Genomic DNA, 231,809 nt, shown 5'->3' with positions numbered 1-231,809 from the left:
GGTGTGCAGCAGAAAAGGAGCTGCAAAAAAATTCTCCTGAAAAGCAAGACACTACCCTTCCCTCCTTTCCCCTCTCTGCCAGGTAGGCTTTTTTTACAGACTTGTTTCCATTCAGGGAAAAAGACGACTCCGGACGCTTGTCTGCAACAGTGCTCCTGAAACGCAAACTCAGCACAAATCTCCCTGCGGCGGGGAGGCAGCGGGAGCGTAACGCCACACCGGGGAACTCCCGCAAGACAACTGCGAGGACCGACAGCCAAAGCGCTGCTGAATCTGTGTGCAGACCCCCCAGGGCCAAGCGGGGCCCCAGCGCTACCCCCGTGCCCCCCTTCCTCCCCGCGCAGCTCACGGGGCTGAACCCTGCGCCAGAGCCCGGTGCCTCCTCGCAGGGCCTGTCTCGGGGCTGGGGGCTCGCGCGTCCCCCAGCAGCGATGCCGCGCAGCAAAGGCCTTTGTTAGCGCTCGCCTGACGAGGCGGGAGGATTTGTGCGCTGGAGATGGCGTTTCGCAGCACGGTCACGCCAAAATCACTCCTCAACAGGGACGTTGTTTGCTCCAAGCTGCATTTGGGCTTGAAGAAGCCCCCCTTACAGGTGAGCCCCTTGCTGGCGTTGCCAGCCGTCCCTGCCCCGCTTTCTCTGCAGGCTTTCTGCTCGAGGATAATACTGGCGTGGTGTCTGCAGCTGCTGGCTGGAAAGCGGCTTGAGCCAGTGAAAAGTGCATGTGGGATCGTGCCCGTCAGACAGGTTTATTTCTTAGTTGGGTGTTTTACTGCTCCTGCCAGAGAAGCACGAAGCAGTGTGCGCTCCTGATGCTCACAAAAACCTGTTAACTTGCTGCATTGGGGGGGAGCAGATAAAACGGGACAAATTATTATTACACGGGCAAACATTTTAAAACATTATCATCTTTTAAATCGGGGAGTGGGGCAGCAAACGGGGACGGTTGCTGTCTACGTTGGTGTTACCCTGTGCGGGGTAAAGCCTGAGCTGGTGCTGGCCGCGTGGTGTTTAATCCCCTCCACGCCAGGTTTTCCCCTCGCAGATCGCACGTGCTGGGGGTACGTGGTCCCTGGTCTTTGGGTGATGCCTGGGTTTCGGTGGCGTGTCGGCAGCTGGTCCTCATCTACTCGATGGCGTGAGCCCAGCCTGCCAGAGTTTTGAAATTGGCTCTTACGTTGCAGACCCAGGGCCGAGAGCCTTTGCTTCATTTATTGTATTTCTCTCATCTTGCTCAAAATGGGACTATAAACTCTTACAGGGAAACATCTACCCTTGAAAACGTAGTATTCCCTATGAGCAATTTCAGGTATTAAGAAAACACTTAGTACTTTTGTTACCCTTCTTTTCATCCCACCTAGCAGCGTACGCGGGAGGCCGCATGTTCCTGAGCCCCTTGCGCACGGCTGCCATCGGCTGATGGATGTCACCGGCGCTGGACCAGGGGATGTCACCGGCGCTGGACCAGGGCAGGGACCTGGCTCATCCTCACCAAACGGCTACAGCCACCAGCCGGGGAAAGCTGCGCAGGCCCCAGCCGCCATGGCTGCGCCGGCTCCGGCGGTTGCACTCGGGTGGCTTTTTCTGCTGAAATGGCACTAGATGGAGCAATTGACAAAATACTGTATTTCTGCTGCCTTCAGCCCGGGCCTGGTGGCCCTGCCGGAGGGGCTGCCCCGAGGGATGCGCCGAAGATGCTCCGTCCTCTCAGTCCAGAACAGGAAAAACAGACTCCCGAACTTCTGAGCTGGCTTTTTCCCCTGCGAATAGGTACGTGCTGCAAAAAGGAGGGGAGAGCTGGCTACCACAATGAGAGATTCCTAGGAAATGAAATCACGGCCCACCTCACCCCCGCTGCGAACTGCCCTCCCTGGCAAAAGCAGCCGAGCGGCCGCCACGCCAAGCCGTGGGGATGGGACGGGGTGCCGGGGGCAGCTTGGCCCCGCAGACCCCAAAGCGGAGGTGCTGTCGATGTGCCCGGCACGCTGCCCCTGGGGCAGCTCATTCCCCTGCGGCAAATAAATCGGCCTTTGCCGCCGAGACGTTCGTCTCTTCTTAAGAATATTAAATTCTGCTGATAGTCACTGAGCTGACGCCATCCGAGACGCTGATGGGGCAGTTTCTGGGTGACAAACTGAGAAGTGCTGATTTTCTCTGCCACCCGCATGGGCAAGACTGGTGGAGGAAAGAGAAAGCAGAATTTATTGTTTCGTACCCTGTGCTTCGAATCAGACCCAGGAAAGCTGCCGGTCATCGGTTTTGCCTCTCCCCCAGCGTTAAGCCTCAGGAGGCTCGTCCCAGCACCCAGCGTCACCCCACGTGGGGAGGCAGCGGGCAGGAGCTGCCCGCAGATGTCCAAGGAGCTGAGCCAAGGCACGTCCCCACTGCCTGGGAACGGCCCGCTAATTTAATTAACCGTAGAGGTTGTGTTCACCAGTTGCATGGGGCTCTGTGTGCACGTCAGGCTTGAGATGGTCTGCTCTCTCCTCGTGCTTTGAATGTGGCCATGGTTTCGGAGGCATTTCTTGCCCTGCTCTCCCCGTGCCCCCGCTCCCACCCTGCTGGAGGTGGCAGGGTCCTTCCCTGCACCGCAGGCTGAGATACCTGATATTTACAGCACAAGAAATGAGTTAACCTTTAACAAAAGCTAGCTGCGACATTTAAAGCAGCCTGGACAACGTTAGCAAATTACTGCAGTTATTTCATACTCTTTTCTGCACTATATGGTCTCAAGCCGATGCCGAGGAACCATCTCCATCCTTGCAGCAGGAACAGGGCCCACTTTGCCATTTCTTTTCCCAGCTGGAGGCTTGCTGCCCCTCACACGAGACCCGTGATGTTTTTACCACCCCACGGACGCAGGCGCTGAGCACAAGGCAGCCTTTTGTCCAGGCCAGCCGGATCACAGGGACCGCACATTTCGCCACGGACCCGGCGTTTTCATTCCTCGCATATCTTGCAGCTGATGTCAGGATGGCGTGGGGGCGGCTGCAGGGGCCCTCCTGCTCCGGGGGGGCACAGCGTGGCCGCGTCTGCATCTGTGTCGTCTGTTCCCCCCCCCCCAAATTTCTGGATTTTGCCTTCCAACCCTGGTGCCCCCAGGGAGGCATCGCTCCTGCGCCTTGGCAGCTCGCAAGCGGTGGGAGGAACAATTTGGGATCATCTGGTTTTCGGCGAGGAGGGGGGAGGCCGCCGGCTGTTTCTTTTGTGTGTTGTATCTGGTGTGGGTATCAACACCAAACCACGCGCAGAAGGTGGCTGGCTGGGGCGAGAGGCTCTCGTGTGGCTCTGGCAGGGTCCAACTGGACCAGGTCTCTCAGAGCCCCGTCCAGCCTGACCTTGAACCTTTCCAGGCATCCAGGGTCCCCTGCTCCCCAGGATGGACCTTGGGTGGAGCTGGCTGTTGTTTCTCCAGCATCTCCCCTTTGTGCTGCCATCTCCCGTCCCCGTTCCACCACCAAAGCACTCGGTCCCCAGCATCGCGCTCAGGCAATCCCGGCATCCCTGGGGACACCCGATGGGCTCCCGTGCATGTGGGTCGGGGGACGACGTCTGGGTGGCAGAGAGCTTTCTCTAAAGGTTATCAGTAAACTAGAGGGAAAAACAGAAGGGAAGTCATCCCATTTTCAGTCCCAGTATGGATGCGAAGGGCTACGCAGAGTGACGTGGTTCTCCATGACCATGGAGGTGCTTCGGATGAGACTGTCGAGTTCCTGCTCCCCTCCTTGCAGCAAAAGAAAGGGACACACTAGAAATGGCCATAAGGAGAGTGGAAAAATCCTGTTCAGCTGAGTTTCTCGTCATTCTTTCCCTTCATAGCTAATCAGCTCCTAGATGGTGAGCCTGTAATGATCATTAGATTAATTCCTTTCCTTGCTGTGACTTAATTGTCTCCATTTGTATTGTACGGCGCTCACACTGGGGATGTATTTTTGCTTGCCTATATTTAGTTTGATCTCTACCATGATATCGAAATATATAAATTAAGGCTGGCTGTTGGGCGCTTCGTGGCACTGAGATCCCGCAGATGATTTTCTATCGGTTCTGTGCGTGACGCCGGACTCTGGGAGATGCCGAGGACAGCGTCGAACCGTCCACGGTCCCTTGGGGTCCGCGTGAGCAGAGGAGCTGTTCAGGGGGGTCACCCTGTGGGAGCTGCTCCTCCCGGGGAGACGGTTTGAGGGGAAAAGAGGAAATAGGAGGCAAAGGAAAAAAAATAAACATTCTGGGGTTGTACGTGTTAACCAGCCTGGGCTGCGGGGATGGGAACGTGAGGGAAAGGGGGACAGAGAGGCAGGCAGGGGGAAGGCAGCAAAGTCCGTGCTTCCTCGCTGCAGAGCTGCAGCAAGCCCCCAAAATAACGTACCCTGTCCCCGAATCGCACTATGGTGAGCTCAATATCCCGAGGGATCCCGCAGGCAGGAGGAGGCAGGCGCTTCCCAAAGCCACCCTGATCCTCAGCAGAAAAATCTCCCACGTTTATTATCTTGAAGCCAGAAAGTTCCCCTCCCTCTGGGAAGCAGCGAGAGGCAGAGTGAAATTCCTCTCTGCAAGTGCAGCTCCAGAGCTGGTGGGAAAAAATCTCAGTGAAAATTGCCATCAAATGGTATTACGGCTCTTTTTTGTTTGCAGCTGGGGCCTGGCGGCGATGCACTGGGTGCTCACGCTGGCACTGGGTGCTCAGCACCTAGGAACACAAATTGGGGCGATTCCCGCAAAAAAACCCCCCACCCTGCCGTGTCTGTGCGGTGAGCTGGGCCTGGGACCTCCAGGGGGGTCACGGATCTGAAGAAGCACCTCAAAAATGACTGATTTAATGATGGGCACATGCGTGCAGTCACCACGGGCTGAGGGCTTTCCTTCCCTGCCCCTTCGCTTTTAGGGGTCCGTCTGCCTGCCAGAGCACCCCTGCTGCCTCGCACCGCGGCCGTGGGGACAGGCACGGGAGCAAAGGCAGGTAGAGGTTTAACTTGAGTTTATTTATACATAAAGGAGGTAACTGCATTTTGAGTTTAAAAAAAAAAAAGGCAGATAGACATTTGAGATGACGAATGCTTCCGACTGAAAACGTGAAGAAAGGAAAGAAACGGAGCAGACGGCAAATTTCAGTGGAAAACAGAGGGTGGGCTCTGGCTTCCCCTCCCGGCAAGGCAGTGGGAGCATTCCCAGTGTGAGGACAGGGACTCGGCCATGGCCGTGCCGCGTATTGCAAATACCAGGGAAGGGGAAAAGGCAGCTCAGGAGAGGCTTCATCACGATGTGAACTGACTGACAAGCAACCAAAGTAGTCCAGGATTAACTTCTGCCTAATAACAAGAAAAGAAAAGTCATTAGCTAACTAGAGAGATTTGCTTTTAGTGATGGCAAGTAGGTCTGGCTTCACGGTGCTGTACTACGCACCAGCTCAACTGGTGATGGCATCCAGGTCCACCAAAGCCTACGGAAATGCAGCACGGCCTCATGAAATGGCATTTCCCGGTACACAGCGACTTAATGACAGTGTAAAGATGTTTGGAAAAGTAGGGCCTGAGCCCTCCCTCTCTTTTTGTCAGAGGGATTTAAGAGAAAAACCCTGCCCTAGGTATGACTTGAGGTGATGCTGGACCGAACCCGTGGATGCCCCATGGGGGGAGGCCCTGGCACCGGCCGACTCCGGCAGCGAAACCATGGCATGGCTTTGCACGGGAGTAGTTTGGGCATCTGAACGCTGAACACGAGGGAAAGCAGAGAGCAAACTTGTGCCCAAAAGGCATCTCTCAGCAAAGTCCCTCCACGAAACTCCTGGACAACATTAACGCACCCTGGAACGGGAATCTGCTGTGATCTTCTCGTGCCGTGCTCGGGATAACCTGATCCGCCCTGCTGTGCCCGAGCATCACACGTGCTGATGCACCATGCATGTCAATGGGCTACGCTTCCCCGTTAGCTCAAACATAATTAGAAAAAATAAGAGCCATATGGTAATTCCAAATACAGGCAAAACAATGTCTGTGTGTTTGGGTCTGGTATACTCAAATATTTTGCTAGAGCATTAATTTTTAATTCTTACATCAGACCCACTTAAGCAAACATAAATAGGATTTTATACTTTACATAATCCATCCAGCTTGTGTTTGTTGTTACATATACTGAATAATCACTGCCTGCCACTACGTACAGAAGAACTAATAATAAATATTAGGACACAAACTTACAAGTTAAATGAGATACAGTTAAGCAGTCGATTAAAAGGACAACCATAATGGAAGGTTACAAAATACTAAGTATTGCTTTTCTAATGTGCTTTTCTCCTTTGTTTCGGTCGCTCCCCTGCCAAATCTATACCGGGAGGAATGTATTGGAGAGCTTGGAGTCATTTGTGGCAATGTGCATAGATTAGGGCAGTGTAAGCAGGCTTAATGAGGAGAATTAGACATGGGGAACATGTGCAGATGACTGACAGGGTTCATCCCCCGTACGTATGGAAACCTCCGATATTGGCCCCGGCCGCCGAGGCAGGCAGCGGGGCCGTTACAAGACGGAGCTGTTTGTTCCCTGCTCCCCATCCCGGTTTCTTCTTCCCACTCGGTCACGCAGAGAGGGACGGGCTCTGCTCGGCGTGGGCTTGCAGGAGCGCTGCGATGTCCCCGCGGGCAGCGTGCTGGGCCAGCGACAGGGCCGAGTTACCGCCCTGTGGGGAGGGAGGAGGCGAAGACATTACCACCCGAATCCCTGCATCTCGCCCCGGCCACCCCCGTAATCCACCCAGCTCCATCCTCAACCACCTCCACGTCTTGGCCCCGTCGCTGCTAAGAGAGGCTGTTCGCAATCCGCCCGCTGATGAGTTTTTCCCCAGCGAGCGGTTGGCCAGGGCAGCTTCGCACCCAGCTATTTACCCGCAAACCCTCCTTCCTTGCAGTTCCTCCCTTGTTTAAAATGAGCCACCGTCCTGCAAACCTCCCCATGGTGTTTTGGGGTTTAACCTCAACCGCACAAAACGTGCCCTGGCCGTGCCTCCTCCTGGTCCCAGTGCCATCCCGCATGTCTTAGACAAAACTGTAGTTTAATTAGAAAATAGTTGCATAACTATAAATGCAGCCACGCGGCCCATCGCCGTGAGCCCGTGCAGGAGGAGATTTCCACCGGCCAGCCGTGCTGCTCCCAGCCCAGCCCCGTCCCACGCGTTCCCCCGGACAGGCGTCCATTCTCAGGGGAGAGTTAATTGCTGCCAATTTCTTGGCGCTGAAGCTCTGCTGATTCCACATGTCAAGGATTGCATCTTTTTTTTTTAGGTTTACACCAGGTTGGGCTCTTCCCTCTCATGCTCCTGCTTGGGCTACAGCTGGGGTGCAGGATGCTGCCACAGCCACCCCACCCCCTGCACAACAAGCAGCCAAACCAGGGGTGCTCTCCTAAAAGTGGTCCCCTGATTAGAAAGTGGACCGAAATTGTACTTCTTCACTTAAAAACCACCACTCAGGGACTGCTGCCTGTAAAGCACGATCCCGTGTGAGCTCTCCCCGCCCGGTGGATGCGAGGTTGTGTACGGGACCAAGCGCGGCGCTGGGGCCTCACCTTGTCCGTCAGCGCAACCTGGCAGCCGGGCTGGGCCAAGAGGAGCCTGACGATATCGGCGTTGCCCTGCCGGCAGGCCACCATCAGGGCCGTCGTCCCCTCCTCGTCCTGCAGGTTGACGTCGGCCTGGCAGGAGAGGAGGGCTCGCACCATGTCGTCCCGCTCGTGGCTGACCCCCAGCATCAGGGCGGTCTGGCCCCCCTGCAACCGCACAGGGAAAGGCTGAACACCCCTTACCCACCGGCCTCCTACAGTCCTGCTCACTCAGACTGTTATACATCATCATCATCATAATAATATACATACATATATTATACATACAACATACAACAATATACATACAACAATAATATACATCATAATAATAATGAATGTTATTATTGCATATATATCATGAGATTGCATATTATTATTGCACAGTATGTATATCATAATAATTGATATTGTTATTGCGTATTGCACATTATTGCGTATTACTGCATATTATTATTATTAAATAACACCGGAGCTCTTCAGCGGGTATTGCGGAGATACCTGCTCACTGGCACCACGGCCCCGTGAAGGGTCTTCACAGCAGCATGGCCAAACCGCCCGGCTCCCAGCTGCCCCCAAGGCGGGTCCCCCTAACCCTCCTGTGCAGTTTAACTTAGGTCTGGACTAACTTTTACAGCTCTTTGGAAGAAGAGCTGGATGAGGGCACTGCCATCTCTGAGACCGAAATGTGTGACTCTGATGACATGACTGCTCGCCAGCAAACCTGGGGTCCCGTACCCCGGGGTCCACCCCGCACCACTCCTCCCTGGTACCACTTCTAGTTTTTCAGCTCAGAAAAACTGTTTTGCAAAATTTTCAGCCTTTCTTTTGCCTTTTCATTTTACCCAGCTCTCGTGTCCCTTCACAGGGAGCTGTTGGGTGGCCATGCTGCAATTTAGCTGAGATTGCTTTTGTAACTTTGGGGAAACAGCAACTCCAACCCAACATCTACCACTGAGTCTCAGCCTGGCCCTGCACATGCAGTGTAAGGAACTCAAATTATATCCCCCCCCCAACCTGAGACCTCTGTAGGGACACGACGATGCCACAGCCTGAACTGGCATCACGCAGTGATGGCCGTAAATAGGACACTACGAGCTCAGCAGGCATCACTTCGCAGGTTCCTTTGCCAAATAAATGGGCACGATCCCACGCGGGGCCACACTCGCTTTTCAAAGAAACAGCAGAACTACGGGGACACACCTGGGCAGCTCGCAGGTTGACGTCCCCCTCCTTCAGCAGCTTCATCACCACGTCCATGTCCTCGCCCGTCTCGGCAGCCGCCAGCGGGGTGAGCATCACCGCCGTGTAGCCGGCGCGGTTCTGCAGGTCCAGGCGGCACACGCCTGGCGGGAAGCAAAGAGGGAATTATAAAACACACAGCATCTTATATTCCCAGAACCAGGAGCTTCCATCATTATACAGGATTGAGATGTATCTGTGTTAAATATCTAGTCTTGTGAGCACAGCATTAAAGGATATTTGGTGCTACGCATTGCTACAGTTAATTAGAATTGCTGAGGTCAACTCCATTAACTTTGAAGACCATAATAAAAAAAAAAAGGGGGGGATAATTAATGCCTTGAGCACAAGGCAGTTGTGGAGCTGTGGCCTGTTTGCTGCGACTCCTGCGGCAAGGGAGCAGCAGAAAGATGACCGTCACTCAACGGGCAGTGTAAATCCGTCCTGGCCCCGTTTCACTCACTTTTCACCTCAAAGAGCCTATTTCCAACGCCCCCATGAGGACTGAACCATGTCTGCTGGGCTGGGGCTCAGGTCCAGCCTTGCCTCAGGGACCGGGCCGCCTTGGGCACTCAGCGGCAGGAGGGGACAAACCGCCGCGGCTCCCTGCGCGTCTGCGGCAACAATCGGGTTATAGTTGTGTATGATAATCTGCCATTTCCCTAACATTTAACAGATTGTCTGGCCCATGAGAAAAGGCCAAAGTGCCTTTATTCTTGCTGAGCGCGGGTGCGTTTTTCCCCCCGTACAAGCTCAGCTGAGATTTTTTCTTTCTTTGCAATGTGACCTGAAAGTTCAATAGTTTAAAATGGAGTTTTTCTGCAGTGCTGTGGGGTTTGTTATGCTCTCAGGGGTCTGCTCCTCCAGCTCCAAGCCATGATGTGGCATTTGCTGCTACAAGAAGCTGGGGAGCCACCCTGTCCCACCTGGACTGGGGCCATGAGAGACACCCCTTGGCCAGGGGGACCCTGAGCCCTCTCCAAAGTCAGATTGCAAAGCCCTTAAGATGTGTCAGGGCCCTGAGGGCACTAATGAGCCTTCATGTCCCTGAGGAGCCTCAGCTGGGACCCCTGCCCACACCCATGGGACCAGGGCCAAGCTATGGGGGGAGATGCTGGTCTTCAGATCAACCATGTCTCCTGGGTGGACCTTGGCCCCATGCTTGTATCTTGGATGGACCTTGGCCCTACACTTGTCTCTTGCATGGACCTTGGCTCCATGCTTGTATCTGGGGTGGACCTTGGCCCCACATTTGGCTCCCAGATGGACCTTGGCCCCATGCTTGCCTACTGCATGGCTCCCTTGCAGGTAGGTTGTAGTTGCTCCTCAACCCTACCTCTGTCCCATCTCCTTTTGCTCCTGACTGCACTCCCTGGGAGGACCCTGGGCCTCATTCACTGTTTGTCATGTCTGGGATTGTTGACGGATCCCCGTCACCTAGCTCTGCCAGCCATGGTCATCCCCTATGGGACCATGCCCCATTGGCAAGAGTGACATAAAGTAACTTCCACACCCATACCCAACAAAAGCCATGGCTGAGCAGCGTGGCTGTTCCTACCTGTGTCTAGCAGGAGCTTTGCAATCAGGAAGTTGGAGTGGGAAACGCTGTAGTGAAGAGCCGTGTTGCCGTTCCTGTCGGCCAGGTTCACCACCATCGCTAGGAGCTGGGGCTGGATGGACCCCAGCGCCTTGAGATACGCTGCGACCACCTCCGGGCTGGAAGACTTTTGGCTTGACACCTGGAACCACTCCTGGCAGACAGCGCTCAGGACGTGCCGCTGAAAACACCAAGGTCTCACCGTTACTCCTGGGGTAGTCATCCTGCAAACCGGTCACTGCCCCGGCTCCTTGCCCCACGCCGCTTCCTCCTGTGCTCTGCCATCGCCCAGCCGGTATTTAGCTTGTGGTTTTGGGATTACTGCTACAACTTAAGGGGGAAAGGAATTTCCTGTGGTAACTTGAATGAGTAAGCAGAGAAAGCCTTCATCTTTTTTTCCCCCTTTTCCTTTCTTTTTGGCTATTCTAAAACTGACTCAGAGATCATCTCGTCCCCCTCTCCTCACAAAGCTGTCCATGGCATGGTAGGGCACAGCCTGCAATATGCCGTCAGGATAATCTTATCCATTAAATGCAACAGAGAGCAGGAACTGCGTCTGAAATGGGATTGAAAATTATCTGTACCAGATGCTTGTCGCTTGTGGTCCTGATTTCTGAGAGGTGCTTGCTGAGTAGCTGGCAGTCGGCAAGGAAATCTTCAGACGGTTTGCATCTAAGAGGAAAATACTTTTGTAAATCCATCATGAGACAGAACTTGCAGGAGGTATTGAAGCAGGAAGGAGAACATGCAGTTTAGGTCAGAATAGGTTCAACACTTATTCAAATGCTTAACTATATGGACACAAGTTGTCCCCTAAAATCACTTGACAGAGATTTTAGGTACCCAGTTAAGCACTTAAATAACTGTTTAAGTCCAGAGTCCCAGATCTGTATGGTCAACTTCATCTGTTACAAGAAGCCTTAAAGTGGGGGGGGGAGGAATCTTATTCCTGAATCTGCAAAGAACTTTACTGAAAAACTTTACATGAGAGGGGAGAAATGAGCTAATTCTCACCAATATGACTCACTCTGCCTTTTCCACAGTCAAGCATAGGGCCTGAATCAATCCCCATTAGATTCTGTACTAACTCAAAAAATATTTAGCCCTTTAAAGCCTTTTCCCGTGGCTACAGAGGTCAGTGGCTGCGTTTCCACTGAGCAGATGAAGCACGACCCCAGCCCTGCAGGAGCGACTGAACGCAGCGCTGCGCGTCCTGTGGCTGCAGAAACGTGATGGAAAGCACGATCGCTGTCTGGTTTTCTGGTTACCTGTCAGCCTTGTGCTGAGTGCAAGGTGCTGCTTCTGCCGATGGCTCCTGCAGGTCATCGTCCTCACGTCTCTCCTGCAAGGAGGTCCCCGACAAAGCCTCCTTGCTTTCACCTCCAGCTTTCGCCTGTGTGGGCTCCAAATCATCAGCTCTTCTCTCCGTCTCGCTCTCCGCGTCCCCGTCCGATGGGCTGTCTTCGCAACTTGTGTCTTCGCTTGAAGTCGTTTCGTAGCTATTTGAGGACACCACATGTTATTCACTCCTTCCCCATCCGCCACCACGGGGCCTGACCAAGACTCATTGAAGACACCCACTGACTCCAATGGGCCTTGGATGAAGCCCAGAGTGATATGCAAGTTAAAAGGTTAGAGTCACAGCCAAATTTGGGGTTAGTCTTTTTTGGGGGGGCTTCTTAAGCCAGCAGGAGCGTGACAGAAGCGGTTAATTAGCAGCAGGCAAGGTTACTTCAGGGACTACTTAGTTGGTTTGGAGGGATGTCCATCGCGCAAGCCTCAGCATGGCCAGGCAAGGGCTGCGTGCCACCGCCCTGCCGGGAGCTGCCGGCACGCTGATGGGGAGCCGTGAGAAACACGGACCCTGTGGCAAGGTGGGACAGACGGCATGTCAGCAGCCTTGAGGACCGCTAGACAAAAACTGTGCTTGCAGCTCCAGCACGGATCTGAGTCCACCATTTCAGCAGCCCTGCTAGAGAGCCCTCTCTTCTGGTTGTCCAAAAGTATTAATAACAATAACATCTTCCATGAGACAGAACATTTCACTCTGTGGGATCCCAAAACTTTTCTCAAACTAGTCGAGATTCCTCTATTCGCTACAAGTCGTACCCATTTCAGCGACTGTTGGTAGAAGAAGCTCTACACAACAAGAGTGAGGAACACCTGATGCACCCAACAGCAGCAGCCATCAGCTGGGAAGTCAGAGAAGCACATGTCAGCAGAAACCAGCATCCAAACTTGCACACGTAGCTGTTTGCACAGCGAAGGGACAGTGAAATGCGTCCTGCCCTCTTCATGCCAGCACACATACTCCTCTGTAGAAGACGTGCCAGTGCTGCTCTTAGAGATGCATCTGCAGCGCACGTTGTGCTATCATCTAGTTAGCTCAAAGGCCAGAGTGTTAGATATTGGATACACAGGGAACTGGGTGTTGGAGCGTAACCTAAAATACAGGTTTCCTTCACCCCAAGGTAATTCCTTATTTACTGAACTAGTCTTTTCTCAGTCCCTGAACCAACTTTTGTTGGCTGTCACTGGAGCGTGGAGGCAGGTTAGTGGCAGCGTGTCCACCCAGGCAATGCTGACCTCCTCCAAAACCCACCAAAGTTAGTGGGAATCTTCCCATGGACCCAGCTGGGTTTTGGATGAAGCCCCAAAAGATGGGGGTGCAGAGAGTGTCAGTCCCCAGGGTGTCCCTGGCTGCGCTGGAAACACCAACATCTTTTCTACAGGGTTACTTACAGGTTATCAGTGCTGGATTAAAGAAGGGAGAAAAGAGGGTCCATTTCAAATGGCCTTTTAATCACGAGGTTTGGAGGGGAAAAGAGGGGAAAAAAAGAATGACTTCTTCAGCGATACAGAGGAGATCACATGTTAAAAGGCAGTTTTATCTTCTGAACGGATGCTTACCCACCATTTACCCCAACAAACTGAAGATTCTTTTTGGTCCCATTGCCTCCTGCATGGAAACCATAACCTTTCTTTTTCATGATAGATTTAAGACTTGTGGTTGGAGAGATTTCTAGCAAAATACAAAATAATAGATATTAATTAAGCAGATGTGCCATAATTATCAATTATTATTCCCAACCTCTAGCAGCAAACTACAAATCACAACCGTAAGCATCTTAGTTCATCTTAGGAGATGCTTTTTATGTCTTGCAAAACAACTGATGCACCTGGCCATGATCTGAACCTGCCTTGCCACCTTTAAAATCCAGGTCTCAAACATCTCCAAGTGACTGGGAATATAAAGGAAGTGACTGGGAATTATATACGTGTCCTATGAATATAAGTAGGTTTTACTTTTGTAATGTTTTCTATTTTTTTCCATACTAATGTATTGGAAATCTCCTATATACGTCTCCTATAATACTACATGGATGAGTCTTTCCATCGGAGTTTGAATAGTCTCACATGTATTGCTTATAAGTAATAGGTCACTTATCTATTTGTACCCCCCCGACAGTGAACAGGCAGCCTTCGGTTTTGGATTCTTATCTTCATATAAGCTAAAATGATTTTAGATGAACGGCTGTGAGTGGGGACAGGTCTTTTCCCAGCCTAGTTGCCTAGTTAGCTTGGATTAGGTTTGGTTCTGGTGAACTTCATGCTGATTTACCCCAGATGAGCATGAGTCCCATATCCTTCCAAATTGAGATGTCCAATCCAATTAAGAAAAATGGTTATTTGATGGAATAGCCACAAGTACGGCCACTTTTGGAAGCTGATCCTGCATATAGCTGAGACACAGCTTTATCAGCTCCTACATGGGTTTGTTTGCTTTTTGTTATTTAAGATCACATAGCTTATGATGTGCAGAGATTTGCCTTTCTCATACATGTTTAGGAGGGGTTATTTCTGATCTGACTGATACTAATTATACCACCGAACTCCACTGCATCACCCCTGCTCAACACTTGAATAAATGGCAAGAGATTTGGCCCGGACATGTCAAAACCTATGCCAATATTATTTACCCAACTGTTGATAGTGTGTGTTCGAATTCTCCTTATCCGCGGGCCCTTGCGCAGAGTAGGCAGACAGCAACGAGTTTAAGGAATTAACTAATTGGTTCTGAATGGAGCTGAGCTTGGAGGCCGGCTGTTTAATAGCGCTCGCTAACTCGGGGTAGCCGTGCTCCAAACACAGCCACTGCTCCTGCAAAAGCTCCTGGATTTTTTTTACGTATTGGCTGATGGGGTCAACAGCAGGGAGATCCTCGTGGTCAGGGGGACCTTTCTCTTCCAGCCCATCTCGAGGTTTATCTTCGCCAAAGCCTGCCTTGTTTCCTCCTGTGTTTGAGCCAATTCTTGTTCCTCGATAGCTTTCTGCAGTCACCGCATGAGCAGCGAGACTCTGGGTATCGTAGTTATTCCTGTGATTTTGATTGTCATCGCTGAGGTGCTCATCAATCTTCAGTTGGGTGAAGCATGGTGCCTGAAGGGCAGCCTCGATGTCGGCTTCACCAAAATGTCCAGGTCCCTCTCCACTGGCACCAGTGCAAGCGTCTGCCAGTCCCTGATCTCTCCAAGCACCCAGCTCCATCGCCTGCACGTTCATGTTGTCTGCTCTGCGGACGCTGCATCCTATGGATTTGGTAGAGACCGGGATATTTACGTTGATGCCTTTATCATGGGCCTGCTTGGTCCCGGTTACCTGGGAGAGGTCGGTGTTCACCGCAGCATCGTAGCACTGCAAAGTCCCGCTGCTCTGCCTGGACGGCAGCTTGGCCTCTTTGGTGTTTTCGCGGCACAGCTTCTCTTCCAGCTGAGCTTTGGAGCTGGCCAGTAACTGAATGCTCTTCTCCTTCTCCTTGATCTCATGAGCCTGCTGCTCCAGCACCGCCCTGATCTGCTCAAGCTCTTCCTTCTTCTTGCTCAGCTGCTCCTCCAGAGCAGCAATCTGCTGCTTCAGTGCGGCAACCCCGCCAGGCTCTCCTGCCTCACGAGGCTGAGGACCACAGCTCTCCTTGTTCTCTCCATCCCGGACACTCCCCTCCTCACCTTTCTTCAGCACGTTTGGAGTGACTGCACTTACACTTAACTCCCTTTCCCCAGGGTTTGTGTTCTCCTCTGCGAGCTGGAGGGCACCCGGTGAGGTCGGCTCACCCCCGGCCAAGGCGGAGCGACCACTGGTGTCGGCAGCATCGCCCTCCTCGCCTCCGCTCTCCATCACCACCTGCAGTGCCGCGGGATGCTGGCTCTGCCACGCGGGCTGCATCTGCACCAGCCCCGGGCTGCCTCCACCCGGATGCTCCTTCTGCCCCAAGGAGACACCTTGCTCCAAGCTCATCTCCCGGGGGAGATTTAACACGATGCCATCGGAGCCAGGCGAACGCAGCGCGGGGCGAAACGTGCTTTCGGAGCCGCTCTGCTCATGGCAGTGCTGGGGAGGTGGCCGGAGGGGCGAGGGCACCCTCCCATCCCCGGGTGGGGGCTGGCCAGGCAGCAGGGCGGCGGGCATGCTGGAGGCTCGCAGTAGCTGTGGCCGCCCACGGAGCTCGCCCTCCTGCCGCCCCAGCTCCGCCTGCCGCCGCGTCTCCGCCAAAAGGGCTTTTCTCCGGTAACTCGGCTCATCGGCCACAGGAAGGGTCAGCTCGTTGGGCAGGAGGGGACGGGGGGTTTCCTCCGCCCCCAGGGATGCCTTTCGCTGGGGGAAGGAGCAGGTCGCCGTCCAGCTCTTGCTGGGAGCGGACATGCATCCACGGGAGCCGTTCTCAGGCAGGCTGAAGTTTCGGGGCAGGGTGCTGAATTTTGGCTGCTTGGCTTTCCGGTGGATGTGAACCCTTCTGATGGTGTTCCCTTTCTCAATGTCGTCCACGTACTTCAGGAAGTCCAGGTCCAAATGAAAGCCGTACGGCGTCTCCACGGAGTAGGGGAGGCTGCGGGGCTGCTCCCGCTCCCCGTCGGGTTTGGGTGGCTGCCCATTTGCTGAAACAACACAAAGAAAAGAGATGATTGAATTTTGGAGACAACCAAAAAAGTTAACAAAAAATAAGTTTAGAGCAGGGGAGAAATGTTTTTTCATCTCAGTTTCAGGCAAGTGGGGGCTGCAGCTCGTCATTGTGGAGGCTCGTGGTGAAGCTGCGCAGAGACGCAGCAACACGTGCAAAGGTCCGATCCAGTTTTCCGGAGGTGAATCAGGTAATTGTTGCACTGAGGAAGCCGAAAATTTGCTGAAATCATGGCTCTAATTGGCAATTAAGCAAACAGCAGGTTTTGCAGGCAGAGCTACGTGTCTGTGTAAGTATAAAAAGCTGCTCAATGTGTAATAAATCCAGCTCAAAAAACAAAGGTGGAACCAATCTGTGACAATTACATTTTTCAAGGCTTTTGGTTTGGTTTGAACTTTTCAGCAGCGTAAGTAGTGCCGTGCACGCCAAGCAGGAAAATCATTGCATCGTTTCATCAGCAAACACCAGGTCACAAATTATTCCTTGAAAATGATGAATACAGCACCGGGCAGAGGCTGGACCCAGACAGCGCCAGCCAAGGCTGCTTTACACAGCCACATCCATGCAAAACACGTGCCTCCCAAGGTGACCGGCTGCACGGCACCGAGCATGGCTTTTAATTGAGGAAAATCGCCATGAAATGCGTGATGGTGTTTGCCCACCCACCCGTCGCAGGCAAACGGTCTGGCTCCAGCAGCACAGCCCCAGGCTCCTGGTTTAATACAACTTAATACAGTCCGATCCAGCCTGCAAACATTCGCAGCCCCAAATTTTGGCCTTGAGGGTCTAAATAGTTAAACCCCTGCATCATTGCTCGTTTTTCTTTATGTGGCAAGTCCCTGAAATCACCATGGTTTGAGCTGCTTTGCACCTCTGAGCAAACAAGCTGTGCTCTGTGAGGATGAGGAGGAGCAGCTCGACCAGGAGAAACCAGGTTTCATGGCTGCTCCCTCTTGTCTCCATCCTGGTGCAGCAGCTGCCCAGGGACCGGCAGAATTTGGCACGGCTTTCGGTGCCGCTCATCACAGAGCATCACCGAGACGCAGCCGCCTTTCTGATGGGAAGCAGCACGTGAAAAGTCAGAGGAATGACAGAGGGAAAATGTCATGCAGGGTAACGTGGCACAAGAGCAAAGCCCAGCCGGTGGGAGCAGAGATCTGTCCTGCCTGCAAAGGACAGGAGGACAAATACGTGCTGAACTGAGAGCTGTGACCATGTTTTTGCTGCGGTTTAGGAAGTCTGCATAATACATGAATGATGCATTTCTCACGTCCTGGCCCTAGCACGTATCGATAGAAAACAGGTTATTTACAGTATTTCTGGTAAGGAAATTACTTCAGGGCTTGGTTGGGGTTTTTTTTTTGAGAAACAAATGAGCAAACAAACATCCCCGTAGCCTCCATACCATCTGTCTTCTCCATGGTGTGGTCTAATCGGGCTGTCAGTTAAACATCCTCTGACAAGCTAGGGCAGATGAGTCGCTTCACCCTTGAAAAAAAGAAACAGATACTTTTAATTTAAAAAAAAAGCTCAATCATCTGAACTTAATCTCTCCTTAAAGCCTTACACCTCTTCACAGGCCACCCCTCCTCTTATTTCCCATATTTTGCAGCCTGACTGTGCCTGCTAAGCACTTTCAAGCTGCTTAAATCAATAGCTCCTCTTCCAGTGGCCACAAGGAGTGCTTCATAGACGCATCCCAGGTAGTCGGTTCTTATAAAACACCCCCTGCATTACAGATGGTTTTGACTGCAAAGGAGAAAGGAGAGCTGGTTAGGAGAATTTCTGTTGGGCTTGAGATAGATGGCACAGGGACTCTTCATGGACTCCTGTAAGCTGGATATATCCAACACAATACAGCATCTCTGAAAACAGCAAGGGATATACACTCTACACAGAAATAACTGCTTTGTCACATTTTTTTTAAATGGGTAACAACCAAAGATTCAAAATTTATGTTAAATCTTGTTCAAATGAAAGCCGTTATTTGAGAGCACATCCACACTGTTATAAAGAACCTTCACCAAATTGCACTAAAACACAGATTGCTTTCGTATCAGGGAAGATCTTCAGGTGGAGATCTGCCACAGCCTACATCATGAACTTCAGATCCAGCCTGGTCTGCATTACCCTCCAGCTCCTTCCCGTCGTGCTGATGTGGGCGAGACCCTCCTGGAGTGCAAGACGAGATTAAGGCTGGGAACAACCAAGAAAGGTCCTGAGTGAAGCTTCTCTCCTCCGTGCCCTTTAGAAAGACACAGGGAGGAGGCAGGCAAGGGCAAAGGAGGTTGAGGCAGTTGGACATCACTGTAGGAGGCTTCCTGACTTGCATGAAAAGGACAACATTGCTCAGAGTGAGCAGGTCTGTCTTTTAATTCCTGCTACGGGGGAAAAAGTGGGGGTTTCTTGGAAGGTAGATTGCTTTTTTAGGATTTTCCTTGAAGTACACAATTGGTTCCTGGTCTCACAGCAGCTTGGAAGTCCATCCCTGCTTCTCCAGCGCATCCTTGAGCTAATAAAGACTTTCAGGGGTAGGACACAAAGCCTGCACCGACCCAGCCCCAGCTCACATTCATCTCCTTGAGCAAACCGTCAGAGTCTGAACTCATTTTCTGCTTGTAGTATTTGGCCTAAGTGAGGGCTTTAGCACTTGACCACGCTTCCAGGTCCCTGTGAACGGGCTCCACCAACCTTTACCCTTGCCTTGCCTGGCACTGTATTTATCCAGCACCGGTCTTGTTCACCTTTCTATTTTCTTTTCTGCAGCATCCACCGGCAGAACCATCTCTCGATACTTCTGGCTCATTCACTGTCTCAGGAGAAGGTCTGTCTTGTTGGTCTTCTCCACTCTGCAGCTTCTAAATTCTCTTTTTCTCATTTAATGATTTTTGCATTGTGTAACTCATCTTTCTTCTTATGGCAATGGCAAGATAACTAGATATGGAGTACAGATAAGGATATATAGAGTATAGAGGTGCTGCTGTTATTTTCTTCTAGAAGCACTGAAATGATGTGGTTTAACTACAACAAAGACCAGCAGAAAAATGAAGCCAAATCCTGCTGTATTGTCATTGTAGGATGGATACTTTGAAAGATCAAAACCTTTTAAAGAAACAATTAGTTCTGTCATTCAGGTAGGTAAGTTTATTGTCAATTTATAGCCCTGATGGAAAGTTGGGAGGGTCCCAACCCAAGGAGAACATCAAAACTCTCAAAAGCTCCTCCAGGGTTGGTACCTCCTCAACGCTCATGCAGCCGGACAGCAATGCTGATGCCCACCCAACGCTATGCGAGCTTCTGAAACACCTTGACCAGTGGCCTCCTGACGTGCTCTCCAATTAATGGCACTTCTTCAATAAATGGCAATTTCTTCTGTCTCCTCCTGCCAATAAACAGCACATGCCAAAACTAACACTAACCTCTTTCTCAATTTTTTTTTTTTTAATTTTCTGATTACCGTCAATTATGGAGCACTTACAGATCCCAGCTACAGTCTGACCAGCTACACTTCACTCTTCCAGGTCATTTATTTGGAAGGGACACACACACACACACACACCAGTGAATAGGATGCTTTTTAATATCTAGATAATTACATCTAATCGGTTCATTTATGAGCTGGCTGGGTCCCAACTCTGCAGCCCAAATTGATACTACAACTTTTCTCTTTTGACCAATCTCCTTCAAAATCGGCTCATAAAAGGAAGCTGAATGTACCCTACCAGCTTGCTGATGTTCTCCAGTTCCCCCTGGGGCAGCTCAGGCGCAGGGCGGATGGCTTTCAGCCAAAACCACGGCTCCTTGGACCCCACAGCTGCTCTCCGATGCCTGTCCCTAATAAAAATGAGATTAAAAAATGAAGTAATCGGCTGGAAGAAGCGTACTCGTATGCCCAGGGTCCGGCCCACAGTTCGGGGCAGGGCAGTGCTTTCAGGTGGGTCTCCATCCTGCAAATACCTGTTACGCCGACCCTCTGTCAGGTTTTTGTATTTGTTGAGTTTTCCCCTATTGCATAAAATTGAAGAATACCTATTTTCCCCTCCAGGCAGGTGACATCGCCACATGTGCAGCATTGCTGATTTTTACCTTGAATGAAATTACATTGCTTTTCTCAAGGCAGGAATAAATAAGTACAGAAATGGAAATCAAGGCAGCAAATATATGAGAAGGCAACAGCACAGAGTGAAGTGGTTTCATTCCCTGGGGCAGCCCATTTGCAAGGACAATGTACTGTCTTTTTAACTAGCCCTGTCGCAAACTCTGCCTCTTTACAGTCACATTTAACCCCTCTTTTACTCTGCCCCACTTGCCAGGCAATGTAAGCGCCCGCCCGCTCCCCCATCCACCCCAGCCAGCAGAAAGGAGAGCAGCATTACACCCCAGAAGATTTAAAGAACAAATTAACTGAACCACAAAGACAAATATATATGAATTTCATTCTCCGAAAGCATCTTGCTAGGAATTTTAAATGGGAAACATTTAACCCTGTGCCTATAAATAAGAAGATAATTCATCCCTGCTGAGCAGCACGTTAGCACAGTCTCATTAGCTATAACACAACATTTTTTTGAGCTCTGCCTGTCATGTTCTGCACTGCAGCAACGGCTTTAGCACTTCATGGTGAAAGGAAAAACTAGCGTTAGAAAAGCATCTTGTCGTGTTACCTTCTCATGCTCCCACCTACAAACCCACTGGGGAGCAGAAGCGCTTGCCTCCTTCCCAGGCATCTTTTCCATGCCGAGAGCCGGCAGCAAAGGGTTTGGAGCAGCAAACGTGCCTTTTCCAGTTGTTAAAAAGTTGGTCAGCTGAGCAGTGACCTTGCTCAGAAAGCAAATACAAGTTTAAAACAAGAATCCCAAAAGAGGGATTAATTTTCTAATAAAGCAGCCCATCGCTCTCGTATGACCTTTCCGAGGACAGTTCAAGCCCACTGTATAAAATGAGTTACTTTCCGTAGCATAGATAACTTTTCCATAAAACACAAAACACTAAGCACTGCTTGGGCTGTCACCGGGCTGCCTCCCTTATCAGGAAAGATTATTGAAAAGACAGTCAATTATTAACGATACCATCCTTATTATACCTGATGCTGCAGGCTGCAGCCGGAGCTCGCCCTCCGCATGCTGCACCCTCCCAGGCTGAACGCATTAGTTATTCTGCTGAGCGCCTCTCCCAAGGAAACGCAAGCGGCTGCCGCGATTAAAAGGCGGCATCTTTAGTAGAAGCCGCAGAAGGTCTCAACATCCGTAATTAATCCTGCTGAAGCCCCGTTCCCACGCACGGAGCAGAAACAGCCCCTTGGCCCTTTACCCTTCTCCCCGCCGCTCCAGCTCCTCACGTCGCTCCTATCCATCCGCCGTCCCCAGGAGATGCTGAACAGGATGGGGTGACGGTGGGAACGCGGCCGCGCGTATCCGCGGCGAAGGCGGAGGATGCCTGACCCGCCGTGCCGTGCCATGCCCCGGCTGCCGCGAGGAGGGACGGGCAGCCCCCGGGCTCCTGTGGGTGCCAGTGGGACTCTCCAAATAAAATGCTCCACTTTTGCAGTGGGGTTATCAATGCAAACTTCAACCTGCAGGCAGGCGAGGCAGGGGACAGCTCGCAGAGCAGACACGGTGTGATTTTGGGCAGGGTATTCATGGCACGCGGCTCGGGGATGGGCAGAACGACCACCCCAAGCCCCTGCACCGGCGTTCCTGTCGGACATCCCGGATTGCCGCACCCCCAGGCTGGCAACAGGGCAAAAAAACCTCAGCCCCTGCACTGAACTTGCAACAACTTCACGCTCGCAAAGGCAGAGGGGTTCAGACGCTGCCTGGCTCCCCGCAGCCCCGCTGTGAACCTCTTCCAGGGCCGGGAAAGAAAATCCTGAAAAGCGGAGGCATCCCACTGGCACCCGGGGGCTCTGTCAGGGGTTTTCACCACGGACTCGCATCACGGAGCAGCACCAGCACCTTTCCCATCGCTTAACAAGCAGCGCAACCAAAACGCTCACGTTAGCAGGGAAAAAACCCATATTTTGCCACTGTCTGCAGAACAGAGCTGCTGGCACTCCTGCAGGCTCACTGCGCTCGTGCAACTACTAAATGGAACTTTAACAGATTAAGTTTGAAGAAAAGCAGAAAAGTTTTGCCTTTGCAGGAAGCGAAATAGCCTGGACATGTAGAGAAACAGCAGCAGTTTGTCCTCGCTAATGGTCCCCAAGGCACGGATGGGTTAACTTCTTACCCGAGGAATGAAAAATAACCCCCCCATTTCAGCAGCCGGTTAAATGCCGCCTTTCCCATTAAATGCCGCCTTTCCCACACGGCTCCAGCATCCCACACCACACAGGGCCATGACTCCATGTTGACAGCTCTCTGCTTTCACAGGCAATTACTGTGCTTGGGGTTGAAAACGAACTTAAGAGCACGTTGGCTTATTTTTCTGTCAAATTCTTCTGGTTTAGTTACGCTTGCGCATCTTTTCTGAGCGTATTCTGTTGCTTATGTTCTCTAGACAAAGCAACACGATGGAAAAATATATGTATTTCTATATGGTGCTGATTTTAAAGTAAGCCTGAAAGAATTGTTTTGTTTTCCCACTGGAAAGACCTAGCAGGAAGCTTTTATTTGGAGCATTTCCTTATTGCTATTATACGTGTAAGACCTACAGTTTTTCCCAGATGTAATCCCCGTGGGCCTGAAGAAAGTCTTCAAGTCTGTGTCCCCCTAAATAAGCTTTTAATCAGGAACTATGAATGGATGGAGTCAAAACATGCAAATTAATTAAACATCGGCTGGTGCTTGATGGAGCTACGACTGGCTTCCAATAGCTTCGCCCAACAGGGCCGACACAGGGTAGGAAATGGGGAAGGGTTTCACCTGGGCACGGCCTGAGATCGTCCCGCAAGCGTGAGGACTGAGGTCATGGCCTAAAATTGCCGCTGCTTTACATTACACCCTACAGCTGTCAGGGGGGATTTTGCTTTGCAGGCTGCTCCCATGGATGACAGGAAACAGACGGCCACAAAACGGCTCAAAAGCCATCCTGTCCATCCCTGCCCGACCCCGCCATGGCCACCGCTGCCTTCTTGGATGCTCGCAGGGCTGGTGGGCAAAGCGGCTGCCTTCCTTCCTCTGCCAAGGCAGAAGCGCTGCAGGAGGGCAGGTTTGGGCTTCACCCCCGGCTCCCCTCCACCGCACAGACCTGCACGGACCCACAGACGGAGCTCACCCTCGGTACCCAAAGGGTTACACCCAAACCTGCTCCATCCAGGCGGTCTGCTGGATTGCACAACAGCCGAGCTATTACTGCAAGTGGACATACCCGGAATAAATATAGCCTCTCGGGGAATATTTGTTGTACGTATTTTTCAATTTTGTTTTCACTGCAAAGGAAGAAAAATAACCCATTTCCAGCCTGCTGGGGACATCCACACGGGTGGGATCTCTGTTGTGCGGCGGTGGGCTGTGATCAGCTGCCGGCTGGCACAGGCACGGGAAGGAGTTTCCTTCCAGGAGCAAAAAAGAAGTTTGAAAACTTTGTAGGATTAGATAAATAAATAAGTAAATGAAAGCAGTTTAAAGTCCTGGTTTGCATTGCAAGAAGTTGTCACGAGGTTTTCCAAAGTGAGAGCAAGCAGGGTTCCCGCTGTAAGAGATCTGCATCCTGGGAGCCCACCAGCCTTCCTGGGTGCATTTGGCATCGTGGAACCGTTGGTGCCAGTGGCCCCGCGCCCCACGGCATCCCTTGGGAATGGCACTGGGACCAGAGCGGGTGTGGGCACACACTGGGCTGGGCTGGGCTGGGCTCCCTGTCAGGGGGCAGAAGACAGCTGAGCAGACACAGATTAAAGTGGGGAGACCAGATGATGCCTGAGCCCCAGGAAGCCAGCTGCTAGAAACCCATCAGCATCCAGAAAGGAGAGCTGGCAAGATGGATCTGTCCCAGCCCAGCGTGCCTCCACGCACGGCTCGGCGCTGCGCTTGCTGGGCAGGCTTCCCTCTGCGCTGGTGTCACACAACTGCACGTGCCGAAGTGGAGCAGGACGAGATTTGGGGTGCAAAACCAGCCGCTGTATGGGAACAGCGGAGGTGGTGGAGGCAGCAAGTAAAAAAGTATGACAAGAAAAGGGACATAAATCTTTAAACTCCTCTGAAAGCAAAACGCCACGCAGTCCAGATGCCTGCTTAAAATTCACCCTCCATCCCGGGGCCAGCGGACAGCTTCGGCACGTGGCTTATGGCAACGGGTACACTGCGGCGCTGGCCCCAGCATTTTATCACACCCCAGGCTGAAGCTCCCTCGGCTGCTGCCTGTCCGGGGCTTCTCGAGAGGAGAGCTGGGAGCTGGAAGCAGTTTGTGAGTGCTCAAGAGGGACGAGCTCCCTCTGCAACCCATCAGCTGGTGGTTGCACCGATGGAGAGGTCGAGGCTGGCCTCCCACCCTCCGCCAGCCATCACCCTCTCTGCAAAATTCCATACACGATGCAGCGGAGGGGGCTGGATGGGGCTGGAGCCAGGGGCTGCTCGCATGCAAAAACATCCTGGAGGCATGCAGAGCCTCACTGGTGTTTGAGAGAGGGGCCGGCTTGTGAGAAATCTGAATAATTAACCCAGCGCCACTTAATAAGGAAGACTATCGCTTTCAGCGTAAGCGTGCAACCCTCGGCAGCCGGCAGTACTTAAACAGCCATTTCAGGCATCTTTTCAAATGGCAGTAATAAAGTTGTGCGGATACTGATTTTATTAAAGCTGCTTATTGCTGTTTAATAAATGTTGTGAGCTTCCTGCCAGCATTTCCATTAGAGATGGGTCAGGACGAGACCTGGAGGTATCAGATATCCAAACTCTCGCCCTCTTTTGTGGCTCACCGGGAGGGGAAAACGATCACATTCATCCCTTCCTCTGATAACCTCTTTTCCAACTGACCTTCAGCTCATTCCAGCCACGGTCTTACAAAAGCTTTGCTCGATTCTCATTTTATCCCATGCCATGAAAACTGTGGCATTTTCACTAAAGTCTCCTTTCCCAGAGCCAGGCGATGAGAAAAACCACCTGAAGCCATGAATCAAAAGCCCTACACAGCCAGAATCGCAGAATCGTATAGGTTGGAAAAGACCTTTAAGATCATCGAGTCCAACCATAAACCTAACACTGCCAAGCCCACCACTACACCATGTCCATAAGCACCTCATCCAAACGTCTTTTCAATACCTCCAGGGATGGGGACCCAACCCCTTCCCTGGGCAGCCTGTTCCAGTGCTTGACAGCCCTTTCAGTGAAGTAAAATTTCCTAATATCCAGACTAAACCTCCCCTGGTGCAGCTTGAGGCCATTTCCTCTCGTCCTATGGCTTGTTACTTGGGAGAAGAGACCGACCCCACCTCGCTACACCCTCCTTTCAGGTCGTTGTAGAGAGCAATAAGGTCTCCCTTGAGCCTCCTTTTCTCCAGGCTAAACAACCCCAGTTCCCTCAGCCGCTCCTCATCAGACTTCTGCTCTAGAAGGCAGACAAAAATCTGAAGTGCCTCATTGCTAATGTTTACTCTTTTCGCCTCAATCCCACAAGTTTGGAGGGGAAACCAATGAAGCTCTCCTTCGGCTTCTGGTCTCTTCCAAGCTGCTGTCTTCCATCTCCTTGACCTTGGGACAGGTCAAGTTTTGCTGCCGTGATACTGAATAACTTCCATGTGGTCAAAGAAGCTGGCAGCAGCTTTATGACAATGGGGTTGTCCTTGGCTTGGCCAGGACTTGGTGCATCCTTGGGGCTCATGCGCACATCCCACTCAAGAGCCTAAGCCTTGGCCCAAGCTGGGCTGGAAATGTCTCCATTTCTTAAGGAAAAACAGGACCCTTTGGGTGGTTTTGGAAGCTGGGCGTGGAGGGGAACCATCAAACCACGGTGCCCCTGCTTGCTGGGAAAGGCTCTTCCACCTTGCTGTTGCTCAGCTGCTTGCTGAGACATGAGATGGATGGGGCAGCACCGGGAAGGAAGGGTGTTGTGCTGTGTCCGATCCCCTTGGTCCTTACTGAGAAATGAAACACCGGAGTTTGTGGAACTGGAGAAACCCACCCTGACACACAAACAGGGCTTTCTAAACCCACCAGCCTGAGAAATCTCCAAAAAGTGCATTTGTGGTTGTGAAAGGCGACCGGCGATCCGGTGTCTGTCCTGTCTCACCCCGGTAAAGGTCTCACCATCAACGCAGGCGGGACTTTCAGGTGTTTTTAGGAAAGCCCTATTCTCTGCATGCCTATTTTTCTCCTCTTCCCTGCGCAACCACTGCGGTCCCCCCTGGAGACAAGGGGCCATTTTGTATCGATTTCTGGCCTGAGCCAACAAGACTCAAATTGATCACATTCATGACAGGTTTAAAAACCTCTTCAAACAGGAATATTTCTTTTTCAGGCCACCTGAAACCACTCTCCGTGTTGATTGGGACCACAGAGGGGATGGATGTGCCACCTTCCTCCTCTGACGGTCATTTCCACGTGGATGCCGGGAGTGCCGCAGCCAGCAGCCGCATGTCCCACCCCTGCACCCGGGTTATGGGGAGGGTTTAGGAAATGGGAGCTTTCCTCCAGTTTTTTTCCCAAGCTCAACTGCACATTGCTGGTGTGTTTTTGGCTTTCTCGCTTGCGCCAAGACTTGCATTCATCCATGATGGACAGAGGAACTGGCTGCAATGATGAATTGAAGATAATCACATTTGGAAGACGGGAGCCACTGCGTGCCGGGGGGGGTGGTTCACCATATTTCACGTTTCTCACTCCACCAAATTGTCCACTTTGGCAGTATATTATCATAATAGTGACAATAACTGCTTTTTCATGTGCTGTTTAAACCCTGGGATGTGGAGGACTCGAGGCTTCCCGAGGCACAGTGCCGGAAACGTGAATTCCACCGAGGTCTAAAATAAATAAGGCTGAAGAAGGAGCTCTCTGCAGCTGGTTCCTCCCCACCACTCTCCCCTAGCACTGGCAGCATGCAAATGTGCACGGTCGGGGATTTCTGCCCTCAGTCACGGGCTCCTTCGCACCCCGAGCTGGGGTCAGGGCTTTATTGACCAAAATCTGCATCCCACTGCTCTTGAGCAAGGCAGAGTCATGTAACCCCATCGTACAGGGCACCGAATGGAAAATACAATAATTTACCGTATTTATTTTTTTCTCTAACAAGTGAGGCCACGTTCATCCCTGGTGCTGCTCCCAAAGCTTCCTTGAAAAGACCCAAGATTTGATGCATAACACTGAGTGATAAAAATGCGACTTTCAGAATATTTGGCGGCTGTAAAACCGCAGGGGGAGGGACCTGAATTGGCAACGAGCTTGTGAATGAGCTTGTATTCCTCTAACGCCGGCCATCTCACAGAATCTCAAAACTGCTCCTGAGGCAAAGGATGTTTTGAGACCAAACCTCTCCCTCCCGAAACGCGCTCACGCCAAGGGACGCAGAGGCTGTTTGACGGGAAGCAACCATCACACTCCTGCTTGGTGGCAAATAAATATGTGGGGGGTTATTTCGGTTAGGTGAGGACGAAGGGAGACCGTGACACCAAATTCGATGGCTTCTGCGGGAACGGGACAGCCCCAGCACTGCACGAGGGGGATGATTTCTGCACCTGGGAGACAAACCTTCTCCACAACCGGACTTTCCGGAAAGGAGCCGAACGTGGCCCTGGTTCTCCTATTCACAAGTGGTTTGGAAACTGCACCAAGAGACTGACAGTGCCCACAGCAGCAATAGGCTTCCCCCCCATCTTATCTTTCATTTTCAGGATTATTTTAACAAAACCATTAACTGATCCCTCCTCAATCACAGATTCCCCGGCCAGGTCGCTGTTCATCAGGCTGGCTGTCATTTCAGCAGATATATTTATTTTTGAAATATTACAGTCAAAGTGACAAATAATCAATCATAAACCCGAGGTTATGGGCTCCTTCCTCTCATTTACCATTTCGGGAATCATTAAGAGATCAGCTTTTTCCATTTAGTCCATTCCAAATCAAATGCAAAACACCGGGAAGACCACGAAACAGGTATGAAGACAAACGCTGATATGTTTTACCCTTCTCTCTGCCCTCCGCTGCGGCTGCTATCCTTACCCTGCATGTGTAATGTCTTTGGGTGCTCACCGCCTTCATTTGGGCCACGCAGCTGAAATACTTAATTTCTGCTTTAGCTTCTGGACAAAGGAAACCCTTCCCGGCGGTGTCGCATCCCATAGCTGTGAGGAAAATGAGATATCCCTGTGCAGTACAGTCCCACTTCCATCTCTGGGAGGTGAACGTACCCAGAGCACCCAGACCATGACTTCCTCTGCCCTGAATTTACTTGGACTTGCAGTTGAGATTATTCAACCCGCTTTCTGCCATCACATAATGCATCCTCCAGGCACATCAGGGATCTTCTCACGGACCACCCAGACTCTCCTACACAGATCTCAGGCGATGGTCTACCCCGGCGCGGCAGTTCCCTGTTCGCACTCACTCTGATTTCTCCCAGAGCAGAGCCAGAGCCCGGCATGTCTTTGCCTTAGGCCTGCAAGAAATCGCAAGCCAAACGCCAGGAGCTGACGAAAGTGCTTGCACGGGGCACGCCTGGTCCCGGCAGAGTTGGGCTGCTCAGAAATGCCCTGGCAGCTGCCGCTGCTGAGGAAAGGCGATGCTGCCTGCGACGGAGAGGCATTGCCCGTCCCTCCGCTCGCTGCCAAACGCGCTGCTGGAGCAGCCCCTCTCTCGGCCCCCGCAAGGATGCAGAAACCCGGAGCTCAGCCTGGCCTCGCTCTGCAGCCGGACCAGACCTGTGGCCAAGGCCCATGGGACACGTGGCTCAGGGAACCGGAGCGTGAACCTCGCTAGAGACAGAAATGAGTTACGGTGCCAAGAGTTTCTGTGTCCGGATGGCTGGAAAGCCGGCAAGGACACGGGGAGAGGCTGGAGGCAGGCACCGGCGACCGCGCTCAGCCGCGGAGCCTGGGCTGGGGCTGGTCTGAACCACATCTTCACGGCTGGGGAGGGTTTTACGGTCGGGCTTTGGGGCTAAATGCAGCTCTGGCTGCTCTGGGATCCTGGTGACTTCCATCCACCGCACTGGCCGGGGCCTGGGGGCCCTTCCCAGCCCTCACAGGGTGACATCCGGGGGTGCTGTCAGGGCTCGGAGCCTTCCTGCCCTCTCCCCGCTGCCCCGCCACGCTCTCTGCCTCCGTCCCGGCCCGGGCGGTTCAGCAGACAGCCCCGAGCACCCCCAGCACGCTCCGGAGCACCCCCAGGAGCACCCTGCCGAGCGCTCCCGGCCGTGCCCCGAGCACCCCCGCAGCACCCCGAGCACTTTTAAAGCATCCCCCCCCCCGAGCATCCTCCAGCACAACCCCGCCACACCCTCCGAGACACCCCCGGCGCATCCTCCACCGCACCCGCAAAACCACCTCCGAGCACGCCGAGGCACCCCCCGAGCACCCCCGGCGCATCCCGCCAGCCCCTCCCTGCGGCGCCCCGACGGAGCCAGCCCCGACGGCGCGGCGGCCCCCCGGCCCCCCGCTTGCTGGGACCCGCTGCCGCCTCCCGGGTCCCCCCGCCCCGGCCCCGGCCCCGGTGCCCCCCGCGCGGCGCGGCCGTACCTGGGAGCGGCGGAGCGCGGCGGGCGCTGCCGGCGGCCCCGCTGCCTCCTGCGGGCGGGGCCCGGGGACGCGGCGGGGCGGGGCGGGGGCCCGGGGCAGCGGGAGGGTCTGCAGCGGAGGCAGAAGGAGCGGCTGCCGGGGGAGGGCAGAAAGCACTTTTGTTTGGTGGTTTGGTTTGTTTTCGGGTTGGTTTTTTTTTTCTTTTCGTATGACTGCGGTGTCGTGCCCGCGTCCTTCTTTTTCATGCTTTATTTATACTTTTCTAGCTCATCCTGTTTGCACAGATGCAGATCAAGAGCGGCGGGAAGGGGAAATCTGCGGGGACAGGCCGTGGCTGCAGAACTTGTACTGGATTTGCACCAGCTGGTCTCCAGCTCAGCCCTTCAGAGCGGTCCGGTTTACATCGGTCCCTCGTACCTTAATGCGATCACGTGGAAAACGTAAAGAAAATGCAGTCTGAGTTTTAGGTTTTGAGCCTCCGCGTGTGCCTTACCCCATGTGATTTGAATGCTCGTCACCTACCCAGCTGCAGCAAGTCGCTGTAATGACAGTTCTTTTCTAGGCGCTGGGGACAGGCAGCAGTCAGTAGTTTGGTGATCTGCAGTAATAGCTTCAGCTGTAGGTGAAGCTTTTGATTTCGCTTGTCTTGAGACGTAGAGGCGAACCCCAGCCCTGCTCCCAGCTGCTCTGGAGCGTGGGAGAGCAGCGGCCCCAGCAATGCTGAGGGCGGCTGCGTGGCCTCCATCTGGGCTATGAACTCAGCACCCACTGGGGACGAATGAGGCCCGCTGTGATTCCCCCTTCCTTCCAGAGGAGCCCTTTCAACTCTTGAGTGGGAAATGCTGTAAATCAGAGCAGAGTCTTTGGGCTCCCGTGGTCCCACCGACACTGCAGTTTGCACCTCTTGGGTTTTCATCTCCAGGCTGATAAGCAGGGGGGGCTGTGAGCGGAGCAGCGCGGTTGCTAGGGGCCGGCTCGGATGGGTCTGTGGGTGGCCGGGACGAGGGGGCTCTGAGCATGGGAGTGCGCGGGTCTGGAGCGGGCGCCCCGAGGCACGGCTCGGTGCAGGGTCACGCCTGGGCTCAGCCCCGGGGATCCCACATCATGGGAGGGTGTCTGAGGGTTGCCCAACTGCCGGGCAGGACCGGAGCCCTCCTGGCAGTGCCCAGGCTCCTGGTGAAACAGGGAGGGATAAAACCTCCGGTTAGCCAGCTCGGGAGTGACTGGGGCTCTGCACAGGCAAGGTTGGCGCCCAGCTCGGTCTGCCCTGGCTCCCACGTGAGGGGCTCGGGTGCTGAACGAGAGGAAGACATTTCCTGACGATTTTAACGGCGCATCAAAGAGTCAAGGGAAAAGCGTGAGTCTCGGGGGGGCCCCTGGGCTTCGCGCCATGAGGACAGGCCCTGCCCCTGCTGCTCGGTTATCCTGGCGGGGCCCAAAAGAGAGGGACCATGGTATCAGAAGGATTTTTTTTCTGGCATCGCTGGCTGGTGGCGGTGGGAGATGACTCCTACATTATTTTCTTCTCCTGTTTCTGAACAACAAACCTACTTTGATGTGCAGTTGTGGCCTTCGAGGCACAGCACCTCTCCTGCTGCTCCTGGGATGGTGCAGCTAAACCATTACCCGTCCCTTAGGCTCATCCCCAAAGCCATGACGATCCCTGAGCCTTAATGACAACGATGATGCTTTTGCAACAGAAACTTCAGGCACCTACAGGAAGCTCTTGTGGTCGCAGACATTCAGCTGAACTTGTGTTTTGTTCTGTTCTCCCTGGGGTTAGATTAAAGCGCTAAAAATTGTGCGTGGGGGGGTAAGAAGTAAAGCGGTGGCAGTTCACAGCACACACTTCTGCAAGCATGCCCCAGGAAAGCAAGCAACAACTACCAAAAAACCCACTTTTGAGCAAACGGAATAAAAATCAGTTCCCCTTTTTAGTCGCTGAGGTTTTACTTGCTTGATAACTTGAAGACAAAGAATCTTTCTTCTATGAAATGCTATGAAATGCTCAGAAGTGTAACGTGTAGATGCATAAAACTTCTGTGACCCCTCTTTAATCCAAGAGAGTAACAGGGCTTTCAAACAAACAGGATAAACGAGGAGTACTTTGCTGTCTGTATAAATGAAACATGATAAATTGTTTAAAAGCGGATTAGGTGAATTTGTGGAGGAGGGCTCCGAGGTGGCTATTGCACACGATGGTTGAAGAAGCCTCTGAGATGCGGCTTGCCGGGAGGGGACGGCAGGAATGCAGCCGCGGTGCAGCCACAGCCTCTCCCTCCCCTTCTCCCACTGCATCCTTCAGCTCCACGCTCGGGCAGTGTCAGAGGCCGTATTCTCCACTATGTATTTCGGTCTTGCAAAGTTCAGCTATTCTTAGGCGAGGTTGTGAGTCATTAAGCGCTTTCAGAATGTTTATTTGTCAAGCCACAGGCACTTAAATTTACTTCTGAAGCCAGACAACCCACTTGGAGAATTTCTTTCTGCCGCAGAAATTACTAGGTGAAATTCCACGGCAAGAGGTCAGCCCTGCTGCCTGAAATGCTGCCAGTCAGATCCTGCCCAAGGGCTACCACCAGTTCGGGTTTAAAGTGGTCTCATTTTCAAAGGTCAATATAAGAGGGGAAAAGAAGAAGAAGAAGAATGTGGTTTCCTACAGTCTTTCACTACCTGATTTAGCTTTTCTTCTGTGTGTTTTTTAAGACAGGGACTGGACCTTCGTAGTTGGCTGTAATCCCTCTGAGGGTGGTGGATGGCGGTTTAGGTGGTGAAGGGACTCCCTGGGGAAGCAGGTTTCCCACCGGTGGTGGGATTAATTCCTCCTGGAGACACTGCCCTCGCCTGCTCTGCAGTGGGGTTTCTCCCTGAGCTCCCGAGAGCAGACAGACAGGAGCGGGGTGAGGCTCCTGCCCCGTGCTGCGAGGAAGACAAAGTTGATACAGTGTTCAGAGCCTGCAGCCACGGGGCCAGGGGCTGATGTGATGGAGTCCTTTTGGAAATGCAGTACAAAATCGCTATTGTTCTATACGATGTTAAGCTTGTGCCAACATCCATTTTTGTAGATTCTCTGCAAACTGCTCCCCCTTTGCTGTGCTCACAGGAGCTGCCTTGTATGGTCTACGAATGCTAAAATCCTGCCCCATCCACCCACACGTGGCTGGCATGGCTATGGCCTTCCACGGTCACTTTTTGGTCGGTAGCAAATGGGGCAAATGAATGGGGCAAAATGCTTCTGCAAGTATCAGGGCGCTACAGGAATACAAATATCAACCTAACAAAGTTGCTCAATTTGGGAAGATTTTATGGACCATGCCATGATGATCATAATCCTTAAAAGCACCTGAGATGTTTCCCTAACTGTGCACCCCCTTTCATGTGCTAAACCAAGCATTTGTGCTTCCCTACGCACCCCAGCCAGCTGGATGCAGGCAGGATAAAACCTGGAGGGTAGATGTGACCTCTGTGTCCTGGAGAAGATACAGCCTCCAGGAACCAACTTCGTGCTCATTCAAAAGCCGCCAGCCCCGTGCTGTTCTAGGCTGTGCACATCCATCTAGGCTGTGCACATTCCATACCCAAGCAGGTATGGAAAATGCTTCATTTGCTTATGACACACAGATCACTCTTGCACTTTCACATCAAACCATGTGAGCTTGCCTGTCAAATGGATTTGCTACAGTTGCGTTGCCTAAAAGAAATTGCTATGTCTTTGCAAGCATTAACAAGAAATGCTATTGCTTATAGTGCAGCCAGCACTGGTGCGGCCATAGCTGGAATTCAGACATCCATTTATAGACCCCAAATCTACCTAAAGAAAGGGAAATTCTTATTTCAGCTAAACATATATCTTGTAAAGTACAATTATCATTTTTCCATAAATCTACTTTCATTGCTGTATTTTCTGTTCCTGTTTTCTATCAGTCATCCCAGTCTCCAACTACTGCTTACCTGTTAGGGTGTGATTGCATTTCATGTGTTTCTGCACTAAAAAGAGGGTAGAAGAAATACGCTATGCCGAACATGGATTTAGCTAGCACGGGGCTTGTGCAGGAACTGTGTCGCAACAAAGGGTATGTCTGCAGGGCAGCTTGGTGAGAGACAGAGTAAACCGGCCTGCATGGAGCTCCATGCCCATGTACCAACAGGTCGCCCAAACGGGAGGGTTACTCAGAGAGGACGAGAGCTCTGTTCAGCACTGCTCTGCAACACGCAAGGGGCGTATATCCCGCTGTGCTGTACGTATTGCCGAGTGGCTGCTCGTTACGTATCTCTTAAAGAGCAGCTGTTTTCTTGCCATGCTTAGTGAAAGCAACCCAAGGTCACGATAAAGATAAGCGCCTTTGTTCAGCACCTCGGCTCTGTGTCTAGGGTGCTGGCTTTTACTGTGTGCTGGGAACACAGAATATTTTGATTTTAGGGGAAAGCAATAAAGGACTGAAGGTGATGACCTGCAGCTCTGATTTCTGGGCGAAGGAGGCGGTGGGCGGTCCGGCGGTGTTCAGCACCGCGGCGCAGGCCAGACCCACTCTGCTTGCACATCCTCACCCAGCCCGGCGGCAGCACAGCCCGGTGTGCACGTGTCGGTGACAGCAGCTGAGCGTGACAGCTACCCAGGGAGTGGGCATGTGTGTATTCATGACCCTGGGCTTACTGTGATGAAGGAGTAGAGAACACATACACACGTACGGCGAGATGCTCAGCTGTTCTCTGCATTAGCTTTGGTTTTCTGGATGTTTAGTCATATGGGATTTGTCACTCTGGTCCAAGTGATGGTCTGGCTAATTCACACTGACCCACCAAGCTGGGAGATTCTGTGCTTTAATAGTGATTTAGTGCCCGACGGCTCAGGGGACAACTTACCTACAATACTCCTGATGAGCTGCACCTAGAAAAGACCATTTCCCCAGACTCCTGTGGTTCCATCCTCCAGGCTGAAGGGGGAAATGTGACCCCTCGGCTTTGCAGGGCTCCCATGGGCAAAGATGTTACTTGTTATAAAACTGCCAACCCTCTTCAAAAGCCAAGCAAGGGCATTTAATGTTGTGTCTTCTTGGAGCTGTGAACTCATGCAACCTGCATGAGGAGGCACTCGTTTTCTTTGACACCACCTTCCTGTGACCCACTTACAGCCCCTTGGACTAAGGGACGGGGCAGAAAGGAGGAACCGATCTAGTCCTACACACCTTAACACCATAAATGCTTCAATAAAGTTTCACTTTTACTGGAGTGATTCATTCACCTCACTCACATTATGATGTCTTGGACAGTAACAAAGCACTGTATTTAATTTTAATATATATTAAGTCTCTGGGACAGGCAAGGAACCTGACAGGCATCACTGGATCCCATTCTTCAGCTGAGAGTTTCCAGCAGGGAGTTCAGCAGTTTTGGAGGGAATGGCTCTGTGATGGGGACAAGACCCAGCACAGCGCTGCTACGGGGCTGGCACAGACCTGTCCGCACCAAAGGCTTTGCTCGGAGGGCAATGAGACACTTGACCACAACCATCTGCAGGCAGCAGGCTATGGGGCCAGAGAGGCTAGACCTCTTCTTCGGGTGCTCTGGCTCCTGCTGACAGCACAGCAGCTGGTGGAGGCTGGTCTGTCCTGCCCTGCAGGGACACAAAAGGCTCTGCAGGTCCCTTCTTGATGTGGCTACGCTGGGAGCCATAAAGGCCTTGCTATGTAATTCTTGAAAAACCTTGCAGAAATGGCTCTGCTATGGAGAACAGACTGTGGTTTGATTTTTTAAAAAAAACAAAGGCTCACCTGAGTCTTCAATCTTTATAACGGTGGTATCATGTCTCTAAATGTGGACGTATCCATCCAGGTTTGAGAGGAATTACAGTCTGTTCTAGGTGTGTCTGTGGACAGAGATGCTACCGGCAGATGGTGCAAGAATGTGCAGGTTGTGTTTCCTCCTGTCTCTGCTTCCAGAAGTGAGTTACAGCTCTGTGAGATGTTATTCTGACCTAAGAACAGAGATGGGGAAAGATTTTATTTTTACTTTATTTTAATTATGGCTTGCAATATATAGCACCTGGCTTCTCATTTGAATTCCAGCCCATAATGCAAAACTGTGCTGCCTCTGCTACTGGCAAAGCTGTGGATCCATATGTTATATTAAACTGAGCAGCAGGCTGTGAGTCGTGAAAGAAAATATGCACAGACAGACAAAATATGGGGAAAACACCCTTAACGATGCAACGAGACCATTTACACAACACCACTTTTTTCTGCACTACAGAACTTCGCTTTCAAAGAGATTTGAGGAGAAACGTTCTGTTTCAGACCTGGCCACAGAACCATCATGCCTTTGGCAGAATTTCAGTGTACAGAACTACACGTTTATACTGTTATGAACTAATCTCCTTTATCTCTACATTATGGGCATAATTATTGTTATTTTCTTAGGTATAATGCATGTGTGGCTCTAGAAGTTCACAGATCACAGCCAGCTGTGTTTTCTCCTAAGTTACGAGAGAGAGAAATGAGAGCTAAGGCTGCATTCTGCCTGCAGTATCAGGAGCTATACACCTCGATCGCAAAACCGATAAACTGTCCAGCACGGAAGAGCACATCGTGGTTTGCGCATTGGCAAGCTCATGGTTTGTGGCTCAGACCTCCAAGCTGATGTTTGCCTTTTGGAAGATGAAACAAAAAGGAGCTCATTGCAGGTTTACCATGGAGTTTACAGAACCGTACCAATTTCTAGTTTATTATTTCCTGCTTTTCCTAAAGTCTGCATCTTTAAGGATGCCTAATCTAAGCTTTTAAGACAAAAACTGGCCACACAGGTCAAGCTTTTGGGCTAGGTTTTACACGGGAGAGACTGGAGCTGGAGTAACTTCCTGACTCCCTCCCAGGTGCCCTTCTCCTCTGGGCTGTTCCATAAAGTTGCTCTGCGATCCATGTTAGCGTGATCTGGTGAAGAAGGTCCCACCCCTGATACAAGACAGTAGCTCTGCTGCTGCCTCACCCCCTCGGCCTGACGTCAGATCGCACAAACTCCTCCTCTTGAGTTGCTACAAACCAGGCAAAGCCCCGGAGAGGTACCTCTCTCACAAGTACTGTGTTTCTACGGTGGTCAAACTGTTCCCACGTGCACCGACATAACAGTATCACAGTTAAATAACGGGTTATGAAATTATTTGAGATCCTCTGAAAGCAGATGTAGCTCGTCAAGTAGGAATCATTTAGGTTTTGTGAAGGTCCCAGGCTGTTTGCTGTGGGAAGAGTCAGATTCCCTTTCCAGTGTAGTAAAGTGAGTCGGGCAATTTGTTCCTGTGTTTCTGGTTGTGAAAGGGGGCAGAGCTTGCACAAACTGGGGATCACCAAACAGTAAGAGCCCTAAATATTCATTTCTATTCCTTCTACCTGAAGCCAGTCCTGACTTGACATTTTATAGTCAGTATTCTCATTTTTGTGAATGGTTTCTTACCTTTCCTGCCGTAGGGTGTTTGACCGAGAATTGTATTCCTCAAGAACAAAATAGGTTTTGCTAAGGCAAACCGCGGAGAGCCCAGCGTAGGGTACAGACCTTCCCCGGGTGATCCCTGTGACCGGGGTGGGAAGGCTGCTGAAAGAGCACATTGTCCACATACAATTTGCACAACGTTCACAAAATTCACAGAATAATTCTGACAATACGGGAACCCTGACAGATTTATAGGCCTGTTGCTGATATAGCTGCAGGGGTTGGAAATTGCTATAATTTATGTAATTCAACAACAGGTAGAGGTTGTGGAGGTTTTTTCCTGCAGGGGATAGTGCTCTGTACTGGAGACTTCCTCCAGGAGTCCAGAAATCCCACCTCTAGGGAATCTGCTCTTTCCAGGCATTTCATATGGTTATTTTTGGCTATGTCTGTGGAGATTTCTAGTTTCCCAGTGCAGCTATTTTTATAACATATGGCTGTGAAGTCTATAGTATTAGACGTAATTTAATCTTGCATGTTTGAGTGTCTCAGGACCGTACATATGCAATTACTGGCCCTTGCACCTGCTCCCTCTTTGGCCTGTATTTGAAACACTCCTTTACTGTAAGAAGCCGAAGCTTCGGAGGCTTCTAGACAACAGTTCCTTTATTGAGCGTGCTAAGCTGCCATAAATACTTAATTAGGTGTTGCTCTATTTTTGGAGAGATACAGAAAAAAAAATCCCCATTTCCTTACATTTAAACAGAACATTTTCCTGCTGGAAAAATTTCCCTGCATTAACTAGTGACAGGGAGCCATATTTTAAGAGGGCGCATAAAAATTTGAGAGGGTGAAAGGCTGGTAAAGAGGAGATTTCACTAAGCTGAGGGTTCTCTCCTGTAGTTCTCTAGGTGGGAAGGGAGGCTGTCGGATGGCTGGTTTTGAGACGGAGCTGTGCAGGGGCCTTTCAGGCAGCACAGCACTATGTCAGGCTGGTGGATGCAGCTGCTTCCCAATGAGGGGAGCTTCTGCTTCTCCTATATTTGCTGTCTAAAAATAAATCATGGCTTCACGGGTATTTTTTAATGCTGAGTCATGAATCGGCTAACCAAGCTGTCCTGGGTATGCTAAGTGGTGACATTGCCTGGAGAGCTTCGTGTGCCGTAAACCTTCAGATACAATGATTACCTGCACTGTAATTACAGTTGATGTATGCATGTATATCTATGTAAGAAAGCAAAGGCAGGGGTGTGATTGTACTGCCAAATTTAAAAAAACAATCAGTTGATGGAATTGCAGCTAAGATTTCACCCCGCCCATTAACAAAACAGGTCTCCTAGAAAGGTTTGTTAAAATTAGCTAATTATAAGGCCTCATTCCATGCTCCAAACATTACCTTGTGTCATTTGACTTGAAACCGCCTCCAGGAATGCACAGTAAATACCGAGACTGAATCCTGAATTCTACTGTAGTTCTTACACTTCAAAGGTGGTTCAAGTCTTGCTGCCACCTGTATTAGAAAATCAGTCTGATTACTTGGTGTGGGCAGCCATCTCTGCTGTGTTCTCAACTTCTTGTCCTGTGGCTTCCCACCCAAACAACTTCATCTCCTTGACCTCACCTCTCTTAATCTTGCTGATTTCTACACAAGAACATCTGAAAATTTCCCTGTCCTTTTCAATGGTTAAAAAAAAAAATTAGGACAAGATTAAAGGACCGAATTCTAAAATGCTGTAACTGCACTGACCTCAGAATCACCATTTGATGGCACAGAATTAAAATTAAGTACACTAAAATCAACAGCAACTAATGCTTTAATGAATATAAAATTTAATTCAAAAAATATCATGCTCTGTATATTGTGAACAGTTTTCCATACAGGTGATAGAGGGGAAACTTAAAGATCATTCAACCAGAATGTCTCTTATAATTATATTGACTTTGTCTTTAGAAGCCAGAGAGAACTAACTTACAAGTAAAGATAAAAAATGAAGTATGTATGGTTTGGTCAAAATAATGATGATGGGGAATTAGGAAGCAATTTGTGAGTGTGTTAGGGGAGAGAAATTATTTCGAGCAGGATAAGGGTTATACGTAATCAGATTAAATTACCAGTAGAAAAAGTAAAATGCATCCAGGAAGAAGACCTGACACTGAGATCTACTGGGCCACACAACAGACTCATCAGAGGATGACACAGAAGCCTCTTTGAAGGGGAGCATTTGGAAACAGACCCCACGCTGTGGAAAAAAGGGCAGGTAAAGTTTGTTCCAAACATGTGCTGACTAAGTATTCTGAGAGGTACTTTACTGTCTTGTACTTACTTGATGTATTGGTTGTGTGGCAGATGCATTTGTTGATTAAAATGATCATTATACCTATTAAAGCTGAGTTGACTACTTCATTAGCCAAAAAAAAAGTAATACACAGAACAAAGCCCCATAACTACCATGTGAAAAGCTGTGTACGCTTCCAGTCTCTGCATAAATACTCTCTGCTAATGTCTCCCTTCCCTCTTTCACTCAGTTACTGCAGCTGAAAGTTAAACCATGAGCCTGTAAATGTTCACAAGCCTAACTTTGAACCCAAAGCTAGGCCTTCCAAAGTCACTGAAGGTGTTCCTAGACACAGGTATACCTGAAGCTTACCTAACACTTGTACATGTGGAATTAGATTCTCAGGTTGTAAAATGCTTGGACATAAATAGTCTTTTATCAAGTTTGTTAAAGCAGATTGCAAACCACGCACTTGACAGGGTAGACTTTTATTGAAATGCAATACCAGTAAGTAATAAACGGCCTTAGTCATGCCATTTGACTTGAGATCTGTCAGAATGCGCTGCCATATCAAACACAAGCCTACCTGGAGCAGCTGGACTCCTGCCCTTTGAGTTTATCTGTTATTGATTCAAGGTCCAAACACGTAGAGATTTCATCCTTCTCATTACACCACTCTGTGACTACCACGGTCTTGATTGCCCAGCACCTTCCAGCTCTCGGTGAAGCAACTCCCCAGCTGGCCACTCAAACTGGCAGCATAAAGCAGATTTAATGAAACACATTATTAAGCAACCAAGCAGTTACATGACTTCTGAGCACCACCCACCTGGATAAGACTTCCTTACACACGCCTGTTGTCTCACACAAAAGAACCTCTGTAGTCCTGAGTGTCTATTACTGCAGTGAACTTAAGGCAATGTTTGCAAAGCAGAGCTAAATGTCATACTGCAGAACTCAGGTCAGGAAATCCAGCGACTTTCAACGGGAGCTCAGTATCTAGCCAGCTTCGGAGCTTTGTGAATCCCACTAGCCAAGTAAATAAATCTTTAGGTCAATATATACCTTGAGAATCTGAACCTTGGCTCCCTGGGTGATGGGCCTGTCTGTCTGCAGGCGTACAAGGATATTTCACCCTGCAAGAGAAAGCAAAATATGTGTAGTAAGCGTGTATATGACTGCCAGAGTATATGTAATTTCTGCCGTAATTCAAATGTATATTTAGGGATATTGATCTAACAGGAATAATTAATTCATGTAGCAATGTAAAAAACATCAAAAAAGATTGCAAAGAACTTTTCAAAATAAAATTGCTTTAAAAACACTATTTAGACTAAGGGCTAGGCTTCCGATTTTGTTCTAGCACTAACGTATTTTACTCAGCAAACTGCAAAGTTATACATTGCTGTACAGGAAATTAAAAAAAAAAAGTGTACAAGTCATGAGGGAACTGCCTGAAGGAAGGGGAGTAAAATACCCACGGATGTGGATAGGACACTATCAGTGCTAATACCTTTTGAAAAACGGTGTGGATCTGTGGCAACTGTGCGTGATTTGGTGGCCATCTCGTTTGCTTTAGTATTTAGCAGAGAGCACAGTGCCACACTCAGGGAAGGCAGCAGGAGTTTGTCCTCGGGTCCTGCGGCTCTGTACTGAGAGTGCTCAAATTTGGGGTAACTCCACCCAAGGTGAAGGGATGCTAAGGCCTAGGTCTGGGCATGGCTTAAAGTCAGTTATGAAACTAATCCTATAAAAAACTCTTACTGAATAACTTAGAAAACTTTTACAAAAGTTTTCCAGTGGAGTCACGGACATAATTGCAATAAACAACTGTGTTTTGGCTTAACAGGCTTTTCTTTTACTGTAACTGTTAACATCAGTGCCTAAAAATTGTGACTGCCACATAGAGTTCCTTAGTTCTCAAGATAAAAGATGAGTCTTTAAAAGACTTCTGACATTTTGGGGCAATATTAAATTACATAGCATCACAGTATATAAACTTAATGTAGCCGATCCATGTTTCATGAGAAATGTTTACTGCAGGAACGCCTCCATCATGTTTCTCCCTTCTCACACTGTCCAAGTCCTGCCAGAGGAGAGCTGTGAGAAATATAAGACCTTATATGGAGTAAATAAAGAGCAATTTTCAGAGCCAGATGAATCTGTGAAATATGGAAGCCATCGTATATGTAAAGACAAGACCTCATAATTCACAGCAAGTGAAGCCACAAACGAATTATTGAGGCCTTTCATCATAAACAGAACGAGTCTGTGTTCCGCAGATGTTTGCTTTGTTGCAAGACTGACATTAGATTTAAAATATTTCATTCTTCTTATTAAAAAAAATGAAAGTACACTTCTCTTTAGGTTAACCAGAACTGTTTCTGTTCATAAAAAGCATCTACTGATGGAGTCACAAGGGGCTAGAATTTACTTTGCTACATTTCCAGAGGTAACAAGATGTATTTTACAATCTCTCATTAGTTTAAGATTTTTCTTTAAGACAAAAACATATCGTTAGCCTGGGGAAAAAAAAAAAAAAAAGTCTTAGCTTTTCTGTAGAAAGGGGCCTTGGTAAACAGTGTGATGAATCTATAGCTGCCACATGCATGTGACAGACAATAAACATATTTACTCCCAACCACCGTCAGGCTTAGTCACTCAGCCATTGTTCAGACGTAAAAGGTTTCTGCAGACCTGGTACAGCCCTGCCAGCAAAGCTGCTCTGTAGCGGCCAGTTTAAAGAGCAGAATGGAGTAACCTGCAGTATTTTCCCAATACCACCTTTTGTGAGCATACCGATCACTGTACCAAGATTTTTTGCAGCTTTGACAGCCTCAATGAAAACAATGATTTATTGCATTCGTCATAGCTGTGCTGGTAAAGCTTTTTATCACAGATCTCACAGGAGGTACTGAGTGCAATAAAAAAAAGCAGGAAGCTTGCGATACGGCTATGTTATGTATGTAGAGAACGGGGCTGAACCCTGCAACGCATCATCCCCAGTGCACCTTGATGCTGCACGGTGCCGGCTGGGCAACCTCCGGCCGGCCCCGCAGCCGCCTGCCCGCGGTCCCTGCACACGCCCAGAGGCGCGGGGAAGCTCCGAGGGCCGGAATGGCAGACCTCCCCCTTTCCCCTCCAAGGCGGGCCGAGCGACGGCCCTGCCGCAGCGGCACACGCCGCCGGCCGCGCTCACCAGCGCCAAAACCAGGCGGGCCTTCGAGGGCCAGCCAGGAACACGCGTGCGCCCCCCGCCCGCGGGCCTCGGTCGCGAACGGGCGGCACCGAGAGTGGCGAGGGCCGCGGGGCGGGAGAAGGGGCTGCGGCCTGAGGGACGGCGCGGCTCCGCCTCCGGCCCCGCAGCGCACCGGCCCCGTTTGCCGCTTGCTTTTCGCCGTCAGGCGCCCGGCTCGGGTTGGCGGTGCCGGCCCGCCGAGGCCCGCCGGCTCCGGGCAGCGCTGCGGGGCGGGGCGGGGCGGGGGGAGCGGGCGCGGCCGGCGGGAGGGGACGGGGGGACGAAGGGACGAGCAGAGGGGACGGGCGGCCGAGCCCCGCCCCGGCCGGTACCTCAGGCCCGCTCGAGCGGCGCCGCCATGGGCCGCGCGCCTCTCGCTGTGATTGGCGGAGGCGGGGAGGGGCGGGGCTAGAGCGGGACCAATCCACCGCCGCCGGAGGGGGGTGTCTCGGCGGAATGGTTCGGCCCAGCCGCCTCCCCTCCCCCCGCGCGAGCCCGAGCCCTTTGGCCCGGCCGTTACCAGCGCCCGCGCGCGCCCAGGCAGGACCCCGCGGGCTGCCCGCCGCATTGCCTGACGGCGGCGGCGGCGGAGGCGCGGCGCCGGCGCTGCCGGCGGGCCCGTGCGGAGGAGTCGCTCGGCCGCCGCAAGCCGGTGGGAGGCAGACCGCCGCCGCTCACCATGGCCCTTCGCTGCTGGCGGGCGCCGGCGGCGGCTTCCGCTCCGGCGTTTGAGCGGGGCGGCCGCGAGCGCCTGGGCGCGAGGAGGGGTGAGGGCGCGGGTCCTGGCGGCGCGGAAAACGCGCCAAGTTTCCCGTGGTGGGGAGAGCGGCGCCGGGGCGCCCCGCGGTCTCCATGGCAACCGGCGGGCGGCGGCGGCGGCCCGCGCCGTGCCACCATGTAGCGGTGAGGAGAGGCGGCCCCGCCGCGGCCGCGATCCGCTCCCGCGGGCCCCGGGCCCGCTCCCGGGGGCCGGGCCGGGCCCGCCGCGCCGTTCTCCGCTGGCCGGCGGGCGGGCGGGACCGTGAGGGCGGGCGGCGCGGGGCAGCGGGCCGGGCGGGCGGCGGGAGGCGCGGGCGGTGCCGCCGGGGCGGCGGGCGGCCGGCGGGGAGGGGAGGGGAGGGGAGGCGGCTGTCAGAGCCCGCGGCGGGGGGTCCGGGGCCGCGCTGTGCTCCCGCGCCCGTTGCCGCTTCCCGCAGCAGGAGTAAATGGCGGTGCGTGTCTGTGTGCGCGGCAGGTGTGAGCGCCGAGCGCAGCTTCCCGGCCGGGCTGGCCGCCTCCCCCGCTCCCCTGCCCGCCAGGAAAGATGCCCGGGGTCTTGCCGAGTGACAGCACCGGGCCTGCGAGAGGGAGCCCCTCGAAGAAGAACAGGCTTTCGCTGAAGCTCTTCCAAAAAAAGGAAGCGAAGAGAGCACTGGATTTTACAGAGTCCCAGGAAAATGAACAAAAGAGTTCAGAATTCAGAGGCTCTGAGATGTACGTAAGAGTTTCGCTTTGAATAAGCGTTTCTGGTTATATTGTGAAAGTAGTCTAGTACCTGAGCAAGAGTTACGTTTGATGCAACGGATAAACAGCGCTGCTCCATCCACTCATTTAAGTTGTATGTTCTTGCATAAGTGTGCGCTTCAACGTGTGCTAAATAAAGCCTTAAGCCAAGTTAATCAAACTGAACTAACGATTCACTGTGACGAGTTTCTAGAACTATTTAAAGAAAACAAGTTTGCCGTACAACGGATGTTTAGCTGGCTGGCGTGAACTTTTTAATAACTTCAAGAAGTTAGCTTATTTGAAGTTAATATAGTTATTCTGATGCTGAATTATTTAAAGTATATGACAACGTAGGGTTTTGCAAAATAAGTTTTAATAAAAAATAATGGTTTTTAACGTTTATTTCTGCTGCAAGTAAAAGAACCGATTGCGCTGCTTACTGGTGTTCATTAGGGTGTTTCAAGGCCTGAGCCAATCTGTCAGCTCGTTTCATTGCAGCTAGTGTGGAAATTTTAATGGAAAAAATTGCTTAATCATGGTCAATTACAAATGTGTTGGAGACTTTAAAAGTTTGGTTCTGTTGTGCCAGTACGGTGCATTATCACCGCATATAATGTGCCAGGTTCATTGGTTCCTTCTTTTTTTTTTTTTTTATCCTTTTGGTTTGCATCCAGAAACGAAGCGGTGTGAATCTGGAGCAGGGGACAGTAATAAAATATGTGCTAGACACGTTTTTCCTAGCACTGCCTTAGGAATGAAGAAAGAACATACAAAAGTGTTTTAAAGATAACTTTTTTGGTTCCCTAAATCGGTCTCCTGATATTTTTTTAAAAATATGTATTGGAACTAACGGCAGATTTGCCTGCTTCTTGTAAACCTGTCTGGTTTTGTGTAGGTTGCTGAAAAGAAGTGTTACAGTTGAGCAGTCCCTGATTGAGTGCCCAGAGTAGCCAGACAGACACTCTCAGAAACACTTAGACATGATTTTGACCTGTATGTCTTAGTCATTAATTCTATAAGCTAGCTCGGAGATGGTGGATGGCCAGGAGAGAGATGTGCATGCATACCGGAAGGAGTCATTTTCAAAAACTGTCTCTTAACATGCTGTTTTCTCTATTTAATAGCGATCAGGTCGTTCCTGCAGCACAGCCTCCCTCACTTGTTAGCTGCGAGAAAAAAGACAACATGTTGCCTTTTGTGGGCTTGAACAATCTGGGTAACACTTGTTACCTTAACAGCGTACTTCAGGTAAGATCGTGTTCAGGGGCCTCAGAAAGATGATTTTCTTTTGGTTAAGCACAAGTGGCTGAGATTCAGCTTGATATTACATAGAAGGTGTCTGGATGTAGTATGAAGGGAATCTAATTACAGTGGGGGAAAAAAGATGATACTGCAGGAAATGCGTGCACCGTAGGTTGCCTCAATTGGGTAATTTTTCAGATTGCATACTCGGGGCACCTCCCTGCTATGAATAACCCTGCGTCTTTGCGTGCTGTGCAGCAGCCGTGGGAGATGCAAAGCTAGTTTGATTGTAAATGCGGATATGTACGTTGAATAACTTCTTACTTTACCAATTATTCTCTTGTTTTAAACTATTGCTTTCAGGTATTGTATTTTTGTCCTGGTTTTAAAACTGGAGTAAAACATTTATATAATATCATTTCAAAGAAGAAAGAATCTTTGAAGGACGAAGGAGAGCAAAAAGCAGAAAAGGTAATGTATCTCCCTACATGTTCCTTTACTTGTAATTTTGCAAGTGAGGCTGCATGCCAGGAGTATAATGAAAATATAACTGTGATTTCTTTTGTTTGTAAGAAGTTTTGCAGTATTGTTTTCTACAGTGCTATTTCAGGTAAAGATACATTTGAGTTGTTTTGAACTTGTGTTCAAACTTGAGTGTTCAGAGTGTCTGCAAACTTGTAAGCACAGGTATTAAGTTTAACAGAAGAAATCCAGGAAGATCTCTCACCATGTTTCTGACATTAAGATAATTATGATACAGTACTTGGAGTGGATGGAAATTGGAGGTTGGGCAAAGATGGCTTGGGTTTTTAAAATAATGGATAGTCTGGGTTTATATTTATTTTCTACTGGCAAAAGAGCAATGTAGTGTCTGAAACTCACCTGTTTCCCATAGCAGACAAAAAATCTGTCAAATGTCTGTTAGAATAATAAGTGAGGGCAGGAGAGAAAAAGTTTTAACTTGATGTTACAGACAAAACTGCAAGTATTTTTATTCTTTTTATATTGTTATTGCAGGGAAATTGTAAAGAAGATCCACTGGCAAGTTATGAACTAATCTGCAGTTTGCACTCATTGATTCTTTCAGTTGAGCAGCTTCAAGCCAGCTTTCTCTTAAATCCAGAAAAATACACGGATGAACTTGCTACTCAGCCACGAAGGCTACTCAATACCCTTAGGTACAAATTGTCTTAAACACATCGTCAGAATTTTCACCTGAAGTTTTGAGGTCACTGTACAATACAGCATTAGAGACTTGCGGGAGGTAGACGGTCTTAAACTTGGGCATCATTATAGGAAGTTTTTCGTGTTTATTGTTACCTCTACGATATCATAAATTTGAAAGTAAAATTTCATTTTGTAAGAATATAATTTGAATCCAGCAGCGGATTTAAAACAGTGCTCAGCCTTAAGTATGTAAGTATTCTCATTGACCTGAGAAGGACCGCTACTGGGTTGCAATTGAATGCGTGTTTAAATGCATGACTGTAGCTACCTTCCCACGGCTGTCTGTGACAGAGAGTTCTCTCTAGGCCTGGAGAGGATCCTCCCCTGCTTTTATAAACTCCCTAATTTAAATCTCAAATCATGTTAGCTAGTCAGTAAAGAATAACTAGTCTTCAATGCCTTGCTCATTTACTTTTGCTTTTAATAGAGAGCTCAACCCTATGTATGAAGGCTACTTGCAGCATGATGCCCAGGAAGTTCTGCAGTGTATCCTGGGTAACATCCAAGAAACATGTCAGCTACTGAAGAAGGAAGAATTGAACAAACTGCCCGTGGAAGAGCCTACAGCTAAACTGGAGGAAAAACTTAATCAAAACACTGGGAGCAATGGAACTAGCAGCGCTGCTGAGGAGGAGGAGAATGTACTAAGTAACCATGTCGGAGAGATAGCTGAAGACAAGCTACTCAAAGGAAATGGGAAAAGAAAAAGCGATGCTGAGGGTGGCAATGCAAAGAAAAAATCCAAAGTATCAAAAGAGCAAATTGCAGCAGAAGAAAATCAAAGGCAAACCAGGTCAAAGAGGAAAGCAACAGGAGAAAAGCTAGAAAATCAAACTGATGCCATTGCCAAGTGTTCCAGTGAAAATGAGAGTGCGAAGCCCACACAGAAGAAGTCACGGCTTAGATTAAACTGGTTAAAATCTTCATGCAAACAGCCTAGTATTCTGTCTAAATTTTATAGTTTAGGAAAGTTAACTACAAACTTGGGATCCAAAGACCCAGGGAAAGAATATGATGACTGTGAGCTTGAAGACTCATCTGTAAAGTGTGAAAATGGTAACAATATTAAAGAAGATTATCGTGAACCAGCGTCTCCTGTGGAAAGTCATAATCAAAAAGGAACTGAAAAAGAACCAAAAAAGGAAGGTTGGTGAACAAGTGTATGAGCTTAAAATTAGTATGATTAAGAAATTACTATATGTGGGAAGTCAGCCTTCAGACTGCGTAGCCAGCAGAGCTCTCTAAATGCAAAATTACATTTTCAGGAATTAAAAAAGATTTTTGTGGAAGAGAATTTATTTTTATATATGTTTGTTGATTTATTTTTTTTCTTTTTAATAGCTTGACCTGTTTAGCTTAGATCTGGTATTCCTCTAACATTATGTAATCATTGTACAATATATAAAAATGTCAGAATACTACCAGGTTTATATTATCACTAATTTTTGTCATCTATAGAAATAGCAAGTGGATTCAAGGTGTAAAGGAAGATTACTGTCAGGAGCAAACAGAATCAAACCCCCTTGGCTATGAATTTGTGTCCCAAGTCTTTACAAATAATATCCTCTCCTTCCCTCCCTATTCTTCAGTCCTTCCATATTTTCAACCTTCCCAGGAACTAGGAAGGACACTGGATGTATTATATATGCCAGTTGGCTGGCAGGTATGGATTTTGTTCGTGTCAATGAAACAAGATACCTCTGAGGGAAGGGCCTTGATATGAATTCAGTAGTTAGTAATTTGGAACTTTCTTTCTGATCCAACCACCAATTTTAATAAAAATTTGAAGGAATGCAGAATCTTTTGAGATCTCCATTTCTTCAGCAGATTTGTCTACAATTGGCCAACAAGTTCGGAAAGTATTGGAGGAGAGGACTGAGAATAGAGACCAGGCAAAAATACAAGTGTGATCTTCCCCAAGAAGACTAAAAGTCCATACTAAGAAGGCAGTGCATTGATGACAAACACAAATTTTCCAGAATGTGACACTGTCACACTTAACGTACAAAACAAGAACCTCATCTTAAAACAGAAATTAAGGTTTGAGGGCCAAGAGAACAGGGCTCCCTATTCAGTAACAAGTAGATGACATTGTGAAAATTGCATGTGATAAGCAGATTTTTTTTTTTTAATTCCTATCTGGAATCCCTAAAAGGCCATGTCTGTAACACAGTGATTTTCCAAGAAGGACAGCCAGGTTCTGAAGTGTCTTTTGAATAAAATGCATCTTGGTAAGTGATCTGGCATATACTTTCTCTAGGTACAGAGCTGGCTGTTTTTGAACTAGTGGAGAAACTGTTCCAGGGCCAGTTAGTACTGAGAACAAGATGCTTGGAGTGCGAATGCTTCACTGAAAGAAGAGAAGATTTTCAGGACATCAGTGTTCCAGTGCAAGAAGATGAACTTTCTAAAACTGAAGAGAGTTCTGAAAGTAAGTAATTACCAACAAGGGTTGTGATGTATGTTTCTGTTTCAGCCAGCCATTGAGGAAGGACAGTGCCATATTTATCAAGGAACACTGCTCCTGTTTGTGCTGGTTAAAATTAGAGGCTGTTCTGTTATCTCTTGTCCTGATTAACTTTTAGACTTTGGAAACACAGCGCTGATAATGTGGACGGGTCCATACAGTATTAAAATGGTTTCATGTCTTAACACATAACACAGACTGCTTACAGACCTTCATTTATGTACATGTTTTCTTGCTTATAAATAGGTATTTTCTTTGACTTGGGTCTTCCCTTTCTTTGTGGCTAAGAAATTCTTCTGCTTTTTCTTCATTTTATAAGAAATATCTGCATTTTTTCTCAAAAATAAAAGAAATGAGAAACCAGCTTTTTTTGGTTAATTTACTGTAGAAAATGATTTTTTCAGTATTTTAGACTGTCATTACCTTAATAGCATTTGGTTTATATTTGTAAATGTTAGTCCTCTGGTATCTTTCACAAATTTTATATGAATCTATAAGTGATCTATACTTAGCTTTTAGCTATTTTCAAAAGTAAGCATGGCAACAATAGATTTTGAAATTCCAAATTTTAAAGAAATTAATTTTAGTTCTCATGGACTTAATTTGGAGTAGCTTTTACTATTTTTGCCCTTCCCGTTTTGCTGAAGGACTTCAGGCTAAAGTGTGTGTGGTTGTGTTCATATGTAAAATGCTACTGACGGTGTAGGTGGTCTTGTCATCAGCGGTGTGAAGCGGTCAGGGGAGGCAAAATGTAAAAAGTGAAAGGGAACCGTCCGGTTACTTTGGAAGTTTGCCTTAATGAGCGAAATTCTGGCCTCAAATACATGCACCCAATTTCCAGACATGGCAGCAGAATTAGTACGTGCGATCTGACAACAAGCTTTGGGAAAACTGCAGATTTTAAGTAATAATATCCATTAAGTGATACTTTCATCACTTCCTGAAATGATTCAAAGATTCGAATACATCATCTATGTCATACATATTGAGTGTTCCTTACAGTGTTGATAATAGTTTTTGAACATTTCTTAATTTGACGTATTTTGTTTTGTTGTTATTCTGGTGGGATGCCTTGGAAATGTAAATAATAGCGTATTTGTGAATGTAATGATTCTTTTTTATAGTTTCTCCAGAGCCAAAAACAGAAATGAAGACTCTTAAATGGGCAATTTCACAGTTTGCGTCAGTGGAAAGGATTGTGGGAGAGGATAAATATTTCTGCGAAAACTGCCATCATTACACAGAAGCAGAACGCAGCCTTTTATTCGATAAAATGCCTGAAGTTATAACAATTCATTTGAAGTGCTTTGCTGCTAGTGGCTTAGAGTGAGTATGCAGATTGACTATATTACGAAATGGTGTGCTGTTGGAAGGAAAATCTTATCAGAAGAGATTAAAATGTTTTGTAACTTTTCCAAAAGCAAAAGCAGATTTCTAGATTGAAATTAACTTAAATCAGTGGGACACAGCCCCTAATTTCATAAAGGCTTTCTATTGTTACAAGTAGCGCAGAAACTACCTCCAGGAAAATATACTTTCAGGAGACTTCTTGACAAAAATTGGTTTATCTGTATTCTTGCAACAGCCTGATATCCTGATGTTTCTTAAAACTTTGTTTACTTTTAATATCACCTGTCTGTATGAGTTTAGAGGCAGGTTTAAGTACTTTAGCAGAACACGTAATGAGAACAAAACTGAATTTTATGGTTGCAGCTAGTAGTACACTTTGGTCTCTAACTGAATGTGAGTACTAAAATTGGGGAAAAAAATCAGGAGATAAACATTTTGAAGTGCTAATGCACGGTACAGAAAAGTTGATCAATTCCTTTAAAAATACAATAATATCAATGTCATTGATGTTCAACTGCTGAGCAATCAGTTTAATGTTAAATACTGTAGAAATCCTTATTTTTTGAAAGAGATTGTTCTTATGAGAGTGTTCTTTACCTTTTTTCGTACTTAGGAATTTAGGGATTCCCTTTGGGAAAGGAAGGAAAAAAAAACCACCACCACCACCCCCCGCCCTAGAGTACTGTACACAAATGAAACACTGCCATGACACTTTATGCACAGCCTTTTGCAGAAAACTCTTATTTCTCCACTGAGATTCAAATAACGAAAAATGACAGAAGGCTTCATCGGGAAAGACTTCTTAAAACTGTAAAATATTCGCCCAGATCCTTTAGAAAGTTGTTAAACCATTCATTGCATTTTTGAGTTACTATACAATTTTAGTAATGTTTGCAGTCTTGGCCTGTATTTTCAACTCTTCCTGGTATTCACTAAAACATACCTTTTGCTATCTGCAGCAGCGTTGCCGGATGCAGCAAAAGAAGATAAACTTGTGTTGGTTTCAGCATCCCCCTTGGCGCATTTGTTCCAGAGCGCCAAGCACGCTTCTCTGCTGCAGCCTATGTTTTACAACCTGATGGCTAGGCATAGTTCTGAGACTGAACACTGAGCTGCTGTCTGATGTCCAGGAAGTTATTTAGGCACAAATTATTTTGGCCTTTTATCCACCCGCTTCCCTGTGCTTTGCATTTCCCTGTTGGTTGGCTTTAGACCTTCAGAGCCACCTTGCCAGCAGGAAGGCTAATGCATGAAGTCTTCTATGGAATTTAGTTTATAATTGTGTCGCCAATATATTTTAGAACTTGAAGTGTGTAGGACCTTTGGCACTATACAGGTACAAAATATAAGTTGACAGATGATTTGTCAGAAGATGTGCTATAAGCAAGTGCTGATAACTGGTCAATATAAATAAGATTTGTAAAATACCTATTGTCAAGGACTCTATTAAGATACTTTTGCAGATAGCTTGCTAAGATTGTTAAAACTAGAATTCCCCCTCTGCCCGCTTTTAGTATTTGTTTTTAGGAGTATCTAGGTTTCTGACAAAGTAGAAAGGAAACTTCCTCTGTCTCTGTAACGTCTGCTAACATCTCTTCATACAAGTGTAGGATCGTAACATACAAAATTGTCTTTTCATTGTTCTGCGTAATATTTGACTGTCACAACAAGGCAGAGAAAAAGTTGGACACTTTTTAAAAATTGTAATGCTATTATTGAGTAGCCCTTGATGTGAGATGGTATCCTGGTAGGATTATAGGCTATTCAAAAAAATACAACCAGAGATGTCCACCTGAAAGGAAATCTGAATATTATCTTCAGTTTGCTCCTACGTTTGCTACTTTTTTGTTTCTATGAGGAAGTACTTGCAGGTTAACCAGCCATCTCCTGAATCACTTACCTCTTCTTCTGTCCTGGCAATCTTTGGGTCCTTCCTCCAAAATACTCAGACCTATATCCGGGTCAGACTGAATCCAATCTCTTGTGGTGTTCCTCATGTGTCCTCTGAATCATGCCATACATTTTCTGCCAAGTGCTAGCAGCCAGAGATTAAGGAAGTAAGAGTGGAAAAATCAGATGTAGAACTGGAGTCAGTGATGAAGCTGAAACTGCTTAGAAGATTTTTTCCCAGTTTTTGGCTTGGATGTTTTATCTTGGACAAAACCATGTCATTTCTAAACATCTTGATTTGGAGTAATAAAGCACAGCTGCAAATCAAGCAGGGAAGAGCCGAGGCTAGTAAACCAAAGCGCTGGCTTACTCCATAGTATCCAGAGTCACTCTTATGGTGGTTTTTGAGCAATGAGCTTTGATGGAGCTTCCCCCAGTTGACTTACGTAAACTTGTAATATTTATTGTAAAGCTACTACTTTCTTCATAGATGAGATGGCAATGATTTGCCCTAAAAGTAATAACAGACTGTTTTGCTGGCCTTAAACTAAGATTTTTAAACTAAGAATCTTCATACGACTTGTTTTAGCTCCCATAAAAAATTTGAACTCTTGCGTGCTTCTCAGTTGTGCTCTACAGAGTTTTCCGACAACTGAGTTTTAAATAAATGAAGTGAAATGAAGCAGAGGGGAACAGTAATGTAAATATTTGCAGTCAGTAGGGATTTGCTTCATCTTTTCTAGATGCTGGCTTGCAAAGTGTTTGTTTTTTTTTAAATAAAGCAGCCAGTGTGAAAATCTACTTGCCTGGGGATGAGTAATTCTCTTTGGCAAGTGTGTGTGTGTGGGGAAAAAAAATGCTAGGCTGTGTGTGCTCAGACTGGGAAGCTATTAAGAAGAAATGTGTAACTGGTAACATGTAATTAAGCATTTCCGCTATATAAATTTAATAATTGGTGAGAAAATTTAGATTTTTGTCTTGTGAAATGGTATCAGGTAAGAGCAGGTGATTTTTTTTTTTAAATTTTATTAAAAAAAAAACACGCTTACTTTAGGTTTTGGTTTTGTTACAGTCACATTTGCTAATTAGTGACAGCAGTGCTTATGCCACTGGAAGTCTTTATTTGGAGTATTTCACATCCTGACGTGTTAAAAGCGTTGCAGTAAAACAGCTTAAGTCTTTAAGGGTCTATAATAACTTGAGGTGTTAATTCAGTACAGTGGGTGAAGTTCCACTAACTTACAGCCTCAAAAGCTGTAGTTGCAGAAATCAAGTTTGTTGTGTATGAACTACTGTCCATCAGTCAGAGGAGGCAGAGTACTTGGCATGCAATTTTTCTGTCTTCAGATTCTTATCATTAAGAAGAACAAAAAGCTAATAGGAAAAGATTTCCTCTCTTATTTCCTCCTCTCCAAATCTTTCTGATGCTGGATCTCATTCAGAAGAAAGGTAGAGCCTGTTTTTTAATGTTTTATGTTAATATGATTGTCATAGTGTGCTTGAGTGGAACTGGATTTCTGATCTAGAGTATCAGCAAGCAGTTTCTCTGTTTCTTCTCTTCTGAATATCTCTATTTCTGGCTACTAATAATAGGGATTTTCAGAAGATTTAAGTTTTATTATTCTGATTATATGCTCTTTTGTGTTTCTTTTGGTGTAGTCAAATGTTTATGGTAAGCCTAGGTCTAAAATGAGTTTTCAATTAATTAGACTTGAGTGACTGAGGAAAATCTCTGTGTGTGTAAATGTATTTGTGGTTATAAGGGTTTATGGCTGTGAACATTAGCGAAATGTTTAGAAGCACAGCAGAATCAAAACTAAACCCAGTAAAACAAAAGTAATATTCTGTTACTGCAATTATGATTATACTGTTATGCCATATCTACAACTTCCGTGGATTAAAGATAGTTATTCTTTTTTATGATAAAATGCAAGTTGAATAATAGTAGTTAGCGCTTTGGAACCTAAGTTTTACAGTTTGTCTATATTCCCCCATTATTTTTCCCTACAACACCCTAACAGTTGAGCAAGACTGAATCATCACTGAAATCTATTAGGACATCATAACAGATCGTTAAATAAAGGGGTTAATTAAATTGGGCTGATGCAATATGTAACTCATGTAAGATCAGAGTCATTCAAGGAGTCTAATACACAATAATGTAAAAGTCCCAACACTTATTTTCTTTTCATACTCTTTAGAAGATCCTTATTGCAATGAAAGGACTTAAACTTTTCTCATTGTAAATTTATGCACTATGAACAAAATGCTAAATATTTACGGAATACTAGATGCTTTTCTAAAAGTAAATCAGCTAATGAAGAATCCCTAGTAATAAGAAAGTTGGTAACTTCTTCATCCGCAGATAACCATTGCGTTACTGTTGGCAGTATACTACAGTGCACTAAGATGGTCCGAGAAAAATTACTCAGTTTTTCTGAGTGACATTAAAGCTACTTGAAAGTAAAATAGATTTGTATTCCTTTATTTAGTAAATTACTATTTCAAAGGTTTGGGGAGAAAAAAAAACAACAACCCTGCTTACTTCAACCTTGGATGTTGAAGAGTTTTTTGTTTTGTTTTTTTTTAATCTGGAAAGCAGGATGGTGTCTGGGAAGAAGTGCAAGTACTTGTGCATAGAAGCACAAATGATAACTGAACAATTAGGTTAACTCCTTTTATCACCACTATTGAGAAATTAACTTTAGTCGATACTTCAGAAAAAGGGAATATCTTAAATATCAAGATTTAACATTATACATACTCGTAAAAATGTCTTTAGTGAACAGGGGTGCCTGGGACAGATGCTTATGATAAGCAAGTTGAAAAGTGAGCAACTTCTCACATTCAGATCGCCCATGTCTCTTTAATAGAAGGAAAAGAATATACACACACTATATGAGTCACTTAAAGCAGTATTTGTTGTGAGCGGTTGTGGCAAGAGGTCTTAACTTTGTCTTTCTTCTGAAGGTTTGATTGCTATGGTGGACTGTCCAAGATAAACACTCCCTTATTGACGCCTCTCAGACTGTCACTGGAAGAATGGAGCACAAAGCCGACCAATGACACCTACGGATTATTTGCAGTGGTAATGCACAGCGGCATTACAATTAGCAGTGGACACTACACAGCTTCTGTCAAAATTACAGATCTTAATAGCCTAGAGTTAGATAAGGGAAATTTCATCACTGACCAAATGTACGAAATGATTAAACCAGAACCACTGAATGAGGAGGAGGCAAGAACTGTTGCTGAAGACTACGACGATGGTGAAGTCTCTTTTAGAGTCAACGGCAACACACAGCCGGGTAAAGTTCTGAACAAAAAGAATATGGAAGCTGTCGGACTTCTTGGGGGGCAGAAGAGCAAGTCTGACTGTGACCTGTACAACAACAAACCAGCTAACCCTGAGAAGTTTCTTAACGTAGTTCCTGAGAACAGAAACCCCGAGTCTAGCAGTAGTAATGGAAGCGTGGAGTGCAGCACAGAACACAGTGAGCAAAATGGTGTTGCTTCCAGTGGACTAGAAAACAAGGCTCTCTATGTACTGCAGAGCCTGAAAGAGTATGAAGGAAAGTGGTTGCTTTTTGATGATTCTGAAGTGAAGGTTACAGAAGAAAAGGACTTTCTGAATTCTCTTTCTCCGACGTCATCATCTACATCAACTCCTTACCTACTGTTTTATAAGAAAATTGTAGAGTGATACTGTATTTTGACTGTAAATATTAGGGATTTGCATACACCTATTGGTCTGATTTGCATCAAAACTACCTGGAAGAAACCGCTGTTTGTTTTTGAAGCTACTGGATCATAATGTTTCTGGTCTTTTTGTTCGGTGTAAGTGGCTCAACTTGAATTAACAAACCTTGACATAGAACTTAACTCACATAATAACTTTTATGCTGGAGAATAGTGATATTACCTTTTAGACATACCAATTTGTATAGTTCCTAAATGATGCCTACAGTACACGGTAGTGGTTTTAACACAGCTCTAGGTCTCAGACATGCCTATTGTATGACTAGCTTTTTTTTTTAATAAAAGTTATTTGTATTCATATTCTGGAGTAAATGTATATTAACTAGCAAATTTCATCAGAAGTTGTGTATTTTTGTAACTTGGGAAGTAATACTTCATATTTAGTCCTTGGGTAATCGACGTGGTATATTCTCCTTATCCAGTTCTATACTGCTCGGTGCAACTCGAAGCACAAGAAAAGGGTCTTGTAACCTTGTTTAGTGTATTGGAAGGAACTGAACTTAATAGAAATGTTTGAACAGTCTAATTTGCATCTGGTTGCATAGGTGTTAAATGGGCAAAGTGTACATAGGTGTGATTAATACTTCAAAACAGGGGGAGCGTGTAGTGTAATTAAAATAATTTTGTACTTTTAAGAGTAAAGCCCTCTAATATGCATATCTGTTTGGGTGGATTTGGAACTTAGTGGTGATCTTATAACAGTTAATTTGTACTTGGAGCTCACTGAAATGTGGGAAAACGAAAGCATTTGGCTTTGATGCTTTGTTAAGAATGTATATATGAAATAAAAAATTTATTATATGCATCTGAGATGACTAGATCAGACTTTTGTGTTTGGAGAGGGAAAAGCGGAACGTGAACATGGCTGGGCACTGTTCCAAAAAGGCTGGGAAACTATCTGTCTTAGAGAAATGGGAGATTTAAGGGCTTTAAAAAATAACATTCTCTGTTTTTTAACTGATTCTTGTACAGCGTATCCTAATTTGAAGGCACTTGATAACTAGAGGTAAGGTTTGGAGGCAAGGGGAAAGGGAAACAGATTATTGTAAAAACAAGTGAAATGTTTGGCACTAGATACTAGAGATTAAAATCCCAAATCATATATTAGATGCTAAATATTAAGGTGAATCCTATAAACTGCAGACAATTAAAATCTTAAAAATATAACACCGAATAGGATGAGTGTTTACTTCTGCTGTCATAGGATGGGTGGAATGACATGAAGTGCTGCTGCAGAGAGAGACAAGGAAAGATACACAAGATGTGAGTATGCCCTAGTTTTCTGGATATATTTAAACTTTTTACAATACAAATTAATTTATTTACAGGAAAAGCCCTAGAAACCTCTACCTAGTTTATTCTGCAATACTTAGTTTTTTACAATCTTTTATTATAACGTAGTATAAATAATGAGGTAACTCATGAAAAATAGCTTTAGTGTGTTTTCCATGTTATGGTGGACCTCTGATTTTTGCACAGGCCTTGATTTTGCAGTATACCTAGGTGATGTATTACTAAAATATGTTTCAGTCTAGAAAGCTTGTACTGTCAATAGAAAACAGTGTAAGAAAGGCTGGACTAAATTTAGGGTTGCTTATAAACTCATGCTGAATAGATGTCTGTAGTAATTATCTTCTGCAGAGGAGAAAACTCTGGAATTACAAATACACTAAGACCTTTCCCTTTTCCAAAGCATTGTCACCAGAATAAATAATTTCATTGTCTAAACTGAGAAATAGCTACATTAAAAAAAAAATAACTAATCTTACCTTGCAAGGGCAGCCAAATCACATTACAGAATGCTGTTTTTTTACTGCCTGCAGTATGGGGTTTGCTGAATTTCAGCCTGCAAATGAAAGTTTATTTTTCCACACTTGACCCAAGACTTATCTTTTTCATTCAACTGCAGGAACAGGAAATGTTCCAAGGAAACAAAATACAGTTATATTCAACAAAAGACTGGCTACAGTGTAACTGAAGGAAGACCCAGCTGTCTTCCATCATACTATACAGCTTGAGAGAAACATTCTTCGCAGGCAGCTGAACAGAAAACACAATCAGCTGGAATACACTGAATGAAAAAACACTCCTCTGGCATATGCATAGACACTATGGGGTGGTTTTTTTGGAGACTTACTCAAGTAAAGCACTTGCCACAGTAACTAATGTTCTGTATGGCACATGGCCTGTAGTTTGCTGCAATGGAAAACAAAACGTGGCTGCCCAATCTCCGCTTTCCATGATACTACACTTGAGTTCTACACAATTGTGGAGCTATATGTACCAATAAGCCAGTCACATTTGCGCTGACATGGGGCCATCCAGTAAAATCAAAGGATATTTATACAAGATATGGATGCAAATGGCTGCTTTCCTAGCTGGAGAAGCAATATACAAGGACTACTGTAAATTAAGGTTTCATTCTTGCATGGCTATTGGGATTTGTTTCCCCTTTTTCACTTTGTAAATATTTTGCATGCCTCTTTATATAAATCTCTTGCAAAGCTACCCCCTCCTTCCTTAATATTTTCCATTATGAGAGTGCCTGACTCCCATACAGCTTCCAAAGCCTTGTCAACATCCCTGGGCTGTGCAATAGGCCTTTGAAATGTCTCGGGGGGGGGGGGGGGGGGAAAGGGGGTCTTAGGATAGAGGAGCAGTTTGTCTTTATGCAAGAAACTCCATGCAGGCTTTCCTGTGTTATAACCTGCAACACAGAACTACTTCAGGATTACTTGCTTTCAAGGAAAATGGTCAAGAGACGGGCACACTGAGAAGAGCAGCACACTGAGAAGAGCACCGCACTTAGGCTACCAAAAAGCACCACCGCTATGAAGCTGTTGGAACAAAAGAGCACGGGAGAAGGAGCGAAAATGGGCAGTACGGCTCTCCCTTCCCCAACACAGCCCGTGGCCACAGCCAGCGTGCCCTGCAGCGCCTTGCCCTGCACCATCCTGCCGGGCACCATCCCACCGGGGCAGGCCATGCGCCTATACAGCCCACCGTGGCTCCGAGACACGGTGCCCTTCCAGCCCTGCTCAGCAGTAAGCGTCCAATCGTCCTGCTACGAGCACACTGACAGACAGCCACTAATAACTTGAAATAAGTATCGAGAATAAAAAAGACCCTCCCCACCCTAAACCCTCCCAGCTGATGCAGAAAGGTGGGCACTTGCTGCAGCTACAGGTGCTAAAACAGGAGGGGGTGAAGCCCAAAGAAACACCCCCCAGCACCTTCTAACATACCGGAATGCGTATGTTAGAAGTGAAGGTAAAAACTGTTTAGGTTTCAAAAGTCAAATGCTCACAACCTGGAAGTGATGATGTATAGTTGTTTGCTACCTTAAAAGCTCATGTATAAAATGGATTTTTTTTCCTTATATTTTTATATCTATGAAGAGTATGTTTATCAAATTTGTTTTTTTATATAGATACATGTATATGTACGCATATTTAGGTATTTATAGAGAGAGAATAAGCTTGTGTTTAATCACATACCACCTCTTCCAAGGGACCTTGTTCAATACAGACAGGAAAAATATAAAGGACTAGATTTAGGAGTTGTGTACTCAGCTCCAATTCTGATGTCTCCTTGAAGTGCTGTGTTAGCCACCAAAATAACTGCTGTAAAACAGATGTTTTTCTTTACATAAATAACAATGCAAAGAATGCTTTCTATGTAAGCTTTTAACTTATACTGTGATATCAGTTTTTGTTCTTCTTCCCCATGAAATTACTTTTTAAATGGAAAAAGGGACACAAAAAAGCAGTCTAGTTGCATGTACACTGCTAAGCTGAATTGTACATTTAAAGTCATGATGAGATTACTGTGCTGTTTGGACTTCCTAGCTGGTGGAAATGAGCACGTCACACAGCAGTCACGCTGAAACTCCCCTTCGCTGGTACTGAAGGAGGTAAAGTGGTAACAAGATGCGCCTTGACTCTTCTGATGGCTACAGATGGAATTCTTTTTCTTTGCAGCAATTCATATTCAGAGTTACAAAGGAAAAAGGATAGGGATAGTAAAAAAATACCACTTGGTTAAGAAGTGTTACTGTAAGACTTACCTTACTCTGAACCTTTTTCCCAAGGATGACGAGCTCTGAAGTCCAATGCACAGGGAATTAAAGTGTAAACATTCACATATTTAATAGTACCATCAAAATAACCATCATCACTACATTAAAAACTTCAAAAATGCATTTGTGTATGGTCCTAATATAAATTAAATATAGGAACTAAAAGTAAATAAATTTAACATTAGGTAATGCTATAAATAAAGGTAAATGCGTTTAGTGTACCTTTGAGTCATAAAAATGCCTTAAAAAACAGGTAAGTTTACAGCTTATCACCAATACTCTGGATACCACTGTCATGATTTTTTTTCAAACATTGATAAGTCTACATTTGACAATTCAGAATGATTTTTGGCCACTGAACACTTTGATGGAGGAAGAGGTGTGTGGGATGTCCAGGATGAAGTCCAAGTTTTATTTCACAATAAAACTTCTTTTGATTCCCAGCGCTGATAACAAGGCTCTTTCTTTTCAAAACCTTAATTTTAAGTGCTTTTTTATTTTGGTTTTTAACTCGTTTAGATATCCATTTTGCGAAGGCTCATCCTGCTGAAGGAGTCTCTGAGGGAGAGAAAATACAATGATGAGCTCATATTTTCCATGATGAAATAAGAAGCCTCGTCCGATGAATGATTCTGTACTTGATTTCCAGTATTTTCTACAGCTGGCTACTACAAAAATTAAGTCCACTGACATTAACTCATTGCTTTTCAAATGAATTAGTTTTGGGTCTGTATCTGGGATCACTTAACTGCCCAAGATTTACTGACATGAAAGCTGACAGAATGTTTAATTCATGTGTACGTAGAGAAGAAGCACAAACCACCTGCACTACTGAAATCTTATTTAAGTCTTTCAAATAAATCTCTAAGTGGAATTTGCCTGGAATACCTGTATTAGACTCTCTGCACAGGCTGAATTTCACAAGATTAGAAAATAATTACCACGACAAACGTGCTTGTGAGGTTCCCACCTGGATGGGGAGGGAAGCACTGTCCCTTCCGCCCGCCCCAGCCAGTGAAAACTGACGCCAGCAAGAGAACAGCTAGGACATGGTATGTGATCTGGGGAGAGCTTAAAAAGTCATGAACCCAGGTAATGAGGAAAGGCCACCTTTCTGCAGTATTCAGCAGACAGAAAAATAGATCAAATTCAGCTACAGAAACATCGCTAAGCACTGCCGTGTGAGCTAGGAACACTCATTTCCTTCTTCATCCAGCACTAAGTCTTGCTCTTTTTATAACATAATTTTGCTGAGTTTCTCTCTTCACAACGTTTTTTATGCTTGTCATTGCTCTTCACCTCTAAACAACACTTACATGAGGAGAGGTTCAAAACCAGAGCTGTATTCTCCTAAACCAACGGCATGGACGTGAGCTGAAGTCCACATTCACACAAATCTCCTAAAGGGTCTGTCGTTAAAAGCACCGTCACTGTCCTGCTCAGTGCTAAGGATGCTCCTTCCCAAAAATAACCCCCACTCCACTCACTGGTGTGAGACCATGATGCCAGGGCAGTCTTGCTGGACTGCATTAGCCTACCTTGCTGACAGGGGACACAACAGGGGTTCTCAAGCCAAAGATTATGTAGACAGTACCTGCTGGGAAACACTTCTGCCCCTATTTTGGGAGCCAGAGCCTCGTTAGAAACTTTATGCACTCAAAGTCCCCCTGCTCAGCCGCAGCTGGTGCCAGTGGATGACAGTGCTACAGGCTCTGACCTGCTTCATACATTCCCTGTGGGGCTTTTATGTTCAGTCTCATTGCAGACGAACAAAAAGCCCAGAGTCCAGCTGACCCGTCTTCCAGCATGGAAGACACCAACTGTTTTTCCACCCTGCCTGCCCCTGGAACTCCTCATCCCAGTTCCACTGTGAACAAACAAGTGTCAAAGTCCTGCCACACTGAGGGTGGTTTTGAATCTAAAAAGAATGGGATGCAGGATGAAAAAAAATTCCTCACTGATCAGGAACAAAAGGAACCATTGCAAACACCACCTACCATAACTGCTGGGAAGGGGATGTGCTCTGAGGTCAGGACAGAAGGGAAAAGGGATAGACTCAGCCAAAAGAGCCATAATTGAAAACAAATAGATGTCACAGATGCACCAGGAAGATCAGACACCCCAGTTTTACACCTTCCTGATCTCTGCAGAAAGAGTAAAATCAAATATCCACCTGTGGCAAGTGACCGGCAGCACTGCCTTATACAACTGTGGGATCTTTCTATTTATCAAAGGTTGGAGAGCTTCCTTTAACCGGTGATAATTCCTTTCAAGTTCTCGCTGATACTCCTTTTGGTCTGGACCGATCAGGCTCTTGTTCTTGCGCAGAGCATCTTCGCATCTAGAAAACAAAAGCCTGTGAAACTTGGGCACATAAAAAAGGACCTGCTTGCTAGAGACTTGTTAATCTAATAGTACAAAAAAAATAATTCTGTTCCTCTGGGAAGACACATAATATCCTTCTCTATCTTGTCTTTTGGGTAATAAAGACTCAGCTAAAGCAGTTGGTGTCCATGGGGAAAGGAGAGGGTGTCATACTTCCAATTTCCATTTCACTTCCAGAATGGCAACTCCTTTTTAATTTTAATTTACTCTCTAGTTACTTTTATCATCCCTGAAGAGAAACGAAAAGCTGATCTCCACATAGCCACCTCCAGTCCAAGAGGATTTAAAGATCGATAGATCTACTGCTCTCCCCAGGAAAGATTAATAAATGGCAGACTATGAGATGTTCATCAGGAACTCTTCTACTTGGAAAGATGTAATTTTAACAAAGGGTATGAAAAGAACTGTATCATCAATGCTACTTATTACATATGGGAAAATGGCATTGCCACTGGATCTATTTGCACGGAACATTTTTATTTCAGCTTTTTTTAAAAAATTCCTTGGTGCTTGCAAATGATGCTGGACTGAGACTGCAGTTTGCATTACTCAAGAGGAAAGCAGAGCAGCCGGCACATTTCTTGAGAGAATTCTGCTAGCATGCTTCCATTCCATTTGGAGAAATTCACTTCAGAAGGAAATTAAATCTCCTGGCCAATTCAGCAGTTTCTCCTGACCCTGCCAAGCTGTGAGTTCATTTGTGCCAGCGTGGCTAGTTGTGTTTTCTGAAACAGGAACACTTGTTCACAGCTGAACTGTGATCACTAATTCATTCCTGATAAACAACAAAGCCAAATGACTTCAGCCACTTGATATGACTTAAGTCATGGACCTGCAGCACCAGAGAAACAGGGAACCAACGGGGCAGCTGAGGAATACAGCTGCATATGCAAACTGGACAGATGGAGTTACAGCATGAATACTCCTCTCTCCCAATACCCTCTGTGTTACTGTAGGTGTTCCTGTCTGGTGTGGTAGTAATAACTGCGTCTGCCAGGCAGTTTGAAGACAATACTCCATACCTTTTTGTGAAGTCTTTGAAACAGAGCCGTAGTTTGTTATGATGTCTGAAGAGCTTTGGATCATTGGGTATTTCAGACAAGAAAACTTGTGCAACTTCTAATGGTCCCTTTAGGAGCAGAAGAGAAAAAATAAGTTTCTTGGAACCATCTGTCATATCCAATTGCTGGAGAAACTTTTTGCACGCAGAAACATTCGTAAAATGCAACATTTCCTTACAGAGTGCATCTTGAAGAATTGCAGCTGGTAAATCTGGCATAAATCACCAAACATCATGACAACTGAATCTCTTTTAGTTTTGGTTTGTTTTTTTTTTTTTTTAAATTAAACTCTGCTTTTGGAAAACAGTGTGAGAAAATGCACAGATTCTACATTTGTTTTCTCTTATAAGGACTCTTGACAAAGTTTGCTCAACTCACAAGCAAGACAAAGTTTAAACAATGCAGATGGAACCAAGGAAGTGTTTGCCAGCACTGCAAACTCAGCCCAGAACTTGAAACTCCAGCTGATTTTTTCCCAGCTTGTGCATTAGTAGAGCTTTACTGATACTCCCTCAGTTTTTCCTCAGTTTTTCTCCATTCATTAGTTTTGCTTTCCATTTTGTTCAAAAACCACTGCAGGACACAATCCTGCTTCCACCCACCAGAGCTTGGCTAACCAAAGGGAAAGTAATAAAGCTTTTTATGTTGTTGTTGTTTTTTAAGGGAGAAGGAGAAGCAGGCAGAAACAACTGTGAATGCCAGGAAAGAGCAGGTAACTGGGGGAAGAGGGCTGTCTCTTCTCAGCTGCTTTCCAGATCTAATCACATTTTCAGGACTCTTACTCAAATGGCAAAGTCACTGAGAGCAGCTGGTCTAGACCCACCAGTGACCTTAAACACATCCCACAGACTGAACGGGGAAAAAAATGCAAGGTAATTTAGAAATAAGGCCCAACACTGAGCATGCACTGCACTGAGTGATAGGCACTACCCCAGTGTCTCCAACTTGGACAGCGATCCTCACCTGATTTACTGTGGTACCTACTGATCCCTGTAGCACCATCTGCAGCATCTTCGGGTCCGCAGGGTCTTGGTGGGTTGCAAAAGCTAATTCCTGTGTTTTCTTCTGCATGTCCTCTATGGCAACTTCAATGGGTGTCAAAATGATCTAAGCAAGTAGCCAGAATAGAGGATGCTTGTTATGGCTGAGACTGTCAACCAGACATATACTTTCAGAAACACCAAGGTCACTTTGGGGTGGCACACTGAAGTGGTGGAGGACACCAATAGGACTGACAGTCTGAACAGAAGCACTTTAGAAATGCATCCTCTTAGTCTTGGTTTAGGAACATCAAGAAAAAGTTTGATTTTTAAAATGTGTTTCTACATCTGGGTACTCAAGAGCTTCCTGAGATCGCTTCTGAGGAGGCAGATTCGTGTCCCTTTGTGGTCACTGCAACCAACTACCCACGGCTACAGCACTATGTCAGTGCCTAAACACCCATAGGTTCCCTGCCTTGCATGAAAACGCATTTTTCATTGTGTCCCAGGCATCACATCAGTTCCTACCTACCCTTGAAAAATTAACATAGCTTTGGGATAAACCTCTCTATAAGGCCTCAGGACCCCACTGGCCTGGGTCCGTTGAGGCCACGCAAGTGAGCTGTAACTCGGAGCAACGGGACACGTTGTTCAAGCAGAATGGAAGGGAGCAACCTGCATTACTACAAAGCTCACCGAGGGCCCTTGTGTATACCAGCTGCTGTGAGCTGCACACACTGGTGAAAGAGGTGGCAGGACATACAGCATTTCTAAATTGGTCTGGTTTTAGTTTAGGTTGAACAGGAACAGGGAAAAGCTCAATAGAAACAAGGCATTCTTAAAATCAAATTAAAGGGGTCTTATGCACAGTCCCTTCAGTGAACAGCCGGAGCAGCTCATGACGGCTCTGTCTGCTCTCGCTCTTTGCTGAATTTCTGTATCTTTAGCAGAGAGGGGAAAGGTAGACTAGCGATGGCCAAGAGGGTGCATCTTGGTCCTGCACTTGGGCCACAAGAACCCCATGCAACGCTACAGGCTCGGGGAAGAGTGGCTGGAAAGCTGCCCGTCAGAAAAGGACCTGGGGGTGTTGGTCAACAGCTGGCTGAATATGAGCCAGCAGTGTGCCTAGGTGGCCAAGAAAGCCAATGGCATCCTGGCTTGTATCAGGAACAGTGTGGCCAGCAGGAGTAGGGCAGTGACCGTGCCCCTGTACTCGGCACTGGTGAGGCCGCACCTCAAATACTGTGTTCAGTGTTGGGCCCCTCACTCCAAGAGAGACCTTGAGGGGCTGGAGCGTGTCCAGAGAAGGGCAACGGAGCTGGGGAAGGGTCTGGAGCACAAGGCTGATGGGGAGCGGCTGAGGGAACTGGGGTTGTTCAGCCTGGAGAAAAGGAGGCTCAGGGGAGACCTCATCGCTCTCTACAACGACCTGAAAGGAGGCTGTAGCGAGGTGGGGGTCGGTCTCTTCTTCCAAGTAACAAGCCATAGGACAAGAGGAAATGGCCTCAAGTTGCACCAGGGGAGTTTAGACTGGATATTTGGAAATTTTACTTCACTGAAAGGGTTGTCCAGCACTGGAACAGGCTGCCCAGGGAAGGGGTTGAGTCCCCATCCCTGGAGGTATTGAAAAGACATTTGGATGAGGTGCTTATGGACATGGTGTAGTGGTGGGCTTGGTAGTGTTAGGTTTATGGTTGGACTCGATGATCTTAAAGGTCTTTTCTAACATATACGATTCTGTGATTCTGTGTTAATGTGACAGCGTGAAGGGACGTGGCTGTGACAGCGTGAAGGGACGTGGCCGTGCTATCAAACTACACATACAATAGTATATTATGCATGAGTTTCAGCAACATCCACTTCCTTTAGTCTTGTGTAATATTTCCCTTCAAACAGAGGAAGCCCCTGAGAGTGCAGGCCTCACCTCCTCTTTGTGGATGACGTTTATCCTGGTTTTAATGTAAGGGAAAGCGTGGGACGTCGTCAGGATTGTTTTGCGCTTGAACTGCTCATGCAGCTCCCCATGAGCTCGGCCGTCCAGCGTGAAGGGCGTGCAGTACATGAAACGCCGCAAGTTGTAGTTTTTGTCGAAGTAAGTTATCCTGTCCTTCATCTCATACGTGTCAAAGTATGGCTCCACATAGGTTATCTGAATGTAGGCCTGCAGGAAGGAACCCAGGTGTGCATGGTGAGGTACAGTGCCAGAGGAGAAGAGCTGACTCCTACGCCCTGCTTTTTAGCAGTGCAGTAACCCAGTTTGCTTTCTTTCCTCTTGAAGCCACCTCTGGAAGAACTAGGACTGTTTTTTGCCTTCACTCAGAAAAATCACACTCACATTGACAGGGGCTAGGGGTGCTGGTAGCTGCTCAGCAGTTTCTGGACTGGATAAAATACAGCACACTGCCCCTCTGCTCTCATGCTCTTCACATGAAGCGTTTCCTTCCTTTCCTTGCAGGTGATGCCCTGTCCTAAGCCACAGTCCTGTTTCCTAGGCATGCTCCTGTTATTTCTGCTATGCTTAAAGGACATGGCACAAGAATGACAAAATGCTGCAGCTGCAGAAAAGCCAGAGGCCAGTGAATGGCAAACTCCCTTCCTTCCTTCCTTGCACTCAGCGGAGACTACAGGGAAAGGCAAAAGGGAGCTTTCGTCTCCTCCCTTCCCACCAACCACTACAAGGGCAGGGCCTGGGGCAGGGAACAAAATGCCTAATTCTGCTTTCCTTTGCTGGGATGATTTTCCCCAGCTCTCATCCCATGCAGTCACAAGATGCTCTGTACATGGATTTCATTGCCTACTTGTTGAAATTCAGGGCAGGATTTGTTCCACTGTGTTTGCATACATTCAGGACCAGTTCTACTTCTAAACCTGTACTTGTGTTCTTACCTTGTTAGGATCGAGTTTACATTTGTCCACAGGGTTTGAGTCCTTAATGACTTCAAGCACATCTTCACCAAACCGTTCTCCGTAAAATCCCTACAATCAAGAGCAAATACATTGAAAGAAACCATCAAATGCAGCCATCAGAGATGGGGGTTGGAGAGATAAAGGCATATTCAGGGGAGGTGAAGCTCCACATGCCTTCAACAGTAGCTGTGCCGGGGCTCAATGTGATCTGCTGAACCTAGGAGAATTAAATCAGTCGCATTCCAGGGGCAACAGGAAAAAACAAGCCTAATGCCCTGGAAGGCAGGAGAACTCGGGAGCCTTCCAACTGCACACACACACGCTGCGTGGTTCTGAACAAGCCATTTGAGCTTGCTGTGTGTCTGTGAGCTCAACTGAAAACTGGGGTCAATACGGGATCTGCCTGGAAATCAGGTGCCGCATCAGAGCGCAGCTTTGCTGGGCTGGGTGAATGGGTGAACTCAGTTTCATGCGCTTAAACCACAAACAACGCTGCTGCTTTCAGCGCAGCGTGACAGCAGCTGAATTGTTGTGAGCAATGACATGACATCAGATCTATTCTAGCAAATAAAATAGGGCCAGGTCTGTCCTCTGGCCCTACGAACAAGTAGCATGGCATGGCCCAGAGCCATGCTGCTAAACGCTCTTCCTCTCCCACTGGGGATGGCCTCATCTGTCCACAGCACCTACTGGGAACAGTCTCTGACCCATGCTGACCCCCAAACTGTGCTAAGACATTATCTAGACACAGGTTAGCTAGCACAAAACCAGGCCAGACTAACCATTACACGGTACAGATGATCACTGGGTGGTACCTGGAGCTGCACCCAAGCCCCAGTTAGATTAATCAGAGTTGCCTTTGCTTGTTCACGGCCGAAACAAATTTCAGACCTGTGATGTCCCACTTCAGGGGCTCTGAAATTCAGCCACCTTAAGAGGGTTCAATCTCTAGGAGAGAGGAACATGATGTGAAGGCAACAAAATGACAGCAAAATGCAATACTTTCTGCAAGTCAGATCCTGAAAGGCATCTCAACCTTTTTTCAAGCCCAGGTCATCCCATTTACACCAGGCAGCTGAAGAGAAATGCAAACACAGTATGATATGCCACAAACTCTCGAATGATCATAGCAGGTCTGCAGCTCTTGCTGCAAGATCAGGGAAAACCTGTGGGACTCCTCTCTCTGCATTCCTCCTGCCTCCTGCAGAGGTGGCACTGGCAAGAGGACAGGAGACATCAGGCCCAGCTCTGGGTCACTGCACAGGGCTCTGCAAACTGTTTTGCCAAGTGACTGTTCCTCTAAGCTCAGCCTTGTGTCAGGCTCCGAGACGCACAGCGCTGGTTTTGCCCAACGAATTTCATTTCCACTACTTCCTGTAATTTGGCAACGCAGCTCTTAAATAACTGATGCAAAATAGTTCAACTGCAACTCACAGACAGAACTTGAGGTCAGCCACAATCATCTCACCTCGAGCCTATGAGAAATTTCTGCTAACTTTGTTATCGCAGGTTCCTTGTAAACAAACTCTTGCTCATCCAGGTCTCCAAACTTAGTTCCATAAAAACCAACCCGGAAGTAGGTGCCAAACATCCTCTTTCCATCCTAGGTTTGGAGAAACAAAAGGTTATTTCAGTGTGGAGATGTGCATACCCCCAAGCATGGCTGCAGGCAGGCTCCTGAATTTATGCAAAATAAAGAAGAAATTAAAAAACAAGGAAAAAAAATAGAAAGAAAGAAAGAAGGGAAAGAAAAACACACCTGGAACTCAGCATGAATGCATTTAGCAGCAAACACCGCAATGAAATTATAAACTAACATGAAATTATATGGATCAGTTACGACCATTAGCCCAACCCTGCAATGACTTTTCCCACCCCAGGAGGAGTCTGGAGGTGTCGGATGTTTCTGAGGAACAGTCAAAGGCAAGTCCCTTCGTTTGGGTAATTATTTCAGGCTCTTCAAACCCTATGCAGACACGCCTTAGCCTGGTCCGTAGCCTGTAGGCACAGGCATGGGGAAGTCCAGTTGCTGACAGCCCGCAGCACGCAGGGAGGATATTGCACACAGACACCCCTGAAAATTACCCACACCAGAACCCCCATAATCCACTCTCAAGTAATTGCAGGATTGGGCCGAAGTCAATGTCCAGTTCACTCACACACACACGCAAGTGCTTTTTAAATAGCATGTCAACTGGAAAGTGTTACGTTCTCTTCTAGTAACTAATGTCTAGTACAGAGGGCCAAAGTCACTCCTGGTGAAAGCAGATGCAATCCACTGTATTATGTACCTGCTTCCATTTGAGCCAGTGGTGAATTTGGCCCAGAAATGCAACAAAAGAAGAGAAACAAGAAAAACTTTTGCTGGAAAAGTAATGAAGAAAATCTGAGAGAGAGAGAGAGAGAGAGAGAGAAGAAAAACGCTTTAAAAATAAATCACACCTTTGATTTTGTTAAAAAAACTCACGCTGCATGCACAAACCAGAAATGCCTTTCAGCAAGAAACTCTAAAATGTTCACCTTTACTCTCGTGAGAAAGTGTGATGTAGTATTTAACACTCAGTGTTTCTGAATCTGGGCTAGTGTTTGGTTTCAAACAGCGCTTACAGACCTCCTGGCTGCCGTGTATGATTTTTTTTTTAGTATTTTGCTATGGCAAAACTGATCTCTTGTGGTGACGGTGAACATGATCTATGGAAGGCAAAGAGGATAAATAAGCCAAACTAAAATTAAAAAAACCCTCAGGCAAACTCCAGAGACTGGAAAAAGCACTGTCACGGCAAGCCACCCATTCTCCTGGCCTGGAGGAAATTCTGGGGCGTCATGCTGGAGCTGCCCAGGCACGGCTCGGCCCCTCTCGCCCGAGGCACAGCCAGGAGGACACGGCGTTGCCTTTTTGGGGCGAGGGCTGCTGCCCACCCCAAGCGCCTTCAGGAGGGCAAAGCTCGCCGCTGCCCAGCTCTCAAGTGGAAGGGAAGCCTGACGTGAGCAGAGCCAGCAGCAGCCTTGCTTACTACAGGCAGGCCACATCTTGGCTTTACTATGGGACATCGAGAGATACAAATTCATCAGCTCTGCTCTGGCAAGAGCGTAGATACACGCTCCAACTTAAGATAACGAGGAGTCGCACCGAGAGTTGCTCATATGCTTAATGCGGCACGGGCGGCTCCTTGGACCCCTGCTCTAGCCTGTCCCTCCAAGCACCCCTCTTCCAGAGAGGGGCTTTTATCCAGCTCCACCTGCCAGCGTAGACTACAGGGTTTCGTCACGCCACAGCCATCCCCAGAAGCACCTCCCAGGGTGCGATCCCCAGCTGCAAAGCTATTACTGTTTTATTGGAAGTACCATCTGGCAAAATCTGGGAGCTATTTCCCTGGACTCCTTGTCTTTCTCCAGTGCCCGTCCCTCTGGACCCATACAGGAATGAGCAGCCTACTGAATTTACTTATCACTATCTTAATTACATCATCTTAATTTACTCATCACTATCTTTTCAAAGCCACAGTTCTGGACAATATTACCCATGCTAAAATCCCTCAATGCCCAGCATTTCCAGCTTCCTGTGCTATTTTTTTCAATTCAATCTCAATGTTATAGGCAGAAGACTATGATTCCAAGGCTTCTTTCTCAAAGCACTTCCCAAGGTAGCACCACGTGTGCCCAATGGGAACTGCCATACGAGACATCTCCCCAGACCTTATACAGGGCCTGGGCATGCTCCACGTGGAAGCTGGTGGGATCCTGTCCCAACCCACGGGCACAGGGCAGGCCCCAGCGATGGGGGACACACTGCTGCTCTTCTAACTCATGTGTTTTTCCTACCTACTTGATGAGTGACTTTCAGGCTATGAAGTGTTTGCAGAACCTGGTCCCCACGAGGTATCCGCCACACGGACAGCTGCCCAGGCACCTATTTGTTATGGGCAGCGTACATATATGTTGCTGTAAAAACAACAGCGAGTGAGGAAGAAAATGCTGTCTGTTGATCAGCATCAATTAATAAGGAGTTCTGGTGGCATTTACTAAATACATAAAATAAGAGTAATGGGGCATTGGGAAGTCCCAGGAGTGGTAGCAGCAGGGAAGTCCGGTGAGATTCAGTGTCCCTGTGTGAAGACAGCTCCCAACTTATGTACTTGTTTCATCGTCATGAAGACCAGCTGCACTGGCTTTTCCTGATAAATCCAGTTGCTGAAACTCAGTTATCATAAGGATTCCAGGGAGAAAAGCCGGCAGTGAGTAGCACTGGTTAGCCCCTAAAAGCATCTCCCCCACAAAGCCCTGGATCCATCAGCCACAAAACGCACGTGACTCATGTTGGGGGATCTGTACTTGGGAGCAAGGGGCTGGAAACACACTGCTCCGGGAGAGCGAACGCCTGCAGGCTATTCCTTACCTCACACAGACATTCAGTAGCTACCAGCCCCCTGAGATTAGGAGAGCTCGATTTCTTGCCTGGCGTTAAAAATATGGGATGGCTCTGTACTAGGATTGTTAATTGAAATTTAGCCAATACCAAAGTCTATCTAATCGCTGTACTGAAAACAAAACAAATAACTTAAAAATACTCCATGGTCTTGTTTCTGAAAAGAGCTAAAAATGCAGATATGAGGGAGAAATTATTAAAAGCATTTTATCTCCTATTATTTTATGAAAAATAATAGGTCTTTGGGAGGAGAAGAGAATGAAGGTGAACACTGAATAGCCATTACAGAACTGGCAGAGCAGATAACAGCCATCATGATTTATGAAGGTTCATGATTTGTTATTATGCATGGTAAATACCTTTCAAAATTGCTGGGAATAAAGTTTTAGAGTTATCTCTTGCACGCACACAAAAAGCTTTGCCAACAATATTTGAAAAATCAGATGCAAGAGTGGTCATTTGCTTTCTTCACCAAGACCAACACAGCAGCAGCTGCCTGAAGGCAGAGTCAGCCCGAAGTATGTAGGAATAAAAGCAACTCCTTCATACACACTGCGCAGAATGCAAAATCCAACCATCTTTACCAGACTGAGCACTGTTATTTTCTTGCTCAATTTTAACCCAAGGTCCTTTGCAGTGTTGCCAACTATTACAAGTCTTCCAATATTGATTTTTTGAAAGTACCAGCTCCTGGAGTCCTGCTATTCAATGGCAACCTCACCCTGCATACTTTAAAAAGCATTTTCGAATTCTCATGGCATAGCATGGAAAGATTTTTCCTAACAACTTTCCTAACTGGAAAGTAAACAAAAAGAATTAATTCAACATTTATTCAATGAACAAAGACACAAGCAGAAAAACCCACCACCTGGTATGTTTAAGCAGGTCTCAGAAATGCATTGGTGCCAGACTCAGGATACTTCAGTGCTTGTAGTTGGCAATACTACTTTCCTTGTGACATGAGGGGGGGTCCTGCTGTTGGCATAGCTCTTTGGTAAAATGAAATTGGGATTTCCACAGTGTAAAACAAAAAACAAAAAGGGGGAAAAAAAAAGAGAAAGGGGGGGAAAAAATTCCACAAGTAGGAACTTACCACAACAGACAATAGTAAGAGTGGGGAGGAGGGTCAGCAACCAGGGCGATAGAGGAGAAAACAGAAAGTATTTAATTAGGGAAATTCCAAAAAACAAACAAGCAGCAAATTGGCAGCAAATAAACTTTAAAATAAAAAAGGGTGAGCATCAATTAAGGTATTTAAAATAAGGAAAAAGGGCAAAACATGCAACAAATCTGAAAGCTACAAAGCACAAAGATCAGAAAAAGTGTGGCAATGAAGGAGCACGATGACAGACGAGAACAGAAACCATGGGTGTCTTTTACCATGCAGTAAAACATGACTGAGTGATGTTAGAATCATAACCAATGACACGATTTTCTCCAGGGGTCGATTTAGGGGCAGGCTAATCAAAATACATGCTCACAGGCCTTCACGTTTGCTGGCTATTGAACACAGATCATTTACACTCCTACGGTATGTATTCGGAATTGCTGTGCTGCCTCATCTGCTGGGACTTTTCACAGGAACAAGCAAATGATTTACAGGGCCAGCCCTTAAGTGTCAGGGGTTACTTTTAAGCTCCTGAATTTCATTTCTTGCTAGGCCGGAATTAAAACTGACGTTCAGACATCATCAGCCCAAATTATTTGCATCACACAATGCAAAAAAACTTTGTTCTTGGTCCCAGTTCGGGAAGTGTGGGCTTAAATGCTCTCCTGTGGTGGAAACATGGAGTGAGATGGCTCATACCGAGTTGCCTGATTCACAGAAAAGCAGAGATTAACTGGACAGCTGAAGACTAAGCAAATAATGTAGCATCATATTCACAAAACATTTAAAGTGTCTTCTGAGACTTCTCAACGCTCGTGTACCCACTGTGTCGACTAGACTAGGGCCCGAGTTATCAAACTCGCTGTGCTGTGTGCGACTGCGCGTGAAGCCGACTGCTTTGTCTGTTTTTAATCCAAATGTGTGGTTCTCATGGTGTATGTTGTAGAAATGTGAGCAAACAGCCTCTACAAAAATGAAAGCAGCAAAACTGACTCCAGTTAACACAACTGAGCTATTTTACTGCCAGATGAACAGCTACATAACAAACTGATTGTTCTTAAATGAACAGAATGAAGCAGCCTTCTGCTATTCTCTGAGATATGGTCTGCACATGCAGTAAACCAGTTTTGTGTTTCGGTACCTCTGAGCATTATTGCTTAAATCGACCCCTGTGGGTGGGGTGAAAATATGGTATGAAGGGATGATATTCTGTGTCAATGCTGATGAAAAGAAATATAAACAAATTATAAAAATGAACTAGTGATGATACAGTGGCTCATTCACCAAAGAACCTCATTAGTGGAACACATCAGCATCCATGCACTACCTACAGCTTCTTATGAAGAATATCCTACTACAACCACAATCGGTTTATTGGTATTTCTTTGGTTAATGAATTGTTTTAACAGCAGACAGCAACAGAAATACCCACAACTAGCACATGTGGGCAAGCATTGGCGTGAGTCATCTGAAAAATCTATTAGTGTTCTTTACTAACTAAAATTGAGTTACCTACCTCCCAGCCAGTACTCTGTGTAATAAAAAGTAAAAAGCGCATGTCACAGAAACCAAAAAAAAGTTTCAAAGGCCAAAACATGACCATCAATGTAAGGTATCATAAACCTGAAATGGTTTCAATGATTATAAGTCATCATGCACCCAAAATGGCCTTCTCTGGCCTAGAAGGACACTCAATTATTGTCCTTTATCGGTACACTTAACCTCAGGAATCTGGCAATGCCAGAACATGGAGAAAACCATCAGACTCTCAGCTGGATCCTATGAAATCAATGCACTAATCAACATCTGCTGAGCAGCTGATGGCAGCGTAAGGGCAACTACACCAACTGACAAACGATGTACGCAGCAGCCCACGACCAGAAAGCTGGTTGGGGTGGGGGGCTCAGAGTAGCACTGGCATGTACTGGAGAAGGGTCTGCCAAGTGCTTGCCTGCCCTGGCAGAAAGGCATGCACCCAGCGGGCCTCTCCTAGAAGATAACGTGTGCTTCTTGAGAGTGGCCACGTGCTCTCGTCTCCTGCTTAGCTGAGGTTGGTTGAGCTTTGTGAGGATTGACAACTTCTGGTATCTCTCATCAAATGCTCAGCACCTAAGCTGGTGGGTTTTGCACCATCTAAGTTTAGAAAGGTTCCTTCAATTATTTATCCACCATATGAACAGACAAATAAAAACCCAACATTTCTGAACGTTACCTACCAGGCTAAAGGCAAGATACAGTGTTTTTCCCAGAAATACAGCATGCAAAACACAGGGTAAAATAACATCTGAGAGGATAAACTGACAGATTATTGGAATTTTTAACTCTTGGATATTTCTAAAGTTACAATGAAACTTGGTATATGAGGTCTCTCATGTTTCTCACATTAAATGGCCAGAGAGAAAAATCCTGTTAGCGATCCTTGCATTTACTGTGGATCACCATTTGACAATTCTCATGTAATCTGATTGAAATGTTTTTTCCTTAACAGGTAGTTTTTATTTGCACTGAGCATTTGAAGTTTCTTCACAATTCACACTGCAGCTGAAAATTCAAATCATTACCTGGTGAACAATCTTGCTGAATGCTTCTTGGAGTTTACCATGAATAGTAGAGAGCTTCTTGGCATCTCTATTAGCTTCATGAATAGGAATAAGGACTTTGTAAACCTCATTAACTGCTTCATACATGCCAGCCTACAAAAATAAGGTCCATCAGATTGCTCCATCAATTCAACAGCAAGAATGATACATACTACCAGCATTTAAATTATAAAACTGCAAAATTAAAAGGCGGCACTGTGATGTAATCAGCACCTTTACTTAAAATATACCCATACACGAATGGAATAAAATCCCCAGTCACCTTTGGAATCAAGAGCCTACTGCATTACACATTGCTACTAATAAATGAGATTATTAACAGAATCGAAACTGGGATATTTTGGATGGATATATGCACAAGAGCACAACAAACTAAATAGGATCCTAACCAAATCTATGGGAATGAAATATGGAAGCTTAAGGGCACAGTACAGCTTGTTCTATTTAGTGCATCTTCAACCTAAGTGACTTCTACATCCAACTTTTGGCACTCCATGAGATGGGCTTTGTGAAGTTTCCTTAGGATGTCTCTAATGGAGGGGATCCAGCCCCTCGCAGGCAAGAGACACTGCATCGCATGGCTTATCCAGCCCACAGCAGGGGCTCTAGGTCTTTGCTCTGGAGTTATTGCTGCTTGTACATAAACCCACTGAATGATGTTTCACATTGTGTTGTGGGAAATAATTCACTTGCTTTCCTTGGTTTCTGATGGATACACTACTACCAGCTCATTAACACTGTCCACATAAAGCTCTCGGCCCGCTCTTTTTGGAGAGGAGGAAAAACATTACAGCCTTTCTTTACTGTTGTGAACTCCCAGATGTGCAGTGTTGAAGTGAAAGACACTGGAAACACACAAAGGCCTCTTGGTCCCGGATCCCGTTCTTTGCACAGTTTACTCCAGAGGGCAAACCGAGCTGTCTTGAATAACTAAAACTCCCAGTGCTCCATGCAAATTAAGTGGTTACAAGAGAGTTATACATAGAGAAAACATTTTCCTTTACATTGCCCAGCAGTATAAGATTGCTGAAGAAGATAGGTAAATAAATTAAGTCTTCTACCATGGAGAAAGATGCTGCAGCCTGTTCCAGCAATCCCACCAGACCAGCTTCTGTAAAATACTTTCCAGAACAGATACCTTCTTCATCTGGTGATACAACATCATCAGAAACTGCTGACTCTTCCAAAACATTAGAAGATATGTTCTAAGGAGATATAATGTAAATAAAACATTTTTACTCAATATAAACAACATTCAAAACTCTCAATACTTTGAAAGCCATCTGATTTTCAATCAAATCCCAAAATTTGTAAAGAGGCAGCTTTCACATGCATTTTGTTTAATTCCCTTCTGAACCAGCACGGTACTTCAGCACGTGCTTAAACTAACTGGACTGGACCACCTACACATTCAAAGCTAAGTATGGGCTTGTTTGCTCTACTCAGTATTGCCCTGCTTAACATTACCAGTCACAGGAACCACTTTCATCATCAACTGCACCCACTACAAAATGGTTAGATCAAAGAGGGTAAAAACCCATGACTTAAATGCAGAAATAAAAAGAACTGGATTCACTCAGTGCTATGGATGTAAAGACTTAGGGGAACCAACACAGTCTTCAAGCATAATAAAGATTTTCAGAATTTGCTGTAATGCATTCTGCCCAAAACAAACAGAGTAGGTGCAGTATGAGTACGTAGGCACAGTAATACCTGGCACATGGAGATACTCAGTATCTCAGCAGCAGATGACAAAACCCAAAAACACATTATGGAGAATAATTCCTACCTGAAATGTTACACACCCTACAGGGAGGTATTTTCGGTCTTCCAGCATGCTCAGATATTCAGCCACCAAGGCTGCAGAGTGGACCAGGCACTGGGCTGATTCGGCGTGATTGCTCCTCTCGGAGTGCTTTCCAGCCATGTTCTGCAGCCACGTCAGGCGCAGGTCAGGGGAATTCTGATAGCCCTTTGCAATCCTAATTGAAAAGAAAACCTCTGTGATTAGTATTTAGTTACTTCAGCTTAAATAACAACCACCCTCAGTGCCAGGCTGTCTAGAAATACATGAGATAAGAAGCTATATAGATGGAAAGTTACCCTAAATTACTTTATAGATTTCTGAGCCAGTTAGTGGTGGGCAAGCAACTGCAGCTACCCCTTGATGGAAGAATGCTTTTATGGGTGACTGCTGAAGCTCTTGACCAAAGCTCGTATTTCACTTGGAGACTGGTAGTAAGCCAAAGATGTGGGACAATCAGAGCAGACCTGCCTGGTTGCTTATGACGGAATCTCTGCTGCCTTCTAAGAAGCCTTCAGGATCATTTGTGCAGACAACACCATGCAATTTGGTAGCTGGGACCTTAACATGGCCCTGGAATATCTTTTGCATATGGAGACCATCGTATGAACCATGACCAAAAAGCCCTTTGTGCAAGCAGGTCCTGGAAGATCCTTAAGTTCTCCCTGATGCAAGCAGGGAGAGTTGTCTTTACTCAGGTGGAGGATGAGATTGTCAGAGACTGCTGGGGAACGGAAACTACTTTTATCCAAGATAAGCTACATAAATGCCAAACAAAACCTACCAACACCACATTCAAACACAACAGACAGACACATATTGGTCCATGCGCACTAAGACCTGGGAACTGCTCCAAAAACAAGCTCTGTAAGGGCTCAAATGTGCAATATCTGAGTCCCAAACCAAACAGCAAGTAGCTGTGTTGGTTTCAGGAGAAATGTGAATCATGGCAAGTAGTGTAAAACAGGTTTAAGTTTAACGTAAAGTAATTGCTAATAAATAACAAGTGATCAAAGTTCACAGCACTACAATACTTCATGCTCTAAATACAGGAAGTGGAGTAGGTACAAAGCTTTGTTCACACACCATGTGGAGCACTGACATCTACTGTCCCTACAGCGCAACGGTTATAAAATCTACCTGTACATCAGGTCAATCAGCATTTCTGGATCTTCCTGGTGCTCCTTCATTTTAACTGTGTCAGAGAGGATCATATGGAGGTTGAACACTAGATCCTGAACCTGTAAAAAATATACTGCTGTAATGAACTGGCAATGGGATTTGAGCTACATACTGCTATGATTAGACCACAGTCACTCTGAACCTTCGTGTGTTTGCACCTTGGTGTCAGAATTAATCAAGAACCTGAGTTTTATGTATTTAGGTGATAAAAAAAATATGTACCTCCTTCAAGGAATACATGCCAATTCCAGCTATAGATGGAGGTTTAAGAACAGCCTGTTAATAAACTACACATTACTTCTCTTGTGGTATTTCTTTTACCTGATCAGGAAATGTTGTCTCCCTAAGTTCCAGATCTTCTTCAGCATATGTCAAAATAGTCTTCAGGGAACGTCGCAAAAATTCCTCATTGAAGTTCTGGGATGTCCCCACCAGGGATGAGAGAGACATGGTCACCTGCATTTTCACTCTGGCAAAGTTCTGCAACAGAGAAATTGTTATTGTATTTCAACAACCTGGAGATACTGCAACAGTCTGCTGCAACGTCAGTGCTCTGCTCATTGCAGCCTCCTCCTAACAGACACCTGATACAAAAAAGAAAATGCAAGTTTTGTGAAAAGGACTGTCACAGGGCAGTGGTTACAATAAACCTGTGGTGCTGCTGGCTTCGTAATCTAATGACAGCATTATTTAGTTTCAGGTGAAGGTTATCCTGCAAAAGTTTTAGTTTTCTCTCCTTCTCTCTGCTCTCCTCTCAAGCACCCTGAACAGGATGATGCTCAACTCCCTCTTGTGAATACAGCCTTCATTCTAGACACGTGCTTTTGGTTTGGTCTAGCCTAAAGACTGGAGTCACTGTTAACTCACTGCTATCAATCCACTAACAGTCCCTGGGCCCAGAACCAGTGGGCCCCTCCAGTTCTGCTACTCACCATGGGGGACTGTAACCAAAGCAGTGTAAACAAAGGTGTCTGGGGGAGCACTTTGTGTTACATAGCTACATGGGTGCCTGCAAAATATCAACTGGAGGAGTTAAGGCTGGGAATTTTCTTGACAACTGAAAGTGCACATGGGTGCATCAAGCTAAGATGTAATCAGAGGTAAGAAAGATGTGAACGGAAACAAAATCCCAGGATTGCTAACTCACTTGCACTAACACAGCCCTTTCAGAAAGGAAACACATACTAGCTGTGCCACAGAAAGGGCTGTGTGGTTGTTTCTGCTCTCTCCTAGAGGTGTGTGAAGGCAAGGCAGAGGGAAGTTCCTCCAAAGAGCCCCTCAAGTGCAAACTGTCCAATCTGAAGAGCATGCAAACCTTCCAAACTGACGGGTTTGGAAGCTCTTGCAGTGGATGTTCCAGGCAGGGCTCTGCATTTCTCTAAACCGACATGAGAGGCAGCTTGCCCGCAGAGATTCTGGGCATACAGCTCAGACTCTGACACCGGAGACTGGACACTCCTGCTATGCACTGAACAGCAGTGTGAGGTACCGCAAGATCAGGAGCTGGGAAAAAGCATGTCACTGCTGCACGCCTCTCTTCCCTTTGCACATCATGCTTGTTTTGATAGTAAGCCCTCCGACAGTCTTTCTTTCACAGGAATACACAGAACTCCATCCAGCAGTGCCCACCGATTTACACGTAATAACCTAATCAAGTGCACCAGGATACTCACGTTCCCAATCTCAAAGTTTTGCCTCATCAGAAGGTAAAGAGAGGCACTCGCATGCGACCGTATCGTGCTGATACTGCTGCTACAGTGTCTCAGGAGCCTCAGGCACAGATCTGCACACTGCTCAGTCTCTTCTTCAAACAGCAGCTCAGGGAACTGGAAAAACAGCACATGAGAAAATTAGTGCTCGGACAGAAAGGAGCAAGCAGTCGGACAAAAAGGCCAGGGCAATCCTCAGCAATGAGCAGACACTGGCGTTAGAGGAAGTCCAATCCCCTCTGTTTCGAAGGGAATGATGCTAATATTAATCACTTCACTTTTACACTAAGGCAAAAGCAGACTCACTGGCAGCAATGGAAGGCAACTTGTTTTACCTACTCCCCCAAATTGTTCCTACATTTACACCCTTAGACTGATTTACATCAGTGCCAAAAACTCAGGCTTAAAACTTTGAGCTATTCCCAGTACACCTACAGAAACTGGGAAATTGTTTAAATTATGGGCCCAGTAAAACAAATCCACTTTAAGTGAGATTCATGTAGCTTAAATTCCACCTGTGCTTTGTGCTCCCTACTGTCTAGGTGCCTCTGCCCGCTTACTGCCGGCCAGCAGGAACCCACACCGCACTCAGGCTGTGCGAACTGTACCTTTGCGTGCAGCCATCAAACCCAAAATGCATAAATACAGGTACCGATCATAAAAACCAGTCAGGATTTATCAACCCCCAGACCACACTTCCTGAAAATCAATATTGCACAAAATAATAAATGCTTGGTGAAGTGACCCCGACGCAAAGGAAGAAAACAGCCCCATTCTCCATCAGTGCTACTCAGGATATATTATAGCATCTGCAGAGAATTCACCTTTGAGACCAAAGCCCTCTGTGTGGCGAAGCAGTGTTGGAGATAAAGTGCACTTTGGTTGCAGGCCATGCTGTGCAGAAGCACTTTCAGCACCCCGCCGAGGATACTCTCTTTGGACTCCGTCACAGAAACAGTCTGCAGTCAAAAGTAAACCAAGAGTTGCATGAGCAAAAATGAACCTTGTGTGTGTGTGTGTGTGTGTGTGTGTGTGTGTGTGTAGCAGGGAGAATAACTCTGCTGAAAAGCCCTTTGGCATGGAGAAATTATCCACTTTGCTGGACCTGCATAACAGTCACATTTCTGAATCAACCCCCAGGTAATGAAAACCTGACTCGTGCTAAAGCCAGTGGAACAATGGTGCTTTCCACCCGATGAGGCTCTGACCTTTTGGGACCTTGTTCTACTAGAGGGGAAGTCTGTAGCTGGCCTGTAGGTGGATTATTCAGGTGCAAGGTGCAGCCCTTGGGATTCCTGGGTCTCCCTGCAGCTCAGAGGCGGATCTGGTAAGCCTGCTACTGCCTGCTTCCAGCCTGTGCCCAGGTTTCATTTTTACAGAAAGCAGGGGACAAAACTGCCTTGTGTCCATACTCACCTGCGGGGAGTGAAGAAATAGCTGGGCTGTGCACACAGACCAAGGAGCCTGGAAGCTCTCCTGCACCGTGCAAATTAAGTACAGATACAGGAGGCTGACCTGGAACCCAATGACTTGAGGCAGATTTGGGAAGGAACTAGAGGAATTGGTTAGAATAGGGCAGAACTTGGAAATTTTTACAGTTCATTATTGAGTTTTATGAACAACTGCTTCTTATCCTACAATAGTGAACAACTTTCAAAAAGACTGAAGGAAGGTATTGACATTTTAAACCAGATTGTTATGGGCTGAGGATTAGGAAAGGCATTACCACCCTTCCCACTGCCGCAGGGGAGCTGAACAGTTCTGACAGCGTTCAGGCAGTTAAGAGCAGCAGGAAGATTTTGTTTAACAAACTGCTGCCTGGCCAGGTGATCGTAATGCTATTGCATCTCTATTTTCTTATCAACCTTACCTGTACAACTATCTCTAGCGTATCCAAAATAATCAGATTCGCTTCCGTTGCAAGATTTCCATCGATAAGTGCCTCATGTTCTATCTCTGCCCTTGATCTAATCAGAGAAAAGAAAGCAATAAAATTACTTTCTGTTTAAGAAGTAGACCTACGTATTTTCCAGTCAAAAATATTTTCACATTAGCAGAAAACCCCCAGTCACAATGCATATATTTATTACTGGACAACACTACAAGGATATTTCAATGCATCCATTAAGAGGACAGGAAGAAACACTTGCTTTCTTTACATATACAAACTTACACAAGATTTACGTTCATCATGCTCAGGAGAGATCACACTACTTTCTGACACTTCGTTACTCTCCCAGGAACACAACCACAGTTTAGAATCAAAGTCCAACTCAAAACTGGTTTAGTAGCATCGTTAGGCATGCAACAGCACAACCAGGAACAGAACATATGGTTTTATGTTATAGGCTATGGACACAAGGTGGTGCTACACGAGCTGGTATATCTGCACTGTTGATCCCGGCAGCTAGACTGGTTGTAGCGCAGAGTGCGTGCTGTGACAACGCAATCTTTGTTCGTTTAAGCTACATTATATTACAGTTCTTGAAGAATATCTTCCTCTCCAAGAAAGACTACACAATTTTGCTGTTAGAGGCCAGGCACTCACTTTCCTGGAAAGGCTTACAAAGTTCATACACCCGCTCACACCGGTGGCCCCAGGAATTCAGCAGCAACCACCTCTTTTCAGTGGCACAAGCCGCATTTGGCAAAGATCCAGTAGTATATTTAAAGAGCCCAGCTACAGCCTGCCCTACCACAGGTGCCATCTCCGACAGACTCATGCCAGGCCAAATCACAGCAGGAGCGTGACCCATGGGAACTGACAAAACCCAAGCAAAATACACACCAAAGGGGACGGCAGCTGACTCGGCTTTGGGACCTGTATTGCAGCAACCCTCCCCTGCCACACTCTGCTTCCTCTGGGAGGTGGGTTATACACTCATTATCTACTCTTCAGGCTCCAGAATATGAAGGCTTGGGGCCTGGCCCTATATAAAATAATACCATCTGCATAAAATAATACCACTTGCAAGTAGCTGTGCACAATTCTCAGTGTGAAAAGTCTTGCTTATTAGGTTTCAAAGGGCCAGACTACCTACGCATGCAGGACACACTTGGAGTGCCATAGGAGTGGAGTGCGATGGACCCAGGTCACAGTGAGCAAGTATGGGTTAAAAAGCACGCTTGTACAGTTATCTAAGCAGATTATTTTGTGGGGTGAGATACCATCATTCAACCATCAAGGTACTCCACAGCTGTTTAACATGTGAGGTCCTCCTGGGAAGAGGAGAGGGCTCAGACCCAGTGCCGGCAGTGAACTGATGAGTTCTTCAGGCCAAATTTTAATCTGGAATAACTTTGTCCACAGCCCTGGCGTTGTGCCAAGGTGAAATTTATACCTACATCACTTCATTAGCAGGTTGAAACACAATGGTTATTTGTTTTTCCCAATGCATCAACAGGACTGGAGTCTTGGACAAAAAGCCACTACTTAACAAGAGATGACATTCTTCTGTTGGACAAAGCAATTAGAAGCTGTGAAGATGTACTTTCAACTCCAAGAAGCGTCAATGTCTTCAAGGGTAAAATTTGGCCTGCCCTCCATCCGGGCTCTGAGGACCCCATTCCCCAGTTTCTTCAGAGCTTCACTTGGGCTGAGATTGCTTTCCTAGGATTAGGAACAATTCTTCTGCCGGGAGGATGGAGACTGCAGGTTGCAATTTGAGGAAACAGAAAACGTGCACAGCGAAGCTCAAACACAACTCCTAAGCCCTCCAGATTAAACCACACCAAGAGAGGGAATTTTAAAGGAAATGGGTGTAATAAGCAAAAAGAACTCATTCCAATCAGTTGCACACACACACTCAAAACTTCTGCCAAGCATCACAAACAATGCCGTGATGATTGAGTCTGCAGATGTACAAAATGGCAATTTATAAGAACTGCACACCAATGCTACAGTACCTGGCTGGCTTGTGGCTTCTAAAAGCACAGCACATGTGGAAAAACAATCAAAGTGATGGATTAGGACAGGAAAGGAAAGCGAGCTTTGACAACTCCAGAATGCTCTTATGGAATAAAGGAAATGTGACATGAGAGATATATGCTATCTGTGAATACCGTTAATGGATCTTTGCTCTAAATTACAGCTTACTACAGGATTTTAAGAAGGTAATGGATTGTATTAGTCTCTTTAAATCTCATTTTAAAATCTAAGAAAGCAAGGGACAGTGGAAAAGCAAAGAGTTATATAGGGCAGTGTTGGACTAAAAGCTATTTGCACACTGCCAGCCCTGTTCCAACTGAGGGCCCAAACCTGCTCACACGAGAGCTAAGTGGACTGCTGCCATTGACCTACAGGGAGAGAGACCCTGTGTTCTCACAGGCACTGTCACATTGTTAATGTAGAAGGATAAGGCAGAGTTACTTGTCAAGCTTTTCTGTGTTTTGACGCCAGTGAGTCATATCCTTTCTCCATCTCAAATTCTCTTGACTTCCAAATGCGCTCCCAGAAGGACTTCTCTCTGCAGGATAATAGTAAAACAATAGCAGTCATCTAATGCTAATTTTTTTGCACAGGTAGCAACTCTAGACTTGTTCACAAGTGACAGGTGACAGCAAACTATGACTTCTTAGAGCCCAAGGCTGTGGCACTCACCCAAGATGTCTACATGGCCCCTAATTCTGTCACTGCTGAGTGGCATGAGAGGCAACTTCACTTGCAGTGGTCTTGTATGCAAGAGAGCAATGAGCAACGCAGACCACTTTGTGCACTGCCACACACCAGCTCACCATAGAGCTAACGGAGAGAGGCAGCTGAGGTACTCAAATCAGAACAGTTCCCAGAACAGTAACGTTCTCAGCATGGTGCTGAGACCCTCTTTCCCACCTCACAGTCTTTTATGTCTTTATTCTCACTGCTGGGAGGGCAGGGGAATTTCAAGTAATAAGGGCAATCAGGCCCGATTAAAAAAAAAAAAAACAAAGGTCCCCATTTCTCTGAAATAATTAGTTAATTATGCCTCTAAAATATTTATTCAACTTAGCCCACAATAACTGGCTCACATGTACCAGGATGCCTGTGGCAGAGTAGGAGACAAAACCACAGTTCTGATTCTTGTCCTATCCCCTGGGCCATCCTTCCTCCCATATAACATAAACAGCAAAAATCATCAGAAGGTGCTTGTTACCCAAACTACTGGCTATTTCAAGCCTCATTAAGTTAACACAAATATCCAGGCATTTTTAGAGCTATCAACACAAGATCAGGCAGTTCATTTTCCACTCTGATCCTTACACAGGACATACTAGAAGGTAGGTGGCTCTGAAAGATGCTACACTGGAAGAATTTCAGGCAAGAACATCCCATAAATGAGACATGATAACATGTACACAAAAGCAATCAAGTAACAGATAAACTGCCTGTAGATGGAACTTCGGAAAAGTGTAGAGATTTTGGAGACCCAGTGAAGCATGCTGCAAACTGCAAACAGCTTTTTCTAGGGGCCTCTTTGACTGAAGATCTTGATGGGTAGTATCCCACACCACAGATGGGTGGCAAGTTATCGCTGGGGATGGGAGTAGCAGTTTTTGGAAAAAGGCGACAGCACGGAAGATATCTTTACTTACCTAGCTGTCCTCTGCTTCTTCGGACCATTTCCTGCCTTGCCCCTATGCTTCCCAAGATAGCTTCTTCAAGTTTGGCTCTCATGTCTTTCGACTTCTTGAATGTCAGACTGTTCATTCTTTCAAATACTTTCTTGCCCTGCAAGTTTCAAATGAGACCATGAGGGAAGATTCTTGCAATCTGGGATATTTTCTAAGCATTAACAACTCAAAATATCTTTCCTGTCTAAAGGCATAAGCAAGAAAGGAATACATGTTTAGTTGCTAGCTAGATAACCTACCCAGACTCCAGCACCGCTATAGAAAACTCTCTTCCTGTTGACAGTAAGCAAAATGGCCAAGAGCTATCCCCTTTCCCTGCAGCAGTTCCCAGATGAGTGGCAAGCAGCAGAAACTGCATAAGAAGTGCAACAAGGCACAGACACTTGCATGGCTGAAAAGTAAACATGGAAAAAGGCTAGAGGTTGCACAGAGACGTGCTTGGCCTTGGGATTTTGAATACGGGAAATACTTAGGAGAGAGCAGGAAATGCCTTTCTGGAGTCGTGTAAAGGATGGGAGTGTAAAGTTCCTCGGCAAGCCCTAGAAGGAACTTCAGGAGGTTTAAACAATACAGCAGTACCTTGTATTCAAAGCAGGATACGCAAAGATAAAGCAAATCCAGCAGGCGATTGAGCTGCAACACTGACAGATCTGTGAACCATTTCTGCAAGACACTTTCATCCGCATTCTTGAGCACCCACAAGAGACAGATCAGAAGGCTGCGGCTGGACTCTGTTGAGAAGGTGGAGTGCTGCCTGCCACTCTAAAATAGACAGGTCAAGACATTTGCCAGACTGTATTTCACGTCCAAACACTTCAGTCATCGCTAAAAGGATCTGCACCAGCTACCACCCCAGCCTAAATAATTACTAAATAGGAACAGAAAATGAATAGACAACAAATATTTTACTAACAACCAGGAGATACACATTTCTCTTTCTCAACCCAACAGCTCAGTGGAGCCCCCAGATAGTCAAGCCACAAGACTGAAGCAGCAATTTGAACCAAAATAATAACATTATACGAATGAGTTTCTGTTCAGGCAGCAAACAGCCACTTCCCTCAAGATGCTTTTAATAACCTCCAGCAGGTTAGCAGTTAAGCAGAGGGGCTCCATTCATTTTCTCACGTATGTATCAGTGCCTCACTTTGAGTGCAGGTAAAATCCAGCAAAATGGGGTCCTGATACAGGAGTAAAGGGAGGAGGAGGGAGAAATGGAAGGGCCTGCCTGCTACTGGAATCAGGAGGATTCCCTCCCTGCGCAGAGAAGAGGGGAAATGGCCCATTTATGGCTTCAGCTAGGTGGGATTTAGATGTGGTAGGAATTTTACTTAGGGCTTAGAGCTCATAATGACCATTGCACTTTACAGAGCTTTTGTCAGATTGTTTCAGAGAAAGAGAATCCTTATCAGAAAAGAGAATTCTTCCATTTTCTGAGATTTGTTGATTTTTATCCCTGCTTGGCATTTTATTATGCCCCCTCTGAGACAGGCACAACAACATGCAAACGTGATTTGTTCCCCTTTGTCTTTCACCCTCTGCCGCCCTGTGTAACACCCAGATGCAAACTGATAATGAGTCCCTACCACCCACTGATCAGCCCCACAGGACCTGCATGTGTAAATATTTGCTTGTTGACACAGATTGAGGGTCAAGGAATAGGGAGAGATGGCTTTGTACCGATGAGGTGGCTAGAAAACTGCTGGGCCGGGTGAGCTGAGGGACCGATGTTCCTGCGATGGCCATGGCAACTGTCTGGCTTATCATGCTTCCACCCTCGCTTTCATAATCATCAACAGCGACGCAGCTCGGCCTCCCTCGCTGATTGTGACTCTCTGCCAAGAAACACGTGCATCTTGTTAATCCCCAAATTCAAGGTTTCTTTCCCCAGCCTCCCTCCGCAGTGCTGGTTTCATTGAACTGTCTGGGAATGCAAACTGAAAATCATCACACTCATGGGGTCCTGCAAGTAAACAGCACTATTATTTGAGATCATGCAAAGCAAAACAAACAACAATTTTTAAATGCAACCTATACACCCTCAGTATCTAGAACCCTTCTGAAAACAGACTGGGTCCCTTTGAATACTTCACTCCAAATCCTTACTTGCAGCTTCATTGTGTCATTAAACTCAAAGGATGTAGAAGATGACTCCAAATTCCAAACTATTCCAGATCGGACTCTTTGCCCTAATCTGAAATAACCCACCTCTGCTGCTCTTCAGGATGCTGTGCAAAGCACACCTGAAATGAACTGACAGAGCACATATTAAAAGGAAGAAGAGGAACTCTGCTTATCCTTTGTAACTGTTATGAGAATTGTACAGTACGTGGGCTGACTTTTTAAGCAGGTCAGAGACATAAAGGGAGGCTGGGTATGCATATGCCAGTCACCAGCCAGATGTAAACTAAAACGCATTGCTAGTTTTTCACTTCATGCAAACAAGTAGGCAAATGCAGCTTTGGAGTGTTAACAGTCATTGAAGATATATTTTGCAAGTGCAGCTTAGGAAATGGATGTGAAAACATGTCAAAGTTGTAATTCAGAAATAGAAACAATCTCATCCAACAGTAAAGGGATTTGTTGTTCGATTTTAGAACAAAAACATTCAAATCTTGTGAGCAGATGAACATATACTCAAACCACAGAATATAAAATACCTGTAAAGTCATAAAGCTGAGGCACGGTTTCCATGATCACGCCAATCAGAGGTAGATACAGCATTGCCACCCGGGCCTTTACCTGTGGGTCAGCGTACCGCGGATCCGAGTCGTGACTGGACAGTAAATTGTGTACCATATTGATGACCTTCTTATGCAATCCAAATAAACTGTTAAAAGAGTTGGGTCATGCAGATTAGTTAGTATCTTCAAAGCAAACTATACTTTGTAACTAAGTGGCTTAAAAAAAAAATCCTGGTTTTTATTTTTAACTTCCCATAAACTGCCATTACACGTATTTTTTGATCTCCCATGGATTTTGCAAAAGGCTGGCTTTTCATTATGGCATATAAAATGTACAAAAATATCTTGCGGAGGTGCACACCCAATATAATGTGAACACTCTCATATTTTCCATACAAAACCAAAGCCCCAGCTACTGCTATGCTGAAGTATCAAGTCTACTAAAGACCATTAGGAGAATTTGCGGAATATGGAAAACAGGGAGAGAAACTTGAGAGGACAGTGGGTTTAGTGAAACTATTTGTTGTGTTCTTTTTTGTTTCCATTTAACACCATTTACAGAGAGAAAAGCCCTCCTAAGACAGAACATTGCTTTTATCAAATGATCGGGAAGTTTCTGCTTCAGTTCCCCGACCCCCCATGCAATTATTCAAGCAAAACAGTAGACTATGGATCCATAATTCTGAATAAAAAGTGTCAAAGAAATGGAGGGGTAGAAGGAAAACCAGCAAAAAACAGCCTTCCTCATTATTAAGATGCAAACGACGGCAGGACCCAAGCACTATCTCCTTTTGCAGGGCACCCTGCGTGAGCCTACTCGGTGCTCGTGCCTTGAAAACACAAACTCCCCTGAATCTCTCAAGAACTCGCTCTGCTCCTTTCAATTCCCTCAGCCACCACACAGAGGCAAAACTCTCTCAGAGCAAATAGCAGGTACCTCTGTAGCTATTTGCTTCTGTAGGCAAACCAGGCCAAGAAGACAACTTTACCCCATGCATGAAGCAGCCAAGGAAGCTCATACATTATGCATTAGCAAAACATAAGCTTCAATGTTCAGACCTGAGGTATTAAAACAAGTGCTGAATTTCAGGCAGTATCCACTTTACCTGGAAAGTAGAGTTGAGTTCTGGTTAAAAAAGACGAGAGGCTTTGACTGGATTGTTGGGGGTTTTAAATGATTTAAAAGACACCAGTACAGGTCAGGAGGACATTAGCTAGTTGTAGCTACACTTCTTTCCTGTGTTTTTTAATCAAGCTGTAATGAGATCCTACAATTGCTTGTTTGTGTAATTAGTGAGATCCTTAACAACTAGGAAGGAACTGCTTATTTAACTGACTGATTCCTTCAGATTAAGGTTAAAGAAAAGCCTTTGTATTATTTTGAAGGAGTGGCAGCTAAGTTGTTTCTAACAGTTCAAGGGAAACTATCCCGCAGGCCATAGAACTGCATATAGGGAAAACACATCCAAACAAAGCAGCATAATTCAAACCTAGGGCTACATGGATTTCTTTTTCACTTTTCCGGAACAGAGCAGGTACCATGCTGGATCAATCCATAGCGAAGAGGAGGAAATACAGCCCACTAATCTTTCTGGCTGACAATGCAATGAATTGATCTTGCCGCCCTCCAACTGTCCCCTCTGTTATCTAAGCCCTGGTCTGAATTTGTGTCAACAATGCACACTTTTGGAAAACTGACTTTTGTCACTGAATACTGAGGGCCAAATTCCGATTTTCTCACTTCTGTCCCGTAACATCAGTCAAAATGGGCAACATGGGCACTATGAAATGAGCAACAATAATTATTCTGAGTTTATAACCAAAGCACTACAGCATTGTTTGCAGAGACAATCTGATCAGGGTCTAGCTGCTTGGACTCACTCTCTGTTCTCCAATTCTGCAACTGTCACATTCAGCTGGCTTGTTTCATCCGCATGTTGTCTCATCTTTCAGACTGCAAGTGCTCTGGAGGAGGACTGTAACGTACCGTGTAACTGTACGGCACCTAGCACCGAGGGATCTAACGCACCACCTTCAGGCACCAGGGTACTGCAGCCTTTTCTGTCCAACTCAATACAAGGAGCTCTTATAAAATGGGTGAGCTAAAATTCAACGTATTTTGCTAAGGGAGCAAAAAGAGCAAGGCCAGAACACATTTAAGGCTCTGTATCACCTATCAAGACCTAAGGCAAAGCTCTAACACAATACGCAAGTAGATGGACATCCCTCTCCACCCCTGCTGCAGGATAATGCAACTGGGAACAATTCTGAGCTGTTTTCAATGGTGGCCAAAACATTTTAATGGCAGGCATGTCTGAACCCTCTACTAATAACCTGCTGATGATACTATATGACTGCTAAAAGTCTTCATAGGCAAGGGAAGAGCAGATCTGAACAGACTGGTTTACTTCATACAGTGGATCTACCAGGACAAATGCAGAAGGTTGAAGCCTGAGAATATCTAATAAGCTGCAAACTACAAGTCGTTCTGGAAAACAATAAAAACCAAATGCATTACTGGTATACACCTCCACCAAAATTCAGGAGCTTTGATCAAAATGCATCTCCAGAGCTGAACTGATATCAGGGGGCTTTTTCTGTCTAGACAAGGTTTGAGAGAGGAGCTGTCTGCCCAGTGGACACCAGCAACATCATGCTGATAGCGCCTTTGTGCAGCTGGGCAGAGATTACCATCCTGGTCCAAGCTTAAGTGCTGAGAATAGCAACGCGAGAGAGCTCAAGAGGCAGGTAGGTGAGAACAGAAAGTTTGTGAAGAACAAGGGCAAATATGGTCAGAGACAGGACCTGATTTCTAACCACTGAGCAGGATGTTCCTGTGCGACAAAAAGGATTTCTGCAGACAGTGTATATGGGTAAAGATTTGCTGCTTTTTCCATTTCAGGCCAAACAAATGGGACTGCAGTGTGTTATGTACATATACAAGGAAATATTCTAATTTATGGCATCACTTTCTTCTCCAACAAGAAACAGAATGAATGTTTAACTCCCGAGACCTCGTGGTAAAGGGGCAGAATTAACCATGAATCATCAGCATTTGTCGACTTGGCTGATATTTCTGAGTCCACCTTGAGAAAAATGCCTGTGAGAGAACTTAGGACTGTGGAAGCAATCAATAATTTCCATTGAAACCCATTTTAAAGAGGCAAGGCAGAATACAGCCCTAAATAACACAGGTAACAGACTGGATGTCAGGACTACAGGCTACACTCCTACTTCAGAAAATTATTTGCTGCACAAGCCAGGCAAGTCACTGACAAACTCCGCATGCTTGACTCTATTTGTCTATTTATGTAACCCGCAGGGGCCTCATCAATGCATAATTTATGTTTAAAAAGAGCTGGGAGGACCACAGGCGAAATACATTGTAACATTTAAAACCACCAGCAACAGAGACTTCTTAAATGTTGAAAATTATTTTCTTGTTACAATCGAGAAAAGCTATTTTCCTCTTAGAGCTCCAGCAGTGCCCCTGTGGCATCTGGGGGCTCCAGCAGGAACCTCTTTCCCTTCTTCTCAGCTGGAAAAATGTGATTGAAATCATGTTTACAGAGTCAAGGCTAAGGAATTACAAAATACGAGGGGCAGGGAGAAAGAAGAGGATTCTTAAAGAACTGGTTTCTTATCTTCTCAGCTCACAAATTTAAATCAATTCTTTGCATCCACCATTTTCTTGGAATTATGGAAAACTCTTGGGAAAAAAAATTGTAAAGATTTACCCTTCTGCATCAGGATCTAAAATGACAGCCAGTTCTGTTAACACAAGCCCAGCCAAGTAATGTTGTTGGCGGAAAGGCACAGACAATTCAAACATATTTGCAATCTTCTGGTCTTGGACATTTGTGGAGAACCCAGAACTCTGTGAAAAAATCAAGTTTCAGAAGTTGCATAATGAGGCCCCTTGGAACACAGAGTTAAAGCTTTTGCAATACACTAGAAGCAGTTTTCAGAATTAAAGACAATCTCACATAAACTACCTTCTCCCTTTTTTGTTTGGATCTAGGCACATCTACTTACATTACATGCAAGCTCACTAACTCTTCTATTAATTCTGTTTGTTGTCATTGCCTTCCCACCTACAGGGCAGGCCTTAGGGAAGTTAAGCCAAATAACCTTTAAAAGTGGATTAGTTAAACTTTCAACGCAGGTACGGATGCTCTTTATTGAGGCTTAACAAGGCTTTAATTTGATTTAGTTTATGTAATTTTGCAACTAATTAATCCACTTGAATGACACCCTTGCTAATTCAAATAACTTTTTCTGAGCAGGCTAGGACTAAGCTACAGTGTGCTAGAAAGACCTTTGTTTTGTAAGAAAAGGGTAACATTGGACAAAGTGTTCTCTTTAATGGCTCATTTATGTTCATGTATTTGTCCAATATAGGAGGGGACTAGGTCCCTAAGGACAGAAATATGTGTGGTCACTATGTGGATAGGGATATGGGCATTCTTTTTTCAATAATAAAAGATCAAAAGACGTCAAAATCTATGTGGAAGGAAAAACTAATTTCTAAATAAACACTTCCAAAAAATATTAGCAAGCAGAGACTGAAAATACAGGTGATACAACTGCCTCACATGATTTAAGCCTCAGAACAAAGCTCAGCTTGCATTTCCGCAAAGGATCCTTGCCACAGCATACCTGAGAAGTTGCCGAAGACACAGATGGTGACGGAGATGCAGGCGGTGTGAGCAAGCTGCAGGGTAAATTCAAGGTGACGTAGTGTTCATGACTGCAAATGATGCGAAGGAAGTCCAACCTCAAAGATGCCAGGTTACTTGGATTTGTTAAGGAATACAGCTTTGAAGACACCTGGCAAGTTTAGCCCATAAGATTGCAGTTAGCACCAAAAGAGAGTATAAATGCAGCACCAGCCCTCCTGTCCCACCACTGCCCCCCAAAAACACTTCCAAAGCAAGAACTGAAGAGCTTGATATCATTAAATGGTCACATCCACATCACTTCTTTGTGCTACAGCATAAACTTCTGATGTGCAGGAGCCATACACATCCCAGCCAAGAGCACATATATCAATACAAGATGTATATAACAGTCATATTTATACAAGCAAATTAAGAACTATGTGCTTCACATATGATAGCCACATCCTATTGATTTCAGTAGGGAGCTGTGAGAAGCAGGACCACACAGCATGATGTATTAACAGGTCAAAGATGCAGGTTGGCTAATACACAGTAGGCAACAAAGCTCAAATGCTATTGCTGTTGTTGCCCCTTATATACAATGTTTTAGACCCTGAAGCAAAAATGAGTCTAAGCCTAAGCTCCTGATACCTCGTCATCTCCTTTGTACACAGTGTCAGCACGGATGTTTGCAGTCAAATGAAACTTTGTGGGTCGAGGTGAGTCCCCTGCCACAACATTGCAAATAAGCTTCCCAATGCATAATGTAGGAACCCTCCTTATGGGGGAGGAGAGCCTGCATCCTCAGAAGGATGGAAGGGGAGCTTGGTGATCAATACAACCATACAGGGTGAATGTGTCCTTGAGAGACCAGCTGACAAACCATGATAGTCTGAGCTCCCTCACAAAACCTCCTACTAATTTTTGGTTCAATTACTCTGAATGTGGTGAGCAGAGGGAATAATTCCTCCTTCCTGCTGTGTGTCCATTCACTCAAGGGAATTACTCCCAATTCACATTGAAGAATGTAATCAGAAGGGTGTAAACTCTAAATCACCACTGAGAATGGCTTGCTTGCTCTAAAAAGACCTGAAAAGCAGAATTCTGTGTCTGTGCTTTACTGTCTGTGCAAAGAAAATTAGAGTAATAGGCTACGCTATGGTTCACAGTTAAGTCATAATATTTATCTGCATTCACCTGTTTGTAGCAGGTCTTAATAAGAGAAAAAACAAATCCTCTGTCCATGATAGACAACAGGTCATTGAGGAAAAATGCAAGACTAGTGTTGAGCCTTTCAACCATTTCTGTATCCTAGAGAGAAGGAAGAGAAAAATGGGAAAGAAAATGAAGAGCACACCGTTATGTTTTCAGACAACAATTCCTGGTCTAGGCACCAGCAAACATGCAGGGGGTCTGGTGCCTGAGCTCTGACCGGGGTTCAGTTTAATCGTTTGCCATTACCTTCTGAAACCGAGAGACTATATCACCGGCAATTGTGCTGACCAAAGCAGTTACATCATCCATGAAACGCTCAGGAAAACGATTCTTTCTTGGCGCATCCAGTTTGTCAGCAAAATACAAATGATGCACCATACTCTTCACCTATAGGAATATAAATTACAACAAAGTCACTTGCAGTTGTTGCCGTTCGTGTTTGAAACTATGAACTATAAGACAATAAGCAAGGTGTTTCCAGTTTGCTCACCATCAGCTCGAAGAAGAACCAGGCCTGCTGTAGGGCTGCCTCCCGCACACTCCCGCTGCACACAACCCACTGTAAAGCCAGCTCTTCATGAAAAAGCTACACAGATTCAAATCCAGAGTTAGCCCGAGCCTCAAGATCAGCTCACAAAACAGTCCGCATGAGAAATGGTAGCACGGTCCATGGAAAGTATGGCAAACAATGAGGTTAAGCAAAATAAATAACTGGGAACATGACAGCAGTGGTGGCATCCCTTAAAGAAATCCCCAACTAACAATGAAGGATGACGTTATGATATGTGATGTGAGAAACGTTTCACAGCATCTTGCTCCAAAATTGACTTTCAAGTGTCAAAAGAATTTTCCACCCACCCAAAAAAAAAAAGTTTGGTGCTCAAATTAGTTTAGTTTAAAAGTCTACCTTTCTGCCTGGTCTGATTTTTGCAGGAAAAAGGAGTAAAAAGTGGACATATAAAGCAATTTGTACAAAGATGTATATTTACTGTGAGAAAGGACTTAAAACAGTAAGAAAGAAATGTGGGGCTAAGAAACAGCTTTTTGATTTCTTTTCTCGGGAGGACCAACCCACAGACTGGATGTTGTCAGCGATCACATTTTCATTACACAGAAAGTCAGGCATTTTGCCTTTCCGACATTGTTTAGTAGGATCTCGTCTCCTCTAAGGGAGTGCACTTCGAAAGTAACTCCCATTCACTTTCTGGAGTCACTTTGGATTAACACCTATATAACTGAGTTCAGCACACATCCGTAATGCTAGCCATCTAACACATTATCATTTTGCAGACAAGAATGTATCATTTACATGTCTAGACAGTGCTATTCATATTTTTTGAAAGCCAGTAGTAATAAACTGGCTCCCAACAGTATGGACATTAAATCAGACAAGCTACTCCTGATCATTTTATTCTTCCCAATTCAACTCTGTCAGAATACTTCATATTCACTACAGCCTGGATATTCAGAGGTGTTAAGCAACAGCAGTTCCTAATGACCTCGGAAGAAATCAGGCTATAAATAAAAGAATAGATTGCATCATGTTTTCAGAATGACTTGACCTCCCTGCCCCACAATATGAATTGTCTTCACTGAAATCTACCTTTTTAGTTGGTAATCGTCCTGTTAAAGTTTGTAAGAAACTTGACGTCTCAGTGTGCGAAGACATACGATTACAACTTCGATCCGTAGCCTACGGAGTGGAGATGAATGAATGATGACAGGACATTAAAGTTTGCTGTGGATGGGTTTTGCAGCTCAAGGACAATGTACGTTTACAAAAATACTGTTCCAACTGTAGGCTTTTACTGTCTTTACACCTTTTTATGCATTCTCAAACTCTTATTCATTTACAGATTTGGTTTAAAGAAAATGACAGTACTTTTTATTGTTTTAAGACATACAGATTATTTAAATAACTGCATGTTCTTATGTACAGACACTTAATGCTGCAAAGCATGAAACTTTTTCATCTTTGTATTTTATCAACATGCATACGTCAAGGAGGTAATACTTGTAATTTCAGTCCATACCTCTCAATCTACCAGAGACCAAGCACATGGGGATGTACCCCACAGCGACGCTGCTACTGGCACAGGGAATGAGAAAATTACTGAAGTTCTGTTACTGATGGAAATAATTTGCCATGAGTGCAAGTGAACTCAGACTAAATATTTCTGGAAGACCAATAAACTTGAAAGGAGGTACAGTTGAGAGGTACGTTCCAGGCAACCATGCAGTGGAAAGCAGCAGGCAATAGGGGCTAAATAAGTTAAGTCTTTCTGACTGAAGCTGCTATAAAGTTTTCATACTTTGCAACACAGAACAGATACAATTGGCCCTAGCAAGTCACTGGCTCCAGCACTCAAATGTACATGTTTTAAGAGAGAATTTTACATGTGTACCAATTTTGGTTTAACAATATTCCACTCAAACAGTCACGAAGGATTACTTGACAATGAATACTAAATGCTTGATGAAAATGGCAAAATGGTTCACAACATCAAAAGAAATGGCAAACATGGACAAAACTATGAAGCTGTGATTAATGTTCCCACTTAGAAATGTGCTCCACTTGAAGCTGAAACTAGTGTTAGAGAGAGAGAGAAAAAAGAAAAGAAAAGCAGTCACAGCATTTACATTTCACAGACCAGCAACCACTGAAATGAAAGAAGGGGACACGTTCACGCATTTTGAGGTTTCTCATGCAGTGCGGTGAGGTGGTAGGGGAGAAGATGCTACTTTATAAAATAAAACGCACAAAGTTTTCAAGGAATAAATAAATAATAAAAAAACCAAAGCACCAAAATCGGAGTATACACTGAAAGGAAGATATTCTACAGGGAAACATCAGGGAAAACAAAGCCAGAAAAACCTCTACCGAAGACACCACCTGTGTTGACTCTGCACTTGGGCTGGGGTTGGATCCCCATGGGGCTGCTTTTGGACCACCAGTGTTTACCCAGGAATTGGAGCGGTCTAAACCCTGGGCATGTAATAGAAAGCAGTTGGGAAAGGAAAGAAATATTACATGTTGCATGCCATACAGTAGTCAAAGTTTAGTCCTTAAAAGCAATCAAACGGGGTACACCGCAAACACATCCCCAGTTAGCACTGTTAAAGCAGCCTGTATTCTCAGGTGTCTGTTGACGCATTTTAGTCCAGAGGATTATTTTATATCTCATCACACACATGCACCACATTAATACTGTCGACAGCTCTGGTCCAACCTGTCCTGTCTGTAATGCTTGACATTCAAAAGCTATCCTCCGGAATGTCCCCCTCTTACTTTGATCAGTTTAAACCCATTCACTCAGTAGATGGAGCCAGCCCAGACTGACAGTGTGACAGAGGAAAATTGGTGCACAGACGTGAAAACCACAAAGGATGCTCTCTGAGGTTTCCAGCACTCCTAGCGTACACTGCTTGTTAGCCCACAGTTTATAAGCTCTACAACTCTAGGGGAAATGCTGAGAAACTTTGAAAAGACCGACTGTCAGCTCTCACAGGGTTTTCTACTCACGGAATAAAAATCCCACACCGCTGGTAGAGTAACCCTGTGAACAGGATTTCACATGGACATTTGGATATTTTCTCTGGGCAGCGTGGCAAAGAGAGGAAAGAGCACATACCTTTTCTGGACATACCAACCTGCTTTGCCAAGCAAAATATATGAAAAATCATCCTGCTTTTTAAAAGCTCAATCTAGTTTGTACTCCAAATTCTACTCCTGCAATGGATCATATGGGCAAAATTACTGTGGGTTCCTCCTCTCTCTCCACTCCCTTCTCCTCTCAAGACACTCAGAAAGAAGAAAAGGAAAAATTTAAACTTGTGTTTGTCACCCAGGTTGCTCCCAAGTGTGGAACATTCAGTGGGATGCAGTGGACTTTGCTGGGTCCCAGGAACCAGCTCTAACGGAGGCAGTTTTGCAATGCCACAACTGAATAGCAGTTCCTCATAAATTACACACATTGGTTTCAACCCCCACCTGAGCGAGAGCTTTCATCCTCGTTTCTGTGCCGACTTAGGGGTTTTTCCCAATACATGAAGCAAAGGCGCAGCTCACTTCATCACAGCAATTATCATCAGCTGCAAAGTCCACCAAGCCTAACAATCTATTTCTCTCAGCAAAGAAAAATCCACCTCAAGGTTGAATCCAGTGCGAGAGCTGTAACCTGGGATTCGAACCATTAATCCACTGAGCTATCCTCTATGCAGAGTACAGCAATGCTGTAATTTTGCTTAAGATGTCCAATAAAAAAAATACTGAACACACATAAGGAGAGTGTTTTAATCTCAGTTACTTTTTGGAAGAAATAAATCAAAGCGCTCTGCCCTGCTCAGACCCATAAACATGCTTTATTTTGCTCACAGTGAATTAAAGTCGAAAGGACTTTGCAGAATGCTGAACTAAGCTCATGTTTTGTAAAATCAGGTCTAATTTTGAAAATGCCTTTATCACACTCACATTTCTGCTCACAAGCTTTCTTATCATGTCACTCTGGTTCTGAGGATAAAGTTAAACATCTACTGTGTTTGCAGAAGCAGAAGTCATTTTGTAAAAATCTGAAAAGAGAAAGATTCTTCCCCTTTGGAAAATAAAAGAGTACAAGAGCTTCTTATTGCTTGGCAGAGTCACTCACAAGTTCACAAAACTGCTATTAAATTCTGTTTTACCTCTGGGGTTCAACCTGCAGCTGGATCTGTACAGGAACATAACACACATTTGTGAAAATCCACTGTCAGAGCAACGAAACTCCACAATCTTTTCTGTTTTTTCCCAGCACATCTCCAACATCTCAGGAACACTTAAAGCGTAAAATCTCATCATAGGTCTTTTAGGGACTTAATAAATTTGCTTTAGAAGGGAATAAAATTTACATGGCCCCAATTCACAAATGAAGGCAAAATAAGTGACATGACCTAAAACCTACTCTGTTACAAAAATAAACAGAAATCTTCCAAATCCTGTAAAGGGGATGACTATTTGAATTTTCAAAATTAAGTAAGAAGCTGATAAAGGGGAGACTTAAAGATATTTACCAAACCTATAAATATCTTACATTACAATAAAAAATACAGGACTGGACTCCGAAGACTTCCATCAAACAACAAAACACTATTTGTTTCTGGGTTTTTTTTAAGCAGAAAGCCTCCCACGATAGATTCTAATTTGAAGTGCAGGTTCCCTATTTGCGTACATGTGCTTAAGCCATTACTTGGAGAAAAAGAATAGGAATTTTTGCACCATTTTACTCATTTCAACATCTCAAGAAGTGTCTTATTTTTGTCTATCGATATTAACAAGCAGAAATAATTATATTCAACTAAAAGACTGTCTAGTCAGACTGGGCTTAATTTCTGATGCTCAGACTACCCTAAAGGAAACTTTCACCCTCAACAATTATCCACAGAATAGGTTTTTCTTTAAAGCCTGGAATACATCTCTAGAAGGAAATCTCTCCTCATTTTGTATTGTGACATTATTCGCTAAGCCAGCATGTGTTAAACTTCTGATAGCCTGTGTAAATTCCATATGCACATTAGTGCCTATGGCATTTCACAAAAGGTCAGGGTTGTTTAATTAGCAAGATACTGAAGTGGTCTTTAAAATATTTTAAGACTTCTAAGTCCAAACTTTGATGTAAGAAATAATGATTTGCCTACCCACACTTCTTCAGCTTCTTATTTGGTCACCAAATTATGTTGTTATTCATTTAAAATTGGTAACCACTTTCTGAAACTATGTTTTTCTTGCTCGTATAAAACCCGGGACCAACCAGTATAAAATCTGTCTAGTCAGGCTGATGGCTTTATTAACAAACTTGCTCACTGATCTTCCAAAGGATCAAATGTAACAGCTCTCTGAAAGGGCTCAGGAATTCATCTGTGCTGGAAGACTGAAGGGTCACGGGTGGGAAAGCGTCTCATCTTGGTGTAAGTTACCACAGTTAGAAGATTAAAAAAGAGAACCCCAAACATGCTAAGGCACCCCTCTCAAGGAAGGGAATTACCAACACAGCAGATTTGCCCTGGCTCATCCCCCCTATTTTAGGCATAAAACTGAAGTGCTCAAACTGGGACTGTAGCAGTCCTGTGTGCGTGGAAGTCACCAGAGAGGGACAGGCCCTTCTGCAGGAGATGCATATACTGAGCCCTTAAGAGCCAAAGTAATACCATGCCAGACGCTCTGCACTAACGTGTCCACACTGGAAAGTCACTTTTGGGTGTGAGGAGTCATTGTGGGTGCAGAGTTAGCACACCATAAATTCACACTGCAGCTCAGCTGGCCAGACTATGGCTCACTCAATAACCATCCAAAATCCGATCTGGCCCATGCAGGGACTAGGAATATTCCTGCTGTGTCCAAGATACCTGCTCTGGACATAAGTAGTAGAGAAAGCATCTGAGCAGCCATTAGTGCTGAATGCAGAGGAGAAGAGAGAGTTTTGGTTTGGGAGGTAAGAGTGGGATCACAAGGCGGCAAGGTAGGGGATGCAAGGTTTGGGGAGACATAACAGAGCTGGTCAGAGGATACGGCTGCTGGCCATGTGAAAAGTGAGGCAGTAAAACCATTCTTGTCCTACTAGTCTTGAGGAGACAAGTCCAGAAGGACTCTTGCCCCTAGCCACCACACTTGTGGAAGTAACACTGCCAGGATGGTCTCCAGCAAGTCAGAGAGATCAGCAACTATTTTCAAGGAGCGGAGTTTCAGTAGTGTTATCAGCAACTGCCAGAAAAAGCCTGAGAAGGGGCCATTAGTAAGGACACCTCTTCATAGGAAAAAAAAATCACAAAAACTTCCCTGTTATTTCTTTAAAGCTTAAATAAAAGATGCTGAAGTTCCTGTAAGATCCTCAGCAGTGCACGCGTACCTTACTGCCAATGATCGAGCGAACTTCATCATCCGGCGAGGTGGGGGTCCCAGAGATATCTGGGTTGCTGTTGCTGAGGCTCCGTGAGCGGTTCAAATTAAGGCTTGCCGGTCGGACAGCAGATCGAGCCATGGTGGCGTAATGCACTGATCCCCCTAAGCCACCAGGACCTATGGTGGTGTATGAAAGAACATCCTGTTAGACCATCAGTCAGAGCCTTGATCCCATGCTGCTTTACACCAGCCCGACGCAGCAAACCCTTTGTATAACCAGTAGGTCTGGCCCGTAATGAAATCTTCCCTGTGCCTTCCCCTGCCTGGTTCTCCAAGGCAAGCAGCAGGGAGAAAGGGATGGGATTAAAAAGCTATTTTATCCACTGATATGTGGGAAGCAGGAAGCTCCCTGTAGATTTAGGCAGCCGGTGTGAGGGATGTCTTTAGCTAAAGGGATACTTTCCAGACCTCAGACTCGAAAACCACTGGAGAACTGGGCACAGCTTTAAGTACACAACCTTCCCAACCCCTCTCAGAGGTTTTCCACTCCGTGCAAGAAGCAAGTGCTGTGCACAACAGTCGTTCCAAAGCCTAGGTTTCTGTGGCTGTCATTCACACCGACTCTTCCCCCATGCAGATATATCCCTTGTTCTCAGCAGGGGTGGAATTAATTTGTTTCCTTCCTGTACCCAGACACGTGTTTTCAAGTATTTCACACTCCTTTGCCAGTGTTTCAACTTTTGCTAGAACTGGATAAAAGTACAAAAATACTAGTGAAGGAGACTGGGAAACATGACAGGCCAAGAGTGTACCACATCTGTCTAACTTGCTACAGAAAACAAAACTAAAAAAACAGTATTTTGCTATAATTTAGCCTCATGGTTTTTCAGTGGTGACACTGTTATTTAAGAGCATCAAATAGTTAAATCTCTGACATGGCTAACTGTAATTAAACTCATCTTGTAAATGGCTACACTAGATCACAGAGGAAGTTAGTAACAGGGCTTGGCAGCAAACCAGCCATGCAGTTGGAGCTCAAGAGCACCTGCCAGCAAGCAATTTCTGCTTGCTTTTAACAAACTGTGACCTGAAATAAAATGAAAAAAGAGCTACCTGGTGATGGTGAGTTGGGATAGGTATTCGGCAGGCGAAAAACATAATAAATATAGGAAGCAAGAAGGCTGTTTCTGCCATGCTGGTCCTGGTTTCCATCCAAGTTCTTGTGAAGTCTGTTTATGATTGATGCCATCGCTTCGAAAGATGCTTGGCCCAGGTTAACTGAAAGTAATAAGTGAGGAGTTTGTTTTAGACTGCAGAAGTACCTATGAGCAAGTCCTAAGTGTGCATTTCGTCCACCTTCTAAAGGACAAATGGTGAAGTTTAAGAGTATAGCAAGCATTTCTCAAGAAAAACTGAACCTGGTATTTGAACTAGGTCTAATAAACAGCTGGACAGGAAGACAGGTGTTGCAGTGATAAGTTTCCACTTTTATTAATAACTAATTTAATGAATTTAGGCCTGATTTCTGGAATCAGACCAACTTTGGTCATCAACAGCAATGGTAACAAGATCAAGTCCTTGTTTAATTGATGGATAATATCCTTTGGGTATTTATCATACTTTTCTCAGTTAATTATTTCCTCCATTTAAGCCTTAGCCAAAATATAAACTGTATCAAAAAGAACAATTCCATTCTGTTTTGGAAAAAAATCTGTTCTAAAAATGAGCACAGAAATCTACACACAGACTGAGGTAGATATTCTAAACAAATTAGGGATGAAGCAGACAGCAGCTGGAGACTGTAAATCTTACTTTTTTAAAAACTAGACACTAATGTCCTCAATGCTCCATACAGACAAACTAAATCAATACAGACCACTTAAAGAGTGAAAGAGCTTTAAAATATAAAATAAAAATTCAAGCAAAATTCTTCCCCAGAAAGATAACTTTTCTAAAATAAATTATTGCTATTTTTAAAGCAGTCTTAGATACCTATATTCCATCATGTCCAAACTCAAGTTTCCTACAAAAAATCCCAACTGCTATTTTAAATACTAAGGAGCTAATCCTGACTTCCACTTGAGATTTTTTGTACTGCCAGAGCATATGGTCCCCATATTTGGGGACCAAGCATATTTGGTCCCCATAATAGGGACCAAAAGGAAAGATTGTTCATGCTGACAGTATCAGATCCACAATAGCTAGAGGAACATACAACATCTGTATCTTCTTATCTTACCTACTTCAAGATTTTCCAAGGTGACTAGTAAGGCTGAATTTCTTAGTTTCTGAATGTCAGCATGGAGACACCTTAACAGGCTCCAGTGCTAAGAAAATGCTGAGCATCCAACTCATGAAAGTCAGGCCCCTTTCTGGTGTCTCAACTTGGACACCAAATTACTAGTCATTTTTTGAAACCTTTGTTTTAAATATTGTTCCTGTGTATATCACCACTGATCTGGATGCCAGCATGTTTTATTTTGAAGACACATGGTATATTAGTGGCACTAAAATAAAGCATAAAAATGGACTTTTTTATTTCTACATAAATATGATAAAATTGGAAGTGTCAAACTTTCAGCTATGTAATTCTCTATAAAACTTAAATAGAATACCTATTTGGCCTGCAATGACAGGAGGTCTTACTACCAGAAGAATCAGTTTGTCAAGCAGGAGATGAAGAAATCGCACTACCGGCTCCAGTTGAGAGGAATTTAAAGCTGAAATGCTGCTCTTCAGTTCATTTTCCAAGTTGTTTTCCATAATTCTCATGTCTCCTATCCGCACAGGGAACATGTGCTCATCCAGAGCATGGACAAGTGCAAAGAACTTGTCAAGATAAGGGTCCTACACACAAGCAAAAAAGCCAATAATCAGCAAGAAGCTCCGAAAGTAACTCCACTTTCTATGGATTTGTATCTCACGGATGGATTCTCTCCCTCATTCTTCTATCTCACCATTTAATCTCACAAAATTAGCAGAAACTCAACACCTTTGAGAGCTCTGCCCATATGTCTAATTTAAGTGAAATCAGCCAGTGTTCAGAAGTTGTCAGGGCAAAACTAGAGGACCCACAGACTGTGTATTCTTAGAAAAACAGACAAAAATGCACTAAAATCATGTTACTATTTACAGCACAAATAAAATACACAAAAAACATCAAACGACTCACTGGGAATTAATAAAACAAAAGTTGAAATGATTAGTCAAAATTATTGTCATCTTTCTTTTCAGATCAAAGAAAGACAGACAAAAAATACATGGAGAAACAAAAGAGGCAGAGGGGAAAAGGAAGAACAAGACAACATCATATGGCTGGACTGTATGTTAGACCTGTTGTACTGAATACAACAGTCTGAGGTCTGAAAACACTGTTGGCCATTCACCCTGTGAATAAAGGCCAAACTGCTCATATTTTTAAGCAGAACCTCTCAAATATACTCACAGCAGAATGTGGAATACCAGGTCTGCTGGCTCAGAACTGAAAATGAGATTGTAATTTCACTAGTAATTATTATAAGTAATTATTATACTCTTCACAGTATCAACTTTGACAGCGTTTCAACTGTCAAAAGGCTATCAAACTCTTTTTATTACAAAGACTGCTCTTAACATTTACCTGAGTGTGGAGGGATGATACAGCAACAACTTCTACATTGAAAACCCCTTTGTGGTTATCCACCCACTTCATTCCAGGGAGTGGAACCTGCAGGTTAACAGGAAGATGAGTGAGGATGTGACAGAAAGCAGAGCTAAGGCACTTCTAATTACAATTGCCATTTCTTTTCATTTTATTGTCAGATCACACACACGTGCCCACACACAAACAGACGTCTGTCTAAACTTAACAGTATTTAAGAAATAAACAACCTAAGAGTGAAAAATACGCATGCACACACACATATATGTACACATACATTCTTTCACTTTTTAACAGAGGTATTCTCCTGCTGATTTTCAGCGTGAAGAACAACTCACCTCTGGAGAAAGCACTGAATAAGCCTGTGGTGGTTTTTCCAATGAAACAGGTAGGCAGAACTGACCAGTCTTTAATCGTCCATTTTGAAGCATCGGTATCCACTTTAAGGAGAAGGAATTAACAAAAGAAAAAACAAAAACACACACTTCTTAAGGCTTTCTTGAACTTTGCAGGCTTGGCTGTCAAATTCTCAAATTCTGCAACAGCGTATGAGTTGACAGTGATGCCAAACAAATTGCAAACAGATGCATTATGAATACATCCTGTGCTGAAAAACATAAAGACCGAAAGACACTCACGGTGTATCCGACTGGAGTCTCCAGGGGAGTGTTTTGTTTTTGTTGGCAACTGACATGGTAGAAAGTAAAAAGCAGGTGGTGGTGATCGGTTAAAGTGGCTGGAAGCTTAATCTTGATTTCCTCATGAAAATCAGGCGATCTGTGCAGAGACCAGACCCTCAACTAAGTCATCAATACAAACAGTGTGGTTTACTATCTTATGGTCACGACTGAATCCTTTCAGTTAAAGTATCTGGAGGGAAGGAAGTATATAGACTATCCCAAGGGATTAAAGCTTCACTTTCTGATCACCAAGGACTGGAAAAACTTCGCGTATGCATTTACAGTCCACAAAAAATGAAAGTGGCAGCCCCCTCCTCACATGAGCACTCTGAACTGCGCTGCTCCCCATGAGCAACAACCTCTTGTCTCAAGGGGAAGACTGCCACAACCCCCAATCCGCAGGACAGGATTCTCTCCCCAGTACATCTCTCCCTGGTACACCTACAAAGACTATCAACAAGTTAAGGCCAGATGCAGCATTCCTTACCCCAGCGGCAACTAAATTATTTTCAAGACCAAGTACTTCCAATTTGTAACTAAAGCCTAAAAGGCTCCAGCAAAATCACGAAGCACATGCTAACATGAGTTTATATTGTAAATCTTCATGCCTACTAACTTGAAGCTTGTACTTACAGCATCTGCTGAGTTGGGCTACGTGCTCGGGATCACAGCCCCTGACACAATGCTCTTGATTTGTACCAGAGCAAACAAAGACTCCGGCTCCTAGCCATCGCAAAACTCTAAGGACAGTATCAACTGACACTGCAGTTGTTGTGAGGGCTATGCAGATAGTCATTGTTAAATAATTAACACCGAGACAGAGTCACTGGTGAGTTACTCCACTTTCACAATGGTAAAACTTCCTTTGGGTGGAATCATACTATCCATACGGGGCCATGTCCTTTCACAAGCTGTCATGTGTTTTACCTGTTGTGATATACTACAGCTGTGTATGCTTCTTTGGAAAATTCAGGACAGCTAGATTTCCCAAAGATGACCTGCAAAAAAGACCAAAACTGTGCCGAGAATTTGTTTCATAATCCCACAGAGACATTTACAGCTCCATTCAGGAGTCTGTGCAGCTGTGCATACAGTTACATCTGCTTGTTACATGCCCCTTTACTTATATGCTTATATGTCGCTTACTTACATACTTATATGTTGTACTTAGTCGCTGAAGAGTTCACAATTTTAATAATCCCAGTTACACATGCACACAGATACGGCTGAAGAACTGATGAATGTGTCCACCCCTACACAGAACTGATGAATGTGTTCACCCCTACACAGATCTTCACCAAGTGCTCATCACTTCTGGCCCTGAACACAAGTATAACTATCACCTTTAATTTTTTTGGCATGGAAGCAAAGATGCTATACCAAACACAAGGGTGTCCACTGCAAACATCTCAGGTTAAAATACTAGCTACTGCATTGTACTTTGCAAACTCTATACAAATGTACCCTTTGTTCTGAAATATTGTAATTTTATATTCCCCTGAACTTGTTATTTTGAAATGTATTTCAGCGAGGTTTTCTTAAACAGAGGGATTTTACGACTGCAACATGTACTCTGCCTTATCAGCATGCAGCATTCACATGGAGCACAAAGTACTTCCCTCACCGGCATAGCATTGCTTGGGTCCTCTCCATACATGAACTGGACTTTTACAGTGATATTCCTGGCAGATCCTTGGCGGTTGGCAAAGTTAAGGCTCTGAGGATAGACGTAAAGAAGATTCCTGCAAAAGACAAAGGCATCAAGTGAGCACCTCCGTGTGAGAATGAGAGGGTTCACACCTTTATTAATGCTATTATTTAAACTTCTATGGAAACACTCAGAGAGTCAAAGTGAAGGCTTTGACATCTTCCATTAGCCAGATGGTCTTCCCTTCATCATAAGTGCACACCCATACAAGCAATTTGATAATGACTGCTTATTTTAGGCATCAAAAGTCACAATTTTTTAAACTGCCATCATACTGTGAAATAGTTCCTGTTTATAAGGGTGCTTGAAAAATACATCTAAAAATTTACCAGTGATTCTACAATCTAAGAAGTTCAAGTGGAAAGAAAACATATGAACAGAAAAGCACTGAGAAGTGTTTATTTGTTCAACACAGGTGGCTGGTTCCTATTAAATACCTTCCTCGTTGTGACCTGTCCTTTTTTTTTTCTTTCTTTTTTTTGTAAATCTCTTTACATCATGATGGCTTCAGGTTGCACCTCTCCTCTGAAAACGGATTAAACTAAATGTACATCTGTAGCTTCAGCAGATACGCCATCTCTGCAATGACTCAGGTGGAATGGTGTCTGCAATTCCACGCCTCAATACCACACTTTGGGAAGGATGAGGATCAACTAAAACTCACAGCTGAGAAGCAAGAACAGTTAGGAGCTCTGGAAAACAGCGGGGATGGACAGACTGAACCAGGAGTGTTTAGTTTTGAGGGAATGGCTGGGGCCACGGGTAATGACAACACTCCCAGGTATCTAAAGAACTGCTGCAAAGACCAAAGTAATAAAGCGATCATCACATCCACAGGGAATATGACAAAACGTAATGGGCTGAAATTGCAGCACAGAAGATTTAGGTTAGACACGAGGGAAAATGTTCTGACTGTAAGACTAGTTAAGCAGTAGATCAAATTGCCTGGGGAGGGTGTGAAATCTCCGTTTTCCATTAGCTTTTGAGGACAGGTGAGGCAGACACCTCTCCAGATCGGTTTATAGCCAACCTCAACCTTCACAGGGTGGGGGGCACATTTTGGAGGCCCCTTCCAGGTCCGTTTCTCCAAGTCTATGATTACTTTAAACACAACAGTGACGAGATGCAAAATTCTGCAATATTTTCCATCCTCTTAGCCCTGCTGAGTCCCTGCCAACAAAGTGCAAGTTGGATTCACACACCATTAGCAAAACTGTCCACTACAAGCCCCCGCCTGCCCTATGAGCAAGTAATCGATACCACGGAAATTCCCTTGCATGTTCCTATAAAGACAAAAAAAGACAACAGCCCCTGAACCAGTCCACTCAACTTACTCAATTATTCAAAGGAAATATACCTCCTTTTGCCCCCAAACAAGTAGAAGTGTATGAATTATCATACTTTTTTAAAAAGTCAGCCTAGGGAAATCCCCTATCCATCACTCCCACAGCCCTGCTCACCAGACCAGCATCACTCCCCCTCGGACACCCTTGTTCCTACGGCTCCAACAAGAGGGACCGAGAGGGATGCTCACCACAGGCTCCTCGGCAGCCCGATGGTTAGGTGAGAGGTTCATGTGGCTGCCTTGCATCTGCTAGGGATAGAAGACAGGCATGTTGCATTTTGCCCAAACACTGAAGCAACCAATTCTGTAACAAGCCCTGGCTTGTAAGGCAGGAGGTAAAAGAGGTTCCCTTCCCCTCTGTCCCCCTCTGGGAACTATTCAGTGAATCTGAACACAATTTGTAAGTAGTTTCCAACTGTTCCTTGTCCCAGAGAGACAAGAGACAACAGATGGGCACAGAAAACTGCAGTGAGGAGCACAGCAGGACAACACTTTAAGCATAATAAAGCAGCCGCTACAGAGCGCTGGAAGCAGTAGATTGAAAACAAAAAGACCCTTTTTTTGATTGTCAGGAGGGCAGTGGTTTCGTTGCTCAGTGAAGGCATCTGGTGCCTTTTTAGATGCCATGGGTAGCCTAAACACCTACACAGGGCTGGGAGTGGGTGACCCTCCTGGAGGAGCGGCTGGAAAGGTGAACTGCCCTAGGCTGTCTGAAATTGCGCTCGATGTCAACGTTTCGGCAAATGAAACCCAGCCAAGGACTTGGTTCTGATGGCAACTCCATTTGCCCCCCGATACCCATGGGTACTCCCATCTGTACAGACACAGGCTAATGCTAGTCCTAAGGAATTCTCTAAGACCCTCTGAAGAAAAAGGTACCTCCTCCACGTCAGCATCTATATACAGCAGCCCAGCTGTATAGCTCCAGAAGGCTATATGGGATAGAGCAGCCCAGCTGTATAGCTCCAGAAGGCTATATGGGATAGAGCAGCCCAGCTGTATAGCTCCAGAAGGCTATATGGGATAGAGCAGCCCAGCTGTATAGCTCCAGAAGGCTATATGGGATAGAGCAGCCCAGCTGTATAGCTCCAGAAGGCTATATGGGATAGAGCAGCCCAGCTGTATAGCTCCAGAAGGCTATACGGGGCAGCGTTATGAAGCCAGGCTCTTTTTCACCCCTCCAGGCAGAGAAGTATGCTTAGCTGGCACGTGGGAATTTCTTCCCTTTCAAGTCCTTCATGGTGAATTAAGTTTTTTAATCCCATCCCCATTGGTCGCTTTGCCTAATCAACGCTCTCTTACTATTTCAGAGGGGGCCTGTGCCGTTTTTGTGACTCTACTAAATTACTTTGTTCTGGCATGAATACATTTGCTCCTTGATGTTCTTTTTAAAATGAAAATGGATATGAAAATCTACTCTAAAATGTACATTGCTCATAAAACTTTTATTAAGTATTATTAGTGCTTAAGAGAAGGATTTAATGTATTTGTGAAGCCAGGCTACAGGATCCCTATATTAAAGGCAGTCTTATGCTTAGGACTGATTTATACTGAATAGCAGAGATGAGCCTAAACCAAGCCTGCAGTTCTCCTACCACCCCTTCTGCTGGGGCTTGGCCTGCTAGGAGCAAAGGAGACATTTCATCAATTTGATGCCACTCTAGAAAGAGGGTGCTAGAGACCTACGAGCAGACATTACAGCTGACGTTACATGGCAGGCAGAGCTTTAGCTCCATTCAGAACAATGAGCACTGCAGGAAATGTACAGGTTGTTCCCCTCGTCATTGCTTTTCAAGCCCTTGTCATGTGAAAGGCTCAGAGGGCAATTATCCTGCATTTCATCAGGAAGAAGCTCATGTTGCTTAGGGGAGTTCAGATGCACAGATCCCGCTGTAAGACAGGGGAGAGTTGGATGCTTGCTCCTGTTCAGGCAGCTTCTCTCCAGAGGGTTTCCTATTACAAGCATCATCCTTTTGTTGAGAATTTACATATAGAGAGGGGGAAAAATTCCCCCACTCGCATATCAGAATGTGACCTCAAATGAAAAATCCTATTTTACCTTACTCTACATAGGTAAAAGCCGCGGATCTTCCTGTCTGCTATAAGCATAGTTACAGGAGCCATGGCAAGAGACTCACAGCTGAAAAACCAATAGGAATATTATAAATCTCTTGAAGGAACTGATACCCCTGTCTAACAGCCACCCAGGGAGGCTGACTTCTCGGTTTCTCCTCTGTTACCCTCTTTCCTTTGATTAATTACACTTCAAGTTCTCATCTTATTATTTGTGTGCACAAATACCTGGGCTCAGTAGACTTCGTAGGACACCAGAGGTGTAGCCGCTATCCTCTGGAAAAAGTGAAACAAGACTCCTGTGCAAAGTGATGGTAGAAGCTGCCTTGCTGCCCGGGTGAGATGACAGGCATCGATGTTGCTGGGCTTTTAAAGGCAAAGTAAGTGGCATGGCACTGGATGTAGTCTTCAGAAATCAAGAGAGAACAGCCCCAGCCCTGTATTATATACAAGCAGTGGGAAGCAAGAGGAGAGAGCAACTTTCTGGTGGGCCAGACATCGTGGGGAGGTCTCATATCACAGTGTTCAATTCTCTATAGAAGGGATAAAGGGAGTAGAAGGGATTGACCATGGAAGTAACACTGCAACACCAACAACCATGCTAAGCATCCACTGATTAAACAAAAGGAGCGCTAGTCCGTATGCTTCCAGGTAACAGCTACTTCTTGGTGATACTATTCGCAGATTTCTATCAATAAAAGTTTCAGCCAGAAGCTTTAAACCCAAGGCCTTGTGTCTGGAGCTTTTATTAAAATGCTACGCAAAATATATGCAAAGCTTATACTATTATCTCAAACAGATCTCAAAAGTACTTTTACCTCCATAAAATGAACTTCTAAAGTGCAAAGGCTTCCCAAGCCATGGAAATAATGGCACCAGGCACTCCTCTAAATATTTATATAATGTGATTGCAGCCATTTTGCAAAATCCTTCATAAAAGTATTAAAACATTAAGAGCTGATCCTTACTCTTAGAGGGAATGTCTAACTATTATGAAAATTTCCCTTTTCAGTAAAACCCAGAGACCTTTTTCTTTGCTTTATTCCTACTATAAAAATCATTTAAAGCCCATTTAATAAGGGTCACCCAGGTGCATGAAAGATCTTCAGGATCATGTTTGTTATATACATCTTTTCTTGACTGGGCTAACAGCTCTCAGAGGCAGGATTCCCCCTTAGGGTTTCTACAACCCCTGAATCTTACAGTTTAATCATATGAGAAGGTTTTCTCCCCTCTGCTTTCCTGTGTCCTGCTGTTCTTATGGACTCTGTGACTGTTGTGACATCTAAGGGTTGTATTTTGTAGTAAGCTTATCACTGCTTGACTTTATTGGTACTGGCATTAATATGGAAACATGCTGGGCAGCCACTCATGCTTTTTTAATATTTGACATTAGAGCATTTTGACTGCCTTTCCCATTCGGAAGACAAACCTTTCTAAGGGGTAGCGTCATGTCTGAGCAGCGCCCCGGCACAAGCAAGCTGCCGTAGTTGCTGAGTTACCGTGCATCAGCTGAGCCGTGACAACTGCGGCACAGGAGCGGGCAATGCACGGCGACACGCGGGAACTTCTCAAGCTGCAGAAACCTGGCAAAATGTCTGATCTCCAGTTGCGTGGTTATTGCTATTTCTTGAGCAACTTCCTACGTTTTTCTGAGGACTAAGCCAAGAATAAAGATTGTTGGGGGTGACAGGGTTAGGAAGAATTCCAAACTATTTAAAACAAAACTGAGAAAGACTTCTTGTAAGAAGTAGCTAAAACAACAGACAACGATTCATTTGAAACCCTGTGAAACCAAAGCCACTCAAGTACTTTGAAGTGGATTGCAGAAAGTCTATACTTTTTTTTTTTAAATTTTGCAACCAGTTCTTCAAGTTTTGCAGCCCAAAATCCCTGTATCAGATGCCAGAGGCTGGACTTTGTTCCCTATTACAGAGCAGTGTCAGGCCCAGATAAAAACCATACCTAAACTTCATCTACACAAGTGAAACTCCAATGAGTTTTCATACAGAAAGTACAAATCCTTCAAAAGCACACACTTATCTTACTTTTCTAAACATTGGAGGTGTTTAATAGGGTTATCAGGTATGGCGTATCTTGGTCTACCATTCAAAGCAAAAACTATCAAACCTTTCAGAGTTAAAGTGTTAAGAACCCTAACAACTTCCCACAAAGGTACAACGTAAGTGCTGTAAGTGCCATCCAGATCCTGTACGTGCTTCCCCCCCCCTTTTGAACAGCTCTTCATACATTTTCATTGAAATTACCAAATGAGAAAATGCTGCAGGAATGATGACTCAATGCAAACCCTCCAGGCTAATCACTGTCCCATGAATAACCCTAATTGTTCTAACACTTTCTAACAGATTTTTAGTAGGGTTGAGTAAATACTGATTTGATGAATTTCTTTAGAAACTGATCTGAAAAAAATGCAGATTTTAATAGGGCATGATAGCCTTCCACTGAGCAGCTTCTCATAGACTAGAACCTCATGGACATCCCTTGTGAAAGCAACCAACCTTGTCAAAGCTAGATCTCTGGAATAAAGCCCTATGCCATGCAAATCAGAGAATTAATCATGATAAACACTCATTATCACAATAAAATTAAGAATGAAAACAATTATTATCATTTGAGCCCTACTTACTAGACTTTTACACGTGGAGTTAAAATACAGTGACAATAAAAAGGTAGAAGCAGAAAGATTAAATGTTGTTTCATTTTAGCAAAATTCCCTGTTCAATTCTGTCTCTCTATGTAGACTGAGGTCCCCAAATGCATCACTAGAATATTTTTATTTTGCTCTGCCTGATGACCCACCTATCCAGCCCAAGTGCAATACCGCTGAGAAGCACCTGATTTAGGAATACAGCAGACTCCCCACTGGCCAAAGCCAACGTAATGCTTACCCATTGAATAAGCAGCACCAACTATAATAAACGTGACTCTATAATAAACTCCCAACACAGAATAACACATATGTGTATAACTTTCAACCTGTGAGGTGTTCCCGTGCAGTCACTGGTGGTCGTGGGTTGTGGACTGCTGTATCTCTATGCATCAGGGAAGAACAAATGCCCAGTCCTAACTCCCTCTCATTTCTCTGCACAAAACAACGTCGCTCCCACTGCTTACCTGGAGATCTGACAGTGGTGTGAGCTCTGTGACACAGCAAGAAGTCTTAGCACTGTGCTCACCTCTTGGCTGCTTGTTTACATCCTGAATGTGTTCAATCAGTCAGTCTCCAATGAGTGACTTGTGTTACTTTAGAAATGAAGGGGCCATCATGTTTCCATCAATGCAACAAATACTCAGTGCAAAATAACTGATCAGCAAGTGAATGGATGTACAGAAGCAATAACGAACAGCCCATAACCAAACTCCTCGCTTGCCTATAGCCTTCCAGGCTCAAATGAGTAATTAAGCAAGTAACTCTTCTCCACCACGTGTTACATCTGCCAACAGCGAGCAGATACAGCCCAGTCTCAGCCAGCCAGGCTCAGCTAACTGTGGCTTTACAAGAGTCATCAACAGAGAACCAGACAGGCATTCTTTCTGCATCTTACACATGCGCATTTCTGACCTGATTTAATGCAAGCTGCAGAGAATTAACAGAACGAGGGGCGCACTGTGGTACCTGCGTGGGCCTGCACATATCTCAGGCCTCTTCACAGCTCTTCAGTCTGTCCTGAAAGGCAAAAGGACTGTCCAGCTAAAGTATCTGAAGAGCCGGTTAACATCAAGCTGCAATTCAAATGAAGCAAGGGCAGCACTACACGCCAAGGCACAGAGCTGTCCTTGCCCTCCCATTCCCTGACTCTTTGCATGGTGCAGCCTGAGCTGAGACCTCAGAACAGAATCCTCAAAACTCTCAGTGTTCAGGGATTTTTAAATCATCGCTTTGCTGCTTTGCTCAAGTGTTTTAAAATAGTGCTTGAGAGACAATTCCTGATTGGTCACAGCCTTTACGATGTGTGAATTCACAAATATCTGAAATATAGCAGAAAAAGGAAAATCTTACTTATCCCTTTGCCTGCACAGGTTTGTTCCCTAGGAGACAATTCTCGGTACTTGGTCTCAGCAGCGTACAAGGATGGAGACGTTCAAGACTGTCTGCTGCAGTGCGACACGTTGCAAGATGAGAAATTACTGGGTTGGTTTTTTATGGGACAGAACTGCACCTTTGGGCTGTGAAAATGCAGTGCTGCTTCCTGGTATCGAATAGTGATTATTGTTTGTATTTAAGGATAATTCCTACATTTGCTTCCTCTCTATGCCAGCAGATTCTCTTTGAATGAATCCCCATTCTTCCCAGTGCCGGGCCTGATGATCTACATGCTCCTGCTGTTTTTCTGTACTTTGTGCAGATACTCCAGTAAGTCTGATCCAAATCATACTGATACAAAACATTCTCCACCAATTAGTTGGAGATCTAAAATACTTTCACATTCTTTAATTATGGGTGGGGAGGTTACCTGCATATTATTAACCTTTCATCACACAGGAAGTTCAACGTATAACAACTTCATTTTTAAAACAATTTTTCTATTGATGCTTCACATCATACGTGCATATGTACGTGAAAAACAACAACAAGTCCAGGGGAAGACTTAAACATACAAGAATCTAGCAAAAACCTGAAAATTCTCCAAAGTACAGAGTATATTATGCATGGATTGATTTTGATTTCTTGGATTGCTATGAGTGATTCCAGAAGGAAAAATACCTTTCATTCATACTGCAATACTACTCGAAAAACATACACACTTCCATGCAGAGACCCACTGCAGAACAGGACGTTTATTTCAGAGTACTTGTAGACTTGCTTTATGTAGTGTGAATCTTAAACAGTAAGAAGAATGGTAAGGTGAGAAATGTAAGTGAGGTATTATTTATCTCACCCACCTCTGGAAAGCAGCTCTTAAAAAATAAGTTGTATATCGTGTAAATTACTGCACAAACCTTAACATAGTAGAATCACATCCAGGCAATCTCTGGACCTAATTCCCTCTTTCTCACTTAATCTGAACTAGATGACAAGTAAATCCACTGCAGCACAATGAGTTACATCAGAAAATGGTACAAGATGAGAATCAAGTTGTGTGAATCATCTGGGAATATTCTGCCCTTCCATAGCTTATCAAGGAGCTGCACAACCTGAAATACAGCGTCCAGTGCTCTTAAGTATGGTAAACCCTTTTATACTCCTGAGGCAATGAAAGGAATCATACAACGCAAACAAGAAACAATTTAGGCCCTTATCAAGATTATGACCCAAAATTAATCTATTAAAAAGCACTGTGTGAAAAACACTACGTCATCAATAACATTTTATAACAGAAAGTCTGGCAGACAGAAAAGTTCAGAACCAGTTTAATCAGCAACATGCCCATCTCTCAGTTTTATCTTCCGAGGTATCAACCTACATTCGAGAGGGGTTACATTTGTTCAAATACACACAGTTTAATGATCAACTCGTTGGTCTGCCTCTTCTAAAATGAAGAGGAGTATAAATAGATCAAATTCTTCAACCCAGAACAGTCACACAGCAAAAATTGTCAGTAGGAAAAGTCTCTGCATCCTGAACAACCAAAGAGTATCAGGAGCAGAAAACATGAAAATCATTCTCGTCTTTCTATTCATTGCCCCACTTGCTCTTTCAGCTAGAGCTGAGAAGGATTATTCTCCCTTTGATTCTGCTGCATCTCCTGAGACGAAATCAAGATTTGCCATGTTAGATGATGTACGAATCTTAGCCAATGGACTCCTCCAGCTTGGGCATGGTCTTAAAGACTTTGTCCATAAGACAAAGGGGCAGATGAATGACATCTTTCAAAAACTTTACATTTTTGATAGGTCCTTTTATGAGCTCTCACTGCAAACTAGTGAAATCAAAGAAGAAGAAGAACAGCTCAGACAAACTACAGCCAGACTGCAAATCAACAATGAAGAGATAAAGAATCTCTCACAGGAGATGAACTCGAAGATTGAAGACCTCATACAAAACAAAATCCAGCTGCAAGAGAAAGTATGGGGACTGGAAGACAAAGTCACTAAACTGGCCACTATCCAGCCTTCAATGCAAGAGACAAAAGACATTTCTTCACTCAAAGTAAGTAGACTTGTGAAATCCCCTGACACACAAAGCCAAAGTAAATTGTAATGCTATTGTTGATAGTTAAGCAATAGAAGCTCATGTTTCCTCTTCACTGTAGTACTACCGTGCATTTTGAGAAACAAATCACTGCGATAATCTTAAAAGAATCAGTGTCTTCATCTGACATATTGTTTATTTTGCAGTAAAATTCCCCAGTGAGATCAGTGAGAAAATTGTGAAATTATAAGGCTCTGTATCTTTTTCAGGTTTGGGGGGTTTTTTTGCAAATCAGTTGCAAGAAATTCTGTAATAATAATGATAAAAAATTTTGCAATCAGGAAAATGATGTGATTACCAAGTCCATAGGTTTGTATGTCATCATCTCATTACAAGTCAATGCACTAGGAACTGCCTGCTCAGTATAAAAACAGGAAGCTTAAACCTTTAAAGAGGGACACCTATAGTATCTATATGACCTGCAGGACCAAAGAACCTTGCAAGTGTTAATAGACTTAATGTCAATACATGCAAGTATTTAGGTGGGTATAAGGTTTCCTATGGAAAAGGAAGTATTAACTGTATTTTGCAGAAGCATAAAAAGGCTAAGCAACTTGTGTGAGAAAATACTGGATGTTCGTGTCAAAAGCAGAAAGATGAATCAAGATCTCCCAAATCCCAAGCTAATACCCTAAATGCTGGGAATTGTTCCTTTTTTTGATCAGTGGCATACATCTAGTTTGAAGCAAGGGCCAACTTCACAGAACCTATGAAGGTTCTGGATGTGAAAATGGAAGGAAAATAGCAACAACAAAAAAGGTCTACAAAGCTGCCAGTAGTTTGTCTCAAAAAAAAACAGGTGTTCACTTCAGAGGCAAAGAAATTTGCTCCTTCAGAGGCAAAGCAGGCAACCCTTTGGAAAAGGAAAGGCAACGTTAAATGGTTTGTGCCTCTCAAAACTGGCCCCACGACAAGAGTTATGGAGGCAGTGCTACTGTGAAGGTCTTCTCCTGCTTCTAACCACAACCCTCCTCCCTCCCTTCCTGTCCTCAGGCTTTTGTGGAGCAGCAGGACAACCACATCAAGCAACTTCTCAAAATCGTAGAGGACCAGCATGTGCAACTCGACAGACAGCACAATCAAATAATGGAGCTGGAGGACAAGGTACAGGAACCATCTCTATTTCTCTTTTCAGAATTTGTCATCTGTCCTAACACTGGAGGAGTCAATGGCCCATTCATTCGGGTCAGCCATCCCTCTTGTTCACAGTTTGGGGGTGTAAAGGAGGGTATAAACAATTTTGACGGCAAACAGGCACCTTTTTGGGTGAGAGACTGCTGTGCTGCCAGGCAGAGGGCTAAGGCCAGGGCACACGATGACAAAGAACACAGCTTTGAAATACTGTCTATCAACAGCAAGCTGCTGTGTTTTCTGACTGCTAATTTTCCTTTTTTTCCTCTTATTATCTATCATATTATTGTTCTTTCATTGGTCTTCTAAGTATCATTACTTTCTACCTCTTTCTTCTTTTCCAATATTCACTCCAATAGGGAACCATGTTCTGCAGTTCAACATGTGTCACCATATCGCTGGGTATAACTGACATGCTCATATTTAATTTATTCCTAAGAGGAGGCTATAAAAGGAAAATGCATTTCAGCCTAAGGAACTGTGGGTTCTGTGCTCTTTAGATGTTGGTATTATTTGTCTAAGTGATGTCACCTGAGGAAATAAGTTAAATCTGTTTGCCCATTAAGGTGCACCTCGTGAGAACGTATCATTTACTCACCTCATGAATCCTACCTTGTTTGAGCAGTGGCACAGCTGACATTCATGCAACTGAAATCCACCACTGCGGTTCTAAAGTTATTTTTATGTTGTAAATTGGGTATTCTAAAGGATTACATTCACAAGAAAAATTATTCTCTGCATGGCATTGTTCAGCTTGATACATGAGTCTCATCATTTCAGAGCCTTGGGAAATTAACAGTCTGTAATTACGGTTCTTTCAGCTAAACCACATAGAGCTCCAGGAACTCGCTGAGAACTCCTTCACGGGCGAGCAAACAGAACCAGAAGCCATCTCCTTTCCTGTGCGCAACGCCACAGCTGTAACATACCAATCTAATGGTGAGACCTTCTCTCTTAGACGTGACTATACCATACATTGCATTCGCAGTATTCTCTGTTAAAGTTTTGCATTGGTTTTTAACAGTCAAAGACTAAAAGCAAAAGACTCTTATGTTACAAACAGTGCTGGGGGAAGGAGCTAAATTTTGTGCTTTGGAAAAAATGTCATAATCTACTTAGCCCCACTATATGTGTACTCGTCTCTGGGGTGACATACAGGAACAACGCCCAATAACGCAGTAATCCTGTCCTCAACCCTCAGCCTCCATTCACCCCTTGTAAACATGTGCTGGGACTGTCCTTTTACCGACACTTCTGATGTTGCTGATGCCTGCCTTGGAGAGTATGAACAGAGAACTAATTTACTTCATGCTGGCTAATTCTAAGATTTGGAAGAGATTTCTTTAAAGTTGAGAGGCATTTTTGAACTGCAGCAATGGGAACAGTATTTCCTGGGAACTTTACAAGGGGTAGGAAAATCCATTTGCCAGAGTCTAGTCTTAGCCCTTACAAACTTTCCAAAATTATCTAAACTGAAACCTTGCCTAACTTAAAAAATACAGGCGGTCCAACCTACTTACAACTTGGCAGCTGTACTACCAAGCCCAAAGCAGTTTGTCCATTTCATGGCATGTATTGTAAAATTAAATTACCAAAAAGATTGTTCTAGTTTTTGTTTTGGCTCTATCCCATATAGAAATTCAAGTTACAAAGCTGGATTAAAACTTACCACATCCAAAACAGGATTTGTAATTGGCTGCTGTTTGCTTTCCTAGGTGCCGCTCCTGACTGCACTGCTCTTTATAACAGCGGCACACAGTCCAGTGGTATTTATACTATCAAGCCCAACGGCTCAGAAGCTTTCGATGTCTACTGTGAAATGAAATATGGTAAGACAGCTGTGCTAGCAACAGTCTAATTTTCACATAACTAGTTTCTTATGAGCCAAAAAAACGTGTCTCATCCCAAACTACACTAAACCTTATCACGATTTATGTATCCTCTTGACTTCTCTTACCGGCCTGTCTGTGCTCTGAACTCAGGTCTCCCCTATCCTGAAGTCTCTTTAACACTGCTTTCATTCTTTACTCACCTCTTGTTTATACCAAGGAAAGGACTTTCAATTATGTGACGTAAATTAAGCATATTAAAAAACCCAAGCCCCTTTAGCTATAGATAATGAAAATGGCAATTATAAATGCCATTATATTGCAACCGTTAATAGCTTTTCCAAATAAAACAGTAACTAGTAAATACCGTAGTAAAATTTTGTTTCATTAACAAGAGTTACTGCTTGAAACTTAGATATACCAAACTAACCCAAAGAGGTGAGTCCTGGAGACAGGATTCCTGTATCATGTTTGGGTGAGTCAGTAGCTATGTATCATATAGGTCCAGAATTGTCATGGACCAGAATGCACAGCACCTACCCAAGCTCCATCTTTGTAAGAAACCCATTTGTCTCTTCCTTTTGCCACTACCCAGAGATCACACACTGTTTGGCCAATTCACTGTTCCCTGTTTTTTTCACCCCGCAATGCATCATCCTGCTGTGCTGCTCTGTGCATGTCCTGCCCAGCTTCCCCACATGGTCCCTTTGCCACGGCTACCTAGAGAGCCCGGCAACGCACAGATGCAAACGTGGCAGGGCCGTGTGATTTGCTTGGATGTGTAAACAGAGCGACATGGGATTGCCCTGTGCAAAAAGCTCCTTTGCTTACTTTTGTTGAAACTGGTTAAACGAGGGTGTCATGACCTGGTCAAGAGAAAGACCCCGCCACAGCCCTAGTGTGGACATGGCCTTCACCACTTCATACCTTCTGTGGAGTTGCCCCAGCAGTCGAGCACAATCAATAGAGGGAGTATGACAATCTGATCAAATGTCTGGAACATTTCATATCTCATCATTTTCTCTCTGTTTGTGTTTCTCAGCCCTCATAAACAAAAGAAACCCAGTTAAGGCAGCTTAACAAATTAAGTCCAGTGAGCTGAGTCACCGCAAGCGGGGCAGAGGACACTGGAATGGCCCCATGTTCTCTTCAGCTGTGCTCACTTAAATTTGTTTCATGAAGATTTAGGCTAACTCATTCTACCTCAAAACTGGAGCACCCAAGAGCACACTCATGGACAGTTAATAAGGCCAAGGCCAAGATGAGTTGAGCATCTGCTCTCTGTAGAGCCGAGAGGCTTTATAGCTGAGTACACGCGCACTCAGGTCTGTTGCAAAATGAGAAGTGGTATTCATATGGAGCCACCTTCAATGCAAACCTATTTTCTTCTTCACAGCAGTGGAGAGTGAGCTCACATAAGGGCAGCCACAGCATTGCAGTCTGTAGGTCAGCAGCTGACGGTCTCAGTTACTTTCCATCTTCCCTCTAGTGCTCTAAACACTTAAGCCAGGCTTGTGACTTATCTCCCCTTCGCATTCACAGGCAGTTCCTGGACTGTAATCCAGAACAGAGTGGATGGATCACTAGATTTCAACCAAACCTGGGATGCCTATGCAAACGGTTTTGGTGAACTCAATGGTAAAAATGCTTTTTTTGTGTGTCTTTTCTTTGTATCAGTTCATTTGAGAAGCTGAATCTTCTTAATTAAAGGTGTTCAGATAAGAGCAGACAAAACCTGCAATCAAATCTGAACAGCTTACCTAATTAGTGGAACACCAGGAAATGCTTACTAGAAAATGTAACTCAGTAAAATTCTCAAAGACACACCTTCAAATATGTGTTTAGAAACTTTTGCTGAATCAAGGCCAGAATGCTTTAAATGCTATTTTAATTATTGAGATTTTACTATTCATAAAAGCACCCCCAAAAGCCTTTAAAGCATACACATAAACGCAAAACCTCACCAGGTTGCTGTCACTACCTTCTCTCAAACTTTCTGCAATGATCTTTCCCTTAAAACCACCACACCAATTTTTCCGACCTCAAGAGAGCCAGAGGCTGCATGTGCTCCCCTGCACAAATACCTCCGGCTTCCCCGCGAGGTGGCCAATCCCCTCCATGGCTGGATAGGGTGAGGAAACACCCACGTTCCCTGTTAATCATCAACTCCAAAGAATTTGTAGCACCAAGTGCTGCCCAACAGCCTCCCCAGCCAGCAGATTTTCCCTATTTTTCTCGTACAGTGAGATGACTCTACTTTTGTTTAGAAAATATTTTGACTTTCTAGGCACAGCACAGATCAAAACCTCACCAATGTGGGCAGCAATATTGACTTACTTCCACCTCTTCTACAATAAAGAGCTGCTATATCTCAACCTCTCCCACATTTTGGGACAGTAGCTCACAACTGAGGTAGACTTCTACCTGTATAGTTCATCTGATCATATTGAATGCGACAGTTGCTCCTTGATTGGTCTCCAATTCCCATATACTAAACCAATATATAGCCACATCTTTTCAGTGTCAGAAAGATTTTGCAGAGGATTGCATCACTCTCAGCTATGTACTACTCAGTTCTGTGCAGCATATTCTAAGGTGATAAAATGTAACAGGCTACTGCTCCTTACCTGTAAATTGTGGGAGTATTTTACTGAACCATCTTGTCTTCTATTGCTTAAAATGCCACCTGCATGTATGGCACTCACATTCAGCTCACTATTTCTACATGTGGCAATTACCTATTGTGCACCGATACCAGCGGCACTGGTAATAAGCTACTGAATGAATATAATTTGTGAAACTAATTAAACTAATTATCAAGAATTCTAGCAAAAGAAAAATGCTCAAGTTAAATTCACTTTGTACACAAGGGTATCGAAACCTTAGTTTAGTTCTGCAGCTCTTTCCTTAAAAAATACAACAATTGCAATTAGGTTTTATGTATGTCATGTGCTTCATTTGTCACACAGTTACAATTATGCGTGTTTAAAATGTCTTCAGCTCCCTCTCAGAGTTTCACAAGAGGTGGGAAAGTTAAGAGAGAAGCTCCAGTTCATTTATATCTCTTGCTTTTATTGATCACTAGTGTGCAATTAAGAAGAGGTAAACAAAAAGAATGTAGCAGGAGACCTCTGAAAAGATCAACAGTCCCCAAGACTCATATTATTGATTTAATTAAAGCAATGAATAAATCCTTTGAAATACTAAATTTTCACACATACTACCTGCAGGTTATCTATAAAAACAATTTCAATAGCAGCGTGAGCAATACGGGGCTTTAGGGCAAGTTTATCACATAACCCCTTCCCCACTAACTCTCTGCCCGGTGACTTCTGTCGCCTAATCCTCACCTCTGACATGTCTTGATTCTGACATTGCGCAGCTTCTTTGAACACATATTTTCAAATACTGATATTTTAAAGGTGAATGAGCTGAGGTATGGGTTAGAGATCTGAAAAACATGGTAACTGTTTTCATGCCTAGTTCCATACTAACAGCGTCTATTTACTATGACTTTGCAGAGGAATTCTGGCTAGGCCTGAATAAGACCTATTCCATTACTAAACAAGGGGACTACATCTTACGGATTGAGCTGCAGGACTGGAAAGATAATAAACGTTACATCGAGTATGCGTTCAGCTTGGGAGGCCCCGAAACAGACTACACTCTCCAGCTTTCACGGATGTCCGGGAGCATCCCCAATGCACTGCCGGAGCAGACAGAACTGCGGTTCTCAACTGCAGACCATGACGTGGACATAATAAATGACTTCAACTGTCCAGAAAACTACCTAGGTATCAGTATGCTGGGTATATTACCATGGCAGTTTCTTTGTTACATGAAGGATGGTAGTATGCTTTAGTGGGTATTTACTGATATTAGCCTGGCTTTAGATACAGAACAGAGACGGTAGCAGCATCTTTCCACTTGCAGAAAAGGGCAGAAGATGTTTTTCGTTGGCAGATAGCAGGGTCCTACAATGAGACATCACCTTTCTCTTTTATAGATAGGTAAAACTAAAGCATAGTGACGCTGTGCAAACCACCAACATCAGAAACGGAACTAGCAGCACAGGTTGAAATAAAAGCCCAGGATGAGATTCTGAGCTATGAAGTAAAGGGCAGTTCTTCCTCTGATGCCTGCTCTGGTGTGGCAGCCCTAGGTCGGATTGTTTAATCCCTCCTTGCAAAACAAGAGGAGACAAACGGACTCTTAACTTCATTTTGACTACAAACCAGAAGTTAAGAATGATGGTGAGATTCCACTCAAAGGGAGATTTTAGCTGTTTGTCAAGTATACATGCTACAATCGCTCTCTAAAGAGCAAGAGAGATGCGAGGCTGAAGACGTATTTCTCCTGGAAGATAATTTGGTTAAAGAATTCCTAATTCTTTGATTTTATGAAGCTTTTATGTTTTGCCAGTTCATAGCAAAAAGCAAACACTTGAAAAAGCAATTAATGATTAAACCACAGGATACAGAATTGCACAGAATTCATGCAACAAACATTTTGTATGTCGTTCTAGGCTTGAAAATTGTTAATGTCTGAAACAAGACTGAGAGTGTTACTCAGCTCTAGTGACCATAAAGCAGATGGCCAATGACTTCCAAAGTGCTAAACTTTCATTTTTAGCACAGAGTCACTTCCAGTACTTTGCCAGCAGAACTGGGCTTACAATTCAAGCTCGTGGTTAAGGACACCAGCCAATAAAAAAAGAGAATTTGTTTACTAAAGGCTCTTCAGCCTCCTGTAGATGCAGGGGATTTAACTATTTGTACCTGAGAAAAACATCAGCAAATCAGAAAGTCAGTTGTAGAGGGTCACGGGAAACATGAAAGTGTGGACCTAACTTCCTAAGTGTCCCGATTCAGTGGCAGCATTGTTGTGTGCAGTTTTCTATGCACCACTTCTTTTATGTGAAGCAGACAACACAGGGAGCACAACTTCTTTGTATTTGCCCTCAACTTGCAAGTGTAAGTGGGTATACATACAAGCACCGTTTCATTTGGGTATACTGGGTGATTGTCACTTTTGCTGGAACTGGTCTAAAGAAGATTTATGTTGCAAACGGGGGCTGTCTACTCGGAAACCGAGCACAATATGTTAGAGTACAACTGACAGTAACTGACACTACAATATTTTTCCTTAGGAGGCTGGTGGCACAGTGAATGTGAGGAAACCAATCTTAATGGGAAATTCGTCACACCAAGGTCAAGAGGAAGACTAGAGAGAAGAAAAGGCTTATACTGGAAGCCTAAGAAAGGAAGATACTACTTCCTCAAGTCAACCAAAATAATGATACACCCAACAGATTTAAAAAGTTTTGACTGAATGCTCAACCTGACGCATTTTAATTCAGAACATATACACTGAACTTCACTACATCAAAGAAGTTCATGTTATGTTTAGTAACAGATGCATGTCTAAATCCATACACTGTATGGTGTACTATTCTCCAATACATAAACCCTGAGGCATTTGTGATGGTCTAACAGTATGTTTGGTGAGTATTCTCATTCGCCCTAGCCCCAATGTCAACATGCTGTAACTTACGTGGAGCTTTTACCTCCCCAGGATGAAACTCTAATGCCTAGGAATCGGCTGCCTAGTCATGTGTTAAGATAGTATTGCTTGGGGGAATGGGTTTTCAGGCTGTTGCATTCGTTTCTGGGTTGTGTAGTAGAGAACATGAAAAGTGTTTCAGTAAACAAAGGGCTGGCAAAATGCTACGGCAGACATATAGGTATTAATCTATAGGAAAAAAAGAAATTTTGTTTCGTAAAGTAACTGATATTTGGTTCATGTTATTGTTGTGGAATGTTTCTATGAGCATATGAAAGATGGTTAATTCCCCATTTTAGGGTTCCGTGTATTTCCAGACAAATTTTCAGCAGTGTAGTTCAGGCCAATCTTCACTGAAGCACTGTACTCATGCAGCTATAGATGTGTACACACACATCAAGTAAGCCACAGCACAGACCTAATCTTTTAGATTCCACACTTTGAAGAATAACTTAAGAACTACACTTTCCTGCTGAAAGTTCAGAGCAAAGCTTCAAAGCTTACTGAAATAAATAAGAGATCTTTTCTTCTCGTTTGAAATGGATTCAGAGCCATCCCTCTGCGACCTTTTAGTACATCTAAGAAATTAATGAAAGACCAAGCGAGCACATGACAAAACACCTTTCAAACAGAGAACAGTTGCCTGTGGGGGGCGGCTCCAATGGAGTCAATGGTACCAACCAACAAACCCTGTAGGCACAACCTACGTGACAGTGTTGGTCCTGCTCCTGAGAACACATTCACATTTGTTTAACTTCGTCTGCAGAATGCTATAAGGCAGAAGGACTATTGACATGCTTGTGGATGACCAGCTGTGGAAGTGGTGACTGACAAGGACCCCAGTTCTGCAGTTACATTGAGTCATATTGACTCGTATATGTTACCTAACCCTTGTAGAGCACGGATTTTTTATCTCAACATTTGCAACCATACAAGAAATGGTTTTAAATTGTAATTTGTCAGAGTGCAGCAACTGTGAACAGAATGTACTAATTACAGAGGAACTGCAAAAATACTTTTACTCCTCATGGATTTATTACAAAGACGACATCACACAGTGCTGCTTATTTGTACTGGTGCATTGTAATGTTTAATTACCTGTCCAACCTCTAAAAATAAGTAAGTAAATGAATGAATAAATAAATGAATAAAACTTTTGAAAAGACATGAGATACGGAACTTGACTAAACTCTTTCTTGTAAGCTTTGGTTTATAGAAACCTGGTTTGTATTTATTTAACTTCTACAACAAGAAGTAACTGATTTGTTGAGTAAGTTGGTGAAATTACTCAACAGAAGAAGACAGTTTCACTCAGAGGTGTAATGTCTTCAAAGGTACTGTGAAAAAGCTTTAAATGAATAGTGGTACATGATGAAAAGAAACCTGCTCCCTGCCTGGGCTTAGTTGTAGAAAGGTTATTGTTTCCCAAGATACTTTAGAAAAATTTCTTATCTTCCAGATCTTCAGAAGATTTTTTTTTCCCAGCATTGTAAATAAAGAAATTGCTTTTAAATCAAAATGGAAATATGAACGAAGGGATTACGCATTTTCCTGATTTTTATCCCCCACTTTAAGAAAAAAAGTAAGTCACTGGAAGTGTCAGAAAGTAATAGAAACAGTAAGAGAATGATGACTTTAGCACAAAGACAAAGAAAAAAACTACATAAAACTGGAAAGAAATCAACTAAATTTCACTGTGAATTCTGGGAAATGGAGAAACTTCTCTCATGTTCCTGTTCACAGCCAAGGTTTATGCAAATATGTTTGGCCCTTCACATCTGTGTACTTTCTGCTGTGTCAGTCTGGACCCTTTTTGTGCCTCTGGCACAGCAGATCTACTGATACAGCAAGTTTTGCAACGAACCAGATGATAAGGTAGGAATTTCTAGATTGGCCAGTCTCAGGTCTTGAAATGTGAAACGTATTTCAAAACTCTAACCTGTATGTGGTATTTGGAACGTAGACATCCCTGGCAGGGAACTCCAGGATTTCTCTTGTAGGTCTAACTCTGCTGTCTGGGTAAAGTTTGACTTGCAGCAACTCTGGAGTTAGACAGTAATGGGGATTCTCTGGAGCTGGAGATATGTCTATCTTTAATTGAGCTGTAAGAAGAAAATGGTTTTATTACAATAAATAGAAGTTAAATATAAATAAAAAAGCTTGTTCATGCCTTGTTTCTTCAGGTTAATATCCTATATATTAATTTCATAACTAAAGAAATTATAAATTAGAGCCAATGTGGAACTGTTAAAAACAAATAACAGTGAATCAAACTGATATCTAGGGCAACTGGGGTACCAGATAGTAAGAACCAACAGAAAAGATATATCTTAACAAATACTGTTCTGATAGGCAAGTTGGGGAAATACCATAATAATGCCACTGTGAGGCCCAACTACTGTTAAAAACAATATTCAAAGTCGCATTAGAAATCTTGCCTATCAAACCAGAAGGATACATCACAAGTTGCTGAAAGCTAATCTGCACCAAGATTATTGAATATTTTCCTTAGCAAGTCAGCTGACAGTACTGACAGCACACTTCTTGTTGGTGGATGGCACTGGGGCTGGAATGATTGTAAAAATTTGGAAGAGAGGAGAGTTGGAGAAATGGCATCAAATGACTAAGGGGAAACATAAGAAAGAGCAAAGGACTTGCATTAAGAAGGAGAAGCCAAACATGCAAACGTTAAAAAAAAAAAAATTGGCATGGATCAATTCTGTAGAAAAGGGCTGGGTAACAGTAGTGACAATAAACCAATGTCCAGAAGAAAGCTACGACCCATCTAAGGTGTGCAGTGCACGTGTAAGACACTGGAGACAAATTCGTCTGCTTTGCTTGGCATGAGGTCTTAGGAGGAGCAGCATACCCAGTTTAGAGCACCGTGCTTGAAGAAAAGCACAGACAGATTAAAGAAACTCTAGCAAAGAGTAACAGGTAATTTTAAATTCAGAACCTTTGAGGAAGGGTTGAAAAAAACCTGAGATTGGTTAGGCTACAAAACAGAGGTGAAGAAGAGTGAACTAATAACAGTATTCAAGTACTTGAAAGGTTGTGATAACTGCCCTGAGGGCATGACAGACCATAATCAGATTAATTTGCAGCAAGATAATTTTGCAAAGTTTTCTTAATACCTAACCTCACTACAAGGACAGCTGAGTGCTGGAAGAGATGATCTAAGGAAGAGGTAGGATTGCTGTTGCTGGAGATTTTAAAGAACAGGTTAAGTAAATATTGTCAGAAATAGCACAGGTCTGGGACCAATGATGTTTCACTGCTGGTGTGCCAGGGTTTTTATTTCCCTTTCTCAAACAGAGGTGGAGACTGTTTCTGTTAACCAAGTGAGAGCCAGGAGAGAGATCGCCTCTCAGCTAGAGAGAGGTATTTTACTCAGAAAACCAGGGGTTCCTCAGCCTTTGGTTTGGAGTTTGCATCCTCTTCTCATAGATGGTACTCTCAGTGTGACAGGAGCTGCATGTGCACACGTGCCAATGAAAAACCTGCCAAAATGCCACCTTCAGTGCTCGTGGTCTACCAGGGAATGCTGTCAACGACTTCTTAGGGTTTTTTCATCTGCTTACTTATAGGAACTGGGTGACAATTGGGAAGGACTAACCAAATACCTTAACACATGCGAGCCAAAAAGATCTCGTTCAATACCTGTGATAGGTCTCAATCTCCGTAACACTGATGATGGCCGTCTCATGTCAGCAAGGAACTTGTACAAATCTTCATCGCTCAGGCGATCGCCCTCCTGTTGGATGTTGGGAAGAAAATGGTTACCTACACAACCCTTCAGGACTGCAAGAGAACGAATAAACCATCTAATACTATAGTCTCTTTCCTCTGGTATCAAAATGTACCTTCCCAGAACAAGGTGTTAAGATTAACATGCTAAATTACAGATCATTTCTCCATCCTTTTTCCTTCCTTTTTTCCTTATTAATCATTATGACAGCTGCAGGAACTTCTCATTGAAAACCTTTTCTCTCCCCATCAATATTATCTTTTTCAAAACTGAGAATGGCTGTTAAAAGATTTCCCCAAAATATCCAATTTTTAGCAAGTATAATAGTTTGAAAAAGTATCCGTCATTCAGGTAGTGATCCTCATTCCTTCTCCTCTGCCTTTTCTTTGGTATGAGTCTAAAAGAGTCTTACTTTTCAGGAGAAGTGTTAAGAAATGGTGGGAAGTGGAAAGAGTCTGTTGTCAAGTCTTCCTTGTGCCACATTCTAGTAGCTCAGAATTTCATTAATTTTGGAAACATTATAGAAAATGTGACTCTGCCACCCTCTAACTATCCAAAAGCAGAAGATACCTGACAATAAAGGGAATAAATCACAATATGAAAAAAGAAGCAAATGAAAGGAGAAAAACGCTGGGTAGTACTCAATTAATTGTACTCAACGGAGAAAAGGAAGGGAAGATAAAAAATAAAAGATACAGAAGAATTAGAAACTTAAAATCTTAAATCAATGTTTGGCAATTTTTAAAGGATAAATTAATAAAACAAGCTGTTTCAAAGTTGTCAAGTGAAAACAACCTTGACAAAGTAAATAAATATATGCTTTTGTAAATCATTACTAACTTAGTGAACTGGTGTATATTACAAAGAGGGCTGCAGACCATGGTCAGTGGAATGGCTGCATTAGCAGTGCTGTAATACATTTTTTTTCTTACTTTCTACATCTTGGGTGAATACGGTACAGAACTGGGTTTTATTAGCACCCCAAGTAAAAGGAACTTCCTGTGCTGCTCTGTGTCACTGAGACCCCAGAGATACCATTCGCAGAGCCCAGTCACAGCCATACCGAGTTTCACGAAAGCAGGGAGCACCAGAGGCATGAGTCATCCTCCACTTACATGGTTTGCACCATGATAACTTCATGCCCTTGATGACATTTCTCCTTATTTACCCTACTGTATTTAAAAGTAGACTTTGGATGGCTACCCACAGTGAAAGTGGCACACAACCAAAACAATCAGGGAAAAAAAAAAAGAGCTTAACCAACTTTCAATATATAGTATCTAAATCTTTGTATTCCCAATAATTGAGAAATCAGTCCAAAAAATATCTGGTTGCTCACTATTAAATCCCTTTTTATACACAAAGGTGACATTCAAGTAACGATTTTCCTGAACCAGATGTGGCATTAAGCAAATCTTAGCAAAAATTAATGAACTGAAACCATTTTCTAAGCTTAACTAAAAATTTTATTCTGTTTAATCATGTTTCCTACTGCTTCTCAGGAAAATCCCAAGAGCTGCCACTCAGTAAAGCAGCATCAGAAGTGAAATGCTTGTTTTCTCAGGCATCCCTGGATGTGTCCAGGGAACTGATGCCAACCTCAAATCGCATTGATGAACCTGGTTCTGAGCCTGCTCATGTTTCAACGGGATTCTCTATCACCCAATGAAACCAAAGGAGTCAACTGACCATCATGATAAAGGCTATGCAACTCCTAGACTAGGCCAAGCATCTGGAATGCTTTTTGGCACATACTAACCCAAAGAAGTTATCCTCGGTTTTTGTGAACTTGCTTCTATGAGCATTTTTCTAAATATGTTGACCAGTGATTTTTCCAATGAGTGTTAGAAAAATCTGGAGCAAAATAAACTGATAATTCTCCTGGGGAGACCCAGTTCTATTAGTTAGAGTAGTTAAGTCACTATACCATAACAACACTTTATCATTCAAGTCAAAACCAGCTAATAATTTCAAATTCCATAACGTAATTATTCACAGTAAACTTACTGAAAGAATCCACCAATCGACTGTGGACCCACTGCTGGCAGAATTAAGCACGTGATATAATAAACCCACTGCATGCTGTTCAAAGACATCCTGTGATCAGGGAACAGACATTACATCCATTGAAAGCATCACAAATTAATCATTCGGGTCTAAACTGACTTCACATGACCAAATCACTCTGTCCAAGGAGCAACTCCTTAATCAGATAGCTTCATACAATACCTGTTTAAAGAAGTTTGTCACTGTCAGAGTAGCTGGTCTAAAACTGGTCAAATTGCAAGCCTCATCCCCACTTGTGGTCCTCTCTAATGAACGCCTCCCGACAATACTGGAATTCCGCCTCTCCGACCATGATCCTTTACGTTCTTCAAAAAATAAAAAATAAAAAGGGGGAGGAATTAAAAAAAAGAAGAAAAGCAATTGTCCAAGAGCCTACTTCTGTTCCAACCAGGATTTTCTACACAAGGAGAGAGCTGCTGCTTTTGGAAATTATGCAATAAGTGTGATAGAAGAGGTGGTTATGCTAAGACAATCATACTCCTGAGGCATCAGGAGGCTATGAAGCACAGCTGACTACTTCTGCTCCTCTCACAGCAACCTCACCCCAGTGCCTTACTGCTATTATAAAAGTCTTTATCGTGTGGAGATTTATGTGTTTCTCTTGCTCTGAAAGATGATGAAGTTGGCAGTTTTGGGGATGCTGAAGAGCAGTTTCAGATGAGCTGTGTGGTTCACAAAGATTAATCCACTCCTTTGGAAAATGTTCATCAGCCTGTAACGCTCTCTCAGTCTTAGAAGCCTGGTTTTAAATAATATAACAGATGGTTTGCTTGTAAAATCCTTGAAAGATAAATCCATTTGTTATCATGGACTTTTCTGTTTTATTTCAACCATGACCCAAGACTATCAGAAGGCCTAGGGCAGGGGGAGGAAAGCAATAAAAGGAGCAATGGCAGATACAGGGTATGAATCAAGACTTTAGTAAACTCTGGATTTGTCCACATTCCTTCTCGCGGATGCCAGATACCATACCTCCTGTGCCAACTTCTACTTCTGTGGAATCTCTTTCCAAACTTCCAGCGCTGCTCACAATGTTCATTAAATGAATGGCTGTCCAGGCAAAAGGCATTCGATACTTGCCTAGTCTTTGGCAAAACTGTTCTGCCTGGCATTTCAGTTTTTCCAACTTTTCCTTATTCTGTGAAGAAAATATTCAATCCAAGAGATTAAAAGGAGAGGAACAGGAACAAAGGTTCATTTAGCAAAATCAGTAAGCAACAATGGTATCTTTTCTAACTTGCAATGAATTTGTGCTTCAATAGCACCTTCTAGAGGAGGATCACTAAGTGCTAGGCAATCAGCCGCCTGCTTCACAAAACTGCCATCAGGCCAACAGTACCAGACACGGGACAGCCTGATAGAGCAGTTGGCTTCATGCTCTTAAGCCTCCTGAATAGCCTGTCAAATCCCAGTGAGCCCATCTGCCCACTGCCTTTTCAAGAAAAGCTGAATTTTACTCTGAAGTCTGAAACGGCCTTTCTTAATGTGATTTTATGCAGCAAGTGCTCAGATCATCTGGAGTTGCATGGGAAACTGAAAGCATTCCTCAAATTAGCAGTATCATACTCATTTTATTGAGGAGAAAAAGGAATAAGAGAGGACTTTTCCATAATTCTGCATATTAAAGAGCAATTTTTTTGCTTTAGAAAGGTTGTTACCTACAGGCCTTTAAGACGTCCCCAGACAGGGGGCTGGATAACAACAGAGCGCGCTCTGTTGCTCACATTCTTCTAGTTCAGGACATGCTTATGCACCTTTTTGGGAAGGAGACCTTGAAATATCACTTTTTCACCTACATTCCAAGCATCCTGCAAATCCAGTTCCAAAATTTCACTTAGGCACAAGTCAACTTATTGGTCACAGGAAACGTACTTTTTTACTTTTGTTATCTATATACCTGAGGTGAAAGATATCAATTTTTCATATTGTGGCACAGTGATATAAAGACAGAGATAGACAAAAAATGTGAACTTCTTCCGCTAAAAATATATTAGAACTTTAGGAAGGCAAAACTTTGTTAGAGTTTGATCAAAACTAACAAATGAACATCCCAGCTCCTTTGAAAAAGGACATAATGGAAAGCCTCTTCATCACAGGAAGGGCTGGCATCTCTCGTTTTTTTTCCTTCGTTCAGTCCTCACTATTACCTTTTAATGTTCACTTGGCTCAACCCAATTGTACATTAAATTAGGAACCACTTCTGAGGCTCAAAAGCAGAGTTTCACATTCTACGTACACAAGGTTACCTTTTCAAGCTCTCTTGTACATCTTACAAACTGGAGTTGTAAAATAACATACTTAGCTCAAGTAACAATACAATCAGTGATTTGTTATTCTATAGCCACATGGTGTTGGAGAAAAACAAATAGCAGCCTGTTGGGGATAAGACTGAGGAAAGGTCATAGTCCAGGTGCCACTGCATTCTGCAGGTGCTACCAGCATTCCTGTTTGTTCCTCAACCTACCAAACCTGCAATTCCCACCCAGACTCTGACACACGCCAATGAGCAACCAGCTGCCAACTGCAGGGAATAAGATGGCATTCTTCTCTGCAGGGAAACCTCTGCTTTTAGGCCTGAGCAAGGGGCTTCTACAGCAAGGAGACAGGCTGCATTTAAACATGCGTGGGAAAGACAAAGAATCGGTCAAACTGGGGCAGGCCCATGCCATCCACTGCACTTTAGAGGACAGTGCCCAAACTGCTGAAGGCAGGAATTAAAGGGACACTGTTAATGGAAAAACCAAACACTAAAGTATGAAATGTTAAATCTATCCTTACTATATGTAACAAGGACAGCTTTATCCTGCTGTTGTGTGTGGCCTTTCTTTACAATATTAGGAAAAAGAAAAATCAGCAGAAAATAGGAGAAAAGAAGAACCAGAAATGCACTGCAGTTCAAAACCAGGCCTGATGCAGAATCTCCTGTTAACACATTTCATCCACTTTATAACCCTTCCAGAGGAAGGCAGAGGTACTGTGATGGGGTTAAGCTGCAGAAGCAATGGAAAAGTTGAAATTTTACTGCAAATTCATATCAAAGGCTGCCTTCACTTGACCCGGCTATAAGCACACAGCTGATCCTTTGGGACAGGGAATCACAGACGACTGAGCTTGATGGTAACCACACATCTCCCCTGTCAGCTACAAAAACGGATGACCTTTAACTACTCTACCCCAACAAGGCATCAAGATTCAAGGGTCTTTGACTCTTCTTTGGCCTGTAGAATTTGACTAGATTCTTAATTAAAAATGGATCCCTTTAACAACAGGAACAGTATCAATGGCTGTTAAGTCCAAGGTAAAAGAAAATAATGTATGTCTAATATGTTAATAACAAAATGCCTTAAAGTGCTTGTAGCCAAATTTAATCAAAACACCAAAAAAATTCTTACCTTTGCTGCATCAGATTCTTTAAAAATCATATACGGCTCTGCACACTCCCCAATATCTCCCTGCTGTAATACTTTTTCCAGCTGAGAAGGGAAAATGAACCATTATAAGGACATGTATCCAGCAAGGATTGTTAAATTAAACAAACACTAGGAAGCAAAAACAGGCTTTCAAAAGAGTTAAAGCTTGATTTCCCTTTGTGAGTCAGGGAACAAGCACTGCACTCAGGTTGTTAAAGCCATTAAGTTCCCAGATCTCCAGCTATAACTGAATCACACATGTAAAATATAGGTTCAAAGGGAACATATACCACTCCACTTTGGTTTGATCTGTTCTAGAGCCACTTTCAGCTCATTTTTAAGTTCTTAAAGACAGCTTACACTAACTGTCTTCAGCATCACCATTTTCAGAACTGTGCTCTTATTTCTGTTCTCCATATTAAGGACCTACTGCAGCAGCACAAAAAGGTGACTCAGATGCACTCAGCTAAAACAAGCACTATTTTAAATCAGTGTGTTTTCAAAACAAATAATAAAATAATCAAATAATTAAAATTAGCCAGAGTAGATGTTTGCTTCTGAAGTTTCCAAGTAAGTCTATGCCTCTTGAACACAAAACTACTTAACATTCAGTTTCTAATAGAAATATCTTCCCTATCACATGCACGGAGGCTGTTTCTTTCAGAAGCATCCTGGCCCTCCCTTCCACACCCGCTACTGTGCACATGCTGTTACTAGATTAGAATATCTTTAAACTTCTCCCGTGCTTATGAAGTGCCATTCATACTTGTCTATTAGTAGAACTCCAAGAGGCTACTGCAATATAAAGAACAGAACTACTTTCCAACAAATCTTGCACTCCCTGGTGAGTTTATGCTAGCAATACCAGCTGTCTGAAAAATGGTTTCCCAGTAAGACCCGTGTGAAAATTCACCTGACAAGGCACGCTATGCATCTGTCTTACTTATCCCTGACTATATCCTTTTCATGATCAAATCAAAAAATCACCTAAGCCACCAGCTCCTCTTGGATCACTGGTTTTACAAGCACTAACGTGCAGTCACAAGCTCTTTCGGACAGATCCCCATCTCATAAATATGGGGTTGTCTCTTCCTCATATCTTGTAAAAATCAGAAGAGTGAATATGTGTGCACAGGCAGAACATGATTTTTAGAAGGAACTCAGAGAATCATACCAAAAACTGGAGATCAGAATATGCTCCAACACTACTGAAAGCCTTATTCTCACCTGGGACTGTTTTGTCATGCCACAAAGCCTTAATTCATTTTCAAAAGCTTATTCCTCATGTAAGAAGCAGTGCATGAAGAACTTGCACAAACCTCAGTCAACATGGTTCTCAAAACACAGCACTTAGCCAGCAGGCAATGTAACCACTGCCTGTGAACTGAAAGCATGTATTGAACTCCCTTTTTTACAATAGGATGATTTTTATGCAGAAACCAGCCAAAAAAACCTGATTCAAATGCCAGTCTGAACTAGTAACATTTGTGCACTCATTGAATCAAATGAAAAAAGAGAAAATAACTTTTATCTTTGTATACTTTATTCCAGGAGTGACCAATGTGGCATTTTATTTCAGCTATGGATCTCACTCTCTTAGCAATTTCAATTCTTAAAGACATTTGAAAATCTGGCTTAAGGGCATATATCATTTTTGAAACGAGATTCAGTTCAATATATATTTTTAAATCACTCACTTATCTATCATCTTAAGGAGTCAGCACATTGTTTCATATGAAAACCAAGGTCAAGCCCCAGAAAGCCGCTCTGTATCAAGCAAACCTTTGTGCTCTTTTCAGTTTTTCAATAATACAGCAATGCATATCTCCACTGAACTGTTTCTGTTACAAAGGAACTTAATGTACTAAGTGAGAGTATCTGAAATGAAACAGAATTCTGTGGTGCCAGTGTTTACACTTTTGAGAATAGAATTCTGCTCTCCAAATGTAAATAAGAAGCTAACTAGTCAGCCAGACTTGTCTACATTTTATTTTAAATAGAAAACAAGAGACAATAATAATTTAAATTTCTCTGGCTTTTCTTACCTTTATTACCAGAAAGACATCTTGAGAAGGATAAGTGATAGAAAAGATGGCAGATCTGGCCAGCGTGGATATAGCAGCAGGGGGGACATGTGGACGAAGCATTCCCTTCATTTGTTCAGAGTTTAAATCAAAGTAGAAATTCTCTGAAATCTAAGGAAGAAGTTGGGTAGCTTCAAGCATTAGTTATACTTTTTTTTTTTGTAAACTCTTCATAAACACAACAGGCAATTTCAAAACACAAGTAAAAAAAACCTACCAACAGTGCCTCCTTTCAAACCACGTATAAAAAGAAATACAAAAAGGCCTTTGCATTAAGAAATCAAGGCAGGACAGTGAGAAAGGAGAAAGGAAATGGAGCAAACAATACACACCACCTATAAAATTTCGTCCAGCTCCTGTAAGGTATGTAGTTCCATCACAGGACTAGGAATTACAATTGCTATCTGAATTGAAGATGTCAAAGTATCAAAACAGAAAATGATCTTTAAGACCATTGCCAGAAAAAGAAAAAACCAACACATCTTGAAAGACAGACAGTGAGCTTTCTACGCTGAAACACCAAATCCTCGACTGTATCAAGGCTTCAAAGCCAAAATGAATGTGAGCTGGTTATCAACACCAGAGGTCACTAAAGAACTTACTACGTTAGAGAAAAAAAATGGAGTAATGAGATGATAAAATTGGCTTATGAAATGTGATTTAAATATTAAACAAAGTTCACATAATATTCCACATACTCTCATCTACATAACTTAAAACTCAATGCATTAAATTCAAGTCTTAAAGAGATAAATGTCAAAATGCATATTTTTAACATTTTTCTCTCTACTACTGCTAGTATCTTGAATTAGGAAAACTAAGAGACTCTTCAAATATTAAATACAGAACATAAATGAGGAAATAAATGTATTTTGCATTTCCTATAACTTACATCTTGAAAAGTCTCCTCAGCTTTGTTTTGATTTTAGCAATTTTAGCATGTATGACTTTCCTGTGCATTATTAAAATGTTACTTGGACACATACCATGCTGAATCACAAAAAAGAGATTAAGAAAGTAATAAAAACTTAATCTAAATAAAAGGTTTCAGTTACTTAAGTTCTCTCTGGGGAAGAGACTTTTGAAAGCCAAGATTGGACAATATATATATTCTGATTTCAGGCACTCACATATTAGATAATATTTCTAGAAAAGTGGTTATACTTCAACTGTTTTACTAAGCAGAACACCACCACACAAGAGGGTTCATGAAATGCCTTCATCATTCTTTCAACCATGAGTATGTCACTGTCTTCATAAAGGTTTGTTTCCTAATTAATTCCTCCCTTTTTTTTTAAATACAGTTTTGTAATGCTTCAGCGGAAATGTCATCACTCAAGTAATTAAAAACCTACCTTTTTCTTTTCTTTAACATCATACAAAGCCAAACTTGCAAAAATGGGCTCAATTTCTATTTCAAATCTTGAAAGAAAGAAACACATAAAATCAGTTGACTCGTATTTTGTAAGAAAGACTAACCTACCCCCCTCCCCAAATCCTTCTTGGGTAAGGTGATGGTGACCACTGTTAAGCTGAGATGTCAGGAACAGTTGAGCCAACCTGTGGGCTTGCTCCTGCTGAAAAGGGAGGTCTTGCTCCCCAGTTTTCCCCCGACTCCTCTCCTGTCCTGCTTCCTCTGCATTCCCCCTGCTCCCTTCCACCAGGACACACGTTGGTGCTCCCTGGACCTTCTAAAAGCCATTTCAACTCACTGACGCAACAGAAAGGTTGGGATTAAGGTCACGGGACATAAAGCATACTTCTATAAATGCTTTTATCTTCTTCAAGTGTCATTTGAAAGCTAAGCAAAGCAACCTAATAGCTTCCTTAAAGGGAGAGGAATTATTAATAGCTGGACCACTTAGCTCCTCTGACTACCTTGAGAAGCTGTCCTATGTGCTCATTTACCATGCTGACCTGTTGATATGGCTAAATGGCTCAACCGCTCTGATCAGAAAGCTCTCTCCTCTGGAGAGTCAGGGACAGCTATTTTGGCAATTTTCAACATTTAACTTTTGTCAGAAAATACCAATATCTCAAAAACTCTCTCAAAGGTGTCAGTTTTTCAGAGTAACTGTTATCAAGTATTTATGCTAACTGAAACACTTCCAATGAAAATGCTAACCTTACCAAATAGAGCTAAACTTATTGTTAAATCACCTGGGAAGTTAAAGACATTAAAAAACATTCAAAACCTGTCCCTACACCAAAGTGAGCAGGGGCTGAAATGCCATTCTCCTGTCTGCACAGCCTCCCCATGCAATTAAAGCCCAATCCATGGTGGGATACCCCCCTGCACCCAGTCCTCGCACAGAGCTGTCAGCTTTCAGCCTGGAACTCTTTCTGCCAACAGCGAGAACAACATACAGGACTGCATCATCAAACAGGTATTTTCTCTAGTTTTGCAACACAGGTGAGATTAACCTGAAAATGACCCTGCTTAGGTCATCCTAGCCTTCTCCCTGGGGAAGAGACTATGTACTTCTTTTTGTGCCATTAAGATAGCACGATCTTGGATGCTCGCTATTACAACTGAAAGTACAGTTTCAGAGATTACTTTGGTACACAAACAAGCATGTACTTGGGCAGTTTTGCTATAAATTTACAGTCAGCAAGAGATGCTTAAACAGCAGAAATCATTAATTTCCAGCATCTAACTTATTTATGCTAAAGACACCATCCTTTGGAGAGGAAGCTCCACTGCTACTGCATATTATGTTGTTCCAGTTCATAAAAGGCTGCAAAATCAGTTCATCTCTATGGCTGTATTAGGTCCTGGAGTACTCTACGAGCAGGAGGTATGTCCCACACATATATCTCAGTTATGAGCCGCAATGTAGTCTAACTGGAGCTCTCTAATAAGAAGGGTTGACCTAACTGAGGACACAGAAGATGAATACAGCAGTGTGGAAAATCAGTTTTGTACTTTATTTCTCCAAGGGAATAACAGTAAAATTTTACCTTGTGTTATTAGAGAAGAGTTATAGGCAATGAACCAGCTGCAGGTAACCCTATATTCAGGAGCTCCACTTCATTAAACTTGTTTAACAGGTTTCTATTCCTCCAGTTAATGCTTGCTAAGTATATAAAGTCTTCACTCTTAAAGGGACACAGTCAAGGTTGTTGAGCCTAAACTTCAGCAAATCTTTGGTTGTCTTATGTTTTAAGGCTTAAGCACTTTTAATCTTTTTTTTTTTTGGCCCACTTAAACATCCTTGTTACAGAGCTGAACACCAATGACTGGCCAACTTCAGAGCCCTGAACGAGAGCAGTGAAGCACGCGTGCTAGTAATATGGAACAGGTATAGCTACAGACTGGCTGAAAAGCAACGCAGAGAAAAGCCAAGGATGGTGAATACTTTCCATATCACACCACTGAAGAAAGTCTTGAAGATAAAACTGTCTGATGCACAGTACTGTGTAACTTATCCTTTATAGAACTAACCTTTAAGCCTATGACCAACCAACCAATGTTACATCTCTTCAAGGGTAATAAACAAGGCACCAGAGTTATTCCAGATGCACGTGGATACAATAGCAGATTTAAATTCTCAATTTCTGTAATGCAGCTGTCTGTTGGAGTGATACTTACTTAAGGGACAAACACTTCACCAGGAGTCTCTGGCCAAAGTGTTCTTTGGGTACTTCAGGGACACTAAGTCGTTCTATAGGCTCCTCCTGAAATTCGTCACAGGAACAGCAATTTAGAGACATGACACTTGTACAAACCACTAATATCATTATGAAAGAAACACATGTATCACTTTGTTTTCTAAGACACTAGCACCAATTTAATCCAAGGCTTACCAGCATGTTGCATTCATGAGCAGCTATAAATATGCTAAATTAAATCCCTTTAATGTTTCTACATTTTAGGGGATTCCATAACCATAAAGGAAAACCAATCTTCAGAAAGTAATAACTATGGCAAGACAATATGCTAAAAAACATGCGACCCGCAAAATAGCTAAGGCTCCCATGGATATTAAACACAGGTGATCTTAACTCCTTTAAATCCGTGGCAGAATGACAATTTTCACATTCCCTATACCCTTCACTTTTTTAGTCTCACCCACGTGTATATAAAAATACCTCATCTGGTGCTGGATGTAGTGCAAAAAGCTCCTTATGCCTACTGGACTTCCTCTGATCTTCATTGTGGTGGTCAATCTCTTCATTTGGGGTTCGGTCCAGTAGGTTTGGGAGAAGGGCATCCGGAAGGGAGTTCTTCAGATCAAAAATACTGCATGCCCAGCTGCCCCGGGGAGTATCGTCAATCGACATTGAGCGTCGTTTAAGGTCATCCTGAGATTCAACAAATTAAAAGCAACTTATAACGGGAAAGGGACTGCACTTTTAAAATGCGACTATAAATTAGGTTTTATGTAGCAAGGTTTTAAAGGTACATTACTTGTTCATCCTGGTAACTGTTGCCATCTGGAGCTTCGTCAGACTCAAAGATCTGTTTGGGGAGCCCCTTTTGCCTCTCCTTCTGTTTGTCTAAGGTGTTGGGATTAAATCCAGTTCCCAGCTTGTGATATCTGAAAACAAAGTATTTCAAATGCATTCTTAGCATCCTTTTTGACCTCAAACCCAGAAGCAGAATTACAGAACAAACCCAGTATTATCAGTGTGGATCCTCTCGAAGCATAAACTGCTCTTTGCAAACAGTATTTCCAGTCACCCTCCACTGTAGCTGGGTAATAATCCAACAACCAGTATTCCAGTACTACAATGTGACTCTGTTCAACTATAAAGCAACCCTGGGTGATGTCAAAAGAAGTATTATCAATGGCCAATTAAGGTCATCATAAAATGTGCAATTGTGATGCCAAGCTTAAAACAGGCCAAGAACATGGGGATGGAAGGCCAGCGGTTCTGCTAGAGCAAGAACTGACTTTGAGCAAACAATATTAATACCTTTAAAACCAAAACACAAACTTCAGGTAGGACTGCATGAAGCACAGAAGTCCTGAGCACCTCTAGAAAATATATGTCTTTCCGACCCTAGCTAAAATGAGCATCTTCCCATAGCATCTTTATAAGCAGAATCAGGTCCTTCAGAGCTTTCCAGGGTGTAAGAGCGCTTGCTAGTAAACAGTCTGTCTACTGTTGCTGACAAGATCAGATGTCTTTAACTAACAAATTTTTGGATACCAAATGGCACTATGTCTATATTTACACACACATATGTCCAGAGCCACAGTCTCCTTACAATACACACTCTAAGTCAGTTCCCAAAGTAGTGCTGGGGTCACGTCTAGACTTAATTGTCCTTATCCTGCCCTGTTACTAAAGTTACCACAGAAGGATGTACAGACATGTGAAAACCATGGACGTGCTAGTAGTGAATAATGAAAAGGAGGAGAAAAAGGAGGAAAGCATTTTCCTTGCTAGGTTATAATTCCTGAGAGCTGAACTATCTGTTTAATCCTCACCTGGATGTCTGCATTTCAATCACAGCCCCACCAACAAGCGTAAATTCATTCTAAATCAGACCTGACTTCAGAGATGTCTGTGATCATTCCCACCATCAGTCTAGCAAACAGAAATTATGCCATAAGGTTGAAATAAGAATATGCTATTGTTTTTTTCAGGCCAGTGAAGAAAACTTATTTACCTTTCCCAATACCATTAAAGTAATCACTGAATGGATGGATTTGTCTGCCCCAAAAAAACATTTTGGTTACAAAGAACTGTAGACAGAGATTGAAATAAACATTATTTCCCCTGGGGTGGGGGAGAAAGAAGGATGGCACATCAGAAGTCATGTTCTTCTAAAACTACAAGAGCTGGATTTTGTGCCCCTAGAGCTAGCCAAAGCACTTGTAACCATCCAATAGGATGGATTAAGAGAAAGCTGTTACCATCCTTACTGGAAAAACAATTCAATCCTTCCCAGCCAGGCTTTCGAGCTCTTCCCCTGCTCCAGCAGTAACCCTTCTGTTTCCACCCAGTCCTCCGCCATGATTTTATCCAAGTAAAAACTGCTATGAATGTTTATGGTAGTGCCTCTCCTCCTCTGAAGGGGCAAGAAAACCTTTGACTGTAGTTCAACAATCACTCAGCACACCTTCAACCCGCTCAGGCAACTCTGATGTCTTCAGCTTCATGCTTTCCCCAACACAGAACACAACCTCCAGCTGATCTGCACAGGACAGAAAGCTCTACCATCTCCAGCTAAACCTCCTCAGTGCAGGAATCACAGCCAGGTATTCCAGATACTAGTGGAAGTCGCTGAGAAACCAAGAGGTGTGCTGGCTGGGTGGGTCACACTGAACCTTCTAGACTCTGCCCACAAAGGCTGGGAGTTAATAAAGCATGTGTCTCTCTCACGGGTTTCTTTCTGGGTTGGTTTTTTTTTGGTATGAGATTACAAACCACGTTTTTATTAGGTCATCTTAGCACTGCAAAGCATATCTTCAGCATCCCCTGAAGTCGTTCTCAGGACAACATTAAACCAGTGAATTGTAGCAACTGCCACAAGGGCAGAGCTGTAGCTGTAGTCAAGTCATTTGTAGGTGATGCACGTCACATGGATCACTTACTCCTTGACAGTAGCTCTTGAAGTCATCAGACTTTCAATCATCTGAGAGAGTGTATGTTTCAAGTAAAGCTACTCAGAAACCTTCCTGCTAATTTGCATAAATTAATCAATGCATGCACATTCTCTAAACTGTTAACTCATTTGAACTATCACAACATTTATCTAATATTAACAATTATTCGTTTAAATTACGTACTTTCCCAATGTCTCTTTGGGAACAAATGAATGCTGCAGAGGGCACATTATTTATTAGGTGGTTGTGCCTGCACATAAATCTTACACCGTTACAAAATTAATACAACTTCTCTCTGAGAAGAGCTAAAAACATATGGAACAAAGAAAAAACAAATGCTGAAAGTAATTTTACTTGTTCACATTCCCTAATTTCTCTACCATTCTAAAGGAGCAACTGTTGACTAAATGTCGTAGATTTTAAAAAATGCCGCAAGGGGTTTTGACATCTGAGATCTAATTTGCAAAACACAAAGCATCAGTTCAGCTAAACACAAAGCATCAGTTCAGCTGAGCTGGGCAACTAAAAGCCAGGGCACATGGAATCAGTAGCCAGGACAATAATTTTTGAGCCTCCTCATACCAGCTAGCCATCCTGCAAAAATTTAAATATGAAATCAAGCTGACAAATACCACAGAGGAACTCACTTTCTGTTCACAATCGCCCAGTCTTCCGTGTAACTTCTTACACAGTCCCTCACATGAGGGTCCATCTCACTGTTAAAAGAATAAAAACAAACACCTTCAAAATCACAGACATGATAATGACTTCTTAAACATACATACTTTCACTTAGGTTTCTATTTACTCTTTCAGGCATTTACAGACAAAAATTCCAGGCTTCAGCCTTGCAGATACTCAAATCCAGAACAATTAATTCCCCTGAGCAAGGTGTCACCCTGTCACCTCGTACCTCTCTTCAGGCACAGCCGACACAAGCGTTCGACATTCTCGGGGGGTGTACACAACCTCAATGTCGTCGGGAGGAAACTCAAGCAAGTCTCTCAGGGGTCCGGACTCCCCTGCAATCGGGTGTGTAATAAGGTAGTCCTCCAACTCAACCGGGTCCACTGCTTCCGTAAGCGGTACCTGGGAAAAGACAAGCAATGGAAGGGTCTTAAAACAGAGAGAAAGAAAGAAAAGGGAAAAAAAAAAAAAAAAAAATCACATGCACATATTCTACTTTGGTTTTTAAATCAGCTCTTCTGCCTTGTTGAGGAAACCTGATCTAACATCAGATTATAATTAACCCTAGTAGTGTTAGCCTTAGCTAACACTCATCATAAACCAATTTTTCATGTCTTATCTTTTATCCAGTATTTCTCTGGATATTTCTATGATGCATACCAAGATCATCTCAAAAAAAAAAAAAAAACCAAACAAAAAAGGCATTTTCATCTATTTTCAATAAATTAATCTGTTTGCACACACTTTATTTCCCACGTGTATGACTTTGGATTTCTTTTTACCATGCTGCTGCGCTGATCACAAAGGGAACCTTCACCCTGATGTAAGATGCAAAGAACCCTTTCACCCTCAGGCACAGCCCCCAGACAGAAATCCAGAGCACGGGCTGATTTACCAGGAACTCACAAAGCCACAGAACTCTAAAGACTAACATTATTTTGAATTAAATCACTTCTCTGGCAAACACAAAACACAATGTTCGTCCACCACAGTTACAAGTTTAACCACGTCTTCTCCCTGATATTAGAACCTTCAGTGCCATGACGACTCTGCCCATGCCAGCAAGGGACACTGCTGTAAATAAAATGGATGCTTAAAAAGCATCTTTACTGGACACAAAGCTTGCACCTGAGGCACAAGGAATGACTGAACACACACATGTGCAGGAAAACAGTAGATTTCACTGGCAGTACTGACCTCAGCATACTGAAAAAAAGTGAGGTTTTTTTTAGATACGTGAAAAAAAAAATTGCATCAACTGGATATATACTCACATTGCATAACTGTGTATTTTTACATATGTATATTATATAAATACATATATATATTCTGATATAAGATCATTATCCTAGGAGGCTGTACATAAACATAGACATTAAGAAAATGAAACACTAAAAACAAGTTTTGAGGAACCCGTTTCTACAGCAATTGACAGGTTTCCTAGAATTCCCTGGCACATCCCGGTGAAGCTGCGTGGTTTAATATGAGTCACTAAAACACATCAAAATTCAGCAATTTTTCTCTACTACTTCCTCTTTCCTGTCATCCAGACGATTTCTGTGGGACAGGGACCTATCCCGTAGCTTGTCTTCTGTTGGAGATGACTTTAAAAAGAACACTTAGAATTTAAGTTTTAAATGTGCTTCTCAAAAAAATTGCTATACCAGTCTCAAATTCCAGTTTTTAACCTTCTATTGCCAAAAAGTTCTGAAATGAATCAACTTTTTATTCAAGGAAAAAGACTTGGCTAACACAGAGGGTATTGACAGAATCTCTCCTACTGCAGCAAACTTCAATGAATACTGCAATTTTTTTAAAATACAGAAGGCAAATCATTCAGCAGAAAAGTGGTGTGACTCCAGTAAAGTCAGGTGAGTTGGACCAGATAATTTTATGCCAGATAAGAATCTGGTCCACAAAAAAATAGGATGTCTAGAAACTCAGTATTAAGTTCTGCAATTTAGGTAAAAGACACAAATTAATTTCTGTGTAAAGACATGCACCATCATCATCATCTGTTTATCTCTGACCCCACGACCTTTTTTCCCCTTCTAATCCTGAACTCTGGAAATGAACTTCAAGTATGTGATTCGCAGAACTTTTGAAAATACAAACCAGATACTTTGAACTGTTTTCCTCACTGCAAAACTCAAAATGAGCAGAACTTGTCATTGCTCTTTCCCACATTACCATTAACATGTCATCACCTCACGCTATCTCTTTCTTACATACAGATAGACCAGCTCCTTTTGGCTCTAGATAACTGACAAAACGTACAGCAGTGATGTGTGACAGCTTATTATTGAGGAACTGCTAAAAGCGCATGTTTTTTCAGAAGAGCTGCTGCATACTACTACTGCTACTTTACGTGCATATAATCCTTTCCACCGATAAACCTCAAACCCAAAGAGTAAGAACCCAGAAATGGAGACTCCTTGCAAACGAAGATAAAAATAACAAAATCACTGGGCAAAAGCCACAGAGGCATTGGGTAGCAGAGGCGCTGGGAAAAAGCCCTCCCTCAGGTCCTCTCGTTGCCAGTCCACCCACGCAGCGATGCAGCTCTGTGCTGGACACCGAAAGCACCCTCGCTGGAAGAAGGCCAGAGGGTTAAGGTAGCCTCGGAGGGTGACTTAAAGCTGCTTAACTGACCCTATTTTTAAGCCCTAACATTTTAAGACTTACTTTTACTCCTCCTGCTGACCTCCCTTCCACACCAGCGGCTTCAAAGCTGAGGCACCTGCCAGTGCACTTGCTCAGCAAAACTGAGCTGGCCATGCAAGTGTTGTGTTTCAATCTGCACAAACTCATTTACCTGTGCACCTCCCCAGGCTAACAAAGAGGAACCTTTTCCTCATTCCCTCCAATCTTTCTAATCCACTCATCCTGATAAACAGAAGAAAATTACAAACAGACGAGGAAAAAACCCTGTATTAACACAGAGTTGATGGGGATGTGCAGGACCGAGCAGACACAGGGCAGAGACTGCCACTGCCCCAATCGCACCATGTTTTCCCCATTCCTGGCATTTTACATCTCAAATTTCACTTGTCCAACAAGAGCATTGTAATGCATTGGACAAAAGATGAATGAACTGGCTACGCTAGTTAAAAAACACCTAATCCGGAAAGGCAGGCAGTGCTTAGGGGACTATCCAACACCAGCTCCCAGCTCTATGCTCCGGGGGTTTCCAAGCCCGTCATACACCACAGGATTAGGCCCAAGGTTGCACTCCACAATTTTCCAGTTTGTCTCTTTGGATAACTATTGTACCATGAAGATGTAAACAAACATAAAAGTCAAACCCAGAAGCCTGTATTAGACTCACCATCTGTGCAGCCAGAAATACTGTCTAGCACCTGAGTAAACAGGCCAAACATAAATTCATGGTTATGAAGAGGAACTACTTCATGTCAGACTATTGGCAGATAAAAGGCAAGCACATTATTTTAAGCTTTAGATATTTGTGGGGGAAGAAGTGATGAAAGAGGAGGAGGAAATAAGGATGAACAAATGCACCGAAAGGAAAATGAACCCAAATGGCATCCCAGTGTCTGAACTGAACCACGACAGCTCCTCTCACGGCTCTCACTGCTGATGCCTTAACCTTTCCTCCGTCCTGCATCCCTCTGAAGTTGTGGATGAGACCAAGAACAGACACAGTATACAAGGGGCTATTCCCGTGTTATCCGTAACCTGGCCAAAGTCACCTGAAATCGTCATATGAATCCATCAGATCAAATGCGCACACCAAAGGAGTTGGACAAGTTCAGATAAAGACCAGGTTACCCAACCTCATCATCCCAGCCTCACCGCTGACTGAGAAGCAGAACCTGCTCTATCATCTCACCTCCGAGTCTCCAGGCCCAGCTTACCTCCTCGTGGCACCAGGAAAAATAACAAGGCACCCAACAGCCAACTCCCCGGCCTATTAGGACTGTGATACTTTCTTAGTTTACAAAGCTTCGCCCTTTTCCTTGTGTACCACTCTGACATATAGCTGATCTCCAGATTATCACAAGAATAGCAAATCACGCTTTCAGCTGCATATTAAAAGGTTTTAAAATCTGCTGCAACAGAAATGGGGGAACAGCTGAGGAGCTATAAAGCTGTACTCTCCCACAGCCCTGCTTGCTGGCAGGCTGCAGACAGCAATCTTCAACGCAATCTTCATCCCACTTCCAGGAAAAGCCTTTTTGATTCCTCCCAACAGCTCCTAGGAAGCAACAGTAGGTGCCTCCGCCCCAAAATGCAGCTGGTTTTTCTTCATCAGACTTCCAAAGGCAGAGGGACAATTTCAATCAAGTATTTGCAAACGTGCAGTCCACCTACCAACTGGCTAATAAACCACAAATATCTAAAGCTTAAAATAAACCAGGGGGAATGCTGGAGCGTTACCATAAGAAATCATTGACAAGGGTGTCCATTTCTTCCAAGAAGAGTTTATTAAGGCCCTCCAGAAACCGAAGCTGTACAGGAGCTCTGACCATCTTCCCAACAGGACTATGGAATAGTCTAAATTAATGGCAAATACACGCTAAAAATATGCAAAGGAAAGCCTGCTCCCAGAACCACGATTGCTGCTCTTTTAAAAAACACTCTTTGATTTTGTGTGAGCTGTAATTACAGATCAGATTTTGGACAGCTTTTCAGACAATTCCTTAACACAGTTTTCACTCAGTCTTTATCCCAGGATCGGACACTGCCACCTCACTCAGGGCAAGCGCTATTCTGGTGCTATTAAAATGAATAGGACTACACAGGGAGAAAGGGGACACTCGGTATGAGTAAGAGGGGCATAACCTGCTCCCTGCCAACGTAAACACCAAACACAACGAACTGATAAACTGGAAGTACAGAAGAAATCAAATGGGACTCTCTCTTTTTCAGACTTACACAGCCCAATTACCACGAATCAAACACATCGCTTGCAAATAACAATTCTGCACATATATGTCCTTAACCTGACCATAGACACACGCTCTGTCACCTTAACTAAGACACCAGCCTGACTGATTTGGCTTATATAAACTATTTAACACACACACAATCCATAGGTGCATCTGTGTTGCTGCAGTTACAGCTCTCAGCAGCTGCGTTACAAAACCCTATTTCAAAGGTTTACAACCCTCCTGCAACAGGGACAGTCAAGCTTTCTTCTTTAAGGCTGTGTTATTCTTCACTGTTATATCCCCTTAAAAGCTTGAAAATAAAATTTCGTTTCCTATCGACTTTGTCCTTCTCTAGACAGCAAACATTGTATTTTGCTGTAGTTTTAGTGCACCGCTAGCCGAAACATGTCTCTCTCCTATTTATTTCCTTCTTTGGAGCACCTACCTGTATCATCATCACAAAAGAAGCATCTGCACGAATCTGGCAACAGGGGCAGAAGCCTCTGCTAGGGGACATGGCATAACTCCACGGAGGGTAACACAGACCCCCACTTGCTTTAGCCACGCATCTCACCCAAGGACTACAGGAGCAAAGGGCTAACATGGAGGAAAGCTACACCCAGGGCACCGCGCTGCAAAGCTCATGGCTTATTCCACCCCACCAAGGAAGCAAAAAATAAAATGCAAAGGGCAGATTTGTATTAGACCTGCTCTGTTGTGGCATTCCTGAGAACAGACGACTGCAACCAGCTCCCTCGTGCACAGAGCAGACCTCCCTGACAAGCAGGACTTCCCGCGTGCCCCAGTGACCAGGGGTTTGCCGAGCATGCTGGCCGTGTACAGCTGACAGGGAAGGCAGCAGCAGCCACGCTCAGAGGGAGCTGGGCAAGCAGAAGTGTGCAGGGCAAGGTGATTCAAAAGGCAGCAGGGATGCCTCACTAACAAAGGCAATGGGGATACTTGCCATAGATGCACTCTTCCGTCATGCTCAAGAAATGACCAAAGGATAAGTATTTAATTAGCATGCCATTTAATTAGCCATCGTTAGAGCCCTTGCCTGAACAGCCTCCCCCTCCAGTTTGCTGCCTTACTGAACCAATTACACCTACACCAGTACCTAAAGACTAAAGGTCTGCTCTCCTGGGCACTGTGCAGAAGGTCAGTAAGGCATCACAGTAGCAGCTAGGGCAGAAAAAGGGACAATTATTATCTCCATTTCACAGATACTGATTGAACCACAGAAGAAGTCCTGTGTAGATCATTGCTGCATGCTCTGATGTCCACAGGCATTCAGATTTTTGCCTGAAAGACTTTAACCTATCCTTTCCCTACACCAACAGCTGGGCAGAGGGGATATTTCTAGATCCTATTCAAGAATTTTGTTGCCTAACTCACACGTGTTGCACTGAGCATCACAAGTAGTCCTGTGGGACATGCTCTCAGCAACACACTGACCCCAGCTATGATTTTGCAGGCTCTTCCAGCTAGCGTAGGTCAGCACAGCCATGAAAAGCACCGTGTCCCTCGCATTTCCTTCTCCCTCTCTCCCCTCCGCCCCCCCAAGATACCTACTCTCATGGGGGGCGGCGGGGACACAGAGCGGCATTTTAAATGGTTATGACGTGATGGTTTGGCAGGATGCATCTGGCAGAACAGGGATCTGAACCCAAGTAGCTCATGGCCCAACCCAAGACCAATTTTTCTTTTATCTAAAATGAGATTCATCGTGCCCAAGGGCAAAGACCCAGCCTCTGTGAGGATCACGGTACAATTTGGGGCCCTGTAAAAATGACAATGGCAAGGACTGGAAGGTTATACCTCCTGCCTCCTGTGTGGGAGTAAAATTCCCTGCGAGGATACGATAAGGGACCTTGAAAAATTAACCTTGCAGAGCTCATCACAGGGACGACCCTGACTGCTATTTTTACTTGGCGGCTAGGCATTTCTTCAAAATCAGGGTGATATTTCTTGCCAATTTTGAAAGTAGGACAAAGTTCCATCTTAACATCAATACCTCCTTAAATATTAAACAATTTATAATGTGCTAAAACTGCAACAGATTGCACCAAAGCTTGAAATTCTAAATTAATACCAACTTCCCACCCACTGCCTCCCTGGGCAAAATCTTGGAAGGACAGAAGCAGCAGATTAACATTTCAAAGCTGAGCCCCAGCCTTCTCTTAGCTATCGCTAGGTCTCCAGGGCAAACAGTCACTTCCCTTGTTGAGCATTCAGGAATGCAGATGGCCTGTTCTTGTTGTGGCAAAATCCCGTCACCCTTAAAGGGATACTGGTATCTCAGGGAACCGCAACAGGAGTCAAAGCTGATGTACTGTAGGAAGGACTCAGCGTAAATCTGAGAATACAGGAAATGTAACACACTAAAAAAAAAAATAAATTTGCAGGCAAGTTAAAGAAGGTAACTGTTTAAAGAAATGTATTTGCTAAACAGAGGCACAGATTTACTTTTAAGTGTGAACTACAGGCCATAGTCACTCTAAGAGGTTTTGAAACATGAGCAGTGCAATATTAACCACTGCCAATGCCACAGTATTAAAAAATATGTTTTACTTGCATAAATTACATTTTCTTCCACTTAAACACTTACTCCAAAAATGGTCATCACTGGATCCAAATTCTAAGAATCACATATTTGTCTACTACCATTACTGCATTTCAGAAAACCCATACCCCTAATTTCATATGCCTAACGACTGGTGAGCACAGAGAACTTCTGCGTTTAATTTTCTGGCTGCATTTATAATACATGGAAATATTCAAATGAACCAAGGAGATTCCTCGGCAATCTCTGTTTTTCATCAACCACAGACAGCTACCAACCCTCAAGGAGGATGACACTTCCCCAGCCATAAAATGCAGTAATTATCTCCACATACATGTGTACTGCCCCTGGAATGTAGTTCCATGTCTCCTGTTTTGCTCTAGCTCTTATTATTTCTTTTGCAGAGTGTTTTGAAAGATGTAATTACTATAGAGAATAACTGATAAAAGTCCTTCGTTTCAAATTGTAAATGTGCCTCAAAAATTTCTGTAAGCATTCTCTGTTAAGACAAAAAATGTTTTAGAAATAGTCTGAAGCCTCCATTTTTAAGAGCTGAGGATATTTAGTATTAAATTCTGGATTCTTTTTACAGACAAGCCCAGTGATCTGTAATGTGTGTCAAATTCATGTAATATCACAATGCTTGAAATGGGAAAAACCTCTAATGAAAGGAAATATTTGTAAATATACCTACCTAAAGAGGGATCCTACATATAACAAATAACAGCCACTAACAAAACCAGTGCCATGTTTTATGTATAAACATTGCTAGGTTATTTGCTATTATAACTGGTTGCTAATGTAAGAAGCCATTTGGGTACAGAAATATTAATATTAATCAGAGATTAATTAGTTATCTGGGAATACTAAAGCAATTTCTTACCAAACCCAGAAAGACATGAGTTATACCTCCAAGGATGGGTAAGAAGAACGACAGTATCTTCTTTGATGACTAAGAATCATGTAATTTCACCAAGAGAGTATTTCAAGAACACAAAGACTTTGATATAGAAAATGCAAGTGCTGAGACTGATCTGAAAGAGCTACCCTCTGATAAACTGCACCAAGACTGAGAGCACAGAGACTGAGACAAAGAAAACATCAAAGCTCCATTATTAAAGAAATGAAAAAGCTGAACAGTTTGATCAGAGACTCTAGAAAAATCACAGACTTCCCACTTTTGGCAGAAACACTAAATCAGATCAGCGGAGATGGATCCCTCCGGACCCTTAGTGTTCACACAGGCAAACCATGGTGGCTCTGAACTGTGCAAGCTGAACCGTGGCAACCACGAACATGCACGCTCTTCTCAGTGGAAAATACTTGGCACAGTCACATCTCAATTATCAGTGGGCAATTTATCCAGGGTATGGATTAACCAGGAGACACACGAAGACGCCAGAGCTGGCGTCGCGTGGAGCTGCCTATGCTATTAGCTCAGGAGCAGCACTAGAGGACAGCTGAAGTGGTTTATGTACGTGCCCAGGTGAAGAAATTACTGGGTCTGCCACAATCAGGGGGAGCAAAGCTCCACCTAACAAACCAAGCAAGGCCAAGCCAGCTTTGGGCACAGCCGGTCCCAATGTCTCAGCTCTGTGCAGCTGAGCAGCCCTGCCTGGAGATGCCAGCAATGAGCCCCAGCACCCAGCTAACCTCTGCAGCGGCACACCATCACATCAACCTGTTGACCGAAACTCTGGGGACCACAGTGGACCTCCAGCCTCGAGCCTCCTTGCCTCCTGTTCAGAGCTGGCTCTGCAGAGCCACCCAAGTGTTCCCGCACAGTGACAGCATTGGCCAGGCCGGTGTAAAACATGGGTGCATCCACCCAACCCTTCTAGCCCACATAATAGAGATGTGGGTCTCATTCAAATTAGCTTAGCGCTAAAAAGACTAACAATGCATTTAAGATGCCTTATGACTGCAAAAGACTGCCAAGTGCATATATACAAAGGAACTGTTGCAGCAGCACATCTACTCCTCACGTGCTCAGGTGTCCTCTGACATCGACTTACTCCTTCATGCACTCTCACAGCCCGTACTAAAGCACGCTCCGCCGGCTCTCCTGAGCCTTCACAGGCAAGCGGCAGCGAGACAGCCGAGAAGGAGAAAGCAGCTACAATTTAGCATCGTGAAGCAGTGGTCTTCCAATCCACTGCTGCTTGCTGGGACCGTGGCAGCATTAACGTGAAAGACTGCAAGCAGAACAACAGGGACTCAGACTGAAAATTCTTACATTGAAATTTGAATCCAATATTAAGAATTTTTTGCAGTTTAGGGTATTAGCAGAGTTTCCACTAAGCATCAGTTTGTTTATGAATTTTCTTTCGGAAAAAGATGTGTCACAACTGACTTTAATAAACAAAGAGTAGGATTTAATGGCATTTTTAGATTCTGAGTATTTATTAACAGGCCTGTCATAAATGCTTCATTTAAGTAACTGAATTCACAGCATAATAACATTTAGTTAAGATTAGTTATCACTGCTAACGTATAAACTGTTTAAGTTATTGCACATAAATGAGACTCAGCAACCTTTCAATGGATACCAGACTCACCAACTTAACATATAAAATGCTCAAGACCTCTGCAATAGAACTCACTACTGACTTTAGAAACAGTATGTGGCAGTTTTAATTTACTAAAGAAAGCGCCTGCACCAGAGCAGAGTTAACTGTGAGTAATCCCTAATGGGAGGAGGCAGGGAAGAGGATGTGGATGCCTCTCCCATCCTCCCCTGTCTGATGAGGATAGACCATTCAGCAACGCAGGGCAAAACCTCCAGGAAATACATATAATGGGAGTCGCTATTAAGCCTTAATCAGCTTTGAGACAGAATTAAGACTTGGCTCATTTTCCTTTTCATTTTAGTGATTTTGGTGATAAAATTACTTGGCTCTGAACACTTTAAAACACCCTTTTCTGTGCCACATAGGATACTGTCATGTTTTCCCTTGGAGTGTTTTCCATTCATTTGCACAGATTATCATTTCTTCTTCTTTTAAATTATGCTAAAATAAACAATGGAAATATACAAAGGAACCTATATTCTCTTATTGAATAATTAGATACTATCTTTGAATACACAACCAAAGTCTGACATCCAGTATATCCAAGACAAAGCTTCAATTAGCCCAGATAATGCCCATAAACTCCAAAGTGCTTTACAAAGATATGTAAATGTCAGCACCTTTATTTTACATGGAGAAAATGGAGCGCTGAGAGCAGACATGTTCAGATCACATCATGTCCAAGAATCCAGACCTCTTTATTCCCAGACTAATAAGCATCTCTTATAACAGTGTTCCTCCTCATACTAACATTCAACTATGCTGTAACATACACCAACAGACAGGAAATATTACCCCTAATCCTTTGGAAACAGCTGCGATTTTTCTGTAAAGCAACTGAGTATACATTCATTCTGCTTATTTGCAAGTCCTGTGAAATGCTGCTCTTCTAATTAAAATATACCTCTAGAGATTTTAAAAAAAAAAAATTAAGAAAATTTTCTTTCCTTAGGAAAAAAAAAAAAAATCAAGTTCTGGACAACAACCAAAAACATTTCAAAGACTATCTTTGGCACTCAAAAGGGAAGTATTTAGAAACGCAAGATTTTATAAGTCTTTATCTAATTTGAAAAATATTAATAGCATTAAGCAACAAAAGTTGCTGAATGTAGCAATCATTAAGCAACAAAAGCTGCTGAATGTAGAACAAGACACAGAAACACCTGGGCTACAACTGAAGAGAAGTCCAGATACCTAGTGACTATTTTCTGTCCTTCGAGAACATCATCTGCCCTCATAAAAGGACAGCACACACAGGGAAAAAAACAGACTACAAGTCCATTTGCAGATAAAAACCAAAACTCTGCTCTTCCCACACCAAAGCAGTATAACAAGCAGCCATTAAACAGCAAACCAAGGCATGCACACCAAGATTCAGAGAAAGCTTTGGTTCGCTTCAACAGTAACTCATGCTAATCTCTGACAGTCCACAATCCAGCTTCATCCAGGTAAAACTACCGCAGAAATCCAGAGGGAGGAATCAGGCCTCTGCCACACTGCAGCATGCAGCAACGAGAGGAAATCACTGGTGCAACAGAGGGTGAGCAAACAGAGTTAACAAGCACCACAGCACAAGGAGTTGCTCAACAGAAAGAATAAACTTGGAAAGAAAAGAAAGTGGTTAGTCACGAGGGATTGTAATAGCCCATAGTAAACAGTCCGGTTCATCAAATAAACAAAGCAAATACCCCATCTTGCAAGATGCTGGGGAATTCTTTGGAAGGAAGTGCAAGCTCTCCGCTTTCAGTGCATTCAATCAGTGAGTTTGCCAGTGAGAAGCCCCAGCTCCCACAAGGGAATATTGAACCTCTCGATGCACCGAAGATGAGCACAGCACGTGGCTTACAACCCAGAATGTAAACAGCAAGATGCGAACACACACTTGATTTATCAGTGGATTTAGAGAGACTTGCAAAAGTAACTTAAAAAAATAAAATCTCCTCCATCTAACTCTAAGACCTTACCAGCTCCTATTTCTCAGTAACAAACTGTCAGTGCCTTCTGTTCTCGATTTCAAAAATAAAAGCTCAGTGCTGCAAGGACTGCATCCTGCAAGGAGTCCCAATTCAGCACATCAGGTTATACACAGAAAGCCTCTGAAGGCTTTGGACCCGTATCTGTGGTTTGCGGGACATGCAGTTAAAATCAGCTGCTCCTAAAGTGGCAGAAGGGTGGAGGCTGACAATAATAAACCGCAAGCTCCTGTACAGTCATTTGAAAGCAGTGTCTTCTCCCCAGCTCTACCAGATACTAAATTAGAAACAGTTCTGGCAGCATTTTGTCTGCTGCTTGTGAAGCAAAAGGGAAGAGACTCGCTAAAATTCAGCTGACAGGTTTTTGCATTTATCCTAGGTTCAACCACACGCAAGTCTGTTGAGTGTGAAAAGTCTCTGCACTGGCTTCAGCCAACAAGAAACAAAAGGCCCAGCCAAGCACAGTGCTGAGGGCCCTTCATTCACAAAAGCATACATTTCTCCATAAAAATGTCTCCATTGGACTGCACGTGATGAGACTTGCAGACGAATTACCATAAGCAGCTACTGTTGGCAACTGTCAACAGAGAGTAAGTGCTGACCTTATCTGGATCATAACTATCTATGGAAGTGCCCAACACGATGAGCAAGATGCACGGGATAGGAGAGACTGCATTACCATTAGAAGTCCTCCAGTTCCATGCGGCACACTCAACAGTGCAACTGTTGCTGCCATTGTGGAGATACTCACATGAAACTCAATCACATAGCTTTATTAAAATATCCATACATTTTAGCATAAATTTCCTATTTAAACACACTCTATGCACCCTACTGTAGGCTTTCAAACCAGTACGGCTATACAAAACTGCCATGCAGATTCAGGGCCTTCTATTTCTTCTCTGTAAAAGTGTAATGACACACAGACTTCTGAACTTTTCCAGAGCAAATGGCTATTTCAGCTTCACAGCAGTAATGCTTTCTCTCTGCATAATGTTTGTTATCAAACCAGGACAGGCAGGCACAGCAGATTCTGATAGATGCCTAAGGGAGAGAAATTAACCCAAAATTCAGTGCAAGCGAACCTCTGTCATATTATGCAGCCTCAGGATATAGACTCATGACAACTAAATACACTTTTCCTACAAACTATCTCCTACAAAACTATCGCTCCATGTTAATCATGCTTCTGAAGAGCATCTCTGCTCGGCACAGAATTTAATATGACAAACTAGGAGCTTATCACATCAACCATCGCGCAATGCAGTTTGATAGGAAAGGCTCAGAGCCTGCTTCCAGTTAGCATGACCTTTTCCAGGATTTTTATAGATACTTGCATATATTTACTAGAAAGCACAACAGCAACAGGATAATGAGAGATACCAGAACTGAAGACAGGGCTGACAATACTGTGACCAACAAATCTGATCCTGCATTAAGAATTACATGTGAAGATCAACAGGACTGAAGCTTTGAGCGTGCACACTTTGATGATGGCAGAATGGAAAAACCTTAGAAATAGGAAGAAAAAGTGGAAGAGACAATTCAGAGCAAAATGAGGTGATACAAGGAAAAACAGTTATGAAAAATATGGCTGGCTGAGGAACAGCTTGGAGAGGTACACAGAAGAGATCTTGCCTTATGAAAGCAATGGGGAGTAGAAAGGCAATTCAGCCAACTTGTTCCAAGATGAAACCACGTGTGAGACAAGTGAGGCACAAAAGCTTGTGGGATGGACATCCAATGGATCCTTCAAAAGTAGGCGTCTATTCCTCAGCCATGCATTGCTGCAGGAAAGTGGATTCAATGACCGCAAGTGCTCCATCCCGTGTACACCACTAATAGCAGGGGTCCCTCCCTATTGCCTAATACTGGATTATGCAAAAGACCATACAGAACTGCCAAGTCAGGGCTTTGTATTATCATTCCACACCCCTACAGAGATTGCTGCGATAAAGCATCAGTCCTGGACACACCGCTCTCGTTAACCCCTCCTCCTTCGTGCTCTCTCACCATTAAGGCTGGGCACACAGCTGACAAAGCTAGCCTTCTGGTCTCCTTGTACTCACACAGCTGATGCAGAGGGAAATGACAGGAATTCCAGCCCTCTTCAATCCCCAGTGACTCTGGCACAGCCGGATCTCCTTAAAGATGAACTTTCAGCCTGCAGCGAAGTCAGTCTTCTAAGCTAGGGGTCAACTTAGTCTTGGAGATCCCTTTTGAGATGAGCGCCAAGGACGCATTTGTGCTCTGTATGAGAAAGCTTTAACGCATTACATTGGACACAGAGCAGCACACGAACTGAGGAAACTCTACGGGTCCCTACTCCAAAACAAGAGAACTCTTGCAAACTCAGAACACTTGTACAGACTATCAAATTTACGGCATATTTCCAGTACTGCCTGACCTAATCAACCCTCTTTGAAGAAAACAAGATGCTGTAATATTTGTTTTCTAAGTTGACTGCTGCAAAAGAAACTGCTATGACCTGAAGCAACAATCCAAATCAAAGGAACGCTTCCAAAAATAGTTCCAGCCTGAAAAAGTTTGCTGAACTCTTGAAATTTTTACCACCATGCTGAATAAATTTTGAAGGTTACTGGTAGGCCATGCAAGAAAACCTCACTTCAGAAAGGGTAGCCTTCACAACGTGGCCTACATTTCAGCTGCTCTTGAAAGTGGACTGTAAACTTGTAAGTAAATATACATTCCTGAGGAATAACGACATTCAACTTTCACAATAACATTTAAAATACCTCTGAACAGTAGATGAGCCACTGTGGTCCTGCTCTCAAGAGTGACAAGAAACACAAAAAACCAGCTACCTGAAGTGCATGAGCTTGCAAAGAGCTCTTCATGGAGAGAACCACACATGTACATGGAATGTAATGCCCAGTCCAGGCTGTTCTGGGATAAAACAACTAACATCTGGTCAAGGGAGCCCCTTGTCCTACAAAGATGCTGAAGAAACACAAATTCCCAGCCACACCAACTGATTTGCAAGAGAGAGACCTCCAAAATTAGCGGGTTTTGCATGGAATTATTTTCCTCAGTGTTATCAGGGCCGCTTAAGTCAACAACCTGTCAGCACTACAGTTTCTTTCCAAATGGTAATCAAAATAACTATGCACACCTTCTTCAGTCTTCCATGTTCCAAGCACTACTTACAGTTGTATGATGAGAGACGCTGCCTCCAATATTGAGGTTTTTGAGAAGCTGGGGAGACCCTCCATACTGCCCTGAGATCTGCTTCCTGACTTCAGCAGCTACAGTTCTGAAACGAGACAGGGACAACATTATCTCTGTAAAAGAATTACAATGAAGATGATATATTAAATATGCTTTAAACTGCTGCTGGAATGAAACCAAATACTTAGTGCGCTGGTTGGAATAACGAGTGTCACCGGCCGGTGCGAACAGATCTTGTATATTAAATTCCCGGAGAATCACAAAATTCTCGCAAGGCTGCATACGCACGTTCTTAACAGCAATTACATTTTTTTTCCTTCTGTGAACTGCTCTTTTGTGCACATCTGTGGCAATAAAATGCATGTGACACTAAGCACAAATAAACTTGTTCCCAGAAGGCTCCTTCCAGTTCCTACCAAGGAAAGCTCTCCTCCAGTGCTCTCCACCCCCCTCAGCAGTTCCAAGCCTGGTCACACATCTGCTCCTGTGCTCTGCTCTCTCATTTTCATCCCTTGCCTTTTTTTGGTTTTTGCAGTCACAGAGATGAGGACTGGCAGCCACTTTCCACCCTCTTCAACACCCAGCTCAGGGGCAGAAAAGCAGTCCCATGCAGGGTGGGTTGAAATGTCTAGGGAACAACACATGGGAAACAACCAGCCGGGTCAGAACAAAAAATCCTTTCACATAGGGAAGGTAGCGGTGGGACTATGGTGACTAGCAGAGGGGACACGCGATGTACGAGCTAGCAGGGCACAATGCCTTATGGTCTCTGCCAGAGAGAAATCCCACCACTGGGCAACTTTTCTCACCAGGAAGGAAAAACACAGATCAATCCTTCCACGCCTGGAGGGTAAAACACACGCTGTGCCCCTCGGGGGTTTTCTGGTTTCCCCAATAAGGCACGTTGTCACTGGTAAGCCTGAAAACACAACAGCTGGTAAACCCACCACGGGAACATCTCAGCAAAGGAAGAGCACATCAGAGAGGAAAATGCCGATAGTCAAAGACTGTCTTAACAAACAGCCGTGGGTCAAGCCCTAACACAACCATCCACAGATCTCCATCCTGTAACCCGGCAGTAAGCTGCAGCTCACCTCGGCAGTAGAGCTGGGATAGCCAAGTTTTCGAGTACGGTGGAAATGTTTTTGTTTCAAAAGCAAACCCAAAGCCCAGATTCTTCCTACAAAAAAACGTTTTGCTGAAAAGCTGCTGACTAGCCCTGGTCTACAGGACCTCACCAACATGAGAGTACTCTTCTCCAGGAGTCAATGATCAATTTATTAGGGACAAACCCACTTCCAACTGTCATTCACCGCACCGCGGCACTGCAGTCCGCTCTGTCTCCCAGAACAAAGTCCCAGCTCCGAAGAGACGCTAACCAGCGCATAAGACAGATGAAGAGGCTGCAAGGACACGGGTGATTTTTTTTCTGCTGCATCAGCAGTCTTTGCGGGGACAGCATCATGGCTAACAGACTCGCTCCTGATCTCACTCAGGGGAACGTGCTGTGTATCAGCATGGTGCACGGGCTGCTAAAACCCTGTCAAGTAAAGATGGTTAAACCTCCCCTGAGCAAAACCTTGACATCAGACTGGGCTCCTAGCTTCGGGACTGCTGTGGCAGTGAACACTGGTGGGCAGGAATGGGGGCAGGTGGAGGCAACTGATGTCAATGGAAGAGAAGGGAACTCTGAAAGGGAACTAGCTGGGACAACCAAGCCTACCATGAAGAGCAGATGTTTCCTCAGGCCAGAGGATGAGAGTAAGATTAGCTAGAGGAAGCATTATTTTGTCTTTTAAAAAAGTGGACTGCAGAAGGGAAAAAAAAAAAGTTTTATGTATTCTGGCTGCAAGAAGTCGTTTGCTTCATGTTTGCCTTTATCCACAGGAGACTATGTTTTCACTTCTGGAGGGTGGCTTCTGAAAGCAGACCAAACAGCTCCTGCTGGGGACGGACAACATTCAGGCTGTCTGATCATCCTTGGAAGAACCATCTTCCCTGCTCCCACCATGCGCACGCAAACGCTCACAGACATGCACACATGAGAACAAACCACGCATGCTGCTAGCATTTATGGGAAAATTTGGAATGTATTAAAATGGCTGCTTGGCATGGAAAACACGACGCATCTGTGGCTGACGGGATTTAAAAGCTTGCCCCCGGGTTGCAGACCATCTCTGCTTTAAACCTGATCTGTTACTCAGTGTGCATTTTGTGTAATTCCTGACGATATGCAGAACACAGCCCTTCATCACATGGCTGATCGGAAAAATCAGAACCCACATTTTGTCATGCAGCACAACACAGGAAAAACTAAAAATCTTTCCCCATTTTCAAGAGGCATACATTATTTCCAGATGGAAAGTATAGCCAGAGGAGGAAACCCATTCTCAGCTGTGAAACCACAGCTGATGCCTAGCCACGTTAGTCAGCACTGCTCCTCCTGCATGCGGTGGCTCCTTGTGAACCTGAGACATGCTTTGTGATAGACTCCAGAGGGGTTCTCAGTCCTTTCTTCTTCTGCGTGTTGGCCTCAGCTGGGCGGCTCTGCAGCGGCTGGGAGCTGTGCTGTATTTGGAGCACGGCCTGTCAATACACCCTTAACTCCAGCTACGATTGCGCTTTACCCCAACTTGAAGCAGAAGCAAGCTCGGCTGCAATTATAGCGTTGCTTAGGGGCACTATGAGTTTGCATGGATGCTATCACGCTACCCAACATCATTCCGCTGAAAAGGTCATTTGATGCAATAGGGGAAGAAACATGGTAAAACAAAAGGGTGGGACTGATCAGCACAGCTTCTGACCATGTGCTGTACATCGATGGCTGCCCCATGTTGCTGCCCTGTTAATAACCTCACTGGATGTTAAAAATTCCCCTGAAGCATGATCACAGAAAGTCAGAACTGAAGAACCTCCAATCAGTTTGACCAAGACATCATCACTACTTTCAAGTCTTAAGTGGTCTTACCTCTCTAGCTTTCACAATGACCAATCAAACCTCTCCCCACATGAAGAAACTGGCTGCTCTCTAGACCTCAAAATTCCCGAGTGGAGTCTGCAGGACTTACTACTACTTACGCCAAGCCTGCAGTCTAACCCACAGCTCTTCTTGGCTACCTTTCTGTATCACTGCATTCACAAATGCATCGAACACCATTTCCCCCACTGGAAAGCATCATGCTTCTGATATTTAGAAACCATCTTCTAATGTAATCTGATCACCAAGTGTATTTATGGGTAATCTATACCCATTTGGGTTTGTGCCAACATCATCAGTTAGGTTCAATAGCCCTCCTCCCACTCCTTCCTACTTGCAAGGTACTCACAAAAATTAGTCCTATCCCCTCCCAGCCTTCCTTCTGCAAGGCTAAGCAAGGTCAGATCCTGCAACAGGCTTTCTGCTCCCTTGATCACTCTGATGGCTCCAGATAAGGCCTGACTAGGGCTTTGTAGAACCAAATTAGTATTTTCCTATTGAGAAAACACCTCAGCTGACTACTTTTAGGTCTGCTTTCTCACTGCTTCATCACAGAGGTTCACAGTTTCCCTAAAACTGACAATACACTCGCCTTCTCCTCCTCCATTTCCAAAAGCTGTTTGTCCATGACAAATGGCATCTATTCATGACTAGTAAGTTCGTGTTATATTATAATCCTGAGCACTATTTCCAATGAGAAGCTATGCTTCCTAAACCAACTTAGGTTAAAAAGTGTATTTACACCAAACCCAACCAGAAAAGAGAAATAAATCTCAAAATAGTCTCCGAATGAAAAAAAAAAAAAAATCCATTTGGCAGAACAGAAGAGCCATTAAAGCTCTTGATAATTAAAAGGACAAATAAAAAACTGCCTCTTTAATAACTATCTTATATTCAACATGTAACCTGGGATCCTTAGACAAACATTCCAGTTAATTACAGCCCACGGCCTCATGAATGTCTATGTTTAAAGTACATCTTCCCTAGTCACTTCCTTTCTGACCTTCTTCACTCGTTAATTATTGTGTGTGCATGTGGCTCACACAGGAAAAAAAAAAAAAAAAGACAAAGGAGAGGGGAAAAAAATCCCCTTAGAACTGGCTTCTAAAGCAAAACAAGACCGGTCATTCTCAAAGTCCTCTGAGCTGTAAATAACAAAATGAAACCATTTGTTTGCACTTCCATGTTTCTTTACTACACACAAAAACCATTTCTGTTTCTGTGCGGCCTACCCGGTCAAAACCAAAAATTGTTCCTTCTTTTTTTTTTTTTTTAGCTTAAGAAGCATACTGGAAATATCAGTTCTTCTTTTTGCCTTCCCAAGAAAAGGTTCACCAAGACCTGTCCAGTTATGCCAAGCAAGGTTATGGACTCTTCCCTTTCACAGAAAACGTGGGTCAGGATACAGTCGTCTAGAGCGTCTGCTGCAGTGATTTGAGGAAGTCTTTCTCTTCCACAGCCCTCCCCATTTTGAAAGAGCAATGCAAATTGCTTGCTTCTCCCCATCCCGCTAATTACCAAACAGTTACTCCTGCCTGTTCTTCATCTTGTGTGTCACGTGCAGTGACTCTACATTCAGCAAGCCTTTGCCTCTTGAGAAAGACAGCCTGGTACAGCGAGGCATCTGCGCCAATCCATAGCAAAGCTGCTTGTTCTCTCTCTGCAGCAGAGAAAATTGTATTTACATAGTTTACTTTTTAAAGTGAAAGCATCTTTCTTTGTTCAGCTGGCTCACTTGCGTCCAACTCTGCGCACGGCTGGAGGCGTCTATCCTACTTAAGTCACTCTGCTTGGGTTTGAATTCCCAAAGCTGAATGGCACCGGCCACTTGCATCCGCCTTGCCGCTGCAGTTGAAATGGCCTGTCCCTCTGTCCCTACGTGCTCTGCCTGGGCTCTCCTGCCTGAGGAACAGTCGGCTCCACCCAGGCTTGAACCATGGTGTGAGTCACCAGGTATGCGTGGAGGTAGATGAGGGAACCTGCTGGAGGGGGAGCTCTGGCCTTGAGCTACCCTGCCAGTTCAGCCATGCCCTGGATACAGCCTTCCTCTTAAACCCAAGGTCCTGTTTCCTTCAGAGTGAACTCCTTCCCCTTTGAGTGAAACGGGTTTGATTTACAATCCGAAGCTGAGGAGACACCCAGCCTGATCCTGAGTGCTGCAGGGTAAGTGTGGGTTCTTAAATTAACACAGAAGATGAGCAACAACATGTTCCCTTTTTCCTTACCATTGATTAAAACAGAAAACACCACACAACGCTACCTGTGGTGCTCTTCTGATAATATTTTACTATTAAGGCTGAAAGCATCACCCCTAGGCTGCAGCAAAGGGAACGAACTCCCAAGATACCTTACTGTGAAAATCACCACAGGACTGGATTCTTCAGGAGAGATCAAAGTCACATCTCACATTGAAAAAAACAACCAAACAAGGAAGCCTTGTACAAAGAAGCAGCTTTGTAGCGGAGCCCTAGAGATGAACTGTTCTCCTGCCTTCTCACTTGCTTTAAGCAGTCAGAGTTTTTTTTAGGCTTCCCAGAGCGCTGCCGACTCCCGCATGAGACATCCACAACGGCTGAACAGGGGCAGACAACGTGACTTTTGGAGAACAGAAAAAAGCTGCTCTGAAGCTTCTGTTAAAAATACTTTAAATTATCTGTGATAGTGTTTTGACAATGCAAATGGCATCTGGATGTGGGAAGAGAATAAACTGTGATGAATACTCTGCTGCGACCACTACATTTCTGGCCTGATTCAGTGCTCGTGGAAGCCAGTGACAGCTTTGCTATCGGTTTCAGTGGGTGCAGGCTTCACACCATCCCTGTTTACCCTGAGGCAGGGCAAAGGCGGCTGTCAGTCTCCCTGACACATCGTTCAAGCAATGTAAAAGGGCTCTAAATGAACACAAATGTAAATTTAGTCTTCCCAAGTCACCTTTTACAGTACCCCATCAGTGTAAAGGGAGCTTCAGCAGAAATAAGATGCTAGCTCTGAATGTAGTGAACAGAAGTGTTTTCCCCTCGATTCAAAACCATAAAGACAACAAGCTGTGATTACTCCAGAAAGCTGTCCATATACAATGTAAAAGCCCTGGATAATGGGGAACTTCCAAATCACGGAATGCCTGAGAGCAGGGTCACCCCCTTTCAGCCAAGGCTCTGCTGAAGACCCCCCAGCCCCAGACAGCCATGCCTCACGGCACTGTGAGGTTCCTGTTCACATGGAAGCACCTCGGAAGAAGGGGCTGGACCCAAGAGGGTGAAAACAATTTTCCCCAAACTCCATCTGGGGACAGGAAAACTGAAATTCTCAGCACAAGAGTAAAGACCAGTGGTAAAAATCACACTCTGGGCTTTGTGCGAGGCTGAAATGCATAGCATAACGGAGGGTAAGGCAGGTATGTTATTCCAAGTCAGAAGGATCCTCTTTAACTGTGGGAGCAGTAAAGGAAGAGCAAAACTCTTTCCAAGGAAAGACACTTTCAAAATGGTGATGGTCTGACCAACGAAGCAGTTCTGGATTCCCTAGATAACCCGATATCAGGATGGTCCAAGAGCAATGACAAGGCACTGAGACAGGGGCTCACGTGAAAGGCTACATGAGTTTGCCTGAACTGTGTATGCTGCGCGATGTTTAAAGGGTGATTTTTTCTTTTTCTGTTCTTGAACTCTAAAAAACCTGCACACTTTTTCCTGGAAAGGCTGGAGTGCTGAGATACAACATGCTTCACTTACTGGAACATTCAGGAACTCAGAACTGACCTTTTTGGGGGGGGGGCTTCCACATCCCATTTCTCTACCAAGAGGTCCCATACCCAGAAAATGTACTGGGATAATGCAACCGGGCATCTGAAGTGCACACAGGCGAAGGGGTGAGTGCTCGGTGGGGATAGTGCAGCACAAGCCCAGCGGGGCCAGACACGGCGCTCGGCTTGGTCGGTACTGAACACCCAGCCCCCCTGAGAGTGAACAGGCAGCTTAGCTGGTTCCTCAAGAATAACGTATCGACTGTTTTTTATTGAGACGTCTTAATGAGTGAACTTTGCGTCTGCCGGTGTGGATCCTGCCTTCCGCCAACTCTCCTCTAGTCCCCCAAACACCATGTGAGCTGAACAGGGGTACTAAACAGAGGTACATCTGTTCTTACACCAAGATGGAAACAATAGTGTACATGTAGCTACAGAAGTATTATGATGCTGCAGAGGGACATGTTCCAATAGAGTTAAATAAAAAATTTATTACCAATATATTTCCAATTAAAAATTAACAATTTCAGGCAAGATTTCAGGTATTATTAACCCACTATAGTAAGTTTAACCTAGGAGTTTCTTCTGACGGAGTCAAGAGGAATTAGTAAATACACATGACGGACAAAGTTCAGGCTAAAAATCTGTTAAAGCCTTCCAAAAACATGCAGCATGACCTAGTCAGAAAGATACCTTGTAACAGACAGTCTTAAAAAGATATTTTGAAACTGCTGTAGCAGTCACTGATAGCTGCCGTCCCCAATATTTAAAGATTCTGGTAGTAATAAACAGACACCGCATGGCATTGCAGTTCTGTATGTACCCTTGAGGTGCACCACACTGGTTGAAGAAAGCACAGGCAGTAAATCAGGGCTGCAAAGACCACATCTGTGGTCTTTCTAAGAAACAGGACAGCCGATCTCACGTTTATTTTTCCACCGCTACTGTAATAACCAACTTAGAAGCTTGCATCTCTTTGGTAGGTAGGTCTTAAAGTAATTTACCTTCGTGGATCTGAATTACATCCCATTTGAATTACACGCTACCAGGCAAACCAAAAGCAGCATGGCTATTTCCTGTGAATAAGACAAATGCTACGTCTACCTCGATGAGTAAGCCAAACCGGAGGGCAGAGTGTGAAAATGCGACGGATCTATTCTTCTTTAAACAATGGAACTGGGGAAGGCTTCCAGCAGCCACCAACACAGCTCTTGGGACTTCCGTATGCTGCTTGCTTGAATTTCTCATCCTCTGAAATAGTAACATTCAGAGCAGCATATTCTGTGTCAGCATGAGAAGGGCTTCAGCTCAGCCTGGGCACCTCTGGGTACAACATGTCTTCTGCCCACAAGTTTTTCCCTTCACATGCACTGGATGTGCAGCCCATGAACCTGGAACTTGAGATTTCTCAGAAGACAACACTACAATATGGGAAATCCCAGAGAGAAATACAGCAGTCTTATAAATAAGTATAAAAGAAAGAGTTGGAGATGCAACAGCCCTGCTCCAGGAGGAGCTGACCTCATTGCAGACCACTTGGGTCCTTCTGCAGGCACAGCCTGCACGAACGGTAAACTCCACAAATGAATCCAACGTGTCGAAAAGACCACCTCTGCCTGCACACACACACACTGCTGCCGCTCAGTTGGTCTGAAAACACATCAAGCAGATTAGATCAAATGGTACACAAAGGTGGCACATCTGTGCTACTGCCTGGTGAACTTACTGCACTGAGGTAGTGCCCGACGCAGGCAGAAACATGAGCACCCGCAGTGGTCACCCCAGGGCCATTTTATTTAACTTCCTGCCAGGGCTGCAGAACTCTTATGCTCTTACTTCTAGTCCTGGTCTCGCATGTGACTATTTCTATGACTACAATCAAGAACCAGGAAAAACGGTCTGGCAGCAAATCCAGCTCTCTCCGTTCCTGAAACCTTGATCTGCCACATTAACCCCTGGCTGGTGCACATCAAAGTTTGCAGAGAACCATAAGAGAGGAATGATGTTTTCACCCCGTTTTCAGATCCTGGGTGGGGTGGGATTGATGCCGCTCCTCTACCTCGTACACAGCCTTTTCCTTTGACCTTCTTTTTCTTTGTCCGTGACCCTGCTCAATCATAGCTTTCGTAACAGTACCTACAAGTTTTCTCATTGAACGGCATGAAAATTACACTACTTTCCACAGCCTCCTGAATAGCACCAGCAAAACTGTTGGTCCCCACTTTCACTCTGCTGCTAGTTACAGCTAGGAGAGGTACCGCGGACACCAAATGCTACCTGGTCAGACCTGCAAACAAAAAAACTGTGTTTCCCACCTGGAACCACATGCCTAACTTGGAATACAGATCTGCAAAAACTTGGTAGTAGCAAGTAATTTCCTATAAATACACCTCTTTAAAACAAAACAAAAACTTTGTAAAATACGGGGATGTTTAACACTTCAGGTATCAAATAGCCTCGCACGTCCCAGGAGCTGTGCTAACATTAACCAGCTGCTTACGGCACACAAAAGGAAGGGAACTATTTTCTCCATTTTGCAGGCAGCAAGGAAGCGAGCAGGCAGGTTTGCTGCTCCCAGGTACGGGGTGCAGCGCCCGGACAGGGCTCTGGCCGCCCGTCCCGGCCGCAGGCAGAGGAGGGAAGGCGAACTCGGCGCGCAGCAGCCGGGGCCGCCGCGGGCAGCGCGGGCCGGGGGCAGGGCCGGGGAGGGGTCCGGCACCCCCGCACCGGCAGGAAAACACTCGCCGCGCTGCCGGGAGCGCTGGGCCGCCCATTGTGCGGCGAGAGGGGACCGCACAATGCGCCCGGCCGGCCTTTGTTCACAGGGAGCTGAATTAAACAGCTCTTTTCCTCCTTTTTCTTCCTCCCCCCGCTTCCCCGGGGAAGCGGCACACGCGAGCCGGGCACCCTGCACACACACGGCCGCATCCCCCACCCCTTTGTTGCAGACGAGGGGAACCGCAGCCCCGCGGCGCCGGCCTGGGCGGACCCTGCCCGGCGGCCCGGCCGGGGGCTGCTCACGGCAGGCCCAGCGGCCCCGGCTCGGCCCGGCCCGCCGCCGCGCGGGCGCCCTGTCAGCAGCCCTAAGGCCGGCAGGGCGGCGGGGGCCCGCGGGCCGCGCCGGGCCCGCTCGCCCCCCCAGGGGCGCGGCGGCGGCCCCTCCGCTCCGCGCCGGCCGGGCCCGGCAGCCCGCCCCTCCCCACGCCCGGGGCCGCGGCCGGAGCCGGGCACGTCCCCCCCCCGCCCCGCGCCGGTGCGCTCCGCGGCCGGGCTACCTGCTGATCTTCTGGGCGAAGGCGCGGCGCTCGGCCATGGCCGCGCTGCGGGGCTCCGCGCGGCCGCTCCTCGGCGCTGGCGGAGCCGGGGAGCCGGGAATGGGCGCCGTAATGATCCGCGGAGGCGCGCACCCGCGCGGCGCAGCCGGCCCAGCTCCCACCCTCGGCGCTCGCCGCGCCCGCCCGCCTCCTCCCCCTTCCCGGGCAGGGGCCGCTCCTCGCAGACATACGGCGGGGCGGGCGGCAGCGGCGCGGCGAGGAGTGACCGTCCCCGTTCCCTGGCCCATCGCCGGTGCCGAGCCCTCGGCCCTCGGGGCGGGCTGGGGCAGCCGGCCCGGGACCCGCACCGGCAGCCGGCAGCAATCCGGCCTCCATCCCCAGGGCTCGGACAGACTTCACCGAGCGCGTCCTGTCATTGCCGTGGTGCAGACTGAACGCGCCTTCGGTTCAGCTCGCCCTCGCTGCCGCGGTGCCGCTTTATACCCATTTAAAAACGGAGCGGGTTGGGGTTGTTACTTGCAATAATGAAGATCCACTCGTGGCTAGGGAAAATGGCTCTTCACCCAGCTCACACCACCCAGCATCTCACCCCGGCATCGAGCGAGACCTGCAGAGTTCAACTGGAGGGTGCGGGCAGCCGAGGCCTCAGCCCAAACCGCTGCCGGGGTCTCGCACAGGCTAAGCCTCGGAAGAACCTCGCTGGGGCTGCTCCACAGCTCCAGGCTGTCACGGGTCTGCATGGCATGGCCGGCTCCCTTGGCCACCCATACCCCCACCCAGCATGGGCCTGAGGGACGTCGTGACCTTGTTCCCGCACGCTGGATGTGCCTGCAGGGACGAGACTGGGCTCTTGTCTATCGTACCCTGTACGGTACCAACTTTTCCTTCAAAAAGGCTAAAAATCCTCCCTAACGGCAATTCAGAAGATGGCTGGAATAGTGTAACAGCCATCTTTCCATCCCAACAGGTCATTACTACCAGTCCCTCCATAACTGTGTTGTATTTGAGGTGGCCATCCTAACGGGAAGACGAGGTAGAGGGTGGGGAGTTGAAAAAAAAACTATTTCGGAACTTCAAAAAAAGATTGAGCCTAGGACACGTTCTAGCAGATAATTCAAAGTCAATGTTACACGACATATGCTGTGCATTAATCTAAACCAGAGAACTATTAATAGTAATCCAGGAAGTGTCCAAAAGTAGCGAGTGTTAATTCATCCGATTCCATCTGTTTGCATTGTGTGAATGTTTCTAGCACATTGCGACTGCAATCTGACTATACCAATTTTTCCACTAGCAGAAGCCACTGATTTCCAGCTGCATATAATTATTCTGCGTTTCTGTTTGTATGTGTTTACACAGGGAATGTCAGGCCCCAAAATCTGCAAATATATACATATGGGAGTAATCCCACTGGAGTTAATCAGACTCTGTGCACATATAAAGCGAATCCCATGTGGATAAGATTGTGGCCCGCTACAGAAATGCGCTGTCATGCGTTACACAGATGCACGCACACACGTGCACACAGATGGAGATACTGCAAAGCAAAGACCTATTGTATACCACTGAGAACGGGCTGCTCTTCTCCAAGGGGAGGAGAGAAAATATCCCACAAATGTCTGCCAAGACAAAGACTTTTGCTCTTGAATGACTGCCTGCACGTAGAATTGCACACGTGTCCATCACACAGGGTGGATGATGAGCTATTTACTTTCTTACGTCCTCACGAGTTGGGGATGCCCCGTCCCTGGAAACATTCAAGGTCAGGTTGGACGAGGCTTTGAGCAAACTGATCTAGGGAAAGATGGCGCTGCCCCTGGCAGGGGGTGGACTAGGTGATCTTTAAAAGGTCCCTTCCAACCCAAACCATTCTACGATTCTATGATCTGAATAAATTCTCCTACATAGTGTGTATGTGCTTACAGGAACAGACCTAAGTGTGAGAGACCACTAGAAATGTTTCCTCTTTCCCATCCCATATGGAATTTCCTTTCCAAAATGGCATCAGATTGAGATGAAGGAGGGCTAATTTAGTCCTGCCTTAAGGGAAAACGTCACTGCCTAACTCTTTTATACTGGAACTGGGAATCCTGCATTTCTGAAGAGAAATTCTTATCACTGCCAGAAGGTGCAAAGGGCAGTCTGGCCCTGGAAGCCCTGATACACAGAGCACAGAGTATCCAAGGTCCATCATGAGACTTCTTGGATTTTAGGTTTCATTTTCCCCTCCTGTCAGTTACTACCACTGACAGAAGAACTTGATTAAGTTGTGGGACACATGAAGTCAGCTCAGTATCATCCCCAAAATTTGTATCTAGCTTATTTAATAGCCTTCTACAACTGCTTTGTTAGCGTAGGCTGTGTAAAGACCATGGGTACACTTCAAAATGCAGTAATGATACGGGCGACTTTAGGTCTCTGAGGAGCAGGAATGGCTTAGCTTGAAACAGCCACCCACCACCCATACTGCTTGCCTCACCCTGCACAGGCATCCAAGCTGTATGTCAGCTGCTTCCTATGTCTCCAAAGTCTATAGCACAAGGGCTTGAGGTAACCAGTTGCTGAGTTTTGATGTCACCTTTGCTCATCTGTCAGTGCCCTGCTCTTCATTGACTTTTTCTGCAGCTTAGAGCTTGGCCAGATGAGTTCTGGCAGACTTGATTCCAGCCATCCACCCACCTCTGTGCTGGAGGCGACCGATGGAAGGGCAGTTGGATGAGACATGCCTGCACCTCAGCCACGCCTGACAGATGTGCTCTGACATCTGAAACTGCGAGGAAGGAAAGTCTGTGCCTGGATACCAGAGTTTGAAACTGCTAGCAGAGGTGGGGACACACATCCTGCTCTGCCACCCTTGCCAGAGAGGCCACAGCCTTGCGGGAAGAGCAGGACAATAACTGGGAGCAATCAAGCTCTAAACTAATGCAATAGTCTCTCCTTGACAGTGAAGGGCCTTTGCACTAATTGTAGATCATCACTGCAGTAGATTACAGAGCTAAAATGGAGTAGGGGACAGGATCCCACCTCTTTATGAATGATTTGTTATTCATCTTGTTGAAGCGTATAAATGTAAAGAAGTATCAACAGAGATTTAAAAAACCCCTAACTCCACCCTATCTAATGTGGAAAGTCTATGTACTCAAAGAAAAAATATAGGTATTTCCAATTCAAAGATACAAAATGGATATAAAATAGATGTCTATCAAACACAGTGTGTATCATATGCTCTCAATGGGAGGGTATGGCTTTGCAGATAAATAGGCTTTTTCCATATAGTTGGTCTAAATATGAACAAAATCCCTCAACTCATTTAGGAGTCAACATCAACAAGTGAATTTCAGAAAAATAACATAAAGATTCCTCATTACTTTTCAGGTAATAACAGCCCAGCAAAAGTCTACAAAGTCGGTGCCACTGACTTTAAATAGTAAGAGATCACTGAGGTTGGTAGAAATGTACGCATGACCTTGTAAAGAGAACCAAGAGCTTCTGTAGATTGACTCTAAATTTTGCTGGGCATGGAGCATTAACCAAAAGATATCATGGAAAAAGTGAAGAAATATGGGGGGGAAAAAAAAGCAGTCTTTTACCATTATAAATCCAATAATGCCAAACACTAAAATTCATGGTATCAACAAATCCTGCCTCCATATCGCTGGCAAGTCAGTATGATTGATGTTGTGGCGTCGCTGTATTATTTCGAGTACTAAGGTGAGTGCTGCCACTGCCAGGCACTGAGAGTCACATAACCTTTCTGCCTCGTTTTCTCATCTTAAAAGTGAAGAGAATTAATTGAAGGAAACGTTTTGTCTGAAGAAACAAACACATGCTTTGCAAAGAGGAGAATGTGACCAACTGGACACAGAGACCTGTTACATGGAATTTTGGTCTGCAAAAACAATTTCTCCAAGCATCTCTTTAGGAGCTAGCAGATTCCTCTGATTCAAAAACAACTGTTGTGTGGCAGATTTTGCCTGCAGTAGAAAACTGAACTATTTTCTTTTAAATGAGACTGAAATTGTATGCAATTGATGATATATTTGGAGTGCTAGGCTGCTTATTTTTCAAAGTTGTTTGTGCATATGTATTGTTCTCAAGGGTGACTGGTATCTCAGAATGAGGGTGAAGATAAATCAAGACTAACTTCAGTGGAGGGACTGTGTACACTGCAATTAATACCTTCATATACAGCCCGACTTAATTTAAATTAATGTTTGGATAGAGGTTATGTATTTCTAGTAACCAATTTAAAACCTGGAACCTTATCAGCATTATGAGGATACTGAATAGTTACTCTGCCTTAACACATTGTAATTCTTCATCATTGTTTTAGAAAGCAAAGAAGGAATCTATGCTGTTGTGCACCAGATTCCAACAGTAGAATGCATCAGCCTTTGAGACATCGCTACCTCCAAAAAGGAGTTAGCCTGTGTATGCAGCCATCATCAAGAAGCATCTGCTGCTCTGCGTAAGTGGTCGCTGAGAAGCTGGGGGGGTGATCCTCACTTGTCCTGGATGTATTAGTAGTTGAGGGGAGTTGAGGGGCACTGTGAAAGGTGATGGGTCTCCACCGTAGCTCTTGCATTTCCCTTCTAGTTACCTTGCTGATTTGGGGGCTGAGGGAAAAGCCCAGCAATTTATCAAAACATGGACTGTCATGTTGAAAGTCACCCTTTAGTCTTCTCTGATAAACCGTGTAACAAAAAGGTGAGGAATAAACAGCTGAGTCTACATCTGCGAGCTGTATTTGGGCTAAGTGCCTATCTAAAGTTCATGGCCTAGACCCAGTGCTCTATTAACACACATGTATCCGTGAAACAACATCTCTCACGCTGAAGGGGTGTGAATGAAGAAGCATTTCAATCAATTCACTAGGGTACCTGTCCATAAACCACACGCATCCTTTGAAATACATGACTAAAATGCTTTTCTTATTGAGAATTAATTTTACACGGTTATAATCAAATTTGGGAAATGCATCCTGCGAACACAGATGTAACTCGTTGAGCCTGATAATTACAAGATTAGGTCCTGCACAAAAAAAATCTTTTGGATTGTAGCCATAAAACATTTTGCAAAAAGTGAACGGATCCTGTGTCTTGTTTGTTAGCAGTCTATTTACTCAGTCCATTGCTTCCTTGTTCTTCTTACGTAAACTTCCTCAAAGCACTCACACTGAAAACATTTTCCACTGAAAATGTGTCCCACATAATTCCATAAACAATGTAGTAAATAAGGGACTGCAAATTCAGAGAGCCATCTGCTGGCAGCTAAGTGAAACGAATTAAATTTATTAAGGGCCAAATCTTCTCTGCCTCTCTTCGCAAGTAATTTCTTTGAAGATAAGGAACTACACACAGGTAATGTAAACTGTGCAAGCACAATTATCTTCTCAAGACACATATGGCAAGAGTGAAGATGCTGGTGCTCTCAGAGCAAGAAGGAGCAGCCTCGTTTGCCCAGTGCCCAGATTCTGCAGGGCGAATGAGAAACTAGGAGAGTAAAGAAGGAGCGAGGACTCTCCAAGTGCCTGCAGCCTTCACTATGTCCCTCACATCCATGTTATTTTTATAGATGGCTCAAGCCAGGCATAGCAAAAGCTAATGACAGTGAGCTGGAAGTAGAGCCAAGGTGCCCTGAGCGCAGCGTTTCAAAGACCATTTTTATAGTGAATGGTGTTCTTCATCTCAGACATCACAAGATCACAAGAGATCCTCACAGCGAGGAAGGGAGATACTTTGTAGTTCTGGATACCAAATCGGATCATATCAACAACCGCATGAAGCAAAACAGCTGCGTGTAAAACATTCTGCCTAGAAGAAAATTTCCCAGCCTGTGAGCCTGACCCACAGGGGGATCATGCTTCCTCTCCTAGGGAGAAGCACAGCAGTTCCAGGCACCAGTGCTATTTGAAGATGGGGGAAGAAGCAGTGGTGTCTGGTTCCTCCCTTTCTCTTGGACTTAGCTCCACCATTTTAGGTGGAGCAGCTGGGTAGACCAGCAGACACTGTGGCAGGAATGCTGGCCAGACTCCTACAGCAGGAAAAGTTCCTTTTGAGGGAGAAATGGAAATTTCAATCCTCAACTATACTAACCTTTCTGCAGACTTCTTCATATGGCAGTATCTGATGTCTGCTTCATTTTTGCCTTTATTCTTTGTCTCCTCGCATTATCACTTCCAGATTTCTTCATTTTGATAGATGGGTTCTTGAACTTAAATCTCCTCAGATAAGGACTTGCAGTCTTCCCAACTGAGCTTCCATTAATTTCTGCTCATGTTTATCATTTTCAGGTAGTTTATGTTTCTACCCTGAATACAGCTTTCAATGTCTCTCAGTTTAATACTCTGTAAATGCCACTAACGTGCTCTTTATTTTCTCTTCCAGATACTTAACTAAGATCTTAAACTAAGGGCAGCCTTGGCACAGATTCTTACAGGTATCCTACTGGAGCCTCCTCTTCCCTAGCCTCATCCTGGGATAGATTAAGAAAATCTGCGTTTGGATGGAGTGAGTGGTACAAGCAGAAGCATGCTGGCTAAATCAGTGGAGACGAACACCGCAGAAGCAATGTAGTGAGGGGGTATGCTCACTCTGTCCCTTTCATCCTGCATTACTGCTTGAAAGGATAGTGCACAAATTACTGCCACAGTTGCTTCCACAGGCAGATTGACATACCAGGCACATGCAAGCAGATTCACACTTGGGCAGATAGGTGAGTCTAGCCTGGAGGAGGACCTTGGGGCCACCCTCAGCGGACAGCGTAGTCAGAGTCTGTGCATGCAGGTGGGAACATCTCAAGAAGCAACCTGGAAGAATCCTTTGTTCCCTGAAAGGATCCCTCAAGCGTACACGCTGCTTTGTTGCTTTACAGTGCGCATGTATTGACTATCAACCTTGAAAATCCCGACTTCTTTGTGAAACCCATGATGTTCTGGAATAATGGGTTTGCTTCAGAGACACAATCGTTGTCATAGCTTTTAATCAATAATGCTTCTCATCTTTATAAAGCTCTGTATCATTTATCTAACCATTCTATTTCCAGTAGCGTTGCTAAGCACAAGCAACCCTTCCACAAGCACGACTGAGGTTTTCTGTTCTTAAATGGGTGGGAGCAACCTTGTTGTAACCTATTTTAACAAGTACTTCTGTGAGCAGCAGAATTAACACAGCCTGGATCCCGGTGTTCTCCCTTTATCCTATTCCAGGGTCTCTTTTTGCCTAAGCAGCTATTTCCACAAAAACCGTAGGTATTTAGTATCTCTGAGGCTCTGCAAACTTGATTAAATTGCAGAGCGGTTTCAAAACTTTCCAGAGGGAAACGGATCACAGATGGCTTACTTCCCTAGGAAATGAAACTAAAAATAAATGAGGAAAAAATCCCTTCTCTATAGCTCCTTGACCCAAGGTCTGCTCTGTTTAGACAACAGACAAACGGGTGTTTTGGAAAGCACATACTGTTGGCCAAATGTCTAATGGGCTTTTCTAAATATATTGCAGATTATTGATGAATGCTTAGATGACTTCCCAGAGGCAATCTAGTAGGCTAGTGGCAGATATGGGAGTAGAAGCTTAATTCCCCTGACTGCCCAGCAATTCGGTGTTATCTTACCATTCTGCAATGTTTGGTGGGTAAATGTTGTGTAACCATGGTATCTCTAAGATCCATAAAGCAGACAGAATATTCTCTAATTTTTAGTCTTCTTGGTGTTGCCTCTTGGTGCTACCCACTTGATTTACCTATTAAAAAAGCAAAGACAAATTATATTTTCCATGAACACAGATTTCAAATATTTCCTTACTAGTACAATAATAATTTAGCACAAATAGAACTCAAAGATGGTTTGCATGGCCTTTATGCCATTAAAGCGTTGAAAGTGTAAACTCTGTGACATTTGTTAGAAGTTTGCTGAATGCAATATGTTCTCTCCCACTCCCTCTGCAAATCTTTCCTACAGAAATAGGAATTAGTGAATGTGAAGAAAACTCGCTCTTTACAGATAGTTATTTATGGTTGCCTGAGTAATTATTTTGCAATCAAGGCTTTGTTTTGCATGATCTGACTGATGCAAAAGGCAGAAAATAAATATCTTTATTCTCATAACCTGATTGCCTGAGGGATTTACAATGTATATCCAGATGGCATATTGTGTGGCCTATCAAATCAGGGCATGGTTATTAAATTTCAGAGCAGGAAGGTGCAGGCAACTAATTTCAGGCAAGGGAATAGCCATTTCATTTGATCAACTGAATAATTCTTTGTTCAACATTTAGCCAAATCCAAGCCATGTTAGCTACTCAGCTCTCAACATTCGAGACCATACACAAACAGACAAGCACATTCATCTTTGTCTTTCAGAATAAAAGCAAAGATGAAACTTTAAACAACTATTATTCCTAAAACAAGTCATAAAATTCTGAAGGCAGGAGGCCTGTTTCCTTCTGCACTGACAGATTACCCACTATTGTGGGGCCACAGTCTTTCATGAGTTTAGTACAAACAGCAACATGGTTTTTATTTTTAAATCTTTTATCTTTTCTTGGAATATAAAGACATATGTGGGTGCATGCCACTTCCTGTGTATTACCTCTCTGTTCCAGTTTTGAAAAGGAACAGTAACTACATGTGACCATCCTTCAGGATTTTAAAAATTTTATCATGGTAGTGGTACTACTATAACTCTGCTATACAGGGATGCTTGCTGCTAGAGTTTGAAGGATTCCTAAAAAAGATGAGGATTGCGATCGCTAGTTTATGGGAACAGAGAAATGAAGTGCTGGTAGCAAGGGCAAGCAGTGAGCTGAAAGGCAGGGGAAGGTCATCTCCTACATCCCCACTTCAAGCCAACAGCTAGACCTTTGAAACAAGACGTCATCTGCTTTGCACATTAATACCTAAGATCCTCTTTACTGATCGACCCTACTACATGAAATATATTATATCCGTGAGATTACGTAACAAAACCCAACATGAAATACATGAATCATCTATTGTTGGTATTTGTACTGAAGCTTAATTTTAGATCATGTGCTATAATCATGTGCTGATTACAAAAAACTAAACTCAGTCTGATCATTTTTGACCAGCAGAAGGCAGTAAAATCACAAAGTGGAAAAAAACACCCAACTTTCTTCATGAACCCAAACTTGTGCTGTTGAGTCCCGAGTGCACGGAGAGTGCAGGGACATTGTCTTTCGATAGGACGTTAAGCAGTAATGCCAGTTCCAGACATTCAACAAATTCAAATCACATCCTTCCCAAATCCTGCCTTTTTTTTTTTTTAAACCCTTGGCTCCTGATACAGCCAATGATTATTTTTAAGCAGCTTAGGACAAACAGACTAATGAAGAACCTACTTTACGAGAGTAAAAAAAAAAACCAAACAAAAAACCCTCAGCATGTCTAGCCTAGGGGAGTGAGAGGAGATGCAGTTACTCTGATGTATTTTTAGAAAAGAAATAAAGCAGTAAGTTGAAGTGGAAAACACTGTTGGCATGTGAACAAACACGTATGTTTAGGCTGGAGATTTAAATATTACCGATCTCCAGAGAATCTGGAGATTTTGGAAACATTTTGCTGTAGGGGAACCGAAAGATACAAATTTAAAAAAAAAAAACAGCCAACCAAACAAAAACCCAACCGACCAAAACAAAAACCCCAAAACACCTTGAAACGGCAGCCGGAGACTCCCTGAGGGGCAGCGCGCTGCGGCCGCCGCTGATGGCGGCGCCGCGCCGGGGCCGTGGCCTAGCGGCGGGGCTGGCCTAGCGGCGGGGCTTGGCCTTCCCGCGCAAAGCCTCCGGCCTCCCGCCCTGCGCCCGCCTTTCCGGGGGCTCGTCTCCAGCCGCGGCCCGGCCCACCCGGGAGAGCCGGCCCGGCCCGGCCCGCCTTCCTCCTCCTCAGCCCGCTCCACCCCTCGGCCTCCCGCTGCGCCCCTTCCTCCCTCCTCCACAGGCGGCGACGGAAAGCCTACCGCTCTCCCGCCGGACTACAGCTCCCAGCATGCCCCGCGCGGGCCCGCCGCCGGGCCCGGCTCGCTCCCGCAGCAGCGCCCGCCGGGAGCTGTAGTCCCGCCTTGTTCCCCCACGGCTGAAGCCCCGGGAGGCCGCTCCCCGGCCGCTGCGCCACGGAGCTCACCGGGCGGGTAAGCAGCGGCCCCACCGCCTTCCGCCTGCGAGCGGCTCCTCCGTCCCCTTTACGGCGGCCGCGGAGGGCCGCGGCGATGGCGCGAGCGGGGAAGCGTTGACCGCCCGCCGCCCCGCACCGGCGGCGGCTCCGTGAGGGGTGAGCGGCTCGCGCCGGCCGCGCCCGGCGCAGGGGAGCGGGCGGGGGGAGCGCCGTCCGGGAGCGCGGCCCACGGCGCCGGGCGAGTGGCCGGGCGGGTTGAAACGCCTCAGTGGTGGCGGCGAAGAGGCGGCCGCTGCCGGGCGTACCCGCAGGCGGCGTCCCGGGCCCGGGGCCGCGCTCCCGGCCAGCCCGTTTGTGTGGGTCTTGTAGGGTCAGGAGCGCGCTCGGGGCTCCCCCGCTTCCCCCAGGCCCCTTCCTGGGGCGGGGGGCGGGCGTGTGCCCGCCGTGCTCGTACCGCCGGCGGGCGGCTGTGGTAAGGGCGCTGCGGCCGGCGGGTCGGTGGCGGGTTAGGGAATAACCGTGGCCGCCAGGCAGCTGGTGCCGCTTTCGCTTCCCGCCGGGAGGCGGTTCGGGATCCCCCCGCCGGCCGTCTGCTGACAAAGCCCGCAGGAGTCCCTGGGAGGATACAAAGACCTTGCCTCCGCCGGCGGTGGGCAGCCAGGGTAGGAACGAGCTGGTAGAGAGGCGGCTTCTCTGCGAGCAGCTCTTGCTTGGCTTTAAATCCTGGATGGGTAAAGTGTTCGGTCTTTGCTACAGGATTTAAAAAAAAAAAAGCTGTTTTTCTTCACCTGCGCTTTTCAAAGTATTATTTCTAACTGTCTTAGTAGGTGTTTACAGCTGGAAAGGGGTAACTCCTTAAAAATGACCTCTTGGCATTATTCTCTGTCAGGGACTTGTGTGTGGGTTTTGCTGACTGTCATCACTTGTAGTTCAGTTTCTTTCCAGGTAGGAAAAAAGTGAAGGGGGTCTTCACTCTTAAATTAATTAATAAAGACAGTTGCATTTAGCCTTCATTCATCCCCTTTGCTGCGGTTGCATCGGCAGGTTAGGTTGCTTTTCTGTTGTTAACAAAACCAAATTCTATTAAGGAGTTTTTATTCCATAACAAACAGCCACCTCGCTGCAATCATCCCGCCCTCAAAGACTGGGTAATGGGGGCTCTGAAAGGACAGGACTTCATTTTTCATTCAGAGGTGCATCCTGCCGCTCTGTGAAGTAACATCGTCCTAGTAATGTACGTTCCAGATAACTTCTTAAATGAGACAACTTCAGTATAAAACCATTAGCTTTAGATTTAATAACGGGGGTTGCATTGTGCCCCTTGGGCTTGAATCTGTGTTCCCTGTGACCTTCTCCTGATGCTGTTCCATTAATTTCAGTAGAACTATTACTGATGCCTTCTTAGATTGCTGAGAAGAGCCTGCATTTTTCCAGTGGAATAAATGTGCCTGTTTTGTGTTAGCATTCTTCTTGAAAGTCCTTTTCACATCTTTAGCATAATGCCAGGGAAGAAATGTAACTGGATGAAAGAAAAATGTGCTGCGATGACCATTGTCTCTTAAAGGAAAATGAGCTTCTTTCTCATTTCAATAATTTTTCCTTCAGGCCCTTTCGGAACAGTAGAGTTTGTTTCATTTCTAATTTTAGCCAGAGGGAGCTTTTATAGGTATTGGCTTTTAAGGCAATCAGTGGCCTCTGCATAAATGACTGTCGCTGATTGATCATGTGAGGACAGACCAGACCAAACACACCTCCTGCAGAAGTTCATCTTACCAGCTTTGCCAGCTGGAGTCAGTGATACGGTCAGTCTTTCCTTTTTTTTCCTAAAGAAAAAAGAGAGAAAAAAGGCAGGAAATTAAAACCCAACCTTAAATTGTCTTTCTCTTCCTTCCCCTACAAAACCCCAGCTTAACACAAGGCTAATCATAGTAGGGTGGTAGCCATTTGTTATTTTCACTAGCAAAAAAATGTCAGTCTTCGCCCATGTTTGTGAGCTTGCATTGCCTCTTGTTCCATCAAAAAGTGTTGACAGGCTTTTACGAAATAATACAATGGAATAGTGGAAAAGCATGCTAGAGATGGCTTGGGCAGTAGCCTGCTGTTTTCCTTGCCCTACCTACAGATCCCAGAAACAGTGCATCTGTGTGAGTACCCTCAGGCTCTGAAGACGTTGGCACCCCGATGTCTTCACACTCTCTTCAGTTACACTATCACTGGTTAGGCTTTACTTAAAATATGCTCCCAGTGAAGAGAAGTAACACGGTTTAGTCTTCGTCCTGCTTTTGATCCCAATTCAATGGAAAATAACACATGAAACAGTAATACAGTTCTAAATTCTCCTTTTTAAGTAAGGAGGTTATGTATACCATTAGTCATAGTGTATGCTCCTGGTCCAAGTTTATTAATTAAATGAGATAGGTCACTTTTGTTCACATCATCATCTGGTATTACCAGAACTTAGCTAAAAATTCGGTGAAGGTTGCAGTGATGTACCACTATTGATCAACTTTTGATGTCCCCCAACAGCTCCTGTTGAAGCAGGAGCTCTTAAGTTTTCAGCTATCTGTGCAAGGGTTTGGGCTACCAAATATCATCAAGAAAACCTCCTGTATCAACTATCTTAAAGTGAACCATTGACAGCATACGTGCAGTGAAGGAAGCTCTATTAATTAATAGCAAACTTCCTGTTACGAATGGTGCAGGTGGACTACAAAGGGAGTTCTGTCCCGTTTTCTTAGAAACAGGGGTAAAGGTAGTATATATTCGTTCTGTATTATTACCGGTTTAGGTTGCTCTTAAGGTGAAGTCCGTCTTGTCTTGCAGTTCAGAAAGAGTCAGTAAAAGTGCATTCTCTCCCACCCACCCCCCTTGGAAAATTTGTAAGCAGCTTTTACAAGATTAATCTGTGCTGTAGTGGTTTTTACCACCATTTTACCACTCTCTTTCTTGTAATAGAGCTGGACTACAGTAGACAACACGATCAAATCAGAAGAGAGCCTTTTTTGCACTGCAAGTGATAATTAGAAGAGATATAAAGTCAACACGGATTTTATGATAGTATTCTAATCATCTTTTGATGTTACCTCTCTAGCAAGTTACTTCTGTACAAAGTGATGTCACTGTTGCTACACACGTTTTCGGTACTACACATTTTCTGCCTTGTACACATACAGCAAAACATCTTGCACTTTGTCTTTCAATTCGTCCAGTGCGTGTAAACTTTGGCTTAGAAAATTCGTGATTAGAAATCTGAAACTAATGCTGCTTTTAAAACCAAGATTTGTTTATTGGTGCTCAGAACTCCTGATGTGGGAAAAAAGTGCTTATTGTATTCTATTCAGCAGAAAAGAATAGCATCTATTCTATTTAGTGAAATGCATCGTAGCTCTTCATTTCACTGCCAATTAGAAGGAGTGTACTCATATGCCAGCACAGGTTATATGCTCTAGATCAATTTGTTGTGCAATAGAGAGCTGTTGGAGAACATTATATTTTATTTAGCTTTGTGTAGTAATTTTATTGGTGTATATTTGGAATTAAATGTTTTTATTACTTATTCATGGAACGTGTGATTGCTTCTCAGCCCCTTGTAGTGGAGGATTCTGCAAGTTTATTACTGTTTCTGGTCATGTTAGGCTTAAGCACCTCGGTGGGCTGGTGGTGATACCATACCCTGTGTTCTCAGTGCCCATGGATATGTTTATATTTTTGTTTTTACAGTAGCAGAATTGAACGTCTTACAAGACAGCGATGGCTTTTTCGCTAGAATTTGAATATGGAGGCCACAGGGACAGATGAAGTAGAAAAGATAAAATCAAAGTTTATGTCTGCATGGCACAACATGAAATACAGTAAGTGAAACAGTGTATGGTAAAATCCTGTCTCCATTGAAATGAATGGAATGTTTCTTGTTGACATGAATGGGATCAGAAACTTAACTAATATTAATAATAAAAATGCAATATGGCCCTTGAAACTATTTTTACTTTGATACTATAAACAGCCCGAGTAAACAAACTTGTTTAGCTTAAATTTTTCAAATAAATTTGCATAATTTATTTTAAAATTATTTTGAAAACAGTAAATACAGTAAGTAAATGGCACTAGATTTGCATAGACTTTTAAACAGGGATAATATGGAATCATCTGCACAAAGATTTTTTTATTTTTATATGTACTTTTCTGGAAAAAAATAGGATGGTGTGTGGAATACAAACTCCACTGAAGAATCTACTTCACACACTTGAGTAACATACTTTTCCACAGTTGAATGTCAGTAATTTGTTTATAAGCAACCAGATTTTCAAGTGTGCCCTTTACTAATCTGTCCTTAACCTTAATTTTTCTACTTTTCCCTCCAGGACTGAGATTGCTCAGATTTACTAGCAGGTTTCTGATAAATTTTGTTAATTCTCATAACTGAGCCTTGGAGATGTCTGGCAAGATGAAAAGATACTTTTCTTCTACTTTCTTTAAGGCTACCACATGGCTGAAGGGGAATAGTAGTCGTTACATCCTATATGTGATAGGAAAAGTTCAAGAAACTCTATGGACTTACGATATAAAGCACCATAGAATTTAGACTTAAGTGAAAAAGCTACTGTCTGGGGACATTGTCAAAACCTAAAAACTGAATTCTGGCCTTTTGAATCTGTATGGCATATTATACTACCATTTTTGTGTCTGAAATCTGCAATTTAATTTCGTGATGAGGTATGTTTAATTAATCCTACGGGAAAAGCAGTGCTCTTCATGCATTTTCACCAGTCGTATGTGAAGCTTATTGCATGTTATTATAGGAGTTGGAAACCTCACAGCTATGCAGTAATGAATTCACAACAGGGACAAAGCAACTTAAGCTCAGCTTTAGCATTTCTGTATCCTAACAACTTCTGCGCAGTAGTACCATTGTATTAACATTCAAACATTCATATATGGGTAACATCATTACTTTTAAACCAGAACTCTAATCTGTGTTTTTTAGAACTAGTAAACTTTTTTTATTTATGAAAGCAAAACCCAATTTCAGTACATTTTCTCTATACTTCCCTTTCATGGGTTACCTTTGGCTTAACCAGATGCTATTAGAAATTCCTTTTTGGAATACTTTAGTCACAAATTTGGGGGTTTTTTGTGTCTATTTTAGGTTGGGTGTTGAAAACAAAAACTTACTTCAGTAGAAACTCTCCAGTCTTTCTGCTGGGAAAATGTTACCACTTCAAAACTGATGGTATGTACATAGCACTTAACTCGTTCCAATGTTATTTGGCAGGAGCTCTGTGGATATATTTTTAATCTTCTAGAAAGACTCTCATTAATAATTACTGAATTCTAAATGTAAATATGAAAAGCTTAGAAAGTACTCATTTAAATGTCCAACACCACCACTAATGCAACCCATCCTAAACTGCTTTATTCAGATTTTACACTGAAGTCTTGTTCTTTCTGTAAATATTAGTGCTGTAATTTGGACTTTATTTCATTCACCTGTCAATTTGAGATTTTCTTTCTAAAAACTCCTGAATGAAATAGTGACAATACCACTACAAAGACTCACTACACCAACACCTTCGTTATCATTTTCCAGTATGCAGTTTTTGAAGAATCTCTCTGTATTTGACCATTTACATTTAGGTGAATTAAGCAGTTGCTTACTTGGAAGTCAACGATTCCATTGGCACAGTAATGTTGGCTGCATTGCTCTTTTTTTTTTTCCCCCCCTTTTTTTTTTTCCTTTCTTTTAGCTGGCATATTTCTATTGTGTTTGCCTTCCAATTTTCCTTTCTTGTATTTGAAGCAATTGTTACTTTTTGCAAGTTTGCCCTGTCTTTCTAATAGAATAGTTGTATGTTTTTACTTTCCTTCTAATAACAGAAGTGCCATACCAACTTAAATCTGTGCTTTGCCTTACAGAATCTGGTGAACTCTCTACAGATGGGTCCAATTTTGATAAAATCAACACAGAGATTTCAGGAAACGTTGAGGAGTTCCGTAAAGATTTTATTTCTAGAATATGGCTGACTTACAGAGAGGAATTTCCTCAGATAAAGGGGTCTGCATTAACAACAGACTGTGGTTGGGGTTGCACACTGAGAACTGGTCAAATGCTGCTGGCTCAAGGTCTTATGCTTCATTTTCTCGGTAGAGGTAAGTTACAAGAGAGGATCTCTATATTCAACATGATAAGCATGGGTGTTCTGTAGAGGGTGTGATGGTCTTTATGTAGCCCAAATCTAAAGTGCAAGCTGGTTTTGATTCTGGACTCCTCATTAATATTGGAATTGTTACATTGCATCAGAGCAGTGATCTAACTGTCCTACTCTTCCATTTCTGAAAAAGGGAATACCAAACTGTGTCAAAGGAAGATACTGGAAACTCCACAGAAGCTAACTGTGAAGTAAAATACTACAAAAATTTGTGATCCCATACCTGGATATTGTTGTTATCCATGCAAGCATCCAGTTCTTCTGAATCTTGCTCATTTCTTGAACGCAAGATGTGGAAATGAGTTCCACAGCCCATAGCTGTGGGCTATGGCAAAAGTGATGTTCTTTTATCAGTTTTAAAGTTGTACATTATTCAATTCTTCTAGTATTAATATATTGAGTTAATAGAAGGATTCTAATCTAACTTAAATACATCATTCTTTGTGTTGAAATTTGCACTATTTCATTTCCTCCCTCCCTCCCCCCCATATTACAGAGGAACTTCCCTTTTTTTCTTATCATTGTCTATTTCAAAATACTCCCTCTGTCACAGCTGTTTCAAAGAAGTAGCTTTTGGAGACTTGGAACACTTTCTGCTTTCAAAGGCTAAGCGTGCATGTTCTCCCCATTCTTCCAAGCTGAGCCGTGTCCTGCCTAGAGGTATTTTTGGTTCTCATCGTTAACCACATCTTCTTTCAATCCTCTTCTCAATCCTTTTCATAATCTACCACATTGCCCCTTTCAAACAATTGGTCCTGTCCTCTGTCACCACTGCTTGTTGTCAAAATGATCCAAGACATGGGCCTGAAGCCACCCAGGCATGTTAGTTAGAGAGAATACAGTGTATTGTTTACTCAGCCATTTGTTGGATCCCAGGAGTACTTTAGTAGAAGATAGTTCTGAAAGCCTGTTCTGATAATACTTTGTACTTACTGTGCAAAGATGATGTAAGCTGTGAACATAGTCCCAAACAAGTGGCATCACAAAGTCTTCTTTCTTGGCAGTGTCATGACCGAGCTGTCAGATTGGCTTACTGAATGTTCCTTTTGCTGTAAATATTTAAGTCATAAAACATACATTATCCCTTTCAACTGACTGCAAATATCAAAATGTATGAAAATACCTCTGCTGAAAACACAAATCCCTTAAATATAACTTTTGTTTTACATCCATTTAAAGAAATAAAAAAAAAATCTGATCAGAAGACTACCTGTGAGTACGAATGCGTAATGGCTCATTCTGAAGTAACCCAAAACAAAAAAGCCCCAGGTTTATATCTTTAAAATCCGTGGTTACAAAGAATTCCTTGCACTGTCCCCCATGCATCCTAATTTGGAAAGTGATTTGGTGATTCCAGAGTGCTAGTGTTTCTGTGGCAATCCAAATGCATAGAAAAATGGAATATGTATGGTCTTTCTGGACTACTTTGCTCATCACCTAGTCTTCTGACAGCTGGTGAATTATCTTTTGAAAAGCTTTTTATGAGGTCTGGGTAGCTTTTGAAACATAGTTAAGTGTTTACATGAAGTTTTTCATCGCTGTTTACTCTTTTCCCAGAGATGGTTTCATTATAGTTTAATGGTATTGTTTCTGTTACAAAGCAAAACTTGACTGTTGTTACTGGCTGGAATACTTACACTTCCACTGCTATATGGAATGTTCCAGATATTGCTGAATGATGTTGTAAATGAGTTTTTATTTTAAGTATTAAGGTACTGGGAAGTTTTACTTTGAAATGCCTGTGCTTAAGACACTGACTTAAAATTTGAAGCTCACAGTACAGGAATAGCAAGCCCTGTGATGTTGTTATATTGAGCTTATGTATGCATCTGCCTGGGTCTGCAGTGAAAAATTAACACGAGGTTTTACAGAGGGGTGCCACTTGTGGTAAGAGGCATTGATGTGGGGTGGTTGTCACACTATAATAAGAGTGGGTGCCATGGATTATGGCCATTACCAGCAATACTTGTGACATTACTGGAGCCCTAAGTTAGATTTTAGAATTAAAATATAGTCACCTCGGTGCTTCCTCTTTTTTTCTCGCAGACTTTTACATGGATACTTCAGTCAGAATTACGAGGAGGGCTGCAGTTCTTGCTCTCTGTCAGTATTAGTTTGAAAAGGTTCCTCTCACTGCTGTAATAGCAGGTTTCTGAACCTCCACGAGCTTACCCAAATCTGCCTCACGGAGCAAAAGCACCCCATCCGTAGGGTTGGTAGGGTTTGTTCCTTACTCGCACGTGGCAGCCTTCCCCGTTGCCTTCTGGGATGTTTGTGGTAGAGGTTCAGGGTATGTTCTGATGTAACAGTACGTTCCCTGTGTTTCGGAGGTTTCCTCACGCGCTCTGTGTTGCAAGTAGTTGTTGGAACTTGTGGGAGAGACTTTCAGTCATCTGACGAGGGAAGCATTACTGTTCTCTGGATTTGCTGAACCACCATTATGCTGTAAGAGGAATGCTGCGTGTAGGATGCATTGTTAGAGAAACCTTTAGCTAGAAATGCAGACTGTAGATGCTGTGCTGAATAATATTTAAACAATGTTTGTCTTGTAATCCAGGTAAAGAATTCACAAATTCAGTGAATAAGGAAATCTTGTCTATTTTTCTGCTGATCTGCTTTGACATTTTGCCAGGAAGAATTGTTTTTACATGAATAATTCCTCAGGTTTGCCTATTTTTTTTTTAATAACTGACAAACCAGAAGAATTAAAAACAGCTTTTGAAACTTCTTGTTTGACTTGGATAAAACTTTTTAGATGGTACTTAATAGCTAACTTTGATATTTTTAATATGTAAGATAGTTCTAACCTGTGCCTTGTAATCAGGTATGTCCTGTATATCTTAACTGACTGGGATCATGGAGTCTGGCCTACTATCTCAGATAGCATCAATTGCTAACAAATGTACTGTTGGTAGTATTTTGTTTCACCTATCATTCAGCAGAAAATAAAAGCAAATCATACTCTACTTGAATTCTTTGTTTACATCTTAACACTGACATTTGCATCTCGGTACGTAAAGTACCTATTACTGGTTTGAGGAACATGGGGAGAAAGGGCTGTGCTTTCCTAATTATAGCAAAAAGTTAATATTAAGCCTAATATGCATCTTAAAATTTCTTGCTGCAGCCTGGGTCTGGCCAGATGCGTTGGACGTTGACAATTCAGATTCTGAATCATGGACAGCCCATACAGTGAAAAAGCTGACAGCATCATTCGAAGCATCACTTACAGCAGAAAGAGAACCCAAGATCCTGTCAAATCATCATCAGGGAGCATTAAAGAGAAACTGTGATGACAGTGAAATGAGAAATGAAGTTTATCATAGAAAAATAATTTCGTGGTTTGGCGACTCTCCACTGGCAGCTTTTGGCTTACATCAGCTAATAGAATATGGAAAGAAGTCTGGAAAAATTGCTGGAGATTGGTATGGGCCTGCAGTTGTTGCACACATTTTAAGGTAAAAAGACCTTTATTCTTTGTTGTTACCGTGCCTTACACATTACAGGAGAAGCATTTCAAAGTGTCATGAGATTACTCCAGCTTAATTGAGCATCTAACTGTTCATTATTGGCTTTGTAAAATGTCCATATTAGTAGCAATTCTAGAGATTTTTTCAGAGGCAGGAAGGGAAATAGCAGTAGGTGCAGGAACTGAACTCTGAGCCTTTGTTCAGTCTTATTTCAGAAAAAAACCAACATTCCTGTTTTCCTGTACTTTGGGCAGTAGAAGTCCCAAGTATCTCTCCCAAACCTGGGCTTTTGAGTAGAGCTGCATTTAATGAAATGTTCTAAAAACTAACCACTCTTTCAACCTTGGAACATGCATAACATTATAGATTTTTTTTTTTTTTTATACTGTAACCTGGGGGCTGTAATGTACTGATAGTGTAATGAAATGTCAGAGCTAAAATTGATGTTTTCAGCATTTCTTTGCACACATCAAATTCTTGTGAAACTGTAAATGTATGGGACTATTAATATTATAATTATATCACAGTAAAAGTAAAGGGTCTGTGACATTCAGTGTGGTTAAAAAAAAAAAGTCGAAAGTCAAATTTCTCCATACTATGTGCCTTTATATGCCATTTCTTTGAATATTACTGATTTTTTGTTGTTTTGTTTGTTTTTTTTTTTTATATAGCCTTATATTCTTTGTGGATTCCAGTTTACCTATAAACTGAATCACTAAGTCATTTAAGCAGCAGAAGCCAAAGTTCATACATTTATCTATAAATATGTGAATAGAAGAATTTGATATTTAGTATAAAAGTATATTAATCTTAACTGAACCTGTACTGAAATAATCAGGTGTATATGTGTGCATACATGCAAATGCATACAGTGATGTGAGAGGTTAGCATTATTTATGTGTTTTATTCTATTTTTTTCTGATGATAGAAACTGTCAGAATTCTTTTTGCTTGCTTTAAATTGCAGTAGCCTGTTTACCTAATGGGAGCGGGGGGGGGGATTTGTCCAGAATTACATTCAACACAAACGCACCGGTGGATTTCCAACACTGCAAAGGTTTCCTATCCTAGATCTCCTTTCTCTCTTACAGCAGTACTAACAATGTACAGCGCTCTCATAACTTGGGAACGACTGTATTAAACGATTCCTCAAAATATATTGTGAAATAAAGGGATAGTGACCATTTAATGCAAGCGTGTATTGAAGTCAAAGGCTAATCTTCTATTTTGGACAGTTTAATTTCTTTACAAATGTTGTCCTTGATTGATGATCATGCTTCAGACTATCGACATATATTTTCTTTTTAGTTTTTAGGTCCATTACTCTTACTCTTTTGAGGATACCTAATATTGCAATTATCTTTTTGAAAGTTTTGGTGAAACCTTACAGCTTTTTATGTGCTAGCCTTTATTTCCATAGACATGAGGTGCTAATTTGTGGCTAGTTATATGAACTGAGGTCAACTGAAGAGATCTATCGAGGTGAAAATAATATTTTTGTCAGCAAAGTCAGCCTTTATTATCCCAATACACATGACAGAAAATTGTTATAAACAGAAAGATTAGGTAGTGAATATGAATTTCACTGTAAGTTAATGTGTTTATTTGGGCTCTTTTTTTTGTGGTTTTCATTGTTTCTTCTAAATAGCCAGACATTTTCTTGGGAAAAACATGCTGCCATATACACTGGATCTTGGTATCCAGTGTTTAAAAACAAACAAACAATGCCCCCCCCCCGCCCCCCCCCTTATGTAGTTATCAGGAATGGAAGGTGTCTTGAATTAAAAAGCAAACAAACAAAAAAACCCCAATGAGAAACAATTAAAATCAACCTGTTTCTAAAAATCAAATAATTCATGTTTATTTACTGTTAATTTCTTTAAAATCAGAGATGAGTTAAATAGTCTTGTGTTTGTACTTAGAAAAGCTGTTGAAGAAGCAAGAGACCCTGAGCTACAAGGAGTAACAGTCTATGTTGCTCAGGATTGTACAGGTAAATGTTGTGATTATGTAGATTTTTGCAAACATTTTAGATGCTTTTTATGCCTTTCAGTAAGCACTTAACAATAGAGCTCTAAAGGAAAAAAATAAACTCAAAAATGGATCCACAAAATTGCGATTATGTAGATAAAGGGGTTCTTGATATATGCAGATGTTTGTTCTCTTTGAGAATCGGACATCACAACTTGAAAGCTTTGTACATTGCTTATTTGGTATCTTATAGTGGAAGATAGCAGAATTCCAAATCCAGCAAGATAACTTTTTCTTCCAATCTGCCTGTTGTAACTTTTTATTTTGGATTTAAATCAGTTAATAATCTGTTTTGTACTCGCTTCAATGTTGGTTTAGCAATAAGCTAGTAAGAACTTCCATATCTTATTAAAAATAACCCCCAAAAAGCAACCAAAAACCTGATAAATACTTCAGTTAGAGTAGATTTGTTAGTTACAATTTATTTGTCTTTTGCATCACAGGATTCTCTCTTACCGGTTTTTCTAGAGGAAAAAAACCCCACTGCACCAGTCTCTTAGAATAGTAAGAAGTCATTTTCGCTTGGAGTTCAAAGATGTGAGCAGGATAGTGAACCAGAGTCAGTGGTAACCTTTCTTCTGCTCCAACGTGGCATTTTAAATAATCAATAACGGGCAGAGGAGCTTAGAGCTCTGGATGTTCAGGAGCAGAAAATGATGACAAGATAAACTAAACGTGTGGTGAAACTTTACACTAATGACTATAGTCTTTCAAATCTAAGCACAATGTATTACTTCAGTAGCCATGTTTAGCTGCCAGAAATTTTAGTTATGTCATAACCGATCTTGGGATAGGACAGACGAGACCGACATCCCTGGGTAATCAATCAAACTGGTTTTAAAGAGATACTGTTTAATCATACGCTACAAACCAGTTTCAGCTGACTTACGATGACAGTGGAAACTTAAAATTCTATTAATTTTTTGCTTCTTTGTTCTGGTGATGATTTTTTGCATCTCTCTTAGTTTGGAGGGAATAAGCAATAATACTACATTAAGGTTTTTCACTCGTTTTCAGTGATTGTTGTGTTAACTTTAGCCAGTGAATTTGAGTATTTAAATCAATTAGTCTTTTATTCCTTTAACATGTAGATGTTTCTGTTAGCTGTAGGCTTTCAAGTTTTAAATTACTCCTTTTAGAAGAATTTTATATCAAGCGAATAAGTATTTATTGGTTTTCTCACCTACCCCTTCTGCATTTTCCTGACAATGTATCTTATCTCAGCAGCAGTACACTACCATTCTACAAAATATTGCTGAAAATAAGGAGGCATAACACTGTTTTTAATCAGTCACTCGAGTTACGTTTCAGGAGGACAGTAATATTTTGAAGGACTGTAGTGTTAGTTTGTCAAACTAAATGATGACACGTTGTAGGTGTGTCTCTGTAAAAGCTAGCGGTTATATTTTAAATATGCATATTTCCATGTGTCTCCTTTCAGTCTACAGTTCAGATGTTATTGACAGACAGTGTTCTTTTATGGATTCTGGAAAAGCAGACACAAAAGCTGTAATTATATTAGTTCCTGTGAGACTCGGTGGAGAGAGAACAAACATGGACTACTTAGAGTTTGTAAAGGTATGAAATGAGAGTTCAATCATTTTTCAAATAGTAGCACTAGGTGATATGAAAAGCGACTTCATGATGGTAATCTTCTACCTATTAAATGTGTGGTGGTGATTTTACAGTTGAAGGTTGTAAAGTTTGACTTTACAGATTTTAAATTTCCCTATTACAAGATCAGACATAATTGCAGAGCACATGATGTCCCTTGGTAAAGCAGTGATAACTGTCCTACTCCTAAAGGAGCTACCTGAAAAGACATTAATGCAGTGGCTTAAATTACAAATGGTAATTCAGTTACATATGCTATTAGAGTTGTGCTATATTAAGTATCAGTCAGCATTTTAAAATATAAATATACCAAATTCCTTATTCTGTTTCTTATTTTCTTAAATGTCAGATGGTTTAAGGTTGTTGCTTGTCTGTTCTTCCCATTTTCTTTTGTCTTTTTCTTCCTCTTAAGAAAGGGGTTAGAATTTTTTGATATCTTTAGTCACTACTTCGAATGTTTTTTCACTATCTGGACATTAGGATGAATGTTTCTAAGGACAGTGATGCAGGAGTAGCAAGCAGTTACTACAAATAAAACCGAACTGGGTAAAAGTAAAACTCAAGGAGAAAGCCTATGCTGTCCTCTTTTTTTTTTTTTTTTTTTTTTTTTCAGCAGAGGTTCTGCTTATGGTGCTAACACCTGAAGATGTACTGTGATCCTACCTCTTGAGCAGAAGAATACTTCTCTTAGGGAAGAGATTGTTCTCTTAGCCCTGCTGCTTCATCATTTTCCATGCTGCTGTTTATGTGTCTTTAAATTCTTGTTTTAATTTTTAAAATACCACAATTTAGTAGCATGTACAAATCTGAGTCTGTCACATCTTTTTTTTTGTGACTGTGTCTTCTCTGTAAAATTTTAGGAAACGTTTGGTTTTTAATGGCATGGAGAGACAGAGTGGTGAAGCCTTTTATTTAAGTGATGAACTAATAAATTGTTTTTCTTTCCTGATTCTTTTCCTTGTATTTTCAGACAGTTGGTTTTGGAAAGTTTTAGTTCTTTTCTGATTAATTCTGACACAGCTAAGATAAGCCTGTGGTCGCAGACTTGATCTACAGCAACCTTACTTTACTTTCAACGTTAACTGCAAAAAAGCCTTTGAATCAGTCACATCCAGGAAAACACACTGTGCCTTCGTTTGTAAGCTAACAAACAGTTGCTGCTGCAACTTTCATAAGGCTTCCTCAGCAAAAGAAAAGTGACTCCAGTTCTTTAATACTGGCTTTTATTATTGATGGATATGTATGGCTATTTTTACCCTGCAGAGGCTTTCTCAATTTAGCTCTCAAAAACACTCTTTTGCCAGAGTAAAATATGTTTGCGTGGCGCTGGGTTTCATAGCACAGTTGGGTTATCTAAGCTCGCCTTGTACAACTGGCTTTACCGGGGTGATTTCTGCTGCTCATTTACCAAGTCTGGTACTGCCTTTTGCAGTCTGTTATTATGGAGACTGTGATAAGAGGGCTTTCAATTGCGTATATTAGTCACTCCAGTCTCTATCTTGACTGTTCACAAGAAGCGACTACATTTTTTGGGGTCTGGATTTAAGTTAAAAATGCAGATTTTAGAACGCAGTACAAGAGGTAATTTTTACAAAGGGTTTTATATTTATGGATGAAAATTGATAAATTTTTTATAATTCACTTTTACAAGAAAATTCCCATAGATTAAACAGTTATTCATTACTGTAAGTAGCTTTGTTCCCTTTCTGTTTCACTGGCAGAGGACACGTCCTCCTTAGCTGTTTCAGCCTTTGCCTCTGGTCTGTCTCAATGTTCTGTAATGCTCAGCCATTGAGGAGCATTTTCTAAAAAAGCCTTCTCATTCATACTTTAAATAAGCAGCACTTTCTCTTAACCCATATAAACCATGCTGAAGTTGACTTTGTTAGTGTCTCAGGTGAGGAGTACGACAGTTTGTTATGTTTCATTACTTTATCATTGTCTAAGCAGGGAAAATTTTATCTCGAGAAGCTTTGGTCTTACTAGTACATGAAATATCAATCATTTTGTTGAGAGAAATTTTCCCTGCTTACACAATGATAATGTATATGTACAATGGTCATACTTTTACTAGTTGATCTCTTGGAGGAGAGGATATAGATATGACTGCCAGCTAATGGAGATTTCACTTTAGCTCAACTGATAGTCTTCTGGTCCAGTTTCTGTCCCAGTTTGGGCCAGCGTCCAAGTTTTTGGACCCAACACTTGCCTAGTGCCACAGGAAAACCACTGTGATTTATGGACATTTAAAGGCTGATCAGTTTTCAGAGTATTTAATGGTCTTGGCCTTCAGTTGCATTAGAACAGTTGGGCTCAGCTTTCCAAAGTGCTCAGTGTTGGCAAAATGCAGCTCCCGCTGGAGCTGGTGGGATAACTAATGGAGAACTGTGTTAAGCCAAGACTGAATATTCACAAAAAATCCTAATGAGCCCTGGTAAGAAACAGAACCTCGTGAAAGCGAGAAGAGTAGAAATATGTTGAAGGGAGAGGGAGGAAAGTCCGCCGTGCCTTCTTCCATTCCTTTGCTAGGTACTTCTTTTAACAGAGAAATGATGAAGGGTGGTTTCTTTGGTGTCCGTTGTCTGTGACTACATCCAGAGCTTCTGGGTGATAGAGGAATTTCAGTCAGTTAAACGAGTGCAGTGTCCTTACCTTGGCAAAACTGTGTGTATACAGGTAAATCCTTCTCCCCAGCACTAGAAGGTATATCCATAAAATCTACATTTTATTGTGTAATGTAAGTCTGCTAGGTTTGTATGCTAGCGCAGACACGTGGATTACAGAACCCAACTCTCTTCAACCTGAATGAACAGAAATACACGGGCAGCACTGGTGTGACTGTAGCCCATGGCCAATACACCAATTCTTTCTGTCCTTGGTGGCTCCTAGCTTTGCCGTGGGTAGAGGAGTATATTTCTTTCTTTACACCTCCAGACTGAAATTATTCCTGTCTTTCACCCTATGTCCCTCTTGGAATCCCATTTAGGTGTATTTGTAATGTCTCTTTCTCAAAGTTGATACATACTGATGGTTCTGATTCCCCTACCCTCACAGTCAACATCCAGTAAGATTTATGGGGCTTGTCTGTTGTGTCTCTCTCTCTCCTCCCATATTTTGGGCTGCTGTTTTTAGAGCTGTATCTTGTAATTACTCTTGCTTCAACTGGCATTTCTCCCTATGATGTAAAAGTTCATACTCTAGACATTTGAATGCAAAAAGAAGAGAGCCCCCGGGGCCACAGAATGTAAATGTATATGAACTCTGTAAATCTGAATACTTAGATATCTCTTGACTGAGCAACCTGTGCTCAACTTGTATGACGTTACATTTTGTCTCCTCCCCGAAAATGATACTGACAGTTCTCTCAATGTATGGGCATCTCATGAAAAGGGAGGACTTTCTCTGGAAGATCTGGTGGTATGTTTTCACTTTGGTCAGTTGTAAGCTTCTAAAAATGGAGTCAAGCCCCAGAAAATCATGAAGTCAGTCTTTAAAAGAAAAAAAAGAAAAGTTATTTGCCTAAAAACAGTAAAGAAAGAGCAAAGATTTTAATTCAGTTTAATACTTACTCTGTTTAACACTGTCCTAATTATTTAATGTTCTGCTTATAGGGAATTTTAAGCCTTGAGTATTGTGTGGGTATTATTGGTGGCAAACCCAAGCAGTCATATTACTTTGCTGGATTTCAAGGTTAGTGTTTTAATACATTATGTCTCTTCAATATTTTTCTTTAAGAGTTAGGAAGTTAATATCGAACCAGTGGGAAATAACATGATTAAAATAGCAAAATGAGTACCTTATTAATTCATCATATCTACCCAAGTCCAGTCATTTGTCATTTATCCCATATAGTAATTGGATTCTGTAAAATGTACATTTAATTTCCATTGTTGCATAAACAAGGTATAATTTATCTGTTTCACCAAACTTCAGGAGCGTTTGCTGTTACTATCTGGCAGTTCTTATTTACGTATTTACTTTTTACTAGTTTAAGTGGTGTTAGTTGATGCTTAAATGACAAGCAATATATTCTCCCTGTCAGGATGAAGTAGCACAATGCATTTTTCATATGCAAACTCCAGAATATAATTGTGTGTTTGTAAAAGTAATTTTATCACCAAAAATTAAATGACAGTCTCATCACTTTATAAAAATTCTGCTTATACAAGCATATTTGATTATGCAAAAGTTAATCTGTCCTGCAAAAACCTATGCTTCAGTCAATGAATATCAGCCTGGCAAGCAGTTACTTGCTGGCTTTTTTTTCAGCTGTTCTGCATAGAAATTGGATTGTAAGCAGTGTAATAATAAGGTGTTTTTTGAATTACTTGTCTTCTGTTTTGTCCTTGTAGATGACAGTTTGATTTACATGGATCCTCATTACTGCCAATCTTTTGTAGATGTCAGCATAAAGGATTTCCCTCTTGAGGTAGTATGGATATAGACCTGGCGCTGTTTTCTTCCCATATGAATCAAACACTAATTATTTAGAGATGTTCTAGCTAGCTGCATCTTTATGGGTTTACAGTTACATGTTATTTATCAAAGTTCTGCCCTTCTTTATAGGCCTATAATCAACAAAAATGACCAGAAGTTAAAAACTCAATATGGGGTTTTAATTTTTACTTCATTAATCTTCATCCGTTTCTTTTTAATGATCAGAAAACCTCGAAAATAGATGATCACTTCCTTTAAGTAATTTTCCATCAAAGAAAATGGTCAATATTTGGACTATTTAAACCTGAATTATTTGGATTTGTTTTTGTTAGTTTGTCTTTTTTGTCTATTTTATTTTATTTTATTTTAAATTCAAGTTGCAGTCAACATCATGGAGAGAATTACTGTAGTATTCAATAGTAGGAGCCTGTTGTCAGTTTAGAAACTGAGTTCCTATAGGTTTGCCTGCTGCTCTGCTTCCTTATCAAGGAATTAATAATATTTCTATACTGGAGTAGGTGGTTGTCATTTTAAATGTAACTTTTGCTCTTAACAACTTTGCAGGTCACTTTTTTAGCTTCATACAAGTGGAAATTTTTGAGGCTTATCACTGAGGTTTGTGGTTCACTAGATGAATTTTACTCTGTTCTTTTGAACTGTTTCTTTTAACGAGTTTTATTATTATTTTTAATCAAGCTATCTTTATGGAATAGTAGTTTCCAAGAAACTGACAGGTCTGAAAGTGTAGGTGCTGTGTTCATTCGTTCTTCCCCCCCCGACACCTTTCTAGGCCACGACTTTCTGGGTGCATCTAGATGTAGTGAATGCATCTTGTCAGGCTATGCCTAGGTCTTACAAATCATGTTGTTTGTTTGTTTGTTTGTTTTTTACAATAGTGTTTTCCCTTTTCTTTAACCTCTTGCCAAATAACTTGCATTGAAAATAGATAGAGCTAAAGGAGGTTATTAAAGAACTCAGCTTACAAGTACCATGGGAAAACATTACCAGTTGCAAAAGTAAGTGTTCAATAGCCACAGTACTCACAGTAGAAGTACTCGGTGCCATCCATACAAACTCTCCTTCTTGATCTTTGTCCAAGTTCCACATAAACTTCCAGCCTCCTCAGAGCAACTCCTCATTCAGTGTAGAAACACTCTCTGGGTGCATCCACTGCTTAGGACAGCATCAGCTGCTCTAGAGTTGGTTATTAGTAGTGGTTCCTCATGCCACTGTGTTCTGTGAAGTTAAGTACTCCTAAATGTGGAAACACAGCTTCAGAAACAACATATTGCATTTAAATAAAGAAGAAGAATATGTATTTATCTCCACCACCTCTAAAATACTAGCTACTGAATGGAGAATTCTTAAAGGTTTGCAGTAAAGTCCTGTAAACAGTGGAAGTGAGTCATACGCAACTCAAACTCACACCTGAGGAATTGAGTAGGTGATCTTAAATTGGCTGTTTACACTTAGAATGTAAGTCAGATGGTGTGTAATGAAGTTATATATCTTCATGGCTTCTGTTCTGTATAGCAGCCAAGAGTTAACTTAAACTGAGAACAGTGGAGTGAACTGCAAGGGTCCTCTCTATTGTTACCATGAAAAGAAAGATCTGTTAACATATGTTGAAGTTGATCACAATACCTTAATCAAAATACCATCAAATAGTATTTAGGAAAAGTACTTATATATATCAAAGGACTTACACAGGGCTAATGTCAAATCCTAGGGCTGACGTAAAGCAAACACTATGTATTTTTCAGCATTTATGCTTAATGAGATGCTTTAATTAGCATGACATATAATATACAAGTGTAAGATTCTCTAGAAAATTAGAAGGTTCTGAATTAAAAAAAGGAACATAGCAGCAAAATATATCAGAAAATATCCTAGACAGAAACTGTCATTATTTCTAGAGATGCCTTTAGATTTACCCCGTTGAGATATTTGGACGAAGAGTTGGTGAGTCCCAGCTCTACCTATTTGTTCTGTGGCAGCACCCAGAGATTATAGCCAAGATCCTTGCCCCTTTATGCTAATAACTGTAGTAAAATACAGTGCCTTCTCTGAAGATTTTACAGTTTAATTGGGTAAGCCAGACAAAAGATGGGAAGAGCACAAAGAAGCAGAGCTGAAGTGACTTCCTTAAGGTCACACTGCAGCTCAGTGGCCAAGCTACAAAAAATACGCATCTTTTTGGTTTCTGTTCCCATGACTAATCCTCCAGATTGTGCTGCAGACTGGCATTAATATGGATTTCCAAATAATAATAAGGTTTTAAAATGTATTTTGAAGGTACGCGAGCTACCAGCTTGGCTTGATCATATCCTAATGCTTTTCTGCAGACGGAAAATATATTGCAATTTAATGCTTAGTGCATTTAATAGTATTGTATCTTTGTCCAGAAATGTCAAAAGTAAACCGAAATTGCTTTCTTAGTGTGGATAGTTGCTTGTTAGATTTATCTGTAGGGAGTATTTTCAAAATTGACAAATTGTCCAGAATAAGTTGGAAATCAATCCACTCTGTATTGGTGTCCAGAATCCATTTGTTTGGAGGAGTGGGGGAAAAAAAAAAAAGCCTACCCACTTCTCTTTGTTGTGCAGTGATTTGTGTAGCATTGAGACTACTGCCTTGAACAGTACAGCACAACTGTAGTTACAGTGTTGTTGCTGAAATGTGATGTGTAAGGCAGGGTTCGATTTATGTATTTTACTCGGGAATTAATATCCAAAATACAATTTCCACATATAAAATTTGAACAGTATTAGGAGGAAAACCAGTGACTAAAATCAGTCTTGTAGAAACAGTACTTCTCATCTTTGCTTATATTTTTTAGTAGAGGTTTAATAGAAATACCTCTCAGGTTTGTAATCACAAGTAAAGAACAATATACTTCAATATGTAAAACTATTACACTGACAGATATACTCGAATTAGGTAACTAGCGCTGTCATCTTCTGTAGATTGACTTTTCTGACTGGCAAAAAAAAAATTAAAAAAAAAGATAAAATGGGTTTCTAGTGTAGACTGCTTGATGTTAGCTGTCAGGGCTTGCTGTTGCTGTAGTCAAATTAGATTCTAACAGTTGTTAGTTATCCTTTGTAGAGGAAACACTGTGGCATTGGTAAGAAATCTCCTGGGTTGCTCTGCGCTGGCGTTACTGTTGTGTTGGTAAGCTGTCCTGGTCCTGTGCTGACCAGCGCCGTGCCGGAAGAGCTGTGAGCTGTGCACAGCTTACATGTAAATGTGAAAGGAAATAGCACAGACTATTCACTGGAGAGTATTGATCACTGGGGGAAGTTCATGAAAAACAAAATCCGCGTTTTAGTACAGGGGTAACTCCGTTGCAGCGTGGTGCAGCCGTGGTGTGTGAACGTTTGTTACTGAGTAGCTGTAGCAGGATTGCTAGTGATTTACTAGAGGCAGGATGACTGGGTAGTCCTGCACGTTAGAAGCAGAATGGAGAGGACTGCCTTTGAGAGACAGTCGTGGTGACCAAATAATTTCAGTTATAAGACAATGAGCTTCACCAAAACTACAGTTCCTGCAATAAACAAACGCATCATCAGGGTAGATAGCATATACTTATCTTTTCTCTCATAAACCATGAACAAGGAGTGTGGGGAAGGGTTTAGTATATTTGTTTTTTCTTATAGCGTGGCTGCTGATAGTGTCAGTTCACAGCACTGTCAGAGCATCATCTGTCATGAAAAGAGATTTCACATTAGGGAAAAACACATTTATAAAGCAGGGCATGTTGTTTGTTTTTTTCCGACTTGTGGATTATTGTAATATGATTTTGCTTTTGTGGCTTTTGTGGGTTTTTAAACCAATTCCGTTTACTAAAGGAAAATGCATGAGGTTGGTTTATTCCATTATGTCTCTTTTATAGAGGCTGGGGGAGGGAAAGGGGCAATGGGCGGTAGTAGTGAAGCAGTAATTGTAAGGTAGTGCAAAAGCTGTTACAAATTCAATTTGCAGAAGAGCATTCACCTCCTCTGCCTTGGGAATATTCATAAAGTACTGCTCAGAGCGGCAGACCTCTGACAGATTTCAAACTAACATGGTGTTGTGTGCAAGTTTGGTGAATCCAGGGTAAACAGCGGGAGGTTTTGTACACATGGGAAAGAGTGGAATTACTCGAATGTTTGGGGGGGCTGTGTGTGGAAGAAGTGACTTCTAAAGTATGTGCTGGGTTTTAATTCAAGTGATAGAGGGGACTGTGTGTTAAAGCTGTTGGTGGGAAAAAAAGTAAATGCATTGGTCTATAGCATTCTCAACCTTAACCATGTCTTTCATGTTTTTTAATCTTGAAACTTGCAGTCATTCCACTGTCCTTCTCCCAAGAAGATGTCATTCAAAAAAATGGATCCGAGCTGCACAATAGGATTTTATTGTAGAACTGTGCAGGACTTTGAGAAGGCTTCTGAAGAAATAACGAAGGTAGGTGTCGAAGTTACCAAATCGATTCCTCAGCCAGACTGGTGTGTACGGACTGCGTATGGGTAAGGGGAGAGAATCAGCTTCGCTCTTCTGAGTAGACATCATTCTTTTCTTGATATTTATTGCTCATGATTATAAAAGCAGCAATCTAGTTTTTCATGTCATCCGATTTACCAATATGTAAGTGCCTGGGAGAGCTTGGGGCTGCCTGGGGAGAGCCGGGCTGCCTGGGGGGAGCCCGGGCTGCCTGAGGAGATCCGGCCTGCGGCGGAGGCGGCCGAGGGACTGGCGGCAGGGCACGGGCGGGCCCACCAGGTGGCGCTGTTGCGATGGGCAGCGCTCCGCAGCCGCCCCGCCGCGCCCCGGGCCCGGCGCCGCCCGCGGGTCTGTCAGGGCCGGCAGGCGGGGAGCGGGGCGGGCGGCCGAGCCGGCTGTCGTTCTCCTCCGCCCGAGTGCGCGGTCTGAGGGCACTGGAGTGTGTTACCAGATCATAAACACAGCTCCAGTGTTCTCAAGTCTGCGGAGCAGGTATCGCCCAGCAAATCCGCCCGATCGTGTCCTTCCACTGGGAAGAGACGGGTATAGGTTCATTCAGGTCCAAATGCAACTGACTTCTTTTTCCTTGATTACTACAGTCTGTGATGTATGAAATACAGCGTTATTAATGCGTTGTGTTAGCTGGGGTAGCAAATAACTGCGTTCTGTGGTTTTAAAAAATAGTCAGCGGAAGGATGCAGCGGCAGCAGCAGATGGTCACAGTATTAATATTCTAACCACAGCGGTTATCACAACAGCGCAAAGGATTAATGTTTGTACAGCATTTTGAATGTCCTGTTAAGTGATATTAGTATTACGGCCAAAAAAGCATTTCTAATCTTAATACTGTATATAATCTTTAGTAGATACTGATTGATGCTGAAGCTGGTTTTTTGATTCTTACACAGAGAGGAGGAAAATAGATTTAAAGAAGTAGAAGTTCCTAAACAGTGGACATATGGAAAGTTTAAATAGTGAAGTTTCTGCTCTTCCATGTTTTCCTGTTCTAGCATTTGTAAGAAAGAATGTAATAACATGGTAAAAAAAAAAAAAATTGAATTACAAAATTGGTTGCATTGGAAGCTCTCTTTCTCTTTTTTCCTTCTTTCTTTTCTTTCAAGTTTGGGATTAAGTAAATTTCTTTTTCTGAACATATGTTGTGAGAATACTCACAGCTGATCTAAGCCTTGGAGCTGTTATCCTAGTATTTTAGGTAGAAGTTCTTTAATATTAGTGACATTATTTTATATAAATGTATTTCAGGGACAGTACGTTTGAAAATAGAGGAAAATTTGGATACAAATACAATGTGAGAAACAGTCTATGATCTTTCAGTCCTTCCTTCCCATCCTTTGTTTTTTCCTGCTCTTCTGTTATTTTTCCCTTTGCTTGCACTTTGAGTGCAGTAACTCTTGAACTATAAGCACAGCATACTCCCAGTGTGCCCTATGTAGGCTAGACTAAAAAATTCAGGTTCTTGCTGCTTTTGTGGGCAATAAGAGGTGGGAGAAAAGATTTAGCTTTTACTACGTGAGGATAAACCTTATGAGCCATATATTCAGTGATAAGAGAAATTAGGGCATTGAAATCAAGGGCCCAACTGGAGTGATTGGTGAAACTCCATCCAGATCACATCCAAGTTACCCTTTGTTTCTGTACTTGCTAGTTAGGCAGCTGTTGTTAAATAGTTTAATAATACCTGGAATTAAATAGCTGATAGATTCAGGAGACCTGGAAACACATCCAGACTTGAGAAGGATGGATTTCCTGACTGGCTGTAGTCTTACTTCTGTCTTGCGGTTCCAGCACAAATACTGAGCAGGCACCGCAGTTTCTGTCTGGCTTCTCAACACCACGTGGCAGATCCAAGAGGGCAGCAAGAAGCTCTGGCCTCCGCACAGCACCGGGGATGGCCCTGCCTTTTCCTGGCCGCAGCCTCTGCTGCTACTTTACATTGTTACTTAACTGGTACCAGGCTTGTCTTTCTGCTAATGCAGTGAGTTGTTTCCCTATCAAAACCCATGACAGCAAATAAATAATCCACTTGGGCCACAACTGCATTTGCCCGTTTGTAGCCCAGGTTCTTAGCAGAAATGAAAGTTCTCTGAAGAACTGGACTGATTGAGTGTTGAACTTGGATGCAGTTCAGCACAAACAATTAATTGTTGCAGTGACAACAGTGGCAGTCTAACACTGAAATACTGAGAAATATTGATGTTTGTCAATGAGCTTCTCTGTGGAAATCATCACAGTGGTATCTAAAGAACTTGCAAGTTCTTTAGAGTTCCACATTATCTGTGATCGTCGAGTGAGATGTAGCTTGACAATAACTGCAGTAATCTTAACGAAGTTCCACTTGACTCTTGTTTAGGCCTTTGCCTGTCTGTCCAGTTTACGTTCTGTATTTAGCATTTCATCACCTCCCTTAGTACACAGAGAGCGGTGTTACACGTACCTGTAGAGAAGGAGGTTTCAGGGAAGCTTGAACACGGGCAACAGCAGTGGAACTGCAGGTGTATTTCTGTCCTGATTTGGAGGGACCATCTTGAAAGGTGCAATGGTTGTTTGGTCACCATGCATTCCCTGAAGTGCAGTATTCGGATGAGTTTTCTGTTACGAACTTGCAATTAGGAGCTGGCCTAAGTCCCCCCCGTCCACTTCACAGGCCAGCAGACAGCCTTCATGTGGCTATCAACTTCTCTTCCTACTCAGCCAGCTTCTATTCAGCCCCTGGAGATGAAAGGGTTTGCATCCAATTATCTCGTCTTCGCAGGAAACAAAGCATTTGTATGTCTTACAAACTTTTTTTCTTTCTAATGTTCATCTGTTACTCTTCTTTTGCCTATTGCTGTGTGTGTCTCTCCTATATCTCCTTGCTCTTTTTACCCAGGTTTCACATTACAAGAGCCAAATGCAATTAAAATAGACAAGAATAAAGTGGAAAATGTCAGACCACAGTAAAGATCAACCATTTTACTCTGAGTGTGATTTTTTTTGTTTATTTTTTTTAAACACCCCCCTCAGCCCCAACTGTCTTTTTAAAAATAGTTCTTACTGTTTAAAGGTCTATTTAGGTGTTTTTACTGTTTTAGATTAATTGTTCTCATGCAATTATGTTTAGTGATTTTAGTTCCACACAGTGTATACCTCTAGGCTAATGTAGTTCTGCACGTTACTGCATCACTGTGCTGTTTTTCCAAAGCAGGTTAAGAAATTAACCGAACAAACAAAAAATAAAATAAAAAAAAAAATCAGTGAACAATTAAGTGTCCAAAACAGCCTGAAAGGCTGAAATGTCTTTCAGTATTTGGCAGATTTTTATCTGCTATTAAAGATATTTTGCTGATCTGTGTTAGTATTTATTGTTCCCTACCACCCGCTTTTTACATGCTCAGTTTTCTTATTTATAAATGTAGATTTTTGGCACCCTAGTTACCCCAGCCTGTTACTGTTGTCAATCTGCTTTTAGCCATGTGCTCTGATGGGCTTATTTACATAGGTGTATGTGTGTTAAACTTTTCATAAAAACATTGATTATTGTACATGCTGATTCTACAATAAAAATACCTCCCCAAGATGCTTAGTTGCCGCAGAATTCATACCTGGGCTTGAGGAGACTGTTACAGCCATTAACTGTTTTGTAGAGTTTTTTTCTCTTCCTGCAAGAGCTCCAGCTGCACTGAAACAAACAGCACGTAGAGGTGATCTGTGTGGAACAAGATGCAGGATTAGGCATAAAATCAGCAGCCACCTGAAGAAGAAATGGAAGTAAATGTTTGTTTAATGGGAGGAGGGGATGTTTAGATTGTGCAATGCTTTTGTTTTAATATGATGATAATAAAAACCGCATTTTTTACTTTGCAGTCATCATCAGATAAGTATTACTACTTACTGTCTTTCTTCACTTCCAAGTAACGTTTTATCTGGTATGTGTTTTACATTGTAGATGCTGAAATCTTCATCTAAGGAGAAATACCCCTTGTTTACTTTTGTAAAGGGTCATTCTAAAGACTATGACTTTGCTTCCAGTCCAGTCCATGAAGAAAATGACCTTTTCTCTGAGGATGAAAAGAAAAGATTAAAAAGATTTAGTGCAGAGGAGTTTGTCTTGCTTTAAGGACGTTTTAGACAAGATTATTGGCAGCTGTCCAGGAGAACACTTGCCTTTTAAAATATAAAAAATAAAAAATGTATGTGTCCTCCTCCTCCAAAAGGCAAGCTTGTGCTGAAATTGGTCTATTTTCATAAAGATGATAATGTTTTGTATGTTAATAGTCTTCAAAATGTCATTTATAAATGTATTTACTAATTATTTTTGTTCACTACTAGTTGGATGAGTTTAACGTCACGTTGTGCTAGTGTAGGTAGAAGGCATTGTTTAGAGCCAGGTAGGCTGAAACGTGCCTACATCCTGGTCTTGCCCTCTTCAAAAGCTTGCCCAGCCCCTAAAGCCTCACGTGTGACCCTAATGTCGTGTCAGTCCAGGACAAATCCTGAGCAGAGGCTGCCTGTGGGTTTTATGTCATGGACACACATCCGTAGGTTTTGAGACCGTGTTATTTCTGTTTGTAAGCAAAGTCTGGGTTCTGTATTCATGTGGTAAGGGTAGAACTCGAATCTGTCTTGCTACGTAAGCCCAACTACTAGTTAATGCTGTAATTGTGAGACACATCCTGAGCAGCACAGTGTGAGAAAGGTAAGTTTGATATATCAGTAGTAATTGTCAGTTGCAATACTGATATAATTATATAGGCTGAATTGTGAGTTAAGATACTATTTAGCAGTATGATTTTATAATGGTTTCTCATTAAGCTTGCTTTGGAGCCTTAATATGAGGAGTGAAGATAAAGTATTACCTTTCCCCACAATTTTTAAAGGTTATACTATTAATATTAACTGCAACCAATCAAAGTAGCTAAAGACAATTATTAGAAGAGAGCGGTGTTTGTTTCCTGTTTCAACTATGATAATGTTGAGGCTTCTCTCCTATTAGTGCAGCTTTTAAATCAAAGCAAATGGGGGAGTGGATGTGGAAAATTCTGGGCTGTGATTTTTTTGTTGTTGGTTTTTTTTTTTGGATACATGTTATTACTGTACAAACAATTACTTGATGGTGGGTGTTCTCAGATCGCAGACAAATGTACATAAATAGTTTCATGTTTTAACAAAGTAAATGCAATATTTAAGTATTAACACTGCTTGGAAAATAAAAAAGGTGTGAAAACATTAAATGCATGTGCCTTTTATATTAATATTAGATCCTCTAATCCTGCATCTAAAACAATATTGAGAGGTGTGAATACTGTTTATTTGCAATAAAGGCAAATTTTATTGTTGTGTTGTAAACCAAATGTTAACCTATTCTAAGTGCCGTTCAGGCACAGAAGGCACAAATGTTGCCGATCCAAATAATAAGCGTCATGTGTATTCATTAAAGCACTTTTTTTCCTTTTATGAGAAAGAAGTGACTAATAGGTCGATTTCAGGCAGAACTAGATCCAGCGTGTGTATGTGTCAGGGCTGGAGAGTGCGCTTGCACCTGTTAATTGAGTTAATATTCCGAAAAGCCAAAATGAGATTGTCTTCACTTGTTTTCAGGGAAAAAAAAACCCTACACATCATTTGTCTAAATTAGTAACCTCTGCACTGTTGAATCTTACCAAGAATTGGCATAATATTACTTTTAGATGCTGCATGTATGTGAGGATGTTTGGCTTGATCTTACTTAATACTTTTCATTAATAGCCCAGAAGAGGGAGTAAACAACGTATTTATGGAATTTAGATGTCAAAATGAGGAGAACTGTGAATGTCAGAGCTAGAAAATAGAAGATTCCCGTTTAGTGAAGCACAAGTTAATGTAGCCTTAGCAAAAATTATGCAAAACCGTTGAGTGGTTCCTTTGGGTAACAGTGGACAGGAAATTAGACATGAAGTTGTACTTTGCTTTCACATTTTAAAAAAACCAAATGCAATCCTATGCTGCATCATTAAAAGCTTCTGTCACAGAGCAGGGGGATCTAATAGGTAGAATCTGGTTTCGCTGATGCTCTCCTTTCTGCTTACCTTGCCACGAGGAAGGCATTAACTAATTGAAGTGCACAGAAGAACAGGAAAAATGATCAGGAGCCTGCAGGGATGAGAGGAGTTGGAGGGAATGGTAAGAGAACAGGCGTCTTTGGGAAAGGGGAAGATGCTCAAGGAAAAGCTTCCTGCAGGAGAATGCAAGGCTGAGTAATATTTGCACCCACAAGCGTTGGAAGTCTCGCTGTGTAAGGCTGTAAAAAACCAGACTGGCCCAAAGGCTAACAAATGCATGGTAAAGAACAATCCGCATTCAGCAGATTAGTTGAATCAATAATGTCTTTTTCGTTTACAGCTTCTGTTGTTGTAGTAATAATAATAAAATGTAATAAGCTTCCCAGGCTTTCACGCAAAGGAGTCTGCAGTATCTGTAATAAAGCTGAAAGTGGCACTGAGTTATGTGAAACTCAGAAAAATAGATAGCTGTACAGTGGACTTCTTGCCCGATTATGTGGTATTTTTATTTTTCTAAATGAAAGTTACTGCAAAACGTTGATATATGTCTCAAGTCATATAGAGAAAGACCCACAGCTCTTTTGAAATACTTTATCCATCCTACCCTGCTGCAGACTTCAGCCTTCGTATCATTACTGGGAACAAGCCTGGCGATCAGGACGACGTCAAAGGGACGACGTCAAAGGAACGACGCTTCCCACGCTGCTCACCAAGTACGCTTAAATTTTGAAACGGGCAGGCTGAAAGCAGAAGGATGTTTCTGGAAATGCGCAGGAATAAAAACGGTAATGACACTACCTGGTGATCACATTTTGTCATCAGACTAAAACAAAACTGCTCAGGCCTGATAATTCTGCAAGTTTTCCAAGTCCAGGCCTTTGTACCTGCTGCACGCTTACAAGTAGGTCATGGGCAGCTCCGTCCCGCTGCAGTCAAGGTAGCTCTATCTGAGATGGGAACTAAGGGATGAATTTTCTTTCTTCCTGAACTCCACTGGCTGAAGTTCAGGTACCTTAAAAAATCCCATCTGCATGTACCCAGCTAAGCTAGCTGTGTCCCCAGAAAGGAGCTGCTATTCAAAAGACCTTTGGTTTGGTATTCTTGTAATGGAAATGGTCAAATGGAAATAAAAGAGCTATCGTACCCAAGAGTTAAAAAGAAATGCCGTTCTGCCATCCCAACAGCAAACTTCTCTGGAAGGGCAAAAGAGTTTCATTCGTCTCAGTCTTTTTGCAACTTGTTGATAAAGAAACGTAATAGTTGAAACACCTTTGCTGAGTTTGTTTAAATAGTGGATTTTTTTTTTTCCCCTTTTCGACTATGGGCAAGAAAGGCTTCAATGCTAGAACAGCAGCTGGTTTTTGGTCCTTTAATCTGTTAGCAAATACTTTAGTTTACCACAGTGGTGTTTTATTTGAAGCCTGCTAGAAAGAGTTGTTAAAAACTAATGGCTATTTTCAGATTTTTTTTTCATGTTTCCCATACAAGGCTTAAGCATAGACAAGCCCATACATTGCCCTGGTGCACTCGTGTACAGTGGTGACACAAGTTAAATTACCAAGTTACTAGAAATTAATGTTTTTCAGTAACTACAGGGGACTTTAATTGGAAACTATGTTAATCGCATAGTAATTCTCTTTACCTTGTCTGCATTATCTCCTGAAAACCGTGCAATTAATTTGTGTCATCACTGTTGCTGCTGCTGCCTTCAAACACAAACCAAATGAGCATTAGTTACTCACACACCCAGCAGTGGCCTATTTTCTTAAAGGACTTCCACAAATCACTGGCTGATTACTCGCTTGCCTGACGGAACCAGACTGCACGTACCACAGAAGGTGGCAAATAGTAGCTCTTTTCAAAGTCTGAGCTTTTAATCACCTAATACCCTTTTCTTTTTTTCTTTTCTGCCATTTCCTTTTTCCTTAAAAGGAACATTTCTCTGCGTGTTTGTAACATCTGATATTAGCTTGACACAACCTCAGGACCCTGATTAGCTGGGGCTCTGCCTTCCCCTTCTAGCAAAGATACTGGCCTCATTTTTCAAGCTTAATGTCAGACCTCAGGGTCCTCTTTGTCTTGCCTCTACCTGACCAGTGACCAAAGCCCCATCACACTCAGAACGGAGGGCGAAGGTGTTGGCATTTGTCCCTCCCCCAGCAGCGCTGTAGCTGGGACTGGGAGCTTGGGTAGCCCTTGTGGGGTAGGGTGAAGGACCTCTCCGTGTGACCTGGCTGTGCAGTTCCTCCATGGGAAAAACCCACCAGCCACCACGTCCCTTTCCCATTGGCTCTGTGGCCACTGGCGTCTCAAGCCAAACGCACGACCTCTAGAAACGCCTTTGGCCAGCACCCGCCTTCCCTGCAGGCAATCACGAAAGGCAGCAGCTGATTTCTGACAACTTTCCAACCCGAAGTCTTAGACTGGGCTGGAGACTCGTGGAGAAACCCAGTGCACTGCTTTAACTCCATGGGGAACAAGCCAGCAGACCCTCAGGGACGGCTCTTGGGAAAGATGAGGCTGGTTTTGCCCTGTAAGGACTCATGAAACGGAAATTTCTAAAGTGGCCATTTAGGAGAGGGGGTTATTTACTAATGCTGGTAGAGATAACTGACCTCAGAGAGAAACAGAGCCTGGAGAACTGCAGACCAACTTCCAGAAGGCCTAGCAATGGAAAGATACTCAAGGCCCTTACTAAGTTAGTGCCCATCTGTGGCTACCAGCAGAATTACTTGTTTGTGATGCCTTTCTTTAAATACTTGTTTTCCCTCTTGACAGTCTCCTGTGCTTCAGCAGAGCTGTTAAACCGAGGCCGCCCTAATTTGTTACTGAAGGTCTCCAAGCACCTCCACTCTTGTGAGAACAGCTAGGTGGGAGTCCCCCAAGCACGTCTCCCTTGGCAGTTATATTTTTCCCACAGTATTAATGAGACACCCCTAAACGACAAGAACATGAGCAGGTAACTGTAAGAACTACGTAAAGGCAGCTGCTTTATTTCCTTACAGGTGTGGTGGCAACGGGTGTTGAGGTGACACCATGCATCCCCTCACCTGATTTTCAAAGCCAACACTGGCTTCGTGTTCTGAACAAACCCCGCTCTTCCCTGGTTTCTGTACAAGGCAAGACCGTGTGAGTCCAGGTCTGTTTGTGGTGAGTTGACTAGCTCCCAGAGGAGCCTATGCGACCTTGCACTTTTAAAACAATGTGGTAAATGCACCTGATCGACATTCAGCAGGGTGACATGCTCCTTAGTTAAAGCCGTAACAGCAAAGAAGTGGTTGCTCTACATACGTTAACTGGCACTTAAGCATCAGGTTCATTTATCTGCAATCGGCATGAAAATGCAGTTGGAAAATAGGGAGTGTGGATGTGAAAGAAGGAATCTGCCTCCTTCCCTGAGCGCTGCCTGGCTCTGCAGTGGCCACGGGCAGAGTCTGCCACTGCCCGGCTGTGCTAGAGAGGCGACCACAGGCCCCAGTCTTGGTTTTTGCCCTTGCCCTTGGCTTACAAATTTTCTACTGTCAGGAAAGTCTTCTGTGGGTTTTTTTTTCTTTAACTTACCCTCCAAACCCAGAAGCGTTGGTAATGTGAAGCAGGCGAGCAGTTCAGTTATGCACAATGCAGCCAGAAGGACACAACAGGGTATTTGGGGAGGCAGGGAAGGGATGTCCTGTTTGCCATTAATTACAGTAAGAAAATGGACTCACTCCGGAGACCTGATTTATTTCCAGAGTTAGTGACAATCTCTTAACTGGAATGATGGAATGAAAAGCAACCATCAGTGAGTTATGAAAGGTCAGTAATGCCACAAATTAATACAAACAGCATATTTGAAATCCAGCCCGCCCTGTGTTCTGTTTATACAACAATTTCATCCAAGGTGATGTGGCTTTTCAGGGAGGCTGGAGCACCAGCTCTTGTGCTACCAGGAGCCTCCAAGAGGGCAGAATACGCCAGGTTACTTTACGGTCCTTTACCACCCTGTAGTTGATTACTATAGGAGTATGGATGCATTTCTTCTTCCCAGTGCGTGAAGCACATTTCCCTAGCCCTGCGCGGAAGGCTGTGGAGCACAGTCGGGTACAACACACAGCAGTATTTCAGCCTAACGCTCCTTATGCGAGCCCTACGGCTGGAGCCTCTGTTAGCCTATAGCTGCTTTCTGGCAGCACAAAGGTGTTACAGCCTCCCACCATCTCGGTTAGGTCATGCCAACGTTATGCAAAGGGGTCTTAAAATGCTGCTAACTTATCTGCATTGCCCAAAAGATACAAAGAGGCGTTCGAGGGAGTTAGGATTGAGCCCTGAGTAATCATCGTTTGATCCTATGATTGGGTATCTTCCTGAGATGGTTTCTGTTGCCTAATTGGATGAACTGAGCTTTATAAACAGTTCCCTTCCCTGTTTGTAAGCAGTTCACGGGCAGCTGTAATTGTTTGAATCCACGGTGTGAATAGTAAAAAGAGCTTTACTTAATGACTGCAGAAGCCCTTCTCGTGTGAGAGCTCTCTGGTATTTATTCACACCAGAATTCACGATGCTTTTGTTTTCTATGAACGCTCCTGCAAATAAAAACTTGCTCACTCTAATGTTTATGAATAAATGTGGTCGTAAATGCCATCAAAGCAAATCAGCAGGGTTTTATTTATGCAAGAAGATATGCAAATAAATGTTTGCTGTTTTCGCCTAGCTCTAGTGGGTATGTAGGCATGTGTTAAAACCAAGGTTTTGTGGGCTCTCCGCTCAGCATTCACACTTTATTCTTATTTTCCAACCCCTCCTTTCCCACACTCTGATCCTGCCAGTGAATCCGTGTGCCCCAAGGGAATGTTATTAAAGTCAATGTTTGAGGTATTTATCCACATCCAGCAGCTAGCTGGGTCAGTGGATAAGGTCATGCAGGGCAGTGGGATCACTTGTAGGATGTCCAGGACTGGGGCCCTGTACTTATGTGGACAAGAGGCAAGGGGGATTGTAATTGCAGCCCCGTGCTGTTTTCTGCATGGCACACAGCAGATACCCACAACTGCTTTATTGCCATGTGCTGACTTGTGGAGCAAGGTGACGTGGGTTTTGTCTTACACAGAAGAAGTGCGGGAGGTTATTGCCATCCTGTCTCAATCAGTGCCCTAATTAAATATAGGCGAGGATTTTCTTTTTAAAATGTAAATGTTAAGCCTTGTTAAAGAAAATTAAAATGCACTGAAATTAATGTGGTAGGAACTGTGGAGGTGCTTAAGCTAGAGTATCTATATTTATTAGAAAGGGAACTAAAAAAGGAAGTATTTTCTGATCAGAATTCAATCCTTAAACTGGGCCATCTGCAAGTTACTTACAGAATATAAGGATGTTATGCAAGTTTACAAATTTCCCTTCAAAATCTGCAGTTAGGGACCAGTTCCGGGGTGAATTCTATGTCCTAGCCTCTAAAAACTATAAAGGAATATAATCTGATACTCACCTCTTTCCAAGATTTATCTGTAAATCCTGCTTCTCTTAGCAAGATCATTTGGGATTTTGTGCTGGCCATGCACAGGGGGTTGGACTTGAAGACTCAGGTCGTTCCCTTCCATTCCTTTGTTCCCTTGAGTTCAGCAGAGCACAATAGTACAGAATTTTAAAAATCTACATTCAGCAGTATGATAATCCCCATTTACAAATAAGTGTATAAAGGCATCTGACTACTTCAACCCACAGAGAGCCTGAATCAGAAGTATAAATCAGAACGTGCAACAGTCAAAACCAAAGTCCTAGATATGAATGCATTAGAATGGGGAGTTCAAACAGAAAAAATGAATTTTTTCAAAGGCTTATAGAGAAGAGCTTCAGCTGATCACGGAGAGATGCTTCAGCTCTGAACCATGATCTCAACCTGACCAAGGTCAAGACTTCAGTTCAGACGTGTTTGTGCCTCCCCTGGAGCAGGTGAGAAGACGTACTGTTTTATGGCAGTGCGGAAACACAAAATACAGTATTTGTTAAATACAACAAGCTCATGTCTTTGCAAATATATGAAGTTCTTTGGCCTTCACAGTTCAACCAGTGGTTTGTTGTTTTCATGCTAATACAAATTCTTGTATTAATAGGAGCATGGCCTTGGGTTTCTCCATCCGTATGGGAAAAAGTTACTTGTCTGATGGTAAACAAAGAACAGAAGAATTGATTCACTGTCTTCACTTTTTAAAAGATGGTATGAAGCAATAGTGAAGCAATTTTAATTGTGACTGTGTAACACTTGCAATCAGTAAGATCATTTGTGTTCTGTTTTTAGGAATTGGGGTACTACAGAGTACATACAGCATTAGAAATGCAAAACATGACCGCATGTTCTCAGGATTTTGTCAGTGTTACATGAAAGAGCACTTGTGCTGGGATGCTCAACTCTGAGGGTATTCTCTGTTCAGTGTGTATTTACAGAGATGTATGAATATTTGATTAATGAGTCATGGTCTCTGGAGAAATTTAATAACTGTACTGCTGTACAAAGCCAGCTCCTTAACTGTTAACACAGCTGCCAATAGTGTCACTGACACTGAAGACCTTTCTGCATCTAATATATTCTGTGGAGTAAATTCCTTCGTTACAAGAGAATCCATGGGACACATTATTCAGTTATCTGTTTTGAACTGTTGCAGGCTCAATTTACAGACCCTGATTTGTAAAGATTTTTCCAATGGAAACAAGCAGTGACACATGAGCCATAAAGCAGCAGTTTCATGAGGCTATGTTGTTACAAAAGTTAGTTGGAAGGTCAGTTCTAAAGAAGCGTTGCTTTAAAAATTCTTGTATGATTGATAATAAAATAGGTGTTACTATTGCCCAAATTGCTATTTTCATCAAATATTTTTATAATATACTGTAACAGCATATTCAATGTGCAAGTGAAATAAAAACCGCCAAAGCTGCTGGTTGTGCATGTGCCTTATATTTGTATAATCCAGTTTATAAAATGTAAAATGAACAATGGGTGAAAATATTGATGTATAGCAGACTGATCTCGCAAATTCCTACCGCCTTAAAAACTGTATTCAGTGGGACTACTCAAACGAGGAAAGGTTCTTCAGGGGTATATGATTTGCAGGATGGGGCAGAAGTTTTCTCCCCCCTCCATGATGCCAGACCAGAAGTGTTCTTCATTTTTGCTGAGCAGTTTCCCAAGAATAATTCACTGCTAATTTTATCATTTCTCCATTTTTATTCCTAATACCTGTGAAGAGATCAATTTTCACTTATGAAGTTAGGTGTATATTTTAGTGGTGTTACTCCAGTTCAACTGCTTTAAATAATAGGGGGAAAAATGTCAAAAAAAGATAAATTTAGTGCAGAGGCTTTCACGAGAAGCTTTAACTGCAGGTTAGAATTATACATGCTATGCAGAATTTCCTGCAACACTTCTCCTTTGGGCCACAATGCATTACAGCAGACGTATAATGAAGCTGCTATAAAATCCGTGGTAATTAAGGGGGATTTGACAGTAATTGCAACAGTGAATCAACTTAATTATTACCTGCTTCGAAGAGAGCTAACCTGATGTTATAATCTAACCTTTCCTACTTCTAAAATGAGAGATTAAACAAGTATATGTAGCATTTAAGAATTAAATCTGTTGAGATAGAATTATATTAATATACTTTTCATATACATTTTATATACATGTGTGAGTATAGGTACGAAGCAGCTAAACGAACAGCACCATAAGCTGACAAACTGCAGATACACTGACTGTATGCATTCATAAAATAAACAGAACCTAGTCTGCATCTGAGGCGAGCCAGCTTCTCTGTTATTTGCTGGAAGCACGGGGACCTATAGAAAGACCGTTGCTATAAAATGCTACGACACACACGCGCCTAGTTCCTTGAACAGCCTTGTAAAGGGGATGTGATGAATGTATTGTCTTCCTGTGCTTAATTTTAAGCAAACTATTCTGAAATACATTTAAGGTAGGCTGTAAAGCTGCAAAAGTGAGAAGCTGCTTGAGGACTTCACAGCCCTGCTGCACACTGCCCTGGTGTGGCTACCGCCATGACCCCTTAGCAATGAATGGGCAGTACTGGAGGTTCCAGTGTTACACAGCATAGAGGAGATTCTCCTTTGTCCAAAACTGGGTTGCTGTTTTTCAGTGGCACGTGACTTGCCCTTGAACTAAAAAGAAGCTTCTTCCAGTGTCTTTGGAAGAGCAATTGGAAGACATTCTAAGAAGCTTCTTACAATGGGACCTGGGCTAGAGAGCTCCCTGGATTACAGAGCAGTGATGTCCAAACCTCCAGGTGCTTTCTTACCCTGCCTTCAGACAGTCACCATAAACACCAGGGAGAAAGTAGCCTAACATAACATTGGTCTAATCGATTCCGGCACAATCAATCCAGCTCTTTCACCTACTGCATCAGGTATACTGAACCCCATGCCACTCGCTCAGGGTCTATTGGCTGAGCCCATAAATACAAGCATCCCTTTTATTGGCAAAAGTTTTCTGAAACTCAAAAGTTTTCAGAGCTTTTGAGATGTATTACCTGAGAGCAGGGGGTTGTCAGAGGGTCGCTGATCCAAACCCTTCTCAAAACTCTTTGCCAGTGTTGTACCTGGCTGGTATGTGCAGCGCCATGTCTGTGTCAGGTGCATTTCAGCAGTAGTATTCTGGAAGAGGTGCAATAATAAAGCACTAGCTTTGAAAAAAGAGAGAAGTGGGCATTATCATCATCACGAAAACTCGCCACAGCAACTTTCACCTGAAGTTCATCTGCAAAATTGACAAAATTAGCTTCAACTCTGCTCTGAGGAGGGGTTTGACCGTCCAAGAGAGGCACTGAGGGACTGACTCATGCATGCCCTTAAAATAAATTTGCCAATGTTTACTTCTTCTTGTTATGTTATGAAACAATAAATTAGAAAGACTTCTTGTTTGTTTTTTTCATGTTCTGGCCCATAACACGCTACTATTAATAACTAATTTTTATTACCATAGGCCTCAGTTTTCAGGGAGTTATCAAGCTGACAATGTTGAATAGACAAATAGGTTAAAGGTGTCATCTGCCATGGATATATAATTTAGCTGTATGGCAAGAACAAGGTCTGAAATTGCATTAAGCCAAAACCATCTCATCTTTAGGACACATACTCTTAGAATATTACAGCTGTTGAATCTGCCTTAAAGTAAACTTGAAAGTCCGCCAGGCTTTGAATAGTGTTGTACAGTAAAAATGGTAGAAAAAGCCAATTCAGCTTGGCAGTAATAAAAAAAAATCTCATTCTATTGCTGGCCTTCTGATTGTAAATTAAGAATAAACATCTAACTTGTAGGGGAAAGCAGGCTGTGATTTCTCTTTAAGTACAGACAACATAATCTCTCCATCAGTAATTACACCGGTAAACTGTGGAAGCCTCAAGGTTCTGGCAACTCATCCCAGGACCTGTGCCCGAAGGGCATCACACCTGTATCTGGTACCAAGGCTTTTACTTAAAATGCCCCTTCCTGAAGCCATAGAGAGATCCTCTTCTACATCTATTACTCAGTAAAGGATAAGACACTTCAGGCTCAGCTTCCTTCACAGGATACACGAGCCAAACACTTCTGACCTGCCCTCCATCATACATGCATTTCTCTTCCACTTAGTGAGCTGGCCCCTTGCAAAGTCAGGAGCAATATACTTCTGGGAGGAGAATGCCCATGAACCTGCTGCTTATGATCATTAACTGCCTTCAGCTGCCCTAGACAACTGGCATTTAAACATCCAGCTAAAGAACTGGACCTTTCCTTCAGAGCAATCCCTGAACAAGGGGATCCTGCTGAGAACAGCCTGCTGTGGGCACCCAGCAAGCTTTCTCCTGGGAATTGACACCAGCATTGCTCCAGTCTCTGTTAAGTGGCTGTGGAGAAAACCGTGATCCTTCCTGCAGTGAAGAAAAGTCTTTTCACATTGAGAAAAGACTGAGATACCTGAGAGTTCTCAACAGCTTCTCTCTGGACAGTTGCAACCTGAAGCTCCGTAACTCTCACAACACTCACTCCCATTTGGTGTGTGCCTAATGTGGAGGAGACCACAGTAAATCCAGGGCTGTGCATGCACCCGGCGTGCTGTGATGTGCTCACAGCCCTGTGTGTGTGCATCTCCCTTCCTGGGAGCTGCCTGAGCACAATGCGAGCCAAGCACATGTTATGGGGTACCAGGGGCTGTCTTTCTGGTGGCAATGGTGGCTCTTTGCTCATATGTAAGTAGAGGAAATGGCAGACTTTAAATAACAAATTTTCGCTGATGCCTTTTGCTATTTTTACAACGCATTTTAAAATAAATGAGAGATTAACACAGAAAAAAGTACTTAAGGTGCATGCTCAGTAACTATTTTTTCATAACGTTTTAATGGATTCAGGGTTGAGCTCCACTAAAATCTGGATTTATTAGAAACGCTCTGTGCATTTCAATGGAGTTTTTCTCATGAATCTAGATATTTTACATTATTTCAATAGAGCTGACCCTCTGATTCATTAGAAATGCTCCAATATAACCAATGGAGCATTTCTAATTATTCTGGTTTTACAGCAAATCCAAGGGTCAGCTGTACTGAAAACAATAGTGCTAACCTCTAGGTTTATTAGAAAAATGCTTTGTGTCTCAATGGAGCATTTCTAATAAATCAGATAAACAGGGATCTCCCACAAAAATGCTCTACTGGTGAAACAGACAAATGGATTTGTTGTTATTGAGATCTTTTAAAAACAGTGATTGTTTAATAGACTTTTTTGTTGCTCATTCTAGTGTAATCCCCTCCTATCTAGAGTTTAGGTCTTCACCATTAAAAACTTAGTAAATATTCCTCATAATGCCATCAGGCTGAGAAACAAGCACTGCTGTCTCACACTGTCAAGCATTTTTCACTTCACTGAAGAAGACGCTACGGCATGGCCAACTTGCATGATGTCGGAGCTGCAGTTGCCAGGTCAGGGTTCAGGGGTTTGGTGCCGTGCTGCTGCTGGGATGGGTCCTTTCCCGCTCTGCTCACTGCCTCTGCTTCTGCTACAGAAATGGGGAGAAAGGGTGAGCGTTAAGACAGCTCAGCAGTGGGTATCACTGTTGATCCACTATGGGTGCACATGAAATTTAACTGCAGCAGATGGCACTGAGATTTTTTTTTAGACCTTGAAGCTAGCTTTTTTTCCCAAAGTTCTTCTAATTTCACCAGAAAAAACTATCACTAAATGCACGGGCCATCATGCCAGGCCACAAAAAAGATAAAGTAACTCACACATACCATCTCGACAGGCCTCTCTCCACTCACCAGAGTGTCATGTCCTGTGGAAGTTACAACTTCTAGGCTGAAGCTGCGGAGACCCCTCACCATCTCTCTTCAGATCATCCTCCACTGGAACCACTCTCCTCCTTATGTGCGTGCCTGCGTACAAGTGAGTGTTTGTACATACATATGCATAGGCTCTTTGGAGGGTGTTGGGAGTGTAGCCACGTCTGGGGAGTCTGTCTGTGCGCAGGTAGGCTGGGTGGCACATTGCAGGAGCCACAGTGAGAGCCTGGCCGTGAGAAGTCCTCTGTAGCAGCGCTCCTTCTCAGCAGGAGGAGATTCTCCATTGCCAAATCTGTGCCAGCAGGAACAGGAATCGCAGGCATGCGCTGATGAACTCATGTGTTGATCCAGTCCAGGAGGGGTAAATGCCAATGCTGTGAAATGCAAAAAAAAGCCTTGGTAAGCTGAGACAAAGCCTTCTGTTTAAGAGGAAAGGCCAATGAGCTAATTTCAATGACTCAAGATTTGGTTAGAATGTTCCATATTTATTGAGTATATTCTGTACTGTCCAGATATTTCCCTGTGGTGCAAATAGCACACATAAACCACAGTTACTGCATTTGGATTCCCTGTTCTCTCTGTGTGAACTGCAAATCTTCAGCTAAAAGACAGTTAGTCTCAGTTTGAACAGTATTCCAGTCCTCTTCCCTGCACTCCCCAACAACTTCAAGAAATCTGCTGACCAGTTTCTCTGAAAACCTGAAAATAAAACATGCTGCAGTGGTGACAAATCCACAAAACCAGAAACTCCACTTTAAAAATGACTGGTGTGTCTGAGTGAGTCTCTTTTTTTTTTTTTCTTTTTTTTCTTTTTCTTTTTTTTTTTTTTTCTTATCAAGTTAGATGACTTTACCTAATAGTGAACACTGAGAAATTCACAATGGAGTCAAACAAAAGGAATTTTACCTAGGGGATGCTGGATGCCTGCCCATCTGCCTGGTGCTTGAATATAGGATTGTTTCATTGCCTGAGTGTGGGAAGATGCTGAACCTGTCTGCTCAAGTTACTGTGAGTCCTTCATAAGGATTAGGTGTGTGTCACCACCACTGATTTCCCTGTTCCATGGTTTCTCCCATACACGAGTTCATGCTGCCAGCACGGTTGTCCTCTAAATTATAAGCAAGTTCTTTAGCAAAAATTGCAGGTCAGGGTGGGAGCCTGCTTGGTCAGGGGGATTACAGCAAAACCAGCAATGGGATTTCAAGGCTTTTCCTACCCCAGAGGCACTGGCAATATCACCACCAGGCAACCTCCCCCCCCCCACTCAAATGAGATACAGCAGTTTATCATGTCAAGCCTTGCTGCTGAGTGCGGTGTCTAGGGCCTCTGGCTGTCAGAGGCAGGATTTTATCTTGGGGTCCCTAAGGCCATATAGAAAGCCTAAAATGTTCATTTATATTTCTTATTGTCTGGCCAAATCTGTGTGTGCTTAAAAAATATCCGGAAGTTTAAAGGCTAATCCCTGATTATTGTGGTTTAGGAATGTACTCGATATTTTGAAAAGTTAAATACATTTATTATTATAAACAGCAATGCCTTTGTCAACTCTTAGTTATGCTACGTAAACTGTTTATATATGAAATGTCGCCTTCTGTGATGTTACTTCCTGACATCAACCTCTCTCATTACATTTTCGCAAAGCAGCTCCGTTAAAGATAACTATCACTATACAGGTCTAATTCATAGAGATATCTGTAAAGATGTATGTGTAGTGCACGAGTACTTATCCATATGGGAATTTGTACCTCGGTTTATCAGAATTTACACGTTTGTGCACATATATGCTGTAGACAGTATTCCTATAATAATCAGTGTGGGCATACGTGTTTATGACGTGTGTAGATTTATATGCTTTTTATATATGCAATGTATCTGTGTAGCCATAACTTAATCTGCTGTTCAGAATTTATTCCAGCTTTCCACATGAGCTCCTTTAAGCAATGTTAATTGTTTCAGAACCAAAATCATTGATGATAACTCTTTTCGGAATTGTCATGTTGTCTATAAATATTTAGCGACTGAATTGTATTTGCCAATGTATTCCTGTATTACAGATGAAAAGGTAGCATCTGCTGAAATTAAAAGTGGCCACATTTTCGCTGTAGCTTAATTAAATGCCAAAATTTATCTACATTAACAACAAAGTGGTGAAATTTATTGATCAATTCACATGATATAAGTTGACAAATGGCCTGAGCAATTTCCATAATTTTCTACACGTGTTAAAATTTGTAATGAAAAAAGAATACTATATTAACATTAAATGTGAAATGAAAGGGGGATTTCGTAATGGGAGTGGGTGCCCTGGGGCAGTAAGCTGTGTTTTCCGTGCGCTGTCCAGGCGGAGGCTGTTTGAGCTGTGTACAGATGGGCCTTTGACAGTCCTACAGCTGTTCTCCTAATTGTCCATTAAGTGTTCTATTGATTCTCTGATTCAAAGTACATGTCTTTCAGCTCAGGCTATCGTGTGAAGTGGCAGACACATTCCTCCTAGAATGACAGAGCTGCTTGAAACCTAAAAATGTGGGCTGCCAGTTTCAATTGAGGATCCCGCTTTCAAAGGAGAAGGCTTGGTTAAAGGAGCTTTGTAATAGCTGGTTAGATTTGAGTTTCTAAACTTTTAGCATCAATCAATTAAAGCAGCAGCAGCATGAAAAGTTTTAATTCCTTGTTAAGCATTACGGATTGCACCTGGCTGATAAAGCGCTGCCTGAGGATACCAGGTCGCGATAATAAGGATTAGATCTTGTTTAACTGTACGCAGATTTTTTTCTCAGACCCCCTGACATACGTAATGATATTCTCATTTGACTTGCAAGTTCACTTTTAGCATTTTTTTAAAGGAAGATCATCTGCAATTCCAGATTATGCCAGTCAGAGGCCTGTTTAAAATCATCTTCCTTTAATCTGAAGAGTGAAAGATAAGATGCATATCTGTTGCAAGGACCATAAATCTTCAAAGAAACAAATAGCCATAGATAAAACTGTAAAAGTTATTTAGTTCTTTTCCGAAAGAGGTTTATTAATCTAAAATTTCCAGTCCATTGTGTCATGATTTGGTTATCGCACTGTATCTCATTTCTTGCAATTGTATAAGCCTTGTGTATCAAGCAAAGAGATGAGAGCCACATAGCTTAAACTTGATCAGTTGTATTCAGATATATCACTAGAGCTAGGAATAAAAAAAAAATAAATTGGAACATAAAAAATAGCCAGCTGAGCAGAGATTTGGACTCTGCATGAATTTTTATTCAGAATATTTCCTCTTATTTTACTGAGATGTGTATGAAGTGATTCTATTATTAAATTTAAACTGAATTTTAAATTCTTGTTTGTCTTTTTAAAGCATAATTCCTGGTAGAAAGAACACAAACAAACTGTTTATAGACTTACTACTTGGGAACCATCCGCAGTAGTTGTGCACAAAATGAGCTTTTCCCATATACCATCAGTTCTATCTGCCTTTATATTTTTCTTTTTAAAAATCCCCATCATTTAAATGAGACATGAAACTGTTTCCGATAAAGCTTAAAATAAGGAGAGTTATTTCTCTTCAAGAAGATTTTTATCCTTTATAGTTAATGAAAAACCACTCTCCTGTGAACGTTTAAATCTGCTTATTCTTTAATCATCCCTCCTTATAGCATTGCCCATGTTAGTTTTTGCACCACAGCTACTTGTATAGTTGTATTTCTGATACCCTTTACCTCCGGGTCCCTATTGGTGGGGATTCAGTAGTCAGATTCACCAACATGGAGGCTAACAGATGACTTGGACCCATCAATCAAATTAGTTACAGCCTTTTAATTTAAACAAGAAGCTTGCCGATTTGAACAGAATTAGATTTTTTTTTTTAACCTTAACCTATTTGTCTTTGCGACATCAAATTTACAAGCATCAGCAATGTTTAATCCGAAGAAGGAAGTTCACTAACTAGATGGGGATTCCAAGAATGCAAACAAAATTTCTACTCATGCATCAAAGGTAAACAAAGAGAAGAAGAAAAAAAAAGGAAAGGAAAGGAGAAAAAAGAAAAGACATGGTACATAAGGGGAGGCATTTGACATTTTATAACCAGAGTTTCTCTCCCTGTTCCATAAAAAGGAATATGTGTCAAATTAAAGAAGCTGTAGACTATGTTACAAGGCGCCTTTTCTCATTTTAGGAATGTAAGTTTTAGGTTCGAGGCATGGGGCCAAACGCTAAAAGCCCCTTGCATCAAGGGGACAGTAACCCACCCATTTGTTTTCACCATCAAAAGAGGAAACTGAGGAGTCTCTTTAATATGATAAACCATATATTGATACCTACAAAACATTTTGTAAACCTACTTTGATTCCAGCGCTTTCAATTACACCGTTAGCCAGTTTTTAAAAAAGATTTTTAGAAGCTTTCATGTGTAGACTTTTGTCTTGTTGAATGAACTTCAGCTACACTAAATTTTAAGTAAATTTGTGATGACTGAGCAATATACATTGGCTGAGCTAGAATCCAATAACCCACAGGACAAATTAATTTTCAACAAAAAGGGCAGAAACCTCAAGTGCCATGAGTATATGGAATCTCAGTCTATCTCTCTGGAGCCATTTTTGCAAATCACTACAGCTATTCATAATCTAAATCAGTCTCCTTTAGCAGCAGAAAGATCTTTTTTCATGACAAAACAGAAGATGACATTCATTAGTGCCTAACTTGCATAAGCTACCTTAAATTTATTGGTGCTCTTATACTTATCTGGGTAAGAATTCCTTTGTCTACAGCTATAGGAAAATTCCGGATGTACTACTTAAAAATATAAATTGTCACTTTTATCAGAACTTTTGGCAGTTTACTTTATTTTAGAAGTAAAACTGGTGGTTAAGGTTTTAAGACTTCCAATGGGCGTTGTTTCAATCATGGTTAATATGCACCCAGGATAGCAATACCAATATAAGTGTGCAGTTGTATAAAAATCCAGAGAACTGTCGCTGCCTAGAGCACCGGGTGCTAACTTTTCCCTGTATTTAAGTACAACTTATGGCATTACAGAAGAATCCTATGATCTATGTGTGGATTCAGGATGGAAAGCCAAACCCTTGGCTGGTGCAGTTGGTGGATTGCTACAGAATTGTCTGGACAGTGTCTCCTTCTTCTCTTCTGATGGACCATTTCTTACATGGAAGGTCTACCAGACCATACCAATCCACCTGCAAATATCACCTATCGTACAGAAACTGCAGAGCCTGGTTATTGTAAAAATGCACATTCAAGTCAGTATATAGGAAATAAAATATAAACGTATTTGCTTTAATGTGATGCAAGCGAATACTGGTCTTCATCCACCTGTTTTATAAACTCCATTTTCTGTCTCGGGTACAGGCTGTTAATTCTTAAATGCCTTCAGCTTGATGTCTCCTACTTGGGATACAACTGCAGGAAGTATTGCGACCTAAAGATTGACATACATGTCATTTGTACAAGTGATCTTTATTTCTTCATGCAGAAAAAAGTGGAATAAACATCTGTGGCAGCATTTGTTAAAGCCTGGATAAAGCTAAATGATCACAGTCACTCTAGCCTCAAAACATACGAATGGATGCTTGCTTTCAATTACAATTATTTCTTTTGTAGAGTGAGAGTGGGCAGGGATGTTTGAATGACAAACGAGAGATATAAAATAATAAGAATGTTAGTGGCTATGCCTGCTCTTTCTTGCTGGGTGGAATGACTTCTGGTGGTAGGTCCCACACGGTCAACAGAAGGTGGTAAATCTACCTAAATGCAAGCAGCAGGTATCTAGGGTTCAGAAGGTGAAGACATGATCTCAGTCACCACTGCTGTTATGGAGCTCTAATGGATAAGTTTCAAATGGCCAAAGATCTGCTGTGTTGCTCAAAATGTTTTCTGAATTCTGTTTCTAGTTCTCAATTTCCATTGCTGAGAACATCCCTGAAAAGTAACTACTGAACTACTTCAGCCCAAGACAAGAGAAGAAACAGTTCCCACAGTGTTGCAGAGACTGCTCGGATTCTTATTTCTACCAAGGAGTTTTGACCCTAGCAGCTGGTTGGAAGCAAATATAGCTGTATCTTTATAAATTCTAGGGGACGGGTCAACACTGTTTGGGTCCCAAAAGGACTTGCAACATAATACATTTCAAAAGTCCTTCTTTTCATTTATCCTCAGTTGTAGTCATAATCCTTTGCAATTGATTTCTTTTTCTTTAACTAGGAAATTCCTAAGAATATTGTAGATTCATAATTCTGGATCTATTGCAGGCTATTGTAATAGGTAAACGAGACTAATACTTAGCTACAGAAAATGTATCAGAATTAACATTATCTTCATGTATCCATAGTTTAGGAAATCAGGCTAAAAGAAAAAAAATAAAATTACTCATCAAAGACTCCTACCAGGAGCATAGTATCTGCCGTATTCATTCATCAGGCACAGACCCTGTCTCAGATGGAGTGAGTGTTCAGATTTAGGGCTGCAAAATGTAACAGAGATTTCGTGGTGTAGATGGGAAAATTCTTATTAATTATTTTGCACATTCTTTCCCCCAGATTTGAGTAGAAGTTCAGGTGAGCTCTTATTTTGGGCCATCTCTCTTTGGAGAAAAGGCAGCTGTGTAATTCTTGTTTTATCGCCTACATGCTATTCCTGGCTCTGCCTCAGTGGATGACCTTGGCTAGTCATTTCCTTTCTATAAAGTGGCAATTGGGCTATTTACTCCCTTCCCATAGGTGCTAGGAAGCTTAATTAATATCTGCTTTGAGATGCTCAAAAGGTGCTAAAGTGTTACTATATACTAAAAACAATCTTTGTAGCTCTAAACATAGAAGAGAAAAGGGACTATTAACTAGCTGTCAGTTTGGAAGGTGCTGTATGAAGTGTACAGGGTGAGTGTATAATGTACTGTCTCTTCCTGAAAGCAGAGACCTTTCTGCAATGACCCTTCTGTATGACTCCCATCTCTGTAAAACAGTTTTCCCATCCAAGCTCCAAACACTACCAAATGACTCTCCTCCAGCCTATTTTCTTCAGGAAACAGGGGAGCACACTTGCAATGGAAGACGAACATCACTTTATGGGAAGGAACACAACTTGCCTCATGAGATCTCAACATGGAACAGAAATCCTGTTGCAGGAGCTTCTCTGGTGCTCCTGTACATCTTGAATGTGCAATCTGAAGCTTTTTATCAAACCATATGATTTATGAAATATGGATGGCTACGCACTGATGCCTCAGTGCAGCTTGGCTATGCTCTGTGGTTCTCTCACCTGAAGAATGTGGATGATGCTCATGGTTAGTCAAGAGAAGCTGCCAAGCATCCTCTGATATATAGTACAGAGATTGCAGCACACAGAACTTGTAAGAAGAACAAAATCAAGTTCTTGGCCTCCAGGCATTACCACGTATCTCAAACCAACCTTCAAAGAAAGTTATTACACCGGAGTGAGAGCAGATCAAATCAGACTGTAATGTTTGCTGTATTGTCAGTTTTCAAACTGCAACCTATGCTATCTCCGAGCAATTTGTCCTTCGATTTGAAGCTGATTGAGAGCAGAACAAAATGGCTCAATTATAAAGTTACCATAGCTGGATCTCTTTAAAAGTGAGCCTAACTTAATTTCAGCTCTGCCTCGTTCTGAGGAAATCTCTGCTGTAATTTGGCAATCTTCTCAGGATGGTCCTGAGGGGGTAGCATAAAATAAGAAGGCAATTCACTTCCATCAGGCTTCTGGGTTTGCAGCTTAAGCTGATGGTATTGAAATGAAGGTGAGATTTGTTTAAACCTCTTCTGGAGTGAAACAGCCATTTCCAGCTGCTGCCATATCTCAGCATGGAGTGGCAGTAGGCAGGGGGGATGGAGTTTAGGTGCAGGAGGGATGAGATGATCCATACAAAAATTCAGCATGTTCTCCTGGAGAATGGTGAGGTTCTTGAAAATTGAAATTAGAGTGATTCAAACTGTCCTCTGCGGAGCATACAAAAATCATATGCTTTAAAAAAAAAAAGAGGAAAAAAAAAAAGCTCTAAGAATGGGGGTGAGACTCTGCAAACTCTGTTGTGCCCACAAAGCCACTGAGACTGCTAAGCAGAGCCCCAGCTAGATGGTTCAGGAACGTTGCCCCTTTCCTGAGGGTAACAGGAAGGGACCTGCCACTGACTACTGGTCCTTTGGGTGGTCAGCAGTGTTGCTTCTAGTAGCCAAGAGGCCCAGCGAGATTCCTGATAGGAAAGCTAACAGACAAACAGCTTACAGAGGTGCAAGTAGGAAGCATGTAATTGTTAGAGAGCAACTACTGCAATGAATGCCTGAGAAGCCGGGCTTTTAGCCACATGTGCTTGCCATATAATTGTTACAGCCTTTAGACAACTGAGGTAGCCCACACTGCCCACTCACTCTCTTTTTCCAAAAGATTTGGGGAAGTGACTCAAAACATTAGTTAAAAATTTAATAAAAGCATTAATAAAAAAATTAAAAATTAATCAAAGCATTAATAAAAGAAAGTTGTTTCATCTCCAACATTTATGTTAACCTGCAACAGAGCTCAAGTGTTTCCCAAACATGAAATAGTTCAAATACTGCAGTAAGAAAAGACGGATTTAGCTTAGGAGGGTGCTTGGTAGATAGACATAGTCTAGGAAAGCACTGAGGTAACTCCGTCCTGGGTGTCACCAACTCAAGACTACTGAGCTTGGAGACTGAGTGGCTCTTTTGACCACCAAAGTAGTCCCTTTTGGTTAAAGATGAGGCTTGTGAGATGCAAAAGCTGGTGCTGGGCTGCCTAGCTAATATAATGCCACACTGTGGTCTGCACGTGCTGCTGCAGGAGCGGGGATACAGACTTTGGGGTCTGTGGTGCCAGTCAACCTTTCCAAGGGAAGCAATTCTTTCCTTTTCAGTCATCATGTTTTTAGGGGTTACCTTGCTTCCACCACACTTTGAAGTGGTTATTCTGTTGTCTTCTGGCACAATGGCAGTATCAGACTGAAATGATTGCTCTGCCACGCTGCTCTGTTGTCTGCAGGCAGCATGCTGCTGGGGCGTCTATAGGAGTGTTGCTGGGCTTCGGTCCTCTCTGTGCTGTTAGGGCCTTTCCCTACCAAAGGTTTCTCTCTCTCTCTCTGCTACAGCTGCTCACTTTCTCTTCCAAAGCCTTCAGAATTTTTCAAAGCCTTCGGAATCAAGGGACTGAGAATTATGAATGAATTAAAAAAAAAAAACAACCAACAAACAAACCACCATACACCCCAAAATCAAGCTATGAAAATTCAATGCCTAGGTTCCTCCATGCTGCATCTCACCAGAATTACAGATGAGCAACTGCAGCTTAGTTCTGGGCTTGGCTGAATCTTGCCAGCTTAAAATAAAAATAAAGCCATTATAATAACAAATTTCCACTGGGTCATTTTCCTAAGTAAGATGGAGATAAAAATACAAAGCCTGGAGTAAACACACAAAAAAATCAGGCGATACCCCCCTACACATACAGAGAAAGATTTCAGCAAGAATTACTATGTGTGACCCAGTCTGTGTGTTACCTATGCATACATTTACTTTATTTTTTTTACACTGCCATGTCAGAGCATCTAGAACTTGACATTAGACATAAAACAAACCTTTGCAGAGAGGTGAGTTTTTGGAAAAAGATAAATAATGCTTTTAACTTGTGACCATGGTTAACATGCACATTTCCTTACACTTCACAAGTGGTGAATGAGAGGTCTGATTAAACATGATACAAAAAGAGCTTGCAAGTAGCACTGTTTACTAACATTTCAATTTCTATGCCTCATTTATTAGACTTAGAATAAAAAGGTTAGAGGGGTGTTTGGGATTGTCTTTAACCTTGATGATATTTCCACTGAAGCAGCATAATGGCTCTTAATTGCTTAAGTGAAGAGAACATGTTGACATGTCCTTCTTTGTGCTTAAAGCTCTGTGCCTAAACCATTATGCTAATTCAAGCATTATATACACCAAAGTATTTATGGGACTGACACAAGTGATGTTGCAGGTAAAGGGCTGTGAAATGGTCTGTAAACAGAGAGAATTGATTCCAGGCCCAAAGCAATGCTGTTAAAGTCACAGACATTGAACAGCCAGCCCTACAATTTCTATCCAGATTGTCAAACTGGGTCAGACAGTGTCAGCAGGGCTGCCATTATAGATCAGATGGGTGGCTTTAATAATATGTAAACCAACCACATAAACGCAAATTAACATGGAAGCAATACGGACTTGACTGTGCCTTTTTTTCCCTGTGCGCAGCAGTTTTGGTCACAGAATACTCAGTTGTAACATTTGCTAAAACATTTAGGTGTTTGGAAAAAAAAAAGACTGAGAAGATCAGCAGTCCGACTTGTTACTGCATTTTTCCTAGTCAAGAGAGCAGCACTGCAATTTGAAGGGATCACAAAGAATATGTACATCATGTGAATCTCTGTACAACAATAAATAGTCCAGTTAGGGGATTTCATTTGCTTTCCCAGCATATGAAGCTGGGTAGATTATTTGTATTTTCCTCCTTGGGTCTAAGGCTAACAGTGCGGTTTTACGTTATGCTGAAATAATTTATTATCTGGCTTGTTTTATTACTAATAACCCATAGTTTTTGGAACTGCACAGAATTTTGAAAATACAGTTTCCTTTAAACCCTGCATCTAATTTATTGTTTGCATTTCACTAATTTTAGACAGCTAAATGAGACTGATCAGTTCTGCCTTTATTTCTGCTTATTTTTATTTTTGGCTCTGGAGTACTAGGGCTGACACTTTTCTGTTTGGTTTTAAAACGATGCAGAGTAATGTCTTAGTCTCTGTATCTTTCTTATACACTCAGAGCAGACATTTCACTGATTTTGATTTTTTAAAGTGTCATGAGAACAGTATCATTCATCCTAGACCTCGTGTAAAACGTAAACCTCAGAGGGAAGTCCTATATTCATAGTAGTCTCTAAAGCATTATTGTACTTTGGTGATTACTTAAATGACAAAATAATTCAAATAAATACAAAATAACAGATTTTTATAACAACTCTTTTTATAAAAAGAAAAATATAAATGTTTACCTTGAATTCACCCGAGTGTCCTTTGAAGCTGATCCTTCAATAAAAAAGAAATTTGAGATTCAACAGACCTGATTATAGATAAAAATCTAGAAAAATATGGAACAGTTGTACCTGTTTTTTCATAGCAGAAAAGCTATGTATTTTCCAGCAAAGCACACCTTGGTCACGCATCAGCATTTTCTCTTTTTTCCACCCTGGGATATTTTTGATTTAATGTCGTTTTATAGATTGCTGCATCGCTAAAAGAATTACACTGCAAAAACATTACCTGACCATGCTACTCAAAAAGATTTTGGAATTATGCATCTGAGATGAGCATGCCCATGGAGATTACCAGTATATTCACTGCATTCTGACATTTCTTGGATGAAATATATAATATCGTAACAAAATATTTGATGAGTGTGAAGCGATTTATTTTTTAGTTTAGATGTTGGAATAGCAGAAGGTGCTGGGGCCATTTAACCCCAGGAATTCCCTTCAGTTGTGAAGCAAGTAATTTTGTAATATTCAGAAAAGTCAAATAAATGGATGAAGGACTTGTAATAACTGAAGGGAAGGGTAGTTACATTAAGAGACTGAAATAGGATGCAGGACCCAAAGTGGTATCAAAGATTGCCTTTGTGAATTTGAGCAAGACACTTAATCTAAATCTCACTTTTCAATCTGTAAAATGGGACTGACAGTATTTCCTCTCCTATTGAGGCAGCTGGACAGACAGGATCGTCCTAGCTCCTCATCCAGTGGGTCCTCCCTCCTATTACTACCATTCCAATATACATGGCTGTTAGCTACTTCTCACAAAGATATATGTATCACCTGAAACAGCTTGTTTGGAAAATGGGTTTCCAAAATATGACAGAAGATATTTTTGTCTGTGTTTATACTAAATGGCAGTATGTTCATTCCTTTTAAAATGCTGTTAGGCTATTTAAGATTTATATGTTTACTGAGTGGTCACTATCAGGTTGAAAAATGATATGTATTATCTTCAAAAGCAAATTTTCTTGCCTGGTATGATCAACAGCCCTTGAACTGTAAGAATTCTACCAGACTAAAATATGTTGCAACATTTCTTTAAGTTACTTACTTTCTGTTTTTCTCTCACCTTGGGAAATGAAAACAGAATAGTCTGCCTCACATTCACTTCTCAACATTTTGAATTTCAAGGGGTTTCAGCTTTTCTTGCCAGTGTAAAATGCCAAATGGGAAAATGAAGACTCCTATAAAACAAAACAATACAAAGTGAAGCGGATCCTTTAAAAAGATTAGTTCAGATCAGTTGTTTTTTTTAAACAATAACATAATTGTCTGGTTTTATAATTACATGACATGTACTATGGTAACATGTAATGTGACAAATCACTAAGGTCTTCAGTTTCCATTTTTAATTGTACTGTGGTTGAAGGTAATAATCCTGTGGCAACGCAAAGTTCCCAGGTGCTGGGAATGGTACTCAGCGAGCTTTGGGAGGCTTAGAGGTCCATCCACTGTCCTGCTGGATTTTATTTCCTGAATGAATCACTTTAAGGGAAACGTTTTGGTCCAGGAGATGACTGAAACACAGTTGATGAAG

The 231,809-nt window shown here is 43.4% G+C and overlaps 5 protein-coding genes and 3 long non-coding RNA genes across 16 annotated transcripts; 5 read left to right on the top strand and 3 right to left on the bottom strand.

Annotated features, from left to right (window-relative positions):
• Window positions 1-4,454: 4,454 nt before the first annotated feature.
• Window positions 4,455-30,118, bottom strand: KANK4 (KN motif and ankyrin repeat domains 4). 2 transcript variants are annotated; one of them, XM_072866379.1, is made up of 11 exons: window positions 29,984-30,118; window positions 20,103-20,214; window positions 17,786-17,868; window positions 14,405-16,357; window positions 13,335-13,446; window positions 11,693-11,923; window positions 11,009-11,096; window positions 10,386-10,605; window positions 8,789-8,931; window positions 7,553-7,753; window positions 4,455-6,668 (listed from the first exon to the last, which is right to left on the bottom strand). In XM_072866379.1, the coding sequence occupies exons 3-11, from the start codon at window positions 17,799-17,801 to the stop codon at window positions 6,567-6,569; spliced, it is 3,066 nt and encodes a 1,021-aa protein (XP_072722480.1). In that variant the 5' UTR covers window positions 17,802-17,868; window positions 20,103-20,214; window positions 29,984-30,118; the 3' UTR covers window positions 4,455-6,566. The 2 variants fall into 2 exon arrangements, with proteins under 2 accessions (XP_072722480.1, XP_072722481.1); XM_072866380.1 differs by having other exon boundaries at window positions 7,553-7,678.
• On the top strand, window positions 18,722-19,564 carry LOC140653825 (uncharacterized). Its single transcript, XR_012043239.1, has 3 exons — window positions 18,722-18,742; window positions 19,147-19,204; window positions 19,378-19,564. It is a non-coding gene; the product is annotated as an uncharacterized lncRNA (long non-coding RNA).
• Window positions 30,119-35,595: 5,477 nt separating the features above from the next.
• On the bottom strand, window positions 35,596-40,397 carry LOC140654724 (uncharacterized). Its single transcript, XR_012043503.1, has 3 exons — window positions 40,262-40,397; window positions 38,796-38,909; window positions 35,596-35,954 (listed from the first exon to the last, which is right to left on the bottom strand). It is a non-coding gene; the product is annotated as an uncharacterized lncRNA (long non-coding RNA).
• A 3,129-nt stretch (window positions 40,398-43,526) lies between these two features.
• USP1 (ubiquitin specific peptidase 1) lies at window positions 43,527-56,633 on the top strand. Its single transcript, XM_072869006.1, has 9 exons — window positions 43,527-43,816; window positions 44,148-44,386; window positions 45,523-45,646; window positions 46,004-46,111; window positions 46,658-46,818; window positions 47,295-48,013; window positions 49,128-49,298; window positions 50,459-50,660; window positions 55,545-56,633. Exons 2-9 carry the CDS (start codon window positions 44,217-44,219, stop codon window positions 56,275-56,277), a joined length of 2,388 nt encoding a protein of 795 aa, XP_072725107.1. The 5' UTR covers window positions 43,527-43,816; window positions 44,148-44,216; the 3' UTR covers window positions 56,278-56,633.
• Window positions 56,634-59,780: 3,147 nt separating this feature from the next.
• DOCK7 (dedicator of cytokinesis 7) lies at window positions 59,781-169,629 on the bottom strand. Of its 5 annotated transcripts, XM_072868992.1 has the most exons (49): window positions 169,473-169,629; window positions 159,458-159,563; window positions 144,518-144,693; window positions 144,253-144,321; window positions 141,457-141,586; window positions 141,138-141,350; window positions 140,638-140,723; window positions 138,401-138,467; window positions 137,007-137,156; window positions 134,944-135,024; window positions 132,524-132,689; window positions 131,714-131,856; window positions 129,397-129,490; window positions 127,676-127,838; window positions 107,559-107,676; window positions 106,862-106,932; window positions 105,893-106,031; window positions 105,593-105,694; window positions 105,234-105,320; window positions 104,230-104,461; window positions 102,728-102,892; window positions 101,622-101,791; window positions 96,347-96,436; window positions 95,234-95,329; window positions 94,990-95,130; window positions 94,726-94,839; window positions 93,527-93,697; window positions 92,605-92,744; window positions 88,844-89,013; window positions 87,864-88,018; window positions 86,763-86,945; window positions 86,145-86,280; window positions 84,943-85,039; window positions 82,444-82,540; window positions 81,398-81,532; window positions 80,538-80,690; window positions 79,186-79,344; window positions 78,823-78,923; window positions 77,668-77,860; window positions 76,940-77,083; window positions 75,840-75,971; window positions 74,795-74,809; window positions 69,213-69,338; window positions 67,724-67,813; window positions 66,762-66,998; window positions 64,821-64,964; window positions 63,819-63,925; window positions 62,585-62,752; window positions 59,782-60,969 (listed from the first exon to the last, which is right to left on the bottom strand). In XM_072868992.1, the coding sequence occupies exons 1-49, from the start codon at window positions 169,508-169,510 to the stop codon at window positions 60,927-60,929; spliced, it is 6,303 nt and encodes a 2,100-aa protein (XP_072725093.1). In that variant the 5' UTR covers window positions 169,511-169,629; the 3' UTR covers window positions 59,782-60,926. The 5 variants fall into 5 exon arrangements, with proteins under 5 accessions (XP_072725096.1, XP_072725097.1, XP_072725093.1 ...); XM_072868995.1 differs by lacking the exon at window positions 96,347-96,436 and having other exon boundaries at window positions 59,781-60,969; XM_072868993.1 differs by lacking the exon at window positions 74,795-74,809 and having other exon boundaries at window positions 69,213-69,347.
• On the top strand, window positions 116,675-125,505 carry ANGPTL3 (angiopoietin like 3). Its single transcript, XM_072869008.1, has 6 exons — window positions 116,675-117,172; window positions 118,208-118,430; window positions 120,061-120,174; window positions 121,717-121,812; window positions 123,696-123,968; window positions 125,324-125,505. The coding sequence occupies exons 1-6, from the start codon at window positions 116,675-116,677 to the stop codon at window positions 125,503-125,505; spliced, it is 1,386 nt and encodes a 461-aa protein (XP_072725109.1).
• Window positions 169,630-179,370: 9,741 nt separating the features above from the next.
• On the top strand, window positions 179,371-207,402 carry ATG4C (autophagy related 4C cysteine peptidase). Of its 3 annotated transcripts, XM_072867470.1 has the most exons (12): window positions 179,371-179,756; window positions 182,556-182,740; window positions 183,321-183,451; window positions 184,747-184,830; window positions 185,514-185,747; window positions 188,934-189,264; window positions 191,198-191,268; window positions 192,748-192,884; window positions 196,532-196,610; window positions 197,273-197,349; window positions 201,684-201,803; window positions 205,786-207,402. In XM_072867470.1, exons 3-12 carry the CDS (start codon window positions 183,376-183,378, stop codon window positions 205,954-205,956), a joined length of 1,380 nt encoding a protein of 459 aa, XP_072723571.1. In that variant the 5' UTR covers window positions 179,371-179,756; window positions 182,556-182,740; window positions 183,321-183,375; the 3' UTR covers window positions 205,957-207,402. The 3 variants fall into 3 exon arrangements, with proteins under 3 accessions (XP_072723571.1, XP_072723570.1, XP_072723569.1); XM_072867469.1 differs by lacking the exon at window positions 182,556-182,740 and having other exon boundaries at window positions 179,372-179,616; window positions 205,786-207,401; XM_072867468.1 differs by lacking the exon at window positions 182,556-182,740 and having other exon boundaries at window positions 179,372-179,756; window positions 205,786-207,401.
• A 751-nt stretch (window positions 207,403-208,153) lies between these two features.
• On the top strand, window positions 208,154-214,765 carry LOC140654307 (uncharacterized). 2 transcript variants are annotated; one of them, XR_012043390.1, is made up of 4 exons: window positions 208,154-208,662; window positions 210,883-211,027; window positions 213,686-213,802; window positions 213,964-214,765. It is a non-coding gene; the product is annotated as an uncharacterized lncRNA (long non-coding RNA). The 2 variants fall into 2 exon arrangements; XR_012043389.1 differs by lacking the exon at window positions 213,964-214,765 and having other exon boundaries at window positions 213,686-213,928.
• Window positions 214,766-231,809: the final 17,044 nt, after the last annotated feature.

The sequence above is a fragment of the Ciconia boyciana genome, chromosome 7 (genome assembly GCF_034638445.1).
Source record: "Ciconia boyciana chromosome 7, ASM3463844v1, whole genome shotgun sequence".
NCBI classification, from domain to species: Eukaryota; Metazoa; Chordata; class Aves; order Ciconiiformes; family Ciconiidae; genus Ciconia; species Ciconia boyciana.
This window is presented reverse-complemented; position numbering and strand designations above follow the sequence as displayed.

What these genes read in the sequence shown, in the direction of transcription:
- ANGPTL3 (XM_072869008.1), top strand. Translation starts at nt 116,675, where the DNA reads ATGAAAATCATTCTCGTCTTTCTATTCATTGCCCCACTTGCTCTTTCA. An exon ending in CTACTGTGAAATGAAATATG is followed by an intron (nt 120,175 to 121,716) that starts GTAAGACAGCTG and finishes TCGCATTCACAG; the next exon opens with GCAGTTCCTGGACTGTAATC. An exon ending in CTGTCCAGAAAACTACCTAG is followed by an intron (nt 123,969 to 125,323) that starts GTATCAGTATGC and finishes ATTTTTCCTTAG; the next exon opens with GAGGCTGGTGGCACAGTGAA.
- KANK4 (XM_072866379.1), bottom strand. An exon ending in AAAGCTCCTGCTAGACACAG is followed by an intron (nt 8,932 to 10,385) that starts GTAGGAACAGCC and finishes GCTTCCCGCCAG; the next exon opens with GCGTGTGCCGCCTGGACCTG. An exon ending in AGGTTGCGCTGACGGACAAG is followed by an intron (nt 6,669 to 7,552) that starts GTGAGGCCCCAG and finishes CCCTCCCCACAG; the next exon opens with GGCGGTAACTCGGCCCTGTC.
- DOCK7 (XM_072868992.1), bottom strand. Translation starts at nt 169,510, where the DNA reads ATGGCCGAGCGCCGCGCCTTCGCCCAGAAGATCAGCAG. An exon ending in ACCCAAGCAATGCTATGCCG is followed by an intron (nt 106,933 to 107,558) that starts GTGAGGGAAGTA and finishes TCTTTTTTGCAG; the next exon opens with GTCATCTTTGGGAAATCTAG. An exon ending in ATTCAGTGCTTTCTCCAGAG is followed by an intron (nt 105,321 to 105,592) that starts GTGAGTTGTTCT and finishes GTTAACCTGCAG; the next exon opens with GTTCCACTCCCTGGAATGAA.
- ATG4C (XM_072867470.1), top strand. Translation starts at nt 183,376, where the DNA reads ATGGAGGCCACAGGGACAGATGAAGTAGAAAAGATAAAATCAAAGTTT. An exon ending in TTACCACTTCAAAACTGATG is followed by an intron (nt 184,831 to 185,513) that starts GTATGTACATAG and finishes TTTGCCTTACAG; the next exon opens with AATCTGGTGAACTCTCTACA. An exon ending in GTTGTTGCACACATTTTAAG is followed by an intron (nt 189,265 to 191,197) that starts GTAAAAAGACCT and finishes GTTTGTACTTAG; the next exon opens with AAAAGCTGTTGAAGAAGCAA.
- USP1 (XM_072869006.1), top strand. Translation starts at nt 44,217, where the DNA reads ATGCCCGGGGTCTTGCCGAGTGACAGCACCGGGCCTGCGAGAGGGAGC. An exon ending in ACCTTAACAGCGTACTTCAG is followed by an intron (nt 45,647 to 46,003) that starts GTAAGATCGTGT and finishes TATTGCTTTCAG; the next exon opens with GTATTGTATTTTTGTCCTGG. An exon ending in GAGAGCAAAAAGCAGAAAAG is followed by an intron (nt 46,112 to 46,657) that starts GTAATGTATCTC and finishes TTGTTATTGCAG; the next exon opens with GGAAATTGTAAAGAAGATCC.